Source organism: Mixophyes fleayi, chromosome 3 (genome assembly GCF_038048845.1).
Source record: "Mixophyes fleayi isolate aMixFle1 chromosome 3, aMixFle1.hap1, whole genome shotgun sequence".
Classification (NCBI taxonomy): domain Eukaryota; kingdom Metazoa; phylum Chordata; class Amphibia; order Anura; family Limnodynastidae; genus Mixophyes; species Mixophyes fleayi.
Genome location: NC_134404.1, coordinates 69,505,005 through 69,793,362, shown reverse-complemented (window position 1 = coordinate 69,793,362; position 288,358 = coordinate 69,505,005). Strand labels below are relative to the sequence as shown.

Sequence of the window (288,358 nt, the reverse complement as noted above, 5' to 3'; positions counted from 1 at the left end):
AAAGAAACCAGCAGCCACAGGTAGTGACAAGAACGAGTAGGGCAATCTGTCAAATGTTCTGAGTCTAATGAGACAATCCTGAGTTTTGGTGACTGTTCTGCCCAATCTAAGGGGCAGGTCAAGACTGTGTAGTCTTTATATACACACTGCATTCTTTATATACTACACTATGGCGATAGCTGTCCTTTGTGGGCTGACCACTCCCCCTCTAGTGTCTTTCACCTCTTTGATGGCTGGCCACACCCTCTCTGGTGGGCCCTAGCGTTGCAGTCCCCCGGGTGGCCCTTCATGCCCCAGTTTGACACTGACAACATCCATACTGTAACAGCAGAACAGATGTACAAAATGTTGACTGTAGAGATGGACTGATGCTTGCTTCTGGCCGTCTTTAACACAGCTCTGCTGCACAGAGGAAAGCTTTAGTCTGTTTGCACAGCTGACATTCTGTATTTGCATATAGCATAAAGACATATTATATCCCATTTCAGAGAAAATGCATAATGCAGAAGACACTATGAAAAATGTCCTATAGCTGAAATGTCACATGTTCTTTTTTTTACTACATGGATAGGATGTCATACAACATATATTATTGTGCCCTTCTCTCTGACTAGCACTATTCCTCACCGGCGCCCCTGTCTTCACTGCGAAACTCATTCTCCAGGTATAGTACTTTGGAAATGTTTTAAAGGACAGTGACTTCTCATGCATAAGTCATATTGCTACAGAGATCTGAGTTAGAGGCACTGTGTTAGATAAGTGTTGGTTCAGCTACAGCAGTGATCTCAATATATCATATTTGACTTTGTTGTGGGTTTGATGAATGATCAATGATCTTATACAAAGCCAGCAGCCAAGGGCCTCTTCCAAGCCCACCCTAGTGCAGTTGAGTGCTGCAGAATATTAATAAAAAAACAACAGACGTCGCTTTTATTGTAATGCATCCCCTATACGTCTTCCATGCTGTGAAATATTGCTACTTGTATGATAATAATTAGGCCAAATAAGCCTCTGACCAGTATAGATTGAAAAATGGACATTTAACCCACACATAACTGCTTTCATTAATATATATATATATATATATATATATACATACATACATACATACACACACATATACATATACACATTTTTAATGAAAAAAAACTTGTCTTTTACTGTAAAATGGTGACTGGGCTCTTAAACTTTAATAGCACATGACCAAAAAAAACAAATAAATAAACCAAGCAGTTATTTGATAGACCAACCAGCTCTCTACCTGACCAAGTCTTGCCATGAAGGACCTTGTATCACAGACTAGTAGTTCCTTACTCTCAGCCACCCATGGCACAGGACTTCCTTTTATTGCCCATTTCAATTTTCTTTTTTCATTTGTCACTGATTCTACTATTTCAGTGTAACCAGAATGTCTCTGTTTCATTGCCAGATTTCCCCTAGCATGCTACGTTTTGCACTACAGCACACTAAAATAGCAGATTGATGTGCATAACAATATCACATTTTTAATTGCGATGACTCTTAAATTGCCATGTTTACTTGCAATGTCCGGTGATGTGCTAGAGAAGCTTTTTAATCTCCTAGCTACTCAGTTGGAGGTCATAATGGCTAATTTATTATCTGTGGAATGTATGAATGCACAGCACATTTAACCTAAATTCACCTATTTGTTGCACACCGCCTTATCAATAAGACCTGCTTCTCATATTGGAAACCATTTGCCCGAGGCGCAGAAGAAAAGAAGGGAAAGGAGCCAGAGCGCAAAGAGGAGGGACCCTCTCCAATCAAGACGACGAGACGTTCGGCGCAGACTTAAAAGGACAAAGCTGAACAGGAGAAGGACTGGTGGAAAAGGTATCGGCGAGAAGATTGTTTCCTGCACAGAGCACGTAAGTATGGTTTCCATATTTTTACACAATGCACACTGACACCACAGTTGAGCACAAGGCCTGTGGAGCAGTTAGTTAGGCACAAGGCCCATGGCTATTCAGATACTTAGGCCTTATTCATATTTTTGTGCACAGAATTCAGGCTAAAAGCCTGTGTGCTTTTAACTAGCCTCAGAACTTAAGTCAGGCATAACCTGTGGCTATATTTTACAGGAACTAGGCCTGCCAGCAGATAGGAGACCAGCCCCAGTTCACAAGAGAGACTGTGCCCCATTTACACCAGCCATTTTGGACCCTTTTATGCAGCGGCCATTTTGTTGGTGGTTGCAGAATTTCCTTCAGCATCCTGTGTTTCTGCACCCTGCAGACAGGGTCCTGTTAAAGGTAGGCCAGGGGGGATTCCCATTGTGTTATTGTAGTAGGTTGAAGGGTTTGTGTTCTCTTGTTATTGTTGTGTACTCTATGCTGCTGTTCTCCCCTATCCACTCCATGGTGTATAAAAGTGAGTAAGGTCTAGTCAGGAATAGTGCAGTACACCTATTCTATTTCAGTGTTAACAATGATGATGATGAGTGTTACACATGGACCCAGTGCAGTTGTAAGAGCCTTGTTGTTGAATTAGACTAAAGTGGGTGGGATGCACTAAATGTAGATCAGGGTCAGTCAGCCGTGTGGGGAGGGCTTGTTCTGTTTTGCCCTGACAGCTGCTGAGAGGAAGAGTACACAGCAATCAAGGAAACATGAAGTTCCAGGTGAGTAGTCACTCTTTTTGTTGTTTGTCCTTGTGTGTCTTCTGTACAAGACTTCAATGATAATTGATACATCCCACGTGGACCCCTTTTGTGGGTTCCCTAATGGTTGCCTCATGATAACTTCAGATCTGTGCATATATTGTTGTTCTCCCTAGGCCAGTGTTGGGTAACCTGTGACACTCCAGGTGTTGTGAAACTACAAGTCCCAGCATACCCTTCCAGCAATAAGCTGGTATATATTGGCAAAGCATGCTGGGACTTGTAGTTTCACAACACCTGGAGTGTCACAGGTTAGCCAACACTGCCCTAGGCATTACACTACACATGGACACATCTGGACTTTTGAATTCTAGATAAAGCGTTGTCTGTGCTATACTGAAAGCGAAGATTTAGAACCATTTATGCAGCTAGGGACTGCCAAAAACGTCTTATTTCACCATCTTAAGTAACTTAGGGCCTGATTCATTACTGATCTTATCTGCCGTTTTTTGAGGATCTTAAGAAAATCTTCACTGAGCATGCCCAGAAAAGGGAGATAAGAAGGAAATTCCACTGTGTAATTTAAGATTTTCTTAAGTTAAGATGAAAATCCTTCTTAACTGCACTTAAGAAGATTTTCTACACTTGGGCAGAGATCCAAAAGAAGTTAAGAAGAGTAGGCATTACCTCCGGATCTGTCGGATAGTTAAGAAGAAATGCTGTGAGATTTATCTTAACTCCTTGCTTAAACTTAAGGAAGCTCAGGGTCATATTTAAATCCAAAGCAGCTAGCTAAATAACAATAAACTGTTCTAAAAGCATCATTCATTTAAAACACTGACAACTAAATATACACAACTCTTATCTTAATACACTTCACATAAAATAATTATTTTTCTTTTTGGAAAATGTATTTTATATTTATATCTAACATTAAACATTGTGTACATTTTTTTTAGAAGGAACCTCTTTTTAATTACACCCACAACAGATAAGAGAAACTATCTGTGTAGCAGAACAAAAAGCACTATACAGGCATAGAAAACACAGCAAGCTTTACTCAAGACATCAAGCAGTAGAGGGCGCTATAGTAGGCTGACTCATTCCGGCGTTCCGGCATTTCCGGGTTTCACACAAACTAAGATTTTAGGAAAAAACACCTAACAATATGGTACTAAGAATATGAAAGCAAGCGGTAAATCAAGCAGCTTGATTAAAATTGTTCGGAGAATTTGTGCGAACTTAAACAAAGCGTACTCTTACAGAAGGGACACATAGGAAAGCCACACAAACATGGGGAGGATATATAAACTACAGAGAGATAAAAACGTTGGTGAGGATTTGATTTAAGGTCTCCACTATTGAAAGGTGGCTTGGCTAACCACTAAGCCAACGTTCAAGTGGAAACAATATGTGCATGAAATAGACTAGAAGGAAAAGCTTTTTTCCTTTTTTAATTTTTATTAATGTCAATAATTATACTTTGAAAATATGAGAGACATAAATCCTTGCTACATGCACATTTTAAATATTTGGATATGGAAATTCAGTCATGTATAATAATAATTTTATGAATAATAATAATAATACATTTTTTTATTTATTTTTTGACACTTAGATTTTTATTAGGTTTCATTTGTGAATATTTCCTATGTCTTTGCAATCAAGTTCTTTCGAACAGCTGCTTTTCTGTGTTGTAGCTGCACACAATTTTCAACATGCAATTTATCCATATTCCACAAAATGTAGCCGGAATCAAACTCATGAACCCACAGATGAAAAGTGGATTGTCTAACTACTACACCAACGTGCCAGTGGAAACAGTATGTGCATGAAATAGACTAGAAGGAAAAGCTGAGCATCAATGTCTCTCATAACAAACAATTTTACTTTAATAATTTTAATTAATGTAACAATCAGTCAATTATATTTTTATTAACAATTCATAAAAGAAATATTGGAGCCCTAAATCCTTTGTACCTGCACAGTTTAAATATTTGGATAAGGAAATTCCAAACACAACACATGCATTACTGTCAACATGAAGGTTTAAGGATAACAATAAAGAATTACACACACACATTCTCTTGTTGTCCATCACGATAAATGTGTCATAGGAAATTTTAACATGTAAATAAACGTGGATCCGGATGTAACGGCTAATAAATTTGCAGTCATAAATATGTATAATACTCTAAAACCATTTACTAGCGTATTCTTCTATAAGTGATACATTGGAGTACATCCACAGAAACATGGGGATATACAAAGTCAGCACAGATACAGGAATGATTCTGGATTTGAACTCATGATCCTGCTGTTGTCAGCTCATGTCTCTTACCAGTAAGGCATATTTCAGATTGAAACAAACATACAACACAACGCAGCCACTAGTGGCATCCTAAAGTGTTAATGACCATAATTAAATGAATAATTGCACACACCTTATTAGTAACAGACCTAAAAGATCATGTTTTGGTTTTTAAAAATTAAAATAAAGTCTATGCTAATGCATATCAAACTTATTCACAGTCAGAAATAAACAAAAACATGTTTTAATCAGTATAAAAGGAAACGACAGATTTTCTTAACCAGTGTTGCATAGACCCAGCATCAGATCTCGTCACCTGATACCACAGTGGGCCTATACACCTGCATATACTTGTCTCATTACAATCCACTATAAAAGACTGCTTCATGCACACTTAAAGTTGTTTAAGAGTCTATAGTGTGTTTTTTTCTGCTGGGGATTTGTATAGTGGTCTTTTATTTGAATTGAGAGTTATATTTTAGTTTACTCTTTTATAGGCACTTTAACTGTTTGTAAGATATTTTATGTTACGCAATAACAGTGCATCTATATTTTCACATGTAATGTGCATTTTAGTGTGTGTCATTTGTCTTATAAATTGTAACCCAATTTTTTGTTTGCCGGGGGGGGGTGGTGTTGTGAAGCTTTTCAATTAATATCTATTAATTTAAATCTTATGTGGTTTTTGAAATTTTCCATGGTGCATGTTTATCCAACAGATCCCCAGCCCTCCAGAAACTGTGGAGACAGGACACTTCAGATTCAGCATTGATTTGCAAGGTAAAAATGTTTTCAAATATGGTTTATATCACACTTTTTAAAATCTGTCATACTAAAAAAAATTGTATTGTGATGAAAGTAAAGGCATGTTTCATTTTTCTACACATATACAAATGCAGGCACCAGATAGTTTTGATTTAAACAAAAGTGTACCCTTGAATTCTGCAAAATTTAAATTGTGCTGTAAGGGCTGCCTCTGCCCCTGTTGAGATTATCAAATGTGACTTTTATAGCCATAGTGTGGTGGTCGAGTACTGATGGGAAATCCTTCCCTTACCTTGTCTCCCAGATACGAGTCAGGTTCTTTTCTCTTTTGGATATCCGGTGGTCAGGAGATAAATACTTCAATGAAAGGGACAAAGATTGGTCAAACCACTTGATTTTATTGAGAATGCGGTAAGGATAGTTTTGGTAAGCCACCGTGCCACTGACCCCTTCAGCTCAATAGTAATGACAAAATAATGCGTCTGATCAGCATAGAGCACAATAGCATTTAACATATAACATACACCTGGTGAGTATAAGGCAGAATAACGATAACATCTTCAATACACATTATCTAATAAGGCACACTGGTAATCACAGTTACTACTTTCACGTTAACAATATCTGACTGGTGATGATGCAATAACCATCAATAACCCATCAAGACTCTTACGGTCACTACCGTGCCCACTAGAGGGCTACTTCTTATTCAGGTGTTTGGGGTACCGTGCTATTCCCTATGGGTCAGGCACCCCACTTTTAGCATCTACTGCTGAATTAACTTGAATTGCAGCGGTACCACTAACACTGAATGTCACACCTTCAATATTAATAAATCAATTCTTAGGTAAAGCACATAACATTATCATCTAAAACATTTGGTCCACCAATATTATCCCCGGTAACGTTACCATATTTTCCACTCAGTCCTGGGCTGACTTGTGCACAGGAATTTGGGTAGTGTTCCAATGTCCTGCAGAGGTTTCCATCAAGGGTTAAGTATTATAGTAGAAAGCAGAGCTGTTGCTCATTTCAGCCACAAGATGGCGCTGTTCTCTCAACAGTCAATGAATCTCTATCAGCACATGTACTCTGCAGCAGGGTATAATGTCCAGATATCCGCACAAAAACAGGATATAGCTGAAACGACCGTCTTAATTGTTCCCTGCAGCCTGTGTAAGGGTATGATCTGGGGGAAAAGCTCTCACAATCCTTCCTTGTACAAGAATGCAATGTCAGTTTTGGGTAGATTCTCTCATCACTCTTCCCTCTGACACTGGGGTGTGTGCAATACACTACAGGCTAGGGTTTTACCTGGAGACGGTTCTGCAGTTAGTGGAGATTGTCTTTGGCGCCCCGCTGCGTGTCCCCAGCTGTTCGCCGTCCGCTTTGCTGGCAATGTCACAGTTCTGGCAGCAGCTTATCATCTTTCTGCTACGCTGCACATCCTCCCCCTTGTTCCTTCTACCATGCTGCTCTCTCTCTCCTCCTTCCTGCACAACCTCTTCCTGTTACTCCCCCAGCCAATCAGGGCCTTCATCCTCCTCCTGTCAATCACTCCTGGGCACAAGTTTTCAGGAGCACAATTAACCCCTTGTAGCCATGCATTTTAAAAGTGTTTATGCACTCCTCTGTGCTGTTCAACAGGGCTCTGGGGTACCACAATAGCACTTACAAAAATAATGAAGAAGCTTGATTAGTAGAGTTTTGTTTAAAATATAACAAACTAAAGCCTTTCCTTTATCTACTACCAGGCCTTAGCTGGGACATGTCTGGCACACCTGAAAAATATTCAGTAATCAAGGAGGATTGGCAAGATTAATTTCATGCAGAAGGATCAAGACATGGAGGAGTTGCCTTTTGCAGCTTGTAAGTATCAAGTTATGTTATTCCTTTTTGGTTATTGGGGGACCTGTGTTACAGTTAAGGCAACAAATTGTAGATTGTACTGCTTGAAAGTACAGGTGTGTGCAAAGCACACAGTCAATGAATTTTTGATTTCCAAATGGACTAAGGTTGATTTCTTTTTCTCTTATATTCTAAACAGAGAAAGAAGACAGGCATTATTGGTTCCAGCATGACCTGCCTTGCAACACATCTAACCAATAGGATTAAACCAACATGCATGTGTTTATAATTTTTAGTTTACAAAGGAGTTATTTTCAGTTTATGATGTTTAATTTGATAACTGTAATTGTGTCTATAAATAAATTTTATTATATTTTTGTTGCAATACTTATTCTCCTGTAACTCTCTGCTTCTTTGGATACTGATTAACACCCTCTTCTCCTACACATTCTTCATTCTATTGTCCATCTAGACCACTGTTTCCCAACTCCAGTCCTCAGGGATCCAGGTCACAAGTGAGATAATTAGTACCACTTGTGGATCTTTCAAAATGTGTCCATTAGTAAGGAAATACACCTGTGCTCCAGGAAAGATATATGGAAAACATGCACTGTTAGGGGTCCCTGAAGACTGGAGTTGGGAAACACTGATTCTAGACACAGTTCTCTCCTGGATCACTTGCTACCTCTCTAACTGCTCCTGTAGTGCACCCACCTCTGGCACATTCTCCATTTCACTCTCACGCTCTCTATTGAGGCGTCACAAGGCTCCTTTTTTTGCAAATTGTTGTACATTTCTTGTGTTGGGGTACTAATTTGGTCATTTGCCCTAAATTACCATCTCTACGCCAAGGACTCCGAATGTACATTGCTTTTTCTGTCCTATTTATTTCAACACTATCTGTTGAAAAGCACTGTCTTTCTGCATTTGTCTCATAGATGTAAATAACACCACTGTACCCTGTGTATTGCCTAAAATTTAATTTTTCCGTAAATTTGTGATGAGGATAGGTAGAGCAGATTCATGAGGCAAATTAGGGCCAAAAAAAGTGTTACTTTGAACCTTATCAAAACCATATCACCAAGTTATGTTTTAAATTTCAGAAACATATTTTAAACTAGAAGTAAATTACTGTATGCTTTTTCCGGTAGTTACCTCAAAATATTACACTTTATTTCTACACTTGTATTTACAACTCCGCTTTGTCAAAAACTAGTACACTTATAAATCTAGTGCCTGTAATTGCAAATAGGAGCACTATTTCCATTGGCCCGCTCCCTGTTTGCTTAGATAGGAGGAATGAATGAGAAGCCAACATTTTGCAAAGAGAACCGCGACTGACGTAAGCACGCCCACACATACTTACAGAACCAAGGGCACAGTTGAATACTTTAAAATATTAAGCGGTAGAGCTAAGAAGGAAACTGAGGTCTGCTACTTTTGCCCGTAAAGAGCTGCGTGTATTGGTGGAGGTTATGAATAGCATGCCCAGTGAGAGCTATGTGACTAATGAAATGAAGCTGCGGTTTGCTGCTTCATATGGCTGCAGTTACACCACCGTAGGTCTGCAATACTATTGCAGCGGTGGTGGAATGATTTACGGCTGTGCAAAAAACAGCTCTTGGAGGAGCTCAATGTCAGTTCACATTATTATATGACTACATTTAGGTAACTGTGCAACAGGGAGAACATTTTTCAAGAAACTAATGTGTTATACTTATTTAAACAGGCCGTCAGAGCCGTGGTGCTCCAGCAGCCAGGATGGAGGTGGAGGTTGTGAAGGAAGATGAGGAGGTGTTGGAGGCAGTGGAGGAAGCCGAAGTGGCGGCAGGCACCCAAGACGCGGATGCCTTGGTAGATGGTAAGTATCGACATAAAAGGATTGACATCATTTGCTAACATTTATATGTCCATTTCACTGTTTAAAAAAACATTATTTCACACATGGTCAATTAAAGTAGACAGACTTCAAAATGTCACAGGTTTCCATCATGATGGCCATACAAAGTATTTATGGAAAATACACTCTCGACCCCACCTCTTCCATGGGCACAACAGGAATAAGTGTGTATATATATATATATATATATATATATATATATATATATTTTATATATCTGCAACCAAAAAGCCTTAGGCCTTTTGCTCCTAATGTTTTTTGCATACCATTAGACATTGCTGTAATTTGAACGTTATGTAACAGTACACATCTCTGCTAACTCCTGTGTTTTTAACATTCGGTAATCAAGTAATCCAATTTTTTGTTGCTTTTTTTTTTTTTCATTGTCAGTTCCCGAATACACGTCCATCAGGCCGCAGCAGCCGCCTTTACTGAGTCAAACATATGCCCGCATCAGGAGAAATACCCCCCAAAAAATTGTGCCCTTTTTCTGTGTGCAGGTTGTAAGTACTCTACTATGTATCGATTATGGATACATTTAACGGTCAGGATACAATTTTAAAGCATATATTATTTTTTGAAATTAATATGCATATGTATGCTAGCGAATTACATGCATTTGCATCTACATGTGCTCAGTTCAACTCAAACACCTTATACGATATTTCATGTAGGTGATTAAAAAGGTGTTGCTTTAATTGAGTAACACTTTAAAATCATTTGTCAAAGGTAATCTAATTATATAAATGCTAACGCAAATAATAAGGTAACAAGAATTTTATCATCATCCCCTATTTATAGCTGATGATGTCAATTTCATAGCAGCCTATTGACCTACTAGTATGTTTTTTTTTGGAGTGTGGGAGGAAACCCATGCAAACATGGGAAAAAAATACAAACTGAACAGGCTAAGGTTGGGAATTGAATTCATGACCCCAGTCCTGTAAGGCAGAAGTGCTAACCCCTTAGGCACCATACAATATATACAGATTGATTGTGTTTTAACATTTGTAAACAAACTATTCATACCGCCCTCATTTGCCATTACATAATACCGTCTTGAGGATGAGGATCTTAAGATGGACTGGCTGCTTAAGATCCATTGCATCTCATTTTCCATTGCTTAAAAGATGGGCGTGTCTTTGAACTTTCGTTCCTTGTTGAATTGTAAATTTCTTATCTCCCTGTTTGTTCTTAAAATACTCATAGCAAGTTACGCACAATATAAGATCAGTAATGAATCAGACCCTTTGAAGCTAATTTTGAACCTCACCTTATATGCATAATACAGGAAGAGTGTAGGCAGCAGAGCACCACAAGTGATGCTATCATCTCCGTTACAGGAAAAGTAGAGCTGCTGTCTATAGAAACACAACAGCAGGAGTATGCCCAGAGAGTAATCACTGTGCACATAAGAGCATATCCTGATGTTCACAAACATGATGTACATCAAATAGACACATGGGCTTTATACTCTGGGTCATCTCATATTAGATTAATCATCTAAATGGGACTGCTATTGTTATCCAGACAATATATTAAAGATGTATTTCTCCTATTAAGTAAAAATAGGTAATTGTCCTCAGATGGAGACGCATTCATTGCTCTGCACAACCTCAATGTGTTGTCTAGTGTTTATCAAAACTTAAAATCACACATAATTATCTGACGCCTGCAAATATTTTCAAAGCTGTCCAAATGCTTTTGGATAAGGTTTAAAGCACAGCAGGGAACAGACAATTATTTTCATCTCCACGTCAAATGCCTCTGGAGTTAGAAATATTTCAGATGGCTCTATTAGGGATAATCCGACCTTGGAGCTTTCACCATTCAGCCAAGAACAGATAGACACTGCTCTGCATATCACTCTTTATTACAAACATAGACTGCTCTGAATATCACTCTTTATTACAGATGCACACTACACATCACAGCTCATTACAAACACAAACTGGACTGCATTTTGCAGACACCCACTGGCTCATGTTAAGTTAAAAGGAAATAGCATTTTTTGGCACATAATATGCTTTTTTTTAAACATCTGAGCATGTGCACAAAGCACTAGTTTCGGAACTCTGCTTTGTGCGCTTGCATAGAAGTAAGAAAGCGTATTATACTGCAAAAATGCAATTTGTGTTAAACTTGACATGAGGCCATCAATGCTCCGCATATCACTCACTGTTCCTTCCATATTATCATCATTTATTTATTGGCCAAATGATCATCTTACAGATATGACGTACATCTTATAGATATGATATACTTGAATATATTAAACATAATGACAGATACATAAAAACAATTAAGCATAATAACACATACATGGATAGTCATGAGTAAGCAATTACAGCTAGCATGGATAGGGCTTTGAATTCCAAACAGGTGAGCGAACAAACTCAGAAGACTCAGCTTAATAGAGGACTAGAGTTGTTCAAGGTGGACAGACATGAGACATAGGGTAGAGAGATCCTTGCCCGCAAGAGCTTCTGTTCTAAAGGGTGGGGGGAATAAAAGATGATAGGGACAAATAAGACACAAGTGGTGGACAGAGGAAGTAGAGGGAATGGACATGATGGTCTAGGATGGAATAGAGTAGGCAAGCATGAAGAAGTGATTTTGAAGGTTGTAGGTTGGCGGGAGAGTCTGGTAGGGTAAGGCAAGAAGATCTATAGGTGGGGAGCAGCGCAGGAGGAGATTATAGATTGAGGAGGTTATAAGAGAGGTATTGGTCAGAGGTGGTGCGGAGTGGTTGAGCTGGGGTGAACCTCATGACAAAGTCATAGATACAGGGAGAGGAAGCATTAGTGAGGGTTTTGTAGATGAGCAGCCTAAACTGAATTCTGGAAGAAATGGGGAACTAGTAAAGGTATTTACAGACTGGGGAAGTGGATGAAGAGCGATGGGAGAGGAAAATTAGGTGATCATTGCAGTCTAGCGTGAATTTGCGTGTTTTTAAACGCAGACTGTACATGCACCGATTGGCATCTGCACAGTAACTAATCACATAATGCTCAATGTGTTTTCTTGCACAGACTGCACCTGCGCAGTATTATCACTGTGGCTATAGCGCGCATTTGGGTGGAAGGCATCACAGATCTACAGGGGGCCAGCAAAGCTGTGCACATCTCCCCCTTCTTAATAAACTTTTTATTTTGGTGTAAGAAATAGGAGCTTCTTAATTAACATGTTTACCATCCTTCCACTCTTGTGCACACTGTTCTCTCGTACACACTCTTTTCTTGCGCACACAGGGCCTGAGTCATTAAGAAAAGCAAAGCATAGAAAAGGCGTAACTTTGGGCAAAACCATGTTGCATTGTGCATTGGAGGGGGAGGTAAATTTCAAATGTGGGGACAGATTTATAGTTGGGGTAGGGTGCTAACAAGTATTTGTATGTTAGATGAAAAAACAGCCAGTATTTAACTTTTCTGCAAAATAATAAATTCATTTGCACCCCTTGCATTGTGACATGGTTTGTCCCAGAGAACATTAACTCCTTTGTTTTGCCTTACTTTCCTTAATGACTCAGGCCCACACTGTCTTGCTATTAACATATACACACACTGAAATTTGAGATACATACACTCATACACAGATAGGAATTTCACATTTATACAGAGATAAAACAAATGAAGTCAGCAATGCATAGTATTTCATGCAAATATTATGCTTTCTACACTGTGTTTTTAGATGTCTAAAAGACTTGCTAAAAATTCCTATTGTGTCACACACCGGACTCCCGCTGCCTCCCCGGGAGCCGGCGGGTGTACCCGCTAACTACAGAGGCCATCCCCACCAAGACCCGCTATTTCTTTCACTTACCTGGTCCACGCTGCTGCAGCTCTCCAGCGCTGTCTCTCCCCTTCTTCCGTTCAGCGCTCAGTGGTTCTGCGCATGCGCAGAACCGTCTAACTGCTTTATGTGTTCTCACTGCCCTCTATTGGCTGTTCAATTGGAACTGCACTATATCTACTTCCTCTGACCAGAACTCAATGCTGGTTCTTTCAGTCAATCCCTGACTTTAAGATTGGAAACAGCTCCTGTGTCTTTGCTATTCCCTCAAGCTTCCAAGCTACGTCTCTCCGGGGAACTCACCTCCAGGTGACTACGCTGCTAGCATTCCGGTAAAGCACTTCCAAGTGGCGACACTATCTTTTCCTGCTAACCAGCTCCCTAGTGACTACTTCGCTGAACATCTCAGTTATATTTCCTCTCTCGAGTGACAGCGCTACTTCTACCTGATTCTACGCTCCGTCTGCTGTGTTCGCTGAGAACTTCTCCAGGGGACCGCGACCTGCAAGTGGAAGCCGCAAAAGCCCATATTCCCTTGCGGGAATCTCTGGTGAACACCTTTCACTTGTTAGACTCCGCGCCCCTCGCTGAAGTAACGTCAATCTCGGCTGAACTATCAGGATCCAGTTGAAGTCTCTCTGGTAACGTGACACTAAGAACCAGCCATGTCAGATCCTGATAGAGAACCTTCCGCCAAGGACATGCTTCAACACCTGGTTGGAAGAGTGGAGCGTCAGGATGCAGTTCAGATGCAACTTCTGCAAGGTTTGCAAACTCTTGCATCCCGTTTAGACGCCTTACAGGAGACCCCGCCTCAGCCGGCTGCTCAACCACAAGCAGTCGAAGTCCCTGCTGCAGCCGCTTCCTCTCTGCGTTTGCCTACACCCTCCAAATTTGATGGTGATCCTACCTCTTGCCGAGGCTTTTTAAATCAGTGCTCCATTCAATTTGAGTTAGTACCTCAGAATTTTCCTACTCCCAGGTCAAAAGTCGCTTATATGGTCTCCCTCCTATCCGGGAAAGCCCTGGCATGGGCCTCGCCTCTTTGGGAACGTAATGACAATCTTCTCAATGATGTTTCCGCCTTCACTTCGGCATTCAGGAGGATTTTTGATGAGCCGGGACGAGTGACGTCCGCTGCTACTAGCATCCTAAGACTACGTCAAAATTCCCGTTCTGTGGCTCAATACGTTATTGAGTTTCAGACCCTAGCTTCCGAGCTCCAGTGGAACGATGAGGCTCTTGTTGCTGCCTTCTGGCAAGGGCTGTCAGATAAAATCAAGGATGCCCTCTCTTCTCAAGAATTGCCACCCACCTTAGATGCCCTAATTTCTCTCTGCAACCGGGTAGATCTTCGGCTTCGGGAAAGATCGTCCGAGAAAGACCTTCCTAGACGGTCTACCTTTCGTCTAGCTCCTCGTTTTCAACCACCTACATCTACGGATGAGCCTATGCAACTGGGGCGCTCCCGTTTATCTCCGGATGAAAGAGAGAGAAGAATGAAGAATAAACTATGCCTATATTGTGGAGATCCTGGCCATCTCCTGGCTTCATGTACCCGGCGTTCGGGAAACGACAAACCCTAGCCTGCACTGGAGAGGTCAGTCTAGGGACTCTTACTTCCTCTCCAACTTCTTTTCCAGATCTAACGTGTTCTTTCCCTGTCACCTTACATTTGCTTTCAGGGCCCCAGTCGTCCAAGGCCTTGTTGGATTCTGGAGCAGCCGGGAACTTTATGTCACAATCTCTGGTTACTAGGCTAGCGCTGCCCACAGTTCCGCTGAAAAAGCCCTTGGCTACTACGGGCATTGACGGTGCCCGTCTCCCTAATGGTAGTATTCTTAAACGAACAAAACCCATCTCCATGCAAGTTGGGGCTCTCCACTGGGAAAAGATTTCCTTTCTCGTTCTCCCACTAACCATCAGCCCAATCATCCTAGGTCTACCATGGCTTCATCTACATTCACCCCATCTGGATTGGCCTTCATCACAAATCATTGCGTGGGGTCCTGCCTGCTCTCGCCAATGCCTAACACCAGTCAAACCTCTCGGCTTCACACAGATTCCTTCAGAACCCACCACAGTTATGTTACCGCACCAGTATTCTTCCTTTTCGGATGTCTTCTCTAAAGCCTCCTCTGAGCGTCTACCACCCCATCGAGCTTGGGATTGCCCCATCGATCTCATTCCGGGGAAAACTCCTCCACGAGGTCGAGTCTATCCGCTCTCACTGCCCGAGACAGAGGCTACTACACTCTACATCAAGGAAAATCTGCAACGTGGTTTCATCAGACCTTCCTCCTCACCCGCCGGGGCCGGGTTTTTCTTTGTGAAAAAAAAAGATGGAGCTCTCCGTCCGTGTATCGACTACAGAGGCCTGAACTCCATCACTATTAAAAACCGCTATCCCATTCCATTAATCACCGAACTCTTCGATCGCATTAAAGGTGCGAGAATCTTCACTAAACTCGATCTACGCGGAGCTTACAACCTGATCCGGATTCGCTCTGGGGATGAGTGGAAGACGGCTTTTAATACACGGGACGGCCATTACGAATATCTAGTGATGCCGTTTGGCTTATGTAACGCCCCAGCCGTTTTCCAGGGGTTTGTGAATGAAATCTTTCGCGATCTGCTATATTCCAATGTCGTAGTATATCTGGATGACATCTTAATCTTCTCCAAAGACCTTCCCAATCATCGTTTACATGTGGCTGAAGTTCTTTCCAGATTACGTACCAACCATTTGTTCTGCAAATTGGAGAAATGCATATTTGAGGTCCCTAAGTTGCCTTTCCTGGGCTATTTGGTTTCTGGCTCCGGTCTACAAATGGACCCGGGAAAAGTTCATGCTATAATCAACTGGCCCCAACCAACTACACTCAAATCCATTCAACGTTTTTTGGGTTTCTCCAATTATTACAGGCGCTTTATTGCTGGTTACTCATCTGTGGTGGCACCGCTGACAGCTCTCACCCGAAAAGGGGCAAACCCGCAAAATTGGACCGCAGAAGCATTGGAAGCGTTCCAATTTCTCAAAAGAGCCTTTTCATCGGCACCTATCCTCCAGCAACCCGATGTCTCTCTTCCTTTTTTCCTAGAGGTGGACGCATCTTCCACCGGTGTAGGAGCAGTTCTTTCGCAAAAAAATATTCAAGGCAAGTTCCATCCCTGCGCTTTCTTCTCCCGCAAGTTCCTGCCAGCAGAGAGTAATTACGCCATTGGGGATAAAGAACTCCTGGCCATGAAGTTGGCTCTAACTGAGTGGCGTTATCTTCTAGAGGGGGCTCGTCACCCGGTTACGATCTTCACGGATCATAAGAATCTACTCTATCTCCAGTCAGCCCAGTGCCTGAATCCACGTCAAGCCCGCTGGTCCCTCTTTTTTACCCGCTTTGATCTGCGGGTCACCTTCAAACCCGGTATCAAAAATAAGAAAGCGGATGCATTATCCCGGGCTTTCCCAGAAAATTTGGGATCAGACACCTTGCTGGAACGTCCCATCCTGGACTCCAAATGCATTAAATTATTCTCAACTTCCTCAAACCCCATTCCCCCCCAGGGAAAAACATTTGTTCCTCCTCATCTACGGAAGAGCCTTCTTCACTGGTGTCATTCTTCACGATTTTCAGGTCATCTTGGCTCTCGTAAAACATCCGAACTACTCTCTCGACAGTACTGGTGGCCCAAATTCCACTCCGAAGTTAAAGATTTCGTGGCTGCCTGCCCTATCTGTGCCCAAAACAAAATTCCTCGCCAGCTTCCACAAGGGTTACTTCAACCTCTTCCACTACCTACCAAGCCATGGACCCATCTTAGCATGGACTTCATCACTGACCTACCTCCAGCTAATAAATTTAATACCATCTGGGTTATTGTGGACCGTTTCTCGAAAATGGCACACTTCGTTCCACTCATCGGCCTTCCATCCTCAGCATGTCTAGCTCAACATTTCATTAAGGAAATCTTCCGACTACATGGCTGCCCCGCTGAAATTGTCTCGGATCGTGGGGTACAATTTGTCTCAAAATTCTGGAGATCCCTTTGTCATCTTCTGGGTATCCGTCTGAAATTCTCCTCCGCATATCATCCCCAGACCAACGGCCAGACAGAAAGGGTCAATCAGGATCTGGAGACGTTTCTCAGGATATTTTCTTCAGCCAACCAGAGTAATTGGGTGGATTTGCTACCCTGGGCAGAGTTCGTACATAACAATTCCTTTCACGAATCCACATCAACCACTCCGTTCTCCGTGGTATTTGGAGGCCATCCGCGTATGCCAGAGTTTTCAGCCCTCCCTCCCACCCAAGTTCCAGCAGTTAACACTCTTCGACAGGACTTTCTATCCATCTGGTCTCGAGTTCGAAAGGCCCTTCAGAAATCCTCTACTCGCTACAAGCTGGCAGCAGATAAAAAACGCAGAGCTATTCCTCTTTTGAAGGTTGGCGACAAGGTGTGGTTATCTACAAAGAACATCCGTCTTAAAGTGCCCTGCATGAAACTTGCTCCTCGCTACATTGGTCCTTACAGGATCATTCAAGTAATCAGTCCCGTGTGTTTTAAGCTACGGCTACCACCCACTCTACGTATTGCCAATGCCTTTCATATTTCCTTATTGAGACCACTCATCATTAATCGGTTCTCGGTTCCTGTCACATCTACCACTCCCCTTTCTCTCCAACAAACTGATGAATTCGAGATCAGCCATATTCTGGATTCCAAAAATTCTAGAGGAACAATCAAGTATTTAGTGGATTGGAAGGGGTACGGTCCCGAAGAGCGCTCCTGGGTACGGGCTGCAGACATCCGTGCTCCTCTTCTGCTGAAAAAATTTCATTCCAAATTTCCGAAGAAACCAGGTCCTAGGTGTTCGGTGCCCACCTCTAAAGGGGGAGGTACTGTCACACACCGGACTCCCGCTGCCTCCCCGGGAGCCGGCGGGTGTACCCGCTAACTACAGAGGCCATCCCCACCAAGACCCGCTATTTCTTTCACTTACCTGGTCCACGCTGCTGCAGCTCTCCAGCGCTGTCTCTCCCCTTCTTCCGTTCAGCGCTCAGTGGTTCTGCGCATGCGCAGAACCGTCTAACTGCTTTATGTGTTCTCACTGCCCTCTATTGGCTGTTCAATTGGAACTGCACTATATCTACTTCCTCTGACCAGAACTCAATGCTGGTTCTTTCAGTCAATCCCTGACTTTAAGATTGGAAACAGCTCCTGTGTCTTTGCTATTCCCTCAAGCTTCCAAGCTACGTCTCTCCGGGGAACTCACCTCCAGGTGACTACGCTGCTAGCATTCCGGTAAAGCACTTCCAAGTGGCGACACTATCTTTTCCTGCTAACCAGCTCCCTAGTGACTACTTCGCTGAACATCTCAGTTATATTTCCTCTCTCGAGTGACAGCGCTACTTCTACCTGATTCTACGCTCCGTCTGCTGTGTTCGCTGAGAACTTCTCCAGGGGACCGCGACCTGCAAGTGGAAGCCGCAAAAGCCCATATTCCCTTGCGGGAATCTCTGGTGAACACCTTTCACTTGTTAGACTCCGTGCCCCTCGCTGAAGTAACGTCAATCTCGGCTGAACTATCAGGATCCAGTTGAAGTCTCTCTGGTAACGTGACATATTGTTAATAAAAATACATATTATCTTAAATTAGACTTTGTGGGAAGCCGTTCTTGATATTATATATATTATTCTCTGTATTATACTATGGGAATCAGAGTAAATAGAGCAGAAATTTAAATAGAATTATCTTTCTAAGAACTGGGTTTAAACTAGAAGCTACCCTTTGTGAGTGATAATGAGAGTAGGTATTAAATAGTCATTACAATATTAATGTGATTTACATTGTCAGTATATTTGCCTCACCATTGGACCCTCTTGCATTCAGATAGCAAGATTCCAGGGGACTTATGCACCCCTGTAAGCACCCTTTTACAGTCCTTTTTGTTTTTATTAGTGTTTTTTTTTTTCACTTTTAGTGCTCATTTCAGTTTGCCAGAATGGAGACTCTCTTTTAATTGAAGATCATTCCTTTCTGATTGATGTCACAAGAAAAGTGTAAATTACAAGAGTTTTCACCAAGAAAATAAATTTAATTCACTTAAGGAGAAAACAAAGGTTATTTCCAAGAAACAAGGTTATGAGAAAAAAATATATAGTTTTGCCAAGCAACTTACCCAAAAATAAATTTGCCTAACTTGGTGTAAAACTCTACCTATTGCCAGTGCATTAATCTCTAAATATTAATCATATTTACATATAAAATGAAATTTCATGTAAAAAAATCCCAAATAATATGACCTAAATGCTAGTGAACAGAAACAGACGTATATTGTAAATCTATGTCTCATATGACTGAATACTGAGCACTACTGTAGACCACTCCTTCACACATCCTAATAACATTATTAGAGTGCTTTAGATATGACCACATCTGTACCTACATTAAATTTAAAAATAGTCAATGTAGATTATAGAAGGGCGGGCTCGGCTCTCCGAGATCTGAACCCGCCCGAACTTCACCTATCAGAGTACCAAGCCGAGCTGGCTCGGTACTCTCCCGCCCATTCAGATTCAAAATCGAGGCAAAACGTCATTGTGACAGCGTCGGATCTCAGAGCTCTGTTCTCGTGATATTTGAAATGTATAAATACCCGCCTCTACAGCAATCCATTGCCATTTGACAGAGGGAGAGAGCAGGGTTAGGTCACAGGCTGTATTAGAGCAGTGACAGAGCAATTATTGTATACCTTACTCTTTCAATTATTATTGAAATTCTGCTAGCACTTCTTCTAGAAATTGTTAGAGCAGGAAGAGAGGAGGATTGAGGAGGCATTTTTTTGAATATTTTGCACTACAAGTGCTTTTTTGTGTCCCATATTCCCAAATGTGAAACCACAAAATTTTCTGGCTGCAAAAAGTCATATTTAGCAGCACTATCTATTGAATATTTTGCACTACAGATGCTTTGGGCTTATTAAAATGGATTCAGAGCAGTCCACATATGAGCAGGATCAGCAAGCAGGTGCTGGCACCAGTCCTGATGGTAGTCTTCACTGTACGTCATCTGGTAAAGCCTATGTAAAAGTACATAGTCTTTTTAAATCAGGGAAAAAAACACACTCAAAAAAAAATAAGTATACTTATAAGTATAAGTGTAGGGTGCAAACTACCCCTAAATATTAAAGGGACTTGGGGCATTTCTATATCACGTACAGTTTTGAAAGGCTGCTGTTTTGTCAATTTCACGATAAGGTTAGGGTGTCATACACAGCCAGACACCAAACTGCCTTTGTCCATTTCTATTTTTATTCTACAATCTACACTGGCTAAATTGTCTTCTATTTTACTACTAGTGGAGAGGGGGTCAGATACAAATTGACACCAAACTGCCTTTGTCCATTTAGTTTTCTATTGTACAGTCTATGCAGGCTGCTTCTTTTCTATTTAACTACAGGTGAAGGGGGGGGGGGCTCATAGACAGCCACCAAACTACCTTTGTCCATTTCATTTTCTATTGTACAGTCTGTGCAGGCTGCTTCTTTTCTATTTAACTACAAGTGGAGGGGGGGGGGCTCATAGACAGCCACCAAACTACCTTTGTCCATTTCGTTTTATATAGTACAGTTTATGCAGGCTGCTTTTTTTCTATTTAACTACAAGTGAAGGGGCGGGGGGCTGATGCAGATAGAAACCAAACTGCCTTTGTCCATTTCTTTATATATTTAACTTATTAAAGTAATTTTATCGTTTTCAAATAAGTATTGCCTAAGCGATTGTGTAGTGTTTCCAAAGCACAAAGTAATTTATTTTAGCAGATGCAAAATTTAGCAGTTCAATACACAATTATAATACAGTACAGCCAATACCAAAAGATACATACATACCGCGCCCGCATGCGCTCGCTAAGCTGTGCTCCACTGGTACCAGCTTACAGTACTTCACTCCAGGATACTGTGGTCAGAGAAGACTGGGCTAATACCAGCTAGAGCTGTATTATATACACTCAGTGTTACAGTGAAAACAATGCAGATGGTGTGGCTTGCTTCTATTGGTCCAGGTATCAGGAAGGTGCAGTATGCTGCAGGTCATAGGCCAGTTCAAACCAAAATAATCTAAAGGTGGGGGTCATCTCTCCAGGGGTTGTGCTCTGACTTTTCCGCCAAGACTCCAGTTTCAACTAGTCTATTAGCATTTTACAGTTGGTATCACTCTGATCATTTATTCCCTAACATCAATAACTAGAGTATGCAATGTGCGATCTCTTCGGCGAATGAACCGGACATCTGTTGAATAATAGGGTATTAAAATGATACTAAACATGACACAGTTCCTGCAACCTGAACCTCAAATAACACTAAAGTGTACATATAATCATAATATATTAACTAATTATAAACTAAATACTATCTGCTCATAAATCACTGTGGAATGGAACCATTATAAATATGAAATATATAAATAACTAAATGTTAGAGTCCGAGAGTGTGCGTGCGCATTTTACCGCGTGATCGTGCCATGCCATGTGTAACGTGGCATACTGATCACAATCGTACGGTAAAACAATATTAACCAATATACTTTCGCTCATCCAATTATACGACTTCGACAAACTATAAGTGTAGGGTGTAATATACACCAAAACAAGATGGCTGCATTGCCAATAGGCCAAGATGGAGAGGAAGACAATCAGGTTTGTGTGCAGAATTAAGGATGGCCTACCAGGGATTAAACTGTTTTTTTTATTCATTTATTAGCTTTAGAATTACCTTACTTATGCAAGAAACAGGTGGAGCACTAAATTAGGTTAATTTAGGCCAAAAAAAATTAGATTTTTAAACAAAATTGCAAAACAAAACCAAACAAAACCAAAACCATACCCATAACACGCAAGGGCGGTTTTGCCAAAACCAAAATCCGAAGGTATTCCAGATCCAAAACCAAAACACTGGGGTCAGTGACCATCTCTAATGTAAATATGCAAAACATTTGAGAACCTGCCATTGAATTAGTGTAACTGGAGGTTTGGTAAGATTGTCATGCATTTCAAGGTTGCAGTAAAAATGGGGGGAGACTCGAATGTTCTGAGTATAGTCTTGTTCCACTTTGTGTATAACTTCCCTCTAAATATGAGATATTTAAACTGAAATGCTCTGCAGCGGGATCTTTATTTACAATAAAGGATGTTTTATTATTAGTATTATTATTGCTTAATCTAAAACCTTAATCTATATAAACTTGTTTATTTTGTATGACATTTCAAACTGGCTTATCTGCCTCCCAAATAGCAATGAGATTATTTTTAAATTGTCATAAATGCTTACTCTTCTGATTTCCTCAAAGTCATGTAAATAACATTATTACTGAAGATAAACTTCCTCAGTGGCCATTTGATAAAATAACTCTATTACTGATCTTTGGGCTGGTGTAGGGTAAAAGACACTTTCAGAATATATATTGTCATAAATACATTTTTTGAATAATATAGCCAACAGACAATGGGGTTCATTTATGTCCCACTGCAAAATGTCCACAGGCATTATCATTCCTTATCTCCACTTTTTCGCAGCAATAAGGAATGAAATTTCGTAGGTATTTATTAAAAAGTCATGCCGGGACAGCGCACCTGATAAGAGGCTGTAAATTACGGGTTCTAGCCCGGAGACTTTGCGGCACATCCACGACCTTAGGTCAATGCATGCGCAGAGTCAGTTTTGGTAGAATAGGGAGGGAAGGAGTGTCCAGGCTCCTGGCGAGAGATCTGAAGATCCCTCTCATGTGATGCGTTCCCCATATACTAAAATGTCTAATATCATCCTCGAGGCTTGGTAAACAGATGCACACCACATTCCCCATTGAGAATAATAGGAACTGTGGTAATTTACCCAATGCAGGAGATATATCCCGTGTTAGGCTTTTGTTAAATTGACAGCATACTAAAATATGCCTAAACCATGCGGAAGCAGTCATTTCCGCATGCTTTAAGGATGCATAAATAGGCCCCTAAAACTTTGATATTTTTTTGTTCTTGCAATGTGAAATATATGGTTCTACCATACAGGATTCCATTAGGTTTTCTATTTATACCGATGTAAAAAATTTTTTTTTTAGGAATGTTCAAATCAGTGAATGGAATCAACATGATTGGCTTTTTGCAAGTATATTTTAGCACCCTCTAAAACTGTTTTGCATCTTTGAAAAACCACGTGTATGCTTCGTACAAGAGTCTCCAGAAACTATGAAGAGTTGGCCAACACAGGAATCTATCTATTGGGTGGAAGTGCAGCTTGTGTCATCTACATTTTTGGGGGCTTTCGTAATGCTACATCCCACTAACATTATACTTTGCCATTTGTAGTTACCTTATGCTTATATAATACCAAGAGCTATTTTTTAACCTCATCTTGCTAGGCATTAAATACATTAATTGTACATTAATCCTGCCGGCGCCTCTCCTGAGCCGCGGCCGTCCGCCATCTTGACTAAGATTGCGCATGTGCAGAAACCCTGAACTGTTAATACCTCGCCTCTAGTGTCATTGGTTAATTAATCACCTCTCAGTACTTAAGGCACCTGTTGCCCTATTACCTATGCCTGTTCTTGGTTCTCATTCCTTGAGACTCTGAGGTGTTTCCTGTTTCTGCTCGTGTTATCTGTTTCCTCTGGACAAGTCTTCTCTCCACATCGGTAGTAGAACTTACCCGCTGCAGACTACTCTCGCTACCTCCGTTACCTGCCTGCTTCTGGACAAATATTCTCTCCACATCGGTAGTAGAACATGCCCGCTGCAGACTACTCTCGCTACCTCCGTTACCTGCCTGCTCCTGGACAAGTTTCCTCTACACATCAGTGGTACAACTTGCCTATTGCAGTCCACTCACGTTACTCTGTTCCGCGCCTGCACCTGGACAAGTCTTCTCTACACATCAGTGGTAAAACTTGCCTATTGCAGACCACTCACGTTACTCCGTTCCATTACTGCGCCTGGGCAAGTCTTCCCTTCACATTAGTGGTATAACTTTCCTATTGCAGACCACTCACTATACTCTGTTCCACGCCTGCACCTGGACAAGTCTTCTCTACACATCAGTGGTAAAACTTGCCTATTGCAGACCACTCACGTTACTCCATTCCACGCCTGCACCTGGACAAGTCTTCTCTACACATCAGTGGTAAAACTTGCCTATTGCAGACCACTCACATTACTCCGTTCCATGCCTGCGCCTGAACAAGTCTTCCCTTCACATCAGTGGTACAACTTGCCAATTGCAGACCACTCACGCTATTCTGTTACACACCTGCGCTGGACAAGTCTTCTCTACATATTTGTGGTGAAACTTACCAGCTATAGACCATTCATGTTTCCTTGTGATATAGCTACTACTCTGTATGGTACCTATTAGCTGGACTAAAGTCTACAAGTGCCTCTGTATTGTCACTGCAAGTCGCTGACTCTTCGACTATATTGTTGATTGGTCTTTGCCTAACGTTATCCAGTTATCAAGTACTGGCCTGCTATATGCTACCTGCGTGCTAAGGCACTTGGACTCGTTCCTCATTTTATCCTGTTTACTAAACTGCTGTACCATCACAGTTCCACGGTGCCAAGACTCAGCGTTTATACTATTCACATTCCTTTCCTCTATTCTACTGTATGGTTCCACTGATTCACCACACTACCCAGAGGTCCGCACTTCTGGTAAGTGTAGCTACACCTGGTGAATTCTGGGTAAAACTCCTAGTGCCCGTGACAATTATTTATTGAATTATCTATTTGCAGATGAGATTTGGGGCTACAGTTAGACAGGAAATTGGTGGGGAGTTCCAAAGATATTGATTTAAATCCCTTTTGCAGCACTGTGTTCCAAGGGTAATAGTGCAGGACAGACGGGGATTCTGGGACTAATATATCAAGTAAAAATAGTTTGATAAATACAAAGAAGAAACATTTCAGTAAGTAAACTGCAGGTTTAAAGTGTGACATATTTTGTAAATAAGAAAGCAGTGGAGTTGCCTCATTATAGCTAATAGGAGGGAACAGCCATGATTTTGTTGCATGTTTCTATTTCCATTTTGAGAAACATCAAGTGAGGTAAAAGGAGTTTTGGATATAATACTTATATATTTTTTTGCAGGGAAGATACTTTGGTGGTATGCTGTGACTGCTGGATTCTGTGCTTTGCCAAGCCCAGTGATTCAAGTGAGTAGACTTATTTCTCTGTCCATCTGAATTACATATATATTCTTAGAATCTGGGAGCAAGTAATAAGGATCTTAATCTTTGATACTACTTACCATTTTATTGTACTGTTTGAGCAAGTTTAAGTACGTTAGCAACTTATGGTTATAGAATACTGCTCATGTATTTAGAGCATTGTGTATGGTTTCTAGTAACAACCAGTATTTAGTATAAAATATAAAGTTATAAGTGGGTCAAAGGTACCTTATATATTTATAAGTCGTAGAATGCAGGAAAAGTAGAGGCTCTCTCTATAGTGCAAAGGTTTGTTTTATAGTATATATATAATAATCATTGATCTGTCTGTTTGTCTGTCCAGTTATGCATTTGGACACCCCTGCACCAATTCACAAACTGGTAATATTGAATCCCAGAAGACATACCAGGGTGTTGAGGTCCCGGTCGGACCCCACGTCGGTGTACACTGGGCAGAACTTTAACCCGGGGAGCCTTCCACTGGAAGGATTTGGATGACATTTAATAAATAAACAAAAACAATGGGCAGCCACTTCAGGGGTGTGTTGGAAGAACTGCTAATTATTTTTAAAAGGATGACAGTTACACCCAACTCATTGATAACTTCATAACTTGAATATTTAAATCAGGGCAATGCTGGATACTCCTGCTAATATACATATAATATATATATATATATATATATATATATATATATATATATATATATATATATATATATATATATTCATCCATCATTTTCTCAAGTACCATTTTCGAACAGACAGCATGTAGGAAGGAAGATAGCTGCGGTGCTCTGCTCTTTATTTTAAGAGTGAACGAGGGACTCAGAAGACAATAGAATTGTGTAAATATTTTAAAGCAGTTCTGTAGAGATTAGTAAGCTAGAATTGTTTGCTGATCAATTGCTTTTAATTTCAATCTTTAATAGGCTTTACAGGGATTTGTGGTTATTAGTTATTGTTAATGCATTTATAATAGTACTAGACAGTATATACAGACTGAGTTAGATCATACTTACTGGCTTTTAATTTTTTACCTCTTGGAGATCCCGGAAGGGGCGTGGCTGGAGGGTAAAAAGGGGACGGGGCAATCACATAATTTGGCTACGCCCCACGACAAAAGTTACATGTTGTTGCCGGGGCCCAAAATGACACGATTCCCCATGAATCACATCATTGAGACTTTACTAGGAAGTGTGCAGGATGCGGGAGAATTGCCTACTCTCCTGGGAGTCCAAGAGACCTACTCGGAAATCGAGAGTCTGGGAGAGTAGGCAAGTATGAGTTAGACATCATTCTGAACTAAGTAGTATATTTATTAAGTGTAGAAAAACAGTGCAGTTTTGCTGTCTGATTATTAGCAGCAGTATCCAAAAAACAGATAGATTTGTTTTAAAGTTTTTCTAGTGAATGTAATCTTGTTTGGGACAGTGACATCTGAATCATTTTGAAAAAAAACTGGGTGTTTGCATGTGAGATTCAGCAGCAGCTGCACCCCCCCAAAAAAGACTATATTCTATTGTTACCTAATTTTTTCTATATTTCAATACCTGGCAATTTTGAGTCATTCAGTGAAATCTATATTTAAAAATGGGTGTTTGCGTGTGAGGGTGTCTATCTGGGCCTTTCCTCAGGGACATGATATATCTATCTATCTATCTATCTATCTATATGTGTGTATATATATATATATATATATATATATATATATATCAAAATTAGTAATAGTGGATGGCAGGTTCAATAAATTGCACGTAAATTCCTGTCTGTTTAAAATACTTTTACATACTGTTTAATTTACTCACATTACCTATTAAATCATGCACTATATGGACAAAAGTATTCGGATGCTTGACCATTACACCAACAGGGACTGTAATGTATTCAAATACATATACTTTAATATGGTCCCCCTTTTGCAGTGATAACAGCATCCACTCTTCTTGGAAGGCTTTCCACAAGATGTTGGAGTGTTTCTGTGGTAATTTGTGCCCATTTATTCTGTAGAGCATTTATGAGGTCAGACACTGATGTTAGGCGAAAAGGCCTGGCTCGCAATCTCCATTACAGTTCATCACAAAGGTGTTCAATGGGGTTGAGGTCAGGGCTCTGTGCGGGCCAGTCAAGTTCTTCCAAACCGAACTCATCAAACCATGTCTATGTAGTCCGCTCTTTGTGCACTGGAGCATAGTCATGTCGGAATAGAAAAGTGCCTTCCTCAAACTGTTGCCACAAAGTTGGAAGCAAAGCATTGTCCAAAATGACTTGGTATGCTAAAGCATTAAGATTGCCCTTCACTGGAGATAAGAGGCCTAGCCCAAACCCTGAAAACAGCCCCATACCATTATCCCTCCTCCACCAACCTTCACAGTTGGCATAATGCAGTCAGACATCCACCAAACCTAGACTCGCACATTCGGGCTGCCAAACAGAGAAACGTGATTCGTCACTCTGCAAAACATGTTTCCACTTTTCCACAGTCCAGTGTCTGTGTGCTTTACACCACTACAATCCACGCTTGTCATTGGTCTTGGTGATGTGAGGTTTGCATGCAGCTGCTCGGCCATGGAAACCTGAAACTGCTGGAATAAGGAATATGTCTTGCCTGTCAAAATCCCTGTGAAAACACTATTGAGTGAGGGGGTGAAATAGGCTGAGATTAAATGTGTTGCACAGCTATAAAATGTGGATGCTGGAAAAAAGTAGAGAAACAGCCCAAAATGTGTCTGCAGACGGGGGAGCAGGGGGAGGCTGAATTGAGAGTGGAAGTAATGTGCAGGAGGAACAAGGAATTTAAGTGTTGTAGTAATGATCACCCCACCACCAACGTGGTTACTGTAGCCATTTAGCACTGCACAGGAGGAGACAGGAGATGTATATAGGAACTGTAAGTAGACAAATCAAGATTGCCTGAAAGAAGGAATTAATTGGGCGACGGCCAATTAATTGATATCTCAACTGATATAGTAATTAAAAAGTTTAAAAATTGTTAACATACAGGAGGAGTTTTGGTGCAATAAAAACCATACTTTCCAACTGTCCCGGAATGTCCGGGAGACTCCCGGATTCCGGGTGGCTCCTACGGACTCCCAGGAGAGCCACCCGGAATCTGGGCATTTGGCCCCGCCCCCTCTGTAAAATGACACGTTTGTGTCATTACGTCACAGGGAGGGGGCTAAAATGACACGATTTTCCGAGCCCTGCCCCCCGCTCGCCCACCTCACCCAGGCAGCTCCGGGACGCCGACTGCCATAAGTTGGCAAGTATGATATAAACAAGTGTCCTGGGGCCTGATTCATTAAGGATCTTAACTTAAGAAACTTCTTATTTAAGTCTTAAGTAAAGATCCTTAATGAATCAGGCCCCTGGTTCTCATGTATACTACTGTTGGTAATAGTGTTTCTTTTAGGTTTATGTTATATATGTTTTTAATGTTTTTTAAAATGTTTTAATTTAAAATCATTGATTAGGATTAATATATGGTGTCACCCTAGAGTCTAAATGGATTGGATGCACTTCTTAATTTTTATGTAGTTTGTTTTATAGGAACTATACATATTTACTTTATCACTGCAACAACTTACGAATGTGCTGAAGTGAAGAGGGGTGTAAGTAAAGGTATTGTTACACTCAGGATACACTCAGTCTAGATTTGTGCAGTCCTAGCAAGGCGCGGAGTCCACCGCAAGGTGGGATGGACTTGGCTGCAAGGGGACTGCAGGTCACGGCCCTTAGTTTGGTCCCTAGACGTGAGCGAAATGGAAGATATTGACAATATAATAGAAGTAGTAATCAAGTTCCTTGAGGGTGTTGTGCTCTTCAATAACGGGCAGGAGACGACAATCTGAGCAGAGCAGAAGCAGAGTCTAGATACAAGCCGGTTCGGTACACAGATCAGATGGCTGCGGTACACAGGATATGACAGGAGAGCAGTTTGGTATATAAGCCGGTTCGGTACACAGGTCAGATGGCTGCGGTACACAGGATATGACAGGAGAGTAGTCTGCTATACGAGCCGGTTCGGTACATGGGTCAAATGGCAGCGGTACACAGGATATGAGAGGAGAGTAGTCTGGTATACAAGCTGGTTCGGTACACGGATCAGATGGCAGCAGTACACAGGATATGACAGGAGAGTAGTCTGGTATACAAGCCGGTTCGGTACATAGGTGAGAATTCAAATATGCAGTTAACCCGGGAGCCAGGACAGGAACACAGGATAACAGCAACAGAGCTTTTGGAGACACAAGAACAGAGTCAGGAGGACTAACCTGTTGATCTGACACAGGTATGATGTCAGATCCTCCTTTTTATTTTGAATTCCTTGCCTCAGGGTCACATGAGAGATCCGACGGGGAGTCACGCGACCTCCCCGCCGCGAACCCAGAAGTGCGGCTGCCGGCGCTGGTGTGAGGAGAGGTAAGCATTGTTACAGGTATGATGTGTTATGTACATCTAGTCGCTATTCAATGAAGATTGTCCACTTCAAATAGTGTGGTTCAACTCACAATGCGGTTTAATAGCAAAAAGTAGCAGGTTAACAATCCAATAAAATAAGTACAGCCGATTATATACGCAGGCGCCCTTGGTCCAGCATACAGTCATTTAATCCTGAAGTCTGTGGTCAAGAAGACTAACTGTTGGTCCCAGAGCTCCTGCTTATATACAGTTGGTGTTACACTGAAAACAATAGAGATGATTTGGCATGTTTCCATAGGTTCAGGCTTTAGGACAGTCCAGTATAATGCAGGTCATTTACCAGTTCAAACGATGCTCTCCACAGATGCATACTAAACTTCCCGCTGAAAAGCTAGTTCAAACTGGTCTTTTTGCATTACACACACAATACCATTCTGTTCATTTATTCCCTATGATCCATAACTTGCATGCGCAAGAAGCGATATCTTAGCTGACAGAACCGCACATCTGCGGATAGATAGGGGATTCGAATGATACTAAACATGATATGTTTCCTGTATCCTGAACCTTAGATCTCATAAAAGTGCTTTTAACATTATTATATTTAACTATAAACTCTGCTACATTCGATTATAAATGACTATGTGTTGAAACTATTTTAAGGTGAACTAATTACAGGTGAATGTGTAAGTGTAAATGTATATTTGAAGTGTTTGTACGTGCTGTGGTTAAATACGCCCTTCCATGCCGTAGCGTCCTATTTGCATTTTTTCAGGCACAGACAATCAGATTGATAGATATTAATTTGAAATGACTATATCCAATTATTTGACTTCAACAGCTCCACCCTTTGATAGTGCACAAAACTATCACTTAATTATGCTTTTTATTTCAGGATTGTAATGCAGTTCTTCATTAACTTCGATACCTGTACTTCTCATCATCACCATTACAGTCTCATGTTCGGTGTTTATCTCAGTGGAACATTTTACACACTTCAACACAGTAGGAACACATCTGACACATAAGCCAATAACTAAGATGACACCAAGTATAAGAAAAAGGAGCTTACCTATACTAGCAACCATTTCCTGTACCCACTCCCCTAAACCTGAGAACCACTTTGCAGGATTCAACTACGAGAACCATCCTGTTAACTTTTCTCCAATCTCGTACAGTGAAAAGTCAATAACTTCTTTGGGGTTGTCAGTGTTATTGGTGATGTACATGCAACATTTGGCACCAAATTGGGTGGCCAAAGTCACACAATATCCACCAGTTATAGATGTGAGATAATTCAACACCAGTCTATGTTGCACTACCGCCTTTTTATAAGCCTGTAATTCCTTACTTTTATACCTGAAAGTGTCATCATACATCTCGGTGATATTGTCTATTAATTTAGCCAGTTCTTGAATATACCTAAAATTTAAAATTCCCCGAGCGATCCTGATGGGATCTAATGCAACTATAACTTGGAAACCAGTAGTTTCACTAATTAATTTAGTAGCTACATGTTTTTCACTAGGAGTCATATTTCTTTTGCCATGATGTTCAAACTGTGTATGTATGTATGTATGTATGGCGGTGATGTAGTCCTATGGATATCAATCATTTCATCATGTGTAATGGTCATGACCTCGGGAGCCCATTTACCTAGAAAACATAAACCCTTGGAACTCGGAGTTAACCAGGAGTAAGCCTTTCTCCCACAAACATAGTACACACCATCTTGGAGGACATAAGGTACAGTATGATCATTGATAATATCGCACAAAATTTTGATGAAACTACCCATGCCTAGTGTCTCCATTTGTTCAAAACAACTGTCGGCCTGGATAACATTTTGACCATAACCTAAAGGAGCTTGCCCAATTGATACTCTCCTATGTCTATTAATACGTCCTAGTCTATGATGTCCATCACTATTCCTGGTTATTGGTGATCTTGAGAGTCTCCCATTAATACTGGTGTGGCGAGCCTTTGTCTGATCAGGTAGGTCAGCTTCCCAATTCTCCAGTCTCTTTACAAGTGAGATATTTAGACACAACAAAGACCAATCTAAGGAGTATTGGCAAAGCTTTAGACTAGGGGATCCTGTGATATTATCCCCCCTGTCTATGGACCTGCCTCCCCATAATTCTAGGACCTCAGAGATGTTTAATGGGAACGGTACTATTGGACTGGCATTACTAGATGCACTTCTCTTCAACTAGGGAGTCACAGTACTTACAGATACAATATTCCTCAGACAATAGCCCCTCACACTGTCTCCGAGTTCCAGAGCTAGCAGATATTTTCATGACCCCTGAACCGAGTTTGACAATAGGCTGTACTGATTGTTCTATCAACCTTTCCTCCAACTCCACTTCATCAATATCACTACCAGATCCTTTCTCCATCATCTGTCCTCCATCACAAAAATAGGATGTCCTAAAAAGAATAAAAATCCTGGAACAAGAAAAATATAAAAACCGCCACTCCATTGCTGGGATAATAGTCTGTGCAACGTCCTTGTCTCAGGTGTCTTAGCTGCAGTCTTTAGGTCTCCTGGATTAGTTTCACAAGTGACAGATCTGTGTCATCAGTCTTTGCTTTGTCTTCTACCTTCTCTGGGTTGCTGAGTTTCCTGCAGTGAGTAGAATGGACCCAATTGTCTCTTTCTGCTACCTTCAGAGATGTGGTACTGGTCATCAACACTTTGTTCCCAAACGTCTGTTAAACAACCTGAGCATAAGAAATTGCGGATCATAATATATTCCCCAGGTTCAACATCATGACAGCTTGTTTCTGGCATACCAGGTGACAGCATTTTCAGTTTTTGTTGCTGTTGTTTTAGCTGTTTGCTCATTTATATGAGATATTGCACAGTCACTTCATTAGTATCTCAAGAAGGGACAGACAGATTAAGAGGAGGTCTGGGAGTGGTTCTGATGCTATGGAGGACTACTGGCAAATCTTCTGGCCACGCCAACCCAGTTTCAGCCATTATCTTACTCAGTTTGTTCTTAATGGTACCGTTTACCCTTTCAACCTTACCACTGGCTTTGTGGTCGGTAAGGAGTATAAAGTCTGCTATTGATTCCTATAAGTTTACACATCTTCTGAAAGATATCACCAGTATAATGAGTACCCCTATCACTTTCTTTGATTCTAGGGATACCATATCTGCATACAAATTCCTGAACAATTTTCTACCAGTAAAAACACAGTATTAGTTAGTGATATGTAGCCCAAGGGAGGTCACTGCATCAGTTAGATTTCGCCAGGTTCAGTTACACAGAGCATATATCACCCCTCTTCGGCTTTCTAAGTTCAGTGGTGGTCAGAATGTGTTGTGTCCCAAGTGTAGGAGTGATAAAGGGAACTTTTGGCATATGCTCTGGGAGTGTCCATTGGTTTCATCCTTTTGGGGAGAGGTGGAGGATTGTATTAAAAGATTGGAGGTGGGAGTAGTGACCTTGACTCCAAAACTCTGTATATTCGGTTTAGGCTTGAACAAAAAAACCCGTAGACTTATTAGACTGCTTATTAACACGTTACTTATGTTGGCAAAGGTGGTATTAGCTAGGAAATGGATGGCACCTGAAGGTCCGACTTTGAGTAGCTGGATCGACCTTGTTAATGACATAGTCGGCCATGAAAGGTTCATGTATACTAGCAGGAACCTAGTAGATAAGTATGAAAGAATATGGTACAGGTGGAGGATATCCCCATATGTAACGGAGGGATTGAGGGAGGTGGAGCTCTCCTAATATAATGCTCGGGGCAGACATCCAGCCGCCTATTATGTTATTAAGGTCAACGATTATATTTTGTATTATGAAAGTTGTGCTATTATCTCATTGTATTTTGAAACTATGCATATCTTTGCTTGGAAATGTGAATGTCAATGTTTTTTGCTTTTTTTGATCACATGGTATATGAATACTTGACAATACTTGTATCACTGTGTGGGATATAGCTGGGGGTTAGCCTAATGTTATGGGCTTTTTTTGTTGTTTAAATGTAAAGAAAAGAAAAAAATGCAATAAAATTTTACCTGATTTAAAAAAAAACACAACACAGTATTAGTGGCAGCTGGAAATGCCTCTACCCAATTAGAAAACACATCAGTACAAACTAATACATATTTGAAATTCCTTCAAGGTGGTAATTGGATATAGTCAATTTCTATTACCTGAAAAGGCCCGTTCGTAGGAAGGATATGGGATGGCTCAGTTGGTATTTTTTTTCTGACATTTTTCCTCATACAAGTAAGACAAGACATTGCCTTCTTACCGGCTTGAGAAGAAAGGCCTGGTGCTCACCAGTATGCTTTAACCAATTTACACATACCTTCTTTACCCAGATGAGTCAGACCATGTGCTGCCTCAGCCAGGCTTGGGTAATATGCCCTGGGAGCCACGGGCCTACATTGTCCATCTCTCCAGAGTACTCTTGACCACATCCCTTCACCTTCCAGACCGCCTTTTCCTGTAGGGAACAGATATCTTGCATTTCAATTAATTTCTGTGTGCTTATTGTCTGAAAACCATCATTTTATGTGATGTGAATGTGCTACTGGTGTGCCTGCTGCTGTCATAAAGTTCCTAAGATGCCAAAGGGCCTCGAAATCATGTACTACCCCGAAGGTGTACCTAGAGTCAGTGTATATATTAGCTGATTTACCCTCTGCCAACTCACACGCTGTCCTTAGTGCCATTAGTTCAGCCACTTGAGCTGAGTGAGGTGGGCCAAGGGGTTCAGCTTTTATAACATACCGGTCATCTATAACAGCGTAACCGGTGCATAGTTCTCCCGTCTCTGTCTTTCTCTGAGAACTCCTATCCGTGTAAAAGGTAAAATCTACATTTTCTAAGGGGGTGTCAAGTATGTCGGACCTTGCAGTAAAGGTCTGGTTCAGATATTCCATACAATCACGTGTATCAGTATACCTGCAAAACTCATCCCCCACCAGAGTCTCTTCTCCTTCCACCCTTGCATCTTGAGGCACATATGGTAGGTATGTAGCTGGATTTATAGTATTGCACCATTTGATGTGATGTTTGCAGGTGCCACCAGAGCTAGTTCCCACTTTGTGTACCTTGCTGAAGAGACATGTCTGGTTTGGGCTGAATTCAACATAGGATATACCAGATGTGGTGCATAGACACTTGAATCATGTCCTAATACTACATCCTCGCTCTTACTTACCAGAAGAACAGTTGCTGCTACACTTCTTAAACACGTTGGGAGTGATCGTGCCACAGTGTCCAATTGTGCACTGTAGTATGCTACGGTGTGCTAGCGTCACCATGTTTTTGTGTCAGGACACCTGCTGCACAACCATCAGATTCCGTACAATATAACTCAAAGGGCTTTTCGTAATCAGGTATTCTCAAGGCAGGTGCTCTAGTCAGACTATCTTTAAGTTTAAAGAATGCCTGCTCTGACTGCTCTGTGTGTGTAACATGTTCAGGTTTTGAGGATGAGACTAACTCCTGCAATGGTAATGCAAGAATAGAAAAACCTGAGATCCATGATCTACAATATCCACACATCCCCAAGAAGGTACAGATTTGCTGCTGGTTCTGAGGCAGGATAATGTTCTGTATTGCCTGGATTCTGTCCGTTGTCAGATGTCTTAACCTCTGGGTGAGACAGTGTCCCAAGTATTTAACCTGACATGGCTGTAATTTGTCCTTTTCAACCTTGTGTCCTGTTTTTGAAAGATAAAGCAACAGCAATTTAATATCATGTAAACATGACATAAACAAATCAGAGCACAACAACAAATCGTCTACATATTGAATTAGAACAGACCCATTGCTTGGTTGGAAGGATTGCAAGCAGTCATGTAAGGCTTGAGAGAAAATACTAGGGCTTTCAATGAACCCCTGTGGTAACTTCGTCCATGTATATTGCACCCCCATGTAGGAGAATGCAACGAGATATTGACAGTCAGGGAAAAGGGGAACCGAGAAAAAGGCAAAACTAAGATCAATGACAGTGAAATGACTGGCAGACGGTGGAATGTGCATAAGGATGACAACTGGATTGAGAACTATGGGGCTCTCAACAACTTTGTTCACTCCCCTTAGGTCCTGGACTAATGTATAGCCCCCCCCCCCCCACTCTTCTTCACTGAGAAAATGGGATTATTGGCTGTGCTGGGTATACAAATTAAGATCCCCTGTTGCAGCAGCCTCTCAATAACAGGATACACCCCTAATTCTACCCCCAGTTTTAATGGGTATTATGGGATTTTTGGAGCTTGCCTGCCACTTTTCAGACTAACCATTACAGGAGTAATATTCGCCATCAATGCAGTGTCCTGTCCATCTTTAGTCCATTGGGAACCCCGTATTTGCAATAACATTTTCTTTACCTGAGATGGACTTTGTTCTAGAACGGAAGAGTGTTGCATTAACCTTTGTGAGGTGTTCAATATGTCGTATACCTCATGTGCAACCTTCTCTGGTATGTCTAGGAATACACCATCAGGGGTACCGTAAATGACACATCCCATTTTGCACAACAAATCCCTGCCCAGTACGTTAGTAGGAGAAATTAATGCTTGGTGTGCAGAGGTCCGATAGTAACCTCTGCGGGTTTAGTCAAAGGGCAATGTAGCACTTTCCCCATTACTCCCATAGCAGGATCGGATTTTTTTAGTGACCTGTAGATTCAAAGGAGAAGTTATCACTGACCTGACCACCCCTGTATCTACAAGAAAGGTTTGTTTTGTACCAGCTACATCAACTGTCACTGTCTAAGATTCTCAGTTAACCTAACTAGCTGTAGAATACAGGTATGGCCTGACCCCTAGCGCTGGCTATCACTCTCCAGCAAAGCATTTGTTGCTATGAAGTTTGCGGGTAACTGTTGGGAATTTTCTGAAACTTGCACATGTCTCCTCTGTGGATTTCTATGTGATTAGGTGGTCCATAACTTCCTTCTCTACAGTACTTCCTTATGTGTCCCTCTTTATGGCAATGATAACACCTCACAGTCCTTATTTAAAAGACTACCAAATGATCAACTGCCATGATTGACTCTTTCTGTGTCTCCCTCTCTCTTTCTCTAGAAAGTTTCAGTTTTGGTCTCTCTAAAGGGAATCCCCTTCCAATCAGTTTCTGTTTGTTTCATTTCCTGTATGGGAGTTTTATCCCATTGCCTCAGTTTAGTTCACTTTTTTGGTATGGTTTTTAATAATGTGTAAATTATGTATGCTGTACAGCAGTAATCAACTTCATTATTTTTTTTCTCCACTATGAAAGAGAGTACCCGGCTAATTTTTTTTGTGGTAGTAATAGATACCTTTTTTAAACATCCCCAAAAAATGGGATCCCTAATGTCAATTGAATCTAGCATTTTTAATTATATTCGAAAAACGTGCTTTTTTGCCGTAACGCAAAGCATGAGGCAGATAAAGTAATTTGGTTTGCATTTTTGGATCCAGGAGGAAGAGTTTCTTTAGGGATCCAAATTTTGTGTCGATTCCTTAATAAACACCCGTGATACTTCAAATAAACTGGATAAAGAAGCCGTGATTAGTAAATTATTTAATAAATTGAAAAATCAATATTTATTCAACTAATTGTCAGACAGTCGAGATATTCGGCAGAAATAGTTGTTTTGACATCCTCTCTTAAATAAAAAAATTTCAAAAAAATCTGAGATGGGTGGTGGAAATTGCTCGTTTTATTTTTAACATTTTTGTATCGTCTGTACTTTTCCCTCCAGCCACATATGGCGTGGGGGTGCGCTTGCGCCCCTTCTCCTCACTTTGCCACAATTTGTCTCGTCAAACAGCAACCGATATTCCCTGTCTCTTTCAACAGTAAGTCAACTTTCACTTCATAATCACACAATTCATATATACATCCTCGTTTGTCTTCTGCGCAGAAAATTCATTTCCCAAGTGATTGTAATAACTTATCAGAGGCTTTAAAAATTGATCATACTATAAACTATTTATCGAAAACGACTGATTAAACATGTGGCAACAATACCGGAAATACACATACGCAATGCAGGAAGTACACATACGCTATGCAAAATAAATCACATGAAAATGCACAGTGACAATAAAAAGAAACAGTTTTTCATTCCTGTCCCTAAATTCAAATCAGCGCTGCTTGGATTACACAAAACCGGACATTCGGTTTCACAACACAAAATGATAATCAGGCTTAGAACACATTGCGTTCTTACTTTGTTGATGAACCGAAATCCGTAGGCTTTGCGAATCTTCTGGAAGCGTGATCTCCGCTGAATAGCCCTCAAATTGTTATGTATGTCTAGTCGCTATTCAATGAAGATTGTCCACTTAAAATATTGCGGTTCCAACTCACAATGCAGTTTAATAGCAAAAAGTAGCAGGTAAAAATTCATCACCATCTGTTACGAGCCGCGGCTGTACGCTGCATCCTGGCGTAAGGTAGCAGCCGAGCGCGTACATTAGTTTCAATGCACTGTTATATTTTTGGAGGTTGTAGGGACATCCTCCAACTCCAGGGGGAGCTCTTGCATGATTGTATTTGTCATTCATACATGTTCCTGGCTGTGATATGACCTATGCTAGTTCCCAGCTAGTAATTAATTAGCAGCCTCCTGAGGCTGATTATCAGCCCTGTCTTCCTCCTTTCTGATTTGACCATCATAGTATTTAAGGCATTTTAAGGTATTTGAGGACTGGGCCTCACTGCCAGTTATAGTTCCTGTTTCAGTGCTCTAGCCTGCTTTCTGCACCTGCTTGCTCTTGTATCTGTTTATTGTTGCCGACCCTTGCCTGGATACCTGACTACATTTGACTGCCTGTGCCCCTTGATTTATTGCCTGGACTCTTACGCTGCTGTTTTGCCTGTGACCTCTGACCTCGGCTTGTCTACTGGATACTCTGTCTGCTCCCGGCCCTCGACCCTTGCCTGGACTTCACCCTGCTGTTTGCTCCTATACTCTATTGCTGGGTTCTCCCCAGTCAGCACAGCCAATTAACCTACCAGTATATTTTTGAGTATGTTTTTGGCATGTGGGAGGAAACCTACGCAAACAGGGGGGAACATACAAACTTCACACAGATAAGGCAATGGTCAATTCAATAAAATAAGTACAGCCGATTACATACGAAGACGCCCTGGATCCAGCATACAGTCATTCAATCCTGAAGTCTGTGGTTAAGAAGAGTGACTGTTGAGCCCAGAGCTCCTGCTTATATACATTCAGTGATACAGTGAAAACAATAGAGATGATTTGGCATATTTCAATAGGTTAGTGTACTAGTCGCATAACTTCAGACATAGACAATCGGATTGTTAGATATTCATTTTAAATGACCATATCCAAGTAGCTGACTTCGACAATATATACAGGGGTGCCTAGAGAAATTCAGGGCCCTTGCACAGCAACTTCATGGGGCCCACCTTATAGTTGAGCATGGTAAAAATGTATTGCGCCTCCACAAAAGTGTGAGTGATCGTACAATTGGGGGCGTGGCGGTGCATTATAGGGGAAGTGTCTGGCAGGTGAAAAGCACTAGGCCACCCTCTTACAGAACAATGCATTACTCACACATGCCACCTCTGCCCAGCAGCTTTGCTCACTTATGTCCTCTCTGCCCACATGCTTTAATCACACGTGCCTTCCTCTGCCCACATGCTTTAATTACACTTGTCCCCTCTCTGCCCAGCAGCTATAGTCACACCTGCCCCCTCTCTGCCCAGCACATTTAGTCACATATGCCTCCTCTCTAGCACCTTTAGTCACACATGCCCCTCTCCATCACCTTTAGTCACAAATGCCCCCTATCCAGCACCCCTTCTTCTTACCTTATTCTCCACTGCACAGCACAAAGGATGGGAAGATATCCAGCAACCTGCCCGCACTGAGTGCCATGTAACTGCTGCAGTCACATGACCTGGCATCTGAAGGTACCTAAACTGAAGGGGATTTAGCCACTACTGATCCCCCCTGCACTCGCGGGTGTGAGTGCGATCGACACCCACGTGCAGAAAAGAAAAAAAAGTACTAATAAAACAATTTTCTTTTGTTTAAAAGATAGGTCTCCAGTATATTTATATATATATATATATATATATATATATATATATATATATATATATATATATATATATCGTGGCAAAGAGGGATATTTGCCACAGTTCCCTGTAAGGGAACAGGTAGGAACACAGTTAGTCTGCACAGCAGGCGGTTAAGTTTCCCCTAGGTTCCTCTCTTAGCACACACACACACACACACACACACACACACACACGTGTTCCACATGAGTGTGATTGGTTTGCTGTGATTTGTTGTAGTGCTTTGGGTGGAGGATAAAGACAGTGGGCCTGATTCATTAAGGAACTTAACTTGAGAAACTTCTTATTTCAGCCTCCTGGACAAAACCATGTTACAATGCAAGGGGTGCAAATTAGTATTCTGTTTTGCACACAAGTTAAATACTGCCTGTTTTTTCATGTAGCACACAAATACTTAATAGCTTATTTGTACACTGAAATTTAAAGTTGATATTTGTGTGTTACATGAAAACACAGTCAGTAGTTAACTTATGTGCAAAACAGAAAACTAATTTGAACCCCTTGCATTGTAACATGGTTTTGTCTAGGAGACTGAAATAAGAAGTTTCTCAAGTTAAGATCCTTAATGAATCAGGCCCATTGTCTGTATTTGTGGGTGGCACCACCGATGCCAGTAAGTGGCCGGCGAGCAGACAGGCAAGTAATGTCTAGCCAGATGGGGATTTTCGTGTACTGTTACTGGATATGATAGCTGTACCAGCATTGGAGCTGTTTTACCATCCTGATGACTGCTAATAAGCAGCTAAATGGTTCAGCATACCTGTGTCCGATTCCTGTGAATGGTGTACTTTCTCACAAGTGGTGTCATCATGGGATCTGTAGGACAGCTAAGACACAGCCGTCCTTCCAGCCTCCAGACGCAAGGGTGGTGAATGGAATCTGTTAAAGACCACTATAATCCACCAAACTGTTGCAATGCTTTGTTTCCAATGTGTTGCTGTGAAGAGACAATCCTTTGCATTGGGAACTGATTAGAAGCTGTTTTGTGCTACACTTGTTAAAGGTTCAAACTGTGACTTGGGTGTGGTCCAAAAAATCAATCAAACTGCTGTTAGAGATCTGCCCAAGAGCTCCGGATCCGGTGCCCGTGAAGAGGGCGAAGATGGAGGCTGCTGCTGTGCCCCAGAAGAGGCTGGAGATGGCCCTGGCTGCTGTGCCCATGAAGAGGACGAAGAAAGAAGAGGAGATTTACTTACCGTTCCAGTGATCCAGCGATCCAGCGTTGGTATGTATTTCCTTCTCTCTGCAGGTCTTGGCAGCGGAGGGAGGATGAGCCAATCAGGGCTCGCCTTTCTCCGCTGGCCAATCGGTGGCCAGATAAGTGAGCCAATCACGACTCACCTCCGGCCGTTCAATAGATTGACACCGCGGCGAGCCAATGAGCGATCGCGGTGGCGCCCAGTGATGACGTCATGCCGGCGGTTATATAAGCTGCCGGGCGGCGCCATTGCTTCAGAAGTTCGTCGGCGCAGTGGAGAGGACGTCGTGGGACGTCCAGAGCGGCGGAAGAAGACAAAGATGCCGGAAGTGGCAGGGTGCCCTTGTCAGGGCAAGGAGCTACCCTGTCTCTGATAATCACCGCCGGAGATGTCGGCGGATAGCCCTTATAAGGGCTAAGAGCGCCCCCGCCCAGAAGACTGGAAGACAGCGCGGAAGACACCGGAGATGTTGGCGGGGAGCCTTTGTAAGAGCTGAGAGAGCCCCCACCCAGATCACTGCCGGAAACACTGCATCAAACAGGAGAAGAGGCGCCACGGGCTGGAGGGTCTGGAAGACCCGGAGAAAGAAGGCTGCGAGGCAAGCTGAGTATCCTGCGCAGAGCAGGTAAGTAAACTCAGAACTTAGGTCGGGCACAAGGCTCGTAGCCACCGTCTGGCGCTAGGCCCGTGGGCACTTGTTAGGGGCACAAGGCCCAGGGAATTGGGCACAAGGCCCTGTAAAGAAAGACAGGGGGCTTTCAGCCCATTATAGTGCATAAAGGGCACAAGGCCCTGGTAGTTAGGTAGTGGGCTAGTGCCCATAGTTAGGAAGGCCACAAGGCCTAGTGAGGCAAGGGCTAGTGCCCCTAGGTGACAGGGCACAAGGCCCTAGTTAGTGGGCTCAGAGTCCAAGGTAAAGAGGGGGCTAAGGCTCATAGTCAAAGCACAAGGTTCTGTAGTCAGCTGGGCAGAGAGGCTCATGGAGTAAGGCCCTGGATGTGGTCAGTGGCGTGAGAGCCCTGAGTAGAGTAGGGCACGGTCCTGTGCTGTATTAACCGGCTGGTTAGATAGCAGCTGTGTACTTGCGTGGTCAGCCTGCCATGTATTGCAACAGAGTATTATTCCGTCTGTGCGGCGAATATTGTCTTGTGTATTGTGTTTGGGGCTGTGCTGTGTTTCTTTACAGGTTCAAGACGTCAGGCCCCTATTAAAGGTAGGCTCTTGTTTCCTGATTGTTATCCTGCATTGACCTGTACTGTGGGGACCAGGTGTAGTTAAAAGCTTACACATAGATAGAGAAAGAACACAAAATAGTTTTCCCGTCCCAAAGGTCCCTGAGGTTACGCTGGTTTCCAGAGGGGGTGATTGAGTATTTCACTGGCAGTGCGGCACAGCTCAATTGAGTTCCAGGGGCGGCCCGTGGTTCTGGTTGAGTGTCCCAGTCCTCAGTTCCGGCAGGTTCTCTGGCGTTCCGGAGTGGGATAAGTGTTCTGCTTGAGTGAAGGCAGTCATTTTGAGTTCCGGTGGTGACAATCGGCGGTTCCGTGCGGACATTCCGGTGGTGTGCTGTTCCAGTGAGCCTCTTTCGGGCCTTGTGCAGCCAGTCCTTAGGATTCCGTGGGTGACCCCATAGCAAGAGGACAGTCTTCTTGGTACGACCTGGGTGATGGTGTTAGCAACAGCCCCCTGGAATAGACTGTGAACACCGGCTGGTGTTCCCCGTAGAGTACAGTGAGTAGGTCCCGGTAGTACAACACACCTATTTGTAGTTATCGTTATATAGTTAAGTTGCGTTACCGGCAATTACTAGTTGTTAGGGTCCGGATGCCTGTTGTAGTTAGAGTTTTGTGGGTGTACATACTAGACTCACTGGTAGAGTAGAGGGAGGCTGTGTGTTATCTGTCATCCACAGGTGTCGGGGAGGAGTAGGAAAGCAAGGACCGGAAGTTGGAGTGCCCGGTTAGTAGAACGCTCGATTCCCTCTTTCGGTTAGGCCCTCACCGAGAGGTGAGTGGGGTACTTGAGGTGGGATTGTTCCTGGTCTCAAGTGCCCATAGTCCCCCGCGATCTTGGCAAGATAAAAACGAGGGCGAGCTTGACTAGTGTGTCTCCGCTCATTGCCGTGATCTCGGACAGCCCTTTCCTGGTAGGCACGGCCGTAATTCCTGTTTCTTCCGTAGAGGGAAGTGGTTGGAGGTGACAGAGGGACGGCTGCTGATCTGCTGGGATAGGACAGCGGCTGGGGTGCATCGGAAGCGGACGGGAGCTGACCATCGTTTGTAAGGTAAGTTTATCTGTGGGCGTCTGTCCTGTTCCCCGCAGGCGTTACAATGCTATGTTTCAAATGTGTTGCTGTGAAGAGACAAACCTTTGCATTGGGAACTGATGCATCCCGTGTGACTTGTCAGAGGTAGGGCAGAGAGAACAAACCCAGAGACACACAAGGAAGGCAGGGAGGACTGACACAGACACATGGAGAGCAGAGACACAATCACACACACATGGAGAGCAGAGACACACACACTAAGAGAGGGAGGGGGGAAGGGGTCAGCTGTAGGTCTAAAGCACACATGCTCTGCAAGGGCAGCAGTACATGTGTGCAGTTTAAATGAAGTGGGGTGAAGAAGTACCAGCACACACCGCCCCACTTCGAGCACTGTGTGTGTGTATGTATATTTATGTATATATATATATATATGTATATATATATATATATATATATATATATATATATATAAACATTTTCAGACATTAACTAGTCAACTCTCCGTGACAGTGACAAAGGTCTTCACAAAATGACACCATAATAATTTCCCTCCATGGGCCTTATATAGTGGTGTATAATGACATAAGTGCATATAGGTGTATGGAGGAGAATATTACATAGTAACATAGTTGATGAGGTTGAAAACAGACACCAGTCCATCAAGTTCAACCTATTTTGAATCTCCAGCGACCCTGCACTTATATTTGAAATTGATCCAGAGTAAGCAACCGCCATCTGTTTCAATTGTGAAAATACCCCCAGACCCAATATTGCAGTCCTATTTTTACCCTATATGCACTACTATCCTTCATTTTAATTAACAGTCGTATCCCTGGATACACTTTTCTGCTAAAAATTTGTCTAACCCTATGTTAAACATATATATTGAATCTGCCATCACAACCTTCCCTGGCAATGAATTTCATATCTTGACTGCCCTTACTGTAAAGAACCCCTTTCTTTGCTGGTTGTGAAATTTCCTCTCCTCTAACGTTAGGCGGTGACCGCGTGTATAGTCCTTGGGGTAAAAAGTTCCCATGAAAGTTCTCTGTATTGGCCCTTAATATATTTGTACATAGTAATCATATCTCCTCTTAGACGCCTCTTTTCTAAAGTTAACATACCTAAACTGGCTAACCTTTCCTCATAACTTAATGACTCCATAACCTTTATCAATTTTGTCGCCCTTCTCTGAACCCTTTCTAGTTCCAAATGATCTTTTTTATAGAGTGGTGCCCAGAACTGTACTGCATATTCAAGATGAGGTCTTACCAATGATTTATACAATGGCAAAATTACACTGTCTTCCCTTACATCTATGCCCCTTTTTATGCATACCAATACTTTATTTGCCCTTGCAGCTGCTGCTTGACATTGAGCACTATTGCTAAGTCTACTGTCTACGAGCACTCCCAAATCCTTTTCCATTATTGATACTCCTAAATTAATTCCATTTAATTTATAGATTGCGTTCTTGTTTTTGATTCCTAAATGCATAACCTTACATTTATCTATGCTAAACCTCATATTCTATTTGACCGCCCAATCCTCCAGTTTATTTAAGTCCCTCTGTAGAGAAGCTACATCTTGCTCTGATTTTATTACCTTACAGAGTTTAGTGTCATCTGCAAAAATAGAAACTTTACTCTCTAAACCATCACCAAGGTCATTAATAAATATATTAAAAAGGAGTGGCCCCAGCACGGAACCTTGAGGTACTCCACTTAAAACTTTTGACCAATTAGAAAACATTTCATTTATCACAACTCTCTGTTCCCTATTCTCTAACCAGTTTTCGATCCAAGTACATATGTTGTTTCCTAGACCCAGTTCCCTTATTTTGTAAAGCAACCTCTTGTATGGCACGCTATCAAAGGCCTTTGCAAAATCTAAGTAGACCACATCTACTGTGCTGCCCTGGTCTAAGTTCCCACTAACTTCCTCATAGAAACTAATTAGATTAGTTTGACATGACCTATCCCTCACAAATCCATGTTGATTTCCACTAATAATGTTATTGCGCACCAAGTAATCCTGAATACTATCCCTTAATATACCTTCCAGTAGTTTCCCCACTATGGATGTCAGGCTTACAGGTCTATAATTCTCTGGTTTTGATCTCATCCCCTTTTTAAACAACAGCACCCCATCTGCTATTTGCCAATCCTTTGGTACTGAGCTTGATGAAATTGAATATCTGAAAATTAAGAATAGCTTTCTAGCTATATATAGGTCCAATATAGTCCGGTTTCTAGTTGGTTCCTCTACTAATTGGGACATGTAATGGTCTTTTATCGTGCTCAGAAACCTATTTCCCCTAGCTGTACCGCAGGTCTCAGTACTCCAATCAATGTCCGGATAATTCAAATTCCCCATAATTAAAATTTGACCTAGTTGTGTAGCCTTTTTAATTTGCTGTAGAAGTTGGGCTTCCTCAATCATACTAATATCTGGCGGTTTATAGCATATCCCTATATTGCAAAATCCATTAGATGACATGTGTGGGAAACTGTGTCTGTTCATCATTGCCAGCAGTGATTTAGACTAGACCCTGAGCAGGCACAGGCTTTCCGTGTGACAAACAGTGTAGTCTGAATCGGACGTATTTGGAGGGGAACACCTTTACTGTACATTGTCTATGTATCCAATCCATAACCTCTCTCAGCTTTTAGTATATTAGTATATTTGCTAGATACAAATGTATCCACAACCCAGGACAAGACCTCCAGATGCATCACTTCCATTACATTATATATTTAAGGCACACATGGAGCAAACAGACATCACTAAAAAACAACATTGGGAAGAAAGGCAAAAGATATTGTGGAAGTCAAATAGAACTTGATCAGTATTGTTTTACCGTGCGATTAGTACGCCACATGATGCAATCGCACGGATTTAAAAACACACATTTATAAAGGTTCCAATCCACATTTATTTATTAGTAAAATGTATTAGATATTGTTTATGCATAGATAATATTAAAGTTAAGGTATTTATGCTTCTGGTCCTCTAAAAGGTAAAGAGTTTGGTCTCATATTAAATCTTATTTCACCAGCATTAACCCGGTTTTGACAGAGTAGCGATCGCATCTAGCAGTCGCAAGTTATGAGCAATATGAGATTAATACTCAAAAGTACTTTATTTATGGGTCAGTTTAAACTGGTTATTTAGCGACAAGAGACGTAGGCAACAGTTGGAGTAACAATAGATCTGAAAGTGGGATGCGCCACGATATAAAATAATAATTAATGATAAATAAACAAAAATGTTACCCTTAGATGGCGGACAATGTATAATATAAATCTATTTATTAAGTATACTGCAAATATGTACAATTAATTAAAAAGGAAATGAACAATGTTGAATGATAAAATTAAACAGACAGATAATATAGAAATAGTGTCTGGCCAGTACACTAGTAGATAATGATCTCATATATTCAGTATGACTGTCTAACGCCAAAGTTCCAAAAATAGATATCTATAAACTCTGGTCTGCAATTATAAATAGAAGTATGTCCATATCCATATAATGATAGTATAAAAAACTTTAAGAAAAAAAATAAAAATAAATATAAAAATAAAAATAAAAAATAAAAATAAAAAATGGGAATTGGACACTTATATGCCTTTTGCTGCAATAATTAAATGTGATCTTATTCCTGATTGAGATCAAAATGTAGTATTTCCGTATTGGTGGAAGCGATGAATATCAGATAATTCTGTGGTGTTATTATGATCTGTAATTCAGCGAAAGCCTCTACATGAGATAATAAGGTGGATTAAGGAGGGGTGGTCGCTCTGAACTCCTATTGCAACAACTGAGTGTTGCTCTTCCGTTAGCGATGTCCCTTATATCCAAATGTTTATTATTATAGCGGCATGTGCTTTATATAAATATGGATCATGGCACCATATTTTTCTGTGATCTATTATATTTTAAATACAATTCCCAATCTGTGTGGATATATGACATCAGATGGGTATCGTAGATGCACCTCCCGATCTGTATATGTTGTAAAGTCAGACTTACCCTGGATATGTGCAGTCTGTTGGTGTGGCAAGATCGTAATGATGCTCCTGTGCCGTGCTGAGCTGAGCAAGTTTAGGTGTAAATGTCCATATGTAAATCAGCTGATAATCCACCAAATAATGTTTCTTTCTTATGAATCAATCCAGGAAAAAAGAATAATACAAGAGCATGTAGTAACCACCTAACGCGTTTCGTCAGCTCTCAGGCTGACTTTCTCAAAGATAGTCTATAGGTACTAATGAGTTGCTATTTATAGAGCCTGCTCATGTAGATTGAAAACTATTTCTATATTATCTGTCTGATTAATTTTATCATTCAACATTGTTCATTTCCTTTTTAATTAATTGTACATCTTTGCAGTATACTCAATAAATAGATTTATATTATACATTGTCCGCCATCTAAGGGTTATATTTTTGTTTATTTATCATTAATTATTATTTTATATCGTGGCGCATCCTACTTTCAGATCTATTGGTATACCTTTTTTTGAGACTGGCACTCTCATGGGGTTTTGTGACTGATATAATATTGTTTTTATATTTTAGAGTATAGTGGTTTTAGCATTTTTAACAGTTGGAGTAAGTTGTCCCCCACACATGGAAAAAAATCAAATGAACTGACTTATGACCAGCCGACAACTGGAACATTGTTAACCCTGGACCAATGAAGACTTCTCCTGATGTTATCTGTGTATATTTATGACATCATCACTGTTTATGCTAAATAAAGCTGCACCCTGGCCCATTGTTCTCACTATCTCTGATCCTGACTACACAGACAGCATGACTCCATTTTATCCTGGACCTGGGTGAAGCGTTAGAGAAAATGTAATATATTCGGTATTTTATACTTTCCTGCTTTATTGTAATACCTTTTATGCGTAATAATGGCTTGCTGTAAAACCTGCTATATTTTGCAATTAATTTTCTTTGTGATTTGGAACCACACTAATCTCATTGGACAATGTTTTATTGGTAAGTGATAAAATCACTTTAATAATTGATATAGAAAGAGAAAGGGTCTGCAGAAAGGTGATATCCCCAACTAGAATAACATTATTTTCAGAGCAGACTAAGGGGGATATTTACTAAACTGCTTGTTTGAAAAAGTAGCTGTCATTTTGTAGCCTGTCCCAAATAAATGATATCTAGAATCTCAATTAGAGACAATCAATTTATCAAGTACATTTCTCACTGCGACACAGATTAATCTTCTAAACAAAGGACTTAAATAGGTGCCTAGCAATAAAAGTCAATATTATTATTATTAATTTTTATTTATAGGGCGCCACTAGGTGTCGGCGGCGCCGTACAGGGACAGACAAGATTACAATACGAGGTGAGACAGCACAGAATAGTAAACAATAATCACAGTAACTCAGTGAGCTCAAGGCACAGCTAGAGGGGAGGGGAGAGGGGAAGGTCAGCCAGCAACGGCACTTAGGAGGGAGGGCACGGATGAGAGGGAGACCCCCAATACATTTTAATTTTCACATTGATTGAGTCTTTGAAATTTAGAATAAAAGAAACCATAACAAGACTCTAGGATGAATATACAATATTTCACAATGAAAGAACAGCAAAGTATCAACAATCTTGTCTATTTTCTAGATAATTCAGAATGTATTTATTATAATAGTTACATTGATTTACTGTATTTAACCTACACAGGATCAGCACTAGAAGTATTTTTTATAAAATAGTCTCTGAGGAATTTAAGATCTTCATTGGTAATGTTATATGAATTTGTGCAAAGTAGAATAACAGCTATTACACCAACATAAAATCAATCAGTTCCCTGCTATTTGAGTAGTGATGAAACTTAATAAACAAGATTATATAGATGAGTGCCTTACATTATTTAGCAATAATAAAGCATATTTTAAATTAAATAAAGATCCCAATAATTAATACAATGCAATCCCACAAATACTTTTTGTTTGCTTTTTATTTGTTTGTTTTAAATGTTTAAGTGTTTCTTATAACTCATTTTTCCTTTTGCAAGTTGCTCTGTGGGGCACATATGTGTGGCTGCCACTGCAAAAACAAGGTGTCTCTCCAGGAAACAACTGGTTTCTCCTAGTTCCCAGGAGAGTGTAACCTGATCTCTTAGTCAGGACCAGTCAGTCACCAAGTTCCTTGGTGGCCATGTGATGCAAGAGGAAGGGGATTTATGCTATAAATGATCTGATACTCACAACATCATGTCATGTGACTATGGTTGCCATGGTAATTGCAGGATAGTTAGCAAGCTGAATAAATCCATTGCATCTGTGTGTCTCTTTACAGGTCACCAGCGTGATTTGTGTAAAAGAAATAAGCCTCATTTTTAGAGGATTGCATATTTAAATATCTGATTTTTCCAGCACATAAAAGGTGAGTTATAAACAAGGTGGGATGGAACTAATATATATAGGGAGAGTAAAAAAAACCTTAACTCCCACAGTTTTACTACAGCTCTAAAGTACCTAAGAATTTTATGAAACCCTCAGATGGGATGATGGGGCTTTGGGTAGGTACATCTTGCATATAAATACACTGACCAATTGTTTTTTTTAAATCCAGGGGGGGTTAGTTTCAGTCATATCATTAGTGATGCTATTAGAATATATAGGGAATGGAACAATATAGTAATCATTATTTCATTAGCTGTGACATGGAATCACTAAACACCTCCATCAAGGAGACCCACACAATGATTCACATATAATATTATTCTCACAAATAAGTAAGTAATAAGAAAGCATTGAAAATATGTGCAAACCGGTGTTAAATGTCGAGACTGAGGAGTTTCATCATACTTACAAGTTTGTTCAAAGGATTTACTGGAATACCATCTCTGTTCAGCTGCTGGACCCAATGAGCTGTCATTGCTGTGGTCATTTCTCACTGAGTCCTGTTGTGGTGACCGGGTTCATAGGAGTAACACTGGCACGCATTGCTATTTCTGTATATAAATAAATAGTTACTACCTTTTGGGGTTTGAACCTACAGATCTCAATTCCGATCACTTGACCACTGTTGATTCATGGTTTCTCTTGACTTAGCTTATCAGCTTGATCCATTGATACTATGTGGACACCCTCCTTCTGGCAGAGAGGCAAACACCCCTCAATCAATGCACAGACAATAACTCAAAAGACAAAAAACTCTTTTCTAGACCACAGGCCACATAAAATGGAATAACATTAAATTGAATTTAGAAGCTACACTGGCACATTTATTGCTGAGGCAAAAGCTTCAAAAATGTTTTTTTGAATGTTATATAAAATTAGACTATTATAGTGTGAACAATACAATCACATAAACTTAACAAAAACCACACTACAACATTTGGTATATAACACCTGAAACAGATCTCTCTGACCTATTATAAAGTAGAGGTAGCTTTATTACCACTTATATTATACTTGCTAGATTAAAATATTGATATAAAACTTTACTCCGATATCTGTCTGAATCACTTTAAACAGCTATAAACACTTAAAATAGTAATACAGTCCTGAGAAACAAATACAAATACATCTATACAGTTATGTTAGCTTTATCATAAGGTAGTTTGAATATAGGCACTTCTTCTTTCAGCTTCGATATAAAGTGTTTTGCAGCCTGAACTCCAAGACAATGTCCCAGTCTACCTAACTCCCAGCCTTAGAATAGCAATTCCTGGTTAAACCACACTCTCACTTGTACCCAGCTGAAAGTTATGGACTTTGATAACATCCACAATAATGGCTTTCCCCTTACTCTGTGTCTTCACCGACTTTCTTTAGCAGAGACATTCATATAATAAGCACCTTCCCTAATAAATTATCTTCTCTTTGTAAATATTGCCTTAATAACAGAACACTTTTGCAGCTTTCTTTTGATTTGACTCGGTTCAATTACCCTAGCTAACTATCCCTATCATCACCCTTGTAATAATATTTATGTCCTAAAAAGGAGGTAAGTTAACTTTCTTCAGGACTTCCCACTACAACCCTATCTAACTAACATATATGGCTCAGTGCAATCATATGAACAATATATATGAACAATATTGGTATTTATCAGACATTCTCTCTCAATTTGCTACTTTGTTCAGACATCTGACAGAAGTCCAGCTTATCGTGCCTCCTGTTATGGCACTCTCCTCTCTCTATACAGCGCTGGTCTCTCACATGACCGCCGTAGCCCTTACTCAATTCTGTTTCCTCTCCGCTCCTCCATGCTCCTTCTCCTCTTCTTCCAACTGCTGCACCTTTCCAATTTTTCTTCCCAGCATGCCTTCCTATCTTCTCTGCTCGTGTGGGCTGTTCTCTTTTTTTTTGCACTAGGCTTCAGGCTTGCCGGGACACTAGTCCCTAACCGGAGGTACCAGTGCGCATGCGCAGATTGCCGGGTTTGCCAGTGCTACATTTAAAAAGGAGATTATAAATTAAGAAGAACTCAACTTCAATTATGTACATTATGCTAATTAATCTACAATACCCATCAATAAGTTAAGATTTACAATAATTATATAATTTGAAAGCTTTTCACCTATTTTTAATAACTATTACAACAATATTATAATTAATTATGCACTATGCAGGCAAGAAAAAAATAATTACTAAACCAATTTACTGTTATAACCTCAAGACTATTGTGTGACCTAAGGAGGTACTTCCCATAAATAACTGTAAATGATACGTAATTGTGTTCAAAGATACCTAAAATACAACAATAAATTACTATAAATCCTACAAAAAAGAGACTATTTTTGTTAAGAAAATATTGTACAAAAAGGAATACAGTTAACGAATAATATAAAATATGGTTTACGTTTCTTATTAAATAGTAAAATATTTATACTATATATTAGACATGTGCGCTGACCTAAGTGTTTCAGTTTCGAAACCGGTGTTGGTTCTAAACCGCGTTCGTGTTTCAGCTTTGCAACCGGAAAAGATTTTGGTTTTGATTTTGGATTAATTAAAAATTGTGAAAAATAGGTACAAAAATGTCATTTTGAGTTGTTTTTGCCCCACTATTACTATTTATAGCATTAACATTCATTACCACTCTATTTTCTAATGATCCCTTCACAACTGTCCCAATTTTCACCAATATTTGCCCTAAGTCTGCAGGGAGCTGTCTTAATGAAGGATTTTAAAACTTTGTCATCATTGCATTTGCTTTCTTCAATTCAATTAAAACAATAATAAACTGCATAGTGTAGATATCTCCCTTTCATTGCACACAAACCTTCTTTGCAAGTTCAGACTTTCTATTACTGCAATTGAATAACTAAATAACCACACGGACACCAATGGAAATTTGGTTCACAGTATTTTATTTAAACAAAAATTGTGGCAGAGAGAGCAATGTGAGTCAGCTAACAACTAATAGTAAAACCTAACAATGGAAAGTCAAATTGCCATTACATCTCTGGCCCCGGTATATAATCCTTTACAATGTTATGGCTTCCTAGTAACTGTCATTACCTTTTTGAACTAACAGGAGAGGTCTTCCCCTATAGCAAGCATCTTTCCCGTACATTTGGATGCACTCACAGGTACTCGGATGCCCCCAAAACTTAACGCAACGTAGTGAAATCTTATGAGCAGGAACCGGTAGGACAGAGCTTACTCCCACATCCACTCAAGAGGCAGCAATAATTTAATTACAGCAGTGCACCCCGACATACTAGAATGCCTGCCTAATCGCATGGCATTCTGGAACATCAATCAGCAGCTAGATATATTCATATAATGAAACAGAGTTTAGGGGGTTTCCAAGCAACAGGCTCTGAACACTGATTGATTGTCAGAGCAACAAGTTCCCTACCACAGCTACTGGCTCTCTTTTCCCTGTGTTAATCCTTATCTGCATTTTTCCTACTGTGACTTCTTGACCTCTGAGTTTTGAATTGGCACATCGCAAGTCCTCTCGTCTACTAGGCTCCAGATTGTTGACCTTACCTATTGGATCTTGAGCTTTTAATGACCACCTCTCTCCATCACACCAGAAGGTAGATCAAACGACCTTGACCTGCGAGTATCCGGCAGCAAAGCCCGTACCACCTTGTGGTGGTTCTTGGTGGAAACCGAGGCGCTCATTAGATACCATGCCTCCATCTTGGTAGAGCAAATTCTGGCTGATAGTTGGAATCCACCTTATCTGCAGGGCATCAAGACGTGAGGGAGCACATACAAAGTACAGGGGTCAGGGCCTGCCTGGGGACCCAGTCCTGCCTGTGTAGTGAGAGGAGACACCAACCTGTTGTGACCACACTCCTTTTGGTGGTTATGAAAGGGTTTTTCCATTTATTGCCCCTCAGCTCCAGGTTGCCAATTTCTTGACATCTTTGCTGCCTGGCCAAATAATTTCCTATCCTTTGACTTATCTGCTGAAATAGTAGGCAACTTCAACATTCCCTTTGACAGCCACATCTTCTTTGCCAACACAAAACTTATTTTGCATACTTATTCCTTTGTTCTCTCCACTACGACTTCAACTAATGTGATGGACAGTCCCTTGACCTTGTAGTCTTCCACTTCTACTCCAATTGTAGTTTCTCCAAATTGGCCTTCCACCTCTCTGATCACAAACTCTTTTCTTTCAGCCTTATCTTACCTCACACCTAAATCCACAAGCACACAGCGACAGCTAAATGAGCAATTTATCTCTCTCCTACTCAGCTCCCTGAATTGTTTCTTTCTACAACAACCGCACTTCAGCCCTAGACAAGACAACACCATACACCACATACAGTCTACCAAGTCTGCTAACACATGATGCCTCTTTGCCACCTTCAACTTGCTACTCTGCCCACCTACACCAGCTCTTTCACAGCCTATGACTTAGTCATGTTATTCAAGGCCAAAATCAACACCATATGACAAGATATCTCCTTATGCAAGACCCACACACCTTTTCCTACACTTCCCAATTTACCATGAGTTTCTTTTCCATTAAGAAAACAGAAACTATAGCTCACAGACTTTGACCAGATTACCAGCTGGTTTAGGTCAAAGAAAACAGAAGAAGGGTTAATCTGGTGTGTGTCTTGATGGATACTGATTCTATGCAGATGCTTGAGGAATACCTGTGGTTGTAAGATCCAGTCAATGCAAGGTTTCCTTGCCAGATTATTGAGTCTAGACCAGTGTCAAGCAATCCTATTATTCTTTATTTTGTTTATTGACCTCTGTACTGATTACTGCTGTTTGCCATACTGACCCTGCAACAGTCCTGAACACCATTTGTTTTGAGCTCCTAGAATTTGTTTCCACTGGATATATCTGTTACAGCATGCTGAGTAGGAAATGTACTACTGCATTATGTGATTTGTTCATCTTAGGCTGGGTACACACTACAGGTTTTTCACCCGATTATCAGGCGAATCATACGATAAACCACCGTTCGGTACTTTAGTGTGTACACTCCAACGATGAACGATTATCCTTCCAAAGCACATCGTATCCTTTGATTTGATTTTACAAACTGACTAAAAATCTTGTTCAACGATGGAATGATGTCCTTCCAATCCTGCAGTGTGTAAGCACTCATGGCCAGATCACCATAGAATTTACAGAGTCGCAATCTTTTCAGCACATGGTTGTGACAAATGAAAACAAAGATCTGAAGGTAAATATTGTAAAACATGTAGTGTGTACACATGAATGCTGATCGAGACTTTCAGTTGTTGGTAAAATCTTTAATGATACCGCAATAGGAGAAATTTTCTGTAGTGTGTAACCAGCCTAAATCATAGTCTTCACTAATAGAATTGCACTGTTTTCTCATGGACTACGTATTGCTGCAAAATGTTTATTGTCCGAGCATCTGATACTGTACAACCTTGAACCAGTGCTGTACAATTCAGTTTGACTTGTACCCTAAAGTGTGGATCACTGCTTTGAGATTCCTGCTACTGCTTATTTTCTGGACTAGCTAAAGTTGAACCTATGCTATTAATTGAGAACCTGTCATTGCACAATGTTGAACTGATGCTGTACCTTCTTACTGACTTGACTGATATTCTGTGACCGGACCTACTGTTGCCTGTTTAATGTTATGATCGATGCCACCAAGACTTGGGGTGTGCACCGGCCACTTTTAGTATTTTGGGTTTTGGGTTTTGGGTTCTGATTAGCTTGAGGTTTTGGGTTCTGATTTGTTTTGCCAAAACACCTGACAAAAGGTTTTGGTTCTGATTTAGGGTTTTGGGTTCTGATTTATTTTTAAAAAAGCATAAAAAGGTGCTAAAATCCAGTTGGTTTTTTTTTCTTTTCACTCCTACGCTATTATTAACCTCAATAACATTCAATAACAATCATTTCCACTAATTTCCAGTCTATTCTGAACACCTCACACCTCACAATATTGTTTTTAGTCCAAAAGGTTGCACCGAGGTAGCTGAATGTCTAAGCTAAGCGAAACAAGTGGGCGGCACAAACACGTGGCCCATCGTAGGTGGCTGTGTAGGCGTGAATGGCCTTTTTCTGCTCCTCCATCCTCTGCAGCATATAGAGGGTGGAGTTCAAGCGCGTCACTACCTCTTGTTTTTGTTGATGGCAGGGCAGGTTCATGCTTTTTTGATGTAGCAGGAACAGTGAACGTAATTTAATATCTGATACTAATATTTCTGCACTGCAGGAACAGTGAACGTAGTTTAATTACTTTAATATCTGATACGAAGCTTTCTGGACTGCGTAGTGGAGTGGCCCCGGTACCCAATTTGGTACCGGGGCCACAATACCTCCTCCAACTTGTCTGAATTCCACTGCACAAATGGCTGCTCCTACATCCTAGCATATAGAGGGTGGAGTTCTAGCGCGTCACTACCTCTTGTTTTCGTTGATGACAGGGCATTTTCATTCTTTTTTTATTTGGCAGGAACAGTGAATGTAGTTTAATATCTGATACAAAGCTTTCTGGACTGCCACAATACCTCCTTCAACTAGTCTGAATTCCACTGCACAGATGGCGGACACCGGATGCACGTCTAACACCAACATAGCTGTTAAGGCCGGAGTTATCCGCTTTGCCATAGGATGACTACTGTCGTACTTCGTGCTCATGGCAAACGACTGTTGGACGGTCACATAATGCCAAAAAAAGAGTTGCAAGATGGAATTGTCCTTGGGCCCTCCCACCCATCCTGATATTGTTGAAATAGGACATGCGCACTTTAACAAACCAATCATTTCAGCGAAAGGGCCTACCAAACTGTGGCTGAAGTGATTGGTTTGTTTTGACCCCCACAAAACGAGCTGGCAAAGAAAAAAAAAGGTGCAAGATGGAATTGTCCTTGGGCCCTCACACCCACCCTTATGTTGTTGAAATAGGACACGCACACTTTAACAAACCAATCATTTCAGCGACAGGGCCTACAAAACTGTGGCTGAAATGATTGGTTTGTTTGGGCCCCCACACAAAAAAAGCTATTCATCTCTCCCTGTACAAACTAAACTGGCTCTACTGAGGCAAGATGTCGTCCTCATCCTCATCCTCTGATTCCTGGCCCCCTTCAGTGTGTACTTCCTCATCCTCACACATTATCAATTCGTCCCCGCTGGACTCCACAACCACAGGTCCCTCTGTAGTATCTGGAGGCCAGTGCTGTACTTGATTGAGGAATTGATAATTCATTTTTATGAACATCATTTTTTCTACGTTTTGCGGAAGCAACCTCCTTCGCCGCTCACTGACCAGGTTCCCCGCTGCACTAAAAACTCTTTGCGAGTACACACTGGAGGGAGGACAACTCAGGTAAAATAGAGCCAGTTTGTACAGGGGCTTCCAAACTGGCTTTTTTTTCCTGCCAGTAAGAATATGGACTGTCTGACATGTCTACTTGGATGGTGTCAGCAAAGTAATCCTCCACCATTTTTTCAATTGTGACAGCATCCAATGCAGCGACAGTAGACATGTCTGCAATGGTTGGCAGGTCCTTCAGTCCGGACCAGATGTTCTCAGCATCCCCACCAGCGGGTCTTTTAGGAAAACTGAGCTTTTTCCTCGTAGCCACAGGTGTTGAAGATTGGGCATCGCCCTTGGCAGACGACATTGATGGCATTTCATCGTCTCTGTCATGACTAGTGGCAGCAGCTTCAGCATTAGAAGGAAGTGGGTCTTGATCTTTCCCTACTTTATCCTCCAAATTTTTGTACTCCATTATATGCAGCACAAGAGAGCGTACCCCTAAACCACACACACTTTGGGACTGCTGAAACAGTGAACGTAGTAATATAGATTGCAGTTCCTATTTTTTGGACTGCTTAAACAGTGAACGTAGTAATATAGATTGCAGTTCCTATTTTTTGGGACTGCAGAAACAGTGAACGTAGTAATATAAATTGCAGTTCCTATTTTTTGGGACTGCAGAAACAGTGAACGGAGTAATATTGATTGCAGTTCCTATTTTTTGGGACTGCAAGAATATATTGCTCTATAATATTTTTTATACTTTTTTAATTATTTTTTTATTATTTTTTTTTGTATGTATTTATTTATTTTTTTTAATTTTTTTTTAAAGATTTTTGGATAATTATCAAATTACTATGGACTTAGCAGAAAAAAAATACAGGATAAAAGCACCACTGGACTCAGCAGGACAGACACTGGCCAAAGCACCACTGGAATCAACAGGACAGAGCACTGGACAAAGTACTACTGGACTCAGCAGGACAAAGCACCACTTGACTAATAAACTAATCAGCAGGACAGAGCACAGAATCAGAAACAACCTCCCTCTTCCACTAACCACAGGGAGAATGAAGATGGCGGCCGCGAGCGGGGCATTTATGACTTCCGAGTCTCGCGAGATCCGACGCGAGACTCCGATGTCATAGCCTCGTTTTCGAGGCCGTGGGCGGCCGGAAGTACCCGTCGGATCCGCACTGTTCGGGTGGGCTCGGATTAGCAAAATCCAAACCCGCTCATCTCTAACCAAGACGCAAGTGTCTGTTTCTATGCTTTGGTTTTTGCTGGACATGTTACTGCTGTGCCAGTGCTCTACTTCACTGGCTTCTTTGTGTCTTGACTTATGATTGAATTTCCAGGTTCTGTGAGATTGTTAATATCTCCATGTATTTGAAGCAGTTGGAACGAAAATAATACATTGACATCAAATAAATCTAGCGGGTATAGTATGTGCTGAATTTCAAGATTCCTTGCTCCCTGCTAGTTTATCTCACTCTGATACATTTGTATTCCTTTACAGTGGCATATCACTGAACATGTCAGTCTTTTGAAAGAGACCCACATTTTAAACAATTGGGTATTGTAGGTGGTTCTAGGTTAAAAGGTTATGTGAGATATTTGATAGTCCTGGCACCTATGTAGAACACCTGGAGGCATATTTACTAAATTACGGGTTTGAAATGTTGCCTATAGCCACTAATCATATTTTAGCTGTCATTTTGTACAGTCATGGCCACAAGTTTTGAGAATGACAACAATATTCTTTTTTTACAAAGTCTGCTGCCTCAGTTTTTATGATGGCAATTTGCAAATACTCCAGAATGTCATGAAGAGTGATCAGATGAATTGCAATTAATTCAAAGTCCCTCTTTGCCATGACAATGAACTTTATCCCAAAAACAACATTTCCACTGCATTTCAGCCCTGCCACAAAAGGACCAACTGACATCAGGTCAGTGACTCTGTCTTCACAGGCAAGATTATTGCTGCTAGTAAGATTACACCTAAATCAACCATTTATCGGATCATCAAGAACTTCAAGGAGAGAGGTTCCATAGTTGTGAAGAAGGCTTCAGGGAGCCCAAGAATGTCCAGCAAGTGCCAGGACTGTTTCCTAAAGTTGATTCAGCTGATGATCGGGGCACCACCAGTGCAGAGCTTGCTCAGGAATGGCAGCAGACAGTTGAGAGTGCATCTGCATGCACAGTGACTTTTGGAGGATGGCCTGGTGTTAAGAAGGCCAGCAAAGAAGCCACTTCTCTCCAGAAAAAACATCAGGGAAAAGTTACAGGGATTGGACTGCTGAGGACTGGGGTAAAGTTATTTTCTCTGATGAATCCTCCTTCAGACTGTTAGGGGCATCTGGAAAAACGCTTGTCCGGAGAAGGAAAGGTGAGCACTACCATCAGTCCTGTGTCGTGCTAACAGTAAAGCATCCTGAGACCATTCATGTGTGAGGTTGCTTCTCAGCCAAGGGAGTGGGCTTACTCACAATTTTGCCTAAGAACACAGCCATGAATAAAGAATGGTCTCCAAGAGCAACTTCTCCCAACCATCCAAGAACAGTTTGGTAACAAACAATGCCTTTTCCAGCATGATAGAGCGCCTTGCCATAAGAAAAAAGTGATAACTAAGTGGCTCGGGGATCAAGACATCAAAAATTTGGGTCCATGGTCAGGAAACTCCCCAGACCTTAATCCCATTGAGAACTTGTGGTCAATCCTCAAGAGGTGGATGGACAAACAAAAACCCACAAATTCCAAGCATTGATAAGGCAAGAATGGGCAGCCAGCAGTCAGTATGTGGCCCAGAATTTGATTGACAGCATGCCAGGGCAAATTGCAGAGGTCTTCAAAAAGAAGGGTCAACACTGCAAATATTGACTCTTTGCATAAACTTAATGTAATTGTCAATAAAAGCCTTTCACATTTATGAAATGCTTGTAATTTTACTTCAGTATACCATAGTAACATATGACAAAAAGGTGTAAAAACACTGAAGCAGCAAACTTTGTGAAAACCTTTACTTGTGTCATTCTCAAAACTTTTGCCCATGGTAACTAGAATCTGATTGGTTGCTATAGGCAACATCTCCACTTTTTCAAACCCACAGTTTAGTAAATATACCCCCTGGTCTAAAATGAAGACCGAGCTTAATATATCCTGTTTTAACATGAACTAGTTGTTAAGCCATGAAATATCCATATAAATTTTGAACTGCCGTTCCTCCTATTCTGTAAATCTCCGTACAACAGATCATAGCCCACATATTCCATTGCTCCAGCTGTCCTCATTAAGCCCAGTGTCCTGAGTAAGTCATCTGCCAGCTACTCTACATTCATAGTAAGCAGCCCTAAACCATCGTACTGTCAACTGCAGTAGCTGGTTTGGCCAAACGTTGTAGACAGCGATGTGTCAGGGGCGCATGCAGGGGGAGTTTCTGGGACCCCCCTAAAAATCCTTCGTGTGCCCCTGGATGTGGTCACTATTCAACACACTTTCCTATGTGGGTGTGGTATGTTTTTGTGTGGGACATACAATGTATAGGGCAGAGTTTGGATGTGATGGTTTAATTTGCTCCAATTTTGCACGTCTAAATATTGGCAGGTGAGGTATACTTTTTCTTATTCTGTGTGCTGATTGTCTTGTCATTTGTTTATATTTGACACTATGTATGAGAATAGTTATTTAAGATGATATTTTATATATTAGGTGACAGTGATCATAAACCAATGTCTTTTTAATATACGTTAATAGATATAAAGCAGCAATGTGCTTAGTGGTTAGCACTTCTGCTTCACAGCACTGGGGTGATGAGATCGATTCCCGACCATGGCCTTATCTGTGAGGAGTTTGCATGTTCTCCCCATGATTGAGCGTGTTTCCTTTGGGTGTTCCAGTTTCCTCATACAAAAATATACTGATATGTTAATTGGCTGCTATCAAATTGATCCTAGTCTCTTACTGTATGTGTGTATATATCAGGGAATTTAAACTATAAGCTCCAATGGGGCAGGGACTGATGTGAATGAGTTCTCTGTACAGCGATGCGGAATTAGTGGTGCTGCTTAAATAGCTGATGATGATGATGGAAGTGTCTTTAAATAATGAAATGTTTGTATCTACAAATTAAAGATTGTTAAATGTAACTACACATTTTAAGAATATGCAAGTATTGAAAGCGCTACTCATGTTATTCTGTTGTGATTGCCACTTGCATGTTCTTTTGAGTTACAGTATATTATGTTTATATATTGTATTGCATTATATTTTAATTTCACTTGCAATGATTATGGGGCTCTTATGTAAGCCAAAAAGAGATAAAGATCACAATAAAATAGCACAATAAAATGGCATCATTCTGTCTTTGCTACGGCAACAAAACTTCGACCAGCAGCCCAGACATTGGCTGCTTAGTATAGATGCACTGAATAGAGATGGGTAAATCCATTTGCTCAATTCTGATATTTGGCTGAATATCACAGATGCACCACAGGCTAATTCATTTTGAATTGGTCTCAATTTGACAAAAATATGCCCTAATTACAAAGCAGCTGTGACCAATAATAATCTTGTGCTGGAACACTGCTACTCCATACTTATTTTTCTATCAATAGATGTTAGTATCGATCCATGAGATTGTTGGCTTCACAGTAACAGCACTGTTTAAAGTACAGTAATAATAACAATACATGAATGTTTCCATACACAGTGAACTGTGTAAAATAAATAAATAAAAAAAGGGCAGTGTGGTTGGCAATCCTCAACCAGTCCCAGCATCAGACAGTCTAGGCCGGCCTTCACAACAGCATGGAGACCATGAGCGTGGGATCATCCTGCCAGGCCAATGAGCACAGGGGCTGGTGCCTGACTGGAGGAGAGATGCAGAAACCTACACACCGCCCCCTACTAAGGTTCTGAAAAGCACTGGTCTCCTCCTGACCCCCCTGGGCTGTGGGGCTTGGGGTAATTAACAAGTTTGGAACCCCTGGCAATATTGACCCTACAGTGGTCATAGTATAATAGACAGGGCTACCTAACCTGTCCATTATACCAAAAGAAGAGAAGATTACCACTTCATTAAATATGTAAAAGTATACTTATTGCTTCATTCTTCTACATCTCAGGGGGAAAAACAACTATTTAGAACTGGATGATTGAGGATATGGAGGTACTCTTCCCACTTTATATTTTTTTTTTTATTTAAACAGTGCACTGTGCATGCTGTCTTCAACACAGATGGCAAATTTGTGTGTGAAGTGTTATTACATTAAATGATGGGCGTTTGGAAATCCTGCTCTGCTAAATGGATTCCATTGACAATATATTATATATAAAAGCTGGGGCTATATTTACAAAAATGCAGATTTGAAAAAGTGGAGATGTTGCATATAGCAACCAATCAGATTCAAGCTGTCATTCTGTTGAATGTACTAAATAAATGCTAACTAGAATCTGATTGTGGTGGAACACATCGATTCAATCGTAATATTAAATTGATACAGTCCAGCTGCAGGAGATCTTAACAAATTGGTAAAACCTTATAAGACTGCCATAAACAAAATCCAGATAGAGATAATAATACAGATGAATAATGGATTGCAAATCACAAACTGAAGAGTCCTCATAGGCTGTAGCACCCTAGTGACACAGCTATCTATGTATGTATCAGATATCCAGTACAAAGTTATGGGTGCAAACGAGAATCACAATTTGTGATTTGCAATCCCTTATTCATCTGTATTATTATCTATATCTGGATTTTGTTTATGGCAGTCTTATAAGGTTTTACTAATTTATTAAAATCTCCTGCAGCTGGACTGTATCAATCTATTATTGCGATTGAATCAATGTGTTCCACGACAATGGTTATTTTTTTTTTATTCTTTTATTCTATGTAGATTTAATGATTGATTTTATTAAAGTGGTATTATTTGGTTTTAAGTTTTTGCGCTCTCTTTTTGTTTTCCATATATTGTACATATACAGGTTACAGAGCCTGATTTGAGAGCTGCAATTTATCCCATTGCATTCCAAAAATCTCAATATTTATAAGGTCAATTAGCCCATCATATATTTTGTGTAGAATCTGATAAACACAATCCAGATGTACCCTCACTTTCTAGAAATAAGGATAAAGCAAGCAATGTTTTAGGAGAAAATATGAAGTTTGTTTCAGTAAAATAGCTGGTACTACATGGAAAGGAAGTCGGACTTTGATGGGGAGTTAACACTTTGCACAGTGACCCACCTTATGATTTTTCTGCCTCTCTGCACATCAAGGCATACTTTTACTTTGTGAAGGCTGCCCGGGAATGTGGAGAGGAGAAGTACAGCGGACATCGGACCACGCGCACGTATTGTTGCAAAACCAACGTACTTTGCATTGTGACTCAGATATGCTTCAGAAATTACCTCCTATAGTGTATCTGTACAAAATATTAGAGTATAGTAAAGATTAATTTGGGATAATGAAGAAGTTTTGAGAACTTTGCTGCCCTTGTGGCCTACTTAGGCAACTTTCAACTTTGAATGATACATGAATAAAAAAGTGAGCATATATTTTATATATGTGAAAAGCACATTTTTATTGTTACTGTATTAAATTACACATTTTTAATAATACTGATAGCAGCAAACACAGAGGAATAGAATATGAAATTACTGTTACATAGAGAAGTTACATGAAATAAAAGAGAAAGATAATCATATCAGTCTGATAGTTGAATAATGGAAATTTTGTGGCAATCTTTTAACAGTTGTGGAAACATCTAGCAAAGTTCTAAGGGGCATATTCAATTAACGGCGGGATCGCCGAAAATCCCGCGCTCGAAAAATATTACCGTTAATACGGTAATATCTCGCTGGATTTTAACTCGCAGCTCCCTGAGCTGCAAACTGAAATCCAGCGAGTAAATTACAGTATTAACAGTTTTTATGCGCAGGATTACCGTATTAACGGTAATATTTTTTGAGCGCGGGATTTTCGGCGATCCCGCCGTCAAATGAATACCCCCCTAAGAACGCTTTCGCTCCTGGAAAAGTCTCTCTTTAAGTATTAGCCACCTAAATATTACTATATGTCATGTTTTGTATATTATATGCAAGTCTCCCAATCTGTCTGTATTTGAGCCTGTGCCATACGTCTATATATATATAAATATATATATATATATATATATATATAAAAAATAGAAACTTTCATTGGGATATACCATATGCTGGTTTCATTCGGTGAGTGCTCCCCAGGGCCATCTTTTCCATTGGGCACGATGGGCAGCTGCCTGGGGGCCCCACGGGCAAGGGGGCCCCATAGGCACGGCTCTTAATGAGAATAAATAATCCTGCAAAAGAAAAAAACCTGCAAAAAAAACCTTCAAGGGTCACTGAGCAAGTACATCTTGCTATCTCTATATATATCTAAATCTATATCTGTATCTGTATCTGTATACATCTATATATATCTATATCTAGGGGCCCCGGTGCACTGCTTTGCCCGGGGGCCCATAATGTTGTTAAGATGGCCCTGGTGCTCCCTAGTTGCCTCATTTACAGATAGGGGAAAAGGGAGTGGGATCTTCTGCCACTGATACCACAGGGTTAGGATTTCCTGACACTCCTCAGATAAAATAGACAAATAGTTTTTTGTGGAATGGGCGCAAACAGGGGATGGAGACTGGGAGAATGAATTCTGCTGATAATGTAAACACCCCTCAAAAAGTGGGCTTTCCCAGATTTGGTCAAAAGATTAATGCTAAATAGTTGTAAAATGATAGCAAATATCGTGAATACCATAAGCGTCATGCAGTTTCTATAGATGACAGGTTAAAAACACACCATATCGTACTTAAGTCTCATATAAATCAAATGTAAAATCCAACTTATCCGTATCCTGGATTTTTTTCAGTCCAAAGAGTTTATGACCTTCATATATTGATCGATGTACCCACTATGATGTTCAGACTGCTTCCATTCCCACCGGAGCATGTGACGTGAATGCGCTCAGAAGTTGAGACATACGGGGAAGGGAGAACAAGAAGCATATGATAGTGTAGTACGTAGATTAAAATGAATTTATTAGACATTAAAATAATGACTCACATTTCATGTGAAGTTAATATTCCTCAAAAGGTATCTTTTGAAGATCCCTTCTAAGTCCCGCCATGTGCTTCTCCAGATAGCGTTTAAGCGTTCACCGGAGCCAGCTGTGCTCCGGTGAATTCCCCTACGAAACATAAAGTCCAGCACCATAGCTGGAGAACTTGTATTTATGTTTACACGCTTGGGAATACCCAAAGAAATTCTCACAGATCAGGGTACTCCATTCATGTCTAAACTGATGAAGGACATGTGCCAGTTGCTAGGGGTTACGGCGCTTCACACCTCTGTATACCATCCACAAACAGATGGCTTGGTGGAACGCTTTAACCGCACATTAAAGCACATGCTCAGGAAAGCAGTGGCTCAAGAGAAAAAAGATTGGGACACTCTTATTCCCTATTTGTTGTTTGCCATCCGTGAGGTACCTCAAGCTTCAACAGGGTTTAGTTCCTTTGAGTTATTGTTTGGGAGACAGCCCAGGGGTATCTTGGATATGTTAAAAGAAGGGTGGGAGCAGTAAGGTCCCAGGGAGCCAAATCTGATACAATTTTTGTCCCAAATGTATGAGAGGCTAGGAAAGATAGGGCCCATTGTGCAGCAACATGTAAAAGAGGCTCAGGAACAACAGAGAAAAAGTTATGATAAAAGTGCTGTTGTTCAATCTTTCAAGCCTGGGGACAAGGTCCTAGTTCTGGTTCCCACCCAGGAAAGCAAACTTTTCGCCCATTGGCAGGGTCCATATGAAGTTCTAGAGGCTGTCGGTCCTGTCAATTACAGAGCCTGCCAGTTAGGTAGGAGAAGGAAGGAGCAAATATATCATGTTCACCTCCTTAAATCTTGGCATGATGAGGAAACCTCTCCTCAGGTAGTGAGTACTGCCATTGAAAAGTCTGAAGTGCCCATAGAGCCAGCTTTGTCCATTCAGCAGAGACAACAGACTGAAGAAATGATTTGCCGGAACAGGGATGTCTTCTCTTCCATTCCTGGGCGCACTACCTTAATCGAACACGACATTGTCACTGCGCCAGGAGTCATTGTAAAGCAGAAGCCGTATCGTATTCCAGAAGCCAGACGGGTGGACGTGAGAAAGGAGATTGAGAAGATGCTCCAGTTAACTGTGATTGAAGAGTCCACTAGTGAGTGAAATAGTCCCATTGTGCTTGTCCCGAAACCCAATGGGACAATCAGGTTCTGCAATGACTTTAGGCGCCTAAACAGTATGTCGCAGTTTGATGCCTATCCGATGCCATGTGTGGATAAACTAGTGGAAAATCTTGCTGGTAGCAATTATTTGACAACCCTTGATCTAACAAAGGGTTATTGGCAAGTTCCCATGACTTCCACGGCCAAGCCAAAGACTGCATTTTCCACCTCTGATAGTCTCTATAAATATAAAGTCTTACCCTTTGGGTTGCATGGGGAACCTGCCACCTTCCAAAGGGCCATAAATAAATTGCTACGACCTCACACAGCTTATGCAGCCGCTTACCTGGATGATATAGTGAGTTATACCCCCAGACTGGGGATCACATTTAGCCAAAGTTGAGGCGGTCTTAGCTTCATTAAGGTCAGCAGGGTTAACGGCTAACCCAGAAAAATGTGCCATAGCCATGAGACAAGCCAAATATTGGGGTACGTTGTTGGTCGAGGGCGTGTAAAACCCTAGCTAGACAAAGTGGAGGCAGTCAAAAATTGGGCAAGACCAGAAAAAAAGTCGCAGTTAAGAACCTTTTTAGGCTTAGTAGGTTATTACAGGCGGTTTGTAAGCCACTTCGCCACTAGAGCTGCTCCACTTACTGACATGTCAAAAAAAAGTTGTCCAGATAGATTAACCTGGTCTGATTTTGCAGAAACCGCCTGGTCTGATCTTCGGTTAGCTCTTTGTTCCTCCCCAGTTCTACAGGCAGCAGATTTTACCCAGAGGTTCTTCCTCCAGACTGATGCTTCTGGTGTTGGCTTAGGTGCAGTCTTGTCACAGGAGAAGAATGGAGTAGAAAACCCTGTCCTGTACCTAAGCCGTAAGTTGCTTCCAAGGGAACAAAAATATGCCACTGTGGAGAAAGAATGTCTCGCCATAAAATGGGCTACAGAAGCTCTGCGCTATTATCTCCTAGGCAGAGAGTTCACCTTAATAACAGACCATGCACCATTGAGATGGATGCAGAACAACCGGGAGGTAACCCGCTGGTTCTTGGCACTGCAACTTTTCAAGTTCTCAGTAGAACATAGACCTGGGATTCTACACAAAAATGCAGATGCGTTGTCACGAAAATATGCGCTCCTCGCGAAGTCCGTGTCTCCCTACTTGGAGACGCTAGGGGGAGGGATATGTAACAAAAGGAGGCATTTAGCTGGCAATATGCAGGGAAATAGAGTAAAACATTTGTGCAGTAATGCACCTAGATTCAATGTAAAGACTTATGTATGTAAAGCAATAGTTTAAGTTTGGTTAACTTACATGATTTGAAATCCTTCCTCTCAGCAAACAGACAGGGTGTGTCTGTTAGTGCAAACAGAGCCAGTGATGGGCGTTTCCTTTTAAAGAGAAGGTGGGTGTGTCACCTGTCCATCAAGCTAAGGCTGGGGGAGGAGTATCAGGTATAAAAGCTTGTTTGTATCATTCGTGCACTGAGACCAACGCTGGGGAAGCTGGCTGGTCTTGAGAGAGCTGAGCTATGTCTAGCTAGCGTTTAGGATCTCCAAGAATTGCTGTGAAATCTGTACGGTGTCAAAACATTTACCATCCTGACAATAAAACTACATAAAAAGGAAGAAGTTGTTCGCGTGTGCTTCAACAGTAGCAGGCTCTTGCCACAGTATATATATATATATATATATATATATATATATATATATATATATATAATACACATAACGTGTCATATTAAGTAAACTTATCTTGAGGGAATTCTAGTGCACCAGGATTTATATAACTGCAGGAATAGACTCCAAAATATATGACAATTTTGGCAACTATGCTTCTCAATAGGTATTTTGAGTCATTAAAGAACTTCAAATTGCAGAAAATGTCCCATGTCTGGAATGGCCTCAGTGTGTAAGTAACTCACTTGTGTCGGGTTAAAACTTTGAGTAAATACACCTCCCGGTTCATTGTTAAGGGAACATGTTAATACATTATCAATGAGTTAATTTATTCTTCCCAAAGGTGTTGTGCCATGGAGGAGCACTGACTTTCTTGGGAACAGAGACTTGGGAAAAATGGGTTAATCTCTCAAATATGTGCAAAAGTACACAATTGCAGTAACACACAGCAACTAATCAGACACTTTAATATTCTACTTTGCAATAAACAGATCTGCCCCATCTGAGCTCCCAGAGATCTGGGATAGCACCCTGGGCCGGTGCCAATGATTAGGTGACATAATGTCACTCATCCGATAATTTTAATCCACCCGTGAGTCCTCCACATGGAGTGCTGGTCTTACATGTGTAGCTGCTGGCTGCTGTTCCTCCATGTCAGTGTTACACTGGCAGTGAGATGTATGGCTATGAGATCACAGCCAAGCGTCACAATTCGAGTCCCAGGAGGAGAGGATGCCACCTCCAATTGGAGATCACTGACTAGGGCACCCCCAAGACTTGTGCAGGCCTTGATTCTACTTATATTTTTAGTTGTATTACTGCAGGAAAGTGATTTATAGGTGCCTCATGATTACACTTTTCAAATAATGAGAGGAGTGTTCCTAAGGTGATAGAATGTTGTACATTGATATGGTGTGTCTACTATTTCCATGTTGAGCATTATACATAGTCGACCTGATTCATTAAGGAACATATTTTGTTTTTTTCACTCCGTATGCTATCCCGAAACATACGCCAAAGAACGCAATTACACTTCTGTCAGTTTACTATTACATAGGCGGAACGGGGAGGGGAAGGTGTGTATGGATGTAGTTAATGTACTATAAGGGCGTGCTAAGCTCGAGCACACACAGCAGTGTCCGATTCAAGCATTGGGCATCTCTAAGGTACGTGTTTTTCAGTTGTATCACTTGGCACCAGCTACTGGTCAGGTGTAACTGCAGAGCGATAATGATGATTGTATGCTAGACCATGTGTTCGCAATCAGGAACAGCTGTAAAACTGAAGTTCATGTACAGTAGACATTAATAACATCCTGATAAATGTTTTCTATGGGGGGATTTATTTATTTTTTTAAAACAAAGTTTTGTTTTTTTTGGTAATGTTTTTTCTTTAATTACTATATTATTTTGTGCATTCTGATGGGACTTTATATTGAAGATATGTATTGTATGTATCCTGCAGTGTGTTGTGTCTGTGTAAATATTGCAAGTGTGGAATAAGTAGAGAGTTCTTAGGGCTAGATTTACTAAGCTGCGGGTTTGAAAAAGTGGGGATGTTGCCTATAGCAACCAATCAGATTCTAGCTATCATTTTGTAGAAGGTACTAATTAATTGAAAGCTTGAATCTGATTGGTTGCTATAGGCAACATCCCTACTTTTTCAAATCCGCAGCTTAGTAAATCTAGCCCTTAGACCCTTATTCAACAAGAAATGGTTCCTTAGATCCACCTTTACTTGAATACAGACGTACATAAGACCGAATTTTAAAAAAATGCACAATCTATTTGTTTTGCGTACTATAATGAATCAGGCTCAGTACGAGCCAACCAAGGAAAGTAGGTGCGGATTGATTTAATGTGGGTCTTTTCAAAGACTAGGAATTGGTTGTGCACCTTAAAATATAATGCATACTTGCCAACACTTTCGTTTCGGCTTCCGGGAGCTGTCGGGGGGGGGGGAGGTGGGCGTGCATGGGTCGGGGCGTCTAGAATTGCGTCATTTGGGCCAAGCGCCGCGATTCCGGGTGAATCGCGCCGTTTGAACTGAATTCTGCCCACTTCACTAGGAAGTGGGCAGATCAGGGAGATTGCCACACTCTTCCAGGAGTCCGGGAGACTCTCGTGAACTGCAGGAGTCTCCCAGACATTTCGGGAGAGTTGGCAAGTATGATATAATGGGCACTTACACACATAGAGAAACATTGCAGGTCCGCTGTTTTTGCTGTTTGCAATTAACCCTTAAACAACACAGAAAATTACAATGAAATAGAAGGTGACTATTGTTTGCTTGCTAGAACTTAAAATCCAAAGATATGTTTTTGATTACTGCAGTGTGCATTTTAGCTATTAGATATTCCGTTTTACTTAAGAATAACTGGATGATAAATAGAACAGAACAATGAGTCGCTGCTCAGATCTTTATTTTGGACTTAACCATCTGATTTGACTTCTGCCGGCTGCAGTATGTTTACTTCAACCTAAAAAATCAGTTAAACACATATTGTATTTTTTCCCTTGCACACTGATGGAAGTGGGCAAACTACCACAATTGCAGGCAATGCATTGTCTATGGGGCTCCCTGGTGCACTGGGCCCCCATTCCACTCTTCTGAGTATTGGCCGACTTTGGTGGAACATCCAGATTCTCTGGCTACAAAAGGGGCAGGGCATAATGGGAAAATAGGTGGAGCTTTGCCTTAATATATTCATTCGTGGGTGGAGTTTGGAAGTAACAGGGCAGGGCTTATTTTGTCCCACTTTCAGGATTCTAAATGTTGGAAGCTATGCATGCGCAGTGAAGATCTGAAAATTAAAGTCAGAACTGCACTTTACTGCACTTGCTTTGGCTCCCATATATGCTCAGAATAGCAGAGTGTGGGCCTTGGGGATTGAACACTGTTGCCCTCCAAAACCTTCCTATGGGACCTGCTGATGTAGCATTTCACCCCTGACTATAGGGCTCATTTACTAACATTGCATTTAGGAGCAAAGTTTGCAAAAGACCGCAGCAACCAGTCAGACCTGCAATAGATACAAAAAAGCTAATTGCTATTTTATTGCTGTAAGTCAGGGCAAATTTTGCACCTAAATAAAGTGATAGCAACTGGGCCCTTCTATATTACTAGAACATCGCCTGCACCATAGAATTTTATTCATTCACAATTGGAGTGTGTTTTTTCTGCAAACATTGAGTCATATGGACAATAAATAAATATAAATTATTATTATATATCATTAATATTATTACTAAAAATGGTTTTAGCTAAACAAACCTAATTATATTTGGCAAGATACAAATTTGTTTTGCTATCGTCATAATTTTTCATAGAAGTGCTTTATTTGTCTCTCCTAGAGCCAGATTAAAATTTCAGGATGCCCCAGGGCAAGTAATTTGTGGGAGTTTCCATGCCACAATTTTTCCCAGGAGTTCTGCACTGATGCTGTGTAGAAAACAGCAAACTAGTTATTGTAGCTTCCTATTGGTCCGCACTGATGCCCTCCGCACAGACGCTTTGCAGGCAATTAATGTTGCTGTAAGTTAGTCTGTAAGGGCCGCAGGACTTGGCTCCAGTTGCCCTGTGCATAATGTGGCTCTGGTTATTCCTATGCCTGATATCTGTTATCTATCAGTTTACAGTTTGGCAGATTTATACAATTAAAATTATATAATAAAATTTTACCTCCCTTGTGGAAGTCCATGTTCATTGGACCTATGTGCAATCACTTGGTACAATACACACCCAGCACTGTACTGATCTACAGCTTTCATTAATATAAATCATATGTAACAGAATCTGATTTTGTTTTGCTTCAGGAGCTCTAAGCAATAATAAATATCTCATAGGAACATATACATACATTTATCTTTACATGAACAGACAGACAATATTTTGCATATAACTTCTAAGCACATACACAAATACATATGCTGGACAACTATTATTCCGAATGGTAAAAACTTGGAAACACATTTTGCTGCACATATGACAGGACCAAACCATATTGCCTGTGCAAAATATTTTGCTTGCAAATACTGGTCAGTATTTCCCAACACATACACAATCAGAAACATTTACTGTAAAAATAGGAGAAAGGTGTTTTTACCAATATGTAAAGTTGGAAATCTAATTAAAAATGACATAATCTAACATCACTTTTCTCCTCTGCGCCTGTTTTTTAATTTTTAATAAATGTCCCCCTTGTATATAGTTATTATGCACACAATTAAACAAACACAAGTCTAACACAGATAATGCACAACCCTAATGTATTTTTCACTCTAACCTATACACATATTTTGCCAGACTCCTGCTAACTCCTGTTCTCTACATACATATTTGTGCTTATAGAGCTCAAACTTCTGAGACTACATTTGCTATTGATATGCTGAAACATGTTTGCTATGTAATCTAAAACTCTAAGAATTAGCCAATGTAATTGATATTTAATCAATCTAGTTGGAAGCTAACTCTTCGGAGGACGAGACATAGGGTACTGTAATCTCAATGAGCTATTGTCTGCTATAGGCTTAGGCATACTTATCTGAAAGAATCAATATACTCATGGAGTAAATACAAGTCACTCTGTACATTTTGTATCTAACATACTAATTCCGGTTACCATCCTCTTACATTACAGTCTCCCTACAAGTTGCAGAAGGCTTCTTGGAGACAGTACACGAGTGGGTATGTCACATGTGTCCTTAAATTAGGAACTACATGCACAGCAGAGAAGCCAATACAATTGAATGCATATCTATTGAGATGTAAGGGTCTACTGTGTGGAAACCATGCTATGGTTAGAATCCTCATTCCAGCAGTATCCTACTGGCCTTTAAATGGCAGAACATCAGGGTGTATAATGAGCCACTAGAGTTACAGCTAAGTTTTGTTGAGATTTGCACATTTCGCTATTGGTCTCCTTTTGGTAATGGGTGAATGTTTTTGTGTCCGTATAAGCGCTGGGGTTTTTCTCCACTTCTGAAGTTGGAAGTTTGGAGGAAGCAGCTTTGAAAGTGGTGTTATCTGGTGGCTTCTGTGTTGCTAAGCAGATCTTGGTGAACTTGGAGGTGCCTTTAATACTGGAGGTTTGGGGCACAGTACTGCAGTGAAGAAGAGCAATGAAACATCTGTAGAACTGTGGGAAAAAGAGACAATCATTATATTTATAATTATTTGCACAGTATACAACTTTGTGTATACACAGTGAGAGCAGTATTTTGAAAGGGAAGACTACAAATGTGTAGCAAGAAGGAAACAATCACAGGCGTAAACAAAAGTTACTTTTCACCATATGTCACATCATATATATTATATATTCATAACATCCATAGCATATCAATAAAAGTACAGTATATATAATCATCATTTATTTATATTGCTCTGCTGTACAAAGAATAACTAATTAACCTACTAGTATGTTTTTGGACTATATATGTATACTAAAATAAACTCACAAGGTATATTTTACCCATTCAAAACATACAAGTAAAAAAACATGAAAATGAAGTTAGAATGTAAGACACCTTGTAATTTGAGCAGATTTGCATGATTCTACCTATTCGTAATGACTGTATATTTTTTATGTCATTGTCCTATACTGCCTTTGTGCCAGCCACTATATAATTGGGTTGGGTACGATTTTATGTCTGTCATTATGCCGTCAACGAATATATCTACAAGATAAATCGGATTTCCACAATGCTTCTATTATTTCATAATATAATGAAATAAAAAGCAGATGAATGTGATCCGACTTGTTCAGGTAAGTCGGATCACATTGAGTCTCTTCAATGTGACGTCAGCCACTGCTGCCGGCTTCTTCAGGGGCCGCAATTGAGAAAAGTTATCCTTGTAAGCTGTCATTCATCTCAGTCAGTCGGCGAGCAGATCTTCGGTTTCCTCCAGCCGGGGTAAGCACTGTTGGGTTTTCTACAGCGGAAAATAGTACCCAACCCATGACTAGAGCTTTGCAACCATTGCTGTGGTGTATATGCTAAGAGCTTGCCAGGGAAGAGCAAGGTTATGTATATTTAACAAGGATCTTGGCAGTGCAACCAAAACAGTGATAACCGTTAAGGAATGAGGTGGCTCAGGCGGCAGAGTATTGTCAGCTGTTCAAGTTCTCAGCGCTCAATACAATATGTTTGGTAAATATTGTTGTGGTTATGTTGTAGGCAGGTAAAAAATCCCCCATAGTAGATGTTAATCATAGGTAGGTGTGCAAGTGACAATAGTATTACTATTTTAGTTAGCTACCTTATAAATTATATAATTGTAGCTGGTATGGACAGTGTCTGGTAACATATGTAAATCACAGCACCATTTAGTTTGGGCAGTTACATACAATTATATACGTGAAAGAAAGGGTATAAGGTTTATTGTGTTCAAACAATTCAAAATGCAATCGCAATGAGATGCCTAAAGATGCACAGATGTAACAAAAAAGGAAATAATGTGAAAAAGTATCTGACTGCAGCACCTAAGGAACAGTTGTTAATCCTGATTTCACTTAGAACAATAAATGTCTATTCCAACCTCACTGGAATTCCAGTTGGTATTTTAGTGGTACTCCTTTGTCAAGCCAGTCCCTCATACAAGTGTGTTGGATGAATATGACTTGTTAAACATTTCTTAACAATATTCTCATAGATACACATTATTAAAGTAATTCTATTGTTTTTCAATAAGCATTGTCTAAGCGATTTGTGTTTCCAATGCACAAAGATTTATTTTAGCAGATGCAAAATTTAGCAGTTCAATACATGATTATAATACGGTACAGACAATACCAAAAGATACATACATACCGCTGCGCACGCTTGCGCTAGCTGCGCTCCCACTGGCACCTGCGCACAGTACTTCACTCCAGAATACTGTGGTCAGAGAATGACTGAAGCCATTGCCAGCACAGCTATATTATATGCGCTCAGTGTTACAGAGAAAACAATGCAGATGGCTTTCTTCTATAGGTCCAGGGTTCAGGAGGGTTCAGTGTAAACAGGTCATTGGCTAGTTAAAAAAAAAAAACCTCCACGTGTGAGGGTCAACGTTCCAGATGATTCTCCCACCCAGAAACCAGTTTCAACTAGTCTATTAGCATATTACAGTTGTTATCACTTTAAACATATATTCCCTAACATCAATAGCTAGAGTATGCGATGAGCTTTTTATTAATGTGTATTGAGTGTACAATAAAGTGACACATAGCTATAATTAAGGAGGCAGACATAAGCAATACACATATAAATGAAACATTTTTTTTATAAAACTACACTGACAAAGGTTTATAATTAAGCTGGCAGACATATGCTATACGCATTAATGCAATAGACACCCGCTAGAAGTACCTAACTACTAAACAAGTGACATGCAGACACCACACCACGTAGGACTGGTACAGGCATCAGAAATTAACATACACATGCCCTCAAAGGAGTTGCAGCTTGAGCAACTATCGTCAGTTGTTCGTGGATCGATCGGAATCTTATACACACTACATGATCGTTAAATGGATTGGTCGGAAAATATTAAACAGTACGACCAACCAAATGACCAATCAACACTTTGGAACGATTTTTGACCCTGGTGTCACAATACAAACGGTCGTATGTCGGCTGATTTGCCCAATTATTGGCTCCAGTGTGTACCTAGCCTAAGGGAGGAGTGAGAAAAGCAGGATGTGAGGCACAGGTGAGAGCAGGTAGGGAATGAGAGAAGGGAATACCGGCAATGAAGATAGGGGCACATAGGAACAGAGAAAGGAAACAGGTAAGGGGAAGCTAAAGGGTAACATGGAAGATGTAAGGGAGATATTTTGGAAAGTTTTATTAGTATTATACTAAGTTTTATTATACTATTATGGAGATATGAGGGAAATGTAAGCACACAAAGGAGACATGAAGAAGAGGTGGAGGGACACTGATGATAGGTAATTGACACAGAAGAGGTGGGGGACACAGGATGGACAGCCTTGAATCGCTAAATGTTTTATATTATACTATATTGTAATAAAAATGCTAGTTCAGCAGCAGCAGATCAGTGAGAATAAATTGTCATACATAAAAATAGGCAAACAGTTTCATCCAACACATTTTGTCCCAAGTCTTTCACAAGGATAAGGACGCAGATTGTCAGGATCTGCCTGCACTTCTACTGCAGCTGTCTCAGCATGCTGCTTCTCTTGGCAGCTCCTGTCTTTGGACTACTCTGGACTTGTTAACTTGAATGCAGTACCTGCAGTACCTCTAATCCACCAGAGGTGCTGCTATTATGCCTTCCCATCTCTCTTCTTACTACCAGGATAACCTGTTGCAATACCTAATCATCTGTACCTGTTGTCTCCTTATTTATACCTGCCTCTCCCAGTTACCTTTGCTGGTCATTGTTGTTTATGTTGCTGTGCCTGACATTGCTGTGTTCACTTGTTTCTCCTGTTCCCTGGGACTACTACAAGCTGCTTGCCGACATCTCTGTACCTGGCTTCTCTCCACTCAGCCTGTTTACCTGCTTTTAGCCTCTCTCAGAAATTGTTCTTCAGTGTCTGCAATTACATGGCTGGTATCTTTTTCTGCATTATCTGGATCATATCTGTGCAATAAATATCACATGTTTTCATCATATTCCAGGGCTCCATAGCTGTCATTTCCAGCTTTCAGCATTGATGTGTGACACTGATCTGCAGTAGTCTTCCTATATAGTCAGTGTTAATCGGTGTTCCATATCGAATTCATTAAGTTAATTGCCATTACACTCATACACATGAGGTGTTGATGAAGTAGTCAAATGAGCTTAGATTGCAAAGTTAATGCTATTTTTCATCCTGAGGTTTATATGAGTGGTAATAATAGGTACTAAGATTTGTCATTCAATTGATTAATATTAGTGGTGATAGAATACTCAAAAATATACAGTACTATGCAAATGTGTTAGGAAGGTGTGGAAAAAATGCTGCAAAGTAAGAATGCTTTCAAAATTAGAAGTGCTAATAGCTTATTGTTTTGTTATCAATTAACAAAATGCAAAGTGAATGTCCAAAAGAGAAACCTAAATCAAATCAATATTTGGTGTGACCAGGGCTGCCAAGAGAAATTCAGGGCCCGGGTACAACAAATTCATGGGGCCCCCCTCATAGTGGAGTAAGCCCCAAAAATTAGCAAAAAAATTCGGGGGTGTGGTCATACATTTGGGGCGTGTCAATGCGCCGTTGGGGCGTGGCTAGCACATCAAAATCACTAGGTCCTGAATTCACCAGAGCGTCACATATGTCCCAGCAATCCTGACTTTCAGGACATCTAGCACCACAGTGTAGTATAGAAAGAATGCAGTGTGTACACAAAGAGTTCAGTCTTGGCCTGCACCTTACATTGGGCACAACACTCACCAAAAATTGACATTGTCCCTACTAGAATCACAACATTTCACACACTGTGCTGCTCTGTCCTACCTGTTCTTCTCACTTTCACCACCTGTGACTGCTGATTTCTTTAGTTGCGGCTTGTCCGGATCCTGAAATGTTGGAGGACCTATTTGGGAAAAAAAATGGCTACATTTAGAAAATTACAGCCAGCCCCGGCGTTAAATCAATAGCACCCACGATTAATAATTAGGCCTTCCTCCAGCCCCAACATTAAAATAATAGTATTCACATTTAAGAAATAAACCTATTTCCCTTCCTGCAAACAGCTCCAGCAATACCTATTTCCCGCAACCATCACTGCCATTAATAAATTCATAGTCACATTTAATAAATAGACCTCATTTTCCCTAAACTCACCCCCATATTCAATAGCCCCCAAACCACCCCATTTTAAATTAATAGTCCCCACTATTAAATGAGCCTCTCCCCTTTTTTATTTATTCTGTTTCTCTCCCTTTTTATTTTAACTCTGTGCTTCTCTCCCCTTTTTTATTTATTCTGTTTCTCTCCCCTTTTTTAATTTATTCTGTGCTTCTCTACACTTTTTTATTTATTCTATGTTTCTCTCCCCTTTTTTATTTATTTATTCTGTGCTTCTCTCCACTTTTTTATTTATTCTGTTTCTCTCCCCTTTTTTTTTTTTCTAACTCTGTGCTTCTCTCCTTTTTTATTTATTCTGTTTCTCTCCACTTTTTTATTTATTCTATGTTTCTCTCCCCTTTTTTATTTATTGTTTCTCTCTTTTTTTTTTTCTCCCCCTTCTTTATAGCACTGTCCCTTTCCTCCCCTTGCCTCTCCGTTTCTTTACTTACCTCCTGTCAGCTTCTTTCATTTTCTCTTCTTCTCTTCTGTCTTCTCTTCTTTCTTCTAGCTTTGTCTTATCCGGCGCTCCTCACTGACTGACGGGCGTGACTTGATGACGTCACGCCCGACAGTCAGTGTGAGTGGAGAAGAGGAGAGGAGGGACGCGGCGCCGCAGTCACGTATTTTTTTTGTTTGTTTCTTTCTTTTATTGTTCCAGCTCCCCCCACCAACGAACCGACCCCCCTTCCCCCCCGGCGGGGATAAAAATAAATACATTAAAAAAACGCAAGATAAAAAAAAACCCAACAAAAACCCCAACAATTAAAAAATTAGAAGCGAGGGCCTGGCCCGGGCCCCCTGGCAAGCCCGGGCCCGGGTAAAATGTACCCGCTCCCCCCCCTCTCGGCGGCCCTGGGTGTGACCACCCTTTGCCTTCAAAACAGCATCAATTCTTCTAGGTACACTTGCACACAGTTTTTGAAGGAACTAGGCAGGGAGATTGTTCCAAACAACTTGGAGAACTAACAACGGATCTTCTGTGGATGTAGGCTTTCTCAAATGCTGTGTGCCATACATTACATGAGTAATGGAGGAGATTTCACAGAAATTTCCTCCATTTAGGTAAATATCGTGCAGCATCAAAGTCCCCATAGATTACTAAGGGGACTGCGATATTCTGCAATGCATGAAGCTTTGCATTGCGCAGATAGGTAACGCCATCTCAGGATAGCGTTACCTGTCATTTCCTATGGAATCCTGCTGAAGCCTCTCCGGCTTCGCAAAATCCGTTACAGTGTTAGTGCTGTGCACATCACTTTCTCCTATCACACTGCTGGTAAATAGAAAAAAAAGTTTGCAGTACAGGGGTCACTACGCCGGGGCTCCAAGAGTAGCCGCGGCATGGTGCATCTTAGCAGTACATAAATGTGCATCACTGTGATTTGCAGCAATGCATATTTAGCTGTACCACATCTTATTGATTCATAGACCCCTTTGTGAAATAACTGAAGTTTGATTGAATATATTGTTGAACACAATGTGGATAGTGTGTAATTGCTGCTACAATGCATGATGATTACACTGTACAATATTATGGAGTTTGATTGAGATAGTTGGAATGAAATAGTGTGAGAATATATGGTTCTGGATCATGTATAATGGATGGGATATAAATGGTATTTTAGATTTATAGCGTACTGAGGTTTATGTGGCAAAAATGGAAGTTTATGTTTTGCTGGATATTTAAAATGAAGGACAGCCTGTGTTTATTTCCCCCACAGTGGTAGAGAGAGCGGTACAATAATGAGTCTCTGCAGACAACAGTGAAGCATGGTGTAGGTCAGTGGCGGATCCAGGGGGGGGGCGATCGGGGCAATCGCCCCCCCCTAGCAGGGGCTTGCTGCCAGTGGCTGCACACTATGTGCAGGTCCGCTCGGCAGTGACAATGTGCTGCCTGGCTGCTCTGATTGTGTTTTAAACACAATCACAGCAGCCAGGCAGCACATTGTCACTGCCGAACGGACCTGCACATAGTGTGCAGCCGCCGGCAGCCTTAGATGGCAGAAAGAGGGCGGGGCCTAAATCCCCCCCCCCCCACCCTAAATCGCCAGGGGTAGAAATTTTTTCTAGATCCGCCCCTGGTGTAGGTTCCTTGCAAGTTTGGGGCTGCATTTCAGCAAATGGAGTTGGGGATTTGGTCAGGGTGAATGATGTCCTCAATGCTGAGAAATACAGGCATCTACTTATCCATCATGCAAAACCATCAGGGAGGCATCTGATTGGATCCAAATGTATTCTGCAGCAGGACAAGGACCCCAAACATACAACCAATGTCATTAAGAACTATCTTCATCGTAAAGAAGAACAAGAAGTCCTGGCTGTGATGATATAGCCCCCACAGAGCCCTAATCTCAACATCATCGAGTCTGTCTGGGATTACATGAAGAGACATGTGCCAAATATGCTTGATGCATAGACCCCATAGATACTTATACCATTTATATCACACTTCTTAAGTATGTTAGCAGGGGAGGATGTCTCTCAATAGCAATATAGGTTCAGATTCTTGCATAGCATCTGCCATCTTGTAAAACTTTCCTCTTCACACTATAATGCTTATAGTTTCATTCCTATCACATATAATCAAAGACAAATCCCTATAACTTCATTCCTATCACATAAAATCACAAAAACAAATCCCTATAACTTCATTCCTATCACATATAATCACAAAGACAAATCCCTATAACTTCATTCCTATCACATAAAATCACAAAGGCAAATCCCTAAACTTCATTCATAACACGGACAATTACAAAGAGAAATCCCTATAATTTTTCCATTCAAACACCATTACTTCAGATTCACATTATAACTAGTACAAACTCTGTAATCGCAGCCATGCTCCAACATACACTGACCAAACTGCTTTACAAGACAAAAAGTTTCACATCACAAACTGCCTCACACACAAAACTACATTCCATTCTTATACTTGTCAATACGTTCAGCTCCAGTGAGCTAGTAAGATAGAGAGTATTCATTCTTCTGTGTAATGGGATATAAAATTTTCCTGCTGGAGCAACGCTGCCACAGGAAGCAGTCACTGTGTGTGGCGTGGCTCATAGCACTTCATATGTAAATGTAAACTGCTTCTCAGACCCAAACTGGTTCTACCATCTATGTATAACAATGCCAATATGACCAAGTGGTTTGAAATATAACAGACATGAATGAAACTTAAGCTGATGTAGTAGAAAAATGAATATCTTTTATCAGCGCCCTTTCAGCAAGTATATGTATATGTGATGTTTTCCGTTTAGATCCTTTTAAACTGTCTCATTTTCCAAAAGCTGCACACCATTTAATTTTTTGTGTTGGGACCTTTAAATAAATCTGGGGGTCTGCAGAATTATATTGTTTATCTAATAAAACTGCTATGTAATACATATGTTTTTTTTAAAAAAACACATCTTGTATTTCATCTTGAGTATGTGTGATGATTACAGAAGGTGTTTGTAGAGTTAAGGTTCTTTGATAAACAGCATACAAACAGTGGGACTCTTTGTGGCTTTAAACCAGACATGCAGCGAGACATTCCACAGGTCCCTAACAATAAGATGGTATTAGGCACTTTTTCCTTTCAAGCTGTTGCCAGGCCACCAGGTTTTATGATGCGCGCATAAGAGAAGATCCCCAGATGTCTTTCATTCTACGTACACACTTCATGCTGAAAAACCTGGATTTATCAAAGAATAAATTCCAGTACTCTGATACATCTAGGACAGAAAGGAAGAATGTAAAAGCTAATTGTGAACAACCTCATGGTCGTACATGACAGATTCTGCTCATAGCTGTCAGCATCAAATAGAAGTGGGGTCATTGGCACTGCGCCATCACTGTGCGAATATCATTGATAGAGGGATTGTTTCTGAAAAGATTACAATACAATTGTTTTACCAAAAATGTAGCATCTGGAATTCCATTTTGAATAAACTTCCTCAATGATAAGTAGGATGGTGCCTGTCATGTGATCTTATTTCCTGGTCACATTTCTTTGTGTCTTTTTTTTCTATATAATTGTTTTCCTTGAGACAGGAGAAATATTTGAAGTTTCCTCTTCCGTTTTCAACGGTGAGGTGTATATGGTACACTAGAATGATTTACTTTCAAACACAGTTGCTCTCATATCTCAGCAACGGTTCAGTTTTAAATAAAGAAAAAGTCGTTCCATAATAAATAGATAAATCTAGGAACTTTAACAAGGAGCGATTTGAGCAACTCTGTTTTTTCGAATATATAAACCTGGGATTTAGAAAATCGCTGGAAAACTTGCTGAAAACAAGCCAAACAGTAGAGGTTCCTCTGGCAGGTGAGATGCCTGAAATTGTCCACCTCTACCTACAGGGACCCCTCTACCTCCTCCTTACTCTCCCTATGCTCCTCCACTCCTCTTCTTCCACTCGCCATGCTCAGACAAAACACATAACAGAAAGAGACCATACTAAACGCTGATAAATAATTAACGCCCTTGACGGTTGATGTCTTTACCTCAAACCACAAAACACCATTACATGTGTAAATAATATTAAGAACATGGTAATAAATACTAAATATAATAGTGACAGACAAACATTTTACTTTTTTACTTTTGGAAAAAATGGAGGTCACAGCTTTATTAATTGACTTCTACATAAGAAATTGGTGGCAAGAAAAAATAGAGCGTCGGTCAGCTAAAACCACCAACACTAACAATAAACAAAGGAGGGCACATACGTAACCTCCAGTGCCTCCTGGGGGACGGAGTCCCTCCATCTCCTCCTTTGTTTCAGAGAGAACCCCATGTAAAGGCAAGCCCCCGATCTACCTGAAAAGGAAAGATCAACACATACAGCTGCATTAAGTAAAGGGCGCTCAGTAGCCTACTCCTCTCAAACCCTACAACACCAACATATTGGTCGCTGACTGCGGCTCTGTACCACCAAGCTGTGGCCTCATCTAAAAATAGAAAACATTCAACAGATGAACAGGAAACAGTAAAGTCATCAACTGAACTATGCCGCAACCAATGAGGGGATGGGAGGGCTGGGTATCCAAAAGGAAGAGGGGGTTAAGGAAGCAAGAAGAAGTATATATATATATAGATATAAGTGATAGGAGGAGCTCCCCAGAGGAGGAGCTGGGCTGAGCAACTGAAACTGTTAATCTCTGCACTGGATGGAGTACTGATCCAAATCTTGGGGTATATATCATTCAGAACTATTTGGGCTTCATTTCTTTAAAACAGTAAAAATATTTACAAGCACACAAAACTCACATGTAAATAAAACACTGAACAATTAAAGGAAAAAAGACAAGGACAAATACGTACATCATTATTATCAGTTTCAGACAGACTAAAAAAAACACAAGACGTTACAACAATACAAGACACAGCACTCAGAAATCAATGGAAACTCACCAAATCACCAATCCATCAACAACCATCTGCCTCTCTCTTCTCTCCTCCCTCTAACTCCTGTAACCTTATTAAATTGGCATAGGCAATAGGCAGGCTTATATTGTGCAGCTCAGGAGGAAATCTTGCGATTTGACTGTTTTGAAATCAGCCAATGAGAATTCATCATTATTTTACAAAGCTCTACATTTCTATAAAGTCGCTGGCAGGTTTAAATGTTTAAGCGCGTTTGTTGTCACTGCAGTTCTCCATCTATCGCTGCAAGTCACCGATGCTTTAAGTATTAAGCCTCCAATGCACAGGATCATAAATCCAGTGGGTTTGAGGCCGAAATCAATGGCTATTTGTGGTGATGAGGCAATTACAAACACTCTGGAAAAAGCAGACTTTCTCCAACATTATCCATATCTTTCCTAATTGTAGCAGTATTTTATGTGACAGCAATGCACTCATCTGCAAAGAGTGTGACCTTGCACAATAGTTTGATAAGAATGACACTGATTCAGATACAATTCAGCATTTATAGAATGTTCTCAATTGACACCTAAAGCAGCTGTTTCCACCACCATCAATCAGTTGAGTGACTTTCTTGTAAAAGAAGGGTGTTGCATCCCTCTTACACAATTCCAGACATTGGTTGACCTGGTGCCCCAGAGCATACAAGCCAAATGGGGTTCCTCTATAGCTGGCCTGGTCAACTTGTGGCTCTCCAGGTGTTGTGAAATGACATCTCCCTGCAAGTTATTAGTTGGCTTGTTACTGGCAAAGCATGCTGGGGCTTGTAGTTTCTGAACACATGGAGAGCCACAAGTTGGCCAGGCCTGCTTTATAGAGTAATATTGATATTTCCATTTTGCACCATTATCTGTATTTTCAATAAACAGCAATTTCCTACACCAACTGCACAGAGAAACAGAACTCAAACCAACAAAAATAGCTACAACCGAAACACAAAATTTGCATTTTCAGACCATATGAACCACATATATAATATACATAGTTATTACTGTATTTTCATATACTGGAGATCTTTTATATCACAGTTATTTTTTTTTGTATTGTAATAAAACTATTTCTCACTTAGGATTTTGTACCCTCTATTCTATTATATCATGTAGTCAGAAGTAATAGTATTTCCCCACATGTGCATTCCACGTGTCATAGACTAACTAATAACTCAATCAGGCCAGCGGAATCAATTACCCCCTAAGGCCTTTGTCAGTGAGAAAAGAGTTTGTTTTCTTGTGCAGTTACCAATGCCAACACTTTGTCACCCAGTTAAAATGAACAGACCATCGCTGACATGTCATAGTTTTGACTTTGGCTTTCCTGTGCCTCTTGTGTTGTTGCACTACAGGAGATATCTTAAGTAACTTCTGTTGCATGTGAGTTACAAACTGCCCCACTTATGGTTCCCTTGGAGGTATATTTACTAAACTGCGGGTTTGAAAAAGTTGAGATGTTGCCTATATCAACCAATCAGATTCTAGCTGTCATGTTGTAGAATGTACTAAATAAATGAAAGTTAGAATCTGATTGGTTGCCACATGCAACATCTCCACAGTTTAGTAAATCTAGCCCTTGGTGTCTGTTCCTCCCACCCTTCCTTTAACATATCCAACTCTCCTCTTGGTTGTCTGCCATTCTGCAATTAAAAATGGCAGAAGCCTGTTGAAGCTTACCACGCACATTAGGACAGGAGTGTTTGCCAATCCCTTTTCTGCTGTGCTACCACCTTTCTTAACATGTGTTTCAGGGTTAAAGCATTCCACCAGTCCATCAGTCTGGACGTGGTAAACTGAGATGTGAATCGCTTTAACCCTTAACATGTCTTTCATCAACTTGGACACAAACAGTGTACCCTGGACCATCAGAATCTCCTTGGGTATTACCTATCATATGAATATCAGTACTAACCCTTTAGCAATGGAACTAGAGCATATATACCTTAAAGATACAGCATCTGGATAGTTAGTGGCATAGTCTACCACTATGAGAATATACTGATGTCTAACTGATGACATTTCCAGCTGACCAACATGGACCATGACAATGCACTCAAATGGACTTGCACAAGAGGTATAGGTATTAGGGAAGTCCTGTAAGTTGGCTTAGGACAAGTTCTCTGACATATCAGGCATGAACAGCAATAACTTCTTATATATCTGTGGCCAGAAGAACTGATGCAACACCTGCTTGCAGCTTTTGTCTTCCCCAAGATGTCCCCCATATATATGGGAATATACAATTTTCAACACAACTGTGACATGTACTTCTGGGACCAATAGCTGCTCCATTTCCTTCCCTTGGTGTGTACAAACCATATACAGCAGATCAATTTAACCACAAAACATGCTGCAGTCCCAACCATGGGAGCACTCACAAGGGGAGAGGCGGGTTGCTGATGCCTTGAACCCCCCCCCCCCCTGTGTGTGAGTGTGTGGGGGGGTTCTCATGTAAGTGTGCTTTCAATGTAAGTGGGGGATTTAATTACAATTAAGTACAATAGTTCCAGTGTAAACATAGCTTGCAGCATTTGGTTTTGTTGTGATCTCCATAAACAGGTAAAATTTATACTTATATATGTACATTCCAATTAAAAGTAATGACTACAGAGTAATTGTGATGAACCTGCATTAAAAGTGGAGCCTGGCTTGGAGGGGCTGTTAATATAAGTGTGTGGGAGGGGGTAGGAATGGATTTTAATGTAAGTGTAGGGGGAATATTTAATGTCATGTGGGAGGGGTGCAAAACAATAATTCTACAGTAGGGTGAGAATTGGGAGCTTTTAATTTATTGGTAGAGTGATGGTAGGGGATATTTAATAGTTGGGTTATGGCAGATCTATTAAGGGTGGGATGATGGAACTATTTGTTTAATACTGGGGTGGTTTGGGTATTATTAATTGAATGTGTGACTAAGTTTGGGGAGAAGGAGAGCTTTTTTGTTAAAAGTTAATGTTAATGTTTGGGAGGAAATAGGTTTATTAATTTTTTTGAAATAAATTATTTTCATTGAGATTTTTTAGTTATAACATACAAATAACACATCTAACATCAAATTTAAATAAACATCTATGCCTGCCTATGTCGCTATAAACATTATACAGTGATATCTTTTAGGCCAATGATACCATCAGGGTTAGATTTATTGAAGCTGCATATAGCTGAGAACTAACCATCCACCTGGTGATTCCCCAAATCCATCATATCATCCTGATGAGGGTGGATAACATAACTTGATTTATACCAGTGGTGCCTTATGGTATGTATGACTTTTCTACTTTCACGCATGAACCGTTCATGCCTCCATACTTCAGTAACTAGATTGAACCAGTGAGGTACACTAGGTGGATCAGTCGCCATCCATCCCCTAGCTATACTAACCTTAGCTATGGAGACTAAGGTAAATATATATTTGAAGAGTGGGTTACTTAAATTATTTTCTAGTGTAGTACCAAACAGACAGATCTTAGGGCAATACAAAGGGGTCATAGGTAGTGTGGAGGAAATGCAGTCCCATAGTTGGCTCTAGAAGGACAGGACAACTGGGCATGACCATAAAAGATGGCAAAAAGTGCCCTCAGTGATACTGCACCTGGTGTACTCCGAAGAGGTGCGCAGTCCCATTGCATGAATCTTGGCTGGTGTTAAGTATACTCTGTGTGCCATGTAAAATGGATCTGCTGAAACTTAAGACAAGATGTGGCATGTTTAGTATTTCCCACCATCAATTTTAGGTTTATTAATTACATGTAAATACTATTAATTTAATGTTGAGGTTGTTCGGGGGAAATGGGTCTTTTTTATTAAATACCATTAATTTTCTGTCCGGGTTGGTTGCTGGGAGGCCTAATTATTAAATATTAAACGTGGGTGCCTTTCATTTAATATTGGGTTGCTTTGGGGCAGGGAGGCCTACTGTGTTGCTGGGATTTCTATATATCTAATTTATCTATCATATCTATTTTCTAAACAGGGACCCAACATTCCAGGATCCAGGCAAGCAAAACTGAGATTAGGACATGAGCAGCCGCAACAAGTAGTGAAAGCAACAACAACAGGTAGGAGAGCGCAGGACAGTCTGCCAACTGTCAACTGTCCTGATTCTAGTGGGTCAGTCCCGATTTTGGGGACTGACACACTCAGTCAGGACATTGTCCTGACTGTAGGGACAGTTGGGAGGTATGTCCCGCTTCACACTGCTCTGCTCGTGGTGGGGGAGCTGCATGTACCTAACAGTAGTGCATGCAAAATTGCCCATGTATATAGAACTGTCTAAAATTATAGCTATGCCCTCATGCATGCTGGTCATGCCCACTTGCAGCGTGGCGTGGAAACCCCTCAAATCCTGCGTTTGCCCCTGGCAACTGGTTGAGAATTTTTCTTTACACCATTAACCTCAATCACATCTTTAAATTATTTTCTAAGGTAGCAAAGTCCTGTATGGGGAAACTGCACCAGGTTACAGTCCTCATCTTTTGCCTCTGCCAATGCTGTTTCATCTGACAAAGCTGATTAGAAGAGGTGCTCTGTTTTACCTGTCTGTAAGGCCTCTTTGCAGCCACAACCTGGAACCTGCCACTGTTAGATATAGATGATAAATTACTCAATTTGCCACAATAGATATTTGTTTTACAGTTCTTAAGTACTGTATAGTTACCCTGTAGCCGATTCTGAGTACAAATTTCCCAAATTGCCATCATATGTCAATAGTTTCAGAGAATTACTCAAATTCCTCTGATTAACTCAGACACCCCCTTCTCTGAATGCACAGATGTTAACATATCTCATCCATATTCACAGATTCTCTAATATTGATTCGAAGACTGTAGCATGTTATCAACATTTTACCCTGACTGGTACTAGATGCCATGATTCCTAAACTTGTAATTAAGGGTGTTGAGCAGGATACACCCGTTAAACTATACCATCTACAGAAGGTGAGGATTCTTATCTGCGCTAAGTAAGGTCCCTGTCACAAAGCCTGAGTTTGGAGTAGACCTCGAAGCCCCGGTCTAGATAGACTTACCCCCAGAGTGGTGCGGATTCTAATGGTAGAGAGGTATTCACCAGGGATCTCCATAAGGGAATATGGAGTTAGTTGCTCTCTAGTCGCAGGTCGTGGTCCTCTAAGGGGGATTACAGCAGGGTGAGATGGAACTGTGGAGTGGAGCAGAACTGCTGAAAGATAAATGCAGAAGTTCAGGTGAACGGCAGTGAACCAAAACGCTGAGGTCTTTAGAAAGCGAATAGCTAAGAACAGGACTGATTATGAGGCATAAAGTTCTTGCAATAATACCACAGGTCTTGATCATGGAACAGGTGGCACAGGATACCAACTGAGAGGTGGTAAACTGCAGAGAACTGATGCACTGAGATCCCTGGAAAGCAAATAGCTTGAGAATGGGACCGATGAGGAGGCACAAGGTTCTTGCAATAATACCACAGGTATTGATCGTGGAACAGGTAACACAGGATACCAACTGAGAGCTGTCAAACTGCAGAGAACTGATGCACTGAGATCCCTGGAAAGCAAATAGCTTGAGGACGGGACCGATGAGGAGGCTCGAGGTTCCTGCAACAATACTGCAGGTCTTGATCGTGGAACAGGTAGCACAAGATACCAATATGCAGACGGGGGCCAGAGAGAACAGCGTCCTAACAGGTAAGGAGACCTGAAAATCTGAGAAGCAGGTGCTTTAAATAGACAGAGCTGACAGGTAATTAGATAAACAAGAGAATGCAGGAAGTTTTGAAAAGACCAGGGGCCTGATTCATTAAGGATCTTGAGAAACTTCTTATTTCAGTCTCCTGGACAAAACCATGTTACAATGCAAGGGGTGCAAATTAGTATTCTGTTTTGCACATAAGTTAAATACTGACTGTTTTTTCATGTAGCACACAAATACTTGATAGCTTATTTGTACACTGAAATTTAAAGTTGATATTTGTGTGCTACATGAAAAAACAGTCAGTATTTAACTTATGTGCATAACAGAATACTAATTTGCACCCCTTGCATTGTAACATGGTTTTGTCCATGCAAGTGCTGAAGAGCTGCAGCAAAGCCAGCAATAATACACAATAATGGTTATGATCAGCAGCAGCACTAGCAAGTCTCTTTTGATTGTATAGTTTTTGTTGTCCCCAAGCACATCCAGCCCCTGCCTCCTTCTCAGAACTTGAATCATTAGCATTGGCTATATTATATCAAGTCGCTGTTGTCTATTTCATCATCATCATCATCAGCAGCTATTTATATAGCGTTACCTGGGGCAAATGCAGGATTTTTAAAATATAAAAATATATATAGAGCTGCTGCGCATGCGGCCACACAGTTCCATTTTGGCGATGCTGAATTGTACAACACCCCCAGCGCTGTCAAAAAAGCGTCCGCGGTAGTGCTGTATTGTACCGCTGCGAACGCTTCTTTGACTGCGCCGCGGCTGCTGTACAGTACAGTGCTGCTATGTAGGGGTGATGTTTAGCGCCCGTTTGTTCGCGGAAGGGAGGGGTTTCTGGAGAATCAGAAACCACCCTGCATGCGCCCCTGGCTACTAATTCCGCAGCGCTGTACATAGAACTCACTCACATCAGTCCCTACCCCATTGGAGCTTACAGTTTAAATTCCCTAACATACACACAGACACAGACAGAGAGAGAGACTAGGGTCAATTTTGAAAGCAGTCAATTAACCTACTAGTATGTTTTTGGAATGTGGGAGGAAACCCGGAGCACCCGTAGGAAACCCACGCAAACACAGGGAGAACATACAAACTCCACACAGATAAGTCCATGGTCGGGAATTGAACTCAAGACCCCAGTGCTGTAAGGCAGAAGTGCTAGCCACAATCAGGGCTCACCTTTCCCTGCTGGCCAGTTGGCGGTCGGATAGGTGAGCCAATCCTGGCTCACCTCCGGCCATTTGAATTATTGGCGCCGTGAAGAGCCAATCAGCGCTCGCGGCAGCGCTGAGTGATGTAAGCGTGCTGGCGGCTATTTAAGCCGTCAGGGTGCCTACATTTTGGGGCCTGTTTGCCGGTGGAGCAGAAAGAAGAGGATGCTGTCCAGCGCGAACAAGCATGAAAACGCCGGCAGAAGTGGCAGGGTGCCCTTGTGAGGGCTAGGAGCTACCCTGCCATGCGAAGACGGCACCGAAGTTGTCAGTGGGGAGCCCTTGTAGGGGCTAGGAGCGCCTCCGCCCAGAAGACAGCAGGGAGCTGCGCGCCGAAAAGGAGAAGAGGCGCCAACGGCTGGAGGGTCTGGAAGACTCGGAGGCGAAGACAACAGGGCAAGTCTGGTTTTGTTTCAAAATATTGCCTTTTTGTCATAGCAGCTGTCCATCCAGCCCTATTTAAGGCACATTTGGGTGTGGCTCACAAGCCAGCCTTTGCTAGATGTAAACCCCTATACCTGGGAGGTGAGTGCATCTGATTTTAACTGCATTTTAAGTGTTTAAAGCATATAGATCAGTGTAGGACCTGCATATAATGAGGTACCCTTGACGTTGGGATGCAGGCTTAAGTCTTTTGATCAAAATATGAACTAATACCTCATGTTTTCATTTTGCTAGACACACACAGTGTCACTCACCGGACTGTGAGTGCCATTTCCCGTGTGTTCAGGAACCGTGGCCGTCCGCCATCCTTAAGGGGCCGGCGCATGTGCAGCCCTTATCAAGCCTTCAATACCTGTTGCTTTTAATTGATTGGATGATCAGGCAACCCTCCCTATTTAAACCACCTGTGATCATTACCTGGTTGCCTGATCTTGGAGTCTCATTCCCCATGAGCCTCTGAAGGTGTTCCTGTGTGACTCGTGTATTCAGCTTCTGCTGATTCCTGTTTACTGCTATTGTGGTTTCCAGACCACTTCATCTCTCCTGTGTTCATCGTGTCTGCACTCAGCTGATTCCTATCTGCTGCCTCCGTTACTATTACAGAGTTCCTGTTCACTTCAACTCTCCTGTGTTCATCGTGCCTGCACTCAGCTGATTCCTATCTGCTGCCTCCGTTACTATTACAGAGTTCCTGTTCGTTTCAACTCTCCTGTGTTCATCGTGCCTGCACTCAGCTGATTCCTATCCGCTGCCTCCATTACTACTTCAGAGTTCCTGATCGTCTTAACTCTCCCGTGTTCAGCGTGCCTTCTCTCCGCTGCCTCCACCACTACTACTGGATACCAGACAGCCTCAACTCTCCCGTGTTCATCATGTTTCCAGTTTCACTTACTACTGCTTCCTGAGTATTGCTTCGTTGATTCTGGATTACCTGCTGTGCGCTGCACCAACCTGATTACCGCTTCCACCCTCCAGTGGTCTCTCCTCCTGCCGGCCTTCAGCCGTTCAGGTATCCCTGCACATCTCTCTGACAGCCTGCTCTCCTGAACCGCGGTATGCATACTTTCCATTGACTTTGCTTTTGTATTGCATATCCATCTGGACTGAGTTGTGTTCTCCACCGGAGCCTCCTATTCACTGAAGCTATTGTTACCATTGACTTTGTTTCCTATTGCCTGGATAGCTATTGTGACTTTGTATTCTTCAAGCAGTGCTTGTCAGTTATCATTGTATTGTGGATATCACCGTGGGATCAAGTTCTGTGTGCCCCGTGTATACTCTGCTTTACATTCATCTCCTCGTGCCCCTCCTCACATATATATATATCAGTGGTACAACTTGCTGACGCAGACCACTGACTCCTGTTCCCAGTGACACCAGTTTCCAGTATCCTCTCACACAAGCAGTGGTACAACTTGCTATATGCAGACCACTGACTTCCCCGTTACCTACCTTCACCTGGATTCCATTTCCTCACTATAGACAGCGGTACAACTTGCTATACGCAGACCGCTGACTCTCACTACCTCCTCGCTACTCCTGGACATTCCTCCTCACTATAGCAGTGGTACAACTTGCTATACGCAGACCACTGACTCTCCTCACGTTTCCTTGTCCATCTGGTTCCTCGTGTACATTCATCTACTCATTACCAGTGCTGCTAGTCATAGACTTTCCTTGAGCATTCTCTCACCATCTGCTGTTTCTCCTGTTCCGTTGTCACCCTGCTACTAGAGAACCATAGTACCAGCTATATTACTCTGGTAAGTCCATCATCTGGTGATATCCTGGGCAAAGACTCCTAGTGCCCGTGACACACAGATATGCAGTTTAAAGGATAAGCGCTGACAAATCTTTTTGTTTTGTATACATATAAGGGCAAGTTGAGAATCGCTTGTTTCTTTTCTGTACTCCTGTAATTCTCTGTGTCTGTGGGGACAAGGGATTAGTTAGAGCACACACAGTTAGGGTAGGACACACAGTAGTTTTCCCATCCTGTAGGTCCCTGGGGTTACGCAGGGTTCCTGAGATAGTGATTGGGCACTTCATTGGCAGTGCAGCACAGCCCTTTTCAGTTTCAGGGGTGCATCCCGTGGTTCCAATTGGGTGTTCCATTCTGAGTTCCGTCATGGTCCCTGACGTTTCCAGATTGGGGCGGTGTTACCAGTCGAGTGAAGATGACCGGCTCGAGTTCTGGCAGTGGCCACTGACGATTCCGAGCGGAAGCCGCCACCCTGGTGGTGCATTTTTCCAGTAAGCCCCATTCGGACAGGTGGCAACTGGTCCTTGGGATTTTGTGAGTGACCACATAGTGAGAAGATAGTCTTCTCGGTACTAACCTTGGTGCAGGTATAGTGTCAGCCACCGGAGTAGAAGGCGAACATCGGCTGGTGTTCCCTGTAGGTAGAGGGAGATTTAGGGAGTACACCACACCCAGTACCTAGCAAAGTTGCATTACCCGACCATTAGTTGCTGTAGGGTGAGTGTACCTGTTGTTAGCTAGTGCCAGCTGTGTGGGTGGTACATTCTAGCCTCACGTGTAGAGTAGATGGAGAACATGTTGTATGCTGTCTTCCACAGGTGACTTAGAGGAGCAGGATAGAAGGGACCGGAAGTTGAAGTGCCCAGCTGAGTATAGCTCACTTGATTCTTACTTCTGGTTAGGCCCTCACCAAAGGGTGAGTAGAGTATTTGGGGCAGGATTGTTCCCGGTCACAAATACTTGCAGTCCCGCGCCCCTTGGCCAGAACAAAACGAGGTGGTGGCAGGTGGCGTTGAGTGAGTGTCTCTGCTCCTTGCCATAGCCTCGGACAGTCCTTCTTGGTAGGCACAGGTCTCAACTTCTGTTTCTTTCTTGGGGGAAGTGGAGTGATCTGACGGAGGTTCAGTTGCTGGTCTGCTGGAATAGGAAAGAGCGGAGTATTCCATAGTGGTCCCTCGGGATTGCGGTCCAGGAGTCAGACCTTCAATAAACACAGTCCTGATATGAAGAGCGGCTGGGGTGAATCTAAAGTGGATGGTAGGAGGTCTGTGTGCGTCTGTCCTGTTCCCCTGCAGGCGTTACAGTACGTTATACTTACACTTGTTGTGACACAGTATTTTTTAGGACAAAATAGTGTGTTTATTAAAACTTGATAAAAGGACAATTTTTAGCTTTGTGGACAAAGTATCAGAGAATATTCAGGCTCCATCCAGGAGCGGACCTAGATTTTTTTAAGGGGGGGCGATTTAGTCCCCACCCCCGGCACACTATGAGCAGGTCCGTGTCAGCAGAGATAGGCAGATAGAGTTGTATGTTACTAGACATAAACACATAGACTGACAACATAAATAATACATATTTTACACACAACTCAAACTCAAAGTTTACTTAGGCAGCCTCTAACCTCATATGGTCAGTGGGCTCAAGGCAGCTGCATCAACTGTCCCTATTAAAATCTATTACTGACGGAAGATTTAGAATCAGGAGCTGATTTTTATTGTATTAAGTTTTATTTTTTAAATATCTGTTTTGGGCGATCCACAAAATCATTGTTTCTAATCACATCTGCACTATAGTCTCACGTTTATGTTCATGCCTCTGGCAGTATTTTATTGCTGTTAGCGTGTACAGCGCTCGCAGCGGAGCATATGGATTAATGGATCCATAGCAGTTTTTCTCCCACTGAGATACAACATGACTGAATTACAATAATAATATGAGTGGTGAATAAGATGTATTGATTATAGTTCTATGAATATTTACAAACAGTAATAAAATGAGAATGTATAGAAAAGATGAGTGAATGGCAGGCTGTAAAAAGGTCTCTCTCCTCCAATGTGTCTGCCCTTGTGTATCTCCCACCCAGCTGGGCCCCTCCTGCCGAGCTCTCCAGCCACTTTTCATAACAAATAAAGAGGGATGATGAGCTGCAATTTAGTTGTTATTCTTGTATTCTGCTTTGCTGTCATTAACTAGAGTAATTCAAAATAAGTGGGACATGAACACTGGATCTATAAGCAAACATTAGTTCTCATTGAAATTACTTTCATCTCACAATATACAATCTGTCACATCCAACTCCATCTGAGACGGCGCACACCCTGAATATTAGATGAAGCGTGTGGTTTGGGCAGAATAATGTTTATTTGACAAACCACCATGACCTTAGCTGTCCCAAAAGACAGCTGCTGCTAGCTCTACACTGACCTTAATGTCAATCTGAAATAACAGCAGAACATTTGAAACCTGCGGTAGATAAGCTGCAGTGCGTGAGCAGTGGCAGCTTGCGGTCAACAGACATAGAGAGAGGGTGAAAAAGGAGAAGTAAAGATATAGAAGGAAATATAGAATCTACACAAGAATGACTATGATGAGTGGAGGAGAAAGAACACATTATTTTTTAATTAAATAAAAATAATAGAATTAAAATGGAACACAACACAAAAATGACATTCTCTGGGGGGGATTCACACAGAACCGATGTCCGACTGCGCACATTGCCGGCTATTAAGCAATCTCCGCTCATTTTTCTGCGCATCTCTATGGAGAGCAGGGAAAAATAAATGGAGATTTCAGCCTAATCATCGTGTTGATGGGTCTCCCACGGGCTCCGCCAGAGACACTCTTGCTCAAATAACATACTTTAAACAAATAAATCATCAGAGCCAATCATTCCTGTTATGATTTTTCTCACCTCTAGTTATATACAGTACATAGAATTCATAGAATTGAGAGAGAGACATGATAGAAATATTACGATCACAGCTCTGTATATTTACCTTTTAAACTTACTATTAAAATTAGTGTTTTCAATTTTTTGTGTTTTGAGAGTCAAAATGTCTTTCCAGATTCCTGTTAGTTTACTTTTACTCAGTGTGCTTTATGAAAGATCTGAAGGATAAAACTGACAACACAGGCTAATCTGATGAGGTAAAGATTTTTAGTTTAAATCTAAAACGTGATAATCTAATAGTGACTCATAGGCTGAAGCCTAAGTGCAGGATTTGAGTAACACCTGTAACACCCACTAGGTTTTAGTGAAACTAAAATATTAACGTCTAACAGTGACATAATGCAAACAGCCTACAAATATAAATCATCATAAACACCAGTGCTGTAGTTGTGCGCTGTGAAGTTGTGAATTACAACAGTGGTGAATTGGGCTCAGAGCAGTAGGGGGGTCCTACCATTGCCAACAACTCTGCATTCACCTGGTCAATTATACTTGGAAAGACAGAGTTCCTGATTTCTAGGTTAATGCCTGGCTGTAGGCACTAAGCTGAAGCCAGACACAGGAGAGGGAGAGAAGGGACCACAGACAATAGAAGGGGGGAAAAGCGTACCTGGTAAAGATCTTATTGCTAGAGTCTAGGAATGGAGGATCATAGGACCTGGGTTTCTTAATTGTATTAACTGTCATAAGTTTAATACAGTTATGTATAAAAAAAAAAAAAGATTTCAAATTTTCTATTAAGCTTATAGTAGCCCATTCAAAATGCTCAGCATAATATAACCGTTAACGTTAATGACCGTTTACAATTGGCCATTCTAAGAAGGGCTGTTTATAAATGGCTTATAGGTAAGAAGTGGTTAATTATTGTTTTCTCCATTTTGTCTCTTAGGGGGGTATTCAATTGTTCGGCTTGACGGCCGAAAAACTTGCGCTCTAAAACTATTACCGTTAATACGGTAAAACTGCGCTTAAAAACCGTTCATACGGTAATTTACTCGCTCAGGGAGCTGCGAGCTGAAATTCAGCGAGTAAACGGTAATAGTTTTATAGCGCGAGTATTTCGGCCGTCAAGCCGAACAATTGACTACCCCCCCTTAGAATAATGCTTGTTCTTTGCCTTATTTATATCTTTAATAAGTGAGATTAGAAGAACAGCAAGACTGTCTCGATTACATTTGTTACCTTGTTTTATTTGAAAATATTAAAATAAATATTAATATATTAAATGTGAGTAGTCAGCTTGCCCGGTTTCCTACTGGAAGTAATAGCCATTGCTAGGACTCTGTCACCTCAGTGGATGTGTAACAATCTAGAGGCTTTGCGCTCCTCCCTAAATGAGCAGTCTCCACCCATGGAATATTCCATTCATGTAAGCAAAATCTTGTTTTTTTTCTGCATTGGGAAACATAATTACTTGAATTGCATTTAAATATCTCATCCCGCAGACACTGCCATCTAAATGTGCAGAGCTATGCTCTTCCATATACACTGTGTGACGATTATGAAGTGTATCTAATGACTGGTTGTTATTTTCTATTGAATTCATGTATGACATATTGAATATTTTATGTAACCTCTCAAAGTATGCTGTGCTGACTGACCTAAGTGACCTGTGCAACTGACCAAAAGTCTTTTGAAAGTAGCCAGGCCTGGGCTCAGAGGAGTTTGAAGCCCCAAAGTTGTAAACCATCTAGCCACTCAAGCAGAGCAGAGGTGAGAGATCCTCTGAGCAGAGCCGGATTTAGACCTCATGGGGCCCTAGGCAAGATACTGGTTTGGGGCCCCCATCCCTGAAACTATCCATAGCACTATATTTTAACTTAGAAAATATTAACTTTTAACACCTACTAGAAAAGATAGTGCAAACAATGTTATACCAAAAAATATTGACTTTTAAACTCCTTACCTGAAACGAAGATCAAATAATGTTGTACAAAATTATTTCTTAGCTTTAATTGCCTTTTATCAGACAAGGTACAAACAATGTTAAGTTGTCAGTTTGTATGATATAAGACATTTAAAGCTAAGAAATTGTTAACCCAAACTTTTTTGTAACTTAACGTTTGACATAAAAACACTGCAATCTTCGACAAAGTTAGCTATATTAACTTTAAACATTTAATAACAGATAAAGTGTAAACAATGTCATACCAAAAATTCCCTGATCACTATGCACAGTTATAGTCAATTTATTTTCTCAAATATAGCATCCATTTACATTTACCTTTATATTTCTATAGTGTTATTCTGCGTGGTTTTTTTTATGCCATAATCACCACATGACTCCATCATGCTTTTGCCCTTTTACCATCACACTGTGCCCACTGCCTCTTCATAATCACACTACTTCCTCTTTATTACTGTGTTATTTACTTACCTTTGTATGATCTTATCCTCTGCTGTCTTCTTCTCTTCCTCTTCTATCTTTTTTTGTTCGGTGCTGTTCCCTGTGTGGCTTCTCACTGACAGTGTCGGAACGTAATGACACTGCAGTGAAACTAGTTCGGATCCATTTTACATAATTGCAATTGTTTCAGGCATTACATTAAAACGTGGCTGCAATTGTGTATTTTGTTCTCACGTGAGTAAGAAGTTTCACACAGTGAAAAATACATTTTTTGTGTGTATGTGTGTGGACGGAGTGCACCTGATAATTCCATACCTGGTCATTTCTTTTGCACTACATATTTATGTTATATCATATTTACCATAGCATGCATGCTAAGTATATTCCTACAATAAGATGTTTTTGTTTTTTTTACACAACCACGTCAGGTGTATATTTTATTAATTTTGCTGTAAAAGCATACTAATTTAATATTTTGTCAGCACACCATACTATTTTACATTGTTATATTGTATGTTCAGGGTGCTACTTATAATTTTTGCCCTAATGACATGTTCATTTACTATCTTTCAAAATGTAATACATTACATAGCATTCACCCTACTCTGCATGCACAAAATTACTGTAAAAACATAAAAAAAATGGCAAGTTTCCAGGCCTATTAACAATGGCGTCCCTTGTCTGCAAGCATCATCACGAAGTCAGCCCTGCAAGCATCAATTCACAGGGCTAGCAATCAGAATACTTTTTACTTCTCCAATGCACTTGTCTGCTATTATATAGCTACACTGACTACACTGCGCATGGACATGAAACAAATATTTCAATCCTAGCATTGATTGCAATGGCCTGTGACAGATTGAGTGTCAGCTAGATGAGACTGATTTGCAACAGGAATCATTTGGTGACAATGGAGATATGTTACAGAGGACATGACCCATACCCCAGCTTCCTTCCAGCTGAGACCATATCCCTTGCATTACTCTCCCGCCACACCACTGTCTACTCCCCGGCAGGACCCACTCGCCCCTTTCCTGAGGTTAGCACAGACAGCGCCACACAGTACAAATAATAACTACAGAGGGTGTAAACACTGATTGGCCGATGTTGCGCTTCTTCACTTACCTATTGGTAGCCTCTGCTGTCAATCAACAGTGACGCCATGGCATTAAGGGATGGCGCCAGTTAGGCTGAGCAAAGCTACAGTCTCATAACGTGATTGAGTTTTGATGTTTACATTCAAGGCAAGTGATTGAAATCCTTTGCCGGACAGGGGCCTGTTTGGGCTTCATTTTTGGAGGAGGAGGTGGAGAGCGCTCCAACCACTGACAAGGGAAGTGCCTCTCCCCACCTTGCTTACCATTCCGCCACTCCAGGGGGCCCCCCTGGGACCGCCAGGCCCTAGGCAGGTGCCTAGGTTGCCAAATGGTAAATCCGGCCCTGCCTCTGAGGTGCCCAAACATATATCTTAGTGATAGATAATTTACTTTGAAAGCTCTGTGTCATTTTAGGAATCAATCTGACTTAATTGAAAATGCAGTTCCTAAGGTGGGGGGTGAAGATCCTGTAAGAAGGGTTTAAAAACTTCTGCATTACTGTCTGCATTTTCATGAGGGGGTCTATCAAGACTGAAATGTCCCATAGGTGTATTTATTGTTAAGTGACTAAGGTGACGTCAGTCACGCCCAGCTGTTCAGATTGCTGTATCTGAGACATACTGGGCGTTCATGACACACTGGCTCAAAATGGCCTGTATGCTATGATATGGCCTTAAGTATGTTCGTAAATGCCCCTTACCATTTCTAAATCTAAGTTCCAATGCACAGATGAAAGAGTTATTGAGGTGAATATGATAAAACTGGATTCAGCATTATTATAGGTTAGAGCAGACTTACACCTTCTCCTCACACACTATCCTGTCCTGTCACCATTTTCAGCATTTCTAACATTCTTTCCCTGACTCGTTTTGGATCTTTAGCATGTTAATTTTTCTATTTGACCTTGCTCTCTCTAATGCCTTATGTACTTTAAAATTTAAAATTTTAGTCCAACAAATCACAAACTAATATTATTCTCATTTGCAATAATATAGGTTCCAACATTTCACTGATGTGAGCGATCACATAGGACAGCAACTAAGAGCGACCAAGATGACTGCCTCATCTTATGCACAATATGTAAAGTGCTTTATCCTGCTGGGATAAAAGCGCTATATACATAATAAAATTAAGACTTTTTATTAAATTATTATTTTAATCAATATTATTTTTCCAATAATTAGTGGCCACTCTTAAAAGAAAACTAATAAAATATAATATAAAAAATAATGTGAATATTGTAAAAATAAACTATTGGAAGACTTATTCAGGACCATGTCTCAACATGCGAGTAAACAGTTCATGTAGACACACCACACCCTAATGCAATTATATGGATATGAATAGCCATAGAGCAGTGGTCAGGGAACAGGGGTAAATTACCCCAAATGGGGTAAAAATGAAATTCCTGGGGGTAATGCTGCCGATTCACATGCTGTCAGTTGGATTGTAGACCCCCTTTAAATGTGAAATTGCTGTTGTACCAGAAGAGCCTCAAGGGTTGGCAGAGACGCTTCTTGAGCTTCAATACAATAATGAAGCATGTATTGCATTTGAAAACAAAGCAGATCGGTCATATTTTTGGATGTCAACAGCTACAAAGGCATTTAAAATTGCACATGAGGAGGCAGTCAAAAAGTTGCTGCCTTTTGCAACAACCTACCTTTGCAAACAAGGATTTTCCACTCAAACAAACATAAAAACAAAGCAGAGAAATCAAGTGAACGCTGAAGACTGTATCCAAATTGCTCTGACATCAAAATGCCAAAATTGATGCTCTCGTATCAAAAATTAAGCAACATCATTTCTCCAAAACCTGAAGTTTTGAAGTTGAAGCTTTCAAAATTTTTTGAATAGATTCAATAAAAATTTTAATTCCAATAAATAATAATATATGATTTCCTTCTTTTCAAGTCAAGGGGGTAACGTCGACGTATCTAACTATATTTTGGGGTAAAAGGTAAAAAAGTTCCCTGACCCCTGACATAGAGGGTTCTGTGATTATACAGGTAACCTATATCTGAGGTAACTTATCTTCTAATATTCATCAGCTATTTATATAGTGCTACTAATTCCACAGTGCTGTACAGAGAACTCACTCACATCAGTCCCTGCCCCATAGCAACTTACAATCTAAATTTCTTAAGAGAAATACACACACACACACACACACACACACACACACAGACACACACAGACACGAGGGTCAATTTGATAGCAGCCAATTAACCTACTATTATGTTTTTGTAATGTGGGAGGATGGGAGGAAACCGAACCACCCGAAGGAAACCCACGCAAACACAGGGAGAACATGCAAACTCCACACAGATAAGGCCATGGTCGGGACCTCACAGGTCACAATATTATTTTCATCCACTTTCGGACAAAGACTGCAGCGTTCTGGCTGGATGCTAAGCATCAGAGTAACGACACAAACACACAGCAGTTCATAGCACATCTAGGAAACAATGCAACACAGCAGTGTCAGTAAAGAAAAGTGGTGCAAGATGGAATTGTCCTTGGGCCCTCCCACCCACCCTTATAATGGATCTTAAAAAGTACATGGACACTTTAGCAAACCAAGCACTTCAGCGACAAGGAGTGCCACTTTTGTGGCTGAAGTGCTTGGTTTATTTGGTCCCCCCACAAAACAAGGTAACAATGGGTTAGGGTTAGGGTTACTAAGGTAACATTGCTGTCAATGAACTCTACAGTGACAAAATGTTGTTGTCATCATCTTCAGCCTCATCCTCACCCTCATCAGTGTGTACATCATCCTAATACAATTTTAATTTAACCCTGCAGGAAACCACCATTACAGAAGTCTCTGTAACATAAATGTCAAAAACAAAAATGTAAAAAAAAGCTTTTACCTTTTTAAAGTAAAAAAACACATCTTTAAAAAAGGTGAAACTTTACTGTAGAAAAACATGAAGTTGCCAATATGTAATTTTAACCAAATATTAATAAGCATTCCAGCATCAGCTAGCTTCCTTCTCTCACCTAGATCCCAGCACCTGCAATCTACATTGTCATCTTCCTCAACCTCATAAGTGTGTACATCATCATCATTCAATACTAATTAATCCCGACTGGAATCCACCATTACAGAAGTCTCTGCACTTCGATCTAAATGCCAGTAAAGGCCTTCCTCATGGAATTTGTAGCTCATTTTACGACAGAGCTGTCACGATTTTTGGGCAATTCTTTTAGACCAGACCAAATGTCAAAATGTTCTGCTGAATCATCTGCATCATCCTTGGGTCTCTTAGAAAGCTTAATTTTTTCCTAGCAGCAGTAGTCTGGAAAACTGAAGAAGGGGACGCCGTCATGTCAGGTACCACATCAGCTGTCAACTTGCTCACCAGGAGCTCATTGCATCTTTTGTAATCTAAGACAGTGGGAAATAAAGAGAAGACATAGCTCTTAAACCTAGGATCAAGCATAGTCGCCAAAATGTAGTGATATGATTTCAAAAAGTTGATAACTCTTCGATCCTGGCGAAGTGATTAAAGTACTTCATCTACAAGTCCAACATACTTAGTGTTACTTGTGTTTTTCCAAAAGTCTAATTAAGGGAATCACTTTGCTCAAGCTATTAGTGTCTGAACTCAGTTCACAGGTGACTACTTCGAATTGTTTCAGCACCTTGTACAACACGGAAAGTATTCTCTACTTCGCTAGACTAAAATAAATAAATTCCGCCTCCTTTCCCAAAGTCATGGCTTGTGGAGCAAGCATATAAAGTGTGGAATTCCACCTTGTTACCACCTCTTGCTACAGTTGGTGGCAGGGCAAATTAAATTGTTCTTGGAGCTGCTGTAATTTCATACATGCTCTTGCAGAATGCCAAAAATGTCCAGAAATATTTCGGGCCACAGGCAGCATCTCCTGCAAGTTCCTGTCATTTTTCAAAAAGCTCTATACCACCAAGTAGATTGTGTGAACAAAACAGGGAATGTGATGGATTTCACCCAGCTGTAATGCTCTCACAATATTGGTGGCGATATCATAAATGACATATCCTCAGGAGAGTCCAAACGGGATAAGCCATGTTGCAATGACATCCCTTAGTTTTTCAAACAGGTTGTCATCGGTATGCCTCTTAGTGAAGCCGCTGATACACAGAGTAGCATGCCTCAGAATAATCTGGCGTTGTTGGGTACAGGGCTGCCAGAGCCCCAGTACAACAACTTCATGGTGCCCCCTTATAGTTGAGAATGTAAAAAAAATTTGCGCCGCTGTAATGGGTGTGTTTGTACAATTTGGGGCGTGGTTATGCATAATTGGGCGTGGCCAGGCCACCATCCTACAGAAAAAAAACTTGCATTGTTGTCTACACCATTGAACAGTCACCAAAAATTGGGATTGTCCCACTAGAATAACAACATTTCACAGACTCTGCTGCTCTCTTCTACCTGTTCTTCTCACTTTCACCACCTGTGGCTGCAGGTTTCTTTAGTTGCGACTTGTCTGGATCCTGGAATGTTGGGGGCCCTATTTGGGGAAAAAATGGGCACATTTAGAAAATTACAGCCAGACCCGACGTTAAATCAAAAACACCAACAACTAACAATTAGGCCTTCCTCCAGCCCCAACATTAAATTAATAGTATTAACATTTAATAAATAAACCTATTTCTCTCACTACAAACAGCCCCAGCAATAAATTAATAGTATTTACATTTCAGAAATATACCTATTTCCCGCAACCAACACTGCCATTAAATAATTCATAGGCACATTTAATAAAGAGACCTCATTCTCCCCAAACTCACCCCCACATTCAGTAGCCCCCAAATCACCCCATCTTAAATTAATAGTTCTCACTATTGTGCCTCTCTCCCCTCTTTTTCCTCATACTGTGCTTTTCTGCTTTCCTCCCTTTTTTTTACTTACCTTTGTATTAGCTTCTTTCTTCTCTTCTCATCTGGCTTTTCTCTTCTTGTTTCTTAGTCCTCTCTGCGCTGCTCCTCACTGAATGTCGGGCATGACTTGATGACCTCACGCCCGACATTCAGTGTAAACAGAGCAGAGAGGAAGGAGGAGGGACGCCAGCACTGCGATCACGTGAGCATATGTATATTTTTTCTTTTTTTACTACCCCACACCCCCCCACTAACGAAATGGCTGAGCCCTTCTGGGTTGAAGATCTACCCCCAGCAGCAGTGGGATTAACACTCAAGAATTCTTCAGAGTGATCCTGGATAGGGGAGAAGTAATCTAGCCTTAGCAACTTGGATGCAGGACTAACTCTGATCGCTAGTGAGGATATTGATGAGGAAGGTGTTGTTGGTGTAGCTTTACAAATGCTTCAAATGGCTAGACAACTATTGTCAGGATTGGGTAAAAATATATGCGCACATAAGAGGTGTTTTTTTTTGGTCTTATGTCCAGGCATGACAATGGCCTTCTTCTTATCACTGGCAAGAACTGCTTCCACTTGTGCAGAACTTATGCAAACAACATCATCCTCATCGACATCCTCATTAGCGCCGTCGTCAGCTACACAAATATCCCCCTCATCCTGTTGAAAATACAAAGTCGTATCCTACATTTGTGTATCACCGGCTACACTAAGAGGCATACCGCTGACAACCTGTTTGAAAAACTAAGGGATGTCATTGCAACATTACTTATCCGGCTTGGACTCTCCTGAGGATATGTCATTTGTGATAATGCCATATTGTGAGAGCATTACAGCGGGGAGAATCCCATCACATTCCCTGTTTTGCTCACACAATCAACTTGGTGGCACCAAGCTTTTTAAAAAATGACAGTGACATGCAGGTGATCCTGTCTGTGTCAATAAATAATTGAAGTCATTTTCGGCATTCTGCAACAGCATGTAGGAGATTGCAGCTGCTGCAAGAATTGAATTTGAGGGAGAACGTACAATGGAGAATACTTTCCGTGTTGTGTAAGGAGCTGAAACCACAAGTAATCACCTGTCAAGTGAGTTCAGACACTGTTAGCTTGAGTCAAGTGATTCCCCTAATTGGACTTTTGGAAATGCAGCTAGAGAAATTGATGGAGGAGATAAAACTAAGCAATGCTGCTAACTATGTAGGACTTGTAGATCGAGTACTTTATTCGCTTCGCCAGCATCCGAGAGTTATCAACATCTTGAAATCAGATCACTACATTTTAGCAACTGTGCATCAGTATTCCCTCTAAGCTGAGCAATCTGGAAATGATAGAGTTAAACCTGTATCTTACTAGGAAACATCCTGCAGATTGTGAATGCAAACCTTTCAGGTGGAGCCCTCATTAGAGTGACCTTTTAACTCTTTCCTTTCCAGACTGCCCAGCTTATAGGGAACATTGCTGTGCATGATCCTAGGTTTAAGAGGTATATCTTCTCTTTCTTTCCAGTTGACCCAGATCTCAAGAGATGCTATGAGCTCCTAGTCAGCATGCTGACAGCTCAAGTGGTACATTACATGACTTATCCTCCCTCAGTTTCTTTTGCAACTGCTGCTAGGAAAAAACTTAGCTTTCCCAAGACACGCAATGGTGCCCAAAAATTGTGACAGCTCTGTCGTAAAATGAACTTCAAATTCCATGGATAATTTGACATCAAAGTACAGAGACTTCTGTAATGGTGAAATCCAGCAGGGATGAATTAGTATTGTGTGAGGATGATGTACACACTGATGAGGGTGATGATGATAACAGTGTAGATTGCAGATGCTGGGATTTAGCTGAGAGAAGGGAGCTAGCTGATGCTAGTATGCTTGCTAATTCTTTGGGTAGAATGGCATGTTGGCAATTTTATGTTTTCTACAGTAAACTTTCACCTTTATTAGAGAGGTGTTTTTTTCTTTAAAAAGGTACAAGCTTTTTATTTTCATTTTTGTTTACCTGACTTAAAACCACTATGCACTGGAACATAGGCTTTAGCACGTGAAGTAACTGGATTAGTATCATCATGACTGAGACTGGAGTGTTACAAGAACAATGTGACTGAAGACTGGAGAGTGACAAGAACACTGCTACCCCTGTTTCTGTATGAGCTATGGCACAGTAGAATGTCACTGAAGACTTTTAAGAACACTCACAGCCCTATTATTACAATTTATGTTTCAGCACTAAACACTGCCACCTCTCCTATTTTTGGGTGAGCTATGGCACAGTAGAATGTGACTGGAGACTTTTAAAAACACTGCCAGCCCTATTACTTGCATTTTTGTTTCAGCACTAAACACTGACACCTCTCCTATTTCTGGGTGAGCTATGGCACAATACAATGTGACTGCAGATTTTGAAGAACACTGCCAGCCCTATTATTAATATTTCAACAATGACAATTAGCAATGTAGCAATGGCACGTAGACAGTAGACTGGCAACAACACTGGGACCTCTCCTGTTTCTGTTTGAGCTATAACTCAGTAGAATGTTACTGGAGACTTTTAAGAAAACCGCCACTCCTCTTTCTGTTTTAGATATGACGGTGCCCAACTGCACTAGAGACTGCCAAGAACCGTGCTGCCTCTTCTGTGTCTCTCTGTGAAAAGGCGCCGGATCGCCATGGAGGGTGCTACTTACAGAATACGAAAGTTGCGAGATCTGACAACGCAACAATGACATTCTGGCTCGTTTTCACTTCCAACGGCACGCAAAAGTACCGAGCCGACTCGGCTCCCGTACTCGGATATGCGCAGTTCGGCTGGGCTCGGTTCATGGAGATATGAGCTTGAGCATGTCTAGATTATATGAGTTAATAGGCCATTGCCTCCCTTGAGATCAGCACACTCATCTCCCATTGCTGAGAACATTACAATTATCTGATTAGTTAATAAACAGGGCACCCATATACAAGCATGAGATGAAGATTGAATATAATAACATGCACACAATCTAGTCATTTGCACCTTGAAAAAAAGCTTAAATGTACAGTATATCGGAACCAGCTCAGCCTTTTCTTGAGCTAATAATTCTCTAAAGTGTGAGTATAAAGTTAAGGCATAAGTATTGCCAGCTCCTGCGGGGTGTATTAGAGGACGATTACAGCTCCTATGCAGTAGGAGAAAAAGAAAGCTTCTTACTGGAATACATATTATGTTGTGAGGATAACCCTGAAGCATCTTTGTAATGAAACTTCTTATCTTAAATGGCCAACAGATTTCTATGGGACTTGACAAACTTTCCTTCTGAAAAAAATTCTCACTTTGACAAATTTGAACAACTAAACTTTTTGAAAGCAGAGAAATTAACTGGAAAACAGCCATGGATTCACGAGGGAACATTTTTTTACTAAAATGTTTCAATTTGCTTTTCTTTCAGAGTGAAATGTTGGTACTCCTATTACCATATGATCCTGCCACTAATGGTAGCAACAGCACACCAGGGATGGGCAAAGCAAAGCAATGTAAGGGGTAAGAAGTTTTAATGGGTGTGACTATCACACTAGAGAGTCTTATTTTATTGTACTTGTTTTTATATGTTTTGACAAAAATACAAATGCCAAAGGACGCATATATGTACTGAACATACTAACATAGTCATGACCAATACACTATAGCAGAGAAAAGCTAATACTTGCATGTCGCAAAGAAAAATAATATATATTGCATGCCTTGTATACCTGGGAAATTGTAAACTCTGTGTAGTAAGACAAATAATGATATATATAGTGTGCTGTGCATACAACAGTGTGACAAAACAGTAAGTACTATAGCTACAATCCATGCCCACCAGGTGCAGTTCAAATGCCATATAAGTGCTCCTTGCCCACAATATACAGCTCTATGCCTACAATATATAGCTCTATGCCCACAATACACAATATACAGCTCCATGCCCACAATATACAGTTCCATGCCTAAAAAATACAGCTCCCTGCTCATAATATACAGCTCCGTGCCCACAATATACAGCTCCATGCCTACAATATACAGCTCCATGCCCACAATATACAGCTCCATGCCCACAATATACAGCTCTATGCCCACAATATATAGCTTTATGCCCACAATATACAGCTCCATGTCCACAATATACAGCTCAATATGCCAATTAATATTTTAACAACATATAATATACACAACAACATGTAACCTGCCAATTCATAAGCCCAGCAAGATGTAATATATCACTAAAATACTAAGGATGAGCGGGCTTGGATTTCGCTAATCCGAGCCCACCCGAACAGTGCAGATCCGACGGGATCCGAGCACTGTTCGGCTACTTCAGGCCGCCAAACTAATCCAAAACGAGGCTATGACATCCAAGTCTCGCGTCGGATCTCGCGAGACTCGGATGTCATAAACGCCCCGCTCGCGGCCGCCATCTTCATTCTCCCTGCGATCACTGAAGAGGGAGGTTGTTGAGATCCTGTGCTCTGTCCTGCTGATTAGTTTAGTCAAGTGGTGCTTTGTCCAGTGCTCTGTCCTGCTGAGTCCAGTAGTACTTTGTCCAGTGCTCTGTCCTGCTGATTCCAGTGGTGCTTTGGCCAGTGTCTGTCCTGCTGAGTCCAGTAGTACTTTGTCCAGTGCTCTGTCCTGCTGATTCCAGTGGTGCTTTGGCCAGTGTCTGTCCTGCTGAGTCCAGTGGTGCTTTTGTCCTGAGTTTTTTTCTGCTAAGTCCATAGTAATTTTATAATTATAAAAAAATCTCCAAAAATTTTTTAAAAAATAAAAATAAAAATAATAAAAAAATTATTTAAGAAAAATATAAAAAAAATATTTAAAAAGTATAAAAAATATTCTAGAGCAATATATTCCTGCAGTCCCAAAAAATAGGAACTGCAATCTATATTACTACGTTCACTGTTTCTGCAGTCCAAAAAATAGGAACTGCAATCTATATTACTACGTTCACTGTTTCTGCAGTCCCAAAAAATAGGAACTGCAATCTATATTACTACGTTCACTGTTTCTGCAGTCCCAAAAAATAGGAACTGCAATCTATATTACTACGTTCACTGTTTCTGCAGTCCAAAAAATAGAAACTGCAATCTATATTACTACGTTCACTGTTTCTGCAGTCCCAAAAAATAGGAACTGCAATCTATATTACTACGTTCACTGTTTCGGCAGTCCAAAAAATAGGAACTGCAATCTATATTACTACGTTCACTGTTTCTGCAGTCCAAAAAATAGGAACTGCAATCTATATTACTACGTTCACTGTTTCTGCAGTCCCAAAAAAAAGGAACTGCAATCTATATTACTACGTTCACTGTTTCTGCAGTCCCAAAAAATAGGAACTGCAATCTATATTACTACGTTTACTATTTTTGCAGTCCAAAAAATAGGAACTGCAATCTATATTACTACGTTCACTGTTTCTGCAGTCCCAAAAAAGTGTGTGTGGTTTAGGGGTACGCTCTCTTGTGCTGCATATAATGGAGTACAAAAATTTGGAGGATAAAGTAGGGAAAGCTCAAGACCCACTTCCTCCTAATGCTGAAGCTGCTGCCACTAGTCATGACATAGACGATGAAATGCCATCAACGTCGTCTGCCAAGGGCGATGTCCAATCTCCTAGTAGAGGGCATGTAAATTCCAAAAAGCCAAAGTTCACTAAAATTAGCAAAAAAAGAAAATTGAAAACATCTGAGGAGAAACGTAAACTTGCCAATATACCATTTACGACACGGAGTGGCAAGGAACGACTTAGGCCATGGCCCGTGTTCAGGACTAGTGGTTCAGCTTCACCCAAGGATCTAAGGACTCCTCCTCCCCCCCTCAAAAAAAATTAAGAGAGTTAAGCTGTCATCAACAACACAGCAAACAACTCTGCCTTCTAAACAGATGACATCACAAATCCCCAAGGCGAGTCCAAGGGTGTTGGTGGTTGCGAAGCCTGACCTTCCCATCACTGTACGGGAAGAGGTGGCTCCTTCCACCATTTGCAGCACGCCCTCTGCATATGCTGGAAGGATCACCCACAGTGTAGATCCAGATTTGGATAATCAAGGTGTCAATGTTGTACACCGAGAGGAGGATATTGATGTAGCTGGCGCTAAGGAGGAACTTGACGAGGAGGATGCTGATGTGGTTATCTTAAATGAGGCACCAGGGGGGGAAACAGTTGTTGTCCATGGGATGAAAAAGCCCATCATCATGCCTGGTCAGAAGACCAAAAAATCCACCTCTTCGGTCTGGAGTTATTTTTATCCCAATCTGGACAACAAATGTATGGCCATATGTAGCATATGTAAAGCTCAAATAAGCAGGGGTAAGGATCTTGGGCACCTAGGGACATCCTCCCTTATACGTCACCTGAAGAACCTTCATAATTTAGTGTTTAGTTCAGGAACTGTGGCTAGGACCGTCAGCAGTCCAGGGACACCTAAATCCCTTGGTCCTGTTGGATACACACCCCCAACACCCTCCTCGTCAACTTCCTCCACGATCTCCATCAGATATAGTCCTGCAGGCCATGTCACCAGCATGACTGAGTCCTCTTCAATCCGGGATTCATCAGAGGAATCCTGCAGCGGTACGCCTACTACTGCCGCTGCTGCTGTTGCTGCTGGTAGTCGGTCATCTTCCCAGAGGGGAAGTCGTAAGAACGCTACGTCTTTCACCAAACAGTTGACCGTCCAACAGTCGTTTGCCATGAGCACAAAGTACGACAGTAGTCACCCTATTGCAAAGCGGATAACTGCGGCTGTAACAGCTATGTTGGTGTTAGACGTGCGTCCGGTGTCCGCCATCAGTGGAGTGGGATTTAGACGGTTGATGGAGGTATTGTGTCCCCGGTACCAAATCCTGTCTAGATTCCACTTCACTAGGCAGGCGATACCCGGGATGCACAGAGAAGTACGAACAAGTGTCCTCAGTGCTCTGAAAAATGCAGTTGTACCCACTGTCCACTTAACCACGGACATGTGGACAAGTGGTTCAGGGCAAACAAAGGACTTTATGACTGTGACAGCCCACTGGGTAGATGCATTGCCTTCCGCAGCAACAGCAGCAGCTGCATCAGTAGCAGCATCTCCACAACGGCTGGTCGTGCCAAGGCAGGCAACGTTGTGTATCACAGGTTTTAATAAGAGGCACAACGCTGACAACCTCTTAGATAAACTGAGGGAAATAATCTCGCAGTGGCTTACCCCACTTAGACTCTCCTGGGGATTTGTGGTGTCAGACAACGCCAGTAACATTGTGCAGACATTACATATGGGCAATTTCCAGCACGTCCCATGTTTTGCCCACACCGTTAATTTGGTGGTGCAGCATTACCTGAAGAGTGACAGGGGTGTGCAGGAGATGCTTGTGGTGGCCCGCAAAATTGCTGGACACTTTCGGCTTTCTGCCAGTACCTACCGCAGACTCGAACAACATCAAAAAAGTCTGAAACTGCCCTGCCATCACCTCAAGCAAGAGGTTGTGACGCACTGTAACTCCACCCTCTATATGCTGCAGAGGATGGAGGAGCAGCAAAAGGCCATTCAAGCCTACACAGCCACCTACGACATAGGAAAAGGAGTGGTGATGCGCCTGAGTCAAGCGCACTGGAGACTGATTTCCGTGTTGTGCAAGGTTCTGCAGCCGTTTGAACTTGCCCCACGAGAAGTCAGTTCCGACACTGCCAGCTTGAGTCAGGTGATTCCCTGATCAGGCTGTTGCAGAAGCAGCTGGAGAAAGTGAGGGAGGAGCTGTTAAAACATTGCTATTCAACAAAGCATGTAGCTCTTGTGAATGAAGCCCTTCGTACGCTTTGCCAGGATCCGAGGGTGGTCACTCTTTTAAAGTCAGAGGAATACATTCTGGCCACCGTGCTGGATCCTCGGTTTAAAGCGTATGTTGTGTCTCTGTTTCCGGCGGACACAAGTCTACAGCGGTGCAAAGACCTGCTAGTCAGGAGATTGTCCTCTGAAGAGGACCGTGACATGCCAACAGCTCCTCCTTCATTTTCTTCAACACCTGTGGCTGCGAGGAAAAAGCTCAGTTTTCCTAAAAGACCCGCTGACGGGGATGCTGAGAACATCTGATCCGGACTGAAGGACCTGCCAACCATTGCAGACATGTCTACTGTCGCTGCATTGGATGCTGTCACAATTGAAAAAATGGTGGAGGATTACTTTGCTGACACCATCCAAGTAGACATGTCAGACAGTCCATATTCTTACTGGCAGGAAAAAAAGGCAGTTTGGAAGCCCCTGTACAAACTGGCTCTATTTTACCTGAGTTGTCCCCCCTCCAGTGTGTACTCGCAAAGAGTTTTTAGTGCAGCGGGGAATCTGGTCAGTGAGCGGCGAAGGAGGTTGCTTCCGCAAAACGTAGAAAAAATGATGTTCATAAAAATGAATTATCAATTCCTCAATCAAGTTCAGCATTGGCCTCCAGAGACTACAGAGGGACCTGTGGTTGTGGAGTCCAGCGGGGACGAATTGATAATGTGTGAGGATGAGGAAGTACACACTGAAGGGGGCGAGGAATCAGAGGATGAGGATGAGGACGACATCTTGCCTCAGTAGAGCCAGTTTAGTTTGTACAGGGAGAGATGAATAGCTTTTTTTGTGTGGGGGCCCAAACAAACCCATCATTTCAGCCACAGTTTTGTAGGCCGTCTCGCTGAAATGGTTGGTTTGTTAAAGTGTGCATGTCCCATTTCAACAACATAAGGGTGGGTGGGAGGGCCCAAGGACAATTCCATCTTGCACCTCTTTTTTTTCTTTGCCAGCTCGTTTTGTGTGGGTCCAAACAAACCAATCATTTCAGCCACAGTTTGGTAGGCCCTTTCGCTGAAATGATTGGTTTGTTAAAGTGCGCATGTCCTATTTCAACAACATCAGGGTGGGTAGGAGGGCCCAAGGACAATTCCATCTTGCAACTCTTTTTTTGGCATTATGTGCTCTTTGGGGCCTAGTTCTATCTCCATCAGAGATAGTCCTGCAGGCCATGTCACCGGCACAGCTATGTTGGTGTTAGACGTGCGTCTGGTGTCCGCCATCTGTGCAGTGGAATTTAGACAGTTGATGGAGGCATTGTGTCCCCGGTACCAAATCCCGTGGAGATTCCACTTCAATAGGCAGTCCAGAAATTTTAGTATCAGATATTAAACTACGTTCACTGTTCCTGCAGTGCAGAAATATTAGTATCAGATATTAAACTACATTCACTGTTCCTGCAGTGCAGAAATATTAGTATCAGATATTAAAGTACGTTCACTGTTCCTGCAGTGCAGAAATATTAGTATCAGATATTAAAGTACGTTCACTGTTCCTGCAGTGCAGAAATATTAGTATCAGATATTAAACTACATTCACTGTTCCTGCTACATCAAAAAAAGCATGAACCTGCCCTGCCATCAACTAAAACAAGAGGTAGTGACGCGCTTGAACTCGACCCTCTATATGCTGCAGAGGATGGAGGAGCAGCAAAAGCCTACACAGCCACCTACGATGGGGCACGTGTTAGTGCCGCCCACTTGTGGCGCTTAGCTTAGTCATCCAGCTACCTCGGTGCAACCTTTTGGCCTAAAAACAATATTGTGAGGTGTGAGGTGTTCAGAATAGACTGGAAATTAGTGGAAATGATTGTTATTGAGGTTAATAATAGCGTAGGAGTGAAAAAAAAAAATGGATTGTAGCACTTTTTATGCTTTTTTAAAAATAAATCAGAACCCAAAATCCTAAATCAGAACCCAAAATCCTAAATCAGAACCAAAACCTTTCGTCAGGTGTTTTGGCAAAACAAATCAGAACCCAAAACCTCAAGCTAATCAGAACCCAAAACACTAAAAGTGGCCGGTGCACACCCCTATAAAATACACAATATGTAACATGTCAAGCAAGATGCAATATCTCATCACACTAATATGCTAAGTAAGAAGCTTATTTATGTGCCCAGTAGTAATCAATTAAATAGGCCCAGATATGCATAATAATATGGCCAGCAGATACTCAGTGATGTACACAGCATGATGTCCAGAGATGTAATAAGCAAAGTGCCCAGTGTTGTGTCTAGCATACACTGTACCCATTTACATGCCCAGTCATTTTTCCAGTTACATACCAAGTGGTTAATTGCCTGTCACCTGCTGGCACCTATGAACTGGTTAGGTCACATCCCCAGTTGTGATCACTACAAGCAAGTAAAGCCCTCACAACAAATCTTTGACATGTAAGATAGTGCTAAATATTACATGGGCATCTAGCCCTGATCCACAACCCACACCCTTCAAGGTCATACTTGCCAACTCTCCCGGAATATCCGGGAGACTCCCGCATTTCGCGTGAGTCTCACGGACTCCCGGGAGAGTGTGGCAATCTCCCAGATCTGCTCACTTCCTAGTGAAGTGGGCAGAATTAGGTCCAAAACACAGCGATTTACTGGGAATCGCAGCTTTTTACGCTATTTTCAGAGCCCCGCCCCCTGCACGCCCACCTTCCCCAGCAGGCTCCCGGATCATACTTGCCATAAGTTGGCAAGTATGTTCAAGGTAGGAAAAACAATAAAAAAAACAACAAAAAAACACAAAAACAGTGACGGGGAAAAGACAAAACTGCTCATTTGATGTTATTTCAAGTCACCAAAACGTCAGTATGATTTTCTTCAATTTTATTAAAGTATTCTTTATATTTGATCTATAGAAGCAATTTTGTTTTTAATGGCAACAAATTCAGGCCTGGGATTACATTTATCTTCTATTCTACTGTTTGGATGCAATTTATTATTATACAAACCCATTAATAAAAAAAGGATAATAATAATAATAATAATAATAATAATAATAATAGATCTTGGAGTATGAGATGGTATTTGCCGACAGCAGCAGTGTGGCTGCTGAGAAGGAGGGATCCTTTAAGGGATGATATGCACATATGGAGGAGAGTCCCTGAATATCGGGATGGTTTATAAGGAACAGTAAAAGAACCTTTGGCATAAAGCTCGCTGTGTGCCTGTATATGTGAGAAGCTGTGTCTGTATGGTGTGGAACTACTGCATCCAGAAACACCAGGGGTCCGATTCATTAAGGCACGCATACTGAACATAATGTGTTGTTTTAAAAAAAAAGATGCATGTGAAACGGGTATATACACATGTCCAATTTCAACAAGCAGCAGATGTGAAGATATATGTGGTGATGAAAACAGGTCTTGGTCTACTCTGTTCTACTAGCCAAGACAATGCAAGAGACGTCCAATACATGATTAATATAAACTCGCAAAAGAACACACAAAAAATATTCAAAAAACTATACAAATAATGTTCCATGTTAATGACAAAATATTCAAAAATAAAAGTGTTTTTTGCTTTTTTCTCCAATGAAATACATTTAGAATGACGTAATAAATGTCTGCTGTACTTAAAACACATTTTTACAGTTGCTCATGATTGTACATGCCCTAGCATGCATACACAGCTGTCATCACTAGTAATCGGCGGTTAGATTAGACCTATAACTGGAGCAAGAGATAGAGCTAAAAGACAAGAACCTTTGAGATGCCTAAAAGCTTGAATTAGTCGCTGCTGAATGCGCTCGAGATTGACATGCACTTATTGTACATTAACTACGGGCAAATGCCTCATTTCCTCCCTGAAATTGTAGGCTGTAGTAAGTGTCCATCGCGCTCAAAGATGAATTGGATATTGCTGCGTTCTGTTGCGTATGGTCTGGTTCTGGGCATGTGCAGAGTCATTTTTCTAATTCTACTCACAAAATCGCTATTTACATCTCTTAATGAATCAGACCCCAGTTATGTAGCTTGCCAATAATGTATTGCTGCAGTGTCGTACTGGGGCATGAAGGGCCCACCGGGGGACTGCAACGCTATGGGCCCACCAGAGGGGGTGTGGCCAGCCATCATAGAGGCAAGACCAGACACTAGAGGGGGAGTGGTCAGCCCACGAAGGACATCTAGCACCATAGTGTAGTATATAAAGAGTGCATTGTGTATATATAAGGAGTACACAGTCTTGACCTGCCCCTTAGATTGTGCAGAACAGTCACCAAAAATCGGGATTGTCCCACTAGAATCAGAACATTTGACAGACTGTCCTGCTCTCTCCTACCTATTCTTGTCACTTTCACCACCTGGTTTCTTTAGTTGCGGCTTGTCTGGCCCCCCTTCACACTCTGCCATGCTGCATTGGCCCCCCTTCACACTCTGCCATGCTGCCTTGGCCCCCCTTCACACTCTGCCATGCTGCCTTGGCCCCTCCTCACACTCTGCCATGCTGCTTTGGCCCCCCTTCACACTCTGCCATGCTGTCTTTGCTCCCCCTTCACACTCTGCCATGCTGTCTTTGCTCCCCCTTCACACTCTGACATGATGCTTTGGCCCCCTTCACACTCTGCCATGCTGTCTTTGCTCCCCCTTCACACTCTGCCATGCTGCTTTGGCCCCCCTTCACACTCTGCCATGCTGTCTTTGCTCCCCGTTCACACTCTGCCATGCTGTCTTGGCACCCCTTCACACTCTGCCATGCTGCCTTGGCCCCTCCTCACACTCTGCCATGCTGCTTTGGCCCCCCCTTCACACTCTGCCATGCTGTCTTTGCTCCCCCTTCACACTCTGCCATGCTGCTTTGGCTCCCCCTTCACACTCTGCCATGCTGTCTTTGCTCCCCTTCACACTCTGCCATGCTGCTTTGGCCCCCCTTCACACTCTGCCATGCTGTCTTTGCTCCCCCTTCACACTCTGCCATGCTGTCTTTGCTCCCCCTTCACACTCTGATATGCTGCTTTGGCCCCCTTCACACTCTGCCATGCTGTCTGTGCTCCCCCTTCACACTCTGACATGCTGCTTTGGCCCCCTTTACACTCTGCCATGCTGTCTGTGATCCCCCTTCACACTCTGACATGCTGTCTGTGCTCCCCCTTCTCACTCTGCCATACTGCCTTTTCTCCCCCTTGCTTCCTTCACATACCTTTTCTATCGGCTTCTTTCTTCTCTTCTTATCTTCTCTCTTCTTGTCTTCTCTCTTCTTGCCGACTCCTCTCTGTGCCGCTCCTCACTGAATGTCGGGCGTGATGACATCACGCACGACATCCAGTGCAAACAGAGGAGGGAGGAGGGGCGCTAGCGTCGCGATCACGTGAGTATTTTTTATTTTTTATTTTTTTACAGTACTTGCTCCCCCCACCAACGAAGAGGGGAGCTATCAGGGTCCCAGCTCCCTGGCAGGCCAGTCCGACCCTGTATTGCTGTAACTAAAGTACTATGAAGGTGAAGTGAAGAGTATGTATATTTAAAGTAGCATGTAACATCTACTAAAAACTGTACTGGAGGAGTTGACATAACCATTATGATTATATTCTGGAGGATAAGGAGATGTAATAAAGTTTTCATTTTGTTCAACTGAGATGGCCAATTCTATATTAACTCTGCCTCCTCCACGCTACAACACCTGTGTCCACTCCAAATGCTAAACACGTGTTAAACACCCGCATATGTATTTGAGTCTCTGGTCTTGCCTGATCATTTCCCCCAGCCAGCCGGGGAAAAGCACTAGGACACCAGTGTAGTCTTCACAGATACACAAATACAGTAATAAATATTTTGTTGCGCGTGCTTCAATTAAGTGGTGTAATTAAAAAAAGTATAACATTCCTTTAGAGTTCCTTAGAGAGTGTCTTCAATTTAATTTCTATGATTATCTTGTATGCTGTCTGTGTTCTCCCTTTCTATTTGCTCATGTCAATTCACAGAATCGTTGTTACAGTACCCAAACAACTTTTATTTTTCATACACATTATTCAGCTCTTGTTATATTTGCTGAAGGAACTGTATATCTCTGATAATGTAAAGTAATAAGTACTGTAGACATATATATCATGTACAAGAATAGGTCTGATAATACAATGTGCTGTATGCTCAATCTGCTCGCTGCCCGACAGTTCCTGGGTGACCAATAAGATGATCTGTCATAAGCAGAATACAGGGATTTTATGCTCCATTTACTGAGAAAGGAGACACGGTCCATAGCTACAGTACAGAAAATTACATGTCACAAACATTCAAGAGCCAAAGCCAACTCTGTCCATTGAAATGTTCAATCAGTGATAAAATTAGGTTAGTCTGAAATTTCATGGCCGGCTACCAAAGTCACGGTGGGGTGGTGGAGAGAGGGAGCTCAGGAGAACTACAGCAGGGATAGATTAAGCTGAAAGGGGATTAGACAGTTTGTAAAAATAGAAAAGTGATGGAAAATGGAGAGGAAAGGTAGAAAGGAAATGTGGCTAGAGGGATAAAGGAAAAAAAACAAAATAGAATGGGAAATAGAGTGTAGTTAATGTGGACCTGTCACCTATGCACTTAACAGATATCTGAATAAACATATATAGTAGTGGCGCTGACCATATGTTGTTTTATTGTTTGTTAAAGTCGAATATTTTATTTCTATATATCTACATAAAGTTAATTCATGAGTATTAATTATTTAGTGAATAACCTATGCACTACAATTTGGATCAAATAGTTGCATTTACTCTCAAAACTGTCTGCCCCACTCCTATTAAGGGGTGATGGTGGAGGATTAATTACGGAGCTAATGCTAAAATGCAATCTGATCCAATAGATACGTTGTTTCACTTGCACCAGATACAGGTCAGGTATAAAGGCCGAGTGATAGTGAGGACGGTCATGTATGTATGCTAGAACATGTATTTGCAATCAAGATCAACTGTAAAAATGCATTTTATGTACAGTAGACATTAATGACATCCTGATAAATGTATTTAAATGGATTTTGTTTTGATTTTTTAATGTTTGTTCATTAATGAGCATATTATTAATAGGTGACAATAATTGAATACTTTTTCTTTGCTTTCTGATATTATATCAGATATGTATTATACGTGCTGCATTGTGTCTGTCTCAATGCAGCAAGTGCTGTATATGCAGAGCGTACCTGCATCCGTAATCAACAAGAGGCGTTTCTTCAGATTCACGCAAAACGAAAACGTGCTTAATGAATCAGGCCCAATATGTCTGTTGTCACAGCAATAAGAACAGGAGGGATTTCAGAGGAGGCAGTGGGCATACAATAGTGTGACATGTGGCTCATCATTATCGAGCCATGATCCCAGCTGCACCACATTAGATGTTGTGCATTCCCCAGCTAACATCTCTCTCCAACCACCTACATCTCCGTCCAGTCTTCCTTTATATAAAGAGTGCATCACTAACTGGCTCACACTGCATGTATGTAAATTGAAGAGTGGAAATACGTCGCTCCTGTCTCTCATGCCAGGACAAGCTCCTGGCTGATCAGGATAGTCCCCTAAAATCAGGACTACGTTGATGGAATTGGTACAGTTGTAGTAGAAGTAAAGGTATGTTATTTTATTGACCATTGAAGGCAAAAATACAAACAATGGTTATTATTATTATTATCCTTTTTTTGTTAGGCGCCACAAGAGTTCCGCAGCGCCGTACACAGCACAAACAGTAGACTATACAGGGTGAAACATAACTGAACAATAAACAAAAAATACCAAAACTTCAGGAATTCCAGGCAGGCTAATGCCGTAAATACGGAGCAGAAGAACAGGTATGGAGACAGAAGGGAGGAGGGCCCTGCTCAAACGAGCTTACATCCTAAGGGAGGGTAAACAAAATTCAGGCACAAAGGGAACCAGTAGAAGTATGTGGGGAGAGAACAGGGGGCCGGGGGGAGAGAGGGGAGAACGAGCAGAGGAGATGAGGGGGTTAGGTGGAAGGTTGGTAGGTTTTGAGGAACAGGTGAGTTTTGAGTGCCCGTTTGAAGGAGCACAGATTAGGAGAGAGATGGATGGAACGAGGGAGGTCGTTCCAATGAAGAGGGGCGGCACGGGAGAAGTCTTGGATTCTGGAGTGGGAAGAAGTGATGAGAGTGGATGAGAGCCGACGGTCATTGGCCGAGCGCAGGGAGCAGGCAGGAGTGTGAATGGAGAGGAGGTTAGAGATATAGGGTGGAGTAGACTGGGAGAGCGCTTTGTAAGTGATGGTCAGGAGTTTGAACATGATTCTGTAGGGGACAGGAAGCCAGTGCAAGGCAAGGCAGAGAGGGGAGGCAGAGGAGGAGCGTCGAGAAAGGAAGATGAGTCTTGCGGCCGCATTGAGTATAGAGCGGAGGGGGGCGATGATGGGAGAGGGGGAGGCCAGTAAGGAGGAGGTTGCAATGGTTTATTATAAAGTGCTTTAACAGAAACATACATAAAAACTGCTTTTCAGATTTTCAATATTGAACAAAGTACAGGGTGCGGAAAACTTAATAAAAATAAAAATAAAGTCTTGTTCCTGCTGACAGGATGGCGACAGTAACTCAATAAGCCATGGGTGGTATGCAGAAGAGCATCTCTGAATGCACAGCACATCCAACCTTAAAGTGGATGTGTTACAGCATCAGAAGATCACACAGCACCCTTGTGACCACCACACAATACATAGCACCCTTGCGACCACTATACAACACATGGAACCCTTGTCACTGCAACACAATACAGAGGGCAACCTTGTCACTGCCACACAATATAGAGTGCAACCATTAGACCGCCACCCAATACAGGTGATAATTTTTATTGATACAAACAAATTCTGCAGTTAAAGTGTGAGAACGGGATTATAAACTGTTGGTTATTTTCATGCCTCCTAACACCTGAAATGGCCAAATAGGAATGTATAAGATTTGTTTTTTCAAGTGTTTAAACATCTGAGCAGACTTCAAAATACAAATAGTCAAATACAGTTACCTGTCAGTGACAATAGGGTATAATCACCATTGAAAAAAATGACAATATTGTTGTAAGAAAAGAAACCGATCCCTATGCTAATACACATGGGCTATTCACACATGTATATTATATTGTCACATATCTCCTGTTGTCACATATCACCTGCTGGGCCTGTTGTCACATATCCCCTGTTATCACCTATCCCCTGTTGGGCCTGTTGTCACATATTCCTTGATGTCATATATCCCCTGTTAGGCCTATTGTTACATATCCCCTATTGGGCCTGTTGTCACACATCCCCTGTTGGGCCTGATGTCACATATCCCCTGTTGGGCCTGATGTCACATATCCCCTGTTGTTACATAACCCCTGTTAAAAATAAATTGTTTCAACCTGTTTTGCTAAGCGATGGTGTTAAAAAGGTTCTTGTCATGCATTTGGGCTTAGCCCAGGCCTCCTCAGGGGAAGAGCTTTACTTCCCGACGCAAGCGCCTTTTTTAACGTGGTTTTGTCCACATGTCACCACCTCATCATTTTTCTCCATCATCCTTCATCTTCATTGCTACATCCTTCATCAAGCTACTTAAGGTGTTAAAAACTCCACACTGTCACCCCCGGCAACCACCAACCACTCCCAACTGTCACTTCTCCTTCAAGAAATATATAGGTCAGTATATAACTCTGCCCAGCAGGTGGCGCTGCAGCTTGTTTTGTTTTTTTTCACACACGCCACTAGGCATTTATATAGTAGATAACACATAACAGTAAGTATATATATATATATATATATATATATATATACACACACACATATATATATATATATATATATATATATATATATATATATATATATAATTACTGTTATGTGTTACCTAGGTAGTAATGAGGGACTTGAACTTTTTGGGCCTCCTTTAGAGATAGGAGGAATGCAAAAAAGAGGAGCACATTTGTACATTGGCAATACCATGTGGCACTTCAAGGGGGGAGCAAATTTAAAATATGCGGACAGCGTTGTAAGGGTGTGTATCCTAGCTCAATTCTAATTTGCATACCAGGTTGATTATAATTGGGTATAAATCATATAGCAATAGATCATATAATAATGTTCTATTTACAATACTGAACAAAGAGGCTGATTTATCAAAATGCAAAAAGCCCTTTTGCTTTAAAAACCTGGTGGTATATCTACTAAACTGTGAGTTTTCTCCTAATATTAATAGATGTTTTGCTTAATATTTAAAGGGATAAACCACCTAAACCATAAAGTAGGTTGGATATTCTGGGAAAACTCTGGGGGGGTATATTTACTAAACTGTGGGCTCGAATACGTGGAGATGTTGACTATAGCAACCAGTTCCTACCTGTCATTTCGTAGAATGTATTAAATAAATGATAACTAGAATCTCATTGGCAACATCTCCACTTTTCTGATACCCTGGCCCAGAGCTGGATTAAGGCTCTGGTGGGCCTGGGGTACTTTAGACAGGGGGGCTACTATGATGTAACATGGTTATCATTTTAGACAAATACACAGGCAATACTGTGTGTACTACTGTTAGGTGCATGCCTTCAGGAGTAGTACAGTGTGAAGCAAGACATACCTCCCAACTGTCCTTCCAATCAGACCAAATCCTGACTAAGTGAAACAGTCACCCTAATTCGGGATTGCCCCACCAGATTCAGGACAGTTGGTAGACTTTCCTGCTCTCTCCTACTTATTCTTGTTACTTTCACCACCTGTGGCTGCTGGTGTCTTTAGATCAGTAGTTGCTTGTGTGGATCCTGGAATGTTGGGGGCCCTATTTGGAAAAAAATGGGTACATGAAATTTAGAAAATTCCAACCTGCCCCGGGTGTTAAATCAAAATAATTGATAATTAGGCCTACCTCCAGCCCCAACAGTAAATTAACAGCATACACATTTAATAAATAAACCTATTTCCGTCCCTCCAAACAGCCCCAGCAATAATTTAAATAGCATTTACGGTTAATAAAGATAACCATTTCTCACAACAATCCCAGGTATAAAATAATTTATATTCACATTTAATAAATAGACCTCACTTTCCCCAAACAGCCCCACGATCTATTAATAGCTCCCAAACCACCCCAGCATTAAAGGGCCAATTACCCGCATCTTAAATTCATAGGCCCCACTATTAAATTAAATTGGCCCACCATCACCCCACTAGTAAAATAGCACCCAATAATTAGCCCCACCTGCATCTAATTAATTGAATAGTCTACCTCACACATTATATTAAGACCCCCTCCCTCACACACACTACATTCATATACTGCCCCGTCACACACACTACACACATATACTGGCCCCTGACAAACACTACACTCATATACTGGACGCTCACACACACTACATTCATATACTGCCCCCTCACACACACACACACACACACACACACACACACTACACTCATATACTGACCCCCTCACACACACTACACTCATATACTGGACCCTAATACACACTACAGTCAGATACTGGCCCCCTCACACACACTACATTTATTTACTGACCCTCACACACACACACACACACACACACACACACACACACACACACTGCACTCATATACTGGCCCCCTCACACACAATACATTCATTTACTGCTTCCTCACACAAACACACTACATTCATATACTGGCCCGTCACACACACACTACATTCATTTATTGACCCCCTCACACACACACATTAATTTAGTGTACTGACACACACACACTATGTTAAAATGCATACATACATACATACATAAAAACATACTATATTAATATATACGCACACACTATTAGCATACAAGTACACCTCTCTCCACTCCACTTACCTGGTTCCATCCGCACGGACTGTGCAGTCTTCACCTCTGCACACATGGGACGGTACCGGTCACGTGGTGCGCGTCCCATGTGATAGAGCAACACACATAGTGGAAGGGAGGAGGGACGGATCGCAAGGATCTGCAGCCAATGGGAGAAGGTGGCTGGTCCTGGGGAGGCGCTAACCACCGAGTAAAAACTATAGGGGCCGGCCCAAAATAATCTTTTTTTTGTCTGGCCAGGAGGGTAAAAGCCCCCTGCCCCCCGGCCCAGCCCGCCCTTGCTGTGGCCACATTATAATTCAGGTACTGGGCTTGTGGGGACAATTCAGGTGCTAGATTTGCCACCAGTTAGGAGGTCAGCCCCAGTTTTGAGAGACTGAGCCTGCACTTTCACCACCATCTCGGTTCACATTTGCTTACAAAATCCCCGGTTTCCATATTGCAGTGGTCTCAAGGACCTGTAATTCTCCCTGTGTCCTGCATTTCTACATAATGTGGGTAGGCCTCCATTAAAGGTAGGCCAGGGGTGGTCCCTATTGTATTGTGTATTATAGTATGTGAAGTGTTTGCATTGTCTAGTTGTTATTGTTTGCTGTATACTGTTGTTCTCCCCCATCCACTCCATAGTACATTATAGTGAGTGGGTCTGGTCAGGAATAGTGCACCACACAGTCAGCTGCAGTGTTACATATAGACCCAGTGCAGTTGTTAGAGTGTTGTTATAACTAGACTAGAGTGGGTGGGGTACACCAGATGTTGATTAGGGCCAGTCAGTTGTGTTGGGGAGGGGTTTGTTCTGTTTGCCCCCAACAGAGAAAATAAATAGCGATTAAGAAAATGGACATTCTGGTAAGTGGTCACTGTCTGTGTTTGTTTGCCCTTGTGTGTCTTGTGCTTTTTATTTGTTGATCATGGTTATGGAAAGAAAGATCTGAATATGGCAATACACTGCGGAATCACTGCAAGAACAATTTGTACAAGTCTTCAAGGATAATTGATATTCCCCCACCTGGAGGTCTTTTGTGGATGTGTTATTCCCAGCCAGCGTTACATATGTGTGCTTGTATGGGAAAGTTAGACCCTAAGCTCCAATCGAACAGGGACTGATATGAATGACAAATAGGCAGATGTCTGGAATACCTCAGTTTTGGATGTGACCCCGAACTCACTATTGCTCTTCTCATTATAAATTAAATGCTAACCAACTGTGCTTTCATGTGAGCTAATTGGATGGCGTTGTTCAGTGTCAGGTGTTGCTAATGTTATATATAAAGGTGTTAAACTGCTTTATTAATTAAAAGCTATCTGAAACTAATACAAATGAAACAACTATGTCACTTGCATCTGGTTTGATGGGGCTGCGCTACGAAGTACTGGAATTCTCTGCTTTGGAAACTGAACAAATATTAGTAATTTCAATGAATGAAGGCAGCCTCATTATAATTCTGCTGACCAATTACTATACTTATTACCCTTTATTTATTTAGCACAACATATTCTGCAGTGCTTGACAGAGAATATCCTATCAATCACATCAGTCCCTGCTCCAGTGGAGCTTACAGTCTAAATTCTCTACCACACAAACACTAACATTGGCCTACCAGAATGTTTTTTGAATGAGAGAGGAAACCAGACCAAACATGGGAGAACATACAAATACCAGGTAGGTAGGAACCTGGTTGGAATTGAACCCATGTCCGAACCACTGTAAGGTAGCAATGATAACCACTCTGGCACTGTGTCACCCCAAATACATGGTTTTTGACCTAATTGGGCTCAAATAGCAGCATGAGTGGGCCCAAAAAGGTAGTTAAACCCAATCAAAATATGACTGGGACCTTTGAGATAATAGTTGGACTGCAAGACAATCCGGACAAACAATGACCACACCTAACCATGTATGAAAGCATTAACTGTGCCTTGTAGGATCATCAAGGGTTTTAACTATTTGGGCACACTTGCAATGAATGGAGCCACACTTGTGTGACTTAATCATCCTGTATGTTAGTGCAGCTGTAAGAGCAGAAAAGAAGACTAAATGCTGGCCACCAGCACAAGGGGACTCATGTAGAGTTGGACATAAGTCCATTACTTGCATACAGTGCGAATTTCGATACTGCACGTGATCACCAAAGAGGAGTATACAAATGTCCGTATGCAGATTTTGCTGCATCTAACACTTATGCTTAGAGAGGCGGAACAGGGGAGCATAGGCTGAGTACAGTAAGGATGTGTTCACGTAATTCTGACAATTACAGGTGGATGTATAAGTAGATACACCTATTAGGAGCCATATGTCAAGCAGGTGCTCGACCCCAAAAGCAAAAGTCTAAGTTGATGATGGTGATAATAAGCACGTATCTTTCTAGTGATAAAATAAGAATTAAATAAATAACATGCCTCACCCCACCCCCCCAAAAAAGTTAGCCAAGCAAAAGTGCTCATAACCTGGGCTTATTAATGCTAATGCGGATGGGACAAACATCATGGAGTCGTCCAACAAAAGATGCAACCAGCACCAGGCTATGACAGGCCAGGCAGTTCATGTTACACAAGGGAAACAGCAGCGTGGGGTCCCTTATCATAGTGGCACAGGGGAGTTCGGTTGGCAAAGAAGTAGCGGGTTTATCCCACAGGAAAACCAGCTGATAGCACCCATCTGCCAGGGGTAATATTTTATCAATAATTTATCACTGGCGATAAGATCACTGCCAACAGTAGAGCTGGGTACACATGTATGCAATTATCATGTAGATCATAGGATTTCATAATATTTTTTGTTTCTCTGCATTTTGGGATCAGTCTATAATCCCATTGAAACCCAGTGGGCAGCAGTTAAAAGTGAAGCGTTTTTTAGATTCCATTATTAATTCAAACATGATTCACGACCGGTTGTTCAGATATTGCAGGAGTGAGTACGATTATCATACCAAAACATCTCATATCTGCTGATTTGGTTTTCTAAACTTTCTAAAAATCAAGACCAACGATGGAACAATGTTGGGCAAATGGGGAAGTGTGTACTCACGACCAGCAGTGTAGGCAGATCTCCATAGAATTTACAGAGTCACAATCTTTTCAGCAGATGGTTATGAGAGATGAAGATCACAGGTCCGATGGTAAATTGTGTAGGTGTGTACGCATGAGTCAGCATGCTCATCGGGGCTTTCAATCGTTTGTGAAATTGTTATAGAAATTGCATCTGAAGTAAGATTACATAGGTGTACCCAGCTTAAATTTCCTTGACTTTACATTGGGTAGCCTATTTAGCAAATACCATCTCTGTATTGCAATAACAGAATAAAATTATTTAAAAAGTGCTTTATTCCTTCAATAAACAAGGTTGGATTTACCTCAAAGAACCTTCAGATACAGGATTAAGACATGCAAATAAACACCTTTTCACCTAATACTGTTATTAGTATGATGTAAAAACCAGCTATAGCTATAACAGTTAAAAAATTATAGTGCTGTTTATTGGTGCCCCATTCTTGTTGCACAATAAAATAAAATTATAAAATAAAATAAAGGATATTCTTCAGCTGCCATAATCAAAATTTACTTTTCAGGACAGAAATTTTTCCTAAACAAAATAGACTTCACAGGATCTTAGTAAGTAGTTTTGCAATCTCATGTGACTAGAAAGTGTTAAAAAAAACATTGTTTAAGACTTTTACCTCTACCAAACAATGGTCAAGGAGATACCAATGTACCACTGGATACAATTCTACATCACTGTTATTCTTCACAGCAGTGGACACATATTCCTTTAATAGCAATGTAAACAACACTCTAATGGGGAGATTGAATTAGAAAGGAGGTACTAGTGAATATTGCCGTGATGTTCAGATGAGCGCATTTTTCCGCCCATTAGGGCAAGGAATCTCCTTTCATTATTCTGCGCACCTCGATGGGGCATAGGAAAAACGAGCAGAGATTCTATCCTCAAAATCCTGTCAATGTGACTACGAAGACTATTCCTTACGGAGAGATTCAATTTAGCACAATGTGTCTCCAGGACAGTCAGCGGAGACACATTGATGCAATGTTAAGGATGGAATCTCTACTTATTTTTCCTTACGTCCCATAGAGCTGCGCAGACTAATGATTGAATGTTTCTTACCGTAACGGGCGGACGTGTGCGCATACAAACATCGAGGAGATGTTCGGCAGCGCCTCACTCCTAACTGAATCTTCCCCTAAGAGATTACAGATAACTCCAAGGCAATGGTTACATATATATTCTTGCATTGTCCATGTGCATAAGCTTAACAAACGGAAAACTCCAATCAAGATTTGTGGGTGAGGTTACCGAAAACAGTGTCCAACAAAAAGGTCCAAAACTCAGATTTGCCAAAAAATAGCATCATGGTCAAGAAAGCTATAGCAAGAATATTCTGTGGGTAGATGAGAAGAAGAAAGTGGAACTTTCTAATATAAACTAATTTTATATTTAGAGAAACATTTATATTTCCAACTCAATAACTTTAACGCAACTATGAAGTCATACAGTGGTAGTATCATAAACTCTTGCCGGCATATTTCCCTATTCATCAATATTTAGTCATTGTGTGGAACAGTTCACTGCAAACTATTGAAAGTCTATTAACTGACATTAGCCAAATCAACAAAGCTTACACTAGAAACATAAGTGAATGTACACAGAAACACATTATTCTACAGTGGAATCATTGAACTCATTAAAGGCAGGCAATCCCATGTTGATCTCATGCTAATTAGGTGTTTTCATTGTAAGTGATCAAAACCTCTTTGAGCTTGAATGCACAGAAGGGGGTTATTACCTTTTTTTATCCTGTCTTGTTAAAAAAGATCGACAAACTCATGAATAATACGACCAGCAAGTAATTTAAAAAAATCACAGATAGATGTAAATTTTGTTAAATTTTAAAATTGCATAATCTCAAATCTAGAGAACACTACATCCTGATATTAAATATCTGCTTTAATACCTCAGACTTGTGGTGCCAGGTAGGAGGGGGGCAGATTACCTCGTGCCAGGTTATGTGTCCAAAACTGTATAAAAAGAGCCCTGTTTAACCATTTATTGTAATCTGAGATTCTGGAGATGGCTAGTACATCAAACTAGCTTGCAACTGTGCTTGTCCAGGACTCTTGAGCAATACAACATCATTGCTTGAAGATTCTGCCTGTGGCCTATTACCTGCTATATCTTGTGACCAACAGATAAGGGCTTGCACTTTAATCCATTCCCTAGCTGTCCTGCGTTAAACCCAGCATCTCTGTGTCAACGCTCTGCCCGTTACCCAGCAGCCCTGATCCATAGTAAGCGGTCAGTAGGTACCAGTCAGCCCACAGCAAAGAGGCACTGCAGCAGCTCTACCAGCTACCAAGAAGTAAGCGGTTCTAGGTGGCGATGAAGGAGCCTAGTGGTGGCAGCTGAATTCTCCTACAACTATTGCACAGTTGGCATTTACAGTCGGCAAGTGTCTGGTGGCAAGGTGACACCAGTACGAGTGGTCAGTAACAGTCGGTTGCTGACTCTGAGAAGGAAACCAATATACACTGTGCAGGAAGGACATCCCTCTGTTCCTCCCTCCCCCCTACAGACCGGGTGGTGAAGAAAGCCCATCTGGTCACACTCTCATGTACATAGAAAAATACATTTAAAAAGATCCTCTTCTGACATAAATTTAAACTGGCTATTGCATTGTTTGCACTTTCCATCTGATTATGGCAGAAACTCAATAGAAACAGACTACTAATTAAATAATACAGACGGGGGTTTAGTTTCTCTTCTTCAATGTATCTTCCAAACTGCAACAGAGACTTAATAAAAAAGTATATAATTCCCTATAGGGAAGAAAATAAATAAATAAAAACCTTCAAAGTAAGTCCCATTTCAGAGAAGCCAACCATGCTTGGCATACAGCATGAATTCACCTGTGACTATCCTACCAGCATATAAAGCTAATTAAGAAAATGAAAGGTAATTACCATCAATGTCCATCTGTGTGATATTTGCTCATCAAAATAATGAATTTTAATTAAAAGTCATTAGAGATTCCGACTTCATTCAAGAAGCCAAAATCAAATTCATGTACAAAATGTAACAATCTTTATTTCAGGCTCAAATGCCACTTCAAGTATAAATTTACCTGCAAAAAGTAGATAATCAGTTAATACATAGAACAGAGTGGATCTAATTACAAGAACACATGAACCTGAAAGTAATCTGTCAGATTTTTAGGGATGTTTACTAATGAATGGGATATAGGTATATCCAATGATGGCCTGGTAGAAAACAGAACAGTCCTGGATCTGTTGTAATTTATTTATTCTACATTTCACTAGAACATGGGTGACCCAAAATGCACAATCATGTTCCTCTGGTAATAAAAACAGCCCCAGCACTAGCCATTCTGCACTTTCTAACATTAATCGTGTAACTCATAGCATGGGGTCCCCTTGAATTTTATTAAGCAGCACCTGGCTTGAAAGTTTTGCAGTATAGGAATACATTATTGGGAACCCTGAGGTGGCAACTATATTACATATGGAAATAAATATGAAGCAAATATGTTTATTATTTTAAAAAAAAATCAGATATAATTGTAAACATTAACTGTGTTTCATGCACTCCAACAACACCTTCATCCTCAGTTTTCATATTTTCTCCTTGAGATGAAAAATGTAGAAAAAAAGGTCTTGCTTCTGCAGCTGGCCAAATATTGCTTTACCATAATGACAGAGTGATAGTCATCTGGCTAGTGCTATCAGTTTCTACATGATGCCTGGAGTTGCCAATCACATACATGATGACATATAGATAGTGAGAGATAGTGATTGATTTATACTGCCAGGGCCCTCTTAACCACATTATGGGCCCCCGGGCAAAGCAGTGCTCCGGTTCCCCTATATATATATATATATATATATATATATATATACATAAAAAAAAAAGAAGTGATATTTATATATATATATATATATGTATATATATATATATATATATATATAGCAGTGCTGTCTCGGACGGGCCCCCTGGCCGGCAGGGCCCCCGGGCACCTGCCCATTGTGCCCAATGGAAGAGATGGCCCTGTCTACTGCCCCAGTTGGTAAGTAGTCAGTCCATCAGTACCATCGATATAATCGTCAGTGCCTTCTGTACTTTACTCGTTTTATATTTGGAGCAGCACAATGCTTCCCTATCAATGGTATACACTAAAACAACAAAAGGCACCTGCAGAAAGAAGGAATTATAACTATCTGAAACCATGTTACGAATCTCTATAATAAGATTGTTTTTTGCCATTTTTTTCATGTGACAACTCATTTATTGACTCTAAATCATTGAAGTCTGAGAATTTCAAGAAATGCTTTACTACTCTCTAGTAAAAATGTATTTACTGTGGTATGATCAGTGGAGGGAAGGCCTGTGACATGAACCACATTTGTGATTGCGATAATATACTGCATTGGTATTTTACTTTTTTATCTTCATCCATTATACTGTTATACGGCTACTGTTAGTGTACTGTAGATCTCTTATAATTAAAGACATTTATGGCACATGTAAAGTTATATTTACACAGAACATAAATCTATTGACAGAAATTAACCTAGTTTGTATTAGAGATGCTCACTGACCCCCATGTTTTAGTTTTGGTTTTGGATCTGAATTACCTTCTGGTTTTGGTTTTGCCAAAATCGCCCTTGTGTGTTTTGATTTTGTTTTGCTATTTTTTACAAAATTCCATTTTTTTGGCCTAAAATCACATAATTTAGGTATTATTTTGTACCTACACTATTAGTAACCTCACTAACACTAATTTCCAGTCATTTCCATTCAATTTTTACCATCTCACAGGTCACAATATGTTTTTCAGACACTTTCAGGCAGATACTGCAGTGAGCTGGCTGGATGTTAAGCGACAGAGCAACAACACAAACACACTGCAGTTTATATCACATCTAGAAAACATTGCCACACACCAGTGTCACAATCTCACAATAGAAAAGTAATACAAGATGCAATTGTCCTTGTGGCCTCCTACCCACCCATATGTTGGATCTTACAAAGGACATGCACACTTTAACAAGCCACGCACTTCAGTGACAAGAGCTGCCACTTTTGTGGCTGAAGTGCTTGGTTTGTTTGGTCCCCCACTAAACCAGCTATAAATGCCTTAAAGGCAGGTTAGACCAACAGTGCTCTCAAATGAATTCTACACTGTCAAGATGTTGTTGAAATTTTCGGCACTTAACTTGGCCTTGAGTAAAGGTGATTTTTTTCTTTATTGACGTAAAAGGTGTTTTCTTACATTTTTGTTTCCCTGACTTACAAAAACTATGCACTTTAAGAAAGGCTTTAGCAGATGATGTAGATGTAGAGAGATTATTATTATCATCATCATGCCTGGTGCCAGCAGCTGCTTGGTGCTCCAGGTCTTCTGGGGACTGATATGAAACCATAGCTCTGGCACAGTACAATTTGAGTGTAAAGAACAATTGTAGCCTATTAAATTTTTATAAAGAAAATGCAAAATGCCAACTCTCCTAATTGTGGCCGAGCTCCGGCATAGTACACTGTGAGTGGACACTGGAAAGAACAATAACAGCCTATTGAACTATAAAGAAAAGCTCTGTGCCACCTCTCCTAATTCTGGCTGAGCTCTGCAACAGTACACTGTGAATGGAGACTGAAAAGCACAATACCAGCCTATTAAACAAAGCTCACTGACACCTCTCCTAATTGTGGGTGACCTCTGGCACTGGCAATGTGACTTGAGACTATCACTATAGTAACCCTGCCTAACTACACTAGACCCCATCAAAGACGCTGCTATCCCTTCTCTATCTCTCTGTGAAATGGCAATTGACCTCCGTTTCGGTTGCTATTTATAGAATCAAAATCTCGCGAGATCCGACTAAACAATGATGAAGTTTTGCCTCGTTTCCATGTCCGAACGCGCGCGCCAGTTCTGAGCCGGCTCGCAAAATAATACCATGTCAACACCTACAAGTCGGCAAACAAGATGCCACGCATTCTTGATGTTGGTAACTTTTATTAAACAAATATTAATGCTCATAACTGTGGTCCCATGAACAGTATTTGTGAATTTTGCCAGGCTAAGCATTTTGTGGCTGAGCAGCCATCTCACAAACTATTCAATCAATGCTGTCACAAGGGTAAAGTCAAATTGTGTGCAAAAGGGTCCAACATGATCTCACTCTTATTTTTTTGCCATCATTTCGACAGGCTTTTAACTAGTTAACAAATAATTGATAAATGAATAATGAATTGTTAGTGAAACAAGAAATTATTAGCGAAAAAGGCGGAAAACATATGAAAAGGAATGATGTAGAGAAATCTTGCACAAGTATATTTGATGATAGAATAATAAATAGTATAAAAGGTTGATAAAGACAACAAATACAAAAATTGGAACTAGTGTGGTTGGAAATGTTCTAACAGTGATGACAAGATATAAGACTTGTAGAATGTAACGTGGAAGTTAGCAGTGTTAGAAAAATATTAGTGAATATGAATATATGAATGAAAATTAAGTAATGAAATAAAGTGCTTGAGGATTAATATTACAGCTGGTGAATGGTATATTATACCGGAATTGTATAATGTGTTAAATATCTTGTGAAGGAAATCCCACAGAGTGAATTATGGAATATAGTAAATTTCCTGAAAGCCTGTGGAAAAGATATTCATTCTTGAACACATATAACCGGGGGACTGCATTCTTGATCGATCATGACTTTGTTATCATGTAGGAAAGAGCAGCTCTAAATGCTCTAATGTTTAATGCTTTTCTACAAATTATGAGTGTTCCCAATTACTTTATTAAAAATAAAATTCACTTGCTCTATTGGGAATGTTTCTTTTCTTCCATCCAGCTCCCTCCAGACTGTGTTTTTACTATTTCACTTGCAAAATGTATAGTGACTAACAAAGATGGAAGTGTATGAGATAGATAGTAGTAATGTAGACATAATGAAAAAGAAATCATGAAAACAAAATAATGAAAAAAATATAAATAATACAAATTAATAATGAAAACGATATGGTGAAATAGAATATACATACATTATGTGTGCAAACTCTATCTGTGTTAATTCTTGGATTAATTATATAAATGAATATATAATGAAAATGAAATGAATAATGAAAAAATAATACTAAAATAGGATATCAATAAAAATGGTGGCAAACTCTTTCAATGGTGATTGATAGTTAAGATTTCACAAATGTCTTCCACCACTAGTTTCTGACTTTGGTTAGTCTTTCTGACAGAAGAACCCACTGAGGAAGCAAGAAACCAGTATGGTTAAACTTCCCGACTAAATAATCCACTGAGAAAGCCACAACCCAGTATGGTTAGCCCTCCTGACTGACAAATCAACTATGGAATACGGAAATTAGTATGGTTTGTGTTTCTGACTAAAAAAAAACATTGATGAAGCCACACATTGGTATTGTACATTTTTCTGACTTTTCACTGGGGAAGACACAACCCAGTATGGTTAGTCTTCTTGACTTAAGGATCCACTGATGAAGTCAGAAACCAGTATGGTTCATCTTCCTAGCTATAGAATCCACTATGGAGTCCACAAATTAGTGTATAATTTTTCCTGGCTATAGAACCCATCAATGAACCCACAAACCAGGCTGATTAATCTTCCTGACTAAAGAACCCATCAAATATGTTAGAAACTTTTATGGTTAGTCTTCATGACTAAATAATCCATCAAGGAATCCATAGACTGGCATAGTTATTCTTCCTGACTAAAAAAAACCCATCAAGGAAGCCACAAACTGGTATGGTTAGTCTTCCTGACAGAAAAACCCATCAAGGAATTCAGAACCACTATGGTTAGTTTTCCTGACTAAAAAAACCCATCTAGTAAATCACAAACTAGTATTGTTGGTCTACCTGACTAAATAACCCATTAGGGAAGCCAGAAACTGGCATGGTTAGTTTTCCTGACTAATTCATTGACTGAGGAAACTAGAAACCAGTGTTCCTGACTAAAGATCTCAATGAGGAAGTCAGAAATCAGTGGCAAATCACATTTGGAAAAGAATGTCTATTGATACCCACTGAATATGAACCCCATATTTATTTCTATCTTATTTCATTATTTTCTTTTTATTATTTACTAATTTATATAATAAACATATTGATTACCAGTAATAAAGTTTGCACACCTTAATTAATTTATATTCTATTTCACCATATTGTGTTCTTCAATGTCTATTAACTTACATGATTTGTTTACTTCTTTTTCATTACTTTATTTGCATTACTACCTATTTACACTCAGTTGTATCCATAATTACTATTACTTTTTCGTACACATCTCTTTCATTTACTGTGTATTTCATAATTGATGACACATTATAGTATTGTAGTAATCCTTTCACAGATTATATCATTTTATTTCACTATATTTCTTTCCTTAATTTTCATTCATATGATTGTATTCACTAATATTTGTTTACCATACCAGGGGCGAACGCAGGATTTAGAAGGGGGGGTTTCCGCCCCCCCGTAAAAAAAAAAAAAATTTGCGAGAGGGAGCAGCTCCATTTCGGCGAGTCTGAATTCTACAGCAGCCGCTGCGCTGTCAAGCAGCATCCGCGGCAGTGCTGTATTATACTACAATACAGCACTGCCGCGGACGCTTCTTTGACAGCGCCGCGGCTGCTGTACAGTACCGTTGGTTCGCGGAGGGGAGGGGTTTCTGGAGAACCAGAAACCCCCCCTGCGTGCGCCACTGCATACTAGCTCCCATAGAACATTCTGAAATGTAAAACTTGTAGTTTGTTATCACTGTAAAAGTATATTCCACCACATTAATTCCATTTATTTTCATTCATTGTTCTCATCACCTTTCACATTACTTATTATAATATCATATTCTTTACTATTGAAATATTTCTTTACATCATTTTTTCTATGCTCTCTCTTTTTTGTTTTAATTAATTACAGTCCATAATTTCATGTTTCATTACTACTTTGTTTTTTAATTTCTCTTTCAAGTGTTTTTTTCTACATATTTTATTACAAATCCTATATTAACCTTCCACCACTGACTCACAAAGCATGTTTTGGACAAGTTTTTGCAGATCTAGGAAATTCAAAGCCATGTGACATCACACACAGAGCCCACCCAGAACTGGCTTCAGTTGACAGCAACTTGTGTAAACGCTTTAGATTTTAATGTGTGAATTGTCAGGTCCACCTCTGAAAAGGAAATAAAGCATGCACATAGGCCTTATGTCATATTTTGTTTCACTCTACACCAAGAGAAAGTTAAATTGCATGTACGTACCTGCTTGTTCAGGAAGATGTAGATAATGGGGTTGTACACAGTGCTGCTCTTTGCAAGTACAGAAGGTATGATGCTAGCGGCAGGGGTGATGAGACCAGGCTTTCCAAAAGTGGCAATCAATGCCATTATCCCATATGGCAACCAGCAGAGAAGAAAGCAGATGACCATCACAATGACCATGATAAGGACCCTCTGCTCCCGAGTACGGGATGTTACTGTTGTGACGCCACTGATCTGTAGAACACAAAGCAGTATTCTAAGTTCCTCATACTTAATATTATTTAAGGAGTTGTCCATTTTTGGGTAACTGTTTCTCAATAAATCCTATCTCCTACGTATAACATGACACTTTTTCTAAATGTAGAATATGGAATGTGAATTGCACTCATCTTTACTTGGATACAGCTTTCCTTACTGAAAATCACGTAAAAGTTGTACACAAGCTGTTGCTATATTTCCTAACTAAATGACTTGTCATTCTGCTGCCAGAGGTGGCATCAGTTTCATACCTACACACACTAACATTTGCATATGAGTAGTGTACACTGTAGAAGACTTACAGTATATAACATTATTACTTCAATCATTAGTAGATCTGCAAACAAGCTAGAAACTACTAATTTGGCCTTCTGGAGAATGAAAGCCTGTTTTAGCCTGTTCCATCCTCCCCAGGCCCTATTTAATGGTTCATACCGCCCCAGGCTAATAGGTCCCCTTCACCTTCCATGCCAGGCTAGTACACAGTAGGTAAAAATGAACTTGCCCTCAATTTAAAATCCTGCTTCCGTCAATCACCATCCCCACAAATGTTTACAATCCCGTGTTATCGAAACTCAGCTCCACTTGGCTTTTTTAAAAGGTGTCATGGCAATCTCTGTCACTCATTTAATTTTCATTAAAATCAGAACGGTATAGCTGAATGAATGAGCACTATTGTGGTTGAAGGGGTATGGGGCTGTCAAGTACTGCTTCACCTTATCGCTCTCCCAAGAATTACTCATTGTCTTCAGCTTTTACCATGGGAATACATAGGATCAAAACCCTACTACACTTTTCTTTCATGTTTTTTTTTTAGTTTACATATACTCAAGTTTAAAATTAATTTCAGTTAATACCTCCTCTGTCACAATTTTGCAAAAATTATTGCATCCCCCAAAAGCTTTGCGCTCTAGGCTGTAGCCCAGTCATCCTATCGGATAATCCATACCTCCCATAATGCAAGTCCCTGGCAGAGGGACATGGGACATGGTCATCTCTCGATAGGGTCATTGCCATGCCCTCCGAGGGCTGTCTAGCCTTGTAAACAGCTAAGTTGCGCATTGGCTACCTCCCTTACCCAACATTTCCGCCCACGGGACAAACATGAGACAGTGGGACAGAGACCTAAATTTGGGTCTGTCCTGGGACAGCTGGGAGGACATGAATAATCAGGCCCTGTTCCTCCTCTGCCCAAAATACTGCAACCAGGGTCAGGTGTCTCTGTTTCATTATAGGCGTATCTCTGCTTTATAAGCAGTTACATTAGCAACAATATATGCACCTGACTTTTTTTTAACCTTTTGTGCTACTTTTCATGGAATTGTTTGTGCACTTACTAATAATACTGATTATTTTGGTATTCCATGAGTCCGATGCAGCTTTGCCAGTTCTGTCCCCTCTTACACAAGGGCCCACTCCATTCATTAAACACCACTGGTATATAGTATGCATATAAATGTTATTACTTTATCGCATGTATTGGTAACCATTTTGTATGCTAATGCTAGAACCAGTAACGGTAGAGTGATACTGATATATTTAAATAAATGCATCAGTCTTTGGGGAGGCATTACAATCCAGCAGTAAATTTACTAACAATCACTGACAAAATGAGTAGAAACTTGTACTGAGTGACAAATAAAAACATGAATTTTCAGTGATACTTTAAAGGGGAAGAAGTAGTTGAGAGAGAGAGAGAGAGAGTTTGAAAACCCCTCCTGTTCCTCTAAAGAATCCGATGAGGGGAAATTGAGACAATTTGTGTGATGCAGCTGAAAATTCAGAGAGAAAAAACAATTATTTGGGAGAGAGAAGGAGGTCGTTATTATTTGTGGAAGGGTACACAGATCCCAGCATTTCAGTATACCAAACCGAAACCTGAGACAAAGGGATATATTTACTAAAACTGCGGATTTAAAAAGTGGAGATGTTGCCTACAGCAACCAATCAGATTCTAGCTGATATGTATTTAGTACATTCTACAAAATAATAGCTAAAAATCAGCGAATCAGTGATGATGGAATTTGTTACAATCAGAGCTCGTCGTGGTGATCCAATTGGAACTTGCCACAGATTTTTTTAATAATGGCTTATATTTAGCAATTGCAACCAATGCATCTCAGTCTGTCAGTGGAGACAGAAGAAACAAGAGGATGAAGGTAGATAAAAAAAAAGGGAGGGGAATACCCTTGAGGAAGGCAGACTACCCTTGAGGACGGCAGACAGAAGGCGCTGACTTAACTCAAGAAAATGTTGATGGTCCCTAGAAGACAACAGGGGGGTAAGGCAAAGGGCTCATAATCAAAGCTCCCCCTTGCAGGGGATGAAAGCTGGGCACGTTAGTCAAGTATTAGGCCTGGATCGCCAGTTCATTCATTCCGGAGGTTACCAATATCAGGCTAAATGTCTGGAGGCACCAGCACACAGGTCATATGCCCTGCTGACACCAGTAAACAGACCATACGCCTCTGGGTACCAGTAAACAGACCATACACCTGTGGGCACTAGTAATCAGTAATGTGGTAAATTAATTTGGGCATTAGACCTATTTCCTTTCTCCCTTCCCTGGGTATCACCCTGTGTTTCTGTTCTGCTCAGGGACAACACAGTGACCACATAGTCGTTGTTAGGGTCATTGCGCCTTGTTTGACTCATGTGGGTAGCATACATTATCCGAGTTAAAAGTATAGCACTCTGTGGGAGGGATTTCTGTGTGTCACTTCCAGGTGAAGCGGTGAGGAGAGGTGATCTTTAATCATGGAGAGCTGGTGTGGTTCGCAGTGAGTAATACAGTCCTATGCAGCTTACACTACTTGCGCGAGTAACCTATCTGTGCGGGAAGCACTTCATTGGAAGATGCCTGGAGTCTTCATGCTCAGATTAGAGAAACCAGGGCAATCACAATGGGTTGTGGCAAAGAAGCCTTACCCCAGCTATATCTCCTGTGCACACCCACTTCAGACAATTACAGATGTTCACCTATTTCTCTTTGGCAGGTCTTTAGACTCCGTGTTACGGGGACTGTAGTGGTCAGGTTGGTAGTTCTTCACTGGTTGGATCATCTATAAGACATGTTGCAAAGCCCCCATGTGCCTATTTTCATGAGCAAAAATTTCTTGCTCCCCAATGGACATCATGTACATAAACACATGCAACATCTGGTAGAAATACAAAATAAAGTAGGCAAGTTGCTCAATGAATTTATAACACCACAAGTGCAATAACTAGTTGTTGCTTTTAAAATTGGGGTTATAACCTATTAGGAGATACTCCAGCCATCCTGCCACATATTTATCATAGTCTGCAGGAACCTCTTGGTGTGCCTTGGCTTATTGTGGGATGCATTACATTTCTACAGACCTGAGTATCTCCTGGTAAGATTCACTCTCAGTTGAAATGGCCTCCCCACTCCCTCCTTGTCACATATGCTCACTCACCATACTTCTTTTGTTATTGGGCCCCAACCACCTCCACCTTCCCCAAAAGATTTCTACCTGCTCTGATGTCCTGTCGAGGAAGGTTCTAATCTCCACAGCAGTTCCTTCATCTGCTTTTACATGTGGGAAGGAAGTCTGTGCAAAGCACTTGTAACTAGAGATGCTCACTGACCCCTGTGAAGTGGTTTTGGCTTTGGATCTGGATTAGCTTCATGTTTTGGTTTTTGTTTTGGCAAAACCGCCCTTGTGTGTTTTGGTTTTTGATCTGTATTTTTTTATAAAAATTGCTAAAATATGCTAAAATCACATAATATTGCTCTTTTTTTGATTCTACATTATTATTAACCTCAATAACACTAATTTTAAGTCATTAGCTGTCAATTTTGAACACCTCACAGGTCACATTATTATTCTCATACACTTTCGGACAAATACTGCAGTGACCTAGCTGGATGCTAAGCGACAGAGCAATGACTCAAACACACGGCAGTTCCTACCACATCTAGGACTTATTGGCACACAGCAGTGGCAGAAAAGAAAAGTCAAAAGAAAAGCCTGCAAGGCCTAGTATTTGTATTTTTCTGCAATGACAATTAGCAATGGAGCAATGGAGCTCTCCTGAATGTCACTGTAGACTTTGTTGAACAATGCTACCCCCTCCTCTTTCAATTCTATCTATTTGGCTGCCCAACTGCTCTACACACTGTGCTACCCCTTCTGTGTCGCTATTTCAAATGTTGCTAGATCGCCGTGGAGGAATCTATTTATAGATTTCAAAACTCGCGAGATCCGACGACGTAACGATGACGTTTTGCCTCGTTTTTTATTCCGAAAAAAGCGCGAAAGTACCGAGCCAGCTCTTTACTCGGATCCCCTAAGTTCGGTGTGTTCGGTTCTCGAGGAACCGAGCTTGAGCATCTCTACTTGTAACCCCTAATGATGTCATCGGAACTCTGCACAAATTGCCCACATCATGAAGCAGCAGTATGTGTAGTGCATGGCAACATTTTGACCCTTACTCCACCAGACACTGCAGCAAAGTAAGAGCTATTATCAAGGGTTGAATGGGCGTGCAATGTGAAGTGGGGCATATTTCTGACAAAATCCTGGGAAAAAATCAAAATCGGGACTGTCTTACCACAATCAAGGCAGTTGTCAGATTCTGCTTCTCTCCCCTACCTGCTCTTGCAGTGTTGACTAGTTGATTCTGGTGCCTTAAACTCTGTTGCTACTAGGCCGCATCCCGTAATGTGGGGACGCATTTGGAAAAGAATAGGTAGTATTCACCTCCTGAAAAGTTGAGCACGTTAAAATTATAAGCCTCCCTCAACAAGCCCTAACATTAAATCACATCCACATTTAATAAAAAGGCCTCTTTCACCCTAAATAGACCCATAATTAAATTAATAGCACCCACATTTAATAGAGGAACTACATTGCATCATTAGACCATACAATATATTAATAGCCCAAACCCAAACAAAATTATGTTACTAGCTCCACATTTAATACAGAGATCCCATCTAAAAATATTACCCCCCACTAACTGCTACATCACACAAACAGGCCCCAATTATTTCTATTTACTTCATATATATATATATATATATATGTATATATATATATATATATACACATATATATGTGTGTGTCATATTTGAATACTTTAGACTCGTCCCACAGCCCTGGTTGATAGACAGGTGACAATCCCACCTTGTCTTTATGAAGGAGTTTTCATCAGGTGCTCTGCTTGATTAGCCTTGTGTCAAAGTCACTGGATTAGTGTATGATGGCAGGTATATGTCATCTAGGTTCCTAACCTATTTTAAGACCCCAGGAAAATGTTATCATCTGTGAGCTACTGAAGAGCTATAGGCCTGTTAAAAGCCGGAAAAGGATCTTGGGGTTTATGGATGGAGAGTGAGGACGGGCTCCATCCATTAGGCCCATTAACCGGGTCTTCCAAGTTCCCAGTGATTCTGTTGGTAATCAGGAGTAGCACCTGGTGACAGGGGCTGCAGAGACTCTGTGAAGGAAAGCCTGATATCTGCCAGTAGGTTACTGTGCTGAAACTTCTTTTTGTTTTGTCTTAGTCTGTTAGTAAGGAGTGGAGTGCTTAGTTAGAGTCAGATGGCAAGGTGATTATTTTGGAGTTTTCTTCTGTTTTCTTACTGAATAAAAAAAAAAATCACAACATTTTTGGACTTATTAAAATCTCACGGCTTCCATAAACACCATCTACCCCAGGAGATTGTACCGGGCCCCCTTACCTGGTCACAATTTGGTGGAGAAAAAGCTTGCAAAAAATTATTTGCGCATGTTAAAAGCAGCAGCAGGCCAGCTTAGAAAATAAATTACAGGTGTGCAGTGACCGTTAACAGTGTGATACATGTCCTGGGTAAAAGCAAATACAAAGTAGCAACATAGTTGAAAACTTGCTGCAGGCTACAGCGGCTCAGTAGTAAGCTACCTGGATGCAGCAAGCAGTCATCGCGGAAACTTGCAGGCAGCAGAGTGAAGAACGTGTAACCTTGACTGAGGTAGTACAATAGCTGACAGAAGTAGCTAAAAGTATCTCCTCTAGCTCAGCGTCTATCTCCAGCACCATACCAGCTAGTCAGTTTCTGCAAAAAAATATTAGCTGATGATGTGGAAGCATATCTAACTACCTTTGAAAGAACCACAGAGTGTGAGGAATGGCCCAAAGAAAAGTGGGCTGGCCTGTTGGCACCTTTTCTGACCTTTTCTGGCCGGAGAGCATCAACAACCTTATTTTGATGTGAGCGCTACAGGTGCTCAGGACTCTGGAAAATTAAAATAAAATAATAATAATTAAAATACTGACTCACCTGGGAGTTTCACTCCCAGTTCTTGTGCAGCGAGTGCACCGCTGGGTCTACTCCTTGGACAAGCGATATCGCTCATAGGTGCATGACCTCATCCACCTGACCAAGAAGTGGTTACAGCCCGATGGTGGAAAAAGTCATATACCCCAGGGAGATTGTTATGTGTGGGAAGAGTGTGTTGGCTTTAGGAAAAAGCTAATAAGGGTACCTGGGGTATAAATGGAGAGACAACGGTGGGCTCCATTTATAAGGCCTAGTCCGGGTCTTCTGATCTTCCAGTCTGACGGCAGACTGATTAATGTTTGTCCCTGTAAGGTGTATTTAAAAGGATGTCAATTTGATCAGTCTCAGTCTCTGCTCTGTCTGGAGAAAGGAACTCCAAAGCCTCTATAGGAGATAGCCTGATATATGTTGGGAGTAAACTATATGTGCTGGAACTTCTAATGTTTCTGTTTAGTTTGACAGACATGAACCACATGTGTTTAGTTAGTGCCGGATGGGCAAGGTGTTTATTTTGAAGTATATATATATATATATATATATATATTTCCCCCACAGCATGGAAAATCTAGAGTCCCTACACGTTGTAATTTAACAAAGAAGCTCCCAGTCACTGATGAGGCTGAGAGTGTGCCATGGATTGATGAGGTCTCAGAAAACTAAAGTCCCAGCTATCAGTGACTGGGAGTATCACATGTTCAGGTGCAGTGAGGTGCAGATCTTCTACTGTTTTTGTGACCAGGGGAGGGCTGGCGACTTTTAGCCAGGGGGCAATACTCGACTAAGAAGTCTATTAGGAACATTTTAAAGGAAATTCAGGTGGCCCAGTAACACGACCCAAGGAATCCCACTATGATACCAGTTTGGGGGACAGATACCCCCCTGCCCCCAAGCCCAGCCTGCCCCTGCTTGTGAAAGAGGTATCGAGGAGATGACCAGACAGATTATCAGAAAACCCACAGGACAAACGCAAAGAAATCTGGTGGCAAGGGTCCTGACCTATGGGGTCCAGGACAGGGGCAAGGCCCCCGACTCATGCGCAAAGTGTACACTGCACACCCTGCACCCACGGTGGATGTGTCCCTGGATGCTATTCAGTTGCTTAACTAAACCTTAACAGACCTGAATGGACTATAAAGTCAGTTTAGAGGTTAATCTTTTTTCTAAATTAAAAGGATTAAGCAAGTAAAAGAGCAGGGAGGGTGACATTGCTAAAACCATAGAAAGCATTAAGACGCAGCAAGTTACAGATGAAAAAAAGAAAGAAACTGTAAACAGAAAGAAACATATATAATATATTACAGAGAGAATCATTCATGAATCTAATACTGGTTTCAGAATTCAAAATATGTTTAATTTAAATTCATGCCCACAAGCTACATTTGTGCTTTGTGCAATTCAATTGAAATACACTGTGACTTAACTGGAACATATGAATTATGAGAACATTGTAAGAGAAAATGTTCAATGTATTCTGCCTCAATGTCCTGTACCATACAAGGTCCAGAACTACTGGACAGCAAAGTGACAGCTGCTTAGGGTGCACAGAGGCTTGGGAACGTAGGATCAGCAAATTCTATGCTGCTGGGGAGCAATAAGACAACTCTAAATCCCTTGCTCTAAAAAGATATGTTTTAGTGGGGCAATGTCTGGGTGCTTGCAACAATGAAGCCTGTTGAGCCAGAACCTGTCTAAATAGTTAATTAATGTAGCAAGGGCAACACAGCTCATCACACAAAGAACTTATTGTGAAGCATGGTGGCGGCGGTGGCAGCCTCATAGTTTGAGGCTTCTTCGCCTCAGGGGCTTCTTGTCAGGATAGCGGGCATAATGAATAGCCCAGATACCAAGATATTTTGGCAAAAAACCTGCTAACCTCTCAGATAACTAACAATGGAGAGAAATTTCACCATCCAACATCTCCAAAGCAAACATCTATTCAATTAAGGAATGGCTTGAGAAAGGGAAGAGCAAAGTATTAGGATGGTGTAGTCAGAGCCCAGATCTCAATCCCATTGAAAAGCCTGTGGAATGACTAAAGTGGGCTCTGCACAGGAGGTCCCTTCACAATTTGATGGTCTTTGAACGTTTTTGCATATAATTGCAAAGTCCAGGTGCAGAAAGATGATAGAGACTTATTCAAAAAGACTTACTACTATAATAAAAGCTACGGTACTTACACAAAATTTTTGTTTGGCAGTGTGCAGACTTATGCAATCATGGTATTGCAGGTTTTTTATTTCAATTCTTTACTCTAAAAATTGTCTACTTGTTTTCCACTTGAAATTTGTTGGTTGCTGGGTCACATTAAAAGTGGTCAAAATTCTATATATTCTATATAGTGAGCAATACATGTCTGATACTACCAGGCTGTAATACACTGTGAAATAAGTTAGCAGTCTAAGATGCAGATATTTTTGGAGGACTAGTGAATGAGTACTCTAGCAATTACATAGACGTTATGTATACCACCTTTACTACTATCAAGGACCTTCACAATAGCAGAACAGTAAATATTTAGACCTTCACCTTAGATCTAACGGACTATCAAACACCTAAACTACATAGTTGCCTACTCTCCCGAAAAATTCTGGGTGTTCTCCTGGACTCCCGGGAGAGGAGAGCAACCTCCCAGTTCCTGGACAGTTCGTTACTTAACGAATGGGGGCGGGGCTTAGTGACGCGATTCACATGTCATCGCGGCCCTGCCCCTCGCTGTAATAAGCTAAAATGGTTGTGACCACTTAGGGAGCGGGGTCAAATCATGCGTCCCGCTTGACCATGCTACCAAAAATCGCAAGGAAGATCCCCCCTCCTGGAAGGGAGATCTCAAAAGTTGGCATATATGATAAACTATGAGAGCACATCAGTCTCCCTCTAATGAGGAACCTTGACTGCTTCATGTGGCAAAATACAAAAGATTAAGTTTCATAGAAGACAGTTCTGGTAACCAGCGTCGGACTGGCCTGCCGGGCAGCCGGTCTAATCACAGGTAGGCCCGGCCTCGTTGGAGCTCCGCCCCCTCCACTGTTAGGGCGGAGCTTACGGACAGGAGGCTCACATAGAGCAAATCCAGTTACAGCAAGAGCCGGCGGCGGTGTTCTTGTGTGATGGTTGGCTTGTGTCTCTGCATCTGTCTCTGTTCCTTCCAATGCGGAGCTCGCGCGATGACATCAGCGTCATCCCGTGGGACTGCCTGCAACAGTGCTGATGTTCCTGTCTCTGCTGGCACGCTGAGTAGTGGAGCAGTTTATGCCGGCATCCCATGGGACTGCCTGTAACAGTGTGCTGACAGCTGATGTTTCCTGTATCTGCTGGCGCGCTGAGTAGAAGGTGAGCACACAGGGGGTCCCTACACTATGCACATATCTAAATGTAACAAAAATAATATGTATTGAGGATACTATGTGTGGCATGATATCAACTGGGGGTACTATGTGTGGCATATTGTGAATTGGGGGCAATACTGTGCAGCATAATATGATCTGGGGGTACTATGTGCAGCATAATATGATCTGGGGGTACTATGTGTAGCATAATATGATCTGGGGGGACTATGTGTAGCATAATATGATCTGGGGGTACTATGGGGGTACTATGTGTAGCATAATATGATCTGGGGGTACTATGGGGGTACTATGTGTAGCATAATATGATCTGGGGGTACTATGTGTAGCATAATATGATCTGGGGTACTATGTGTAGCATATGATCTGGGGGTACTATGTGAAGCATAATATGATCTGGGGGTACTATGTGTAGCATAATATGATCTGGGGGTACTATGTGTAGCACAATATGATCTGGGGGTACTATGTGTAGCATAATATGATCTGGGGTACTATGTGTAGCATAATATGATCTGGGGGTACTATGGGGGTACTATGTGTAGCATAATATGATCTGGGGGTACTATGTGTAGCATAATATGATCTGGGGGTACTATGTGTAGCATATGATCTGGGGATACTATGTGTAGCATAATATGATCTGGGGGTACTATGTGTAGCATAATATGATCTGGGGGTACTATGTGTAGCATATGATCTGGGGGTACTATGTGTAGCATAATATGATCTGGGGGTACTATGTGTGGCGTAATATGGAGTATGTGATGTAATATACCCCGCACTATACATTGGGAAGGGGGGGTGCAGACTCTTTCGTTTGTACTGGGCCCCACAATTTCTGATGGCAGCTCTGTAGATCGGTACAAGGTGTCGGCAGCACCCAGCCGATCCGACCGATACTAACTGTTGTTTCTGGGTGTTTGGCCGTAGTCAGATGCTGCTAAAGACACAGATGGGGGACCGTAGACCCCCCCAATCTGCGTCCTAAATATATATTTGGTTTAATTATAAGGTCTGCATATGTATTGTCTCAGATAGTAATTAATTAAATGTTACAATGTGTCAAAACGATGTGTATGTCTGTAGCTCAGCCCTCATTCAGCCAGACATCTCTTATAGTCTTCAGAGGATAAATCATTGAAAATTTCCTGTTTGCTTTTCACACCAAACAGCAGAACCACAAATTGGTACAGGCCAAAATGAGTGTTACAACGAGTGTTACAACGAGTGTTACAATGAGTGTTACAGTGACATTTTCTTCCATTAGTGTAACTCACTGTAGAGGAATCAAAGCTAATATATGACTATTTGCTGTGGTTTATGTCCACTATTTGTGTCAAGATTAAGTTCTAGCAGCTTTAGCACTCTACTGCTCAAATATTAATATTATTGTCCATCTTACTTACATATAACATATTGGCACCTGCGCCTGGGATTTATTCTATTAACCAAATAGAATGCAAGACAATAAATAATGCTGAGATGGTTTGGGTCATTAATTGAATGTGGGGCTGAGTGTGGGGAGGAGCGCTATCTATTAAATGTGAATATTAATTATTCAATGCTAGGAATGGTCGTGGGAAATGGATGTATTAAATGTAAATGCTGGGGCTGTTTGGAGGGAGGGTAGTAGGTTTATTTATCAAATGTGAGCACTATTATTTTAATGTTGAGGCTGGAGAGAGGCCTAACTATTAAATGTGGGTGCTGTTGATTTAATGGCAGGGATGGTTGGCGTTTCTAAATGTACCCATTATTTTTTCCAAATAGGGCCCTCAACATTCCAGGATCCAGGCAAGCCGCAACTAAAGAAACCAGCAGCCACAGGTGGTAAAAGTGACAACAACAGGTAGGACAGTCTGTCAAATGTTCTGAGTCTACTGCAGGCTTGGCTAACCTGTGGTACTCCAGGTGTTGTGAAACTACAAGTCCCAGCATACCCTTAAAGCAATAAGCTGCTATATATTGGCAAAGCATGCTGGGGCTTGTAGTTTCACAACACCTGGAGCACCACAGGTTAGCCAAACCTGGTCTAGTGGGACAATCCTGATTTTTGGTGACTGTTCTGCCCAATCTAATGGGCAGGTCAAGACTGTGTATTCTTTATACACACACTGTATGCTTTATATACTACACTAAGGTTGTAGCTGTCCTTCGTGGACTGACCACTCCCCCTCTAGTGTCAGGTCCTGCCTCTATGATGGCTGACCACACCCCCTGTGGTGGGCCCCTAGTGTTGCAGTCCCCCGGTGGGCCCTTCATGCCCCAGTCCGACACTGCTGGTAACTGACACAAATAAAACTTTATAGAAAGGATTACAGAGGTAAAGCTACTATGAGGCTTTATGGTCTTGGCCTAGGGCACAGTAAACATGCCCGATAAAAAGACTCATGAACCACAGAGATGATTTGCATTATACTAATAAGGAGATTTATACAAGCTGCTTTATCAAATTGGAACACACGGCTTTAAAATTACATCCATTTTCATCTTTTGGCTATGTATTTGTTAGAGAAAACATGCAGCCCTATTTTTAAGCAAGACAGTCTCCCTCTTAAGATTGTTGGCTTATTTTCTCCACACCTAACATCCACTTTTCTCTGTACTAGGTTCCTTCATATCTCCTGGGCAAACTCCCCACCTTCTGAATATCTTTAACATAATCTTCTCCTTCCAGTCATCATATCTCTGTAACTTTCTCACAGCTAGTAAAAAACTGATTTCACTAAATTTATAAATTTATAAGAAGCTACAAATTATGTAGGTTGTATCTTTTCTAAAAATCCATTGAGAAAACAAGCCTAGATCGCCTCCCCTCCATTTCTAACCTACGGTAAGTATTCTTTGCATGCCCTGCAGCCTGGCATAAATGTTTTAGGAGTTTTGAGATGTGCACAGAAAATTAAGGGCTGGAAGGAATTTAAGTCCCGGTTTTTTTTTAGTGAAAATGCTCTGCGCATGCTCAGAAACAGACTTTACGCCACTAAACGCTAGTGCATGCAATTCTGGTTCAAACTAAAATGGTACTTCCAACAGCCTACAGTTTGAAAGATGGAACAGGGGGAAGGGAAGGAAGTATGCACGTAGACAATGCACAGTAAGGGAGTGCGAGGATGAACGCACCCACAGCCGCCCGCCTCAAGCTCTGGACATCTTTCAGGTACGTGATTTTTAGTCATATCACTTGCACCAGCTACAGGGCAGGTGTAAGTGTCAATTGATAGCGATGATGGAGACATATGCATGCCAGAACATGTGTTTGCAATTAAGAGCAACTGTAAAATGCATTTTATACAGTAAGGACTTCCTGAATTATGTTTATCATGTTAAAAAAATGTTTAAAAAAATAGTTTATTAATGATTATAGTATTAATAGGTGTTAATGTATTTAATATTTTTTTACGTTCTGGTAGGACTTTATATTGCACATATACATTGTGTGTATCCTGCCATTTGTTCTGTTTGTCTGCATATGCAAGGAACGTATAGTCAGAGCGTACTTATACTCACCCGTATTCAAATGGAAACATTTCTTCAGGTCCGCTTGTACTAGAATACGGGCGTACGTGCATGCAATTTCTGTCCTTTTCAAAAAAGAAATATTTTGTTCACTTTGTATTCCTCGATATACCAGGCACCAAATGTTTAGTTTCCTCATATAAAGCATCGATTGATGTGAGTGGGGGATATTGGTATTGTTTTATTTTGTGTCACTTTAGTGTTTGAAGCATTTATTACATTGTTTGGAGTGCACCTTGAAATACTTTTGTCTGCTGACGATCTATACTTTTAATGGTACCTATTCGGCAGACAAGGGCATTTGCAGAACCACTTAAGATCTGTAATTAAACAGTCCACATTTACAACAAAATACTTAAAATAAAAAAGTAAATCTAAAAATAATTTTAAAAAAACCACCGTGCACTACATTTCTCCCAAATCCTCAAACAACCCCAGTGTCAGACTGCCCTGGCTTTTTTTTTTATAATAGGGACTAGTGTTTAAAAAGCAAAAAACAGAACAGGTATCATGCATGAATGTATGAGAGATAGGACGAGTACTTAAACTTGAAATGCAGCATTGGTGTTGTCCTACCATTTATAGAACAATGGTGGGAACAGCACCATTGAGTCTTATGTACAACAGAGTCCCCTTTTAGACGAACGAAAGTAAATAGTGACAGTGTTGCTTCGTAGTTGCACTTACATTAAAGAGTTAACATGGGGGTTTTTAGGGCTGGCCAATGATGAGGAGGGGAGGGCTATTGTGGTTTGTAGAGGGGAGGCATTTCCTTTTCTTAGTCACTCGGTTTGCAGAATCCTGAGGGAGAGCACGTGGAGTCAGATAAGGAACATTTGTGTCTTAAGTTGTATTCTTTTGTTTCTTTCTATTTCTGGTTCTCCTTTCATCTGTTCTGTTAGATTGTTTAATCTTTTTCAATTGTTTTTTCCTCATTAAACCCCTATTATCTATTTCTGGTCCTTTTTTCTTTGTATTTTCCATATCTGTCTCCCCTCTTTCCCCCTTCCCCCTTCTCTGTGTCCCGGGTGTTTTACTGTGCATTTTTGTTTCAACATGCCCGTCCACGTAGAGCTGTTGTCAGGCCCGCTCGCCTCAGTTCACCCTTCCCAGACGAGGTCCGCCGCCATTTTGGGGATGAGGGTGCAGTTTCAGGGCCTAGCAGGGGCTCCGGCGGGGGCATGGGCAGTGCCTCCCGCCGGCAGTTAACTTCATTGGGGTCCAGTAGTCCTCCTACCTGCCCGGGGAGCCGTGGCAGGAGGAGGTCTGTCGGGCGCGGCGCAGCAGTTCAGTCTGAACCGTCGGGCCGCGTGCGCATGCGCAGTTCACGGCCTCCAGCGCAGGAGTTCCCTCCCGTCGCTGGAGCCGGTTCTGTCCATGGGGGGGCGCAGATTAGCTGCGAGGTCCCGTAGAGGCAGCTTTAGGGTGGGAGACACGGTTAGGGAGGAGGGGGCTGTCACCCCCCCTCTCCCGAGTAGAGTTCAGCAAGAAGGCAGCGGGAGTAACTGGCCACTAGGGGGGGCGCAGGAACACATGTCCAGCAGCACAGGGTTAGTATTACCATTAACCCCCCCTGTGCCGGCTGCTAATGAGAGGAACAGAGGAGCTCAGTGTTAGGCCCCACATCAACTTTATTTCCCCCCAAGCCCTTTTTTGACGAGCAGCGCCAGGGGGTCATCATGGGGAGCACAGTTTCAGGCCCAGCCCATGTCCGCCCGCAGATCCCTTTATTCTTCCACAGGGAGCGGGGAGGAGGCAAGTGTGGAGCGTAGGGCCTTTTTTGCCCGCAACAGGGAAGAGGATAGGGCACTTTGGAGTCGGGACCCGTCAGAGGTGCGGGGGGATTGGGACACCCGAGGGCAGCCCGGGATGAGAGGGGATGAAACCTTTCACTATGGGGGCCAGACAGGTGGTTTAGGGAGTAGAGTGCACCATCAGCAGTTATCACCCCCGTATTATAGGCAAGCCATGGAAAGTAGTTATCACAGATACGTAGGGCAAGGTGGGAGAGTAGAGGATGTTTACGGTTCCCGCTCGGAGCGGGTGAGTAGCAGGGTTTTCGATTATGGTCACGGAGAACCCGACTACCTGGCTTCGGCTCAGGATATAATTGGTGGTTCGGCGTCAATTGTGCCAGCTAGTTTTACCCCGCCGGACATAGGGACGGTAGGGAATGTTTCCATTGTTTTGACAAACACTAACGATAGCGTTTGTTCAGTCTTGCAGACACAGCAGCCGGCGCCCCAGGAGGCAGAATTTCGTTCAGTGGAGATGGGAGCGGTTGCTGGTGGGTCTTCGTCAGGAGCGGCAGATCGGTCATTGGGGGAGGTGTCGGCAAGGTCGGAGGCTGGAACAGCGGTCGTGCAGGAGGCGACAACCTCGGACGAGAGAGGTAAGAACATTTCTGATTCTGCACATAAACCACATGATATTAGCCCTGTGAAGTCTACAACTAGTACGGAATCATCTCGATCTGGGAATAGGCCTCGCAAGCTGATTAAACTGTTACAGACGCAGCTGGTAGGCAAGCGAGTGCCCAGGCCTCTACAGGCTCTAGGGCCGGATATAGTAGCACGAGCTGGCGATTCAGGGAGAGTTGAAAACGAAGCTTTGCTTTATGGCATTCGGCCGAGTGTCAGAGATAAATTTAAAAAGGGTTTTTACGTTGATATGTTCACATTAATGGATGAAGGTAAGAAAGGTTTGGAAGCTGCCTTAGATAGGAACGGGGTAGGAGAGGAGAATTACAAAACCTTCCCTAGATGGGTTAAGGGATTTTGTGTTTTTGCAACATTATACACAGACTTTAGACCGGAGGAGCAGGTAGAGGTTTGGAAGTATCTTCACTTGATTACAGACGTTCACTTAAAAGACGGGCCAGTCATTTTGAGGGCTATGACGAGATGTTTCGTAAAAAGATGACAGGGCGGGACAAACTACCCCTGGGTTTTAAAGACATCGACACTTGGATGGACCTCATGAGGCCTAGTAGTCAGACACAGGAGTTGTCATCGGCGAAGCGATTTCCTGGGGCGGGGAGAGCGCATCAGCTCCTCCCCGGCAAAGGAAAGTGTTTCGCTTTCAATTCAGGGACGTGCCAGAGGGGCGCGGCGTGTAGATTTTGCCACTTCTGTGCCACCTGCGGCGGACTTCACCCCGCATCGGAATGTGTTAGATCCAGAATCGGGGGTGGGAGAGGACGTGGGGCGGCTTCAGCTGCTCCGGGTCAAGGCCAAATCCCCAGTTAAGATTGAGGTATTGGATAAGTGGCTGTTACTTTATAGCGACGCCGAGGCTGCAGCCTTACTTAAGGAAGGTTTTCATTTTGGCTTCAGAATTCCTATCTTTAAAAAATTAGATTTACCCTGGCCCCGTAACTTGAAATCAGCGTACATATTTCCGGAAGTACTGGATGAAAAAATTGCCAAGGAGGTACGGTTAGGCCGGATGTTAGGCCCCTTTTTGAACGTACCTATCCCCAACCTGGTAGTGTCCCCTGTGGGTGTGGTCCCCAAAAAAGCAGAGGGGAAGTTTAGACTCATTCAACACCTGTCTTACCCATTAGGCGAATCTGTGAATGACGCCATAGACCCGGCAGTTAGTGCCGTTCAATATCAGTCATTTGAGGATGCCCTGGCCCTAGTTCAGGAGTGTGGGGAGGGGGCTTTAATGGCCAAGATTGACATAGAGTCTGCTTTCCGTCTGTTGCCGCTCCATCCTGAATCGTTCCAATTTATGGGCCTTAGACACCGCAGCGGTTTTTATGTCGACCACTGCCTGCCCATGGGCTGCTCGATTTCGTGCGCCCTTTTCGAGAAGTTCAGCAGTTCTTTACACTTGTGCATTCAGGCTGGGACTGGTCACAGGGGGATTGCGCACTACCTAGACGATTTTTTGATTATTGGCCCAGACAAGTCCAGCATTTGTTTAGATATTCTTCAATCCACTCAGGCCCTTTTTACGGTGATGGGAGTTCCTATTGCCAGCGATAAGACGGAGGGTCCAGCTCATTGTTTAGCTTTTTTAGGCATTGAAATTGACTCAGAAGTGGGTTGTTGTAGGCTCCCGGAGGATAAGTTGAAGAAATTGGGAGAGGCGATTGGGCTCACTCTTAATTCCCCCTACATGCCATTGAAAAAAGTTCAGTCACTCCTGGGGCTTTTTAACTTTGCCTGCAGAGTGATTCCAATGGGCAGGGTTTTCTGTCGTAAATTGCAAAGAGCCATAGCGGGAAAGAGCAAACCTCATGCAGTGGTCCGTTTGTCACAAGAAATTAGAGATGATATGCACGTATGGCAAAGGTTCCTGAAAGAGTTTAATGGGAAAAGAATTTGGCCCACCCCCCCCGGTAAACAACGCTACCCTTGAGCTGTTCACAGATGCTTCAGGATCGCTGGGTTTTGGAGCTTATCTTGGTGGCCAGTGGTGTGCAGAGGTGTGGCATAGAAGCGGATGGGTTAGGAATTTGGTCGTACTGGAGCTATTCCCGATTATCGTGGCCATGGAGCTATGGGCTGTCGCTCTTCGGGGCAAGCACGTGTTTTTTTGGTGATAACCTGGGGGTGGTCCAGTCCGTTAATAGCCAGAGCTTCCCCTCAGGCGATAGCGTTGCTGCGTCACCTGATACTTCGGTGCCTAGAGTATGACATAACTTTTAATGCTCGCCATGTCCCTGGGGCTAACAACGAAATAGCGGATGCTTTGTCTCATTTTCAATGGAGGAGATTCCGTGAACTGGCCCCTCGCGCAAGTAGCATAGGCATTCCCTGTCCCCCTTGTGTTTGGCAGATCATCACGCCGGCATAAGAGGTCTAGCAGAATGCGGCCTGGCACAGTCAACGTTGCGAGTTTATCGAGCAGCGTGGCGGCAGTGGGTCCTGTTCAGTGCCACCAAGGAACAGTCGGAGGCAGGTCAGCGGGATGCAGTAATGGATTTCATGTGGTTAAAGTTTTGTGAGGGAGCGTCCAAAGCTAGTATGTCATCTACACTGGCGGGTATTTCGTTCATGTTACGGCTGAATGGCGCGGCGGACATAACTAAAGGCTTTTTAATATCTAAGGCTCTTAAGGCAAAGGCAAGACCTACCACAACGGATACACGGCACCCCGTTACCATTCAAATTTTAATCCAGTTTATACGAATCTTAGAGGAGGTTGCGTGGGACGAGTATGAGGTCCTGCTTTTTCGTACTGCGTTTAGTCTGGCATTTTTTGGGGCGTTCCGGGTGTCGGAGCTAGTGGGGCAAGCGGCAGGTCGGGGCTCTATAGGTTTGCTTACAGAAAACGTTGTCATACAGGAGGATCATCTGAGTTGTAAGATAGCCAGTTCAAAAACTGATCAGAAAGGAAGAGGTTGCTGGTTACATTTGCAGGCTCAGAAAAATAAAGAGTCATGCCCAGTGGTGTGAGCCACCCAATTTAGTTTAGTTAGGCCTGTCACTTCAGTTTTTCTGATACATAAGGATAAAGCGCAGCTGACAAGATATCAGTTCAATGCGGTGCTGAAACAGGCGATAAAGTTGCTAGTCCTTAACCCTTCTTTTTTCAGCTCACATTCCTTTAGAATTGGTGCAGCCACGTCCGCGGCCTTGTCGGGGGCTCGGTGGACGCTATTAAAACACTGGGGAGATGGAAATCTGCGGCTTACCAAAGTTATATTAGGCCGTAATTTTACAGTTCGTTATTTATTATAAGTGAAGTTTGTGTTTATTTGACTTTGATTTCCTTTTCTGGCTTTCAAAATATTTGTTTTGTCACTGTCAAAGATAGTATTTTGAACTGTTTCTTCATTACCCTATTGTTTGGACCTCCTTTACCCCACCCCGTTACTCAAGGCTTATCTGCTCGTCGCGTTGAGCGAGGGCGCAAAGGGCTTTCTCCCGTTTTTTTTCTCCAGAGGCCTGATTAGTGGTGTGCCTTTGGGGTTTGATCGGGTTTCACCTTCGTGTGAGTAACTTCCCCTTACCCAAATCCATTCCTTCCCAGTTTCCTTTCCGTTTACAGCTATTCTCCATGCCTGTCTGATGGGCTGCCTTTGTCAATCTACTACGTGCACCCTTTGTGCTGTGTGTGATGGTCCGGTAAGGTTTGCAGTACTTAACATTTATCTCTTTTTTAGATGCTGTGGTAACTGCGAGAGATATCTGGATCATTGGGCACTCCTACATTTTCTGGGCAGCTAATCAGACAGGGGTACAGACAAGGTTTACCAATATGGGAAATAGCCGGATTTATTGGTTAGGTAAACAGGGTTTAGTATGGGGAAGTCTTTTACCCTGGTTAGAACAGCTGATTGAACGGTGGGGAGCCCCGGGCATCTTAGTTATTCACCTTGGGGGTAACGACCTGGGTAAGGGTAAGTCCCTGGAGCTGATTATAAAAATGAGAGAGGACCTGCACTACATTAATAAGACGTGGCCATCAATTGTCCTGGGCTGGTCCGTCATGATCCCGAGGTTGGCATGGCGTTCACAGATTCCGTTTAAAAAGATTCTGGTAATGGCGCGGAAACTTAATAGTGCGCTAAGGAAGATCATTAGGTCCCTTGGAGGTTTTGTTGTAGATCACCGGGTAATAACAGTGGATAACGTGGATCTCTATAGGAGAGATGGTGTGCACCTCTCGGACGAGGGTTTGCGTATTTTTATGGAGAGCATTTATGTTGAAGTGGGGAGAGTGCTCGGTTTGGTTGGTGGCGGGCTGCTTGGCGCCTAGGGCCAGCAGCGTGGGAGGAAGGCACTGTGATCAGTGGCTGATATATACGGCCCTATCGTGAGTGGTCGCAGGTATCTGTCCCCTTACAAGGCAACCGGTTACTCTTATCCCTTCCGTGGGGAGGGGCTTTGTCCGGCTCAGTGAGGGAGGGGGAGTGAGTAGTAAGGTGAGTGCAGTTTACTCTTCGCCAGGTTAGGGTCGGCCAAGCAGTGGGGTTGTGAGAGAGAAGTGGGTGGACGTAAGGCTATATTGCCATGTCCACGCTTGGTTGGGTATCGCTGGAGCTGATCTTCAGTGCCCTTTCTCCGCCACCAGGTTACAGTTAGGTTACAATAAAATAATTTTTAGTGCCACTTTACTCAAGTCTCCGTGTCTTTACTTTATATAAGTTTGGTTTGTGGTTATGTAAGGTATTGTGTAGAACGAAGTACATACACAGAGAACTATTTATTGTCTTATGTTTAATTCACTTTTCATGCTTTTATTTAGGTGTCAAAAGTGCAGAAAAAAGCCACAAACGGGCAAAGAAAGAGCCATTCTCTGTATTAAATATCTGCAAGTATTTACAGTATACAGTATAAAATCAAGATCATTTTATCAAAGGAAGACACAATTATTAAAATGACCGTACTGCCTATTATGAAACTTACACAGTTCAGAAAAAGGTCAAAAATAATCAGACTCAAATTTGTGCAGAATAACAAAACTATGGTCAAATTTTACAGTTGTCTTTGCACATCTAATCACTCCTGCTCAGGCCTTCCGACAAGAAAAGTGAAAATTATCTTCGAGAATAAGATTTTCTGCAACAATAGTAATAGTCGATCCAGCCAAGCCACTGTTTCTTTCATTAATACTGTATTATTTTAAGTGCTCTTTTTTCAGGTAGGGATAATTTATATGAATTGTTGTTGCAAAGCACCTGTTTAATTGTTGGAAAAAAAACAGATAATATAGATAAAGTGAAATATTATATAATTAGATATTTATAACTAGTATAATATAGCACATGTCTAGCAGGACCGACAGGGCCGCCTTCAGCAATCAGGGGGCCCAGTATGGGCCCCCCGTGGTCCCCAGGCCCTCCCCATGAGCGCCCCCCCAAAAGCAACAGCAACACATTCTTACCTGGGGCCCCGCTGGCAGAGTAGCGGAGACCAGCGGGGCCCCAGGTAAGTCTGTGCTGCGCTGTTGTACCGGGCTCCCTGGTAAGCCCGGTACCCCAATGATGGCGGCGCTGAGGACTAATAAGGTGGCTTAGACTCTAGCTTACTGTGGCTTCAAACTCCCCAAGCCCCTCTCCCCTGAACTAGAACAGGCTGTCATTGTAAGCCCTTGATTCCACTGTATTGGCATAAAGTGCTGCAGCAAGCATTATTGGTGGAAATCTAACAGCCATCGTTCTAGTAATACAATTTCTTGTAAACTATGACCTGTTTTATGTTTCAGGAAAGTGTTTTTTTGCATTTACAAGTAGGGGTGTGCACCGGGCACTTTTAGTGTTTTGTGTTTTGGTTTCTGATTAGCTTGAGGTTTTGGGTTCTGATTTGTTTTGCCAAAACACCTGACGAAAGGTTTTGGTTCTGATTTAGGGTTTTGGGTTCTGATTTATTTTTAAAAAAGCATAAAAAGCGCTAAAATCCAGTTTTTTGTCTTTTTTACACTCCTACGCTATTATTAACCTCAATAACATTCAATAACAATCATTTACACTAATTTCCAGTGTATTCTGAACACCTCATACCTCACAATATTGTTTTTAGTCCAAAACGTTGCACCGAGGTAGCTTTCTGGACTGCGTAGTGGAGTGGCACCGGAACCCAATTTGGTACCGGGGCCACAATACCTCATCCAACTGGTCTTAATTCCACTGCACATATGGCTGCTCCTCCATCCTCTGCAGCATATAGAGGGTGGAGTTCTAGCGTGTCAATACCTCTTGTTTTCGATCATGACAGTGCATTTTAATTATTTTTGGATTTGGCCCCAACACTGAATTAGTTTAATATCTGATACGCAGCTATCTGGACTGCGTAGTGGAGTGGCCCCGGTACCCAATTTGGTAACGGGGCCACAATACCTCCTCTAACTGGTCTAAATTCCACCGCACAGATGGCGGACACCGAATGGACGTCTAACACCAACATAGCTGTTAAGGCCGCAGTTCCTCTTTTTTGGGACTGCACAAACAATTAATGTAGTAATCGAAATGGCAGTTCCTCTTTTTTGGAACTATAAAAACAAAGAACATAGTAATAGAAATGGCAGTTCCTCTTTTTTGGAACTACAGAAACAAAGAACGTAGTGATAGAAATGGCAGTTCCTCTTTTTAGGAACTATAAAAACAAAGAACGTAGTAATAGAAATGGCAGTTCCTCTTTTTTGGAACTATAAAAACAAAGAACATAGTAATAGAAATGGCAGTTCCTCTTTCTTGAAACTACAGAAACAAAGAACGTAGTAATAGAAATGGCAGTTCCTTTTTTTTGGAACTATAAAAACAAAGAACATAGTAATAGAAATGGCAGTTCCTCTTTTTTGGAACTACAGAAGCAAAGACAACCTCCTTCAACTAGTCTAAATTCCACTGCACAGATGGCGGACACCGGACACACGTCTAAAACCAACATAGCTGTGCCGGTGACATGGCCTGCAGGAATATCTCTGATGGAGATAGAACTAGGCCCCAAAGAGCACATAATGCCAAAAAAAGAGTTGCAAGATGGAATTGTCCTTGGGCCCTCCCACCCACCCTGATGTTGTTGAAATAGGACATGCACACTTTAACAAACCAATCATTTCAGCGACAGGGCCTACCAAACTACTGTGGCTGAAATGATTGGTTTGTTTGGGCCCCCACACAAAAAAAGCTATTCATCTCTCCCTGTACAAACTAAACTGGCTCTACTGAGGCAAGATGTCGTCCTCATCCTCATCCTCTGATTCCTCTCCCCCTTCAGTGTGTACTTCCTCATCCTCACACATTATCAATTCATCCCCGCTGGACTCCGCAACCACAGGTCCCTCTGTAATATCTGGAGGCCAGTGCTGTACTTGATTGAGGAATTGATAATTCATTTTTATGAACATCATTTTTTCAACGTTCTGCAGAAGCAACCTCCTTTCGCCGCTCACTGACCAGGTTCCCCGCTGCACTAAAAACTCTTTCCGAGTACACACTGGAGGGGGGACAACTCAGGTAAAATAGAGCCAGTTTGTACAGGGGCTTCCAAACTGCCTTTTTTATCTGCCAGTAACAATATGGACTGTCTGACATGTCTATTTGGATGGTGTCAGTAAAATAATCCTCCACCATTTTTTCTATTGTGACAGCATCCAATGCAGCGACAGTAGACATGTCTGCAATGGTTGGCAGGTCCTTCAGTCCGGACCAGATGTTGTCTGCATCCCCGCTAGCGGGTCTTTTAGGAAAAGTGAGCTTTTTCCTCGCAGCCTTAGGTGTGGATGAAAATGAAGGTGGAGCTGTTGGCATGTCACGGTCCTCTTCAGAGGACAATTTCCTGACCAGCAGGTCTTTGCACCGCTGTACACTTGTGTCCGCCGGAAATAGAGACACAACATACGCTTTAAACCGAGGATCGAGCACGGTGGCCAGAATGTATTCCTCTGACTTTAAAAGAGTGACCACCCTCGGATCCTGGCAAAGCGTACGAAGGGCTTCATCCACAAGAGCTACATGCTTGGTGGAATCGCAATGGTTTACCAGCTCCTCCCTCACTTTCTCCAGCTACTTCTGCAACAGCCTGATCAGGGGAATCACCTGACTTAAGCTGGCAGTGTTGGAACTGACTTCTCGTGTGGCAAGTTCAAACGGCTGGAGAACCTTGCACAACACGCAAAAATCAGTCTCCACTGCGCTTGACTCAGGCTCATCCCAAATCCTTTTCCTATGTCGTAGATGGCTGTGTAGGCTTGAATGGCCTTTTGCTGCTCCTCCATCCTCTGCAGCATATAGAGGGTGGAGTTCCAGCGCGTCACAACCTCTTGTTTGAGGTGATGGCAGGGCAGGTTCAGCCTTTTTTGATGTTGCTCGAGTCTGCGATAGGCACTGGCAGAATGCCGAAAGTGTCCAGCAATTTTGCGGGCCACCGCAAGCATCTCCTGCACACCCCTGTCACTCTTCAGGTAATGCTGCACCACCAAATTAACGGTGTGGGCAAAACATGGGACGTGCTGGAAATTGCCCATATGTAATGCCCGCACAATGTTACCGGCGTTGTCTGACACCACAAATCCCCAGGAGAGTCTAAGTGGGGTAAGCCACTCCGAGATTATTTCCCTCAGTTTTTCTAAGAGGTTGTCAGCGTTGTGTCTCTTACTAAAACCTGTGATACACAACGTTGCCTGCCTTGGCACGAGCAGCCGTTGTGGAGATGCTGCTACTGATGCAGCTGCTGCTGTTGCTGCGGAAGGCAAAGCATCTACCCAGTGGGCTGTCACAGTCATTGGTTTGCTCTGAACCACTTGTCCACATGTCCGTGGTTAAGTGGACAGTGGGTACAACCGCATTTTTCAGAGCACTGAGGACACTTGTTCGTACTTCTCTGTACATCTTTGGTATTGCCTGCCTAGTGAAGTGGAATCTCGACGGGATTTGGTACCGGGGACACAATACATCCATCAACCCTCTAAATCCCACTCCACTGATGGCGGACACCTGCGCACGTCTAACACCAACATAGCAGTTACCGCCGCAGTTATCCGCTTTGCAATAGGGTGACTACTGTCGTACTTTTTGCTCAGGGCAAACGACTGTTGGACGGTCAACTGTTTGGTGAAAGACTTAGCGGTTTTCCGACTTCCCCTCTGGGAAGATGACCGACTACCAGCAGCAACAGCAGCAGTGGCAGTAGTAGGCGTACCGCTGCAGGATTCCTCGGATGAATCCCATATTGTAGAGGACTCAGTCTGGCTGGTGACATGGCCTGCAGGACTAAATCTGATGGAGATCGTGGAGGAAGTTGACGAGGAGGGTGTTGGTGGTATGTATCCAACAGGACCAAGGGATTTAGGTGTCCCTGGACTGCTGACGGTCCTAGCCACAGGTCCTGAACTAAACACTGAATTATGAAGGTTCTTCAGGTGACGTATAAGTGAGGATGTCCCTTGGTGGCCAAGATCCTTACCCCTGCTTATTTGAGCTTTACATAAGCTACATATGGCCATACATTTGTTGTCCGGATTCGGATAAAAATAACTCCAGACAGAAGAGGTGAATTTTTTGGTCTTCTGACCAGGCATGACGATGGGCTTTTTCATCCCATGGACAACAAGTGTTTCCCCCCCTGGTGGCTCATTTATGATAACCACATCAGCATCCTCCTCGTCAAGTTCCTCCTCAGCGCCAGCTACATCAATATCCTCCTCCAGGTGTACAACATTCACATCTTCATTAGCCAAATCTGTAACTGGACTGTGGGTGATCCTTCCAGCATATGCAGAGGGCGTGCTGGAAATGGTTGAAGGAGCCACCTCTTCCCGTACAGTGATGGGAAGGTCAGGCTTCGCAACCACAAAAACCCTTGGACTCGCTAGGCTTGGACTAGTTGTTGATGACAGCTTAAGTCTCTTAAATTTGTTAGAGGGGGGGAGAAGTGCTTAGATCAATGGGTGAAGCTGAACCACTAGTCACGAGCACGGGCCAGGGCCTAAGCCGTTCCTTGCCACTACGTGGCGTAAATGACATATTGGCAAGTTTACGTTTCTCCTCAGATGATTTTAATTTTCTTTTTTTGCTAATTTTTGGGAACTTTGGGTTTTTGGATTTTACATACCCTATACTATGAGATTGGGCATCGCCCTTGGCAGCCGATGGCATTTCAGCATCTATATCAATGTCTTGACTAGTGGCAGCAGCTTCAGCATTAGGAGGAAGTGGGTCATGATCTTTCCCTACCTTATCCTCCAAATTTTTGTACTCCATTATATGCAGCACAAGAGAGTGTACCCCTAAACCACACACACGTTGGGACTACAGAAACAATGATCGTAGTAATAGAACTGGCAGTTCCTATTTTTTGGAACTACAGAAATAATGAACGTAGTAATAGAACTGGCAGTTCCTATTTTTTGGAACTACACAAACAATGACCGTAGTAATAGAACTGGCAGTTCCTATTTTTTGGGAACTACAGAAACAATGAACATAGTAATAGAACTGGCAGTTCCTCTTTTTGGGAAATACAGAAACAATGAACGTAGTAATAGAACTGGCAGTTCCTATTTTTTGGAACTACAGAAAGAATGAACTTAGTAATAGAACTGGCAGTTCCTATTTTTTGGAACTACACAAACAATTACCGCAGTAATAGAACTGGCAGTTCCTATTTTTTGGGAACTACAGAAAGAATGAACATAGTAATAGAATTGGCAGTTCCTATTCTTTGGAACTACAGAAAGAATGAACGTAGTAATAGAACTGGCAGTTCCTATTTTTTGGAACTACACAAACAATGACCGTAGTAATAGAACTGGCAGTTCCTATTTTTTGGGAACTACAGAAACAATGAACATAGTAATAGAACTGGCAGTTCCTCTTTTTGGGAAATACAGAAACAATGAACGTAGTAATAGAACTGGCAGTTCCTATTTTTTGGAACTACAGAAAGAATGAACGTAGTAATAGAACTGGCAGTTCCTATTTTTTGGAACTACACAAACAATTACCGCAGTAATAGAACTGGCAGTTCCTATTTTTTGGGAACTACAGAAAGAATGAACATAGTAATAGAACTGGCAGTTCCTATTTTTTGGAACTACACAAACAATTACCGTAGTAATAGAACTGGCAGTTCCTATTTTTTGGGAACTACAGAAAGAATGAACATAGTAATAGAATTGGCAGTTCCTATTCTTTGGAACTACAGAAAGAATGAACGTAGTAATAGAACGGGCAGTTCCTATTTTTTGGAACTACAGAAAGAATGAACGTAGTAATAGAACTGGCAGTTCCTATTTTTTGGAACTACACAAACAATGACCGTAGTAATAGAACTGGCAGTTCCTATTTTTTGGGAACTACAGAAACAATGAACGTAGTAATAGAGCTAGCAGTTCCTCTTTTTGGGAACTACAGAAACAATGAACGTAGTAATAGAACTGGCAGTTCCTATTTTTTGGAACTACAGAAATAATGAACGTAGTAATAGAAATGTCAGGTCCTCTTTTTTTGGACTGCAAGAATATATTGCTCTATAATATTTTTTATACTTTTTCAATTATTTTTTTATATTTTTTTAATCTTTTTTTTTTAATATTTTTCAGAGATTTTTTTTTTAAAAGATTTTTGGCTGATTAACAAATTGCTATGGACTTATCAGAAACAAATACAGGACAAAAGCACCACTGGACTCAGCAGCACAAACACTGGCCAAAGCACCACTGGAATCAGCAGGACAGAGCACTGGAAAAAGTACTACTGCACTCAGCAGGACAAAGCACCACTTTAGTAAAGTTATCAGCAGGACAAAGCACATCAACCTCCCTCTTCACTAACCACAGGGAGAATGAAGATGGCGGCCGCAAGCGGGGCATTTATGAGATCCGAGTCTCGCGAGATCCGACGCGAGACTTGGATGTCATAGCCTCGGTTTGGCTTCATTTGGCACCCGGAAGTTCCCGAACAGTGTTTGGATCCCGTCGGATCCGCACTGTTCGGGTGGGCTCGGATTAGCGAAATCCAAGCCCGCTCATCTCTTTTTACAAGGAAACGATCCAACATGAGCAGAGGGAGACACAGACTAGACAAGCTCCCTCCTCATATGACAGCATCACGTAGGCAGTTTTTTATATACAAAAACTGGAGCAGGGTTTGCAGTACACTTTTTCCCTCATCAGGAGTGATAATAATAAAAAATTGGGTAAGAAAAGTAACATATCTCTCTTTTAAAGAGGATGATGCAGGCAGCAGTCCCAACAATAATACTGAATATATGTATGTGAAGATGAGGCGAGCAGTACTCCCAGCTCTGTTAAGCACATACTTGCCAACTCTCCCGGAATGTCCGGGAGACTCCCGCATTTTGCCAGAGTCTCCCGGACTCCCGGAAGAGTGTGACAACCCCCCGCATCTGGCATAATTCTGCCCACTTCCTAGTGAAGTGGGCAGAATTAGTTCAAAAATGCCGCAATTCATCGGGAATCGCGGCGTGTGGCTCCGCCCCTACTGTCAAATGATGCGATTTGCGTCATTACGTCATGGGGTGGGGCCAAAATGCCGCTAATTTTGAGGCCCCGCCCCCATCACGCCCAACTCCCCTGGTAGGCTCCCGGAGCAAGACTTCAAGAAGTTGGTAAGTATGATTAAGCAGTTATGGCCAGACTACTGATTCAGGCAGGTTTCTGTAACGGAGCTCAACCAGTGCAGGATGATATGGATTACTCACACTTGTGGATGTGTGAGTAACTTGAAGTAGAGATCAAAGGCCTTGATGGGTCCAAAGTGACCCTACTCATTAGTTCAAAATGTAGAAATAGTAGCAAAAGCAGCTGGACACCCTGGAACAACTGGGGCAGGTCAGGATTCCCTGCAGACAATGGGAAAGGACCTGTGGGTAAATGTATCAAGATTCGATTTTTTTCATCAATTTAAAATCACGGCAAATCGCAGGTGATAACCAGCGATTTTAGTCCTCAAGTCGTCAGATGTATCAATCTGCGATTTTTACTCTGATCTTCAAAATCTCTGGGGATTTGCTGCGATTTCAAACACTCTCCCGAGTTTAGCAAACTCTCCTGTGTTTCCCAGCTGCGAGATTAGTAAACACATCACTGTTACACTGGCTGTCTATACAGCTGGAGGTCCCGTGGCTGTCAAAAGTTTAAAAATAGATAAATGTAAAAAAAATAAAAATGCGTGTGGGTCCCCCTGTCCGAACATTATTAACCCTACTGCTGCCAGATTACTGCTGGTTGCATGAAAATCAGGGAAAAATTTGCGTGGGGTCCCCCCGATTTTCACATAACCAACACTAGGCAAACCAGCCGGGGTGGTTGGCACTATAGCAGAGGGACACGCGGAAGGGGTCCCCCTGTCATAATGACATACCAACCCCAGGCTGTTTAGCGCAGGGCTGGATTCCCTAGGGAGTGGGGTCCACAATAAAAATGAGCGGGGCCCCCCCTCTAGAAATAACCAGCAGCGATGTTTACAGCAATCTCGGGAGAATTTGCATAATCGCAGCTTCATATATTTGAGACTTGTATAGCTATAGTGGCAAACGGTCTGGACTTTGATCTCTATCGATTTTGGAAATAGCGATTTTGACAGAAACACATCTCTGGCGATTTTACATAAAAACTCACTTTAATACATCTGCAAGATGAAACAGCAGCAAGAAATTCGAAGGATATTGAAAATCGGACCTTGATACATTTACCCCCTGGACTTACTCTGTGCACCTGCACTGGATCTGGACTTGCTATGAACACCTCTACCAGATCTGGACTCCTTCTGGACACATGAACCAAATCTGGACTTCCTTAGGACACTTGGACCAGATTTGGACATCACCCTCTTCTATGACAGTTTACTTCCTCTTTATCAGGCTGCTTTTACACTCTGACAATGACGGCTTTCAATCTGAAACTGGCAGCTCTCTGTATTAGAATGGCAACTCTTTCTGATATAGTGGAAATCCGTTTGGCAGAGCCCCCCTCATGGTGTGCCCCACTTCTGGCGGGTGCAGGACACACTACCATTTTTTCTTGCATTGGCTGCACTGCCTCTCTTTCCCAAGTGGCTTTCTCTAGGTAGGCTGCAGTCCCAGTGATGGTTACACCTTTTTCCTCTTTGGCCACACTCCCGCGCTTTTCCTCCTCTTTTGCCAAAGGCCTCAAACTTACTTTCCTCTGACTCCTTGGGAATGCTATGAAGTGTGGTTTCCTGCTCCAGAGGAGGCCTTGCACTGCCCCCAGCTCTCCTACACACCTATCTCTCCTCCCCTGGGGCCCAAGCTCCCTGAGCAAGAGAATGGTAGTCCAAATCAGTGCAGAGAGTAAACAATAGTCAGTAACGGAAAAACTGTCACAAGATTTTCAATTACCTACACGTTTCTCCACTAAATTCAAGGTGGTTTTACTCTCTGCACTGATTTGGACTACCAATTTGCCACTCCATATAAATAGATTGTTCGGAAGAAAGAACCGGTCTACCTTCCTGGAATGTCCTAAGTCAGCTGTCAATACTGAGGACTCATTAACAACAAAAACTGTGAGTTTACGCCCTGAAAAGAGAAAGCGAGTGTCTTTAGAACTTTGACGTAATTATAAACACTAATTTATATACCATTGAGGACCATTGTCGGATTACTGCTATGAGAAAAATTTTGCTTAAAGTGCCGTCACTGTTCGGCTAAACAGTGTTCCAGAAGGCACAGGCTGACAAATAACAGGGGATAACTAAAGATCAAGATAACAGCTTTACTGGCCGTTTATTGATGGGCATTACATTTATGCTGTGTTGCTTAAAAAGTATTTCTTGACACTGTTTGGCTCTGAATTGGTTACAAACTGTGGTGTGAGAGTTACAGCTGATTTGGGAAACTAATATCATCTGCGGCTTGGATTTATCCTACAGATATATCTATACTTAAAACAGGCAGGGCGCCTCAATGTGTATTACCAAATATATAAAAAGATAGAGGTAATATACTGCGTACCGTGAGGTATAGTTAGATCGTCTATTCAGGGATGGGAGATTCTCCTCATAAGCTGTTCCTCCCAATGATTCAAGTAACGGACAATGCAGAAAAAAGAGAAACATAGAGTAGTACTGTCAAGCTATAAAATCACACCACTTGTGAACACATGTACCACCTATTAATCCTCTTCACCGTGAGAGGAAGCACATAATCCCAGAGTGGAGGTGAGTAACCTGTATAAGACACCCACATAGACCACTCATATAAAGAAGTATAAACTGCGTACCAGATAGTCTCTAGGTAACAGCATAAAGTGATTTCTTGAATAATCAGATGTATATGATATCCATCCCAACCTCATTCATTGGCGGCAGAAATGACAAGGAAGGGCATGGTGTAAGAAATACAATTGTATTTTATTAAAAAAAGGTAAAACAATGCACTTACATGAAGGAGTGCTATTAGATGTTTGACAGGATAAGCTCAGATGTATCTGTCATTTTGCTCCCGAGGAAGTCCCGTTGCATCGGGACGAAACGCGTTGAGCTTATCCTGTCAAACATCTAATAGCACTCACGGTACGCAGTATATTACCTCTATCTTTTTTATATATTTGGTAATACACATTGAGGCGCCCTGCCTGTTTTTTTGTTACAGTGTTTCCCATTCTGGACTAACCACCTGGATACAGGTCATCGTGGCTGCCACTCTTACATGAGCTAAACTACACATCTGGAATTTTTTCCTTTGGATGTTGTACCTAATTGACACTAATATTGTTGTACTACGTTGTGGTTACTAGCACCATTATATATCATCTGTTGGCTTTCATATCTATACTTAAGCCTTTTACTAGGATGGATGCTTAAAATTTGGACTAACTGTTGAGATATTTAAGTTAAGTCATTTACTATAGAACCATAAAGGTTGTGTTAAACAATTGTGGAAATTGGTGAGTGCACCATCAATATGCCAAATATAAGTAGCTGATGTTTACATATAATTGTATCTTATTGATTTGTGTATATAATAATAAAATGTTTTTTAATTTAGTGGATGGTGGAAAAATAACTTATTCATTTCTAACTTTGATCTCTAAATAAGAGGAACCTATGCGCCCCTTTTTGGTTCTCTTTTTTTTAAAATAAATATATTGTATCATTATAAATATATATGTCACTTTTATGTTGTACGGTGTATTTGCCAGGAGTTTCTACACATAGTCATGGCTAACATGATTGTTTGCTATTATTGCTTAAAGGTGCAAGTCTTCATTAAAACCACAGCAACCAATCAGCAATTAGCTTTCATTTGTCTAGAATGAGTTAAACAATAAAAGGAAATTTGTGATTGGATGCTATGGTTCTAGATCAATTTGAGCTTTGTTAGTTTATAGCCAAATGTGTAATGCAGTACAATAAAGTATGGATATTATAAAAACTGATCATAAAGAACAATGAAAGGAAACAATATTTATAAACAGATAGAAATCATAGAACTGGCAGTTATATATAGAGCTGTTGCAGTTTGATAATAGTTAGATTGTTCGGAAGAAAGAACCGGTCTACCTTCCTGGAATGTCCTAAGTCAGCTGTCAATACTGAGGACTCATTAACAACAAAAACTGTGAGTTTACACCCTGAAAAGAGAAAGCGAGTGTCTTTAGAACTTTGACGTAATTATAAACACTAATTTATATACCATTGAGGACCATTGTCGGATTACTGCTATGAGAAAAATTTTGCTTAAAGTGCCGTCACTGTTCGGCTAAACAGTGTTCCAGAAGGCACAGGCTGACAAATAACAGGGGATAACTAAAGATCAAGATAACAGCTTTACTGGCCGTTTATTGATGGGCATTACATTTATGCTGTGTTGCTTAAAAAGTATTTCTTGACACTGTTTGGCTCTGAATTGGTTACAAACTGTGGTGTGAGAGTTACAGCTGATTTGGGAAACTAATATCATCTGCGGCTTGGATTTATCCTACAGATATATCTATACTTAAAACAGGCAGGGCGCCTCAATGTGTATTACCAAATATATAAAAAAGATAGAGGTAATATACTGCGTACTGTGAGGTATAGTTAGGTCGTCTATTCAGGGATGGGAGATCCTCCTCATAAGCTGTTCCTCCCAATGATTCAAGTAACGGACAATGCAGAAAAAAGAGAAACGTAGAGTAGTACTGTCAAGCTATAAAATCACACCACTTGTGAACACATGTACCACCTATTAATCCTCTTCACCGTGAGAGGAAGCACATAATCCCAGAGTGGAGGTGAGTAACCTGTATAAGACACCCACATAGACCACTCATATAAAGAAGTATAAACTGCGTACCAGATAGTCTCTAGGTAACAGCATAAAGTGATTTCTTGAATAATCAGATGTATATGATATCCATCCCAACCTCATTCATTGGCGGCAGAAATGACAAGGAAGGGCATGGTGTAAGAAATACAATTGTATTTTATTAAAAAAAGGTAAAACAATGCACTTACATGAAGGAGTGCTATTAGATGTTTGACAGGATAAGCTCAGATGTATCTGTCATTTTGCTCCCGAGGAAGTCCCGTTGCATCGGGACGAAACGCGTTGAGCTTATCCTGTCAAACATCTAATAGCACTCACGGTACGCAGTATATTACCTCTATCTTTTTTATATATTTGGTAATACACATTGAGGCGCCCTGCCTGTTTTTTTGTTACAGTGTTTCCCATTCTGGACTAACCATCTGGATACAGGTCATCGTGGCTGCCACTCTTACATGAGCTAAACTACACATCTGGAATTTTTTCCTTTGGATATTGTACCTAATTGACACTAATATTGTTGTACTACGTTGTGGTTACTAGCGCCATTATATATCATCTGTTGGCTTTCATATCTATACTTAAGCCTTTTACTAGGATGGATGCTTAAAATTTGGACTAACTGTTGAGATATTTAAGTTAAGTCATTTACTATAGAACCATAAAGGTTGTGTTAAACAATTGTGGAAATTGGTGAGTGCACCATCAATATGCCAAATATAAGTAGCTGATGTTTACATATAATTGTATCTTATTGATTTGTGTATATAATAATAAAATGTTTTTTAATTTAGTGGATGGTGGAAAAATAACTTATTCATTTCTAACTTTGATCTCTAAATAAGAGGAACCTATGCGCCCCTTTTTGGTTCTCTTTTTTTTTAAAATAAATATATTGTATCATTATAAATATATATGTCACTTTTATGTTGTACGGTGTATTTGCCAGGAGTTTCTACACATAGTCATGGCTAACATGATTGTTTGCTATTATTGCTTAAAGGTGCAAGTCTTCATTAAAACCACAGCAACCAATCAGCAATTAGCTTTCATTTGTCTAGAATGAGTTAAACAATAAAAGGAAATTTGTGATTGGATGCTATGGTTCTAGATCAATTTGAGCTTTGTTAGTTAATAGCCAAATGTGTAATGCAGTACAATAAAGTATGGATATTATAAAAACTGATCATAAAGAACAATGAAAGGAAACAATATTTATAAACAGATAGAAATCATAGAACTGGCAGTTATATATAGAGCTGTTGCAGTTTGATAATAGTTAGAACTCCATAATGATTACGGGCATAATGTTAAAGAAAACACATTCTACTTCATAAAGCAGACACGCAATGCACGGCTGTTTGCGTGCTGAATATATTACAGCAATGGTTTTATATACAGTAGTTAATTCAATAAATTGTTCTCAATAAGTTACTATGAATAGTCCTATTATTTGCAGTTTTCCTATTTTCATATATTTCATTTATTTAAAAAAATATTGTACATATTTCTCTGCAGTTCAACCTTTGCCAGGGTTTCATGATCAGACTCAGATTTAGGCCCAGATCATTTAAGTCTAGTCCTAGGACACCGTGCTGTGAGAAGAAAGTCCAGACCTCCATGTCTGCCAGCTCACTATGGAATCAACCCACAAGTATCTCCAATAGAGACATGGGATAATGATCAATAATTCTTGCAACAGGGTAATGATCATTTAAAAAAATTATCAATATAAGGAAAGGTTGGAATTCAGGTGTAAGGCCAAGGTGAAATGGAGTTGAAAGTAGCATAGGAGACATAGCGCCTGAGTAATTAAGGAAAGTAAGGCAAAGAAAGGAGTAAATGTTCTCCGGGATAAACCATGTTACAATGCAAGGGGTGCAAATTTGTTTATTATTTTGTAGATAAAGAAAATACTGGCTGCTTTTTCATCTGGCACACAAATACTTGATAGCTTTTATTTTTACTGTAAAATGTAAAGCTGATCTAGGACATGTCCTACCCAAACTATAAATCTGTCCCCACCTTTTAAATGTACTTCGCCCTCCATTGCAACATGTTTCTGCCCAGGTGCAGAGTTCCATCTTTTTATACCTTGCTCTCCTTAATGACTTAGGCCCATAGTGTGTAATTTATAACTGAAGTACAGAATAGAAATAAAATGTGTAGCCAGAAACAACGTGGAATATGAGAGCAGCAGGAATAGGACAGAATTCTACAAGAACATCAGGTGATATAATGAGAGGTGGAGGAGGTCAAGCATGATAAGGATGGAAAATTCAGAGGTCAAACTGGAACATGATGAAACAAAAAACCTGTTACCGCCACACACAAGGAAATAAATAAGGAATATAACAAAAGATAAGGCAGAGGCTGAAGGCAAGGGGTGAGGATTATCAAGATGACACAGAAAGCCGTAAACTAATCATACTGAACTAGGAAGGACAGCTGACGCAGAAAACTGAACACCACAGATATAAGACAAGGAATAAGCCAAAACTAAAATGAAAGTACTGAAGGCATGAATACAGCATATTGGCCATGGTGCATATCCCATTACATGTTGCCCATTTTATAGGTCAGGGCAGAGACTACCATAACTACGGGCACTAGTTAACAGTCAAAGCCCCAAGGGGATTAAATAATAGTCCAGCTGCACCACCACTGTGACAATCCCAGAACTGCACCACTATACCGTTGGAAGAAGTCCGGTAGATAAAAATGAAGTGTACTGACTAGGGACAGAAGGCTTCCGACAGAACTAGTAAAACTTTTAATGAGTAAGATACATTTAGCTATCTACATAGCTAAAGGTATTGTTAAACCCCCAAGTAAGTAGGTGGCTTCTAATAATAAGGTGACTCTTGAGTGAATACATAAATTATTATTAGTATTACGCACAGTATTGAAAAGTTTTGTCTCTAAAGCAGTACTCTAATGTGTAGACTATATGTATATATATATATATGTATAAATATATATATATATATATATATATATATTATACAAATTATACAAAGCACACTTTAATGTTAATAATGATTTTTGTGGTACAATTTAAATTTTTTCTTCATATATAGTAGATCCCAGACTGGTTTATAGTTCCTATAAAAGTACAGATATATACACATTGGTTTCATTTATATTATATTGATATTATAATATTTTTTTGCCTGTATATTTATTCTTTGGGTTATCAGACACCCCCTAATAAAAGATAACTATTTTGAAGCTTTAATTTTATGGACATACACCGTATATTGAACACTTAATAAAATATAAGTTTGGATGTATGAATGTAATTTGACACCCGATTCTCTTGTTCCATGCTGTTGGGTGAACTTGCTCCCACTTTTCAGTGCTGTTGGGTTACTCTGCTCCCACTGTTCTGTGCTGTTGGCTAACTCTGCTCTTTTCACAATCTTACTCTTAGTCTGCAGTACACTGCTCGCTACCATTCCCGTCCTTACATCATGACACTGTCACTTTCGCATGCAGGCCTATTCTCAGTCTCAGGTCACTGCATCCACAAAGGTCAGTATACTTATTTCAGTGCAGTTACCAGTAGTCTTATTGGCTATCACATTTTCTTTCTACAACCATTAAACACCTGGGGGCCCACCAATGAATTATGATAACCATAAGGTTCTCTGACTCTAGTCATTGGAAATTAGGTCAGCATTGACAAAAATGTGTTGATTTACAAGGAGAATGTACTCTCCCGTATTGAGATATTTCACAAAGTAAGAGAGTGAAGCTTTCACAACTCGTATGAAATTGGAATGTACCTGCTGGTATTGACACAGCTCAAGAGGGAGGTGCAGAGTCCAACGAGCCACCAGTCTTCTCCAGGAACCCTCGCAAGGAGGTATGGGTTTTGCTGCCGATGACGCGCAGGTCGCGGTCCTCCTACTGACCCACCAGTGAGATACAGATAGTGAAGGGTAGTCAGTCTAGCTGGGACAGCATCGTTCTGGCAGCGAAGGTACACAAAGATATCCAGGAGGAGTGGTCAAGGACAGCCCGGGTCGGTAACGTTCTGGAGACACCAGTGCACGAGGAGAACCCGAAAGAGAGGTCAGGCACAAGCGGAGGACATACCAGGTAAGTCAAATAGAGGAGTAGTCAGGAGAATAGTCAGAAACAAGCCAAAATCATACACAGAAATCAATCACAAGAACACACTAGAAGCACTGAAGTTGGAGGACCTTAAACTCTGGCACAAAGATGCCGGCAGCGTGACATCAGTAGGTGCTACCGTAGATCCTTATAGCGTCCCATTGCCTAGCACCGGGAAGCGCATGTGTGGGAGAGCTGGCGAAGGAGCCAGAAGTATTGTGTCTGGTTACCAGCAGGAGACTTGAGAGGCGGCCATCCCGATACGGAAGAGGGACGGCGCCTGACAGAAGCACTAGGCTGGGCATGGTTTCAACCTCATGAAGTTCCCTCAGGGGACAGTTCCAGGTTTTTGTATTTTACATATGACAATGACATAGGGTAGAAAGTAATGATTACATGTTTGCAGAACACAACATTGCAGCTATGAAAAAATTCAAACCAGATATTTCTATATTCTATCTTTTAATAATTGTATGATGAGGAGTAAGATGAGGAGTAATGGGCTGATGAATGGTAGATTTGTATATTTTGTATACAGGTAAGGTTCTGCTCTTTGTACAATTAATGTAAATATATTTGGAACTCATTGATGAAGAAGTACCTGGAATTACTTGTCAATAATAGAGATGCACAATGTAATCTTTCTGCAGTAAAGGTCAAGGAGATTTAATCATGCTTATAACGAACGTTCCACATATTGACAGCATCACTTTACTTACCTACAAGTCCTTGAACACAATACAAAATCAGTAAGGGCATGGATGCATTTATTAATATGTTTGTTTATTAATTGCCTGCAAATTATGCAGTGCTGTCAAAGATCAGAATGATAAACAGATAAAAGGCAATTTGTCCATGAAATTATTCTAAATTATGTACAACGGAAAGTATGTGCACCTGGCATCCGTGAATTCACAATTCAGTCCCAGACCATGTTGTAAGCTGTGCTCTTTTTGTTGGATTGAAATGTGTATTATGTTTCACGAAGTCTGAAATGTCAACATGTTCCTTTTCAAGTAATCCAGTTAATAAAATGTTAATATGTGTATTTAGAGTACATTAAATAATACAAGAGATTGCTCACTGCAGAATGTTTAATTGGCTGTGTAGTGTTTTGTACAGATGGGCAAATCAATTCAGCCGATATTGAAATTTAGCCAAGTTTGCAGAGGTTTAGCACTAAATAAACAAATTGGTCTCAAATCACCAAAAAATTCCATAATTTCCTATGATGTCCGGTCCAACAATAATCATGACACCAGCTCTCTCGTCCATAGACTTTATTACCATCTTTGGCTTCATAGGACTGGCACTGTTTAAAATGAGTAAAAAACTAATTTAATAAAGGCAATATTCTTCACTCCCAAAATTCTCAATCGGCCCCAGCACTATACAGGCTGGAATGGTTTTCACTACAACACTGAGGCTATGAGCGTGGTTAAAACCAATCCTAGGATGTTCAGTGCAAAGCCAGTACCTCTATGGGAAATATGGGCCACAAAAAACATTTCACCCCTCCCATAAGCTACCAACCCTGTGCTGACTAAAACGTCCTGGAGCTCTTCGTACTCCTAGAGGCTGTGGGGACCTCAGTAATTAACATACATTTATTTTTAGAACAACTGAATAAAAGAATCCCCAAAAAAGTTTTCTCAACACTTTTTTAATATACTTTTTTCTTTTTTGATCAGTCATAGTCCTAATGATAAGTAAAATTATCTTTTCTGCTGTATTGATCCAAATGGGAAAACTTTCCACAAATCCCGATTAAAAAATACCCACCCTCACAGTAGTGCTGACCAATGTGAAATTATCACTTCCCTGGCAGTGATATCTGGATTGGCGCTGAGGTTGTGGGAGGGGAATTTTCTCTTTTTGCTCATTTTCAAGCTGAAGCAAAAATTTACTGCTATTCACAAATTTAACTTCAGTTGAATCACAGAAAATTTCTGCAGTTTAGAACTTCTCTTGTGATTTGCCATATTCAAGAACCAATATTATTTATCACCACCATTTATTTATAGAGCGCCACCAATTCTGCAGTGCTGTACAGGGAGTATTCGTAATTCACATCAGTACCTGTCATATTGGAGCTTACAGTCTAAATTCTCTAACACATATACACACACAGACTCGTGTTAATTTTGTCAGTAGCCAATTAACCTACCAGTATTTTTTTGGATCTATGACTTGAAGTACGGAATGCTAGAGAGAAGGGGCGTATGTAAATAGGCAATGTACAGTAAGGATGTGCCCAGGTTGAGCACATTCGTCCGATTCTTCTGGGCATCTCTTAGGTACATGTTTTTCAGCCGTATCACTTCCGCCAACTACAGGAAGTGCCGACTGGGAGTCATGACTAAAGCTGGGTACACACATCTGAGTTTTCAGCTGATTATCGGGTCAATCTGATGATAAATGAATGATTGGCCAAATATCACAGTAGTGTGACCCTGAACGACTATCATTGCAAAGCACATAAAATCGTTGATCGAGAATTTTGCAGTGTGTATGCACTTTGCGGAATTGGAATGACAATTTGGCATCATCTGTCACTGGAGGAGTTTACCTCCCTGGCCCCTGATCTAGGCAGTAATGATGGCTGAGATGTGTGTGCTTCCTCTCTTCTCACCATCTTTCTTTCTCTTTTCCTCCACTTGACAGTCCCCACCCACATTTTTAGGCTAGCAGAATGCTTTGAAGGCAGGCCGTCAGAGGGAGCCTTCCACCAGTCCAACTTGGACTGGTAACTAACCCATGCCATGCCAGTGCTCACTGTCTCCATTTGGCTGCTGGGATATACCTGAGCTGCGATGCAAGGGTTAACCTCTTCCCAGCTGAAACTCTTGCCTGCTGGAATATCATCACTGCCCCAAAGGTGCAATAAGAACTTCACAGTGAGGACCCCTTTCAGATTTAAATAATGCCAATAATAAAAATGTACACTGCCAGAACAAATGTACACTGACACAGCCTCACTGCTCCCCGTACACATGGACAACATCCCCCCCCTTGCACACTGACAACACAGCCACCCCCTGTACACTGACAACACAGCCCTACCAAGAACAGTGACTACACACACCCCCTATACACTGACCCTCCCCCCCAATATACTGACAACACCTGGCATCCATGAATTCTGTTCTTTTTGTTTGCTTGAAATATGTATTATGTTTTACTGAGTACACCATATTTACAAACAAATATTTACAATGAAAAATGTCAACATGTTCTTTTTCAAAGAAATCCAGTTAATAAATGGTATGAATAATATGTGTACTTAGAGTACATTAAATAACACAAGAGATTGCTCAGTACAGAATGTTGAATTGGCTGTGTAGTTTTTTTTTTATAGAGATGGATAAATCAATTCAACCAATTCTGTAATTTAGCCAAGTTTGCTGAGGTTTAGCACTAAATTTACAAATTGGTCTCAAATCACCAACAATTCAGTGAATGTATAACGCCCACTGCAGAATCAGGGAAATCCATCCTTTACAAAGAAGCGTTGATCAGCAATAGTCTAGCGCTACTCTTCCATTATTTCCTAAGGAATCAGGTCCTACAACAATCATGGCACCAGCTCTCTCGTCCATAGACTTTATAGACTGTATTACTGTTTTGGCTTTACAGTTCTGGCACTGTTTAAAGTAAGTAAAGATGAATTTAATAAACAAGCAATATTTTCCCCTCCCCAAATTCTCAATCGGCCCCAGCACTATACAGGCTGGAATGATTTTCACTACAGTCATGGCTAAAAGCTTTGAGAATGACACAAATATTAAAGTAATTATTATAGTAAGTGATATGTGGATTGGCGCTGAGGTTGTGGGAGGGCAGTTTTCCCTTTTTGCTCATTTTCAAGCTGAAGCAAAATTCACTGCTATTCACAAACTTAAATTCAGTTGAATCATGGAAAATTACTGAAGTTTAGTACTTCCTTAGTGATTTGCCATAATCAAGAACTAATATTATAATCTGTTAAACCAGAGTTTGGATTATGGTTTGACTGAAGAGACAGTTGGCTTGGGAGCAGAAGAGGGCTGGCAAAGTTTAGTCCTGGGGCAAGGCTCGACTAAGCAGCCTATTGGGAACATTTTAAAGGAAGAAAAATGCAGCTGACCCAGTGACCCAGCATAAGGTAGTTCACTATAGGACCGGCCCAGTGGACAGAAGCCCCCCTGCCCCTCGGTCCAGCCTGCCCCTGCTTGGGAGCAAGGCAGCTTCAGTGCAAAGTACAATTATTCTATGCTGTTTCAGAGCAGGAAGACTGTCTTCAATGTGGAGTATGCTCATAATCCCAATCAGCTGGGAAAATTCAACCACTTGTCTCTTGAACCCGTTCCCTGCCACAACGTGTTATCCTTTACATCTTCCATTTACAGAAGATATGGCCGATAGGCTGATGTCAATTATCGCATTAGAGAAAGAAAACAAATAACTCCCCCAACCCCCCCATTAAACACTGATGAGCTGTGTGTTCTTTTGAAGAGCACAGATCTAAGGGTAATCGGGAATACTGTGTACACATGAATCAGCAGACTGATCGGGACTTCAATCATTGGTAAAGTTTAAATGATATCGTAGCATTTGAAATTTTCTTTAGTGTGTACCAGCCTAACACATAAGCATGCCAAAACATGTGTTTGCAAGTAAGAGAAACTCTAAAAATGCATTTTATGTACTGTACTCAGTAAGACCATCCTCATTTATGTATTTCATGTAAAAAAATACATACAGTATATTTTAAAATCTATTTTTATTAATGATTATAGTATTAATAGTGGTAAATTAATTTTATAAATTTTATGATGCATCCGTTCTGATAGAACTTTATATTGCACATATGCATGTGCGTATCCTGCAGTCTGTTCTGTCTGCATACGACAAGTAACGTATAGCCAGAGTACCCAGATTCAAATGGAAATGCTTCTGGAGAAAAACTTTGTACTTGAATATGGGAGTAAGTGCGTTCAAGTTACGTCCGATTTTTTTAAATGCAAGTTGCGTTCACATTGCGTTCGAAGATAAATCAGGCCCTTAGTTACTCTATTTATATTTTATTAGATATGAGCTGAAGAAAAGTTCAAAATTAAATGTGCCTGATCTGCCAAATTCAATCATTATATTCCAAAATCTGAGAATCTATTTGGTGATCTGCAGGTCAGCTTTAAACATGTCCTGCTGAAACTTCAGTTAGCTTCCTATAGCCACTAAAGACAATCTCTCTCTCCCTCTCTCTCTCTCGTGAATGTGAATTGGATCTAGGAATGTATTTAATTATTTGTATTAAATTTGTATTTAATTACATTTCATATGATCTTCTCATTTATTACTTTAAAGACAATATCCTTTATTGTATATATGACGTAGCATTACATTATTATAATGTGTACAAATTGAGTAATGTCCTTTTAGCATTTATTACTGTCTACTCTAGCTACATCTCTCTTCTTTCTTAATGCTATTACGTAGCATAAGTATACGTGCATGCCCCGTGTAAATGTTAATGTTTTTGAGCTGGACGAATCTTGAGTTGCGTCTGACTGAACATGTGCACGTAAATACACATTTTTTTGTGCTCATCTTTTACATGCCTACATTGTAAGTGAATATGCATCCATTGCTAAATGAGGCCTATTGTGTTTTATTTAGACATTGCTTATATTGAATGAAATTTCCATCTTTACTTTAGCAGTATTGGTTATTAGTTTGATTCTATAAGGGGTTATTTTTATCCTTCTAATAATATCCAAACAAGGATCAATCTGTGAGTTAATTGGAACCAAATTTAAGGAAATCATTGAACCAATTGATTTCTAACGTTTATGTGTGGATGCCTAAATGGATCGGTGTCAAAACAACTTCTTCCACCACTTCTATTTAGCTATAGTTCTTCCTAACAAAATCCCTACCTTGGAGTATAATTAAGGTGGTAATTAAATGATATGCAAGTAAAATGTTAGAGGTCATTCTGGACACCCAATATCTTCTGAATCCATGTATATTGTCCATATACAGTACAAGGTAGCAGTCGCACAACTGTTAGGCTGATTATACATTTTAAAATCATACTTTAGCCGGAATTCCTCAGCGTCTACAGTGTCCTCAGGGCACAGCTCTTATTAACACGCTCCATTTAATTAACACATTATTTGGCATCAATTCCCTTGCACATCACGTCTGTATCACCACCAACCTGACAAAACAGCATACTCCCCGGAGTATTCAACCACACTCCTGGCTATTAGCTTGCTATTGCCAGTGATTATTTAAAACAAATCTTCTAAATGGAATGAAAGAGCGGCCATGGAATACAAGATCATTTCTGACTAATGAAAAATGGACGGAAAAAAAAGGCAGATGTGCGTGGACAAATCCCAATTATTGTCAGACCGGAGAAATCTTCCTGGCTTCAGATATATCATCTGCATCATTTGGGACGACTGTGCCTCCATTGTACTTTGACCTAACATGTGAAAAGTCTTATCTCATTGCAGCCCAAGCTGAGCTTGCACAGCACCACCCGCAGTTTAAGTCATGCACAGGATCGAGGTTTGGCAACCTAACAAACCGTGGCAAGAAATGTTTTCTAAGGACTTTTAGACACTCGCAACAGGATAAAGCTTAAAAGGTTTACATAGTCTGTGCTCTTATCACAAACATTTCTTTAGAGGAGGCAGATATCTATTGACGGCGACAAAATTGTTTTTGCAAATTGTCTATTTGTTCTATCACTCTATGCAGTAAATTAATACAATCTGGTTATGCTATCACTTTACATGAAACAATAATGAAACCACATTAAAATAACAGATATGCGATCTTTTACTTGGAACCCCATTATCTAGAAAGTTATGAATACCAGAAATTAAGAATAAAACAAATATGATTGCTCTTTTGTGGCTATCTGTCATAAACATGTACGTGGCGGTAACCTGTACACAGGAAGATAATTTGTGCTTTTACACATGTAGGGCCTATTTCATTAAGGCACACAAAATAAACGTATTGTGCGTTTTATTTAAGAATCACACGTAAATCATGTATACACGCGTTTGTATTCAACTAGAAGAGGATCTGAAGAAACGTCTTTTGTTGAATACGGGTCTAGGTACGCTCCGCATTTACTGCACTTGCTGTATTTAGACAGACACAACACACTGCTGGATACGTGCAATACATATGTGGAATATAAAGTCCCAGGAGAACGCACAGGAAAATAAAAAAGTATTCAGTTATTGTCACCAGTTAATAATATAGTAATTAATTAAAAAGCATCAAAAAAGTGTTTTTGTTTAACTTTTTCATCTTCCATGAAATACATTTTAGGATGTTATTAATGTCTACTGTACTTAAAATGCATTTTTACGGTTGGTTTTGATTGCAAACACATGTTCTAGCATACATACGCAACCGTCATCACTATCACTCGGCACTTACACCTGACCTGTAGCTGGTGCAAGTGAAACAACTGAAAAATACGTACCTATGATGTGCCCAAAGCTTGAATCTGAAGCTGATGCGTGTGCTCGAGCTTGGCACGCCCACTGTACATTGACTAAGTGCATAAGCCAATTTCCCTCCCCCATTCTGCCCATGAAAGAGTAGGCAAACGGAAGTGTCCTTTGTGTTTTAAGATTAATTGGATGTTCTTCTATTCACTAGTGTATAGTTCAATTCTGGGCACGTGCAGTCCACTTTAACACACATAAAAGTATCATATAAGAATGTTCCTTAATGAATCAGGCCCATAATGTGTTAAATCAACATTTCTTATTTTAAAAGAACAGTAATTTTTACGATTGTAATAATAGCAGCCATTGTTCCACAGCTGTACAATTAGGTATTCGGCTGCAGTCCATGCATTGCTCTGGAGTGGTGGGTGGCTTTAACATACATTTGCAAATGTGTGCAACTAAGACTTTTGCATTTTTATCTACAGTAAGAATGGCAGATATGTTGCTGGCTATAGCAGTGTGCTGGGGATCTTTCTGTGTTTGTTCCTTTTAGGATAACCCCACCCTTTCATGCACCTGCTATAGCCTATAAATTGATTTGAGCAACTTCCATTTCTTTATTGCTCTGCAAATGCAGTGTCAATTGAATTATAGAAACAATGCTCCAGGGGGTCAAGCAGTTCAGTTTATTTACAAGATTTATCATAATGCCAACTGTGTGTTTGCAAAATTCAGTACATTACTTTCATAGAGTGAAATATTGCAGGGGCAAACACAGAATTTGTAGACGGGTGTCAAGATCTGTTTATAAAGTGCATGTGATCGCCTGTTTTAGATCATATGCTTTTTATTACAGTGTTTCTGATTCTTCATGGTGGTTTTGTATACATCTGAGGCAGTCAGATGATCTACATCAGTAGATCTCTCAGAAAGAGGGCCCTACCTGTCCAGCTATCAATTGCATGTGATAGCATTTAGTATGCTAGCTCCTTGGTTCTGTACCATATTTATCTTAATCTACTTCTCTTCCTTTTGGCTAAGATCAGGTGTAGATGCCTATGTATGCAGTGAAACTTAAGTGTGCCTCCTGTAGGTGATAGGCCGTCACCTTGTCCTCTGGCCAAGAAGCTGGCTGCTTGAAGACTGAGGTGTTATGTGGGGGGTGTGAATGAAAATGCTTCTGGTGGCAGCTACCAACTGTGTAAGGCGCATAGCACTGAGACACTTTGATTTATGTAACACTTTCCTTTGCCCTAGTCTTGGCTGGGACGCAAGGATAATTTTTATATTTCTGGTCAAAAGGCTGGGGCCTTATGGCACTATTTATTTATTGAAACTAGCCAAAAGTAATATTTTCACGTTTTGTTTTTTATTGTGTCCTCCACGTTTTTGAACCATTTGGACATAGACCCTGTGACTGGATGGGCTTACTTCGCCGCCCGGTCTGTAGGGAGAAAGGAGGAATGCTGGGATGTCCTTCCTGCACATTTTATCTTGGTTTGCTTTTCACCGTCAAAAACTGACCGTTACTGACCACTCCTACTGGTGTCATCTTTCCAGTAAACACTCGCCGACTGAGAATGCCAAATGTGCACTAGTTGTAGGAGAATTCGATTGCCACTGGACTCCTTTGCGCCATTCAGAACCGCTTACTTCTGGGGTAGCTGGTATAGCTGCTGTAATGCCTCTTTGCTGTGGGCTGGCTGGTATTTCCTGATCGCTTACTATAGCTCAGGTCTCTGGGTAGTGGGCAAAGCTATGACACAGAGATGCTGGGTTCAACACAGGACAGATGAAAAACGGATTTATCTGTTGGTCACAGGATACAGCAGGTAATAGTCGCAAACAGAATCTTCAAGCAGTGACGGTTTATTGCTCAAGAGTCCTGACAAGGACTTTTACACACCAGTTATTGGTACTGGTGATCATTCAGAAGTCAGATGGAAAATGATACATTACATGGTAAACCAGAGCTCCTTCTATACACATGTTGTCAGAGGTAGCCCAACCCCCTGATCCGACCAGGCATCGAACCATCTGATATCACATCAGATAATTTAACATCAGAATATTATATTTCTCTAGAGATGGGGATAATGCAATTTTAACAATATTTACATCAATTTCCTAAATTAATTCATGGTTGCTGTCAGGATGTAGGCCTCCTGAGGACTACAATGAAGTGGAACACTAACCGGTATTAGCACTACTGAACTAGCAGGTGCGGAGTCTAACGTACCCCTGGTATTCGCCAGGGACCCCCGCAACAAGGTTTGGACTTCGCTGCAGAGGGCACGCAGGTCGCGGTCCTACTAGCCAGTTGCCAGTGTAGTGTAGAAGGGTCAGACGGTCCGGGTGAAGCCAAATTGGGAATGCAAGGTACCAGGGAGAATCCAGAGGAATAGTCAACAAGCTAAGGTCGCGGGAACAATATGGGTCACACAGATGAAGGAATGGTCGCCAAGCCGGGTCACAACGAGAGAGCAGGAACACTGGGAGCATAAACAGGGAAAAGGAACAGGAAGAACCAGGAACACTAGGAGTAAACCTGTTACTCTGGCACCCTAATGGCACCAGAGGCAGGTTTAAATAGAGATAGACTACCTCTGATTGGGGGAGGCCAGGAGGCGGCATGAGAGAAGGAAGAAGCGTCCCATTGCTAAGCAACGGGATGGACGCAGGGCACATGCGCCCGACAGAGTAGAACTGCCGGAAGCAGCAGCGCTTCTGTTGCTAGGCAACAGAGCACTCCGGCCAGAAGACAGGCGTCCGTCCCCGTCTAACAGGAGATCAGCGGGGACGGCGCCTGACAGTACCCCCTCCCCTCCTCCCTCTCAAAGAAGGATTGGTCCTCTCCAGGAATTTAGCAAGGAGACGAGGAGCATGAAGATCGGCCTTCGATACCCAGGATCTCTCCTCAGGGCCATAGCCCTTCCAATGTACTAGATACTGAGGGTTGCCTTGAATAAAGCGGATCTTCAGAATTCTCTCTACTTTGAATTCGTCCCTCAGAGAGGTCTTGATGGGTGGAGCACAGATAGGTTTTTTGAAGAATTCGTAGAGGACTAGAGGTTTCAGCAGGGAGATGTGGAAGGTGTTGTGGATTCTGAGGGAAGGAGGTAACGAGAGTTTGTAGGAAACAGAGTTATGACATTGTGCCTCCTGAAGGTAAGTAAGATTTTTGTGGTCGGTCATTACTGTCATGGGGTGTAACGCTCCCTCAAGGAGGTAATGCCATTCTTCTAATGCCATCTTCACCGCTAGGAGCTCCTTATCTCCAATCCTATAGTTCAACTCACAGCCCAGAAATTTTTTTGGAGAGAAATCCACATGTCTCCAAGGAACCAGACGAAGACTTTTGGGACAAGACGGCTCCTATTCCTACAGAGGAGGCATCAACCTCAAGAAAGAAAGGTCTCCCTTGGTCCAGTTGTTTAAGAATGGGAGCGGAGATGAACGCCTCTTTAAGAGTCTTGAAAGCAGTTACTGCGTCCAGGGGCCATGGTTTACAGCAGGCTCCCTTGCGAGTCAAGGCCGTAATGGGACTGATGATGGATGAGAAGTCTCTAATGAACTGGCGATAATAGTTGGAAAACCCGATGAAGCGTTGAGTGGATTTAAGACCAGTGGGAAGTGCCCAGTTGAGGATTGCCTCGACTTTCTCTGGGTCCATCTGGAGGCCAGTACCGGAAATCAGGTAGCCAAGGAAGGGAACCTGGGGACATTCAAAGAGGCATTTGTCCAGTTTGCAATACAAGGAATGTCCTCGGAGACGAGAGAGAACCGTCGTGACATGAAGACGATCGGAGCGTAGATCAGGTAAAAAAAATATATATAGCGAAAGGACTGATAAACTGGTGAGCCAATTTTATAGACGGAACTCGGAGTCGGAGGTTGCGAGTCGCCAGCGACATACGGTCTCCCACCTTCAATATTGGAAGATTTCTTCGACGGCAGTCAGCAGCTATCTTATGTCGTTGTACTGAAGTGGAAAGGGTCACTTTAGTTTTGGTCCAGATTTGTGAAAATTCGTGGATGAGGGAGTCGGCAGCAGGCACAGGAGAAGCTGGAGCCCCTGATAAGAGGGGAGGAGTAGGATGTCTCCCATAGACAATGAAGAAAGGAGAATAGCTTGAGGATGAGTGTAAGAGGTTATTATGAGCAAATTCGGCCCAGTAAAGGAGGTCACTCCAGGAAGGTTGATATTCAGAAGAGAAGCATCGCAAGAAACACTCCAGGTCCTGATTCACTCGTTCCATCTGTCCATTAGTCTGCGGGTGGTAGCAGGAAGAGAATTTGAGTTTGACCCCAATCTTGGTGCAGAAGGCTCTCCAGAACTTAGCCACAAACTGTACTCCCCGATCGGAGATGATTTCTTGGGACACCCGTGGAGATGGAATACATTCTTTAAAAACAGATTTGCGAGCTCAGGGGCTGAAGGAAGACCTTTACATGGGATGAAGTGGGACATCATGGAGAAGCGATCTACCACGACCCAGATGGTATTGTAGTCGTGACTCAGAGGAAGGTCGGTGATGAAATCCATCGTGATACTGATCCAGGGAATGGGAAGAGGAAGTAGAAGACCAGAAGAACTTTGTCTAGGAGTCTTGTGGCGTGCACATATACAGCATGCTGACACGAACTTGCGAACATCAGAACCCAGTGAAGGCCACCAGTAGTATCTGGAAAGGAATTTCTTAGTCCTCTAGCAGCCGGCATGACCTGCAAATTTAGATTTGTGTGCCCAGCACAGTAATTTGAGACGGAGATGTGGATCTACGAAGGAGCGTCCAGGAGGAGGAGAGACAGAGGAGGAGTTAGTAATTGCCACTACTTGAATAGGGTTAAGAATGGTCTTGTTGTCCGAGGAAACCAGAGAATCAGCATTATCAAAAGATCTGGATAATGGGTTGGCTTTGCAATTCTTAGAGCCAGGACGAAAGGTAAGGATGAGTTGGAACCGAGAAAAAAAAAAGAGACCAGCGAGCCTGGCGCGGATTATGACATAGAGATAGACTACCTCTGATTGGGGGAGCCCAGGAGGCGGCACGAGAGAAGGAAGAAGCATCCCGTTGTTAAGCAATGGGATGGAGGCAGGGCGCATGCGCCCGACGGAGGAGAACTGCCGGAAGCAGCAGCGCTTCTGTTGCTAGGCAACAGAGTGCTCCAGCCAGAAGACAGGCGTCCGTCCCTGCCTGACAGGAGATCAGTGGGGACGGCGCCTGACAGTTGCATTGTTTTTGTAGTTCGTCTATCCTGCATTTAACACAGTTTAACTTTCACATCAACCTGTGACTTCTAATTTACTGTCTACATTGTTAGGAGGTATACTGTCTCTCTAATAAGACATGACAATAGATAACAACTTCCTGCTGGGCCTTCAGTCTAAAGCAGGTTTTGTCACTTCTTGAGATGAAAAGACTTAATTTACCTTTCCTGCTTTCAGCAAAACAGACTTCCTCTAACCTGGCTTAATACATTAGAAATCATTACATTTCCTATACCAAATTACACACAATATAAAAAATATCAGTATGTTTGCAATGTTATACAGCAGTGCACTGCACCCTTAACTAAAATAAATATCCACAATAAGTTATTCCCATGTGATCCAGCCAAAGACCCTTGGGGGGAAGCTTCGCCAACCTTGGGGTAAAGGAGAAGGCCCGAGCCATGTGGCGGAGTTACAACAGGCTGTCCAGAATTTTACTACTCAATAATTAGAAATGTTCCCTGACCCCCATATTTTGGCTTTGGATTTCGATCTGTACTAAGTTTGTGTTTTGGTTTTGGCAAAACCGCCGTTGTGTGTTTTGGTTTTGGTTTTGGATCTGTGTTTTTTAGAAAAATAGCTAAAATATGCTAAAATCACATAATGTTGCTCTTTTTCCCCCCTACATTATTAATAACCTCAACAACACTAATTCCAGTCATTTCCAGCCAGTTTTGACCATCTCACAGGTCACAATATTATTTTCATCCACTTTCGGACACAGACTGCAGCAAGCTGGCTGGATGCTAAGCGACAGAGCAATGACACAAACACACGGCAGTTCATAGCACATCTAGGAAACATTGCCACACAGTGACAGAAAAGAAAAGTGGTGCAAAATGGAATTGTCCCTATTATTTGAATTTCTGTTTCAGCACTGAACACTGCCACCTCTCCTGTTTCTGGGTGAACTATGGCACAGTAGAATGTCACTGAAGACTTTTAAGAACACTGCCAGCCCTATTATTTGAATAACTGTTTCAGCACTGAACACTGCCACCTCTCGTTTCTGGGTGAGCTATGGCACAGTAGAATGTCATTGGAGACTTTTAAGAACACTGCCAGCCCTATTATTTGAATAACTGTTTCAGCACTGAAAACTGCCACCTCTCCTGTGAGCTATAACTCTGTAAAATGTGACTGGAGTCTTTCAAGAAGACTGCCAAACCTTAACTTTCTTTAATGATGCTGCCCAACTGCACTGGAGACTGGCAAGAACCCTGCTACCCCTTCTGTCTCTTTGTGAAATGGCGCTGGATCTCCGTGGAGAGCAGCACTTATAGAATCCAAAACTTGCGAGATCCGACGACGAGTTCTGAGGGTAACGAAAGTACCGAGCCGGCTGGGCTCAGTACATGGATCGACAAAGTTCAGGTGGGCTCAGATTTTCCGAAAACCAAGCCCAAGCATCTCTTTCAACATTCAGTTCAAGAAAAATGCATTACCCAGGCACTAGCACCAGGCGTAGAACTTATCGTTCCTTCAGGATGACCCGCGATCATGGGCTTTTTCCTTAACACCAGAGGATACAGCGTTACAGACTCAGAATGCTTTCTTCTCAGCACTTGCTCTACTGTATGATGATCCAGATAAAATGCCATCTTCTGAGGCTTCATTACGTGCATTGAGATAGGCTAAAAGGCATGCCAAGATATATTGCACCGAATTCTACAGATGGGCAACTGATACTTGTTGGAATGATCCTGCACTCTGTAGTCAGTTCAAGTTGCACTGTCTGATGCCATTAAGAATGTCCTTCTTCAGTATCCCCTTCCAGAGACTCTTGATGATCATATGAACTTGCCGTGTCATGTCCAATTAAGCCCAAAATGTTGGGAAACAAAAATGTTGGGAAACTGCAGACCTAGGAAATAAAGGAGGGGAGGGGGTGGTGGTGTTCTCTTGGGTCTAAAGTCTGAATCTAATCTAAACTCCCTTAAATTCTCAGTTTACATAATGTTCAACTTATCTTCTAGAAATACCTCTGTTTTTGTTGATAGAGCAGCTGGACATTTTCTGGAATGTAATGTTGCTAGTGTCACGGTTGGCTTACAGGAAATTGATCCCTAGGCTCTGCTGAACATGGCTAAGCCCACCCACGGGCGCAGAGTCTAACAGACAGGTGGTTTCACCAGGAACCCCCGCCAGGAGGTATGGTCTTAGCTGCACCAAGTCTGCAGGTCGCAGTCCCGTGAGTGAGTGTACAGCAGAACGATGTGGGGGAGCCAGGTGAAGTGGATGGAGACGATGGAGTCCACAGATGAGTAGTATAAATACAGGCACAACAATAATATAGGCTGATGGTCAGCAGCCAATGAGTCACTAGGAGAATAGGTGCTCTCTGGTATACAACGAGAGGACAGAGGCTGTCACTATGAAGTACTTTGGGGATGGTAATGGAAGTACTGGAGCAGCAATAGTTCAACACAGCCAGAGGCTGAAGGCTGACTGGAGTGGTGGAGGTAACTCATAGTAACAACTGATGAGTCACAGATGTAGTAGCGGCTCTGAGCAGTAGCGATGAGAGAACTGAAGCTGTCACAATGAAGTACACTGGAGATGGTAATAGAGGTACTGGAGCAGCGATAGTTTAACACGGCCAGAGACTGAGAGCAGGCTGGAGTAGCGAGGGGTAACCCGTGGTAACAGCTGATGAGTCACAGATGTAGTAGCGGTTCTGAATGGTAGCGATGAGAGAACCGGAGCTGTCACAATGAAGTACACTGGAGATGGTAAGTGAGGTACTGGAGCAGCAAAGGTTCAACATGGCCAGAGACTGAGAGCAGGCTGGAGTAGCAGAGGTAACTCATAATAGCAGCTGAGGAGTCACAGGTGTAATAGCGGCTCTGAGTCATAGCGATGAGAGAACCGGAGCTGTCACAATGAAGTACACTGGAGATGGTAAGTGAGGTATTGGAGCAGCGAAGGTTCAGCACAGACCTCGAACTGAGAGCAGATTGGAACACAGGCAAACCACAAGGAGAACAGGAACCAGAACCACAGGCTGCAGGAAGTGAGCTTGAAGAACAGGCATCAGACAGGTGAATCCAGGATGTTTAAATAGTGCTCCAGAAGTGCTTAGCCAATGAAAAAGAGGGAGGAGGTCCTGAAGTGCAATAGGCTTGCACCTGCACAGATCTGAATATAGCTGAATGAATGAACTGGAGAATGTCTGATGCTGGGACATGGCAGTTTCCAGATGAATGGACTGCAGGTAACGAGACAGGTACTATCTGTGGGACCAGAGCGTTACAGCTAGAGAAAAAAAGATGACCTGTCAGTGTGTTTCTTAGGGTAGCAGAGATAGCAGTTTCTATGGGGTCCCTTCAGCTGGAGCGTTCCGTGTATCTGCCATCTGCCAAATGCAACTAAAAGTTGACTGGGCATTAACTTTAGTTTGATATGTATGTATATGCACATACAGTACAAAATACCTCCGGTATAAAAGCAAAGTAACATTTTTAAAATGAAAAATAGAGTTTGTGCAAGACTCTGTAGCTGTGTTACACCTTTCTTGCTTAAAATCTCAATAAATAAACACAACTGAAAAACAAAGTGGATTGCAGCAACTGAAAGCAAATATACAAAGAATCATTATAAAATGTATAGCGCTAATTTTTCTTTCAAGACCCCTCACTTCCAACTTAGGCTTCTACATCACTTATACTATATTAAAATAAGGACACGACAGGTAATTAAGTTTGGAAAAGAACACAGTTTATTAAACCTTAATATTAAAAGATTGGTGGCAGCGACAGCAGGGCAATCAGCTAAATTTGCAAAACCAATAAAGGTGGAACGGTCAGATCATTGTACCACCAACCCAGGCTATACCTTATCTATTGGCCGGTGCTAAATGGATCAAGTAGTGACTACTCCCTTTCTGGACTCGACAGTGGTGTGTGACCATCCAACAATCCAAGGGGTCCCCTCGCTAGAGGTCCAAGAGTCTGTTGACTTTGAAAATGTAGTGACTTGTAAACCAGCACCATATGCTATCTGATTGCTGACTGCGCTGCTCTCCTACCGGCAACTGTGTCCTTTCTGTGTGGGAAGAAAAATAATTAGAACCAGGTAAATAGGATTTATGGGTGGGTGGGTCGGTGGCATCAGAACTATGGGAACTATCAGGAAAACAGGACCAATCGTTGGGGTTTGAAAGTTTATATAAGGAAGCATAAACACTCCCCTGGGCTGCTATTGGCTATGGGGTTCTGAGAAAAGTTAACTCCGTGAGGGTGTTTGAAAGACACAAACGCACCATTTTAAATACGTTCAGCTTGTGGCCTCTCTTTTCCTTCCATCTGAGTTTGTTACATTCTGTGTGCAAATCGGTACTGAACAGTAAAACATATCAGATGACCTCATGCTGGGACATCATTATGTTTTGGGAACAGATGTTTAGTATACAAATGTACATTTAGCAGGAACGTTCCTTAACTTGTGTATACTTTGTCATACTGTATAACTGTGTATACTTGTGTATACTAACAAGTTATTTGCTGTTGGCTACATTTATGTAGCTCTGATTATATTTGCAGTACAATTTAATGTTCATGCTGGTCACACTGATGTGCATGTGAATCAATTCCACCCATTTAGGTAAATAGACATTATGCTGAAACAAATTACCTATTCAAAAAGCAATATGTTTCATGCTGAGTAATAAAAGGCACTCATACATGTAATCTGGACTTGAAAGCTATTGTTTGGATCAATCTACCATGCTCTTGATAATCTGCCCACTTTGGAGTACTGTTTAACTGGAATCTACAGAGATATTTAAGTTTACTTCAGCAGAACTACCATGTCCCACAGAACACTTATGAATCCAAAAAGTAAAAATAAATACTAAATGGTGATAAATTATACTATGTGACTGGACAAAGAGAAAGCAGCCACAAATAATAGTATAGGAAACACCACAAAATTGAGTTTGCTGCAATCCAATCAATTTTCAGCTGACAATTTGCTTCCCACTGGGAAAGTAATAAGAATGAAAAAGAAAAATTAACCAACGTCACCCCAGTGCTGGTCCTGATTTTGCAGGACAAGAACTGTTTAAAGTCTAAAAACTATGATGAAAAATGCCAAAGCATGCAGCTCCGCCCCTCCAAGTTTACAACCAGCTATACTACCTGGATTGGTTTCCATTATACCACTGTATGTAATATTATTACAACGGTTATGGCCCAAACTCAAAGACTGCAGCAGAGGATTGCTCGAATGGTGGAGAAAGCACCTTGATCAATCACTAAACAGTTTCAAGGTATAACAGTTTCAACTCACACCATCCATTACCAAAGGTGATCACTAAAGTTATATGGTAGGAGGGAGAGAGAGAAATAAGAAAGCCTGACTGGACTTTGCCAAAACACACCTGAACAAGCCAAATTTGTTCTGGGAGACTGCCCTGTGAACAGGTGAGACCAAATTAGAGTTTTGGTATAGCACATGATCCCTATGTTTTCAGAATGCAAAATGAAGCTTTCAAAGAAAAGAACACCTTCTGTACAGTGAAACACAGAGAAGGTTCAATTCATATTTTGGGGTTGCTGTGTTGCAACTGGGTGATTTGAAAGTATGCAGGGCATCATGAAATCTGGAGATTACCAGGCCATATTGGAGTGAACTTAGTGTCAGAATCTTGGGTCTCTATCGAAGGTCATGGGTCTACCAGCAGGAATGGTTCAAAAGAAGATGCTTGACTGTTCTGAATTAGCAAGTAATGAGTCCAGATCTAAATCCCATAGAGCACCTGTGTAGTGACCTGAAAACAGCAGTTGGGAGTAGGTACTCTTCACATCTGGGAGAACTGGAACTAGAGAGTATGCCAGAGTACTGCTGTGTACTGCCAAACAAACTGTTGGTAGAGAGGTTATGGAAACTCATCCATGGCTATAGGAAGCAGTTGATTGCAGTTATTTGAACCAAAGGCTGTGTTACCAAATATTTTGTTTTAATAACTTTATTTCTAAAGCACCAACACACAGTGTATACATACATTGTAGAAAGACAAAGTAGGCCAAAATAGGTGACTGTATATACATCTGGAGTGGGCTGTTTGACAGCCCCAGCCTTTACACAGAAGAACGTACAAAAAAAAGTAACAAAAAGGCAATAAAATACACATTCAATTATATGGTCTGAACTGTATCAAAATATTAAATATCAAACCATTGAATGATATATTGGAGTGTGAGGCCTATTTTCTATAATGTACTAAGGGAGGGAGAGAGAGGGACCTAGGGGGGCGGGGGGTAAACTGAGACAAGACATGGAATTGCTGGAGGCCAGAATTCATCTAATTGAGGAAAAAAGAATCCACATATAATATCAAATTTGACAAGTTATAAGAGGAGGGATGAAGTATCCTGAGGGTGAACACTGGTGTCGTGTGAACTGGAGGGGCTATTATATATAAACCAATCGCATCAGCACAGATTTGGGAGAATTTGTGGGATTTATTGTTTAGGTATGCCGAAATATTTTCCATTGATGCCAGGAGCCAAATTTTATTTATGAGGTGCTCTCTGGATGGAGGGTCTGATTTTTTCCAGTTCTTAGTTACTAGGCATCAGCTGCATTAAGGATTTGTATAGACAGCTTCACTGCATACTTATCAAGAGCCTCTAGTAGAGAGCCCATAAGGAATGGACCAGGGACATTTAGTCATTTGAATCTGTGTAACTTCACTTAGTAGAACAGCTGCATCATCCCAAAACAAAAGCAAAGTTTGGGCAGAACCACCAGATGTGAAGGAACGATCCTCGGTCGCAACATAGATCAGATGTGGTTCCGTATATTGTTTTCAACCTAGTCGGGACAAGGTACCACCTGAAATAGATTTTATAAGTGTTTTATTTCATGAGAGGAGATAGAGGTCCTTGAGACCCGCTCTCTGATGGTTGACCAGGTGTCCTCATCTGGTGGCCTGCCCAAGTCGGCTTCCCACTTAAGTTCATGGACTGGGTAGTTGTCACTCACCGGACTGTGAGTGCTTCTTCCCGGACATTTAGGAACCGTGGCCGTCCTCCATCCTGAGGGACTGCGCATGCGCAGCCCTTTCTAATCCTTCAGTGTATGTTCCTTTAACTTAATTGGCAGATCAGGCAACACTCCCTATATTAAGCACCTGTGGTCAACACCACGTTGCCTGATCTTGGAGTCTCATTCCCCATGAGTCTCTGAAGGTGTTCCTGTGTTTCCTCGTGTATTCAGCGCTGCTGATTCCTGTGGTTTCCAAACCACTTCTACCTCTGTGGTTTCCAAACCACTTCTACTACTGTGGTTCCCATACCACTTCTACCCTCCTGTGTATCATCGTGACTGTTAGCTGATTCCTATCCGCTGCCTCCGTGCACTACAGTCTTCTAACCACTTCAACTCTACCATATATTATTGTGACTGTTAGCTGATTCCTATCCGCTGCCTCCGTGCACTACAGTCTTCAATCCACATCCACTCACCTGTTCATCATCGTGACTGTTAGCTGATTCCTATCCGCTGCCTCCGTGCACTACAGTCTTCAACCTGCAACTCGTCTGTGTTTCATCGTGATTGTTAGCTGATTCCTATCCGCTGCCTCCGTGCACTACAGTCTTCAACCTGCAACTCGTTTGTGTTTCATCGTGACTGTTTGGCTGATTCCTATCCGCTGCCTCTGTGCGCTTCAGTCTTCAGTTCATCTCAACTCTCCCGTGTTTCCTCGAGACTGCTGCTTCTATTGCTATCCGCTACTCTCCGTGATCAACAGTTCCAGCTCAACGCTGCTCTCCCGTGTCCCATCGTTACTGCACCTGCTGGTTGCTATTGGCTACCTCCGTGTGTCCGCAGAGACCTGCTGCTGCTACTCCTCAGCTCTACTCGTCCATCTACTGCTGATCCGCTCTCCACGCTTTCCGGTGTTCCCGCTGGTCTCTACCCGCCTGTCAGCATTGGATTCGTGTCTCCCTATCTACTCCTCTGCTAGACCATCGCCATTCTCCAGGGTCCTCCAGGAGTCCAGTTCCACGCTCTACTGATTCCTGTATAGTTGTTTCCCTGCTGGTCTACTTACCTGTGCGCTGCACCTACTAGACCACCGCTTCACCCATCCAGGGACTTCGTATCCTGCCGGCCTCCTGCCGTTCAGGTATCACTGCACTCCTGTCTGACTGCCTGCTTCTGAACCACGGTATGCATACTTCTCATTGACTGTGCTGGTGTATTGCATATCTTGCTGGACTGTGTTGGTTCTCCTCTGGAGTTTGCTATCCGCTGAGTCTTTTGCCATCATTGACTGTGTTATCTTGTGCCGGATTACTTCAAGAGACTTTCCATTATTTGCAGTGCTGTTCAGTCATATATATATATATTGTGCATATTGCTGTGGATCGAGTTTAAGGTGCCCGTGTATATCTTGTGTTGCAGTCTCTCCCCGTGCACCTCCTCACATATATATTCAGTGGTACAACTTGCTAGTGGCAGACCACTGATCCCTGTTTCCAGTATCACCTGTTCCAGTATCCTCTCACATAGCAGTGGTACAACTTGCTAACGCAGACCACTGACTCCCCGGATACCTCCACTTGGATTCCATTCCTTCACTCAGACAGCGGTACAACTTGCTATCCGCAGACCGCTGACTCTCATCACCTCCTCGTTTCTGTTGGACATTCCTCCTCACTATAGCAGTGGTACAACTTGCTACCGCAGACCACTGACTACCTTCACGTGTCCTTTGTCCATACAGTTCCTCGTATATTATTACCTCCATATTGCCAGTGCTGCTAGTCATAGACTTTCCTGAGCATCTCATCATCTGCTATTTCCTGTTCCGTGATCACCCTGCTACCAGAGTACCATATTACCACCTATACTGCTCTGGTAAGCCTATCACCTGGTGATCCCTGGGTAAAGACTCCTAGTGCCCGTGACAGTAGTTGGTCTGTTTAGAGGTGACAAGGAGGTTATGTAACTTGGAAATAATACCTCTCTGATGGGGATCTCTAACACCAATAGATCCCAGTTGAGTCAGCCCTCTAGTAACATCTGGCTTTGAGAGGGATCCGCCATAATGTTTTACCTGAAGGTACGCAAAGGGCTGGCCAACGGGAAATCAAACTTTTCTTTTAGGGACGCCAGTGGAATACAATGACCAGACTCAAGTACATCTCTAATCAACTTTATACACGAAAGTGGCATTGCCCTGGTGAGAAAGCTGGGTTACCTCCGAGAGGCGTTATGGGAGAGGGTATTGTGGTGGTCTTAAAATGCAATCTACAATAGTCCAAAATGTGAGAAGTAAAAGAAATGACAGGGTGAGCTTTCATATTTTTAGGTCTATCGCTTGCTGGTATCCCCAATGTCGAACCCAAGAAAGACATCTTGCAAGCGGAGGATTCTAGATCTATCCACAGTGGGCCAAGTCCCCCTGAGAACCATGACATGACCTGCCCAGGTGGGTAGTGTTATAATAAAGATTAAGGCCAGAAAACTACTACCCCCATTGTGTGTAGCTCTATGCAAAGTCGCAAAGATAGTACGTGGGGGTATTTTACGCTAGACAAAGTGGGAGAACCAGCGGTGCAGCTGTAGCAGAGTAGATTTGAGTACCTTCACTGGAAGTGTTTGAAATAGGTAGAGTAAACGTGGTAACATGCTAATTTTAAGGGAGACAATCCTACTCAGCCAGGAAATAATTATTTTTTGCCATCTGAGCAGATGCAGTTTAATTGTGTTAATAACATGTGGGACATTTGTTGAGTACAAAGTATCATAGTTGGAAGTAATATAGACTACCAAGTATTTTAATTTGGAACGCTGCCAAGAAAAGTTCAAATTACATTTAAGGAGATCCAAGGTAGGAGGTGGAAGATGAAGTGTAAGGACCTCAGTCTTGGAAAAGTTAACTTTATACCCCGAGAGAGATCCATAGGTTGCGAAGACATCTAATAAGATTGGGGTGGAGGTGTGAGGTGTGGTCAATGTAAGCAGGATGTTATCCGCGAATAAACTAAGTTTTTACTCATCAGACCCACTTACAACACCTTTAATATCAGGGGAGAGACGTATTCTCGCCGCCAAGGGCTCTATCACAAGAGCAAAAATCAACAGTTATAGTGGACATCCCTGTCGGGTGCCTACTTGTGCCTTCATTACAGAGTCTCCCTGAGACGCGTCAGGATTCCATATTCCCTGCAGTTATTCCCTGCTAATTATACTCTTATAATCCATCTCCTAGTTTCCTCCTATTACGTCAGTGGGCTAACCTAGGGGCCGCGACCTGTGGGCCTCCGGCAGCTAAAACCATCCCGTCTTGCGGCGGTTCTTGGAGAAGACCGGGGTTTCCGTTAGGCTCCGCGCCCTGGGAAGGCCGGTGTTAATACCGACTAATAGATATCTCCCGTGAGATGTAACAGGACTAGAGTAAAGGGCCTGGATCCCATGCAAGAAATTACCACCAAATCCAAACGTTTTCATTTCCAGCATGAATGGTTAGCTGATTCGGTCAAAGGCCTTCTTTGCAGTGTTACCAAATATTAAGTCTAGGGTGTCAATAATTTTGTCAATGCCATTTCTTTTAATTTTCTGATTTTAAAGGATATACAATTTTAAATTTCAAATCTAAAAACAAAGAATTGTGGAGACCAAATACTGTTGTTAATTTCAACTTTTTCTCAGATGAAATTGTGAGTTATTTGAAAAAAGTGCAAATGCGCCAATATTTTTTGCCTACAACTGTATATATATTAAAGAATCGTCACACACGCTGCACCTCGTATGTAGAAATGCCAATCCACAAGCAACAAAAATAGAACCAAAGAAACAGGAAGAGCAGTGTGTATAAAAGGAATCTTAAGCTGCTCATCGAGAACTTGCATAAAACAAAATACAAACGTTCCCAGGGTTCATCCACAAATTTTATAATACTCATAAAAACATATAATAGAAAGACAAAGTTGATGTATATGCTTCTTTATTTGTTATTGTAAATGGGATAATGCTTCTTAAAGAATATCAGTCATTAGAAACATCAATCCTGTCCATTTATCAGGACAGAAGCATAGCGGTCAAGGCCCTTATAATAAAGAGCCAAACAGAGTTTTAATAATGACTGCACAAAATATATATGCATGTCTAATACGGGACATATATAACCATATCGTTGGCTCTTTATTATAAGGGCCTTGACCGCTTTGATTACAGCTCATACTCAAGAAATATATATGCACTATTAAAAGTAGATGCCTTGCTCAAACCTTTCATAACAGACCACTCTCAAGCTGTGTTTAAGAAATCAACTTTTAGATTAAATCTATTATTTTTTTTATTTTATTTTTTAGAATGACAGAAGACTTGGGTATTGTTTTATTGAGTCAAACAGGCTTGGTGAAACCAATCTGGTTACTGGACAAACCAAAGAGTTTCTTTCCTAGTGGGAAAGATATAAGTATTATATGTAGTTTCATGCAACACAGAAGCAAAACATTTCATTTGCACATAACAAAACAGACATTTTACATTGAAAGCTTCAGCAATTGTCAGTCCGCGTATGTTATTTATCGGGTGGAATGATTATGCCATACATACTGCCAATGATTGCATGCTGTTATGTTTTATTATTTACTTTAAATGTAAGTGCCGTACATTTTTATTAGTCAGTTTCAAGTTAAATAGGATCAGGAAAATGATTGCATTTACTTTCCTGTGAAGAAACAGTTACATTAACCTGTGGTGAAACATGTCAGGATTTTATTTTATCTGGATGTTGCCTATTGAAAGATTCTGAACATTGTGATTATGCCTTCACTGAAGCTGCTAAATTCAGACCTGGGTCTGCATTGGCTGTTTGGCAACTTTGGAGCTAAGTGCTGCTTGGAATGGATGAGTGGTGAGATTGCTGTTAATTCATTATGTTCATTGCTTCCTGCAAACCACTATACAATTGCCTATACATTGTTAAGCTGTTTTTATCGCTTTTAAGGGGCATTGATTTTTGTTTCATATGAAGGAAATATATGGGGTATTCATTTACTTTTATTGAGTTCTCAGTGGTACAAGTTTCAGAGCTACTACCGATTGTTCACATACGGGGATACTGATTGGTATGTGAATATTTGGCAAACAAACTCTGTGGGGAACATTGTATTCCAGATTCATCTATAATACTACTGTTCCTTGACAATAGAGTTCTATTTTTTCCTGTGGACACTGTCAGTTTTATCATGCCTATATGACTTTGTTGCACTTGTACTTGTTTCATGTTGTCATATATTGTGGGATCCACATATCCCCATAGCTGCAGCAGTGTGTATAGCCCAAATTGGCATTAGTACTAATGCCATCGGCAGTGATCTTGCTATGCGCCCGATTGCATTGTAGGTCCCTAAATCTTCTATGCAGCAACAGCAGCAGTGTGACTGAGCCTTTTATTGTGTGTTCTGCTTTTCACTGAGTGGATCATGATACTCAGTGTGGAACTGAACTGATAGAGGAGAAGTCTGGGTAGAACAAATATGTGGGTTACGCGACAGCGAAGACCTAAATGCCTACAACAGTTACAACGAGGACCCGGTAGCTGTATGTTTTTTAGGAAGGGTTCTACATTATACAGCCGGCGGGTCCTCACATTGCCCCCTTAATAGCATCAGCCCTAAGAAGTGACGTGAATCTCAATGTGTGGATGTCCGTTTCTCTGAATTCTGGTATGTCACTTTTTCAAAACGTCTAATTTTATCCAGTTCGGAAACTACATCTGTCGATTTTAAAAAATCATGAATTTACAGGTGAGAGCTGCCGGACGTTTTTTTTCCCAGTGGCCCCTGCTGTTTCATACATCTATTTGCATATTACAGTCCTATACACTTTAAGACATTGCTCCTGTCATATTTATTTACCATCAGACTGCCTACTTTGGATTAGTGATCGGTGAGCTCTCGATAGTATATATATAACACTATTACTATCCGGAGAAGTTTACATAAGTTTATTTATTATCTATATAAGTTTCTTGCATTGCGTGTGTCATACGTTTTTAGATATTGGATTCATCTACTCCTATTTTTTCATCTAGTTTTGATACATTCACATTAACTTCCGCTTGGGATAAGGATTGTCGCTACTTTGTCTGAACTGAATGCCTTTTTTTCTGTGGGCCCACAGTGAAGTTTTAGGTATTCTATAATTATTTGTTAGCGTTTCACCCTTATCTGTTTTATTATAATATTGTCCAGATTGTTTTCATATGTTATTTTTAGTTTTTTTCTATTTTTGACTCGCATTATATCTTTGTATTTATTTGATTTAATAAATATTTTTATATTTTATTTATTTGACTGTGTGAGATTATCCCTTGATTAATCCTAAAGAATTCCGACATTTATAGATATTTCTAGCGCTGCATTTTTGTTTTTGAATCACTTTCAACATATGGATGCAACTGTTGTCAGCACTTAGGTCTTTGGTATAATGACTACCACTGGAACGAAATGTGTGAAATTCCACACCCAAATTCAGAATGAGGTGAATATTCTGTGGAACTGTTTTGAAAATGTTGCTCATCTCTACCACTAAGATCGGCTTAGTGATCAATGTGCAGGTATAAATATACAAGCTGAAACCACAGTTGCTAAGCAGTTAATAACATGCCAGTCACCCCCAACTTCAACTATTATACAGTCAAGTCCATAAATATTGGGACATCGACACAATTCTCATATTTTGGGCTCTATACACCACGGCAATGGATTTGAAATGAAACTAACAAGATATGCTTTAACTGCAGACTTTCAGCTTTAATTTGAGGGTATTTACATCCAAATCAGGTGAACAGTGTAGGAAGTACAACGGTTTCTATATGTGCCTCCCACTTTTTAAGGGACCAAAAGTAATGGGACAATCGACTCAAAAGCTATTTCATGGACATGTGTGGGCTATGCCCTCGTTATTTAATCATCAATTAAACAGGTAAAAGGTCTGGAGGTGATTCTAGGCGTGACATTTGCATTTGGAATCTGTTGCTGTCGACTCTCAATATGAGATCTAAAGAGCTGTCACTATCAGTGAAGCAAGCCAACATTAGGCTAAAAAATCAAAACAAACCCATCAGAGAGATAGCAAACACATTAGGTGTGGCCAAAGCAACTGTTTGGAACATTCTTAAAAAGAAAGTATGCACCCGAGAGCTCAGCAACACCAAAAGACCCAGAAGACCATGGAAAATAACTGTGGTGGATGACAGAAGAATTTTTTCCCTGGTGAAGAAAAACATCTTCACAACAGTTGGCCAAATCAAGAACACTCTCCAGGAGGTAGGTGTACATGTGTCAAAGTCAACAATCAAGAGGAGACTTCACAAGAGTGAATATAGAGGGTTCACCACAAGATGGAAACCATTTGTGAGCCACAAAAACAGGAAGACCAGATTAGAGTTTGCCAAACAACATCTAAAAAATCCATCACAGTTCTGGAACAACATCCTATGGACAGATGAGACAAAGATCAACTTGTTCCAGAGTGATGGGAAGAGAAGAGTATGGAGAAGAAAGGAACTGCTCATGATCCAAAACATACCACCTCATCAGTGAAGCATGGTGGTGGTAGTGTCATGGCGTGGGCATGTATGGCTGCCAATGGAACTGGTTCCCTTGTATTTATTAATAATGTGACTACTGACAAATGCAACAGGATGAATTCTGAAGTGTTTCGGGCAATATTATCTGCTCATATTCAGTCAAATGCTTCTATAACTCATTGGACAGCGCTTCACAGTGCAGATGGACAATGACCCGAAGCATACTGCAAAAGCAACCAAAGAGTTTTTTTTAAGGCTAACAAGTGGAATGTTATGCAATGGCCAAGTCAATCACCTGACCTGAATCCGATTGAGCATGCATTTCACTTGATGAAGACAAAAATGAAGGGAAAATGCCCCGAAAACAAGCAGGAAATGAAGACATTTGCAGTAGAGGCCTGGCCAGACTTCAGGCTGTAATTGACTGCAAAGGATTTGCAACAAAGTATTAAAAAGTGAAAATAAATGATGTAGGATTGTTTAGTTTGTCCCATTACTTTTGGTCCCTTAAAAAGTGGGAGGCACATATAGAAACCGTTGTACTTTCTACACTGTTCACCTGATTTGGATGTAAATACCCTTAACTTAGAGCTGAAAGTCTGCAGTTAAAGCACATCTTGTTAGTTTCATTTCAAATCCATTGTGGTGGTGTACAGAGCCCAAAATATGAGAATTGTGTCGCTGTCCCAATATTTATGGACTTGACTGTAGTTATAAGTATAGATAGATCTACACTTAGCACATGCGTAGGGCGACAATAAATGACATGTATTGTATATTTGTATAAAGTGTGCATTTTAATTTTCAACTTAAGTAAAGTTTTGCTCCCTTCCTCTTCTATTTCCCACAAATCCTTGATTGTATCTCATTGTTTTTGTTATTGGTTAAGTTTATCTAGCTGTGCGGCAGTCAGTATCTGTATAGTGTGTCCATTTGTCAATTACTGCAGTTCCACCCTCTCCCTAGCTAAACAATCCTCCTCCTAGTACCTTATTTCCTCTCAGTCCTCCAATCCCTGCCGACTTTTTGGCACGTTCAACCCCACCCCCTCCGATCCCGCTCTCCCTATCTGCCACCAACTTTGCCTCCTTTTTTTCCTCCAAAGGATATCAGACTCCTTATCTGCTCCTCGCATCTTTCTTCTGTCACACTTCCGACTTCCTCAAACAACCAACTTTGGTGCTACTTCCGCCCTACCTCGGGTAAAGAAGTCCACTGCCTCATCCTTTCCTCTCCTCCATCTACCTTTAATCTGGATCCCATCCCCTCTAACCTCCTTCGTTCCCTCTCCCCCACTGCCTGCTCCTAACTTGCACACCTCTTCAATCTGTCACTCTCCACTGGAGTCATCCCCTCTTCCTTTAAACATGTCCTTATCTCTCCCATTCTCAAAAAAGCTAATCTTGACCCCACCTCACTCGCTAACTACCGCCCCATTTCACTTCTCCCCTATTCCTCTAAACTACTTGAGAAGGTTGTCTGCAATCGCCTCTCCAGGCTACTCCTGGACAACTCCCTTCTTGACCCTCTCCAATCCGGCTTCTACTCCCTCCACTCCACTAAAACCACCCAAAGTTACTAACGATCGTCTCTCACCTATATCTAAGGGACATTTCTCCTTGCTCATCCTCCTTGACTTTTCCGCAGCCTTCAACACTGTGGACCACCCTCTCCTGTTGCAGACCTTTCTCTCTCTTGGCCTTTCTGGCTCTGTCCTCACATGGTTCACCTCTTACCTTGCCAACCGCTCCTTCTTTGTATCCATTTCTGATCCATCCTCCCTCTCCTCCGAGCTCCCTGTAGGAGTCTCTCAAGACTGTTCTTGGCCCTCTACTCTTCTCGCTGTACACAACCTCCCTGGGTGATCTCATCACTTCTTTCAGTCTCCAGTATCACCTTTACGCTGATGACATTCAACTCTACATCCCTTTTTCTGATCTTTCCCCCTCCCTACTCTCTTGTGTATCCGACTGCCTTTCTGCCATCTCCTCTTGAATGTCCTCAAGTTTTCTTAAAATTAACATTGCCAAAACCAAACTCATTGTCTTCCCTCCTTCTAGATCTTCGTCCCTTCTTGATCTCTCCATCACTGTCAACAACACTAACATCTCATCTGTTCCCCATCTCCAATGCCTGGGTGTTACCTTTGACAACTCCCTCTCTTTAGTCCCCAACATTCAATCTCTTGCCCAATCCTGTCGCTTCCAACTCCACAACTTCGCCAGCATCCGCCCCTTCCTTTCTCAGGATGCCATCAAGACCATTATCTGTGCTCTCATCATTTCCCGTCTTGATTACTGTAACCTTCTCCTGACCGGCCTCCCCCTTTCCCATCTCACCCCTCTTTGCTCTATTCTTAACGCGGCTGCGAGACTGATCTTTCTTTTACGCCCCTCTTCCTCTGCCACCCCTCTCTGACTTGCCTGTGTTCGGCCAATGACCTTCGCCTTTCCTCCGTACTGATTGCCTCATCCCACATCAGAATTCAAGACTTATCCAGTGCTGCCTCCCTCCACTGGAACGAACTCCCTCGCTCCATTTGTCTGTCCCCTAATCGTGGCACCTTCAAACGGACTCTCAAAACCCATCTGTTCGTCAAGGCCTACCAGCCATCCACATAACCTTCTCCATCCTTTCTCCTCACCTCCCACTTCCCTGTCTCCTCTTGTGCTTTATCCCCTCTACTGACTCCTCTCGTGCCTGTTTCACCTCCCCTTAGGATGTAAGCTCTTATGAGCAGAGCCCTCTTCTCTTCTGTCTCTACCTATTCATGTGCTCCAACTTCACCTTACTAGCTTTGTTTGGAGTTTTGAACTCCTGGTATTATCTGTCTAATGTTCTGTACTGTACATTACACAGTGGCCAAGTGGTTAGCCATTCTGCCTCACAGCGCTGAGGTCATGAGTTCGATTCTCGACCATGGCTTTATCTGTGTGGAGTTTGTATGTTCTCCCTGTGTTTGCGTGGGTTTCCTCCGGGTGCTCCGGTTTCCTCCCACACTCCAAAAACATACTGGTAGGTTAATTGGCTGCTATCAAAAATTGACCCTAGTCTCTGTCTGTCTGTGACTGTGTGTGAGTGTGTGTCTATATTAGGGAATTTATGCTCTAAGCTCCAATGGGGCAGGGACTGATGTGAATGAGTTCTCTGTACAGCGCTGCGGAATTAGTGGTGCTATATAAATAAATGATGATGATTGGTCTGTACTGTTTCCCCTGTATGGTCCACTGCCTGTATTCTGAACAGCGCTGCCAAAATCTTGTGGCGCCCTATAAATAAAGGTTAATAATAATAATAATAATAATAATAATAATAATAAAGTGCTTATCACTGTTTAATGTTTTAATAGAGATGAATAAAAGTTACATATATAAATACTGGTGGATCTGGGCTGGTATACTGACATTTTTCCTACTGCTTTTATTGTAAAACTATTAAATTCCATTCACTTTCATTTTCCATACCGCCACTTCTAAATGTCCATAACATCACTTTTAAATCTTCACTTCAACCACTACATATGCCCAGGTTAACAGCCTCATACACTATTAAGTCTAGTGTCCACCACATATAGCCCTGTGCCCAGAATGACAGCTACCATTACACCCCCCATTTCCATTCTTACGTGAATTGCCTGATTTCCTCCTTAGCCTCATACCTACAGTCTTGTGCTCAGCAGAAGTGTTTCATACCCACCAGGCTCATCACACCACATACAGGGCAGTGTGTAGAATGACAGCCTCATGTTCACTAGACTTATATACACCAGTGATTATCAGTCTCATAGCCACTGCAACCTTCAACCCATCACATAAATATTGTATTCTGATAAACATTGGTTAGGTTCACAAGATAACTTTAGGTGTAGTTGACAGGTGCATTTTAACTTCATAACAGACCTCGAGTTTCTGCAGACATCAGTGAAAACTATTTGCCTAAGTTATTTGAAACCTTCAGGGTTGGAAAGAAATAAAAGCCTTCAGCTCTGTTGCAAGTATTATCCCAACTGACTGATGTGTATAGTCTAACTATACTTGCTTACGCCCCTGGGGAGCTTCAGGGGTCATGTATGGGGGAGGGGGGAAGTGACAACACAATTGTGCCATCAAGGCCTCCACCCCCCCCCACCTCGCCTGCTGCAGTTTGTATCAATGAACGGAAGGAGGGTGGGCCATGCTGACGTGATGCGCAATTAATCGCGCCATCCTGCCAACTTCACTGGGGAATTGGATGGAATACGGAAAAGGCCACTATTCTCCCGGGAAAAATCCCAGAAATTCTAGAGTCCAGGAGAGTAGGCAAGTATGAGTTTAACAGTTTTGATAATAATTAGCAATAAATAACTACATTTCTCAAACAAGGCTACATATACAAGTCAAGTTTCTTTACTGCAGTCTTTAATTGCCATTTCTAATTAACTGTACAGTACATTTTAGACAGGGTCTTTTTTTTGCATAACTTGAGGAGAGGCAAGGAGCCTGGATACAAAACTAATATGTTCGGTTTGTAAATATACAATTTAATGCACCATAGAGATAATTGCAATATATTTTACACTATATAAAACATAATATGAAAACTCTTGTTTAGAGTAGATAGCAAAAGAGAGGGACGGAGATTAACCACGAATGAGAAATAAATAGAGAAATTGGACTAAAGATACTATAGGGAACTGCATCTGCCAGAGCTGTGAGAACATGCCTGGACTTGTAGTCCCCCCACAGCTACAGGAACAAAGTGGCTTTAAGGAGGAAAATAGAATAACGAAAACACAAATGAATAACCAGAGGATGAAATAACAAGATCACTATAAGTCTAGGGTTGCTTTGTTCTCATGGATTCTGTCATGCATTCCATTATCCAGCAGACAGTAAACTATTTCAAGCACATTGGCAGAACATTGGTTCTTGAGTAAATATGTACAGACAGGTGAATCTGACCAGTGAAATACATTTGGCAAACCATACAAATACACAAAAGAATAGCGCTGTGAAGAGTACTATACCATTTAGCTAGCAATTCAATATCAAATATCAAAATAAAAGGGCTTGGTCTCTGGTATTAAAAAAAACATACAAATTTAATAGAAATTGGGTGAATTAGCATTGATAAATCTTATTGTATTGTAGCCTTTGTACCTCTGGACACCATCCTGCCCCTGGAGGAGAGAGGGGTGTAAATCAACAGACTTGTCTCACTTTTCTGGGTTTTCCCTTACCGTACTCCCTAAAACCCACTTGCAGGAACACACACAGCTGCAGATAAAACATAAGCTTGGCACATTTTTTTAGGATAAAGGCCAAGAAACGTATGGCCTGACACCTGGTGCCTAGTGGGTGGTGTTTTAAAATGATTTCTCCTAACAACAGCTATGGAAAAGGGTATTGAGTGGTATAACCATAGGGTTATGGCAAATGCAAAAACACTTGAAGAGAAAATTGGACAACACAATACAATAGCAATATCAAAAGGCAATATAAAATAGAGTAACAAGTGATTATAGCATATACAACAGCAAAGAATAATGACAATGCAATAACAATGCACATGCAGCAATGTAATGATAGTGGTACAAATGGCTAAACACTCGACTTAACTCTTTGAAAGTGGTAATGCACTTTGCTCGGCAATAGAATCAAGACTGCTGCAAAATCACAGTACTTAAGGCTCTCTGTGGGAATTAACACCTCATAGTGATAGAGAGGATTTACACTGTGTAATCACCTATAGATTTGCACCATTGATGAATATAACACACGTGACATTAGTGTGTGGTAGAATAACACAAATGAGCAAATTTACATTCTAGACTAAAGCTGACTTCAACCTTGCAATATAATATAATAACAATGTCACATCCTACATTAATTTACCATAAATAGTACAGTCTCTTGTAATAAAAAGACTAGACATTACTGTAATTTACCACAAATATTTAATGAATATAAAATAACATGAAAACTGGGGTGGACACATTTTGTATACAAAAATACATTGAGGCGCTGCACTCACTGAAGATATTATTAATGCTGTTCTCACTATTGCAAGCTGGATTCTGTAAAACAGACAATGTTAGTTCCACATATTGTACATAATACAGATTAACATGTATTGTAATATGTGGAACTAACATTTCCTGTTTTTAATTCAGAAAACAGTTTGAAACTGGTAGATTAGCAATCTCTAGTAATGTCTCTACATAGGCAAGATGAGGAAAACAAGGATAATAGGGGTTGTTAGAGGAAAGGGCTACACGAGCATGTAGCCCAGTGTGTGGGACAATATGCGAGTAGGAACTATTACTCAACTAGTGCAACTGGTGTAGTGAATAGAAGTGTAGTCCCTTAAACGACGTCACTGGTTAGTGTATGGTATGGTGAGGTGAGGGCAGGAAAAGTCCCATTAAGCAAGGCAGTACCTTTGCCTCAAACAGACTGTCTCAAGAACAAACAGCTCTGGGTGTGGTGCAGTGTTATGCAGTTTACTCACACATGCAGCAGACACTGACCAACTCTGGAAAGGTAAACAGATGTCTGAACATGAATCAAAGATCTGGAGGTATATTTATTAAACTGCGAGTTTGAAAAAGTGGAGATGTTGCCTATAGCAGCCAATCAGACTCTAGTTATCATTTATTTAGTACATTCTACAAAATGACAGCTAGAATCTGATTGGTTACTTTAGGCAACATCTCCACTTTTCAAACCCGCAGTTTAGTAAATCTAGCCGCTGAAGTGCCCTCCAGTGACTCTTCTCACCATAAAACAATGTGAAGGGAGCAACAGCAATACCAGCCACAGGGACTTTGAATAACAGCATAGAGGCAGGATAAGCAGCAGACAACTGAAACATTCCTTGACTCTCCATGGATCTCTGGGTGTGTCTGGGGTTCATTTTCCCTCTGTGCTGGTGTCTCGCTTTCACTTTTCCTCTGGGCTGGTATTTAGTTCTGTCTCTTTTCTCAGCAGGAACTGGTCACTCTCTGCTTCTCTGGCAGCTTGTACATTACTCTTGACAGGTTATTCTCTTCCTATGGCATACCACCACTATAGGACTAGCACTCCCCTCTGATAGTCCTGCAGCTAGCTCTATTAGTCTTGGTAAATTGGTAGGCTTCATCACCAAAACTTGCAGCTTTGTCGATCAGTGTAGAAGCTCTGCTTTTTGAGACTCGTGATTCTGTCTGTCGATAGTAATGCTCACCTCATCTCTCACTGTCTATATGAGTGGTAAAGTCTCTCTTTCCTTCCTTGACAGGTTCAAGACTAACATTCAGAGTAATCGCTCAGACTCTCTTCTCCAACAGCTCCAGTGACAAAGTGCTGCGCAGGCTGTCTGCTTCTCTGACTGGCCATATGACTCACAAACAAGCAGCAGGCTCTATTGCTGTGTATTGCTCTCCCTTCATCAGCCTCATCATCATTTATTTATATGGCGCAAGCAAATTCCGTAGCGCTTACAACTGGGGACAAACACAGTAATAAACAATACTGGGTAAAACAGACAAAGAGGTAAGAGGGTCTTGCTCGCAAGCTTACAATTTATAGGTTGTGAAGGCTCAGCAGACATGCAGACACTGGTTTCTGGTTGCATATGTCTCCTCTGGGTATGGCTGCTGACTTGTCTATGACCACACCTACCTCCGCTTCTGCCACTCTCCCACGTATCTCCTTTCATTTCTCAGATTCAAGCACCAAAGTCCAAATTTTTGCCGAAAACTAATATCATTTTCTGGCTCCTCCCAGCTAGGTGATTCTATGAATTGTAGTTTCTAACAACCAGGTATGTGTTACACAGCCTCCTACTACTGGGAACCCAATCCACCATGTTAATCAACATTTGGGACCCACCACTTCCCATAACACTGGATCCACGGGTGACAGTATAATAGGCAAATAATCAATAATTTACTAAACAATAGTGAAGTGGAAATCAATAAATAAATAAATAAAATATTAACAAAATTAATCTAAAAGCAGAAAATAATTGCAGTTAATGAAAGAATGTAGTAGGAGACATGTCACGGTTGTCACGGCTGAACTATGGATCCCCAGACTCTGCTGGATATGGCTAGGCTCACTCACGGGCGCAAAGTCTAACGGGCAGGTGGTATTCACCAGAAACCCCCGCAAGGGAGTATGGTCTTAGCGGCACCGATCCCGCAGGTTCCGGTCCCGTGAGAGAATAGACAGCAGAGAGGTGTGGAGGAGTCAGGAGATGATGGGAGGCAGACACTGACACCAGAAGGTAAGTGGCAGAGATACTGGAACAGTGGTGGTTCAATGCCGGCCCTGGAGATGAGAGTAAGCTGATATAGCGGTGGTCACTCGGGACAACAGCTGAGGGGTAACAGGAACGGTAGTAGCTCTGAGAGGCAGCGGAGAGAGAACCGAAGCTGACACAATGTAGTAACTCAGAAGATGGTAACAGAGATACTTAGAAAAGCGATAGTTTAATGTTGGCCACGGAGCTGAGAGCAGGCTGATGTAGCGGTGGTAACTCGGGACAACAGCTGAGGAGTCACAGGAATGGTAGTAGCTCTGAGAGGCAGCGGAGAGAGAACCAAAGCTGACACGATGTAGTAACTCAGAAGATAGTAACAGAGATACTTGGAACAGCGATAGTTCAATGCTGGCCACTGAGCTGAGAGCAGACCACAAGGAAGACAGGAACCAGAACCACAGCTACAGGAAGTGAGCTTGAAGAACAGGCATCAGACAGGCAAATACAGGAGGTTTAAATAGTGCTCCACAATCCTACAGCCAATGAGGGAAGGGAGGAGTTCTCAAAGGAGGACAGATTCTGCACATGCGCAGATCTGGTTGCAGGGTGGCGTATGGTATGAACCTGATGCCTGGATATGCCGGTATTACCGTCTGTGAGAGGAAGGTAACGGCACAGGTGCTCATATGCGGGACCGGAGTGTGACAAGACAGCAGCCCCACATGACTTTGATTAAGTAAATAATTCCCAAAAAATTTCCCCAGCACACTGCTATAGCCAGCAAAAGACCTGCCATTTCTACTGTAGATAAAAATGCAAACGTCTTAGCTGCACACATTTGCAAATGTCTGTATTTGTCTGAGAGGTATGTTGGTGTCAGTAGCTGATAGGAAGTGCTGGCGCTGAATTGCTTTTTGGAGGCTTCTAGGGTACCTCTCTGGTAAGATAGCTCTCAATTTAAAAACACATATGTATGGCCCAAATATATGGGACTCTCACTGTTTAGAGTTAGGACCACCATATTATCAAAAGCGCCGTGGAGTGGCGGGTGGCTTTAACATACATTTGCAAATGAGTGCAACTAAGACTTTTGCATTTTTATCTACAGTTGAAATGGCAGGTCTTTGGCTGGCTATAGCAGTGTGCTGGGGGATTTTTTGGTGATTTTGTTCCTTTTAGGATAACCCCACCCTTTCAAGCACCTGCTATGAGCCTATAAATTGATTGAGCAACTTCCACTTCTGTATTAAATATATAATTAAAAGCAGTTCCAGTGAATAAAGTAACACAGTCAATGTAATTTTTTGTATAGCAAGTTCAAGAAATATCAGGAAAAAGTGTTTGCCAAGAGCAGAAATGGAGATGCCCGGCACCATGGGAAGTATTATTTCTATTATCGGTCTCAGTCTACTGAATACTACTCATTCATTTGCAAATTGTCTTGAACTGAAGCGACTCTACATGAGAGCTGCTAAAGTACCTTCATCTGAGTGATGTAAGTGCAAACTAACAAATCTTTCACTAAAACGAGAAAAGTTGCATTGTGTTAACAGCCTTACTGAGAACCAACTCATGAGATAATTGGATAGAGGGATTGTGAAGATACGTGGTTCCCAAATCACTCAGACACGGTCTTAGAGGAAAAATAGAAGGATGATTTATTGTGCAGAACAGGATTAAATACAGCACGGACCCGTAATGATAGCAGGTCCAACAAGTGAGGAAATCGGTTCAAATAAATCCAGTGAGATATATTCCACAGCGCATCTCTGGCAGAGCATCACCTCTTCGCCAAAAGTTAGTGACACATGTGTCCAGCTCCCAGGGTAACCTTTTTTATCACCACCTAATTCCACCTTGGGAATTGCCTGCCCAGGGAAGTTGCAAAAGGTCTCGATTGGGGGGCTGCTTACACTATCCAGCCCCCTCCCCTACCTCCCCAGGTGTCTTCCATCAGGTGACCCCTGCTGGGTCTGGCTTCTGGCTGGCTGTAGAGCTCACTAGTGGACAATAGGGGGCAAACAGAAATAACAATGGTAACTTAATTCACTCAACTCCTGAGTATTCCCTGTGGAGGTGGAATTTAACCCCTGAAGTACATTTCCAAGGAGATGTTATAGTTACATCACTGATACTTCCTGATAACAACATGGCTAAAAAGTGCAGTTCAGGATTAGATTAAGGGGTTGTACCACCATATACCATGGCCGTTGTTTTACAGGGATAAAGATTGTTATACACTTCAGGGACAAATGCAGGATTTATAGAGAGGGGTTTCCATGCCACACCACCAGTGGACGTGGCCAGCATGCTTTGTGGTGTGACTATAATTTTAGACAGTGCTTGGCTGTTCTCCAACTCTTCCTATCCCCATCATATACACGGGCAATGCTGCGTGCACTACTGTTAGGGGCACTCAGCTCTCTCTTTTCGAGCAGAGCCATGTGAAGCGAGACATACCTTCCAACTGTCCCTACAATCAGGACAAAGTCCTGATTGAGTGTGTCAGAACAGTTGACAGACTGTCCTGCTCTCTCATACCTGTTCTTGCTGCTTTTAATACTTGTTGGGGAGAGATGGCTATGAACAGCGCTGACAGAAATGATCAGCACACAAGCTGCAAAGTGGCTGGTCCTAGGGCAGGGTCCATCCACCTGAAGCATACAGTACTCCAGGCTGAGAGGGGGGAAGGTGACCAACATATGGGACCTCAGTAACTCTGAAACGACACTTTTCAGGGTTTAATCGCATGTTGATTTCACAAACCCTGTGGAGAACTTTGTGGAGGCACATGTCATGTTCCTCCATGGTGCGACCCCACACAAGCATGTCATCAATGATGATTTCACAAGGGTATTCCTCAAAGACTTGTTCCATGCTGCGGTGGAACACTTCACTGCCAGTACAGATGCCATTGTGCATTCGTGGGAATGCATGGCTGATCAGAGGTGTCATAAATGTAGTGAGTATGGATGACTCCTTGTCCAATGTGATCTGCCAGAACCCGCACTTGGCAACCCGAGTGGTGAATATCTTTGCATTTGGCATGTCAGCAGTGACTTGCTCCACAATTCTGAGGGGGTGATGCGGTCTCATCAGAGCTTAATTCAGATGCACAGGGTCAAAGTAGATGCGTACTGATCCATCTTTTTTAACTGCAGCAACTATGGCCAACACCCACGGGGTGGTTTCTACCACTGGAGCAATGACACCTAATGCTGTCATACAAATTATTTCCGCTATCTCCTTATCTTTCATAGCCACAGAGGAGGAGTATAATATATCAGTGTAGACAGAATGAAAGTACTGGGACAGAGGGGAGGAGTATATATCAGTGTAGATAGTATGAAAATACTGGGACAGAGGGGAGGATTATATATCAGTGTAGACAGAATGAAAGTACTGGGACAGCGGGGAGGAGTATATATCAGTGTAGACAGAATGAAAGTACTGGGACAGAGGGGAGGAGTATATATCAGTATAGACCAGTGGTTCCCAAACTATGTGCCACGGCTCCCTGGGGTGCCACGGCGATCTCACAGGGGTGCCGCGGCTAGGGCCGGTGGTAAGTAAGGCTACTTGGTAATTATTTTGGCTTAGGGGTGCCTTGAAAAAATTATTGAGACCCTAGGGGTGCCTCGAACTGAGAAAGTTTGGGATCCATTGGTGTAGAGGGGAGGATTATATATCAGTGTAGACAGAATGAAAGTACTGGGACAGAGAGAAGGAGTATATATCAGTGTAGACAGAATGAAATGCCTACTTTTTGGCTTCCCCTACATTTATATTTTCCCGAACCACACTTGTACCTATTATATATAAATTAAAATAGCATGCCTAAAATAAGTGTTCTGATATATAAACACAACCACTGAATATATTTGAAATAAATTTGTGATCATACAGTGCTTTTATATTACAATGCAGCTGGTCCCCTTAACAATGCATGTGGGGTTGAGCACAGACATATTTCTCTTCTGTTTTGTACACTAAGGGGGGTATTCAATTGTCAGCGAGTTGGTTTTTTTTTAGCGTGTTAAGTCATTGTAACACTGTTTTTTATAATTATCGAGCGGGTTAACTTTACCCGCAATTCAATTCCATTTTTAACGCTATGTTTTTTTTCATGAAACGGTCCTCTTGTGCTCCAGTAGAAGATCTATTGAAAGTATAGAGTGTGTGAGAGGCAGCCGCGTTAAAAGCTATTCAATTGTTTTTTAACGCGGCAGGTAAAACAGGAAAATATGCTGTTTTATCTTGCACCTCCTTGGGGTGTGTTAAAAATAAAAAAACCTCTGAAAAGTATTTGAAATGATGTAAAAATGTTGAAAAAAAGTTAAACTTATGTTTATCACTAATGCCTAAGTTGATTTTCTTGTGAAAAAATATTGAAATAAAAAAAATAAACTAATTAATTATATTTAGGTATGTTTTTGGTACAAATATGAATGTAGTAATGTGTTTTGATATGGTATAGATGATTGTATGGTAAAAAATAGTTCAATAAAAAAATATGCTAAAGAAAGTACTGTAATGTGGAAATGTATGCAAAACCTTTTTTTTGTGTTATACATGACAGCGTTAAAACTCCCCTTCACTCCCGTAAGATCTCGCAAGCACAATTTTTAATGCGCGGGGCAGCGTTTCATCTTTTTTGATTGAATTGCACGAGTTTTCCCGCCGCGCTAACTGAAAACGGTCGATATTGCCAGCAAAAACCCGCATGATTTTTTTTTTTTTTTAACATGGCGGGGAAAAAAAAAATCTCGCTAACAATTGAATACCCCCCTAATAATACCCAATGCTGTCCTTGCTGCTTTCCAGACATCATGCATGTGATTTTTACTGCATTTCAGTGGTGCCCGAAGTGTTGATATTGGTGCAGGAACTCACAAAAATGAGGACACTTGATATTGGATTCCAAGATTGAATGTGTCTACCACAATATAAACCTATACATTAATATCCTAATGTGCTAGATATTTTGAGATTTGCACTGGTAAAGATAAGTGCTTACTAACTGTTCTTTTTTGATTATAAAGAATGTTGTTGTATTCCCCCCCTACACAGGGGGGAAATACATATATTATGTTTAATATATGGATATTGTTCTGGGAGAGCACCCATTATAAAAGTGTTAAAAATATAGACGAGGGATATATACCAATAATTAGAAAAATGTGGACTCTACAGATGCTTTAGTAATATAATGAAAAAACAATGTCAAATATATCAAGTTCTGTAAAGCTATGGAAATATATACATACATATTTTTGAATGTTATTAGAGTTTATTTCATATATAGCACAGCACAGCTAATATTTTAGGTTTACTTTAAGGATATTAATCAAATGAATCATGTTAACAAGGAGCCCCATGACCTTATATAAGCATCAGGTCAATACTTTTATACAAGGCATGGAACTCTGAGTTGACTTCTAATATTATCTACAATAAGAAATGTGCTATTTCTTATAATATATAAGTGTACCAACAGTATAACATGGATAAACACCTTCTAAAATAACAACATAACTTTCATAAAGGTATGCATGTTATAAAGTATTATTCTAACTCTGTTCTATCTAGCACAACTAATAATCTTTGTATGAAGATGATGGCAGCCATATACGATTATTGGTTAAATGCATGATTTACTTAAGAACATAATAATGGTAAAGAAATACCATTATACTGATGTAAAATTATATTATTTAAAATATGATGCAGCAGTTAGAATTTCAGAATTAATTTATATTATGCTTATCTCATCTGACATAATCAAAGTATCACAATGATTAGAAGTTATTGTGTATGCTGTACATTCACTATATGCTCTCCATCACATCACTTTATACAAATACATTTTTGGTAATTAATAGTAAAATGAATGCAGATAAAGCAATACAATACAGATTTTGCCGTGATTAAAGACACAATTAAGACATGAAATAACACTCAAGTGTCTGTTTGATGTGTTAAACAATGTTTTTTTTTAACCTTAACAGTAATTTCATTTTAGATTTTTATCACAGATCAACAAGATTTGTTTAGATATGTTTATACAAAGACATAGGTAGGAGCAGAACAACACCTCTGTTTTTTTCCACTGACAGTTTATTGAAATACGGTTACTTATCTGTTTCTTTTATCTCACACCATTCCGTCCTCAAAGCATTTCATACAGAGCACAATGTGATGGTTTTTCTCAGTAAAGGGTATACAGGAACTACATATAACAATACACAAGAAAGTAGGATGCTGAAATTTACAGCTTTTGTTTCTTTTAGTGGTACATGGTTTGTGACCATGTTACACAGTTACGCAGAAAGTTATATTATCATACAGTGAACTCACTCTCTGGGGAAAATCTCAGTAAAGGTAATTTACAAACGGCCAAAGTGTACAACGGGGACAATTGCTCTTTACTGACACCCCGTGACTATTTTTGCACAATGCTGGGTTGTGTGTCTATCTATAAAAATTAAAGGGTTTGTTAATGGAGGTTTGTCTTACCCAATCTAAAGGCAATGCATTGTGTTTTCTTCTTGCGTCTAGAGCAAGGGAATCTATATACTATACTAGACATATAGTTATGCTATCTTTCTGAATGGGCTATGAATCAACTTATAGAGGTACATTTAATAAACTGCGGTTTTGAAACAGTGGAGATGTTGCCTATAGAAACCAATCAGATTCTAGTTATCATTTATTTAGTACATTCTACAAAATGACAGCTAGAATCTGATTGGTTGATATAGGCAACATCTCTACTTTTTAAAACCTGCAGTTTAGTAAATATACCCCATGGAGTTCTAACTGCAACCCCCCAATTTGCCTGTTGTGATATTTTTGGACCTTCTGGACTTGTCACACTCACTATGACATCATACCATCCAACTAATAGTTATCTCAGGAGCGGAGCACATCTACAACTAACTGTGTGTACCACTTGCTAGCCAGGAGCAGGTTATTCCCCAAAATCTAGCATGCAAAAATTGTTTAAAGGTTGCTCACATGTATCAGTCAGAAACATCTCCATGAAGGCTATGTGTATTGATTCAAGCACAGAAAACAACACAACATTTCACTGGCTTATAGATATTATCCAGCATCTTTATTTTATATATATATATATATATATATACACAGTAGCAATCAGCTCCAAGGCAAAGCAGGGAGAGAGCCGCAGCCATTGTTTTGTGTGTTTATTAATATACTTTATGTTATAGATCAAACAACTTCTATATCTACTTATAATGTTCTAAAGAAAACGGTAGTCATCTGCTAGTTATATGTGTAAAGAATATAGTCACTTCCATATTCTTAGAGCTAATATATCAATTATAACATGAACAGCTCTTACAGATATTAATTTTTCTATCTCTTTCAATTGAAACCAGTTAGAAGTTATTTCCAGTACTTCTAAGTGAAAAGCTAGGTGTGTGATCACATATGCTTACAAACAAAAATACAAGACAGTAATTCACAGGTGACACCAGATGGCGGTTTTAGGAATTACACCTTAAAGGTAAATTGAAAAAATATGTGGGTGTGAAAAGTTACTTTTCTAAACACATTTAAACCATTGTTTCATCTATATCATGGAAATATATCAAGAGAACTGGACATTCATTAATTGGAATGAAATGGTTCACATCCCTACTCAGGCACAAAGTACTGGTGCGGTGAATGTTATGCATAGTTTGATAGTGTTAAATTGAATGTCATACTTTTACTGATTACTAATTTTATGCACATGAGTGAAAATGTCATTGCTGTCAGTACGTTTATTGACTTTCGGAACATATGTGTACGTTATTAGTAGTTATTTTATATATGTATATATATGCATATATATATATATATATATATATATATATATATATATATATATATATATACAAGTTAACCCTTGCATGATACTCACGCATTCTAGTCAAATCAAGATACTTAAGGTCTTAAAAAGGTTCTTGTCATGCATTTGCGCCTAGCCCAGGCCTCCTCAGTGAAAGATCGTTACTTCCCGACGCAAGCGCCCTTTTTAATGTGTGTTCATGAGGTAAAATTACCTCACGAAAATGAGTTTGACCCCTCAACTCGTAAATTTAGCCTTTACTACCCCTCCCACGGGGAAGAGGGGGGATGATGGAAGTTAACTGACTTGACTATTCTAATTTTTTTGTCAAATAATGTCAGTATACCAAATTTCAGGTCAATTGGATGAGCCCTTTCTGAGAAAATAGTTTTTTACACACACACACACTAACGCACGCCTCTACACATGTGTGTTCATGAGGTAAAATTACCTCACGAAAATGAGTTTCAGCCCTACCAAATTTCAGCCCTTTTTGAATTTTTTTTCCCACACACACTAAGAATTTAGTAGGTCAGTGTATAACTCTGCCCAGCAGGTGGCGCTGCAACTTGTTTGTTTTTTTTTCACACACACACAGACAGACAGACGCCACTAAGCATTTATATATTTTATATATATATATATATATATATATATAAATATATATATATATATCAGTTTGACTCCACTTAACCGGTGGTTAACTAAGACAATAGCTTTTGATTGAAAGTCAATAGACCTTGTTGATGAGCCTGTGATCTCACATTACATGCCCTGCACATCCATGTCAGTGACCCTTAAAACATCTAGCTACCGCTTTCCCTGTGAATGTCAAATATGAACATAATGTTGCATTCTAATTTCCCACACTAATTTTCTATAGAAACATTAATTAGCATTACAAGTTATACAATCAAACATGGCCTTTACAAAAACCATCTTATCGTAAAAGGGTTGTATAAATTAATTATTCTTGGCATAAACCAAAATCACAAGTGTATAGTCTCATTAATCACTGCTAAAGAATGTATTAAAGTCACATTCAATCCGGGTGATTTGACAGTAACATTATTGCAACTTTTGTTTTATATTGTATTAGCATTTGTTTTGTGCAACTTTTTAGACTTTAAACAAACTACCAGTTTAAAAGTATCTAGTAGACAGGTACTTGGGGAATTGGCCCCACCAAAAAATGCAGCCCTGTCCAAGGAAAAAACAGCCTGGCTGAAAGCGATGAAGATACTCTTAACAACCCTGGTCAGTAGGCATTGGGGTAATAATGTGTTCAAGTTAAAAAATAAAACATAGTTATGTGTGGCACTACTGGTCCCAGCAAGCTCTGCCAGCCAGAAACTGCTTGGGTATGCTGACACATGTTTTTGTGGTCCTGATTTCCCTGGGGATGTCAGCACCGTGTGATAGTGGGAGCTGTTATAGTGTGACTGATCAGCCTGTCATAGCTCACTGCTGGTTACTTTTGCGGGGAGATGCTACACTGTTTGTCCACCCACATTACTGGCAACCAGCCAAAGGCTATGAGTGCTGGTGCTTAGATCAATTTGGGGAAGAGACACCCTTTTTAAAATCTATTTTCTTGTTTATAAACTATGCATTAAAACGCCAATCATCATCTAGTATGAGGCTCAATCATGATGTCGCTTGATGCACTTTAAATGTTTCTCATGCAGACGCACTTAATGCACTACTGAGTTGCATGTGTATTAAGCTGCACCATTTTTGCGGCACGCATTTTACATGTAGGTTTTGGATGCAAATGCGTCTATCACTACATGAGGCCCTATAAGAGGCAAATCCCCTCCTTTTAAAGCCAAACGTAAGCATTAATATTTATTAATGGGGATCAAGACTTTCTGTGGGGAAATCAATTCTGCAAGATGTGCCGCCGAACATCACCACGATTTTCGGCTGTGTGCATTGTCCTGTGCACCTCTATGGGGTGTGAGGCAAAATCTGCCATGTTGCATTGCGCGGAGTGTCCTCACGACCCTTCGGAGGCACGCTGCGGCACATCGCACAGAATGGAATTCCACCCTTAATGCTGTTAGTTTTTTAATAAAGGTTTTAAATAAATTGGATAAGGATGTAAAAGGTGTTTTGAAAAAAGGCAACATGTCATTTGCAACCACTAAAATAGTTTGTAAGAGCATTCTCCTACTGCCTTTATTATATCTATTATATACTAGGGATGTGCACTGGCCACTTTTGGTGTCTCGTGTTTTGGATTTGGATTTGCTTGAGGTTTTGGGTTCGGATTTGTTTCGAAAAACACTTGACGAAAGGTTTTGGTTCGGATTTAAGGTTTTGGATTCAGATTTTTTTTGAAAAAAAACATAAAAAGTGTTAAAAACAAGTTTTTTGGTTTATTTTCACTACTACGCTATTATTAACCTCAATAACATTCAATAACAATCATTTCCACTAATTCCCAGTCTATTCTGAACACCTCACACCTCACAATATTGTTTTTAGTCCAAAACGTTTCACCGAGGTAGCTTTCTGGACTGCATAGTGCAGTGGTCCCGGTACACAATTTGGTACCTGGGCCACAATACCTCCGCCTTCAAATGGTCTGAATTCCACTGCACAGCTGCCTGCTCCTACATCCTCTGCAGCATATACAGGGTGTAGTTCAAACGTGTCAATACCTCTTGTTTTTGACGATGACAGGTCATTTTCATTAATTTATGATTTGGCAGCAACAGTCAACATTGTTTAATATCTGATACGCCTCTATCTGGACTGCATAGGGGAGTGGCCCCTGTACCCAATTTGGTACCGGGGCCACAATACCTCCTCCAACTTTCAAGTGTAGTGTTTATAATTTATAAAAACTACAGTAGTTATAGCACGTCAATAACTCTTGTTTTAGACGACCATGGTACAGAGCATTCATCATTGAGATACCATCAAGTATGTGAAAGACAGACAGGGTCGAAGTGTTATTTGTTGACTTTGTTAACCCAAAAATTGTTGCTGTTGCAAATATTCGTGCAATGAAGAGTGACTTTTTCTATTAAAGGCTCAAGCTTTCAAGTGTAGTGTTTCTAACTTATAAACACTACAGTAGTTCAAGCACGTTAATACCTCTTGTTTTAGACGACCATGGTACAGAGCATTCATGATTGAGATCCCATCAAGTATGTGAAAGACAGACAGGGTCGAAGTGTTATTTGTTGACTTTGTTAACCCAAAAATTGTCGCTGTTGCAAATATTCGTGCAATGAAGAGTGACTTTTTCTATTAAAGGCTCAAGCTTTCAAGTGTAGTGTTTCTAACTTATAAACACTACAGTAGTTCAAGCACGTCAATACCTCTTGTTTTTGATTATGACAGGGCATTTTACTTTTGGTTTAATTTGTTGAATTTGTTTTACTTTGTGCTCATGGCAAATGACTGTTGAATGGTCACATATTGGCAATAAAAGAGTTGCAAGATGGAATTGTCCTTGGGCCCTCCCACCCACCCTTATGTTGTTGAAATAGGACATGCACACTTTAACAAACCAATCATTTCAGCGACAGGGCCTACCAAACAACTGTGCCTGAAATGATTGGTTTGTTTGGGCCCCCACACCAAAAAAGCAATTAATCTCTCCCTGTACAGAATAAACAGGCTCTACTGAGGCAAGATGTCGTCCTCATCCTCAACCTCTGATTCCTCTCCCCCTACAGTGTGTACTTCCTCCTCCTCACACATTATCAATTCGTCCCCGCTGGACTCCACAACCACAGGTCCCTCTGTACTATCTGGAGGGCAGTGCTGTACTTGATTGAGGAATTGATAATTCATTTTTATGAACATCATTTTTTCAACGTTCTGAGGAAGCAACCTCCTTCGCCGCTCACTGACCAGGTTCCCCGCTGCACTAAAAACTCTTTCCGACTACACACTGGAGGGGGGACAACTCAGGTAAAATAGAGCCAGTTTGTACAGGGGCTTCCAAACTGGCTTTTTTTCCTGCCAGTAACAATATGGACTGTCTGACATGTCTATTTGGATGGTGTCAGCAAAATAATCCTCCACCATTTTTTCTGAATCAGTGAACTTTGTAATATATCAGTACCACTGGACTTATACTGCTGAATCAGTGAACTTTGTAATAGCAGTACCACTGGACTTATACTGCTGAATCAGTGAACTTTGTAATATATCAGTACCACTGGACTTATACTGCTGAATCAGTGAACTTTGTAATATATCAGTACAACTGGACTTATACTGCTGAATCAGTGAACTTTGTAATATAGCAGTACCACTGGACTTATACTGCTGAATCAGTGAACTTTGTAATATAGCAGTACCACTGGACTTATATTGCTGAATCAGTGAACTTTGTAATATAGCAGTACCACTTGACTTATACTGCTGAATCAGTGAACTTTGTAATAGCAGTACCACTGGACTTATACTGCTGAATCAGTGAACTTTGTAATATAGCAGTACCACTGGACTTATACTGCTGAATCAGTGAACTTTGTAATATATCAGTACCACTGGACTTATACTGCAGAATCAGTGAACTTTGTAATATAGCAGTACCAATGGACTTATACTGCAGGATTGTTTTGGGATATTTTTTTTTTTCTTTTATAATTACTTTTTTTGTAATTTTTTTTATAACTTTTTTTGAATTTTTTTATAATTTGGGAATAATGGGGAAATAACAATGCCCTTAGAAGGACAGAGCACAGGACACAGCACCACTGGACTGAACAGGACACAGCACAGGACCCAGCAGCACCACTGAACTCAGAAGGACAGAGCACAGGACACAGCACCACTGGACTGAACAGGACACAGCACAGGACCCAGCAGCACCACTGAACTCAGAAGGACAGAGCACAGGACACAGCACCACTGGACTGAGCAGAACACAGCACAGCACAGAACTGAACAGCACAGCACAGCACGAGATATAGCAGGACAGAGGACCACCTAACACAACCTCCCTCTACCCTGATCAATGCCCGAGTGAAGATGGCGGCGACTAGCGGGGAATTTATAGGATCCGAGTATCGCGAGATCCGACAGCGGGATTATGACTCAGAGCCTCGCTTTCAGTTTTGCAATTGGCGGGAATACCCGGATCTGTCTCGGATCCGGCTCGGATCCGCAACGTTCGGGTGGGCTCGGATTTCAGAAATCCGAGTGCGCTCATCTCTATTATATACTATATGTATTATTTCTTGTAATTTATGCTATCAGTTTTCATTGTCAGTGTGGAAAATAGACATCCTGCTTAGTCCACATGCTCAGTAGGGTATTTTATTTGAAAAACAGATCCCTGGGAATTAGTACATTAATTATTAAACATTCCAAAAGGTCCAAAAAAGGTGGACAATAGCTTTAATATATATTTTATACTTTAAAAAAAAAAAAAAAGAACCCACATCTTATAACTTTCCAAAAAGAACTCTAAAACATCAATTTGTCAGTGTATATCAGTTTTGGAGCTGATCTTTACTCAGTTCTGGAAAAATTACTATAGAAGATCCATTTACATGTCGTCCTCCATAATAAGAGAGTAGAAAAGATAGATGTGGTGTTGAGGATCTGCCCTTTTTTACCATTATTAGTGACATCCTTAGCATAGGTTGGGTTGATTGAGGTTCAAGGTGAGAACAGAAAGTTTAGGTAGTGAAGTCCTGAAGGGAAAATTCCTAATGTGTGAGGGCTTATAGAGGTTCTCAGGTGAAATATATAGAGAAAGCTGATGATAATGTTCAGATTTATAAATTGAGGTACATTTTTCTAAGGAGCTGTTCACCCTCAGGCACAACTACCTGACAATTTTATTGTCCACTTATCAGTCCTAGGAGAGAGATAGGTCTCACCACAATATCAGTATGTGATTGGACAAGTCCCAGGGTTATTAAATTCTGTGCTGTCTACAAGATGTGTAACCTCTTTACCAAATTTCTCGGGAGGGTAATAACTGGTCAGTACAATGATAGAGCAATTATGAATCAACTTCTTTTTTGGACAAAAATCTGTCTGGCTTATAACTTTAACTATGAAATATTTTGATGAGTCTATTGCAGTGTTTCCCAACTCCAGTCCTCAGGGACCCCTAACAGTGCATGTTCCCATATCTCTTTGCTGGAGCACAGGTGTATTCATTACTAACTGACACATTTTGAAAGATCCACGGGTGGTATAATTATTTCACTTGTGACCTGGAAAAATCTGCAGTTATTGGTCCCTGAGGAGTTGGGAAACAGTGGTCTATTGCAATGTCCTTCAGAGAGACAAGGTCTTATATAATCTTAACTAAAGAAGTTTAAAAAAAATGTTATTGAGTACTTTTACCTTGTAATGAACCAGTGTTCCAAAATCTGTTATATTTCTTTATTGTTTTTTTCTCTTTTAGTGTATTTATTTCTCATCCCAAAATAAGTAACTGATTCTAAGGCCATATTTGAAATTATGGCTATATCTATGCATTTTTCTTTTAAATAATGTATTTCTTTTTCAAAGCACATTAGCATAAAAGGAATAATTGTGCATAGTACAAAGGAATGTATACCTTAGTCTTAGCTCTCAATTATTGCTCTAAACAGACAAGGTACATATGTAAGGATCTCACATTTGCCTGCTGCTAGAAATTTTTGTCCTATACATCCATGACCATACCCCTAATGACATCAGATTGCCCAAACCATTGTCAGGCCATGCCATTTAAATTGTTAGAGTATTGTCACATATGAATAAGATTCAGAGAAGGCAGATGAAGGAGAAAAAGGGATTGTAAAGCTAAACAAAAAATACTGATGCATGTCTTGACTATCCTACCAAGACATATGGCTTCTAAGCTCCGTTCAGCAAACAATGCGATCAATACCCGTTGGGTATAATATTTATACTTTACCAGTCTGGAATACCTCATTGGACTGTTTAAACAATATAGAGCCTTTACAGGCACCAAATTAACCTGATAAGCAAATATTTCCCCAAGTTTCTGGGTTGTGGCTAACTTGCTGCCAAAGGAGGAGAATGCTGCACTTTCATGTGGGGCTGACATAAAGAATATCACCTATTACTAGGAAGGAGATAAGAGTAGAAGGTGCTGCACACTGGGGCTGACCATCCTCACCTGGTGGCCTGCTCCTCGTAATATATCTAGCAGCCAAACGCACCTTTCTCAAGTGTTATTGGTTCAGTGATCAGTGATCCTTAGGATTCACTCCTGTCAGTTTGTGCACAACCAAATAAGTGCCCCTGGAATCCAACAGTCCTGCCATTAGTAAATACATTTATCTATTTAACCCTATGCTCTTGGGACTCACCAGAGATGACCGCAGAGATGACTGCTGAATCCATTGCCTCTGGCAATGCAGCATTCTTTTTAAAAAAGAAGAGTAAGGCACTGTTTACAGCACATTCACAATCTGATCTTGCACGAGAATCTCCCAGTCATGAGAAGGATGCCGAGGTTACTGCCCCACAAGAGACCAGTCAGTTCAAAATCCTTATACAATAAATTATAAAAAATACTTGTAAAAATATTTAAAACTGAGATCTTATAGATTGATACTCTCACCACTTCTCTGTAGAGCAAAATGGACAACCTCTGTAACGTGGCTAATTGAATATGCCCCTAGATAACCAATCAATGCACTTTACGCGCGATAAAGGAGAGGATCTCCGTCACATTTAAGACATCCCTTGAAAAAGTCATTCTATGGCGAAACTGGTCAGTACTTCAGCACATTGTCAAATAGGAAATAGGAAGCTCTTCCTCGAGCACTGTCCACTACAGCCGATTCATTTCACTACCGATACTGGACTTAGAGGACTACAACTACTCTACCGACCACAAGTATAGCGGCGGACAGTGTGCCCAAACTTGTCTCATATTGATTTTAGGAATCTTTGATATCCATTCAAGAAATTTTTCGTTTTTATTCCTAGCATGCGCAGGTATTTTTTTAGTGTGGACATTATTATTTATTTGTGTTTTTTTTACCATGTCTTATTTGTGATTTAATCCCTTTTATCCGTCCTGATACATATCTACGGACTCTCTTATTGTATTGTTTTAGCCTTTGCTTATATAGGTGCATTTAGAATAAATTATGTGTTACCAGTTTAGATGACCATTATTACAACATCAGTATACGTATTTGGGTTTAGCGCTAGTTTGCATTCTCTAATCCCAAAACTAGCGGACCCTTGCCAATTTAACCCTGCTGTATATCCACAGACATTCATATTGCTTTTGCTATTTTAATTATCCTTCTTACATTTTTGTACTTGGAATTAGTATTGTACAATACCACCTGAGATCACTACTATTATAACAACTGTACCCATATCTGTGTCTAGTGCTGGTTTATATTCTTAATTTCTAAGCATCTTCCATGAAATCCCAGCACAGGGCTCTTCACACAACCAAAGTCCAGCCTTTTTAGGCAATTCCCCCCTCTAATTATAGCTCTGTTCTTCTCCCTCATTGCAACCTGTCTCCTAACGAAATCCGAGCACATATCAGGCCATCTTTAGCAGCACAATTCATTAAACTTTACACTTGTGAGCACAGTCACTTCTGGAGCCGCACAAGCCCCAATTAATCTTTCCAACATAATCCTAGTCTCAGATGACTTGCATTTAAAACAGCCAGTATTTTCCTTATGTGCAAAATAATAAACTCATTTGCACCCTTGCATTGTAACATGGTTCAAAGTTACTAATTTTCTTGCTTTACTTTCCTTAATGAATCAGGCCCACCATGGTCCTGATGGTACTATACTTGAAATAGTTTATAATACTCGAACAATAGGACTATTGCTGTACAATTTCTCAAAAAGCAAAATACAGATCTAGTACTACTCCAGAAGACCCACTTCAGAACTCACATCACTCCCTCCCAAACAAAGTTTGTCTCCAAGCATTCTACTCCACCTCTGACAAGAAGCACAAGGGAGACAGAGTGTGGATTCACTGCAGTCCCCCAATTACTTTGTCTTTGGTTTATGCCCATAATGTAGGGCTGGGAGCATTTTTCAACAATTTTTTATGCAACTAGGAAATTTGGCACTGTACCAGCTCATGATCAGAGGGGACTTTAACATCGGTCTCAACTTCAAATGGGATCATGATCTGTTTGCTTAAATAACTCGTTCTCCCTTTAAATATAAATTTGATTTAATACTAGTTAATGTTTCAGTTATGCAAAATCTTCAGGACACCTGGATCTCCTGTATGTCCTAGTCGGATCATGCAGTGGTCTCGGATACACTTGACTCTCAAGGTTCTCCACCAGCACAACCTCACAGCAGGCTTAATGAATCTCTGCCACCCACCTGACTCAGTGTGCACTTTGACACTCACCTCATATCATAATGTTTGGGATCGTAATGTTCACAGATTCTCTCTGATACCGTCTACTCTCACTTGTATTCCAACTTAGAATTTGGAATGACCCAGTCTTTCACCTGAGCATGACCCTCGCTCCTTCACCATATTTTTAAGACAATAAATACTGTTTCTAGTGGACATTTCCTTTGAAGATTACCCTCCTTTGCTCAGGTTAAAGGCAGGTGTCATATTCCTGACATGGGACTGTTTAGTACTTCAAAGGTTGTGCTCTTCCCCAATGTCCCACGATAGAATCCCTATGTTGGAAGTGAGCCTCCGCTAGAGGCTTACTATCATCTATGTACAGGCCCTGCTATCATTGCAGCACATGATAAAGATACGCATAAGCTGGAACGGAAGCAGGACTCATGGGAGTGAACACAGATCAGAACTAACATAGCATCCACATCCACATGCATGCATGGATGAAAAATTGCCAGTTCGGGCAATATTGCATTAGTGTGTATACTTGAATGATGAACGATAGTCGTTCCAAAGTACTGATCGTCATTTCATTTGATTGTTCAGCAGAACTATAAATCTCGTTTAGCTGACGGTTATGACAGATGAAGAGCGCAGATCTGAGACAAAATCCTTTAAAACATATATAGTGTGTACTAGCGGGGGGAAAAGCCTCAGGGCGCCAGAGAAGGTGACTAAATGCATATGTTAAATATATGCAGTTTATTGAATATATAAAATGGAAACAGATGATGGTAGAATAAATACACATAGGTTGCAACCTAAATAAGTACAAACGGAACAGTCAGAATAAAATAATAATGCTTCACATAATATGATTGAAACAGCATTAGTGGGGCTCCTAGTGGCCCAAATATCAAGTCCTTATGTGGATAGTGATCAAAGGTAAACGGACAATGTTCATAAATAAATGAAGGTAAATACAAAGTCTCTATATATGCAAGCTCTATAGTCCAATGAGCATCATAAAGTGATAAAGTCCCGGATGTAGCAAATAGAGGAACTTTGGAACAAGCAAGATGCTAGAAGGAGAGGTACTAGTGCAGCCCGGGATCGGGTAAGTCTCATCCTTCCCAGTATCCGATACCGCAGCACTAGATTATTACCATCATCACGGATCTCACAGGTGCCCCATAAGACTGTATCATTCACCGCTGAGGTCTATTGAATACAGGACTGTTACAGCAGGGCACAATAGGAATTTACCCCTTGGAAGTCTATACAAACCACTGGACTATTATACAGAACTGATCCATTTGTCTTCCATAGTTCCTCTATTCGGTGCATCAAGGGTTCCCCACCCCCCATTTCTATTTCTAGAGGGTTGAAGCCCACCCCTCACATCCCTTGAGGCAGCCTACTATCATAACACATTTGTGGGAAGTACAGATTCCAACTCTCTTATTTTATCATATATAGTGTGTACGCATGAATCGGCATGCTGATTGTGACTTTTATTTTTCAGTTGTTGGTACAATTGTTGTAGATAACACATTGGTTAGAAAATTCTGTAGTGTGTACCCAGCCTAAGGGTAAGGTGCAGTGGTTTTGAAGGTTCGAGCATCTGCCCATGTGGCACCTGAAGTGTATCAGGTTGCCTATCACTGCTGTACTTTTGTTATGGACCACGCTGTTCCATGTACCCTCCTGCACTGCCATATTTCCTTCTGTACCTCTCTTCCCTTTAAACACCTGCTGAAAACTCAATAAAATGTTTTTAAAACACAAAATATTTTTTTTTGTAGTGTGTAATAAACTATACAACCTTATTTGGTAACCTTTTTTTTATAAGGAAGGCAAGTCCTACAATGAGAATATAATTATAGCTTCAACTTTAAATATTTTGATAGCAAAATACAAAGGAAAACATAGGGTTAGTGTGAAATTAACAAAAGAGTTGAAACCTTAAACTATTTTTTACTACTATTATGTACATTTTTGTAATACTTTCCAGAATAAAGCTAGTTACACATGTAAAAATGTAAACATAATAAAAGACATTACCAAAACAAAATTAAAAATTGATAACAAGTTTCTCTCCAGTAAAGGACTACCTGGTGGGCAACCTTAAAGATCAAGGAGGAGGTCAACAAACTTGATAGATTTAGTTAATTTAATTTTAAAGTGAGCCAAAAGGGGAACAAAACCATTAAGTCTCTGTCTGTTAGTGAATAATATCTCCAGTAACAACATGGCCAAGAATGCATATTATAGGAACAATGAACAACCTGGTCTCCTACTTTGATCTCATACAATAGAGTGAGGCATACTATATTGGAGATAAACTCTCTCAGGCCTTAATGAGACAGAAGCTGGTCAACATATTTCTGAAGAATATGCTCCATATGGATGAAACCCTGGAGTGGCTTTTGACAATAATAAGAGTTTGTGTATAATAACATTAACAGATCTTTCTTTGAGATATTGCCTAACCGAGCAGCTGCTAAAATGTTACTGTCCATCTGCTATAGCTAGGTTTGGTAACATGTTCATTTAATGGCTCATACACGCCATTTACTTGAACAAAAGTCATAATTTCTTCATGGTAACAAATTTTATTCTTATAGCAATATATTGGTATATGTAATTATATAAACTGGACTAAATTATTAGACTTTGGTCATGTTTGAATCTCTTATAGGAACTTACTTCTATGAGTGACTAACAAACCGTTTGCAGTGAAACAATGAATTTATTACATACATAAAGTATATTAAAGTAGGCGGCCCAATAATCTTACCTGTTTAATGGCAACTAGTAGTCTTCCGTAGCAGTAGACAATCACCATGAAAGGAAGGGCCAAGCAGAAAATGAAAAGGCACACAATGTAAGATGTGTTTATGGCATCACGAGAGTGCCAGTTCACTGAACATGTGGTACCCGGTCCTTCTGGACCATAACTGCTCCATCCAAAAAGTGGAGGAAGAGTCCAGAACAATGAATATGCCCAAGAAATCAGGATCCCCAGCCAAGCCTTTCTGTAGTTTTTCACATCTGCTTCTGTGCTCCCAAGCATGGTGCAATAACGTTCATACGACAATACAGCCAGAGATACCAGAGATACTGTCCCTGGAGGAGGGAACAGAGGGAAGAGAATAGTCATAATAGATTAAAGGAGATCAGAATTTATATAAAGCAATCAGGGCCATTTTAATTAAGGGGTAAAATGACAATTGGCCCACCAGAACAAGGAATCCACCACTTGGCCACGTAAAGAGTTTAACTCAGTGGTGTCCTTGAACCAGCTATGGATTTTTATTTACAACAGAGTTTTTGCATTAATTTCAATGGGGTTTTCAGCAAAATATGACATCCGGGGGTAAATGTATCAAGCTGTGATTTTCTAGAGCGAGTTTAAAATCGCAGATTTATTAACCAGTGATTTGATGTAAAATCACCTGAGACGTGTTTGTTTCAAAATAAGACGTGTTTGTTTCCCTCGGCAGGCTCCCGGAAGCCAACTTCAGCAAGTTGGCAAGTATGCTTTAGAGGTCCACATTTATGTGCCTTGATACATCTGGCGGTGTGCTTCTCTATGCCCCAGGTAAGGTGTTGTGGTGCTGTGTGCTGCATAATTTGGCCCTAAAACAAAGTATACCCCTAACACCAGCAATATACAGTAAGGAACCAGGTGAGCTCATTCCAGCAGCTGATGTTCATAATACAGAGGAAGGAGGCAGATCATAGAAAGGATCATGCAGACTTATTTTTCAGATGAGATTGCTTTTTTAAGTAAGTGTAAATGTGTAATTACCAGTAACCTTGTTTTTAATTTGTACCTCTTACTGTATAACCAACATCATTATGAACATCATATGCAAACACCATTAACCTTATTTTATGAGTATATGTATGCTTGTTGAAATAACCATTTAGGCATTCTTGAATGATAAAAACAATATAATACGTGTACCCAGATTACCAAGTAAACAATACAAGTGTGATTAAAGAAAACATCTTATTAACTAAATGTAAATAAACATAAATAACACAGACTGTGATGCTAAAAAAAAAAAAGCCACTTTGCCATAAATGCAAAACATTTTTTTTTTCTTTGCTGCAGGTTCTAGAGACTTGACCTGGCTGGTTGATGGCCGTCTGCCACCCCTGATCCCACCACTGCTATGCACAGGAGTAGCAGGCAATGGAAGTTGATGGCACTGGTAGCCATGCTAATAATTGGCCGCACAATGTTACCAAATTGTTGGATAGTTCGCACACAGCCCCAGTCAAATTTTTAAGTCATCATCATCATCATCATCACCATTTATTTATATAGCGCCACTAATCCCGCAGCGCTGTACAGAGAACTCACTCACATCAGTCCCTGCCCTATTGGGGCTTACAGTCTAAATTCCCTAACACACACACAGACAGACAGACTTACAGACTAGGGTCAATTTGTTAGCAGCCAATTAACCTACCAGTATGTTTTTGGAGTGTGGGAGGAAACCTGGGCACACGGAGGAAACCCACGCAAACACGGGGAGAACATACAAACTCCACACAGATAAGGCCATGGTCGGGAATTGAACTCATGAACCCAGTGCTGGAAGGTAGAAGTGCTAACCACTACGCCACCGTGCTGCCCCATAAGTCCAGTGTTTAACTCGACCAGGCTATAATAGCTCCTTTCTAAGGACGTGGACATGCTTAGCTGACTGTCCTGCATATTCCGCAGACACCGGAAACCTTTGGTCAGTTGTCGCCCAGGCCAGACTGGGACTAAAAATCAGCCCTAGCATTTACAGCACACAGGCCCACCTGCTGTGGGCTCCATGCAGGACATTGTTGCACGCTGATGTGACGTTGCTGGTGCAGTGCAACGTGAACCCCCGGCACAAACTTCTGCCCACCTGATCTCCCTTATTCTGCAAAGCACCTGAAGCACCAGGAAAATCCATAAAACACACTTTATACTACATCAATAACCCCCACATTACAGCAACCAGCATTACCCCCACATTACAGCAACCAGCATCACCCCCACATTACAGGAACCAGCATCACCCCCCACATTACAGTAACTATCACCCCCACATTACAGTAACCATCACCCCCACATTACAGCCACCAGCAGCAGCTCTCACATTACATCAACCAGCATTACCTTTACATTATAGTTACCAGCATGACCACCCACATTATAGTAACCAGCATAACCCCCACATTACATCAACCACCATCATCCCACATTGCATCAACTCACATTACATAAACCAGCATCACCCCAACATTAGATCAACCAGCATCACCCCCGCCCCACATTACAGCCACCAGCATCACCCCCACATTACATCAACCAGCATTACCTCTCACATTACATCAACCAGCATGACCCCCCACATTACAGCGTCCAGCATCACCCCCACATTACAGCGTCCAGCATCACCCCCCACATTACAGTAACCAGCATCATCCCCCACATTGCAGTAACCAGCATCGCCACCTACATTGCAACAATCAATGTTATCCCCACATTACATGAACCTGCATGACCCCCATATTACAGCAACCAGCATGACCCCCATATTACAGCAACCAGCATGACCACCTACATCACAGCAACCAGCATCACCCCCGCCCCAAATTACAGCCACCAGCATCACCCCCACATTACATCAACCAGCATCACCTCTCACATTACAGCAACCAGCATGACCCCCATATTACAGAAACCAGCATGACCACCTACATCACAGCAACCAGCATCACCCCCGCCCCAAATTACAGCCACCAGCATCACCCCACATTACATCAACCAGCATCACCTCTCACATTACATCAACCAGAATGACCCCCCCCCCCACATTACAGTAACCAGCATCACCCCCCACATTACAGCACCAGCATCGCCACCTACATTGCAACAATCAACGTTATCCCCACATTACATGAACCTGCATGACCCCCATATTACAGCAACCAGCATCACCCCCGCCCCACATTACATCAACCAGCATCACCTCTCACATTACATCAACCAGCATGACCCCCCACATTACAGCAACCAGCATCACCCCCCACATTACATCAACCAGCATGACCCCCCACATTACAGTAACCAGCATGATCCCCCACATTACAGTAACCAGCATGATCCCCCACATTACAGTAACCAGCATGATCCCCCACATTGCAGTAACCAGTGTCGAAGTCAGCAAATTGGATAAAGTCATTTCAATTAAAGTCGAGCAAACTTGGTTGTCTTTGTCTGAAAAAGATGCGTACGGTACGCTACGGCGTACAAGGGCACGTTACGGCGTGAAAGGACGTACGCATCCACTACACGTGGCAGCAACAATTATTGGTCTTTTACCATACATTCACACAAACACACATACTAATAAAATAATACACATTAATGGTAATTGCAACACATAGTCAGTTATGTCGAAATATAGTAGTATTTATATGTTATATTAGAGTTATATGCATATTAGTGAAATACACGGAACAGGTTGAAGGAATCATATCATGAGTGGTATCATAATGAACCTCGTTACATATCCTACTGTTTGGTTCACTATGCGAGGGAATCGCAGAGTGCATACACAAGTTATGAATAATAGGGAATTATGAACTACTTAAGACTAAGGAATCTTGGCGGGAAGAGCCGAGCATACCCCCTGGAGAGGTGACCCCCCTCCTTTGGATTCCTTAGGATGAACTAGCCAATGATTGACAACCCCTTGGACCTTCCTGAGACCTGGACCAATAGATGCAAGCTATACCATCTTCATTGTATTACTGTATTTGATTGTGTATATAAGCAGCAGCTTCACATCCAGTGTTCAGACATCTTGTCCCCAGACTCCAGGATTGAATGACTGCACTGGATCCAGAGCGCCTGCGATAAGTAATGACTGTATTTACTATTACTTCGCTTGAGCATATTATTCTACTTATTGCGAATAAATCTTTGTGCGTTGGAAACACAAATCGAGGTTCGACAATCGTTATTGGTTAGCGACAATACGCACATAACACCAGCATCGCCACCTACATTGCAACAATCAACGTTATCCCCACATTACATGAACCAGCATGACCCCCATATTACAGCAACCAGCATGACCCCCACATTACAGCAACCAGCATGACCACCTACATTACAGCAACCAGCATGACACCCACATACCAGCACACATATAAATAACAAGTACCCTTTTCTCTCAATTAAGCTGGAATGGCAGAATTTTCATGAATCATTCCACACAAAATAAAACGCTAAAAATTATATCAGAAAAATAACATAACTGTTGAATGTTCACCTGAATCTACACTGCCACATTGACATTTTGCTGTAGATAGAAATACTTTTAGAGGAAAATAATCTTTTTACTACAGTAATTGAATATGCTTCTTTTCTATTAATTTTAAATAACACAGTATGTAAATTAAGGGGGATCGAGGGGGTTTGTGAGAGCTAATTGGATGTGAGTCATCAGTTTGATTAGATAGGAACCATTTAGATTATTTACCTGGAGACGTCTGCCCCCTTGATTCCCAGGCAAAACCTCCAAGAAGAATTTTGGGCCTCGGCCAGCAACGTCTTGGGGCCCCCTCATTGGTCAATTTTGCCCAAATAGTGCCAACATGTTCAAATGATGCCAAAATAATGCTCAGACTCATGCTGCAGGATTACTGTTTAAACATAAAGGATAAACATTTGTACAATTATACAGTACTCACCAGCCTTTGGTTGAGACACAGGTTTGTCGGTGTTTTGCACATTAATACCATCGAGGAGCTCAACAGGGATGAGCTCTTGAACTCCTCCTTGTAAGTCATACCTGCCTACTTTTGCAGGCAGCTTTCCGGGAGGGTGTCCGTCGAGGGGGGGCGTGGCCATGCGCGGGGCACCGTTAGGCTCCACCCCCTGTCAATCTCAGGCAATTTTAGCCAATCGCAGCATGGGGCGGGCCATGATGGTGCGTTTAGCCCCGCCCCCCGCCATCTTCAACAACGCCGAAAGCTGGATCCGGGATTTTTGCCTGCTCTCTCGGGAGTCTGGGAGAACTCCTAAAAAATCGTGAGTCTCCCGGATATTCCGGGAGAGTAGGCAACTATGTTGTAAGTTGTATAGGACTTGACAAAAGCAGACCCACCTCCAGTCCCTGCAGCTGCTCGTCTCTCCTCGGCTATCTTCTCCTTAACTCTGCGCTTTATGTCGCTGATGCGCTTGCGGCAATTTGCAATGGTGCCCTTTATGGGCGCCACATAATTGTGACCACAGCTGCTGTTTCCTAACAAATATGGTCCTTGCAGCAAGGCTCCCCAAAATCCTCTCATACACAGCCACTAAATTGTGTATGAGGACACAATTTTCCTGGAAACTAAAGCACACATTGCGCCCGGATTTAGTTTTGTCCACAGAAGGACCTGCCTCTTCCTCCTGCTCCTCCTCACCTCCTAGCTCCTCTCTCTCCTTCTCCCCACTCTCCCTAACCTCCTCACCTCTCCTGCCTCTCACCAGCCTAACAGACAAACACACAGGGGAAAGACAAACCAAAAAACAAATAAACTGACAAATACAACACAGGGGAAATACAAAACAACAAACAAATACACTCACAAACCAAGGAAAGGGAAATACAGGAAACAGCAAAAAAAAAAAACTCACCAAAAAATAAATATTTATCAACACACAGACAATAAGACAAACAAGGACAACTAAACAAAATAATAATGAACAAAAATACACAAACCTCACTTTCCACACGCCTTTACACAAACTAATCTCTCTCCTGCACTGTAAGCTGCTCTCTCAATGCTGCATAAACCCCCATCAACTGAAATAATGAAGTAGCCTGCTTTTTCTAATGTGAGTGAGGTCAAAATTGCGTGAGTTTTGCAAGTAAAACTTGCAACCAATTAGAGAGAAGTATTGGGTTTAAAAATGGTGATTTTCAGCTAGGGGCGAGTTTAAATTGTGAGAGATGAACAGTGATTTGGAAGATCGGAGTAAAAATCGCTACTTAATACATATGGCAACTTTGGGACTCAAATCGATAGTTATCTATCGGGATGTGCAGCGATTTTAAATTGCAGCTTGATACATTTACTCTCTGGTGTTAGAAAAAAGGTACAGCATGTATAAAAAGAGAATTGAAACGTAAAGCTTTGGAAAACACTTTAAACGCTGATAAAAAATGTAAATGTATTATCCAATATTAATTATGCTTGAATGGACCACCAGATGTCCTATAAATATAATCTAACAACCAATCTCTGCCACCCCCAAGGAGGTGTAAATCTTGATTTGCAGAGGGAAAAAAGCTCAGCAGCCACCCATTAAACTGTAAATACCCTCTAAATGTACAATCACCACCTCTGGAAACACATTCAGATCTTGTGATTCACCAAAATACAAAATAAGATTACTTGTGTCAGAACAAGTGAATCCCTGGGCATCACAGTGGCTTAGTGGTTAGCACTTCTGCCACACAGCACTGGGGTCATGAGTTTGATTCCCGACCATGGCCTTATCTGTGTGGAGTTTATATGTTCTCCCTGTGTTAGAGTGGGTTTCCTCCCACACTCCAAAAACATACTAGTAGGTTAATAGGCTGCTATCAAATTGACCCTAGTCTGTCTGTGTATGTAGGGAATTTAGACTAAGCTCCAATGTGGCAGGGACTGAGTTCTCTGTATAGTGTTGCAGAATTAGTGGCGCTATATAAATAGCTAATGATGATTCCTGTACCTAGCCCACATTCAGTAAGGAACAGCTCCCAGCTACTCAGATCAAGAAGAGGTACCACGTTATTTACATGCTAAGCCATGCACTATACAATCGCAAAAGCTCACTGCATGATGTCACAATGCAGTATTTGTGTTGTAGGCCAGCATTCTCACAGCTTCATAACTAACTTTTAATTAATTTCATGAAATCATAGGAGAATATACAGGCTGTGGAAAGCGATAGTCATTGTGCAAGTGCTATAGACTTTCCCTGCACGGCACACTTTTTTTCATCAGTAATGAAGATTATCTAGAATAAATGAGATCTACTGGTATAGTGTTAACATATGTGGGAAAATGATGGGCTGTGGGGAGGGTAGTGATGCTAAACTCTACATTTGACAGGATGGGCAAGTCTATGGAAAGTTTTGCCCCTTAGATCAAGAGTCTACATTGCAGAATTTTGGCTAGGTGCAGTAATGCAAAGACAAGGGACAAGATATTTAAGTTGATTTTACATGTCCTCAGAGCTGCAAGAGATCACTGAAACACCTTTTGCAACATCCAAGGATCAAAATGCTTATGGTTGATAACATAACCAATAGACCTTAGTCTTAACCTTAACTCCTAAGTAATATAATAAAAGTCACCACACCGACTTGTTGGCAAATTACTTTTATTTATTTAAATAAAACCATAGCTGCTATGGTGGCGGGAGAACACTGTACTCAACCTTATCCATCCATAAGCGCACACTGTTTCTTAAACTTAATGGGACATCCGTCCCCAGGCATCCCAGAACCCGCACTCCTCTGGCCAAATCATAATGCATCGCAAGTCAGCCCAGGTGAGCTGTACTTGCACCGAACCTAAGCCGACTCTTCGAAGGGCACGAGTTCCAAACGCCTGACTACCATGAATGTGTGCTTACCCACTTTGCTTCTCCTGTACAGTGTTCACCTGCCACTTTAAAGGCTGAACCAGCCACTGGATGGCAGACTATGCCGTTTTAGGCTCATCAAGCACTATTTGTTACCTCTGGGGCTGAACCAGAACACCTGTACCATACCAAGGCCCATCGACATGAGGCACCAAGTACATCCAGAGCTGATCCACAGCCCTTACCATGCCACGGACCTCGAACATGTGGCACCAAATACATCCAGAACTGAACCACAGCCCGTATTATGCCATGACTTGATTATACCTCCGGGGTTGAACCACAGCATCCATACCATACCTTGTCCATATCTGCTTGTTGGCCCAAAATACCTCCAAGGCTGAACCACAGCACATGTACCATACCTTGGCCATATCTCCTTGTTGGCTCCTCATACCTCCGAGGCTGAACCACAGCACTTGTACCACACCATGGCCTTCGCTCCCTGTTGTACCAACATACCTCCGGGGTTGAACCACAACACCCGTATAATACCACAATCCCGTGCTCCAATTGGCTCCTCATACCTCTGGCCTGCACCCACACTCCATTGTCAGAACTGGCCCCTGCATACTGTGGCCATTTGTACCGAAGCATGAGATTCTGTAACTCGAGCAGCCAGAAAACACTTACACCAGGACTCGGGAATGGGAGAGCAGGATTGTTTTCCTGGGTCAAGAGAGTGAGCTAACTTCACCCCACTCTTTTAAACTGATCCCTTGTCCCTGCCCCTTCATGACACTTGTTTGTACATTACCACCTACTCACTTTTTTAACCCTTAGTAATCCAAAAATGGTTATGTACACAAACCACAAGTTTTAGTTTCCCTCGGGTATATAATCCATCCCTCAGGTCTAAATCCAGAACTGATGGCCATTTAAAGTTTCTTCCAAAGAGCACAGTGGGGGTAAGTCCTAGTATATGTGACGATCAGCTAAATAACCATGTGTGCTGTGTTTCTGCATTTCTTCATAAAAAAGTGTTGCCTTTATTGTATAATAAGTAAATGTTTTTAGATAGTTGCCTTAATCCTATTAGCAGAGAAATACTGTTTTGTAACTAATATTTAGAAACCACAATAATAGCAAGAGGCCTATTTAAGAACATACGGCGATATTAAAGTCTTGCCAAGGCAGAGCGTGATACTGGTTCGCCAGGCCAGTCTGTGGGGATATGCGCATGCATGACCCAACTAGCCGGATTACACATGCACAGTGGAAGTGAAACCACAGAGTTGATCTTTTAGTTCCACTTAGTAAAACAACATATAATAATAATAATAATAATAATAATAATAATAATAATAATAATAATATTAATAGTTAAAAAAAAAGAATAAAGTACAAAAAAAAAGTTTAAAAAACACCCATTTATTTTCATTCATTTTCTCCTGTAATCATTGTGAAATGGTGAGAACAGAACATAACAAGTAATCTGACGGTATCGCAAAGGTTATACCTGGTAAAACCTGATAAATCTTATAGCAATGCTATCACCGGCACTGAGTGATCCCTTTATGTATAGGGCGAAGCCATATCGAAGGCTTTTCGCCCTATGATAAATATGGCCCCTAAACTGGTCTGAAATATGACCCCCCACTTCCTGTCACTGGCAGTTTTTACAGACTACAGATTATTTTTACAGCTAATTGTATAGTTGGTTTATATGAAATAAAGAATTTATAATGTTACAGGAATAAGTTACATTTATGGATGTTTCTGCAGCTTATATAAAACAATGTATATACTTGCATGGTGGAATTAGATAAAAAAAATCATACTTGCCAACTCTCCTGGAATGTCCGGAAGACTCCCGCATTTTGGGTGGGTCTCCCGGACTCCCAGGAGAGTGTGGCAATCTCCCGCATCCGCCCGAATTAGGGCCAAAATGCTGCGATTCTCCGTGAATTGCGTCATTAGGCCCCGTCCCCGCTGTCAAATGACGTGTTTTGTGTCATCACGCCACGGGGGCGTGGCCAAAATGACGCCATTTCGGAGCCCCGCCCCCCACACTCCCACCTGCCACAGAGAGACTCCCGGACACCAACTGAAAAAAGTTGGTAAGTATGAAAAAAATATGTGTGGTATCTGTATTCAGAAATTTAACAGGTTATATTAAAGTTTATATACAACCATGCAGAGACTTAGAAGTGATTTTATGTGACAGTAATGGTTACACAGTTAGGGCAGTCACATTGGCCAACAGAAAATTATATATATAAAGGATTGTAAAAATAACAAGTAGTACCAGAAGGTGTTATATTAGTACATTACTAGGTTAAATAGTGGAGTTATAGGAAGCAGTGGCATGTAGGTTATAAGAATTATTTGGGAGATTGTATGGGCAGTAAAGGTTAAAAGGAACAATATGAATAAACGCGTGAGAAGTTATTTTATGGAATGGCAGTATAGAGACAGAATGTTATATGAAACCGGATTATAATCTGTACTATCATTGAAGTCCTGCGATGAAGAGTTAAATTATATATAATGATATAGCTTTAAGTGATGCCCTGCAGGATAGTTTTGATTTTGTAGGATTTTTTGTTTGACTTTTGTAGCAGCACAGTGTCTTAGTGGTTAGCACTTCTGCCTCACAGCACTGGGTCATGAGTTCAATTCCTGATCATGGCCTTATCTGTGTGGAGTATGTATGTTCTCCCAGTGTTTGCGTGGGTTTGCTCGGGGTTCCTCTGACACTTTAAAAACATACTAGAAGGTTAATTGGCAGCTATTTAATTGACCTTGGTCTCTGTCTGTGTATTGTAAGTTGAATAATTGGATGAAAGAAAGTATATTGATTTAATATTGGTTTACCGTGCAATTGCGATCAGTACGCCATGCACGATAAATAATGCACGCATACACCTTACACATTCACTTGTACATAGTTCATTTTATAATAGTTCCAACCCACAGTTGGTTATGAACAGATGTTATTGAGTTTATAGTTAAATGTTATAATGTTATATGCACTTTAGTGAGATCTAAAGTTCAGGTCACAGGAAACATATCATGTTTGGTGTCATTCTAATCCCCTATTTATCCTTAGTGCTAGTTATGGAATATAGGGAATTAGTGATCAGAATGGTATTGTGTGTATAATGTAAATAGACCAGTTTGAACTAGCTTTCGGCGGGAAGATTAGTATGCATCTGATCGGAGAGCTGACCCCCACCCTTGGAGGGTGTCGTTTGAACTGACCTATGAACTACACTATACTGGACTGTCTTGGAGCCTGAGCCTATGGAAACATGCCAAGTCATCTGTATTGTATTTACTGTAACACCAAATGTATATATATTGCTCTCTGGAACCAGCATACAGTCTCTTTGACCACAGACTTCAGGATTGAAAGACTGTAAGTTAGATCCAGCACAGCGCAGCATATGTATCGGCTGTACTTATTTAATTAATTGTAATTCTTTTGCTTTTGCTAATATATCGCTTTGTGAGTTGGAACCACACAAATCACATAGGCAATGATTACTGATAAACGATAAAATAACTTTAATAGTATGTTAGGGAATTTAGACTAGAAGCTCCAGTGGGGCAAGGACTGAGGTGAGTTCTCTGGACAGCACTGCAGAATTAGTGGTGCTATATAAATAGCTGATGATTTTCTTACATCTATTTTTACTATTTTATTGTTATTATTAGTTTTATCAAGTGGAACTGAAAGACCAGGCCATGCACGAGCTGGCTGAAGAGGTCCCACATGCGCATATTGGCACTGGCAGTGACTGTCCCAATGAAGTGGTCAGTTAACCCCTATCATTCCAGGACAGATTTTATTCTTGAATTACGGCAATAAGTGGGTTCTATTATCAGATAAGCGCAATAAACAATCGTATGTAACAACCTCTTTGTTGTTGTTGTTCACACCTCCCCTTGACTGAAAGTGTGGCCCTGGCACTAGGACCCAGAGGAGACACACCAGGAATGGTTGCATTGCGACATAAGCTGGTATGAGCTGACCAGAATCTGTGTGGTGACAGAGTTACAGCCAGTACCCAAGATGGAGGGGATCAATGGCCATCTGGGGAGTTATTGAAACTTAATGAAACAACTATTACACTGCACTATCATACAACACCTGTGATCTCACTTGTCCAGACATTGCTGTAAACTAGAGATGGTCACTGACCCCCGTGTTTTGGTTTTGGATTCGGTTTTGGATCTGGATTACCGTCGTGTTTTGGTTTTGGTTTTGGTTTTGCAAAACCGCCATTGCGTGTTTTGGTTTTGGTTTTGGTTTTGTTTGGTTTTGTTTTGCTATTTTTTTGGAAAATCCATGTTTTTGGGCCTAAATTAACCCAATTTAGTGCTCCAACTGTTTTAGAGACAAGTAATCTAATTGTTGAGGTAATAAATCATCCAAAAAAACAGTTTAATTCTTCGTTGGTAGGCCTATTCTACACACAAAACAGATTGTCTTCCTCTCCATCTATGCATATTGGCAATGCAGCCATCGTCTCTGAATGTATATTACACCCTACACTTATAGTTAAATATGTAAAGAAATGGAAAAAGCCAGTTTGGTTTCTGTCTCTCAAGGCCCCCCTCCACTTGTATAAAATACCAAAAAATTCAGCCATTATAGACTGTACAATATTAATTGACATTGAGAAAGCCAGTTTGGTTTCTGTCTCTCTAGGCCCCCCTCCACTTGTATAAAATACTAAAAAATTCAGCCATTATAGACTGTACAATATTAATTGACATGGAGAAAGCCAGTTTGGTTTCTGTCTCTCTAGGCCCCCCTCCACTTGTATAAAATACTAATAAATTCAGCCGTTATATACTGTACAATATAAATTGAAATGGACAAAGGCAGTTTGGTATCTGTCTGCATCATAATCATCAACATCATCATTAGCGCCCTCGTCGCCTACACAAATCTCCCCCTCATCCTCTTCTAATTCCAAAGTGGCATCCTCAATTTGGGTATCACCGGCTACACTCGGGCTATTAAGGCACACATCAGCAGAATGCTCACGATTAGACATCCCACTGTTGGATGGACTCTCCACAGGGATTGTTGTCATTTGTGAATCAGAGCAAATATTCTCCTGTAATGCCTCACTGTTATCTTGCAGCTCGGCTTTGACGCGTAACAGTAGTTGTGCACCAATTGTAGGCTGGGTAACTTTTTGGGATCTGCCACTAATAGCCAAAGGTGAAGGCCTCATTCTCTCTTTGCCACTGCGTGTGTAGAATGGCATGCTTGCAATTTTTTTTTTATCGTCACTTAACTTTTGCTCAGTTACACTTCTTTTTCGCTTCAATACAGTAAAATTTTTTTTGTTTTTTGTTTTTTGCACTAATTTGAAAACACTCTGTTGTTTGACATCGCCTTGGCCAGATGACGTACTGGGAACACTAACATCAGGACTGGTGACAGAACCTGGTTGCTCATTTAGATCATATGTGGACTGCTTTGAATCCATTCTGAGCGCAAACCACTGGGGAGTGCTAAAAATTATTTAGTAGATTCTGCTGACAGTTATGACTTTTGACAGCCAGAAATATTAATGCACAATTAGGGAGGACACCCCAAAAACACTGAGGAGTGCTACAAATTATTTAGTAGATACTGCTGACAGATATGACTTTTGACAGCCAGAAATATTAATGCACAATTAGGGAGGACACCCCAAAAGCACTGAGGAGTGCTAAAAATTATTTAGTAGATACTGCTGACAGAAATGACTTTTGACAGCCAGAAATATTAATGCACAATTAGGGAGGACACCCCAAAAGCACTGAGGAGTGCTACAAATTATTTAGTAGATACTGCTGACAGATATGACTTTTGACAGCCAGAAATATTAATGCACAATTAGGGAGGACACCCCAAAAGCACTGAGGAGTGCTAAAAATTATTTAGTAGATACTGCTGACAGATATGACTTTTGACAGCCAGAAATATTAATGCACAATTAGGGAGGACACCCCAAAAACACTGAGGAGTGCTAAAAATTATTTAGTAGATACTGCTGACAGATATGACTTTTGACAGCCAGAAATATTAATGCACAATTAGGGAGGACACCCCAAAAACACTGAGGAGTGCTAAAAATTATTTAGTAGATACTGCTGACAGATATGACTTTTGACAGCCAGAAATATTAATGCACAATTAGGGAGGACACCCCAAAAACACTGAGGAGTGCTAAAAATTATTTAGTAGATACTGCTGACAGATATGACTTTTGACAGCCAGAAATATTAATGCACAATTAGGGAGGACACCCCAAAAGCCCTGAGGAGTGCTAAAAATGATTTAGTAGATACTGCTGACAGTTATGACTTTTGACAGCCAGAAATATTAATGCACAATTAGGGAGGACACCCCAAAAGCACTGAGTGCTAAAAATTATTTAGTAGATACTGCTGACAGTTATGACTTTTGACAGCCAGAAATATTAATGCACAATTAGGGAGGACACCCCAAAAGCACTGAGGAGTGCTAAAAATTATTTAGTAGATACTGCTGACAGATATGACTTTTGACAGCCAGAAATATTAATGCACAATTAGGAAGGACACCCCAAAAGCACTGAGGAGTGCTAAAAATTATTTAGTAGATACTGCTGACAGATATGACTTTTGACAGCCAGAAATATTAATGCACAATTAGGGAGGACACCCCAAAAACACTGAGGAGTGCTAAAAATTATTTAGTAGATACTGCTGACAGATATGACTTTTGACAGCCAGAAATATTAATGCACAATTAGGGAGGACACCCCAAAAACACTGAGGAGTGCTACAAATTATTTAGTAGATACTGCTGACAGATATGACTTTTGACAGCCAGAAATATTAATGCACAATTATGGGGGACACCCCAAAAGCGCTGGGGAGTGCCAAATATGAAGAAAAAATAATAAACCTCTATCCTCCTCTCTGCACTAGCGAATTTTGGTTAGAGCAATTGCAAGAACAATATTGTATTCTCTGTCCCTGCTCTAATTAGCCTATGACTACACCCTGCTCTCTCCCTCTGTCAAATGGCGATGGATTGCTGTGGAGGCGTGTATTTATAAAGTTGAAGTATCGCGAGAACCGAGTCCCGAGATCCGACGACGTCACAATGACGTTCGGCCTCGATTTGGATTCGGAATGGGCGGGAGAGTACCGAGCTGCTCAGCTCGGTACTCGGATACCCAAAGTTCGGGTGGGTTCGGTTCTCGGAGAACCGCACCCGCCCATCTCTACTGTAAACCCTCTATGTGCTCCCCTCTGGTCACTTCATACTTGCCAACATTTTTTTTTCCTTTTCCGGGAGATGCCGGCTGGGACGTGGGCGTGCAGGGGGCGGGGCTGCGAAATCGCGTCCGGGTGAATCGCGGCGTTTAAACTAAATTTTTCCCCCTTCCTATCAGGGAGATTGCCACACTCGTCCGGGAGACTCTTGCAAAATGCGGGAGTCTCCCGGACAATCCGGGAGAGTTGGCAAGTATGGGTCACTTATGTCCACACCCAAGAGCTAGCCAGGGAAGAGGAAAGTGCAAGTGAGGAAATGCATTATCCACCTAACTAATATAAGAACAGTGCTGCTGTGAGTGTCCTGCCTCCTTCTAGTACATATAAGCAAACGAAAGAACGGTCATAACCCACAGCAATCTTCCTATCCTAACCCACAGGTGATGAGAACCCCACTGGTATGTGATCTGTTAAGTCTTCCGGCAATATACATGGAGGAGAACTGTACAGAGCATACAAATATAAAGCAATGTTTTATAAATATTATCAGGTTGTGAAAGATGAGTAAAAGTTTGTAAAGAGGCAAAAATAATTTAAAACATATAACTCATGGCTATAAAAACTTAGGGAAAGCTGAATGCAAAAAAAACCGTGCCCAACATTATTATGTAAACTACATAATCTGGGATGCAACATAAAAATGAACTGTGGAATGTAAGAACAAAAGAGACAAAGGAGGTTCCCCAGGACAGTTTGGCTCTTCTGCTCTTTCATTGTGAACATATTACTCAAATTATTTCCACAGCAAACATGCTCACTTATAAAGTAAGAGATCGAGAAAGTTGCTAATTGAGAAAGTTGATGATATTAAGCTTATCGAAAAGTTCAATCATATATCTACTTCTTTGGCAGTTTAACTTATTATCACCCCCTCCCACGAATAATATGTTAATATTAAATCCCTCAACTAGGGGAGGGAAATGGGAGACCCTTAGAAATCGCTGTTAGAGGGAGCCTATTAGGGTGGGGGTACAATTGCTGTGCCGTATAGAGAATTTTTTTCAAGATGGTTTGTGTTTTATTTCTATTATTTCACATTCTTGTTTGATCTCCCATTTTCTGCCTTCCCATTCCTATCTTCCCTTTTCATTCCTGCTTTCCTCCCCATTCTCATTGCATTTTGGTAAAATTGACAAACAAATAGTTAAAGTTAAATAAAAGCAGTTGTCAAAAGGGTCATTTATGAACTTTTGAGGTAAGACAAGATATCTACAGGCACTGGTCATTCACCAACAGAGTGTCCTACAGCATGTGTCAGCAGCTGAGCTGGATAATAAAGGCTGCTAATTATCACACCTAAGGACTGTCTACTCTCACACTCTTCTAATTACAAGTGACACTTTCTCACTAGCTATCTCGCAGCATCTCAATGCTAAGTCTTAGACAAACATAAAAATCCTAGCCTTCAGCCCAGGGGAGGGCTGGAAAATTTAAGCCTTGGGGTGGGGGGGCAAGACTCAACTTGGCAGCCTATTAGGAACATTTTCAAGATAAAACAATGCAAGTGGCCCGGCCCAAAGTAGCCCACTATGGGACCGGCCCCGGGGATAGCCCTCAGCCTAGCACAGCGAAGCCCCTGCTTCAGCCAGTGAAATTCAATCTAAAACAAAAGCTATTTATCTGCCTTTGTGCGCAAGGGCTTGTCATTTTTGCCAGTATGTTTCCTACTTTAGTGCTATTTTTCTGATTGCCCTTATTTATGTAAACATGAAAGTTTTTCATGGCGTATATCTGAAAGGGTTGCAACTTGCAAAATTATTTTGTGACTTCAGCCACAGGTGTTCATCACCATACTGGGCACAGAAAACTGGCACATACCCGCTCACCTGATATTCACATGCTTTTTCAAGAATTTTATATACAAGTTTATATACTTAGAAAGTTATAATACCAAGGGCTAGATTTACTAAACTGCGGGTTTGTAAAAGTGGAGATGTTGCCTATAGCAACCAATCAGATTCTAGTTATTTCCTTAGTACATTCTACAAAATGACAGCTAGAATGTGATTGGTTGCTATAGGCAACATCTACACTTTTTCAAACCCAAAGTTTAGTAAATATACCCCCAAGTGTCTCCAGAATGATGTAAATCATAGAAGACGTGGTAGAAATATATAGAGAAATTCAAGGAGTCACACTCTGAAAATAGAGAGGTTAAAGCTAAGGACTGGAGGTAATGATCTTGGGTATAATAAGCTACATGGGCAGAATAGAAGAGGCAGTTGTTTGGAATTTGTTAACCACAGTCTGTCTTTACATTCTACGTAAGAAACTGCACAGAAATTAATTACAATAACTTTAAAAATGATAAACATAAGACTCACCAAAAAGTGTGTTGACAAATCCATACCAGATGCAGCCAGCCTCACCTATGAGCCAGTGTCCTTGTGTGCTGGCAGCAAAGCTGAACGGAGTTCCCAGTATGCAGACCATTAAGTCACTCAGAGAGATGTTCATCAATAGCATATTAATTGGTGAGCGCAGGACCTTGTACTGGCAGAAGAGGACAAGTACCAGCAAGTTATTTAAAAAACCCAAACTTCCAATAATTCCAAGAGACACAGCTACCAGCAGGTGGCCTGTAGGGGACAAGGTTTCCTGATAAGTTCCATAGTGGTTGCTGCTGCTTCTGCAGGTGACAACATTGCTGTCACTGCAGCTGGGACTGAAACTAGGGGAAGACATGGGTGTTATGACAGGAGCCTGCAGTGTGATATAAACACCAGCTTCTCCTACACACTACACTTTTTTTTCTGTCTGGGATTGTGCAGGATTTGTGAGCTGCTAAGGGTTAAAGACAGCAGGATGAGGATACTCAGTGCCTGCAAGGCTCCACCATGTGGCCAATTGGCAGCTGGATCTGCTCTGCCTTTTTATGTGTGCTCAACTTAAAGGGGAGGGAATGCACCTCTCAGGGGTCCTGCCACTCAGGAGTGGGGGCTGGGCTCAGACCAGCATTGATGGGTGAGAGCGGAGAATCGGCTGGATAAAGCTGGAAAATACATTGTCAACTGTAACACAGTGACATCCAGAATGCAGATATTTAACACTGTTTTTACACATAGGATGATGTCAATATGCATTACTGGCCATGGTATGGTATTTTCATCACAAAAATAAAACAAAGAAGCATTGCATGAAACCAAAACAATATAAAATCATTGATGTGATAGGTCAAGTGCAAAATTTAAATATTTATGTCACAAGTTTAGAAAATGAGACAATGAAATTAATTTAGACAATGAAAATGGTATATATATATATAAACCGAAGGAATATATATGAAATTAATTAATATACACACACACATATATATATATATATATATATATATATATATATATATATATATATAAATATACAGTGGCGCACACGGGGGGGTTTCTGTGTCTCCAAAAACCCCTACCCTCCGCTTATGAATTACCCCACAAAGCGGCACTGTACTATACAGCAACCGCGGCGCTGTCAAAAAAGTGTCCGCGGCGGTGCTGTATGTATACACGCTTCTTTGACAACGCCGCGGCTACTGTATAGTACAATGCTGCCGAAACGGAGCTGCGGGCGCATGCGCAGCAACTCTCTCGCTTGTTTTTTGGGGTTTTTTCGGTGCGGGGGAAACCCCCCCTAACAATCCTGCGTGCGCCCCTGATATATATATATATATATATATATATATATTATATATATATATATATATATGTACATATATATCAATCAATCAGGTTATTCACAAGTTTCTATTCTAGTTTTCATAATGAGGATTCCATATGTTATGCTATTTCCAAGAGTAGCCATGATGAGCCTGATTTATTAGCAAACATACTGTGCGATTTAAAAATAACTAAAAATGCATGTACATCTGGCATACACACATCCTTATTCAACAAGGAGCAGATCAGAAGAAATATCTGTTAATGAATACGGGTCTCGGTCGCTCTGCTCTAATAGACAATACACAGCAGAATACATCCAATACATATGTGGAATATCAAGTCACAAAAGAGTGCATAAAAAAATATTTATTCAATTAATATCACCTGTTAATAATAATAATAATAATAATAATAATAATAATAATAATAACATAATAACAATAATAACAGTCATTAATGACAAAACATGAAAAAATAAAAATGAGTTTTTATATAAAATACATTTATCATGATGTTATTAATGTTTACTGTACATAAAATACATTTTTACAGTTGCTTCTGATTGTAAACACATGTTCTAGCTGCATACACAGCCGTCAAAACTAGTAATCGGCACTTACACAAGAACTGTAGCTGGTACAAGTGATGCAACTGAAAAACACGTCCTTATGTCAAAGCTGGAATCAGATGCTGCCGCATGCGCTCGAGCTTGGCATGTCCGTACTGTAAATTAACTACATACATACGCCCATTCCACTTTCTCTTCCACCCCTGAAATCATAGGCTGTTGTACGGGTGCTTGCACTTGAAGATTAATTGTACGTTGCTGTATGTTATGGAGTTTGGTTTCTGGCCACATGCAGTGCGATTTTACGCAAAATATGGCAAGTATCAGCATTTACGAGTTAGCCCATTGAATTACTAAGGGAAAATTTTGTAACATTCAGCAATAAGCACATTTTTTGGATAGAAAATGTGTTTCCTCCTGTGGTAGTGGTAATGTGCTGCTATGTAAATGCTATACGCTTGTAGTAGTAACATACTTTTCCCATAGGTACATTGTACAGCATGGAACATAAACCAAATTTTTATTTACCACAAAAATCCTATCACTGAAGCAGTGTAGGCAGGCACGTTCAGAGGTTCATAGAAACCCATATTAAGATCATACTTGCCTACTTTCGGCAAGTTCTGTCCGGGAGAGGGGCGTGACTGGAGGGAGGGGGCGGAGTGCGTCCAAATGCGTCATTTTGGCCCCCGCCGCCCGCAACAAAAATTCTGTTTTGTCCCGGAGCGGGGCCAAAATGACGCGATTCACCGTGAATCACATCATTTTGGGAAGGCAGTTGCGGGATGCAAGAGACTTGCCTGCTCTCCCGGGAGTCCGTGAGGCCGACCCGAATTTCAGGAGTCTCCCGGACATTCCGGGAGAGTTGGCAAGTATGATTAAGATGCCCGGGGGGGGGGCACACAGGCGGCTGCATCACATGACACGCAATGTCATGTGATGCGGCCGCCTGTGCGCTGACTCAGCCGCATCGCGTGTCATGTGTCATGCCGCTAGTAATATTCAGGTAATATTGCATTCACAGGGGGGGGGGAAGGACGCCGGCCCAAACAAGGATTAGACTGAGCGGCCGAAGCCCCCCTGCCCCCCGGACCAGCCCGCCCCTGAAGATGCCCTCCCCTGCCTCCTCTTTCTTAAAAAAACAAAAACAATAAAAACATAAAAAATGCACTTAAAATGTATTTTAAATTTGAATGCTTAACCTTATTAGATATACTGATGTACTGCATTATTGGAGATTTTGTAATTAGAAGTGCTTTTCTAGCTTTTTTTTCAACAATCAACAATCAATTGGAAAAATCCAACTTTCGTGCCACATCGTAGTTAATATTGAGCATGGTCAGTCCATTAGATCACTCTTACTCGATAGTTGAGCGATAATAGTTTACGTTCCTCAGCACACTGAATGTTCGTTCACCAGAAGCAACAGATGCTGATGCTGGCAAACTGAGGAAAATGCACAAAGCAATTGTGATGTTTTTTTTTCTTCTGGGCAATTCTGCTGCCATCACGCAGCTCACACAGTATCATTTTCTACATGCGTAATCTTAACGTTTAACACCAAACGATTGAGAAGTTTTACTTGTAATACCATGGCTAGCCACATGGTTTGCTGTTGAACAATTTCATATGCATGAAGTTGCCAAAACATGCCGTGATATCAGCCCAGTTACCTGATATCTGCTGCATATGTGATCAACACTAAGCAAAGTTTTATAAATCAGTTTGTAGCTGGAGGTATTAACTGTAGAACTGTCTGAGTTCAAATCAAAAGCAGAGGCTGGAGAACTGTGAGAACATGTCTTTACTCATACTTGCCAACTCTCCCGGAATGTCCAGGAGACTCCCGAAATTCGGGTAGGTCTCCCGGGCTCCCGGGAGAGCAGCCAAATATCCCGCATATGGCATCTGCTCCTCAAAATGACGCGATTTGCGGTGAATCGCGTCATTTTAGCCCCGCCCCCGCGACAAACGGCATTTTGTCACAGGGGGCGGAGCAAAAATTACGCAAATTACCGCACCCCGTCCCTCCCGCCCACCAACCACGCCCCCCTGTCTGGGTTCTCCCGGAAGGAACTTACCAAAGGTTGGTAAGTATGTCTTTACTGTGTGGTATATATTAGGAACTGATGATGGCTGCCAGGTATTTCCTGCTGCTAGTGACATGTGAGATGTCCCATTCATTGAGATGGACTGGAACTCACCACTCATGATGTGCATGGTGTTGTCGGTGAGCAGCTTGCATGGTATGCCATGGGGAGAGAAGTGTCTTTTCATTTTGTTAATGACTGTAGCACTCATCAGTTTAGGAAGATAGCCTATCTCGAACCAACCGGAATATGAGTCCACTAACACAAAGTGCTATTTTCCCCTCCACACAAAATGATTTGCAGCAACAATGGACCAAGGGAGGTCAGGTACCTAATGGAGAGTGAGCGAGTCTTTGGCATGATGTGACTGTTGAGAATTGCAGGGGGCACAAGCAGAGACTACCCGCTCAATGTCAGCAGCTCTATAGGGCTAATATAATGCATCCTTAGCCTGCCGCAAAGTGACCTTCCACCGGGGTGCCCTTGATGGACTTGCTGGGCATAAAATCCTTGGAAAGCATATGGGATTACAAACCGCTGACCACGCAATAGGATGCCCTCTGAGATAGTTAACTCGTCCCAGAAAGCAAAGAAAGACTTGAGGTCACGAGGCAATTCCCTGGAGGAAGATGGGCCCAGGGCCGGACTGCCCATCTGGCACTTTTGGCAAATGCCAGAAGGGCAGATGGGCCGGTCCGGTCCCGGGCAGTCAGTGCACGGTGTACTGACACAGAGTCCCCAGGAACCAGCCACCAGATCACATGTGCAGCGCTGCGCACTGCACTGTCCAGTCAGCCGAGTCAGAGGAGCGTAGAAAAGAAGAAGAAAGAAGACAGAAACAAGAAGAGAAAAAAAGATGAAAGGGTAAGTACAGTAGAACAGGGAAGGGGGGGGCAGATGAAGGGTGAAGGATGGCACACAGAAAACGGGAAAAGGGGCGAAAGAATGGCACAGAGATAAAGGGAAAGGGGGCTTAAGAATGGCACACAGAAAAGAAAAAATGGCACACAGAAAAAGGTGAAACGGGGGGGAGGATGGCACACAGATAAAGGGAAAGGGGGGAAAGAATGGCACACAGATAAAGGGAAAGGGGGGAAAGAATGGCACACAGATAAAGGGAAAGGGGGGAAAGAATGGCACACGGATAAAGGGAAAGGGGGGGAGAAGAAAAGTGAGGATGCCACACAGGGGGGAGGGAGAGAAAGGAAAAGGATGCCACACAAGGGTGGGTGCTGTATATTCCTACTTGATATTTATATAAACTCACAGTTTATGCAAATATAATTTTGTGTTAATATGTTTACTCTGTGGCATAATATGACTTGGGGCTCAATTGTGGCATAATATGATTTTGGGGCACTACTGTATGGTATACGATTTTGGGGCACTATTGTGGCATAATATCAACTGGGGCAGTATTGTGGTATAATATCATTTGGGGGCTACTAATTGAAAGTGGGGCTGTTTGGGAAAAAAATATTGTTTATTTATTAAATGTAAATAGGAATTATTTAATGGCTGTGATGGTTGCGGGATATTTCTTAAACGTAAGTGCGATTTAATTTATTGCTGGGGTTGTTTGGAGGGAGGTATATAGGTTTATTTATTAAAAGTAAATACTAGTATTTTAATGATTAGGCTGGAGGGAGGCCTAATTATAAAACATGGGTTGCATTGATTAAACACCAGGGCTGGTTGGAGGTTTCTAAATTACATGTACCCATTTTTTTTTCCAAATAGGGCCTTCAGCATTTGAGGATCCAAACAAGCAGCAACTAAAGACACCAGCAGCCACAGGTGGTGAAAGTGACAAGAACACTGGTGGGGAAGTCCCGAATTTTGGTGACTGTCTAGTTTAGTGAGTTTTCTTCCGACTACAAGGACAGTTGGGAGGTAAGTCCCACTTCACACTGTACTGCTTGTGAAGGCAGAGCTGCGTGCAACTAACAGTAGTGCACAGAGTATTGCCTGTGTATTTGTCTAACATTTTGTCTAATATGATAACCTTGTTACACAATAGGGGCCCCCTGTCTTAAATACCCCGTGCCCCACGAGCGTTAATCCAGCTCTGGTTAGCAGGAGGAATCTGATAGTTGTTCCTAGTCCCTGGATAAAACGCAATCTGCAGAACAAGCCAAGGAGGTCTCACAAGATTTGGTAATCTTTTGAGACTAAGAGCTTCCCTGCTTACTCTACAGGAAGTTCCCACCCTCATGGATGTCAGAAGCATAGATAAGTACAGTGGGCTGGGGTGTCATAATGTGCCTGGGGGATGGCATGATGTGGCTGGGAGGGCGTGATAAATGTAATGTTTTATTATAATGTATGTATCAATGCCCCATGTTGGCCACACCCACAACACAATGTGGCCACGTCCTTTTCGGCACGACGCTGCGCAGCGGCACACAATTTCTTTCCTACTGGACATGAGGTGGGCCTGTGTACTTTAAATGCCAGGTCTGATTTTTAGTCCCAGTCCGGCCCTGAAGATGGCCAACCATGCAGGAGGACATGTGACAACTGTTAGCAAAGGGTCATCCCTGAGTGTAACATCATGCAGCTCTTCCATGCGTCGGGAGGAGAGGACATCAAAGTCCATAACATCCATGTCATCATCAGTAACAGGGGCACCTGAGTCTGGAAGGTGAGCACATGATAAAGCATTAGCTGCGTGGAGGTCCTTTCCACGCTTGTACGTCACATTGAGACGGTAACTTTGGAGCTTGAGCATAAACCATTGGATACTTGCTGAAGTAGTGTGCATAGGTTTGCAAAGAATAGCGATCAGTGGTTGATGATCTGTTTCAACCACCACTGGACGTCCATAGATGAACTCATGGAACTTTTGACAGGCAAAGAAAAGGGCAAGCAGTTACTTTTCAATCTGAGCATATCGTGACTCAGTGTCTGTAATGGCTCTGGACGCAAAACTGATGGGTTTGTTGCGCTGCAAACAGACAGCACCAAGACCATGCTGGGAAGCATCAGCAAAGATGACCACAGGAACATGTACATCAAAGAACTGGAGCACTGGGCTAGAAGTGATCAAGAACCTTGAGGAGAGTAATAGCATCAGCATGACAGTCCAACCAACACCATTCATTGTCATTGTGTAAAAGCTGGCGGTACGGAGCTGTGACATCACTGTAGAGAGGAAGAAATTTTGAAAGATAATTTGTCATACCTAGAAATTGCTGCAAACTCAGCTTGTCTATGGGGTTGGGCATTTGCTGGATGGCCTGTGTCTTGGCTGGATCTGGCTTGACACCCTCTGAGGTTAGAAAGTGGCCAACATATGGGACCTCTGTAACTCTGAAACAACACTTTTCAGGGTTTAATCCCATGTTGATTTCACAAACCCTGTGGAGGACTTTGTGGCGGCGCATGTCATGTTCCTCCATGGTGCGACCCCACACCAAGATGTCATCAATGATGATTTCACAAGGGTATCCCTCAAAGATGTGTTCCATGCTGCGGTGGAACACTTCACTGCCAGTACAAATGCCATAGGGCAGGCTTAGATAACCTGTGGCACTCCAAGTGTTTTGAAATTCAAGTCCCAGCATACCCTTCCAGCAATAAGCTGCTATATATTGGCAAAACATGCTGGGGCTTCTAGTTTCACAACACTTGGAGTGCCACAGGTTAGCCAAGCCTGCCATAGGGCATTCGAAGGAATGCATGGCTGCCCAGAGGTGTCATAAATGTAGTGAGTAAGGATGACTCCTTGTCCAATGTGATCTGCCAGAACCCGCACTTGGCATCCAGAGTGGTGAATATCTTTGCATTTGGCATGTCAGCAATGACTTGCTCCACAGTTCTGAGGCGGTGAGACGGTGATGCGGTCTAATCAGAGCTTTATTCAGATGCACAGGGTCAATGAAGATGCGTACTGAACCATCCTTTTTAACTGCAGCAACCATATTCGACAGCCACGGGATGGTATCTACCAGTGGAGCAAAGACACCTAATGCTGTCGTATTTCCGCTATCACCTTATCTTTCATGTCCAAACGCACCTTCTGGGAGCATGTGATATGTGACAGGGAGTTTTCCAATGGTCTCACAATCGAACAGATCAGCATGTTTGTTGCTGCTCATGTTGCTGGAGGTCACATATATAAGACTCTTTTTTTCAACTCGATTGCACTTTTGCTGGACTGCTCATGTAACATGCATATGTGTATAGCAGTATCCAGTGTCAGTGTCTTCTCTCGCAGGAGATGTGTACATCCTACATCATCATAAGTCCCACACACAATTCTGTCCCTGATAAGCTCACTTGAAAGGTCACCATATTCACATTTCTTTGTTAAAAGCAATCTGGCAGCATATGACTGGATACCTTGAGAAGTGCTTTGCATGTGTAAGGACCCGCAGGGAGATGTGCCTCACAGGGCAACTAACTCCTGGTACCTAGGAACTTACCACGATTCTCGTGGATGACTGGACCCTACCTCTGTCCCAGATCGGGAAGCTCTCCGTACGCTCGCTGGTATCGCCCTAGGAAGAGAAATGGAAAGTTAACCCGGGCCTATCAGAAAAGGGCTGTCCGAGACCACGGCAATGAGCAAAGACACTCTTAGTCAAAGCTCACTTGCTGCCTCCTCGCTTTGCTCTTGCCAAGGCACGGGGGACTACAGGCACTTGAGACCAGGAAAAGTCCCGCCTCAAGTACCTCGCACACCTCCCAGTGAGGGGCTAACCAAAAGGGGAAATCGAGCGTGATACTCACCGGGACACTCCCACTTCCGGTCCTGTTCTCCTGCTCCTCCCCGACACCTGTGGATGATAAGGAACACACAGCCTCCCTCTGCGCCATCTGTGAGACTAAGGTGTGCACCCACAACCCTAAACTTACTACAACAGGCGACCCGACCCTAACAACTCTCTAATGGTCGGCAAACGCAACTAGGTTAAACAACTAAACACTAACTAGGTGTGGTGCACTAACTTGAACTACTCACTATGCTCTACAGGGAACACCGGCCTGTGTTCATGGACTACTCCGGAGAGCGGTTCCTAACCCCCTCACCCAGGTCGTAACAAGAAGACTGTCTTCTTAATATGGTGTCACCCATGGATCCTAAGGACCGGCTGCACAAGGCCCGACTGAGGCTCACTTGAACAGCACACTAACCTGGGCGTCGACTGCCACACGGAACAGCCGATCGTAACTGAACCGCCCGACTGCCTCCACCCAGGTATCGAACACATGTCCGTCCAGCAGGAACCGCCAGAGAACCTGCACGGAACTCGGACTTGGGACACAACCAGAACCACGGGCCGCCACTGGAACTGAATCAAGCTGTGCTGCACTGCCACTGACTCACTTAGTCACCCCCTCTGGAAACCAGCATGACCCCAGGGACCTACGGGACGGGAAGACTACGTGTGCTCTCCCCTAGCTATGTGTACAAGCTGGTAACTACACTTATCCCCACAGTACAGGTTAGTACAGGACAACAACAAGTACAAGAGCCTACCTTTAATGGGGGCCTGACGTCTTGCACCTGTAAACAAATATGTAGCACACCAAAAATACAGTATACAAGCAATACTCGCCGCACAGACAGAATAAATACAGTAATACAGTATTTTGCAAGCTACTCACCAGAGCACACAGCTGCTAGCCAACCAGCCGGTTGCTACAGCACCAACAGGAGCTTTCTGCTCTACTGTTACCTTCTATTCTCAGTGTACTCACCTCTTACACAGGACCGCGCCCTACACTGGTCAGAGCTCTCTCACGCCTCTGACTACACCACCAGGGCCTTATGCCCTCCTGCTTAGGCCTCTAACTAGGGCCTTGTGCCCTGTTTCCCAGGGGACGCTAGCCCCTGCCTAACTAGGCCTTGTGGCCTTCCTCACTATGGCCTTTGGGCCACTAACTATAAGGGCCTTATGCCCTTAGGACACTTCGGGTTTATGCCCAACTACCTGACTAACTACTAGGGCCTTGTGCCCTTTATACAACTGGGGCTATTTGCCCTCTAACCGCTGGGGCCTAGTGCCCAATTCCCTGGGCCTTTTGCGTCTAACTCAATGCCCACGGGCTTTGTGCCCGACCGTGGCCACAGGCCTAGTGTCCGAATTTGAAGAGTGTGCTGTGAGCGGGGGCCCATTAGAGGTGGTGCCCCAGAAGGGCCTTACCTGCTTCCTGGTCTTCGGGGAGCTTCTCCTGGCTCCTTCCCCACTGCCGCCACCTCTAGGCTCAGCCACCAACTTCTGTTGTTGATCCCGGCAGTCTTCAGGCGACAGAGGCGCTTTTAGCCCTGACAAGGGCTCTCTGCCCCAATCTAGGTCTCCACCCGGCTTCTGTTCTTCTGCTTTTGATCCCGCAGATATCCAAAGGACGGCCTCTCTCTTCTCTCTCCGCCGGACTGCAAATGGCAGCGCGCGCCGGCTTAAATAGTCGGCGGCGCGCTGACGTCATCACGTAGCGTCAACGCGACGCTACGCGATGATGTGGCGGGCCCGGATTGGTCCGCCGCCGCGCTGCAAATTCAAATGGCTGGGAGGTGAGCCCTGATTGGCTCACTGTCCCGGCTGGACCGAGGGGACCGCCGCTGCCCAAGTAACAAAGACAGCCCCGATCAGGTAAGTCCCCCACACATGTCTGTCCATTAATTGTTCACCGGTAAGCATATCTCATCAAATGTTTTTATTGGTGCGTCTGGATCCTCCCGATCCTCCCCCTCTGAATAGACAAAAGTGTCAGCTTTATCGACAGTTTCAACACCAGCTAAATTTCTCAGGGTGTATGCCTGTACCTTTTTTGATTTCTCTCAGAGTCCAGCACAGCAGGATACATGCCATTACTTATTGAATTTGATCCATGCGTCCGCGACTGCGTCATCAAAAACAAGTGGATCTATGCATCTGAGACCTTATGCCATCACAGCAAACAAAAGCAGATGCTGGAGAATTGTGAAAACATGTCTTTACTGTGTGGTATATATTAAGAACCGAAGATGGCTGCCAGGTATTTCCTGACAGCCAGCACTTCCTGAATGGCAAGTGGATGGCAGTGATGTCACTTCCACCAAACACACATTGCATACATCTACATTAACTTCATACTTTACCTACATTTTGTTTCACATTGACTGCTCCAGCATAGCTGTAATCTAAACAAACACTGCCAAAACATGATCAAAGCAGAGTTTCCTCAGTACTCCCAATCACAACCAGCAAGAGGTCTATGTGGGTATGAAGGAAACCAAAATTAGGAGCCCATGTAATAGAACGTGCCACTGGTAAGCAGTGCAACGTTGCAGAAAGGGGTGTGGTGAACCCACACAGTGCAAGACTAATGGTTAACAACTTTGTCTAAGGAATGGTGTTACATATATTTTACAGACAGTCCTATAAAGACAGGGCCTGAGTCATTAAGGAGAGAAAATAAAAAAAAGGTGCAAGTTTGCGCCTGGACAAACCATGTTACACTAAAAGGTAATTAGTTTATTATTTTGCACATAAGTTAAATACCAGCTATTTTTTCATGTAGCACACACATACTTGTGTAAACCCCTGTCACTGTGTGTAGTGTGGGATGCAAAGCTTACACAGTGCACTTCCTTCTCTAGCCCTGGCTAGCTGAAAGGGATGGGTGTAAATGACCAGGGGGTCCCCGCACATGCAGGTCTTTTACTATAAAGTCTCTTTGTAAGTATTGGGACACAGGTGATGTCACTTTGTGTTGCAATGCAATAAAAAAATCAAAATTATTTGGGCGTCAGACCATCTCTATCACAAACTCTTTATTTACACCCTTCTTCCTCCAGCATGATAATCAGGGTTGAGTGCAGATTCTACTGTGATATGGGGAAGGCGTAGGACTGCACCTACTGTGATATTGGGAGGGGAGGCACACCAGTTACAGAAACATGAGGATGAGGGGAGCGCAGCGCCTACTGGGATATGGGGAGGGGGAGAGCACCAGCTACAGAGACATGAGGATGGGGGAGCGCAGCGCCTACTATGACATGGAGAGGGAGCGCAGCACCTACTGGGATATGGGGAGGGGGAGCGCACCAGCTACAGAGACATGAGGATGGGGGAGCGCCAGGGCCGGTGCAAGGTTGCCCGGCGCCCTAGGCAAAGTTTAAGCTCGTCGCCCCCCCCCCCCTCCCCCCCACATAAAAAAATATTTTTTTATTTCACAGCCCCTAGCACACTTAGAATTTTTGAAATAAAAATAACTCTTACCTCCTCTTGGCTGGCTAGGATGCAGTTCAGATGTCTGACGCAGCACTGATGTCTGGCGCAGAATGCTGTCCAGGCTTCACTGCTGCCCAGGAGCAAACACAGGATATCTAGAGTGGAGGCTCTAAATGTTAGATTTCAGAACCAAACAAACAAAAAAAAGAAAACATGACATCACTCACCTGTTACAGACTGACATGTACCCGCTGTCCACCAACTTCACTCACACATGCCCATCTGCCCACTAGCTATTCTCACATATGTCACCTATGCCCTTGCATAGCTGCAATTTGTCACGGCACTATTTTAGTACATAGACTCCATAGTCTCTAACTTAAGGACATTTATAAGTGTAATCCCACACTTTCTGTAGCATCCATTCTCCCCCCACACACACATTTACTGTAGCATCCATTCTCCCCCCACACACACATTTACTGTAGCTTCCATTCTCCCCCCCCCCCACACACTTTCTGTAGCATCCATTCTCTCCCCCACACACACATTTACTGTAGCATCCATTCTCCCCCCCCCCCACATATTCTGTAGCATCCATTCTCTCCCCCACACACACATTTACTGTAGCATCCATTCTCCCCCCCCCCACATATTCTGTAGCATCCATTCTCCCCCCACACACACATTTACTGTAGCTTCCATTCTCCCCCCCCCACACACTTTCTGTAGCATCCATTCTCCACCACACACACATTTACTGTAGCATCCATTCTCCCCCCCCCCACATATTCTGTAGCATCCATTCTCCCCCCACACACACATTTACTGTAGCTTCCATTCTCCCCCCCCACACTTTCTGTAGCATCCATTCTCCCCCCACACACACATTTACTGTAGCTTCCATTCTCCCCCCCACACACTTTCTGTAGCATCCATTCTCCCCCCACACACACATTTACTGTAGCTTCCATTCTCCCCCCCCCCACACTTTCTGTAGCATCCATTCTCTCCCCCACACACACATTTACTGTAGCTTCCATTCTCCCCCCCCCCCCACACATATTCTGTAGCTTCCATTCTCCCCTCCACATATTCTGTACCATCCATTCTCCCCCCCCCCCACACTTTCTGTAGCATCCATTCTCCCCCCACACACACATTTACTGTAGCATCCATTCTCCCCCCCCCCCCACATATTCTTTAGCATCCATTCTCCCCCCCCCACATATTCTGTAGCATCCATTCTCCCCCCCCCACACTTTCTGTAGCATCCATTCTCCCCCACACACACATTTACTGTAGCATCCATTCTCCCCCCCCCCCCCACATATTCTGTAGCTTCCATTATCCCCCCACACACACATTTTATGTAGCATGCATTCTCCACCACACACATTTTATGTAGCATTCATTCTCCACCACACACATTTTATGTAGCATTCATTCTCCCTCTTCCCCTTTTTACTGTAGCATCCACTCCTCCTCCCCCCTCGGTTCTCTGCAGCATACTTCTGTCACCCTCCCCTCCGTTTCTCTGTTCCATACTTTCACTACCTCTCCCCCTTTTCTGTACTCACCTTCACTTTTCTTCCATTCTCTTCTCCGCCTCTTGTTTCTTGCTTCTTTCCTCTCTCTTTACTTCTGTCAGACTCCTGTCGGCTCTCTACACTGGCAGCGTCGTGACGTCACGACGCTGCCAGGCGCCAGGCGCCAGGCACATTTGAAAATGCGGTGCTGCTTACAGTGCAGCACCGCTTAGGTCTACAGGACCACTATATTGCGGGCGGACGATCCGCCCGGCGGCGATCGCGCCGCCCGCTTAAAATGAACTTATTCATAATTGCTTTTTTAATAATCAGTCTCCTCGGCCACAGTGCCGCCCCCCAGAGGCCGGCGCCCTAGGCAGCTGCCTAAGGCTGCCTAATGGTAGCGCCGGCCCTGGGGAGCGCAGCGCCTACTGTGACATGGAGAGGGAGCTCAGCACCTGATGGGATATGGGGAGGGGAGAGCGCACCATCTACTGTGATATGGGGAGGGAGGGAATGCAGCATCTAGAGTGATATGGGGAGGGGGTAGCTCAACACCTACTGTGATATGGGGAGGGGAGGGAGGGCAGCACCTACTGTGATATAGAGAGTGGAGAGGGGGTGAGTGCAGCATATACTGTGATATGGGGAGGGAGGGTGTACAGCATAAACTGTGATATGGTGAGGGGATGCACAGCATCTACTGTGATATGTGGAGGGGGGTGCACAGCATCTACTGTGATATGGGAAGAGAGGCGCACAGCATCTTCTGTGATATGGGGAGGGGATGGAGCGCAGTGTGGAGTCAGCAGTGACCAATACATATTAAAAATGTTAACATTCTTAAACATTTTGACATTCCATCATTTGTATAAGCATAATAATATTGGTAGATCAAAGATATCATCACCCCTCATTTGCTGCTATAGGACAACCAGTCTATCATGAAGTTCTGCCACTTGGACATATGGGGCCCTCTTACTGGGGTGAAAATTCTTCCTATCATTCTTCCTATCAGTGTAAAACACACATCACACCACCATTGATTGCCTCTGAATCTCAAGATTTTAGAGTGTCCAGTCCTGGAGGTGAGTACGCCCTGCCCCCGAGAAGAGGTTCCACTCCCAATGCCCTCTGTACCTCTTCTTGGGGGCATGGTTCCTTTCAAATATGAACACACATCATTTGAAATATAATTGTGATTAGTTGTGAACTCTATGATCAACACATGCTTTATTTGATTGAATTAAATAAAAATGCTCCAAAGAATTTGCCATGCCAACCGTATTGCAGCTTTGACAAAACAGGTGTTCTGCTGTTTTACATAATAATCTACACTGTACTAGTGATAGATATACAAGATATAGAGATTCTAGTGACATACAATATAGAGAGAATCCTAGTGTACAATTGAGATCATGCATCATAGTGACAACCATAAAATATAGAGAGCATTACATCAATAACCTCATATTTATCTTCAAGCGTTCTAGCCACTTGATTATTGCGTCATAGGAGGAGGAAAGAGGGAGGGGATTTATTATGTCCCCAAAAGCTATAGGATACCCTCTCCTCAGATAAGATGTTGGGCTTCTTTATTTTCTGATGATGATGGTGTAGGCAGGTCTGCAGTCGATCCCGTGGTTAAGTTTGTTATCTTTCCATATGCACGAACACCACAAGAAATATCAACACAATATCAACTCAATCTCCACACATTGCTGCCACTAGGCAGCACTAGAGGAGAGAGGAAAGGACTTGATAATGTCCCCCAAATATCTAGGGTTATGTCTATTCAGTAAAGATTTCCTTGTCTGGTGATATTTGTTTAGGCTAGGGTGTATTCGATCCCATGATTACCTTTGTTATCCTTCTATATGTAGCCACACAAGTAATACCGGTGAAAAGCGCTAGGCCACCCTCATACAGAAAAAACCCCTGCATTGTTATGTACACCAATGGCACAAGAGTGTAATGCCCGCACGCCGGAGCGTGACATACAGTCAGGTCCATAAATATTGGGACATCGACACAATTCTGATATTTTGGGCTCTATACACCACCACAATGGATTTGAAATGAAACAAACAAGATGTGCTTTAACTGCAGACTTTCAGCTTTAATTTGAGGGAATTTACATCCAAATCAGGTGAACAGTGTAGGAATTACAACGGTTTCTATATGTGCCTCCCATTTTTTAAGGGACCAAAAGTAATGGGACAAACTAAACAATCCTACATCAAACTGTCACTTTTTAATACTTTGTTGCAAATCCTTTGCAGTCAATTACAGCCTGAAGTCTGGAAACGCATAGACATCACCAGACGCTGGGTTTCATCCCTGGTGATGCTCTGCCAGGCCTCTACTGCAAATGTCTTCAGTTCCTGCTTGTTTAAGGGGCATTCTCCCTTCAGTTTTGTCTTCATCAAGAGAAATGCATGCTCAATCGGATTCAGGTCAGGGGATTGACTTGACCATTGCATAACATTCCACTTGTTAGCCTTAAAAAACTCTTTGGTTGCTTTTGCAGTATGCTTCGGGTCATTGTCCATCTGCACTGTGAAGCGCCGTCCAATGAGTTCTGCAGCATTTGACTGAATATGAGCAGATTATATTGCCCGAAACACTTCAAAATTCATCCTGCTGCTTTTGTCAGCAGTCACATCATCAATAAATACAAGGGAACCAGTTCCATTGGCAGCCATACATGCCCACGCCATGACACTACCACCACCATGACTGATGAGGTGGTATGTTTTGGATCACGAGCAGTTCCTTTCCTTCTCCATACTCTTCTCTTCGCATCACTCTGATACAAGTTGATCTTTGTCTCAACTGTCCAAAGGATATTGTTCCAGAACTGTAATGGCTTTTTTAAATGTTGTTTGCCAAACTCTAATCTGGCCTTCCTGTTTTTGTGGCTTACAAATGGTTTACATCTTGTGGTGAACCCTCTATATTCACTCTTGTGAAGTCTTCTCTTGATTGTTGACTTTGACACATATACACCTACCTCCTGGAGAGTGTTCTTGATTTGGCCAACTGTTGTGTAGGGGTTTTTCTTCACCAGGGAAAAAATACTTCTGTCATCCACCACAGTTGTTTTCCGTGGTCTTCCGGGTCTTTTGGCGTTGCAGAGCTCTCGGGTGCATTCTTTCTTTTTAAGAATGTTCCAAACAGTTGATTTGGCCACACCTAATGTTTTTGCTATCTCTCTGATTGGTTTGATTTGATTTTTCAGCCTAATGATGGCTTGCTTCACTGATAGTGACAGCTCTTTGGATCTCATATTGAGAGTTGACAGCAACAGATTCCAAATGCAAATGTCACACCTAGAATCAACTCTAGACCTTTTACCTGCTTAACTGATGATGAAATAACGAGGGAATAGCCCACACATGTCCATGAAATAGCTTTGGAGTCGATTGTCCCATTACTTTTGGTCCCTTAAAAAGTGTGAGGCACATATAGAAACCATTGTAATTCCTACACCTGATTTGGATGTAAATACCCTCAAATTAAAGCTGAAAGTCTGCAGTTAAAGCACATCTTGTTAATTTCATTTCAAATCCATTGTGGTGGTGTAAAGAGCCCAAAATATAAGAATTGTGTCAATGTCCCAATATTTATGGACCTGACTGTATGTCCCATCACTCCTGACTTTCAGGACATCTAGCACCATAGTGTAGTATTGTCACACATTGCACCAGCTAAACCTGCATTATGGTCAATGTTCTCACCTGTCTCCCTCTTTCTGCATTCACTTGCTTGTCTGAACTGAGCAGGCACACACCTGGTTTGCTCAATACTGCATGCATCCTCTTGATGTCTAATTGCATGTCAGCTCTGTCTATTCAAGCACCTGCTTCTCTACCAAGTTGCCAGATCTTCACGTCTACTCTCCTGTTCAGATGTCCTGTACCCTGGCTCCTGTTTGCTACCTGTTCTCTGAAGTCTCCAGCACATCTATCTGCAGATCATCACAGCCTCTGTGTCTACTCCACTATCCTGTGGTAATGCTCTGCAGATTATTGCTACCTGTTCTCTAAAGTCTCCAGCACATCTGCCCGCAGATCGCCACAGCCTCTGTGCATACTCCACTAACCTGTGGTTACGCTCTGCAGATTATTGCTACCTGTTCCCTGAGTATTTGCAGATCATCATTACCAGTCTCCAGTATAAGCTGCATACTTGCCTGCTGTTCCTTATCCTCAGTACATTGGCTCTAGCATTGCCCTGGGAAACTGCCTCTTAGTCTCCCAATCATTGAGCTACATCTCATCCGTGGCATCCTCAGTTATTATCTTGGCTCTCAATACAGTTTCGCTTGTCACCCCCTAAAAGGCTCATGACCTGTGGTCTGGGAGCAACTACCTCCAAACTACTTTTGGGAGTCCCCAACGAACACCTCCCTCACTGTTAGTCTCTTGGGAGGTAATATCACGTGAGCCGGCTGTACGGGCAGTCCTCTGACCCTAACTCAGTGACAAGTATATAAATGCAGTGTGTACATAAAGAGTTCACAGTCTTTGCCTGCCCTTTACATTGGGCTGAACACTCACCAAAATTGGGATTGTCCCACTAGAATTACAACATTTCACAGACTGTCCTGCTCTCTCCTATCTGTTTTTGTGACTTTCACCACCTGTGGACGCAGGTTTATTTAGTTGTGGCTTGTCTGGATCCTGGAATGTTGGGGGCCCTATTTGGGGGAAAAAATGGGTACATTTAGAAAATTCCAACCAGCCACGGTGTTAAATCAAAAGCATCCACAATTAATAATTAGGCCTTCCTCCAGCCCCAACATTAAAATAATAGTATTCCCATTTAATAGGTCTATTTATTTCCCTCCCTCCAAACAGCCCCAGCTATAAATTAATAGTATTTACATTTCATAAATATACCTATTTCCTGCAACCATCACTACCATTAAATAATTCATAGTCACATTTAATAGAGAGCTCATTCTTTCAAAACTTACCCCCACTTTCAATATCCCCCAAACCACCCCATCTTAATTTAATAATTCCCACTACTAAATGGCCCCACCATCACCCCACAAATAAAGTTGCACCCATTAATTAGCCACCACATACATCACACTACATTGCCACAAGCCCCCTGTGCCATCACAAACACACATCAAAACAAGCCCCCTGTGCCATGGCAAACACATTACTGTGCCCCTTCATCATCACCACGCTGTGCCCACTTATAATCACACAGCACCCTCCATGCTGCTTTTACCCCCTTCATCAGTGTACCATGCTGCTCCCATCCTTCTTCACACTGTGCCATCCTGCCCCTCCTCTCCTTTATCACTATGGCAGCCACTGGCGGAGCATGTCCTCAGCGACCTATATGTTTTGTTTTTTTTCAAAGGTATTTACATCCTGGAGAAATAAGAGGAGCCCCATTAGGTGTTAAATACATTGGTTAACAAGGGTCTGTAGTGGTGTTTTTATTTTTTAATAAAGGTTTTTTTACAATGTTTCTGTGGTCCTTATATAATAATGTCTGGAAACGGTAAGAATAGTGTCACGATACTTAGATAATGGGAATGGTCTTGATCTCTGCTCGAGTGACAGATTACCCTCAGAGAGGTGTGGAATCTAACGGAGGAGAGGGATTCCCGCAAGGGAATAGGGTCTTAGCTGCTCTCAATCGCAGGTCGCAGTCCTCTAGGGGGCGCAGAGCAGATAACGCGTGGGACCACCAAGCAACTGTAAGGCAGAAGGGAAGTAGTAGTGAAGAGATGAACTGCAGAGAGCGGGAGAACTGAGATCCACACAGGTGTTATAACTCTGGAACGGGACCAATGATGAGCGATGCTCTGCAGTGAAGCCACAGGTCTTGACTTGTGAGATAAGCTGAACCAATAAGGCGGTGAAGCAATGAGCTGCAGAGAGCAATACCACTGAGATCCACACAGGTGTTATAACTCTGGAACAGGACCGATGATGAGCGATGCTCTGCAGTGGTAATGCCGGGAAGTGATGAGCTGCACAGGTAATGCTGAGAATCGATGAGCTGCACTGGTAAACACTGAGAAGCGATGAGATGCACCGGTATACGCTGAGAAGTGGTGAACTGCACAGGTATTGCTAGGAGGTGATGAACTGCACCGGTAAACACTGAGATGCGATGAGCTGCACAGGTATACGCTGAGAAGTGGTGAACTGCACAGGTATTGCTAGGAGGTGATGAGCTGCACCGGTAAACACTGAGAAGCGATGAGCTGCACAGGTATACGCTGAGAAGTGGTGAACTGCACAGGTATTGCTAGGAGGTGATGAGCTGCACCTGTAAACACTGAGATGCGATGAGCTGCACAGGTATACGCTGAGAAGTGGTGAACTGCACAGGTATTGCTAGGAGGTGATGAGCTGCACCGGTAAACACTGAGATGCGATGAGCTGCACAGGTGTTTCATGAGAAGCAGTGAGATGCATCATCCATGAAGTCAGGAACCACAGGAGTTGCTGAACAGGAGTCAGAGGAGATGCTTCCTATCAGGTAGAGAGACCTGATGATCTGACACCCATTAAACTGAGGAGGACCCTTATAGAGGGAACTGGCTGCAGATGATCCAATCACCACTGAACTTTTGAAGGTTCCCGGGGTAGCGCAAGCGCAGACCACTAGGCAAGATTGCATCCGATGAGAGAGGAACGCCAGACTGAACAGCAGGTACCGGTAACCAAGGGAAAACAATGAAAATAATGAACCACACAGAACTAAAGTGGTGCAATGCGTGATAAATAGTCTTAGAGCTGGTTTGCCAGGTGACACATGTGCAGTGAAACGGGAAGCCCTGACTTAGACTTTCAGTTCCAGTTCTTAAAATTGTTTAAAAAAAAAAAAGCAAAACAAGTAATTTGCTGCATTGTGATTAAAACATGTTTTTTGAAATATATATTAAGCATTTTTTCTATGAATATCCTCTGGTATCACCATCCTGTACAGCATATCCAAGCAGTTCTCTGCTGCCTGGGCTTGCTGGAACCAGGAGTGCCACATACAAAAATGGACATTTACAATATTTGTCACTGTTATCCCAAACCCACTGGCAGAGGTGTTGGGAGGTGCCCCAGTTCCCCCATTCTGAACAGGCTGGGGCTGTGTCACATTATAACAGGGTGGAACCACGCTGTAGATTATCCAGTTATAATGTGACCAGCCCAGCCTGTCATAGTCTGATACTTGATGCGGCTTTTGAGGAGGGATCCCATGCTATCCAATTGCCGCAACTAACCCAGTCTATTTGCGCTGAGGCTCAAATGATGATGATGATGATGATTGGTATCTCACGTATGCTGCTGCTACATGAGGCGCTATAAACATATCTTCATGCGGAAACAATTGCGTGTTTATCTTGAATTGCACGTATCATAAAATATGTGTAACTCAAAATAAACACGTATATGCGCTCTCTTTGTGACATGTGTTTTACTGCTGTGCTTTGGACTCAAATGCGTCCAACTCTTATTGATACCACATCTATATGCTGTATTTTGAGTTGCATGTATGTTAGGATCAGTGGAACTAAGAATATACATGTAAGACCACCTGTGTTAAGTCTACAACATTTTGACCATCTCTAAATCAGGCCCTAAGTGTACAAAAATTACAGTAAAATTACATGTGAGCTTAGCAATATAGGTGAAGGGTCATTTTAGTGGTTGAGTTTTGATTCTAAGCTAAATAGCATAATTATAATAGATACATAAAATAAACATATATCAGACCTGGATATATTTTCTCTTCACTGAGAACATCCACAAGGTCATTTTTCAAGTTGTAGTTTTGTTTGAGCTTCTTTGAAGGGTCCTGGTATCTCTGATTGTACCTGATGAGCCAGATCATTTCCTGGACCAAGTAACTCACCTGCTGTGGAGAGAGTGACTGGTGCACTGGGCAGGAGACAGTAACTATACTCTCACTGAGCTGACATCACAATGCCTAGCATCATAGTTAGTAACCATGGTAACATAGCAACTCATCTACTGCTTGGTTACCATGGTAAATACTAATATCACCTACTCCATATTGTAATGTACAGTCACCCCCAAGTCATATCATATTGTAGAATATAGTATATATGTGTCAGTTGTCAACAAGTGTACAGTTCAAAAATATAATGTACTCACTAAGGGTCCTATTTATTAATCTTTTTTTACAGCAAAATTCCCCAAAAACAACAGCCGCATTTTAAAGTAAAGTTAAAATGATTTTCCGAATTTACGAACCATAGTCATTAAATCCTATGGGGATAGCATTGCGGTAGAGGGATCTCCGGATCCCTGACCAGATATTACTGCTCTCTCCTCCGCTCACTATCACAAAAGTGGTCACTTTGCGATAGTGACCATAGAAAAGATAGGGTACCGGTCTTTGCAGGAACAGCAGATTTTTGTTTGAAAAGGATTGAAAAGGATTGTGGTAAAAGGGCGGTGATTAATAATATACCTGTAAATATATAAGGACACTCCATTAAATTAAAGAAATCACATAGAGCCTTACAAAATCATTACACATATTTTGCAATCAACCCTGAACGTACTGGTGCGTATAGTGTAGATTAGATTGCTAATGTAAAATGCAGCGCATGCCATATTGCTGACTTAACACTGCTTGCAATTAATAAACATCTTATTGTACATGGATACAGTCATGTGACATTAACATTCCCATTATCAACTGATTGGGTTTATGTGGAACATGATTATTACTGCCTTATTGTATATGGATTAATTGTCTATATATTGGCAATTTACAAATGTTATGTGATTGCCCCATTTGTAACCAATAAACACATTTCACATTCATTATTAACATCTTACTAGGTATATGCAGTGGTCAAAGTAGAAATTTGGAAGTGGCGGTATGCAAAATGTAACGGGAATGTAAGTGAATTGAATTTGATAGATTTACAATGTAGGCGTCAGGAGAAGAGGTGGTAAGCCATACCAACATATACACCCCCACTTCCACCACTGGGTATATATGTACACAGTTATTTGGTTGCACTGTGCTCAAGAACATCAAATTCCACCTTAACTAGTAAAGCTGCAGAAATTAACAAGATTTCCCTACTTGATTAAAACTGTATAAATTTTGGCAAATATCTGCGCTCATACCAGATGACTCAACTGTAAAAAAGATGTTGATAGTATTGAAATCTCAGTATGTAGAGGACCACTTAAATGAACAAGGGTAAATTAATAATGGTCCGGATATGCGGATAGTGGTTCTGTTAGTAATGATCAATACCAATTGACATGCCCGGTAGATAATACACTATATATGTAACTCTAAAACCAACTACCATCAAGATAAAAAGCACAAATCAGGTATATTGATTCTAAGCTAAATAGTATAATTATAATAGATACATAAAATAAACATATATCAGACCTGGATATATTTTCTCTCCACTGAGAACATCCACCAGGTCATTTTTCAAGTTGTAGTTTTGTTTGAGCTTCTTTGAAGGGTCCTAATATCTCTGATTGTACCTGATGAGCCAGAGCATTTCCTGGACCAAGTAACTCACCTGCTGTGGAGAGAGTGACTGGTGCACTGGGCAGGAGGAGACAGTAACTATACTCTCACTGAGCTGACATCACAATGCCTAGCATCATAGTTGGTAACCATGGTAACAGAGCAACTGATCTACTGCTTGGTTACCATGGTAAATACTAATATCACCTACTCCATATTGTAATGTACAGTCACACCCAAATCATATCATATTGTAGAATATAATACAGGTCTTTGTAGGAACAGCAGATTTTCGTTTGAAAGGGATTGAAAAGTATTGTGGTTAAAAGGCTGTGATTAAAAATATGCCTGTAAATATATTGGGTCACTCCATTAAATCAAGGAAATCACATAGAGCCTTACAAAATCATTGCACATATTTTGCAATCAACCCTGAACGTGCAGGTTCGCATAATGTAGATTAGATTGCTAATGTGTAGTGCAGCGTATGCCATATTTCTGAATTAACACTGCTCGCAATTAATAAACATCCTATTGTACATGGATACAGTAATGTGACATTAACATTCCCATTAGCAACTGATTGGGTTCATGTGGAACATGATTATTACTACCTTATTGTGTATGGATTTATTGTCTATATATTGTCATTTTACAAATATTATGTGATTGCCCCATTTGTAACCAATAAACACATTTTACATACATCTTACTAGGTATATGCAGCGGTCAAAGTAGACATTTAAAAGTGGCGATATAGAAATTTGGAAGTGGCGGTATGCAAAATGTAACGGGAATGTAAGTGAATTGAATTTGATAGATTTACAATGTAGGCGGCAGGAGAAGAGGTGGTAAGCCATATCAACATATACACCCCCACTTCCACCACTGGGTATATATGTACACAGTTATTTGGTTGCACTGCACTCAAAAACGTCAAATTCCACCTTAACTAGTAAAGCTGCAGAAATTAACAAGATTTCCCTACTTGATTAAAACTGTATAAATTTTGGCAAATATCTGCGCTCATACCAGATGACTCAACAGTAAAAAAGATGTTGATTGTATTGAAATCTCAGTATGTAGAGGACCACTTAAATGAACAAGGGTAAATTAATAATGGTCTTGATATGCGGATAGTGGTTCTGTTAGTAATGATCAATACCAATTGACATGCCCGGTAGATAATACACTATATATGTAACTCTAAAACCAACTACCATCAAGATAAAAAGCACAAATCAGGTATAATATATAATATGTGAACAAATAAAGGGGATCAATAGTAACAATTGATTCAAATGAACCTAATTTGGTCGTGAATGTGAATTGAAAGGTACAGTATCATCCAGCGCTAGGTCTGCAAGAAAATGTCCATCAAGAAGTCCTGTGTTGGTCTTTTATGATGGATAGAATGTTATACGATGGATAGCAGAGTGGTACTAGATAAATTGTCCCTTGTGTGTACATTTGGGATGAGAAAAGGGGGGTCCACAATAGTAGAGGTAGATGTCCTGTTCATTGAAAATAAGAAGTTCACAGTAGTAGGTGAAATGTCTTGAATGGGAGCAAACTTGATATACTGTATTTATCTCAAGGAATCATTGTTAGTGGAATCTTTAAGGAGTGATGTCCAAGATAATACTTAGGTATTGAGCTTAATGTGAAGAATGTGAAGAATAAATTCGCCCTAAAATCCACGGTACCTCAAAGTAAATGAAGATATAGGATTCAGTGAGGTGTGATTTATAACAACTGACTATAGCCTAATGCTGGCTGTGCTATTGTTGATATCATAAAGACACTAAGGACTAGATTTACTAAGCTGCGGGTTTGAAAAAGTGGGGATGTTGCCTATAGCAACCAATCAGATTCTAGCTTTCATTTATTTAGTACCTTCTACAAAATGATAGCTAGAATCTGATTGGTTGCTTTAGGCAACATCCCCACAATTTCAAACCCGCAGCTTAGTAAATCTAACCCCAAATGTTAAGGCTGAAAATGGTTGTTTATTTAATAGCATAAATAATAAAAATTATATAATTAGATATAAATATACACATTAAGGAAAATACATTTATACAAAATTGACTTATTTAGGACTAATCAACTCAGCATGATCTCAATTAAAAAAACACACAACCAATCAGCTAATTACTGCCCCAAATTATGGCAACAAAATTACAAAAACACACTCTGACACTTCTAGGCAGAGAGCCCCACTCTCCTTCTTTTTTTGCTTAGTACCTGGAACCTACCCAGCATAAGCGGTGCCCCATAACTCCCCAAGGGGGAGTGTTACTAAACTCCATCTGTAGGGCAAGTGCTCCACCACCACCTGAATGCGTCTTTGATGGCTGCTGACTGGCCTGTTTTTCTGCAAAAGCTAGGAACCGAAACATGCCTTCATAGCCCAACATGACCCTGAAACAACTGCTCTACAAAAACATCCAAGATTTCCATCTGCCGAGCTCCATAATACTCCTAACAGAATAACCTTCCTCAGCCACAACCATAGCAGCACCAATCCTACAGGAATGCGTACTATAGTCCGTGAAACTAAACCTAGGCTATCGAGAAATTTTCTAAAGACTGCATGAAACTGATTTAGTCAGGGGCATTCCATCAAGATGACTCAACCAGGCCCAGCCATTTGCTGGATTCAGCTTCACATAAACGATCACCAAGTACACCAGGCACAAAACATCATTCTCAACACTCGCCAATGTAATCCAATGTCCCTTAGCTAGCTAATCCATCTTAGACATATGGATTTCATAAACTAAACTATGTTCATTAAAAAACACATTTTTGGGCAAAAACCCTAATAATGGGACAACTTAAAGGAGGTCATCACTTCACTAATCCAAAACGCACCGAAAAAAGCCAAGCTAAGCAAGCAAACGTCAAAAGCATCCGAAACAACCAGAGCCACCACTGACCAGTTTGACAGATCCCTATCCACAGGATGCCTCATATAGCGGCGACAATCTAACCCAGCCTTTTAAGATCTTGCGATCTAGAAAAGTCCTTGTGACTCAGATCTGCCCCGCAACTGAAGGAAAAAGGATTTACCAGAAAAACCATAGAGGTCTTGGATCTACCGGAAGAAACATCATACCACACAAGCACTTAGGCACACTGATCCTGTGTCTTCCACAGAACAAATCCCCACTCATTCCAGACTTTCATATATCGTTTCCAGACAGTGGGGGCCAGCGCACTCCCGGCTATCTATGCTGGTGTGATAATCTGCTAAATACAAAGAGGGGATGACAAACCCACTGCACATGCTGCTGGTGCAACTAAACCTAAGTCAATCACAGTGTGACAACGAATCAGCAATATTGTTTTGCAATTTAGTAATATGTCTAGCATGAAAATTGAGGCACAAATATTTCAGGACCAAATGCCTAATCAATCTAATAGCTGGAGGGGGGGAGAGGCTTGCTGATTATGATTTCCTGAACCGACCTCAGTTTTTCACACCAAAAAACTATACTCACAACTGTTCCCCCACAATTCCACAGCTATTATGACTGGGAATTATTCTATCAGAAGCAATTTACTTTGTGAGACCCTCCTCATGGCATTCAAGGGGCCAAGGCTCACCACACCATGCGCTATCCAGGTAAGCCCTGAATCTGGCAGAACCCACAGTGTCAGTGTCAACTGAAGGACGCGGGATGAGGAATCCACAAACGAATCCCTTTAAGGTGACGAAGGCAAGTCTGCCATATCTGTAGATCTGCTTTTAAAATCCTGGACAATCTGATAAAGTGATTACCCTGCACCACCCAGCCATAGCGCTTTCCAGCTTCTGACAAAATATCCTGCCCCTCAGTATGACTATAAAGGAAAAATTCAGAAAGCCGAAGAGGGACTGAACCTGTTTAAGGGTGACCTTGCATTCTCCAACAAAAATCTGTATGAGGCCTTTCAAACATTCAAAAAATGCACACAACAAAGCACATCCTATAGGCATGCACTTGGGCCTAGACTCTAAATAGAAGACAGTAAAGGCTAACATGCCTCCAATCTAACTGATAAATGACCTAAAAGCCTCCTCACCTATGCCCCCTCTCGCCATAGTTGTCACCCAGGCATCTCTGGCCTTGTTAGAGATAGCAAACATATCAACAATCCATCCAGCTTGGATCCTGTGCCTCATACACTTCAGATTTGACACAGTGCCATGTGGGCCACCAAGCATCCTCCTAAATAGCTGTATCAACTTCGCGTTGTCAGCTCTGGAACTCACAGAAACCGCGCTCACCGAGAACGAGGAACTTCCAAATCCAGCCTGATCCACACCCGAGTCAAAGACATGCTCACAAGATCCACGAGGCACCTCTGCAACCTCCCTCGTCAACACCCTCGAGCTGGACAAAGCCACTGAGCTAGGCTGTCTGCTCCCCCGACCAGACATCTAAGACACAAGCGGACCACTGGACCCTGTAACAGAAGAAATAGAACATCCTCGGGAGCCTCACTCCAATTAAACACGGACTGCGGAAGAGATGCTAAAACCTGAAGGCCAAGGACCTCATTGTGAACAGCAACCGAATGACCATTTCAGGGCGAGTCAGGCCCGGACTCCCTGGTAACCAGCCAAAAAAGGCCAACGAAGACAAAGGCTTTAAAGGCAGGATCACTGGCTCCAGCCTGGAAACAACAATCTTTCCTGGTCGTTGCAATAGTAACCTGAGTCGTCGCCACCTCGGTGAGTGCAACCCCCATCTCAAGCAGCACACCACCGGGACCACATGCCTGGGCCAAGGTGGGAGGAATCACTGGGAAAAGGAAGTGGGCGGTGGGGAGGGATGGAAAAGGTGTCGGTGCAGGGTGAGGAAAAGGAATGGAGGACTGGCGAAGGGAGGGGGAAACTAGGGAAGATGAGGGAATGGAAGCAGATAGGATGGGCAGGGCTGGGATGTCTGCTGGATAAACCCAGGCACCAGCAGAACTGCCATTAAGGTGTCAGGAAAAACCTGGCCAGGAAAAGTGAAAGGAGAGGCAAATTAGGGGAAAGCATGGCTGAAGGAGGAAAACCCGTATTCCATGGTGGCAGGACTCAGGCCATAGGGCGGCCAGCCGGCTAAATCCCAGGCCACGTAGAACTGGAAGGGGGAAAAACATGAAAAGGTGGGCCTGTGAGATAGAGACCATTAAACCAGAGATGGGTCTGGGGCAGAGGATATACTACCAGGCCAGACTGGGGAATGCTGTGCTGCAAGTGGGGGGAGGGCAAATACGCCACCTCATAAAGGGTGACCTGACCCATGATGGACTCACCGATATGAAGGGATGGTTGCTGTGGGTCCTGGGACAAGGAGGTCAGGGGGGCATCGGCACAGTAGCCAGCTTTTATCACACATGCCCCCTGCCTGCCAGATTTTTTCAAACATGCCACTTGACCACAAAATTTTAATAAATAAATAAACAGGCTAATGCTGTATGTATGTTATTTAGATAACCTTTGTTTATGTGCAGATTTAAATTAGTTATGCTAATAGATAGCAACAGAGAAAAGCCAGATTGTCACAGGATATTTCTGACTGAAGATCACCTGCGGTTATTAAGTTGCTACCTAAGGAGGCGCAGAGTCTAGCACAACACTGGTCTTCACCAGGGACCCCGCAAGAGAGTTTGGAATGCGCTGGAAGTGGAGTGCAGGTCGCGGCCCTCCAAGGAAGCTACCTGCGGGGTAAGAGGTGAACAATCGTAGTAGTACAGGCAGTAGTCGTAACCATGCGGACAAGCGTAGTACAGAGGAGTAGATCAAAGTGGGGGGCCTAGCAATGGGGCGCACAGAGCGAAGAGAGGGTCGTCCGTCCCTGGCCAAGGAGGAGAGGTGGGGACGGCGCCTGACACAGATAGTGTGCAAATACTAATAAAATAAATGGTTGCTCAAACATTAAGTTTCTTTAAATTCATAATATGTAACTTTGGCATTTCTGAACGTTCTGGTGACCCCTCTCTCCACATGTTCTGGTGTCCCCTCTCCCTCTCTACCCATTTCCTGGTGCCCCCTCTCCCTCTCCCTCACATTTTCTGGTGCATCCTCTCTCCCTCAGTTTTTTTTGTATTACTTAAATTAAATTACCTTTCTCATCTTGTCTGCTTCTTGCTTCATACTTCTTCTTCCTTCCTCTCTTCCTTTTTCTGAGCCTCTCGGCTCCTCTACAATGACAGCGTTGTGACCTCCACAAGGTAGCACCACCTCTCCTTACATATAGGGACAGCGGCATGGGTAAATAACAGACGGGTGGGCGATCGCACCACCCTGGCCGCCTGCTCACTAACAATGTCTCATTTAGGACATTGTTAATGTGGGTACCTAGCCACAGTGCCGCCCCCAGAGTTCGGCTTACACCATCATGTTTTTGGCAATGCACCAATTTAATAGAGAATAGCAATGCGCAGAGTCTAGCACAACACTGGTCTTCACCAGGGACCCCACAAGAGAGTTTGGAATGCGCTGGAAGTGGAGTGCAGGTCGCGGCCCTCCAAGGAAGCTACCTGCGGGGTGAGAGGTGAACAATCGTAGTAGTACAGGCAGTAGTCGTAACCATGCGGGCAAGCGAAGTACAGAGGAGTAGATCAAAGCGGGGGGCCTAGCAATGGGGTGCACAGAGCGAAGAGAGCGTCGTCCGTCCCTGGCCAAGGAGGAGAGGTGGGGACGGCGCCTGACACAGATAGTGTGCAAATACTAATAAAATAAATGGTTGCTCAAACATTAAGTTTCTTTAAATTCATAATATGTAACTTTGGCATTTCTAAACATTCTGGTGCGCAAATCATGGAGCATATAAATATAACATGTGCTTTTAAGAATCTCTGGAAATATTGATGGCTATAGAGAGTCATAAAGAGTCATTGATCGATCTCTGGGACAATACCAAGTGTGTGCCTAAATGGTGATGTTTTTTTAAAAGTATAGCAGATATAGGTATATAGCAACACTGCCAAAATCCACGGACAGCTTGCAGCTTCCTGTTTCCTTTCTCAAAAGGGAATTAGCATCTCAGTTAAACTTTAACATATAACTACACTTGATACTAATTGGAAGTGAAAATGCTGTGTATTAACCATGGATCCATCAAAGAAAAGAGTGTAATAGTATTTTAAGTATAAACATTACAAATTCAAATCTTGACTTTCCTGTGCATTGAAAATGTGTTTAGGCACCAATAAAAAGTGACAAATGCAATTAAAAATGGGCACTTGGTGAAGCTGGTAAGCTAGGGGGGATGCTAGGGAATAATCTGATGTGCAGGGGACATATGAGGAAAGAGCTGGAGGGCATCAGTATATAGGATGGTGGGCAGTAGGGCATGCAAGACAGAGGATGGTGGTTGGAGGGGGCATGAGAGTCAGAGGATGGTGGGTGGAGGGGATGTGTGAGACAGAGTATGGTGGGGGGGTGGGGAATGTGAGGGAAATGCTGTTGTGGGACATCAAGACAGGAGATGGTTGATGGAGCATGCCGGACAGTGGATGGTGGGTGGAGGAGGCACGCAACACAAAGGATGGTGGTTCGTTTAAACGTGTCGGATAATACAAGCAATGCAATAACAAAGACAAGAGAATTGCATGGCTACGTTTTTAAAAGATACTCTGAACCTCAAAAAGAAGTCCAATAATGACATATCAAGGCCAGAAGGTTCAGGCAGCAGGATAATGTAAAAATCTGAGAAGTCAGGAGAAAGACCAGAGAATCCAACATGCGTTCGCAGACTAGGCCAGGACCACGGTAGAGCCAGGAGGCATCTCTATCCTGAAAGGCTGAACAGAATGATCTGGCATGGAATGTAAGACTCGGACAGAGTACTTGAGTGCAGAGCCAAGTGCAAAGGTGTTGAAGGGGCATTAACTCCAGTAATGCTGAACTGCATACTAAGGTAAACACTGCAGAGAGGATGACAGGATTCTGACAGCTATTCCTGCCCACAAGCTTTTCTATTACATTCCACCCACTGCCCGCTAGAATTTCTCACACATGCCCCTTTGCTCACCATCCTGTCTCAAATGCCCCTCTGCTCACCAACTTTTCCTTCACATGCCCCACAGCTCACCAGATTTTCTCACACATGCCCCCTGCCCACTAGCATTTCTAACACATGCCCCTCTGCCCACCAGCATTTCTCACACATGCCCCTTTGCTCACCATCCTGTCTCAAATGCCCCTCTGCTCACCAGCTTTCCTTTACATGCCCCAGAGATCACCAGATTCTCTCACACATGTCCCCTGTCCACCAGCATTTCACACACATGCCCTTTTGCTCACCATCCTCTTTCTCACTGGTCCCTCTGTTCACCAGCTTTTCTCTCACTTGCCTCTCTGTCCATCACTTCTTTTCTCACATGCCGCCCCTGCCTACCAACTCTTCAATAAAGTGGCATCACCTGCCCACCAGCTTTCCTCTCACATGTCACCCTGCCCACAATTTTTAATTTTTTGAACACATGACGATCTGCCCACCAGCTTTTCTTTCACATGCCCCTCCTCATCAGATTATTTCCCCCATGCCCATCTTTTTAACAGTGTGCCCCACATTACTCCTTCACCTTACATGATTCTGCTCCATGGCTTTAATACTGGAACAGTAACATTTGCAGCAGCTGGCCTGAACTGTGAAAAGGTGGGTGGGGGGGCAATAAGGGATTGCTCAGCAACATGAGCTGCTGAATAATAAACTTTTAAATGTTGAAAAACAAATAAAAAAAGCAGGCGCTCGAGGCTCACCAGTGACTAAGGTTCCAAGACAAATTTAATGTACACCCCTATAACGCACATCCCCTGATAGCTCTGTCAGTTTCAACAATGCCCAGTGCTAACAGCTTGACATACAAGCCTCCCAACATCATCTTTAAAAGAAATACCTGGAACAGCTATTTTACATGGCCAATATAAGATAAAAAAATCTCATACCAACAGGTAGGGGTTAAAAGACATTTATTGAAATATTTATCTTTGATTGACAACAAGGGATCTTGCTGGAACCTGTTTAGAAACAATTTTGACGTCAGGACTATATCTACAGTATATTCTGCAGAAACCATTACAGATATATAAAAGCTGTTTGGTAGTACTTTATTTAAGTAGATTTGAGTAGTAGTACATTTTGCTTCCTTTCAACTAAGCTGTCAGTCTAGAACATTGATCACTTAAGCCACATCGGATGCAGACACTCTACAGGAAGAGTAATAACATTTCTTCCTGCAGAGTGCCTGCGTCCGATTAATAGCCAGAGAGCAATACTGTGCAGCTATGGCTGCAGACATGACAACAATGGGCTTCTTTTCATTTCCCATCAGTTCCCACCTGTAGATTCCCCAATATACTGTCAGGACAAAGAAAGAAGTAATAGAAAGAAAAGTATATATAGAGACACTCCGGGATGTAATTATTTAAAAATAATAATTTTATTGATATATATTAAAAATATTGTTTTCTCATACAACTAGCGCAAATAAAAAACAAAAAGTGAAAGTATAGTGATATGTGAAATAAAATGCAGTCCAAGCTGCAAACGCTCTGTTATCTCACACTATTGTAATTTAATAAACACCTTTATTTGTGTAATTCAATTATTATCTGCCTCTGTTGATATTGTGGGTTAGTAATTAACTTAGATCACAGTATCTACTCTGAATTAATCCAATTAATTTGGACACCATCTATATAACTTTTTAGTGCAACATTCAAGATGGTCAGCTTATGTTTGTTAGATAGTGTCAATTATCTAGTAATAGCCCTTTTATTCATAGCGAACCTTATATACCAATAAGCCACTGAGTATAAGTGATCTTATTATAAATAATTTAAATTCACAGTATAGTAGGCATATAGTTGTTGTTGTCTGCCTATTATGAAGCTTTCTATAGCCAATAGGTTGCTATTAAGTGCAAATGATCAGAAATATTCAACCAGTTCATATATAGTGAACTGTCTCTTGCTAGGTTCTAATAATAACAGTACAGTCCCAAACATATGATTCATAGGTAATCACCTTAATATATAAGTATGGGTTGATATGGGCTGTACTATAGCGGCGATATTAATTGTCTGCCTATTTGATAGATATCTAGAAAAGACTGCTAGTCGTGGGAGCAATGGAACCAAGTTATAAACCCAGATATATAATTTATACGGCGGAGGGTGAAATACAAAACGAACGCCGATGCGCGTTTCGCTTGTATGCTTTGTCAGGACAAGACGAGCAATGGTACTGACAGATTATTTAAGCCATGAGAGCCAAGCTCCCGTATTGACGTCATTACAGGAGAGTCAATCAGAGAATCAATGTTATAAGAATGATCATCAACAGTAACTGCCTATCCTATTCAAAGTCCCACCTACCTAAAGAACCTATCGGTTCAAACACGATATTACTATTTAGAACATGGATACAAGATCTTTTCATTCATCAAATTAATTCCGATTGTATGTAGCCTCATTAGTTATTAACAATAGCAAATCGGACACTATATTATTAGTATGATATAATAGAATATATATATATATAGATATTTTGAAAAGTAAATGGCATTGTAAATATTTACATATATCTAATATATGTCATACATTTGTATGACACAGTATGTTGGTCTAAAGATTATTAATATCATAAAGGAATTATTTGTTCTGTTAAAAATAATTATTAATATAGAATCCAATGGGGAAAGGTTTTTTGGATCACACAGATCAAAACAGCACCTATATACTAAAACACGTAGGGGGGCAAGAAAAACCAAGAGATCAGAAGAGCAGGAAGAAATCCTGTTCCGAAGGATTCAGAGACGTCAGAGATGCAGCCCTGAGGATTATAAATCTCTCGGACAAACAAATAAACTCTAAACATATTAGCCTCTTAAGCAAAGGATTATCCTTTTCACCATGCAAAAAAATTAATAGAATGGAGTGGGAAAAGGATCTGGCACTTTTTTTCCAGGAAGCTTCTCTTTAAAGAAATTAAGAGAAGTACAAAGAATTGATACTGTGTCACTCACCGGACTGTGAGTGCTACTTCTCGTGGGTTTAGGAACCGTGGCCGTCCACCATCCTGAGGGTCTGCGCATGTGCAGCCCTTTCAAACCTTCAGTTCATGTTCCTTTTAGTTAATTGGCTGATCAGGCAACACTCCCTATTTAAAGCACCTGAGGTCAATACCTCGTGGCCTGATCTTGGAGTCTCATTCCCCATGAGCCTCTGAAGGTATTCCTGTGTTTCCTCGTGTATTCAGCCCAGCTGATTCCTGTGGTTTCCAGACCACTTCAACACTCCTGTGGTTTCCAGACCACTTCAACACTCCTGTGGTTTCCAGCTCACTTCAACTCTCCTGTGTTTCATCGTGACTACTCCAGCTGATTCCTATCCGCTGCCTCCGTGCACTACAGTTATCAGCTCACTTCAACTCTCCCGTGTTTCATCGAGACTGCACCAGCTGATTCCTATCCGCTGCCTCCGTGCACTACAGTTATCAGCTCACTTCAACTCTCCCGTGTTTCATCGTGACTGCTCTAGCTGATTCCTATCCGCTGCCTCCGTGCACTACAGTTACCAGCTCACTTCACTCTCCCGTGTTTCATCGAGACTGCACCAGCTGATTCCTATCCGCTGTCTCCGTGTTCAACAGTTCCAGCTTACCTTAACTCTCTCGTGTTTCATCGTGACTGCACCTGCTGATTCCTATCCGCTACCTCTGTGTATCTGCAGTGTCCTGCTTATCGCTACTCACCAGTACTCCTCGTGTCTGCAGCCAGCTGATCCGCTCTCCGTGCTTCTACAGTGTTCCTGCCTGTGTCAACTCGCCTGTCTGCATTGGATCAACGCTCCGCTGCTGTCTTCTCTGCCATACTACTTCTACTCTTCAGTGATCTCCAGGCGACCAGTCCTATATACTACTGCTTCCTGAGTATTGTTTCCATCGTTGCTGGTCCACCTACCTGTGCGCTGCACCTACTTGGATTCCGCTTCCATTTCCCTGGGACTTCGCATCCTGCCGGCCTCCTGCCGCTCAGGTATCCCTGCACTCCTTTCTGACAGCCTGCTCTTCTGAACCACGGTATGCATACTTATCATTGACTGTGCTCGTGTATTGCATACCTTGCTGGACTGAGTTATTCTTCTCTGGAGTTGCCTATCCACTGAGACTATTGCCATCATTTGACTGTGTTACCTTGTAGTCTGGATAGTTCCCGTGACTTTGTATATTTGTGCAGTGCTGCTCAGTTATTAATACTTTGTGCATATCTTCATGGGATCAAGTTCAGTGTGCCCGTGTATACTCTGTATTACATTTATCTCCCCGTGCTCCTCCTCACATATATTTCAGTGGTACAACTTGCTAGAGGCAGACCACTGATTCCTGTTCCCTGTGTCACCTGTTTCCAGTATCCTTCCACATAGCAGTGGTACAACTTGCTAACGCAGACCACTGAATCTCCGGATACCTCCACCTAGGATTCCATTCCTTCACCTAGACAGCGGTACAACTTGCTTAAACGCAGACCGCTGACTCTCATCACCTCCTCGTTATTTCTGGACATTCCTCCTCACTATAGCAGTGGTACAACTTGCTATCCGCAGACCACTGACTACCCTCACGTTTCCTTTGTCCATTCAGTTCCTCGTGTACTATTACCTATATATTACCAGTGCTGCTAGTCATAGACTTTCCACGAGCATTCTCTACCATCTGCTGTCTCCTGTTCCATGATTACCCCGCTACCAGAGTACCATATTACCACCTATATTGCTCTGGTAAGTCCATCACCTGGTGATCCCTGGGTAAAGACTCCTAGTGCCCGTGACATACTGTCTTGGGAAATAAAACAATATTAATCCTCAGATACTAACTCAGGGTACTGATAAATTATTATCCTCTGTTGAATTGGATACTACAGAGGATAAATTGGTATTAGGAATATTGGAGGTATTGCAAGAATCACAATTAATGAATGAATTTGAAAACACACAAATTGAAAATAAATTGATTCTAAAAAAGAAGTCATCCTTTCTACCAGACATCTCTATATGTCCACAAGTAAAAAATTTTGTTGACCTAGTTTCTAGGGATCTAGATAAACTGTATGATAAGTCGCGAAAGAATCAGTTCACTTCAGGGAATCTGAGTGAAGGAGAAATTAAAGCACTAAAAGAAATAGAGGGTTCCGAGGATTTTATAATAAAACCCTCCGACAAAGGGGGAAATATTGTACTTCGGTCAAAAGACAAATATTTAGCAGAAATTAACCGACAACGTAACAACACTACATGTTACAAACATCTAATATTTAATCCTACTGCAAACTTTTGGGGCATTTACAGCTCTATGATCAATAAAGCATTCCACACTGTAATTTTAACTAAACAAGATCATGATTTTCTTACTGTAGAGAACCTGAAAAAACCAACAATGTATGTACTTCCGAAGATACGCATAGATGAAAAGAACCCTTCGGGGAGACCCATTATCTCAGGGATTGGAGGATTAACTGAAAAAAAACAAGTGCATATGTGGATCAGTTTTTACGACCACAAGTTTACAATCATATGTTAGAGATACTTTAGACATCCTCTCCAAAATATAAGACATAATAGTGGGTGAAAATACCTACCTGGCATCTTATGATGTAGAATCTTTATATAATAATATAAGTCATGAAGATGGATTGAATGCAGTATAATATTTCCTAGAGATGAATATAGGATCAGATTGGAATAACTTTTACTATTTATTCTAACTAAGAATTATTTTCTGTTTGATGAAATTTTTTCTTCAGATAAGGGGGACTGCCATGGGGACATCTTGTGCTCCTACTTACGCCAACCTATTCTTAGGTTGGTGGGAGAAGGAAATAGTGTTCTCTGAAACCAATGAAAAATATACAAGACACATCTTGTTGTAGCTAAGATACATAGACATAGATACTGGACTTATGGGAAGGTGATATTCCCTTGTTTAACGAGTTTACTAGGATTTTAAATACTAATTATTTGAATCTAAGATTAACCTCAAAGATTAATCTCACAAGGATCAATTTCCTTGATGTATCTATTTACAAAAAGGAAAATGGCACCCTGAATACAGATATGTATAGGAAACATACTGCTGCTAACAGTATTTTACATTCCTCTAGTGCACACTATGCATCAGTTAAAAAGGGTATACCCAAGGGAGAACTATTATAAACCAAACAAAATTGCTCAGATAATCAAACTTTTGAAAAGAGGTCAGAATAACTTATAACGAGACTCAAACAAAGGGGATATTGAAGAAGAACTATCAGGAATGTCCAACAATTTCTATCAACTAAGGATAGGGAATCTCTCATATATTTTACACAAACTTAGAAGAATGATAATAGAGATTACAAGGTCAGAATGATTGGCACCTTCTGTACAGAATGGAGACAATTAAATGAGATTTTCCAACATCACTGGCATGTCCTCCTTTTGGATCGAGATTTGAAGAAAACTCTGGGAGACAGAATCTCCATTAGTTGGAGGATATCCAAGAATTTGAATGATCACCTAGTACATAGCCATTTCCAGAGTAGGATCTCTAATCCGAATAGAATTAAAGGCTTTTATAAATGTGGATCATGCAAAGCATGTCAGTATACAATTACAACAAAGGATTACACAGATAAATATGGTAAAGTCTGGAGAATAGATGACTTTTTAAATTGCAATTTCTCTGGAGTGATTTATTGTTTATCATGCCCCTGTTCAAAAAATTATATTGGTACGGGCAGTTGCAGTGTTAAGAGAAGAATATTGAACATGTAGGGAATATTAAAAATGCGAAGAAGGATCGGAAGAATTATAAGACACTAACTTCAGTTTCTAAGCATTTCTTAATACATCACAATAGCAATCCAAAATTGATGAAGGCATTTATAATGGAACAAATACATATGGGAATTTGTGGAGGAGACCTACAAAGAGAACTCCTTACAAGGAAAACCAAGAAAATATTTATTATGGGTAGTATAATACCTGAAGGTCTCTATGACTATACCAGTTACTTGGCATTCTTATAATTAAGACATAGGATAAAAATATCTTTTTTCCTCTGGATATTATTGTATACTAATAAGAAAACTTTCAGACTCTTATACTAATACTATGCAAAATATTATATTATAGGGTATTATAATCACTATTTTGATGAATTGAGGTGTATATCTCTATTCCATAAATCACTTTTATAATTATACCACTTTTTGTTTTAATTAATTTTATTGTCATTTTTTGCATAGATTAATTTAATTCAGGTCACGTTAGTTTGTGACATGAATTAATCAATGTCACTTTGAAATGGTCACTTTACATACTCTATATTTGTTTTAGATTAATATTAATAACCAATTTTTTCACTTAAATATGAACTAATAATTTGTTTTTGTTATAATATTGTATTCTATATTAATAATTATTTTTAATAGAACAGATAATACCTTTTTGATATTAATAATCTTTAGAGCAATATACTGTGTCATACAAATGTATGACATATATTAGATATATGTAAATATTTACAATGCCATTTACTTTTCAAAGTAACTATATATATAATATCCTATTATATTATACTAATAATATAGTGTCCAATTTGCTATTGTTAATAACTAATGAGGCTACATACAATAGGAATTCATTTGATGAATGAAAAGATCTTGTATCCGTGTTCTAAATAGTAATATCGTGTTTGAACCAATAGGATCTTTAGATAGGTGAGACTTTGAATAGGATAGGCAGTTGCTGTTGCCGATCATTCTTATAAGATTGATTCTCTGATTGGCTCTCTTGTAATGATGTCAATACGGGGGCTTGGCTCTCATGGCTTAAATAACCTGTCAGTACCATTGCTCGTCTTGCCCTGACAAAGCATAGAAGCGAAACACACGTCGGCATTCACTTTGTATCTCACCCTCTGCCGTATAAATGATATATCTGGGTTTATAATTTGGTTCCATTGCTCCCACGACTAGTTAGCTATCAAATAGGCAGACAATTAATGTCGCCGCTATAGTACAGCCCATATTAACCCATACTTATATATTAAGGTGATTACCTATGAATCATATGTTTGGGACTGTAATGTAATTATTAGAACCTAGCAAGAGATAGTTCACTATATATGAACTGGGCGAATATTTCTGGTCATTTGCACTTAATAGCAACCTATTAGCTACAGATAGCTTCATAATAGGCAGACAACAACAACTATCTGCCATTACTATACTGTGAATTTAAATTATTTATAATAAGATCACTTATACTCAGTGGCTTATTGGTATATAAGGATCCCTATGAATAAAAGGGCTATTACTAGATAATTGACACTATCTAGAAAACATAAGCTGACCATCATTCCAGATGGTCAGCTTATGTTTGTTAGCATTAAAAACTTATATAGATGGTGTCCAAATTAATTGGATTAATTCAGATCAGATACTGTGATCCAAGTTAATTACTAACCCAATATATCAACAGAGGCAGATAATAATTAAATTACACAAATTAAGGTATTTATTAAATTAAAGTAGTGTAAGATAACAGAGCGTTTGCAGCTGGAACTGCATTTTCTTTCACATATCACTATACTTTTGCTTTTTGTTTTTTATTTTCGTTAGTTGTATGAGAAAACAATATTTTTAATATATATCAATAAAATTATTATTTTAAGATAATTCTCTACCTCCCAGAGTGCCTCTATATATACTTTTCTCTCTCTTACTTCTTTCTTTGGACTATATTTAGTAATGGGGTGCACCCTCCAGTGATAGAAATGATATATATATTATTCTGTAACACACTGCATAGTCGGTAGCATAGGGGATGTGTTATAGATAATTCCATCTATTAACTTGGTGCGGTTATTTTCTTACAATCAATACTTTCTGATTGTGGTTGTACTGTTACAGCGGGATAGGCTTTCTGGCATTCCGGACAAGCCCTACAAAACTTTTTTACTGCCACATAGACTCCGGGTCAGTAATACCTGCGTAGAACTGTTTCCCTCATTTTACCTTCCCCTAAGTGTCTCCCCCTCTCCTGTGTGTGTGCAACTTCTAGCACTAAGGGTACATGGTTTTGTGGGACTACCAACTGTTCTACTTTTCTCCCTTTCACAGTAGTCACATGAAACAGCACATTATTTTTAACAATATACGATGGCACACAGTCTGTCGAATTGACAGGCTTTGGTATATTCCCAACATTACTAGCCAAATTAAAGATAGGCTTTAAAGCTACGTCATTTTTCTGTTGACGTGCAAGGTTTGGCACAGGTAATAGTTTGGGATATTGAGACCAGTCTATATTGTCACCAACAGGTAAGGTGGGCACAACTGCGATGTCACCCGCCAACACTGATTCCGTTCGTCCAGTTTTCTGTGAAAGTTCTGCCGTGACCCCCACGAAAATATTCCGGCTTGGCGGCTCCCAGTGATTGAGGTTCAGACGTTGTGGTGTTTTTAGCAGATCCTTTAAGACTGGGCTTCTGACCAGTGAATCAATTGCCGGCATATCCGGCCAGATTTGCTCACCGAGGACCTCTTTATAGTGTGGGAAGTCTCGCCCCAGAACAATTGGAACTAGTGCACCTGGCCTTATAGTGACCAAGTTCTCCACACCTGAAGCACCTCCTGTAAGGCACACTTACAGCTTGACCTAAATTAGCAGCAGGGTTCCCCTTTAGGCCCTTGATTTTGGGTTTACCCACTTGAACATTCTCATCCTTGGTGTTCACCAAACTCCTCTGAGTGGATGTCAAGGCCACTGCTTGGTCATGTTCCTCAGCATACCTAGAAGACAGAGTTTTTTCTTCTTGGAGCAACTGTTCCAGCTTTTCATGCTGTTCATCAAGTACAAGTTTCTCCAACTTGCACTCTTTAAGCTCTCTTGCAGACTCTCTTGCTGAGCCAAGACAAGCTTCTGCTCTAAAGCAGCAATTTCTCTGTCTTTCTCTGCTACTATTTCTTTAAGAACTTTCTCTGATTTTTCTCTTTCTTCACACAGTTTTTGCAATGCATGCAACTCATTTTACACAGATTCTAAAATCATAATTTCTTGCTCTCTCTGCTGCTTTAAATTCCACACTTTTTATAAGACAGCTGTTTTCCTCAATACACATTTTTTCCAAAGAATTATACTCCTCCCTGGTCACATGTTCTGATACAGGTAACACTAGGGTTGTACAGAGAGCATGAGATTCTCCTCTCTGATTTTCCACGTTTTTCTGTTGAGAATGTACCTCAGACACATGTTTGCACACTTTCCATTTGAGACATTTTGTGCTTTTTCTTGCCCATCTTAAAGAGTAAGGACAATTTTGTACTAGTAGCTTTCAAATGTCAAGCTTCACATATGTCCAGCACTTCCACAGGCAATTAGTAAAACAGGTGCATTAGTCTCCCACACAGATAAAACAGCAACTTCAATGCATAGGCAAAACAGCAGACTTGTGGACCACACCCAACTCACATCTTAGTGAATAAACAAGGTATGGCACTACAATGCCCAGCCATTTTATATAAAAAAAAAAAAAAATTTGCAAAACAAATGCTGAATAGTTCACAGTAATATTGCTTCTGTCTCTCCACAGATGAAAAAATTGCTTTCTCAGCAATAGCAATCTCTTCACTGCAACTGACAGCATATACAGTTTAAGGTGTGTGACAGTGGCAGTCAATATTTTCCAGCTCACTACTGACTGGCCAACTAGTTCAGCATCAATCACCTCTAACAAGAGCACAACTCAAGGTTAAATACACATGTCTCCTCCCACAGGCTTGGATGACTGACAGGCGACACTCCCACCTTGTCTTTAAAGGAAGTCTCCTCAGGTGCTCTGTAACGCCTATTCAATACAGCCACCCCTATCAGCTCTGCTGCTAGCTGTGGAAACAAACACGTTAAAGCATGTAAGCAAATCACATTTTACATTTACTTTATCACATGTCTCTGACCTGTACATAACTGAACTTAAGCACAGTGCTACACCTGTATATAACTTGGCTTACAGCTTTTTACCTGCAGACTGTTCGCTCCATAGCTAATTCCACTCTGAGAGGCCTGTGGCAAACCACTCCCATTGCCACAATATATTGTATACAATACATTGTATATATTTACACACACACACACATATACCGTATTTATCGGCGTATAACACGCACAGGCGTATAACACGCATCTTCATTTTAAGAGGGAAATTTCAGGAAAAAAATTTAAATTTCTAAATAAAAACTTTGAAGCAAAATAAGGGTAGCTCAGAACTTTTTTTTTATTAATATTATTACCACTTATAAGGTAAATAATGTAAAAGGACAGTAAAAGCAACTGTTTTAACAAAAGAAACTTGGATATTTTGTTTTTACAAAAGTTTACTCAGAAATCACTATCTGGGAAACCAAGAAACTCTTCATCTTCACTGCTATCTTCAAAATCGCAATGAACACT

The 288,358-nt window shown here is 41.6% G+C and overlaps 1 protein-coding gene across 2 annotated transcripts; it reads right to left on the bottom strand.

The window, feature by feature from the left end:
* Nucleotides 1–71,797: 71,797 nt before the first annotated feature.
* Nucleotides 71,798–246,197, bottom strand: LOC142143664 (vertebrate ancient opsin-like). 2 transcript variants are annotated; one of them, XM_075201686.1, is made up of 4 exons: nt 245,697–246,197; nt 228,214–228,542; nt 135,518–135,751; nt 71,798–73,189 (listed from the first exon to the last, which is right to left on the bottom strand). In XM_075201686.1, exons 1-4 carry the CDS (start codon nt 246,055–246,057, stop codon nt 72,902–72,904), a joined length of 1,212 nt encoding a protein of 403 aa, XP_075057787.1. In that variant the 5' UTR covers nt 246,058–246,197; the 3' UTR covers nt 71,798–72,901. The 2 variants fall into 2 exon arrangements, with proteins under 2 accessions (XP_075057787.1, XP_075057788.1); XM_075201687.1 differs by lacking the exon at nt 135,518–135,751.
* Between the last annotated feature and the right edge of the window lie 42,161 nt (nt 246,198–288,358).

Bases quoted from the DNA above. Each gene is read 5' to 3' on its own strand.
- LOC142143664 (XM_075201686.1), bottom strand. From the start codon at position 246,057: ATGTCTTCCCCTAGTTTCAGTCCCAGCTGCAGTGACAGCAATGTTGTC. The intron at 228,543-245,696 runs GTGAGTCTTATG...TCCCTCCTCCAG, and splicing joins ATTTGTCAACACACTTTTTG to GGACAGTATCTCTGGTATCT. The intron at 135,752-228,213 runs GTAAGATTATTG...TGTGTTCTACAG, and splicing joins TACTAGTTGCCATTAAACAG to ATCAGTGGCGTCACAACAGT.